The sequence below is a fragment of the Stegodyphus dumicola genome, chromosome 8 (assembly GCF_044657685.1).
Source record: "Stegodyphus dumicola isolate Sdum_Otavi_A_Nest chromosome 8, ASM4465768v1".
Classification (NCBI taxonomy): domain Eukaryota; kingdom Metazoa; phylum Arthropoda; class Arachnida; order Araneae; family Eresidae; genus Stegodyphus; species Stegodyphus dumicola.
In genome coordinates this window covers 40,725,120-41,011,090 of record NC_140775.1, presented here as the reverse complement: position 1 = coordinate 41,011,090, position 285,971 = coordinate 40,725,120, and the positions used below count along the sequence as shown (strand labels likewise).

The 285,971-nt window shown below is 33.4% G+C and overlaps 3 protein-coding genes and 1 long non-coding RNA gene across 5 annotated transcripts; 1 reads left to right on the top strand and 3 right to left on the bottom strand.

Moving 5' to 3' along the window:
• Positions 1–42,596: 42,596 nt before the first annotated feature.
• Positions 42,597–87,637, bottom strand: Set (NAP domain-containing protein SET). The gene is made up of 7 exons (XM_035368430.2): positions 87,263–87,637; positions 78,359–78,548; positions 67,198–67,376; positions 66,804–66,898; positions 65,986–66,065; positions 59,645–59,719; positions 42,597–44,199 (listed from the first exon to the last, which is right to left on the bottom strand). Exons 1-7 carry the CDS (start codon positions 87,518–87,520, stop codon positions 44,156–44,158), a joined length of 921 nt encoding a protein of 306 aa, XP_035224321.1. The 5' UTR covers positions 87,521–87,637; the 3' UTR covers positions 42,597–44,155.
• A 367-nt stretch (positions 87,638–88,004) lies between these two features.
• LOC118196939 (uncharacterized) lies at positions 88,005–153,293 on the top strand. 2 transcript variants are annotated; one of them, XM_035368413.2, is made up of 7 exons: positions 88,005–88,605; positions 102,855–104,965; positions 117,775–117,963; positions 126,895–127,172; positions 133,323–133,493; positions 144,671–144,779; positions 148,056–153,293. In XM_035368413.2, the coding sequence occupies exons 1-7, from the start codon at positions 88,389–88,391 to the stop codon at positions 149,340–149,342; spliced, it is 4,362 nt and encodes a 1,453-aa protein (XP_035224304.1). In that variant the 5' UTR covers positions 88,005–88,388; the 3' UTR covers positions 149,343–153,293. The 2 variants fall into 2 exon arrangements, with proteins under 2 accessions (XP_035224304.1, XP_035224310.1); XM_035368419.2 differs by lacking the exon at positions 88,005–88,605 and adding an exon at positions 88,635–89,044.
• A 2,085-nt stretch (positions 153,294–155,378) lies between these two features.
• Positions 155,379–195,443, bottom strand: Tmhs (Tetraspan membrane protein in hair cell stereocilia). Its single transcript, XM_035368442.2, has 3 exons — positions 194,982–195,443; positions 165,847–166,095; positions 155,379–158,766 (listed from the first exon to the last, which is right to left on the bottom strand). Exons 1-3 carry the CDS (start codon positions 195,394–195,396, stop codon positions 158,582–158,584), a joined length of 849 nt encoding a protein of 282 aa, XP_035224333.1. The 5' UTR covers positions 195,397–195,443; the 3' UTR covers positions 155,379–158,581.
• A 42,040-nt stretch (positions 195,444–237,483) lies between these two features.
• On the bottom strand, positions 237,484–240,023 carry LOC146995794 (uncharacterized). The gene is made up of 3 exons (XR_015042837.1): positions 239,791–240,023; positions 239,479–239,544; positions 237,484–237,726 (listed from the first exon to the last, which is right to left on the bottom strand). It is a non-coding gene; the product is annotated as an uncharacterized LOC146995794 (long non-coding RNA).
• Positions 240,024–285,971: the final 45,948 nt, after the last annotated feature.

Here is a 285,971-nt window from a genome sequence, read left to right as displayed (position 1 = left end):
TATCTTGTCGATTTGATCTGTCTAATGATCTCGTCTATAACCGGCAAAGGGTAAACTGGAAATTTGGCGATACTATTTAGTTTTCTGTAATCAATAGCAAACCTCCAAGCCCTTTTATCCGAAGGAGGAAACTCGTTCTTTTTCCTACATAGTACGACTGGACTCGCGTACTCACTATTTATGGGCGTTATTATTTTATTCTTTAACATCTCCTGAATATGTTCTTCGGTGATTAGGTCTTTTTGTTTATCATAACGATACGGTTTAGTCCTACAAGGTTTTTCGGCATTTAATTGAATCTTGTGAGTCACGATTTGGCAGTTTCCTGGTTTTTCTGAAAACAAATGAGAAAAATTACTCACCACTTGCTGTATTGCTTTACTTTCATGGTCATTCAGATGGCTAAGGTCCACTTCAGGTGTCTCCACCGGTTCCACCACCCTCTGGTCCATCTCCAACACCACGGAACTATCTTGAAAATTTAATTTGGCCCTCGCGGCCCTTAAAAAGTCCATACCTAAAATAAGAGAGTGTTGCAGGTCTTTCACCACAAAAATTAATACTTTGAGATTTTCCTCTTTTACCTGTATGTTTAATGATAATTTCCCGATGCAGTGACATGTTTTTCCTTGCGCCGCTATAATTTCCGTATTTCTGGTTTTAAATAATCGTATCCTATAAAAATTCTTTTTGAAGAAATTTTCACTCATAAAATTTCCTTCTGCTCCTGTATCGATGAGGGCTTCTACTGGTACATCGCCAACCAGGACTTGTATAATTGGTAGCTGTGAGTTTTTTACGATGACCGTGTTTAAATGTCTATTTGAGGGTTTTTTTTAAACTTACTTCCGGGGTCTGGACCCTCCCTTTGACAGGCCCCTCTACTCGTTTAAAGCTTTCTTTTCAATCTGTGTCTTCTGGGTACGCGGATGTTTATTTTCAAATTTTCTTTTTGGGCCTTGACCTTCGAGTTTCGATGCGTTAGCTTGATAGTTCTTTCCCCCATAAGAGCGATTTCCATTTCTGGTTTCCTCCTTCCTTCGGGTACTTTGAGAATATGTTTCCCCTCTCGCTTTTTCCGCTATTCTGCGATTTTGAAACTTCACCGCCAATTCGAAAAGTTCCTGCAATGTGCTTGGGTTTCTAATTTCAAAGTAGTCTTGGACAGCGGGTAACAATCTTGGTAATATTATTTCAATAATCTCCGCATCGGGTTTCTTTCCATACATCATATCCGTTAGCTTGATTTTTCGTAGAATAAAGTCCGTCAATTCTGCTGTATCCCGTTGATAGAAACTATATAGCTCGGCTTCCAGCCGTGCGCGATCTTTCACTATGGGGAAGGCCTTTACTAACGATTTTTTGAAATTTTCAAATGTATACGTCGGGCTTCCAAATTCACCTAGTAGAAATTTTCCTATAATTTTCCACCATAGCGCAGCCTGTCCTCTTAGTGCTGATGTGGCGATGGCAACTTTTTGTCTTTCAGGCACAGGGTAGAGCTGAAAGTGGTTTTCTAGACCTTCTAAAAATACCGCCACCGAATTTTTTCCGTCGAAATGGACGTTTGGCTTGATTGACGCTCTCAAAGTCTGGACCAGGTATCCAAATCCTTCTAACTGACTTGTCATTTCTTGGTGTTGTCCAGCGGCTTCCATCCAATTTTCGGCCATTTCAGTTCGATAATTGTTCGGGCGCCAATATAACGTTGCGCGCCTCCAACTTGCACGCAACCAAGAGGTGACTGTAAAAACTTGTATAAAAGATAGAGCCTTGTGAAGGGTTTAAGTCCCTTTTTATTCAACGTAATAAATTACAATTGCGTGCTCTTGAGCTGAAAGTGGTTTTCTAGACCTTCTAAAAATACCGCCACCGAATTTTTTCCGTCGAAATGGACGTTTGGCTTGATTGATGCTCTCAAAGTCTGGACCAGGTATCCAAATCCTTCTAACTGACTTGTCATTTCTTGGTGTTGTCCAGCGGCTTCCATCCAATTTTCGGCCATTTCAGTTCGATAATTGTTCGGGCGCCAATATAACGTTGCGCGCCTCCAACTTGCACGCAACCAAGAGGTGACTGTAAAAACTTGTATAAAAGATAGAGCCTTGTGAAGGGTTTAAGTCCCTTTTTATTCAACGTAATAAATTACAATTGCGTGCTCTTGACGCTCACAGACTGTGCCAACTTGGCAGTCAAATAAAAATAATAACCTGAAAAGAAAGTAAAGACAAGATTCTAACTACGAGGCTCTCTAAAATAACTAACTCACCGCGTTTTACAATACCGCTGCTAATTCAGCAGACTTGAAGCTCACTGGAACGATTAACACTACTTCCCGCCAAGCACATAGGCCGAAACGCGGGGTCCTTCAAATTCTCGCTAACTACCTCCGCGCTCGCTAAGTAAGAATATCACACACCGAACTTGTTTCCTTCTATTTAAATCATAATACTTCCGCTGATAATTTGAATGCTTGCGCGTTCTACTCAAATTTACATATTCTGGCATTGGCAGTTCCACGGGAAAGTAAGGCTTGACAGGAAAGATAGTTTAAACTTAAAATAAATGTTAGTTAAAATAAATATAAACCCTACATTTGCCGCTGCCAGAATTTGGAAACTTGGAAGCAGGTCCTACAAACGACCTGTTGTAAGTTTCTCTAATTCTGAACTAATTGGCGAGAACCTCGTTTACACAAAAAAAAAATATCTTATGTAACCATTTGTATCGTTATCTAAAATCAGAACATAATTTTTAATTCTGCACAATCTAAAATATTAATATCTAACTGTTAACCATATTTTTTTCGATAACATTAACAACAAATTAATACACATTTTGCAGGTTACACGTACTATAGATAGCTATATTTAATACATGAAATTTACAAAACACGTGTAAATTGGCTGCTTATACATCTGGGTTACAGCAGGGATCACCCCATCTCTGGAAATAACAGCTGAATCAGAACTTAATAAACCTCTTCATTTAAAACTTAACAAATGTATTGCTTGTGCTTACAGCTGTATTGAGTTTGTGGGATTCCAAATAAACAAATGTAAACTTAAAATGCAAAGTAATGTGATCCTGGATATTTACAATTACAAAAGCATAACAAGCGTTAGTTCAAATTTAACTAAATGCGCCACTGAATTCGACTAAAAAAATGGTTAAGTATTTGAGTTGGCGATGAAATTGACTACGGTCATCCTCGCTGCCAAAGCTCTCTGTCTAAACTTTCAAGAGCTCTGCTCTCAGATTCTATGTATCTCATTTACATCCTGCTGCAAACTAGTAGTGATAGTGTAGCTCAAATCCATAAAATAACGGGTTAATTAATATAAAATACTGTCCACATGAAACTCATTATTTTCCCTGTAAGCTTTTGACATTTATATCATATGAAGGAAAGCAGCTAGTAGAACCATATTTATTTTGCTGTTACATTACAATGGAAGAATGAAATGATTTAAATTTCAGCTATAGAATGTAGAGAAATCAGTTCCGAAAGTATATGCCTCAGGCAGTGATAGCAGTTGTTATACGCCCGGACACGATGTTGAACAGACTTTGAATGCTAGTCACGAGTATCGTAGTCCATGCCTCTTCAGCTCTAGGACAAAGATCTATCGTCCTGGTTAGCGAGTATTATCGTACCAGTCTCTTTGCAACCATTGACCAGACTTTTCTTCATTTGATGCCAGATTTGGAAAATGCGCTAGTCAAGAGGTGGGAGGGTCGAACACCTTGTGTGCTGAAAATACGCAGAACAGTGTGCGCATCATGCGATTTCCCATTTTTTGGTTTAAGGATGGAGCTACGGAGGCCTCGAAGATATGGCATCGACGTGAACATTAAAACCTCAGTAATGTATCTGTGGATGGTCAAAGTGAAAAATATGCGGAGCTAATGTGAACAGGATGCGTATCCAAAGGCCCTAATTCCGTGCTGGAGCCGGACTGGCAATGAAGATTTTAATCTACCAACATTCTGTTCCCTCAGCGCCTTCACACAACAATACGCTCATCTTGATGCTATAAACCAGTGGTCTCAAATTGGCACGCGAAACAATTTTGTCCAGTCCGGGAATGTTTTTCAGTTATGTATTTGTTGTAAATACAGTGCTTACAGCAGCTTAAAGCATAGAAGCACTGACTGAGCTTATATGCGCTACTATTGTTATTTTTATAAAGAGAGATATAATGAATCCACCGGGGATTTGTCAATGTATGTTTGTAGACTTGTAGAGTTGCGCGCCTCCAACTTGCACGCAAGCAAGAGGTGACTGTTGAAACTGGAAAATAAACAGAGTCTTGCTAAGGGTTTAAGTCCCTTTTTATTCAACTTAAGAAATTACAATTGCGTGCTCTTGACGCTCACAAACTACGCCGACACGGCGGTAAAATAAAAATAAGAACCTGAAAAGAAAATAATAACAAGACTCTAACTACGAGGCTCTCTAAAAGTAACTAACCTCACCGCGCTTTACAATACCGCTGCTAATTCAGCAAACTTTGAATATCACGTTGAACGATTAACAATTCTCCGTGGCAAGCACACAGGCCGAAACGCGGGGTTCTTCAATTTCTGGCTAACTACCTCCGCGCTCGTGAAGTAAGAACAGCACATCTCGAACTCGTTTCCTTTCTATTCAACTCAGAATACTTCCGCTGATAATTTGAATCCTTGCGCGTTCTACTAAAATTTACATACTCTGGCATTGACAGTTCCAGGGGAAAGTAAGGCTTGACAGGAAAGATAGTTTAAACTTAAAATAAATGTTAGTTAAAATAAATATAAACCCTACATTTACCGCTGCCAGAATTTGGAAAACTTGAAAGCAGGTCCTACAAACGACCTGTTGTAAAGTTTTTACAATTCTGAACTAACTCTCAAGAGCCTCGTTTACACACACACACAAAAAAAAAAATCTTATGTAACAAAATGTATACTAAATTTCTGTCGATACTTATATAAATCTCTCTTCTTACAGCAACTTTTCCTGGACTTCATCAATCAATCTTGTTCTTTTCCTTCCAGCATATGGAAGGAATAAGTATCAGTATCTTTCTAAATACATTATAATTTACACTTTCTTGACACTGAATAAATTTTTGTTTTTAAACGATTCGTTTTCCTTAGTTATTGCTTAATTCACATTCATTCAATTTTTCAAGCATTAATTTAACTTTACCCTGGCTCTCTACCATGTGTGGTGTCAAACGGGAATATTCGTGTTTTAGTCTTACAACATTTCCCCTAACCACCATGATTTGTTAGAATTCAACGACCAAATAGACACACCTTACTCGACATTCTACAACTCGATGAGCTACTTTAATAGTCTTAAAAATTCAATTGTAGGTGGAGAACCCTACAAAACACATTCATTCTAACTTCCCCCTCATTCATCTTTAGACATGCAGACTTTCGCTCTAAAGCATGATTTTATCTACAGTTTAATACTTAAATTTTGAATTCATTGCTTTAAGCATTTACTTTTAGCATCTAAAATTTTATGCTTCTAGACTAAATTCTACTTTTACATAACATTCAAGTATTTACATACATTTACAAAAGTTTAATACATATGCTTTTTACAATTTACCATAAAATGAATAAGAGAAAATAAATTTTTACTTTACTCATTCTTCGCCAAGCTGGCGGCACTGAAACTAAAATTCTTATTAGTACAAGAATACGAAGTTATTTTTATCTTCGGCCAAATTTTGGCTTTAACATAACAGAATTAGTCTTTCGATCAACAGAAAATGCTTGTTTTTAGCTTTTACACTTAAAGAAAATAATACTTTTGCCTTAGCTAAATAAAGTAAAACAAAACTAAGTCTCAACCGAGACATATTGACTTTCGTCAAAACATAGAACTTCGTACTTATGCATAACATTTCGGAACAAAAGAAAAATTTTATAGAAGATTTTAACTTATCTTTGAGTTTTCGATGATTGAAACTCCGTCATTCTTTTGTGGCAAAATTGTTCCCACGTTATAGGTTTCATGGACGTCAATCTTCTCCATACTGACCTCCGAGTGTCGTCCATATTAGTTTTTCTCTTGCGTCCTCTGCATGCTGGCCTCTTGACGGAGTAATCGTCGGGTTGCTGTCTTTTTCGTTTTTCTCTTGGACGGCTAGTCTTGACGTCCTCCGGTCTGGAGTCCTTCTTGAATATCTTTTGTTGTTCCTGGTATTTTCGTTCCTCCTGCTGTCTTTTCAGTTTCCGGAACGGCGGCCTTGCTTGCACCTGACTCTCTGGCCCTGGAAGCGTTCTCCTTGATGTATAATTTCTACTGCGATACGTTGTAAGTGGTGTTTTCCTCTTTACTAAGGTTTCTTTACGCGGTGGCTTTTCATTCTTGTTTTTCTTAAATGCTGGAGTTTGAAAGTTTTCATTTTTTCTTTTTGGTACCGTCGTCTGGGTTGTAGAAGGGCTAGGTCTCTCTTCAGTTCTCTGCTTCTTGGGTGGTGGAACAGTTGTCGTTATTTCTGGACCTTCTACTTCTTTTAGACTTGAGTCCTGCAAGAAATTTTTAAGGATTTCAAAATCATTTGGATTATAGTATTTTTTCACCTGGTCGGGACTTGCTTTACTGATCTCCCCTCTCTCGTTCTTAAGGTACAATACGACTCCTTTGATTTCCTGAATTACATAGGGGCCTTCAAATTTTGGAGCTAACTTTGCAGTAAAATTGTCTGGGGCACTTAATAAAGAAAATTTCCGCTTCAATACTTTATCCCCAACTTTAAAATCTGCTTCACGGCGTTTTCTATCGTAATACACTTTTTGCTTATTTCTTGCCGTATCCGAGCTTTTAAGCGCCTGATCAATAAGTTTTTGCACATCTTTCTGTTTAAACTCTTGCTCTCTTTGTTGCACAAAGAATAATTTATCTAAAGGCGTAATTAACTTTCGGCCTAAAAATAATTCTTCTGGGGTTTTTCCCGTAGTATCGTGATTTGCCGTTCTTAAAGCATAAGCTAATTCATTTATGTAGTCATCCCAGCGCTTGTGATGTGTGCTCACGTAACTGCGAATTACTTTTACTATGTTTTTATTAACTCTTTCTGCTATGTTAGCCTGTGGTCTATACGGAACCATTTTGATATGGCGTATGCCAAGTCCATTGCATATGTTTTCAAATATTTGACTAATGAATTGTTTTCCGTTATCGCTAATGACTTTTATCGGTGCACCGTATTTTAAAATGTATCTGTGTAAGAATGCATCTGCGACTGTTTTGGCTGACGCGCGTTTAAGTGGAACAATTTCTATCCATTTTGAAAAATGATCTACTATTACTAAAAGAAAACGATTTTTATTTAACTCGTTCTGGGGGAAGGGACCAAGGAGATCTATACCTAAAATTTCATTCGGAAATGTAGCGCGAATGCTATTTAAGTACCCGGCCGGGCTGTAATTAATATCATTTATTAACTGACATTGATTGCAGGACCTGACATACGCCGTTACTATTTTGTATAATTGCGGGAAATATACCGCCTCGCGTACCCTTTTTATAGTCTTTCTGACCCCGAGGTGGCCCGCTGTTTTTTCTTCGTGCAACTCCTTCAAAATGCTTAATCGAAGCGAGGCTGGGATGACTGGTTTATACTCAAGATTTTCGTTTGTTGTTTTCGTATAGAATAATAAATTATCTATTATTTCATAGTTTTCTGCTCTATTTCTTATCCCATCGATATCTGTGTGCTCAAAGCTTTCGTAGTCTTTCAAATATGCATGGATATTTCCAAATTCAGGATCAGCTTTCAGTTCAGTGATAATCGTATCTCTAGAATCTAAAATTTTTGAAGTCAACACAGCGCATTTAAGTTCATTTTCTTCATCGTCCAGTTTTATACGAGAAAGTGTGTCAGCTACATTGTTTTCCTTACCCGGTTTATATTTTATTATTAGATTATATTCTTGGAGTTTTAAAGTCCATCTTATTAACCTGGGCGTTAGGTTTTTCCCCGAGTAAAGTCTACCAACAGCCGCATGATCTGAAAAGACTGTTACTGGCGCTTTGCCGAAATAAACTCGAAATTTGTGTACAGCCATTAATACGGCTAATGTTTCTCTCTCTGTAGCTGTATAATTCCTTTGTGTCTGATTCAACGTTTTACGAAAAAATGCCAGAGGATGGCTATTTTGCATAAGAACCGCACCCACCGCATAGTCCGACGCATCTGCTGCAATTTCCAGGTTTTCGTCCCCCTCCGGGAATTTCAAGACAGGGGAATTGATGAGCGCTTCTTTTAATCTTTCAAATGCTGTATTTGCTTCCGCTGTCCACGTAAATTTACTTCTCTTTCTTTTAATTACTAAGAGTGGTTCAACAATATTAGCGAAATCTTTTATGAAAGACCAATAGTAAGATCATAACCCAAGGAAAGAAGAAAGTTTCTTGGCGGTGTTGGGCGGTGGAAAATTATTGATTGATTTTATTTTTGAATCTTGCGTTTCTATACCCTTTTGCGAAATTTTATAACCGAGATATTTAAGTTCTTTAGTTTCGAACTTGCATTTTGAGATGTTAATTGTAAGACCGGCCTCTTTTAATAATTTAAAAACTTCTTCTAGATCTTTACTGTGTTGTTCCCACGTACTACTCGTTATAAGTATATCATCTAGATAGATTAAAGTCGATTTTCCTAGGACAGGCTTTAGAACAATGTCCATAGCTCTCTGGAATGTTGATGGGGCCCCACACAACCCAAAGGGCATGCGTAAAAATGCATAAGTGCCCGATTTTGTTATAAACGCGGTTTTATGTATGTCTTCGGGTCTCATAGCTATTTGATAGTAGCCAGACGTTAAGTCCAAAGTAGACATGTATCTTGTAGATTTGATCTTTCTAATAATTTCCTCTATAACCGGCAAAGGGTAAACCGGGAATTTAGTAATACTATTTAATTTTCTGTAATCGATAGCAAACCTCCAAGCCCTTTTATCCGAAGGAGGAAACTCGTTCTTTTTCCTACATAGTACGACTGGACTCGCGTACTCACTATTTATGGGCGTTATTATTTTATTCTTTAACATCTTCTGAATATGTTCTTCGATGATTACGTCTTTTTGTTTCTCATAACGATATGGTTTAGTCCTACAAGGTTTAGTCCTACAAGGTACCTGTATGTTTAATGATAATTTCCCGATGCAGTGACAGGTTTTTCCTTGCCCCGTTATAATTTCGGTATTTTTGGTTTTAAATAATCGTACCCTATAAAAATTCTTTTTGAAGAATGTTTCGCTCATAAAATTTCCTTCTGCTCCTGTATCGATGAGGGCTTCTACTGGTACATCGCCAACCAGGACTTGTATAATTGGCAGATGTGAGTTTTTTACGATGACCGTATTTAAATGTCTTTTGGAGGATTTTTTTTTAAACTTCCGGGGTCTGGACCCTCGCTTTCACAGGCCCCTCTACTCGTTTAAAGGTTTCCTTTCAAGTTCTGCCTTCTGGGTACGCGGATGTTTGTTTTCGAATTTTCTTTTTGGGCCTTGATCTTCGAGGTTCGATGAGTTAGCTTGATAGCTCTTTCCCCCATAAGAGCGGTTTGCATTTCTGGTTTGCTCATTTGAAGATTTCCTTCGGGTACTTTGAGAATACGATGCCCTTCTAGCTTTTTCCGCTATTCGGCGATTTTGAAATTTCACCGCCAATTCGAAGAGCTCTTGCAATGTGCTTGGGTTTCTAATTTCGAAGTAGTCTTGAACAGCAGGTAACAATCTTGGTAAGATTATTTCAATAATCTCCGCGTCGGGTTTCTTCCCATACAGCATATCCGTCAGCTTAATTTTTCGTAGAATAAAGTCCGTCAACTCTTCTATATCCCGTTGATAGAAACTATATAGTTCGGCTTCTAGCTTTGCTCGATCTTTCACTATGGGGAAAGCCTTTACTAACGATTTTTTGAAATTTTCAAATGTATATGTCTGGCTTCCAAATTCCCCTAATAAAAATTTGCCTATATTCTTCCACCATAGCGCGGCCTGTCCTCTTAGTGCTGATGTGGCGATGGCAACTTTTTGTCTTTCAGGCACAGGGTAGAGCTGAAAGTGATTTTCTAGGCCTTCTAGAAATATCGCCACCGAATTTTTTCCGTCGAAATTGACGTTTGGCTTGATTGACGCTCTCAAAGTCTGGACCAGGTATCCAAATCCTTCCAATTGGCTTGCCATTTTTTGGTGTTGTCCCGCGGCTTCCATCCGATTTTCGGCCATTTCAGTTCGATAAGTGTTCGGGCGCCAATGTAGAGTTGCGCGCCTCCAACTTGCACGCAAGCAAGAGGTGACTGTTGAAACTGGAAAATAGACAGAGTCTTGCTAAGGGTTTAAGTCCCTTTTTATTCAACTTAAGAAATTACAATTGCGTGCTCTTGACGCTCACAAACTACGCCGACCCGGCGGTAAAATAAAAATAAGAACCTGAAAAGAAAATAATAACAAGATTCTAACTACGAGGCTCTCTAAAAGTAACTAACCTCACCGCGTTTTACAATACCGCTGCTAATTCAGCAAACTTTGAATATCACGTTGAACGATTAACAATTCTCCGAGGCAAGCACACAGGCCGAAACGCGGGGTTCTTCAATTTCTGGCTAACTACCTCCGCGCTCGTGAAGTAAGAACAGCACATCTCGAACTCGTTTCCTTTCTATTTAACTCAGAATACTTCCGCTGATAATTTGAATCCTTGCGCGTTCTACTAAAATTTACATACTCTGGCATTGGCAGTTCCAGAGAAAAGTAAGGCTTGACAGGAAAGATAGTTTAAACTTAAAATAAATGTTAGTTAAAATAAATATGAACCCTACAGACTAAACCACGTGACTGAAGTAAGATGTGAGAAATTTCTATGTCAATACACTCAGTAAATTTAATTCGCAAACCTTCAGTTCGTGACATATCAGTTTTCTAATGTTTCCAGCTTTTTCTATTGAGTGGGCACTTCTGATATATCCTTGTGCTTGCTTCAAGTTAATCACTAGTTTAACTCTGATGAAGGAAAAGCACATGTCTTTGCAGATTCACCCTTAAGAATTCCCCAGTTGATAATGATTCGAATTGGATTATTAGAAGCTACGTGAAAGAACTGTTATTTTTCTCTTGCTTCTGAAAACACCGTGAAATTTGCCAAAACATCGGTAGGAAAAAGGCCCCAGATATTGGTGCAACAGTAAACAAGATTGTTGAAACATCTCCTCAGGAACACCATTGCCAAGCTAACAAACATATACAACGCATGACAAGTAAACACATTATTTCTCGGTCTGTTGGAAGCATGCAAATATATTTTTTATTTAAAAAATCAGAAAGCAATCAGAGAATCCAACCACGTATAAATCCATCGCCTTAGTTTCATTTTTAGCAAGATCCTCAAAATATATTTACAACAGACTCCCTATCTCGGTCTGTTGGAAGCATGCAAATATATTTCTTATTAAAAAAAAACAGTAACCAATCAGAGAATCCAACCACGTGTAAGTCCATCGCCTTACTTTCAACTTTAGGCAAAATCCTCGAAATGTGTAATCGTATTAAAGATATACATGATCTTCGATTTTGACACCGATATACACTGACGAGCCAAAACACGATATACACTGACGAGTCAAAACAAGACCATCCCCACATTTTTCTTTGAATTCGTCTAGATGATGTGGAAGGCATGTGATTAAGAGGTAATTGTATTTAACTGCTACTTGGAACAAATAAAATAAGGAATCATTCTTGCACTTACTTTTGCGAGTGATGGGAAAGGCTGCTGATCTAAGCGAATTTGATAGAGGCAGACTGTAATGGCCTGAAGACTCGGAACGAGTATCTCCGAAACTTCCACGACTGCTAGGTTGTTCACGATCTCCCGTTGTTAGAATCTGACGTCGAAGACTGTGACGCATAATACAGTAAAATCGGCGTCAGAAAGTCGCTCAGATTACAGTCCAATACAGTGCCGGTCCAAGTGCAAGTGTTTCCAAACACACAGTTCAGCGAACACTGTTGGATAAGGGACTGCTCAGCAGACGTCCCGTTCGTGTGCCTCTGTTTACGAAGCGTCATTAACACTTACGCGTACGGTGGACTAAGGAACATAGAGACTGGACCATGTTGCCAGATCGGATGAATCACAATTGCTCATTCATCACATCGATAGTCATGCTAGGGTACGCAGTTTTCCAGGCGAACAGTTATTCCTTACTTGTACAGCAGGCCATACACAGGCTGTTGATGGCGGTATGTGCTTCGAGGTATGTTCTCATGGGCGGCTATGACACCCTTAGTTGTTATAGAACAGACCTTGAAAGCTGCTTACTATCTGAACATAATTGCGAATTGCATGGATTTGGTTCCCAACTGGAAATTGTATCCAGTAGGACAAAGCCCTCTATTACAAGGCTCCAACTGTGTTGTAGTGGTTCGAGGATCATAAGGATAAACAGACCATGAAATACCGCCAGAAGACCATGAAAGCTGCGGACTATCTGAACATAATTGCGGATTAGTTTCTCCCTTACATAGCGTCTGTCTTCCCAGATGTAATTAGAATCGTCCAGCAGGACAACGCCCCATGTCACAAGGCTCGAATTCTGTTGGAGTGGTTTGAGAAGCATAAGGATAAATTTCAATTAATATCTTGGCCACCTAACTCGTGGGATCTTTAGCCCGATCGAGCACATTTAGAGAGCGATAACTCAGAGCTCAAAGACCCCCATATCGGAATATCTTGACACCATATCAGAATATCTCGACACCATATCGGAATATCTCGACGTGATCGCTGCTTAGACATTTAGTACAACCTGTCTCCAGTCATCTACCAAAAGCATGTGGCATCCATGCCAAGGCGAGTTTCAGCTGTTTTGCAGGCGGAAGTTCGTGCATGGCGTTATTGAGTAGGTGGTCATAATGTTTTGCCCCTTTAGTGCAAAATGCGGAGAGAGCTTTCTACAAAACTGTAGTTAATAAAAATTATGGAATTTATTGGATGAGTTCATAACATGCTCACAGAGTTCCGATACTCATGTTAGACGTAGCCAAAGCATTGTATCGCGTCTGGCATGAAGAATTTATTTTTAAACTGATATATATGAATTTTTCACGTGAATTCATTCTAATTCTTAATGAATTTATTAATAGAAAACTAAGCATTTTCAGTTAAACAAGGCAATTATTATTCTAGTCTTAGGCCAGTTTCTGCTGGAATCCGATAGGGCTATATCCTAGTCTTCATACTGTATTTAATGTATGTAAATGATTTCCTAAAAGTCAGCTAGCTGTGCGAATAATACTTCTATACCAGTCAGGTCTAAAAAGCCTAATTTCATGCTTGAGCGACAGCAGCATAAAATTTCGACTACAGAAAACCTGTGTTAAAAATAAAGGGTTGACATTAATCCAAAAAACTTACAACTGCTTGTTATTCGCAAATCTAAACAACTGGATCAGATGAATAAAGTTACTCCGTTTGGAAAGTTTGTCTCTTTATATGGCAAAATATCTTGTAGTTATATCTAATAGAATTGCCAGTCGGTCATATCATATAAATTACATTGGGAGGGGGAGTGCGGTATATTACTTAAGCTGAATTTCCGCCTGAACAATAACTCCGGACTCAGCCTGTCTAGAAAAAGAAGAATTTATACATCGGTTGATTATGTGTAACTTTTGAGTGTTGCTTTCATTCGAAAATTCACCTTGTTGAATTAAGGTTACAAAATTATATGAATGATTTCAATAGGAGTTTAAACTGCAATTCATGTATTTAATAAATGGCAAAAGAAAAGTGAATGGAAAAGAACATACTTTTCAAGATAAAGGGAAAACTGTATACTTTTGTGGAATAATGCGTAATAAAACTGCATGTTTTATTTGTAAAAAGAGAAAATCAGGTCCAAAGGAATACAGTTTACATCCGCATTATGAAAGGAATCATAAAGAAAATCTGAAATTTTGGAATGAGAGTCAAGGAATGAAAAGTTAGTTTCTGTAATCTGGTTCACAAGGACATTTTTTTAATTGAAAAAAAGAAATTCAGTGAAGCAATAGTTCACGCACAGTTCAATCAAATTTTTCTCTTGTGCACATCATTGCAAAACGAACATAACAATTGACTTATTGGGAATTCCTTACAGTTTGTTTGATTAAGTGTGCTAAACTCTTTTTTTCTTCCCACAAATAGCATTTTTCTAAATACTAGTTCGTCATTCAGCACAGTAGCAGAACGTATTAAAGAACTTGTCAGTGATTTACGCTGTCTGCCCTAAGAAACAAATGGTTGGGTTTGAAGCATTCTCAATAGCAGTTGATGAGAATACTAATAACTAAGATATATAGCAACTTGCCGTTTTAGTACGAGCTGTTCTGATGAATTTGAAGTAATTGAAGAATTATAGGAAATAATTCTTACGAAAGGAAACATTCTACAAATTAATTTGTGATAAAATAGTTGGATTTACAAAAGATAGTGAAGCTGCTATGGATGGTAAAAAACGGAATACATGTAAAATTAAGAAATGTAGTGAAAGAAGAAACATTTCAGAATAGGCTTTGCTTTATACATTGCATTATTCATCAAGAAGCCCATTATGCCCAAACGTTTGTAAGTGTATAATGTAATGGAAATAACTAATTAAGAGAAGAATTTGTTGCACGATGTGATGCGATTAAGTCAAGAAGCTGCATTAAAACGCTTTTTATTTAATAAATGAAATCAAGTTTTTCATAACATAAAATAAATAAATAAAACCTCGACGAGCTATATAATGAGGCGTAGATTTAGCATTTTTTCTTGTTGATTTAATTATGTAATTAAATATTCTCAATAAAAAGCTACAAGGTAAGAATAAACTTATCACAGATATGTATGCTAATATTAAGACTTTTAAAATTAAACTGCAACTAACAAAACCGCAAAGGGAATCAATTTCATACACTTCCTACATCTTAAATCCTATCATATTTTAACAAATAAAAAATTTCAAAAATATACAACAAAGGTAGCATTATCACGATAAGAATTTTAACAAAGATTTAAAGATTTTTATGACCTGGAGTCCAGTTTTACATGATTTTCATTACCATTAATTTATTACCATTATTTTCATTAACATTATATCTGTAGCAAGAATAAATAAAATAATAAACCAAGATTTACAACTTAAAAAAGGAAAAAGGTTAAAAAACATAATGTTCGCCAAAATTTTTCGAGGCATGTTGCTCAACGCAGAACAATTCGTAGAATCCTGTATGAAAATTATTTATCAGGAGATAAATGAAAATACATTGTGATCCTTGATGAAGTATGGGTTATCTAAATAACTGCAACAAAAAAAGGTCTATTTATTATTCAAAATGAAGAGAAAAGTTGTATAAACCTGGTTTCGTTAAGGTAGAGAAAGTTTTCAGTAAAGTTTATGATGGTCGTATGATTCCCTTATAATCGGAAACTAAAAATAAAAAATCTGATGTGTATACCACATGACTTCCATGTATTGGAATATTAAATTGGAGTATTAAATTATACGCATTTTTTCTTGCATTTCTGTTAAACTTATTGGATTGAATTAAATCTACTTCGCCGACAGCGCATAAACCATAATAGAATAAATGCATTCTTTAAAATTCCCTCTAGTATTTGTTTACCACAGCGACACTCTGGCGCTAGATTCACTTAACAGTATTAATAATTATATAACAGTTAACTTATATATTTCGTTCATATTAAAACTCATAATGCACAAAATTTATATCATTTAAAGAATAGAATTATCTAATCGTTGCCACATGTTCTATTCAAATACTATAATAAAGCTAGAATGATGTATAAAAGAAATTAAGCAAACAAAACAAAAAAGAAACAGTTTTTCACAGACGATTGAGTATTTCTCATTTAATTAATTCAGTTCTCACTTCGCGAGAAGCCAAAAATACATAAAAACTCAAAATATCTATATATCTGTAATTTTTAAAATTACGAAGTAAATCTTAAACACTTATTTCCTTCAAAAAAATTCCAGAAAAAGTTAAGCATGATTTAATTGGCAATAATAAATGAATGCGTTATCTTTGTTGTTGCGAAGCTAAGTTTCTCTAGATTGGCAACAAATCCACTAGTCTCCTGTTTCAAAAGTAAATATCAATGGCCGCCATTAAAAAAAGGCTTAGCGGCAATTAAACAACTTTAAAATTGCTGATAATTCTAAAAATATTGCACACAGATTTACTAAAGGCATAAAATCCTTAACCGGAAGATAAAAACAACATAATTCAATCATTTTTAAAGCAAAAAATGTACAATTTACAAACCTATACGAGTAAAGAAACTGAGATCACTGAGCCGGGTAACAGAGTGGATATATATATAAATATATTTATATACGTTTGGTGCGGCCGATTGCAACCAAAATACGAGGTGCACATCGACATTTTATAGCAGTCCTATATACAAAATTTCAACGTTCTGAGGCTACTCGTTTTTGAGTTATGCGAGATACGTACGTACGCACGTTCGTACAGACGCCACGAAAAATTCTCTTCAGAATTAATTTTAAAGTAGTTTTATAATTTTTTTGAAGGAAAAGAGTATTTTATTCTGTCCTTACGTACAGATATCACGCGAAAACATCGTTAAATTGCATTCGATAGCGGTCAAAATGGATATTTTCGTTGAAATATGCTGCCTGAAACTTTTCGCGATTACAATACTTCCTTTTTACTTCGTACAAGGAAGTAAAAAGTAGGAAAAATATTAGAATCAACACAACGTACTATCAAGAGAAACTTTACATCTAATATTTATAGAAGAATTTCCATTTCTTTATCCCAAGGGCTTTCGAAGGGTGTAACTTCACCAAGCTAAAGCAACAAGTCATACTTCAAAGCGTACCACTGCATTCCTTGAAAACATGAAGACTGATACAAGTATTGCATATATAAATTTTCATTACATTCCAGCAATGCCCCGTGACGTTTCACCTATGAACTATTGTGCCTTTGATCTCTTGGAAAGGGCTCTTTCTAAGCGTATACTCACCACGCTTCATAGACTGTGGAAAGTAGTGGAAGAGGGAAATCATTACTACTGAAAATTTTACGAAAATTCACAGTGCTTCATGGAAATCATGGTGCAGACTTATATTCCAGAAAAAAAAAAGCTGTCAAATATAATATTTAAAAAATTATTCTTTACATATATATAAGTATCTTTATATATATATAAGTGGCTTAAGTGTGTGTCGCCGATAGTTTATTGGTTGCTTGCGTAACTGTACTAGCCAATGGTTTCTCATACATTTGGTTTTCAAATCCAAGTTCATAATTTTCTTTTATTGTTGCCAAAACTAGACGCGAAATGCAATGTTGCCAATAAATGCATTTTCCTTTAAAATTATAAAATCTGTTTTTGTATTTTAAACTGAATTTTCAGCTGAACGCAAATTGAGCATATCAGGGAGAAACGAACATTTGTTTGCATTGGGAATCATCTGTTTTACATAAAAACTAAGTCTTAACGTAATTTATTTTAAGAATACCTCCTAGAAAATACAGCACGGAAGAGGAGAGAAAAGGAGCTAAAGCTGCACAAAAACGGCTTTCTCGATAAAAAGGAACCACTGAGCAGACAAAGACAGGGCTTGCTTCAGTCGCAGAGCAAATGCGCCTTTCTCGACAAAATGAGTCCCTTGAACAAAAGCAGGAGAGAAACGCAAAACACAAAAACGACAGAGTAATGCTGACCGAAACGCAAAAAGGATTAAAACAGTTTCAGACGGAGCAACTTTAATTTTTGAGCATTCCTGTGGTGACTGAATATTAAATGTGAACACTGTCAGTTCTTAAACTTCAAGTTAGTAACTAATCGATTTGACCGTGGCAAGAAAGGATTTTCTCAATGTTGCAAGTACGGAAACATTGCAGTTCCACTAATTGAGAATTATCCACCACTCTTAAATAAATTATTGACTAATCAGCATCCAAATAGCAAACAGTACATGGATAGCATTCGATCCATTAATAGTTCGTTTGCTTTTGCGTCCATGGGAAACAAACCAAATGACTTGCCTGGACCAGGACTTTATTGCTTTCGACTTCATGGTCAAGTTTACCATCAAACTGGAACTTTGCATCCTTCTGACGGGAAAAGAAAGTTTGCTCAATTATATATACTTGATCCCTCGGAAGCCAGTTTGGCACTTTTAGAATGGAATAAAAGAGTTCTTGAGACCTTACTTAATGAAATGGGGGAATTATTTCAAGACATTAACCCATTTGCTTCTGCATATAAAATGATGCACGGAGCTGAAAACAAGTTGGCCTCTAATGCTATAGCAAGCAATCAGCATTGCCATGGCCATTGTCTGTGATCGTAACTTAGATCAAAGGCGATATAATGTTCAGCAAGCCAACGAAGTGGCTGTCATATTTGAAAACACTGATGGAGAGCCACCACATGAGCGAGATTTAATAATTTACCCAAAGACCCAACCTGGACAAACTGAATTAAAGCGAATCAGCACATGGGATTCAAATCTTGACCCAATGATGTATCCTTTACTTTTTCTACTAGGAGAGCAAGGCTGGAAGCCTAAACTTGGCTTAAATAATCCTGGAAAAAATAGATCACAAACTTCAGAAATGGAATTTTATAGCTATATGTTGTCAGTTCGAGACAACTTTAATCCGCTTATAATAATAGCAGGAAAATTAATTCAGCAACTCTTTTGTGATTGGTATTGCCGAATGGAATCTGAGCGGCTTTACTACATTAGAACTCACCAAAAAGACCTTAGAACTGAAAAATACAATGGTCTCTCTGACTACTTAATTGGAACAGACACTGAAGTTCCTGGGAAAAAAGATAGTTTGGTGCTACTTTGGTAGACGGTTGCACGGATTTTGGCGATTTTTCTTTTAGCGAGTAATACGACTTATGGTAAACCCATTGCTGGATAGGTTATTTATTGTAACCGATACTTTGTTGCCATTTTATTTAAAAAATAATGCGTTTTATTATGCATAAATTCAGAGTTTTAAATATTATGTATGGCTTCTAAATATTAAAAATCAATTTACTTTTGCATTTTTATTTGAAATAAAAGTTTTATTGTTTATGATATTTTATGAAATTTTATGTTGTGGATGATGTAATCAATGACGTCACCTTACTTTAAAAGTAATTAGTTTTAATATCTATAAATTTAATCTAATGTTTTAAACATTATTTATGGTTGTTAAATATTAAAATACAATTTAATTTTGCATTTTTAAATGATTTTATTATATACTAGGTGTACCCGCCCGGCGTTGCCCGTGCATTTAGAAAATGCAGATAAGTGAATAGCGCAGGAATAGTAGTGTAGGACATGTAGACTGTCTCTCTCTCTCTTCCCCCCCCACAAGCTACAAAAAAGAAATGAATTGTAATTAATCGATTTAATGTATCGTCAAAACAGCAAACTAACGCTAGAATAAAGAAATCAATTGTTACAATCGAACGTTATTTGAAAACAAATAATAATATCAGTGAGTCAAAAAAACCGTGATTAATTAATTATAAATATTTTTTTTTAAATTTTTCTAATTCAAAAATCGAAAATCGGGCTTCGAGGTCTGGTGGCCAGCCCCTTTGTGCTTCCGTATAAAAAATTCCAGGTCCCTGCGTGCGATAGATTTGGCTGGAGAGCTCGGTCAGACAGACAGACAGACACATTACACTTGCTTTTATTATTATAGATGATTATTTAAATAATTTTAATTCTAAGCGTGATGTAATCAGCTCTCTGATTGTTTATAGAATATTTGTGCATTAACGAGCTGTAATCAGCTCCCTGATTGGTTACTGAAAATTTGTGCTTTACCGCGCCATTTTAAAATTTAATTCATTTCATCGAATTCCTTCGAAGATGTCTGTTTCAAAGATGAATGTTCTTATTGGTAAGTACCAAGAATTATTGGTATTGGAATCAAAAAATTGTCCTTTGTACTTCAGGGAGGGGCGGTTAAAGGATCTTCGAAATCTTAAAAATAATACCTATTATTGGAGGGGTTTTTTTTTCCAAATTTTTTTGTTATTTTTAATCTTCATGATCCATTAATTTGGCTCTAAATTGCTTTATCTATTTATTTCTCTAAATTGTTTTATCTATTTATAATTTTTTTTATTTTTTTTTATTTCTGCCCTTGATATTACATTTTTCAAATTTTTTTCATTGATATCTAAATTATGATTCCGATTTTTTTGTGGTACTTATCAATAAACGACAGGTTAAATGACTCAAAAAAAATGTAAGTACATATTTTTTTTATTTTATAATTGTATACTTCAATTTTAGTTAAAAAAATTAATACACTATTTTCAAAAATTGCTGAGATGATTATTGTCACATATGTTTTAATGTTAATTATATTCTATATAACGTATTTTAAAGTATTTGAATTTAGTAATATTTTAATTCTTTTAAATTTTGGTATAATGTTTTGGTGCCAGGACATTGGTGTCGGTGGCCAACGTGGCGGAGACAAAGTAATCGGAAGAATGTACATTGTCAATCCAGCTGATAAAAAACGCTATTGTTTACGGCTTTTTCTTTTACACGTGAAGGATGCCACTTCTTTTGAATACCTTAAAACATTTAATGAAGTGGAATACTCGACTTTTTATGAAGCGGCAAAGGCTCGTGGTCTTTTAAAAGATGACCAGTTGTGAAAAAGAACCCTAGATGAAACTAAGGAATTTTTTAATTCAAGGCAACTTTGCCATCGTTTTGCATATATAAGCAAATTTGCCGACGATTTTCTTCAGCATGCTGAATTATGGAATCAGTTCAGGCAACACATGATGGAAAGTTTTTGCCATAAAATCGATCCTAATAATGAACATTTGCCACATTTTAATTGTGAAAATTTTGCAATTCTTGAAGTGCAGAGTATTTTGCAAGAACACTCCTTAAAATGTTCAAGCTTTGGCTTAAAAGATCCTCCTGCTCATATTGCTATGCAAGAAAATCATTATGATCTGCAGGAAGAGATGGTACTTGCAGAAAGAGGCGAAGAGACTCTTAATGCTCAACAGAGGTCAAAGTATGATTTCATTTTAACTGCTTTAGATGCGCCAATCAATAGTGGCAAACTGTTTTTTCTTGATGGTCCTGGAGGATCAGGAAAAACATATCTTTATACAAATCTGTTGAGGTATTGCAGAGGAAAACAAATTTCTGTCCTCTCTGCTGCTACAACAGGCGTAGCCGCAAATTTATTACTTGATGGAAAGACAATACACAGTCTTTTTGGATTGCCAATTCCATTAAATGAAACTTCAGTATCTAATATTAAATTAAATACTGACAAAGCAAAGCTTTTAAGAGAAGCAAATTTCATAATAATCGACGAGTATACCATGGCTTCAAACCATGTTTTGGATACAACTGACATGTTCTTGAAAGAAATCATGAAAAATGATTATCCATTTGGAGGAAACGTTTTACTTCTTGGGGGTGACTTAAATTATGATTCCGATTTTTTTGTGGTACTTATCAATAAACGACAGGTTAAATGACTCAAAAAAATGTAAGTACATATTTTCCGATTATTGTATTAGAAATCATGAAAAATGATTATCCATTTGGAGGAAACGTTTTACTTCTTGGGGGTGACTTTAGACTTAAATTATGATTCCGATTTTTTTGTATTCTATCAGTATTTAATGTATTCTATCAGTATTGCCTCATGCTCTACAAGCCGCAGTAATACAAAATAGCATAAAATTTGCAAAATTATGGGATTTATATAAGAAACTCCCACTGACAATGAACATGAGGTCAAATGACCCCGAATATAGTGAGTGGCTTTTAAAACTTGAAAATGGAACTCTTTCTGATGATAATGTATTGAGTGAAGACGCTGTCGAGATTCATTTGTGAATGGCATGCAAAGATAGTTTAGTGGATTGGGTTTTTGGTAATAAAATCCAGCCTCGAAACATCAGTGAAATTAGTGAAAGGGCAATATTGTGTCCTAAAAATTCTGATGTAGACAAACTAAATGATGATGTCTTAAATATCATAGAAGGGAACGACAAGACATATTTAAGTGTTGATTCCGTTGTAGCTGATAATAAAGCGAGTGCCAACAACTTTCCAACGGAATTTTTAAATAGTCTGTCGCCTTCTGGCATGTCCCCTCACAAATTGAGGTTAAAGATTGGAGCAATTATTATGCTGTTAAGAAATCTTAACACCAGAAGGGGTCTTTGCAATGATACAAGACTAGAGGTTCTCCAATTGAAAAATAATTTAATAAGATTTAAGTCTTTGACTGGCTCCTATAAAGGTGAAATACATGTCATTCTAATAATTGATTTGGCTCCATCTCAAACAGGGCTGCCGTTTCAATTAAGACGTAGAAAATTTACTGTAAAACTTGCTTTTGCTATGACCATCAGTAAGTCTCAGGGCCAAACACTTAAGCGTGTTGGCATTTTTTTACCTGAGCCTGCATTTGGACACGGTCAACTTTATATTGCCTGTTCAAGAGTTCGTGAAAGAACGGACGCAAAATTAAAAATAATTGATGGTCCTCTGCAAGGCGAGCTTAAAAATGATGGAAAGATTTAACAAGAAATGTTGTGTACAAAGAGATCTTTGACTTGTTAATTAACATTTTATTATTTAAATCACCTTTATTAATTGAGCTAGCGGTGGCTCTTACGAAATGTACCGCCAGTGGTTTCCTTCATTACACTCTACTTTAAGCAATTAACCAAGTAGAAGAGGGAGACTCCGTGGGGCAGTAAGCAAAGGGGCGTCCTCGCCGCCTGCCCTGGGTAATTCAGTTTGAATTAGCAGACCCCTTTGCACAAATCATTTTAATTACAATTTATAATATCTAAAACAGCAGTCATTTTACCGTCGGGCTTTCTAGTTAAACATAAACTAAATGGCCCCGAAATCGTTTTAAAGTTGTGTAAATGCCCTCTGTAGTCAAGATCAAAAGAATGAAGAGGATGAAATAAATTTGGCAGTCGAATCTTCCTATTCGAATCATCATGATAACTATCAATCTTTCTAGAGAAAGTGTCACTAAGTCATCCAGTAATTTTCTTACATTGCTGTGTTGTCCAAAAGATTGAACATTCTGATAAGAGCTTTAAATTGTTTACTGATCTCTATATATCCTAGTTTAGTTTTGGAAAAAAGAAAGCGAGTATGATCATTTATTTATTAAACTAGTTAAAAAAAAGTATAGACTTTCTCAAATATTTGTTTACATACATCTTAACATGCTAAGGAAAAACTCTTTAAATTATCTTGAATACATCATTTCTTTTTAAAGCCATGGCAAATTTTATATCTACCAGCGTCAGATGCTATTCCTTCTTTTAGTCACGTTGCTGCAAAAATTCTGAATTGATTTGTGCCTGTAGAGATGCTTTTTCTGTTTAGCTATCCTTACGGGAGTGAAACAAGTGTCACAGGATCAGTTTGAAAAGTGAAATCCTTAGAAGTGCAAATAATCAAATCGAAGTGATTGTTGATAATGGTGTTACGGGTAGCATATGGGAACTCTAAAACGCACTTACTTGATTAGCTATTTTGTTTGGTTGAAGCATGGAATAAATGTAAGTTTAATTTCTATACACTTATATTAATCTAAACGTAGACGTGTTTTAGATGTACACGGTTTTCATTGAGCCCATGATGATAAACTAGCGATTTATTTTCTCTCTTTTTCCGAGCACTATATTAATTGTGCTAATTAAGTTTTCTAATTATATTAATTGCGCTCAAGTTTTAAAATTACTCGTGCTTTTCCGGTCTGAGAAAAAGAGAAATCCTGAAACTTTCCTGTTTTTATAAAATTAAATTCAAAAGAAATGCAGTTCTTCCAGTTTATTTTCATTAGTAATTCTAAATTTTCTAATTTAAAAAAAAAATATTTCTAAAATAAATTGTGAAACAGAAAATATCTCTAAACATTTGAAATGAGCTATAAGTCTTGCAGTCATATATATAGTATATAAGTAAGTGAAAAATTACTCATCTTTCATCCTCAGCTAATACAAAAGCTTTAAAGATGTAATTTCTTAAAAAATCTTTCAGTTTATCAGTTCTCTTTTGGTTTTCAAAAATTATTTTATGTTAATGAACTTTCATATCCTATACATTTCTATTTTCATGCCATAATCTAAATTTCTAGCTCGGGTGATATTCAAATTTGATAGAAAAGAGATAATATTTAAAGGAAGGTTTTAGATTGCAGAAACAGAGTGCGTTCTGGTTGCTGAAGGCCCGCGTTGATAATTTAATGTTCTCTTTTATTCTACGAATTATTCTGCCACGTTGCATTACTCTAGCCATTATGCTTTTCACGCCGACCTTTAGGTCAGAGCCAACTTGTGTGCAACTTTAATAGTACAGCCGTTAGTCCAACTTACTATTATTTAGTTAAATCAACTTCTTTATCTTTGATTTAAGCCATAATTGCTGGCTATATTATATAAGCACAAGTGGCATCCTCTGTTAACTGAGTTGAATAAAGGGTTTTTTATACCCTTTCTAAGACTATGTGGCACCTCACAAGACATAGTAATAATTCACGAAAGTCTTCCAACGTTTCGTACGTTTTATGCTTGCAAAGAAAACGAAACGTTATAAGTTTTAGAAAGACAAGTTATATTTGAATTTTTTTTTAAATAAAATAGTTTATTACTTAGAATTCGGCTCTGTATTAAATTGATTGCTTCAAAGCTAAAACACGAAAAGACCCCCAAAATTTCATAGAATTCGGCTTTGCATTAAGCTAATTGCTTCACAGCTAAAAAAACGAAAAGAAACACACAATTTCAAAATTTTATATTATTTTACCAAATACTGATTAGTTTTATCTTGCATTTTAACTTAAACTATTTGAAAGTTTCAACGCTTAATTTCAGAAAATGAAATTAGTCTTTACTTTTAATCCTGATTTTTCTAAATCTACTACTTCAACAAAGAAGATAGACAACGACTTATGAATGAGGTAAGAGGGGGGCAAAAGAGATTTTCTAATTTTTCGTGCGTTTTCATTGACCTTTAGGAGATCACAGCTATATGCTTCCTGCACTTCACACTGTATTTAAGAGACCACAAATGGTTTAACATTACCATTGAGATCAGAAACAAGATCACCATGAATAGCAGAGTCTCTGAAAAACTAATTTATACTCAACATTATACAGTCTCATTCTGCTTGGAAGCATGAACTATGAAAACTCTTCCTAAGACGTAAGCGAATTATCGCTATGTTTTGGGAATTACAACAGAGACTGTGAAGGGTGTAAAAGACCTTTTACTGAACTCAGAATAAAAGTTAATAGAAGGCACTACTTGTGCTTACAGAGACAACCAGCATATACGGCGTAAATCAAAAAACGTAATGAATTTAAATTTAACTAAGCAAAATGTATGTTAGCTCAAAGGCTACACAGACAGAAAATGCTCAAGTTGGTTCCCATCTAATATCGGCGTAACAAGTCTAAAGGCGAGAATAACGCAACGTCGCAGATAAATTGCTCTCACGAGAATCATCTAGCAAAAGTGGCATTCGGCGGGTAGAAAACACTCTGTTTCTACAATCTAAAAACTTTTTTTAAATACTATCTCTTTTCTACCTTATTTGAAAACGCACGAACTAGTCTATTTTCTAGTTCGCGCGGAAAATGTAAATGGAATTCTTACAAGAAAAATGGACGCATTCTCACAGGAAAATGGAAAGCAAGAAAGCTAGGAATGCTAATTAACATAAAATAACTGGTTAATTAAAAATTAAAGAATACTATAATATAATTTAGAGCTTCGTTTGTAATTTCTAAGATATTTTGTATTTAAAGCTTCAGAGCAGCCTTAGACGAAGCAGCGTATTAATCAAGAGGTACAATAAGATCCCTTTTGTTTCAATGTACAATTTTTTCCAATTATGCTGCATTAGCTTTGTACAATATACAATTCAGCCTTATAAGCTTGGTTTCTTATAAATATAATCTTTCTTTCTTGGGTTTTCCCTATTAGAGGGATATGGCTACATGCCAAATTATTTTTTCTCGAATATCTAAAAAACGGCGCCGAGTTGAAATTCGAGACGCGTATCCTCGGATTCCAAAAAATTCTCCGAATCCATCGATACCGTTCTCATCATCGTAAGACATTAATCGGCCGAGATATTAATTAAAAACTGCGGAAACGTTAATTTCTGCGCTCATTTTTCCGAGTGGCAACAATAAACTATCGGCGACACTAATCAATATTGTTTAGAAAATAAATTATTACATATATATATATATATATATATATAAAGATGTTAAATTTATTTATTAAATGTTAAATGCACATGCTCTTGTATTTTTAATTTTCTCGGCTTAGCTTTCTCATAATATTCGTCACGCGCCGCACTGCACGGGGAATAAAACAATACAGTTACACAAGCAACCAATAAACTATCGGTGACAAACACTTAAGCCGCATATATATAAGATTAAAAAGCCCGGAGGTCATACGAAATGACCGCTGTTCTAGATATTATAAATAATCTCGTATTATTTTTAATATAATCTCGTATTATTTTTAATCAAAATTTCAGTGTCTCGTTTAAAAGTATTCTGAGGTATTTAAGTGCTATATTAAGTGGGACCACAGTCTGGCTTATGATAATATTTCTAATATGATTATGATCCTGATACATCTGGAGAATATTAACAAATATTTTATAGTAATTATCTTTAATTTCGATTTGTTAAAACAATTTATGATAATCCTTCAGTACTTCCGTAGTTTCTTTAGCTCATGCTGCAGTCGTACAGATCTAGTAAGTACAGGAATCGGCACACTTCGCAAAGGGATATTTCCTAGGATAAAAACACAGTAAAACTCGGATGACGAAACTTATTCGTTCCTGAAAGTCATCAACCGAAATATTGATAAACCAAAACAATTTTCACTATAGAAATTAATGTACAATGAATGAAATCAATCCTGGTCCACTGATGATTCCTTATTTAAAACTAGGAAGCCCGGCGGTCATACGAAATGACCGCTGTTCTAGATATTATAAATTGTAATTAAAACGATTTGTGCAAAGGTGTCTGCTAATTCAAACTGAATTACCCAGGGCAGGCGCCGAGGACTCCCATTTACTTACTGCCACACGGTGTTTCCCTCTTCTACTTGCTTAATTGCTTAAAGTAGAGTGCAATGAAGGGAACCACTGGCGGTACATTTCTTAAGAGCCATCGCTAGCTCAATAAATAAAGGTGATTTAAACAATAAAATGTTAATTCACATGTCAAAGATCTCTTTGCACACAACATTTCTTGTGTAGGTCTTTCCATCATTTTTAAGCTCGCCTTGCAGAGGGCCATCAATTATTTTTAATTTTACGTCCGTTCTTTCACGAACTCTTCAACAGGCAGCATAAAGTTGACCGTGTCCAAATGCAGGCTCAGGTGAATGGAATGCCAACACGCTTAAGCGTTTGCCCTGAGACTTATTGATGCTCATAGCACAGGCAAGTTTTACAGGAAATTGTCTACATCTCAATTGAAACGGCAACCCTCTGCCGTGGCAACTTCACCCCATTGGTTAGTACAGTTATGCAAGCAACCAATAAACTATCGGCGACAAACAAACATTTAAGCCGCATATATATATATGGAGTAACATCATCTCCTCCGAAACGGCTGGCTCCCGGGCTTAGCGAAGCACACCGTTGGATTCCGCAGGTCCGTGGCACGCCATTTTGACCATTCGCGTCTTCTTGGCACATTAATTAGCCGAGAAATTAATTAAAAACTAATTTTCCCTTACGTTTTCCCTACATTTCCACTTTCTTTCTTGGGTTTTCCCTATTAGAGGAATATGGCTACATGCCAAATTATTTTTTCTCGAATATCTAAAAAACGGCGCCGAGTTGAAATTCGAGACGCGTATCCTCGGATTCCAAAAAATTCTCCGAATCCATCGATACCGTTCTCATCTTCGTAAGACATTAATCGGCCGAGATATTAATTAAAAACTGCGGAAACGTTAATTTCTGCGCTTATTTTTCCGAGTGGCAACAATAAACTATCGGCGACACTAATCAATATTGTTTAGGAAATAAATTATTACATATATATATATATAAAGATGTTAAATTTATTTATTAAATGTTAAATGCACGTGCTCTTGTATTTTTAATTTTCTCGGCTTAGCTTTCTCATAATATTCGTCACGCGCCGCACTGCACGGGGAATAAAACAATACAGCTACACAAGCAACCAATAAACTATCGGTGACAAACACTTAAGCCGCATATATATAAGACTAAAAAGCCCAGAGGTCATACGAAATGACCGCTGTTCTAGATATTATAAATTGTAATAAAATAATTTGTGCAAAGGTGTCTAGTAATTCAAACTGAATTACCCACTGCAGGCGGCGAGGACGCCCCTTTGCTTACTGCCCCACGGAGTCTCCCACTTCTACTTTTTTAATTGCTTAAAGTAGAGTGTAATGAAGGAAACCACTGGCGGTACATTTCGTAAGAGCCACCGCTAGCTCAATTAATAAAGGTGATTTAAATAATAAAATGTTAATTCACAAGTCAAAGATCTCTTTGTACACAACATTTCTTGTTAAATCTTTCCATCATTTTTAAGCTCGCCTTGCAGAGGATCATCCATTATTTTTAATTTTACGTCCGTTCTTTCACGAACTCTTGAACAGGCAGTATATAAGGTATGTATAAGGCAGTATATTTTATTTATATTTCTGCCATGGTCCTTTTTATTTCTAAATGTGTATTTGATTTGATTTGTATTTAGTATTTGGTAGCATTTGATTTGTATTTAGTGTTTAATTGCATTTCATGCTTTTTTTTTTTTTTTTTTTTTTTTTTTAGTCCAAAGGGGCTTTGTCCCTGAAGGACTATTGTTTTCGTTTTGCGATTTTGCGTCGGACTCATAAACGTCGGTTCACTTTTCAAACTGTTGCCACAAAATGTTAGAGTCCTGCATTATATTTGAAGAAATTAAATAATGAAAAATCTGCATAAATGATTGTCTATTTCTCGCATTGTGATAAAACAATGGTACATAGAGCCATCGAATTTTGAATGACGAAATCCTACTGCGAATATGGGCATCTGAAATCCCAAATTTGGAATTTGTTTTATTATAGATTTTATATTTTGTAAAACTTTAACGAATTTTTGATTTACAAACTCAATGCTTTAAAAGCGAGAAATGGCAACGTTATATATAAAAAAAAATACTTTTATCTCCAGCTCGAGAGACTGTGTATATCGGAAATTCTAAAGATATGCTTAATTTAACATTATTTTGCGATATTGCTCTTGAACTGAATTTTATGGTTTAAGTGCAAAGAACATATTTAATAAATAAAGGTAACACTCAAAACGTTAAAAAAAACGCCCCTTTGGACGTAATTTAAAATCTGAAACATTTCAGATTTTTTTTTTTTTTTTTTTTTTCGTGTGTGTGTGTAATGTAATGCTTATTATTGCATTTATGCCTTTAGTTGTAAGTTTGGTTTCCTGTCCAGGGATTGTACTTATGGAAATTTCCTGTTATGTTTTACCACCAATCCTCGAGTTCCATATCACAGATTATGTTCTTACTGCATTAATATAAATATTAACGAGACATAGTGCACAATAAAAATTAAGCTTTATTTCGGAACTTCGCGCACACTGCCCGAGAGCCTGCCTCTTTCGCTCTGCTCGCTACTCGTAAGAAACTTCTCCTCTAGGGTTGCCACACTTATTGGAGGGCGCAAGGCGCGCTCCTTATCGCCATCACCACAGAGTTTCCCCCCAGTTCCTTTAATGGCTATTCAAAGGAACGACATAGGTTATGAAATTATTTCAGAGTATCCGTGCTGTCGGGTACTTTTTTTTATGATTAAAAAATTAAAATATAAAATTAGAAAAGATCAAAATGAAATTCAATATATAACAAGGTATTGACACATATAATAAACATGAAATAACAAGAAATATGTTAAGATATGAATTTAAAAAAATGTTTTAAATTGTTATGTAAGAAGCAAGTTTCTTAGGGAAGTGAACATGTCTTCCCGATCTGGTGACAGTTTGTGTCTTAGAGAGTTCGTTTGCAGATTTATTCTGCTGAACTGTCTTTAAGTCTTTATTTGTTTTCAGTTCAGGCAAATTAGAGTCCGAAAGCAAATAGGCTGGTTTCACACGGTCTATAGACACAGTAGATTTCAGACCGTTAATATCAATTGTGAAAGTTTTGTCCGTTCTAGAAAGAACTTTATGCGGACCTGTATATGGTTGGCACAGAGGTGGCTTTACTCGATCGACACGTAAGTATACATGCGTACACGACTTTAAGGTAGCACTTACGTAACATTTTTCTTGGCAATGTGCAGATGTTGCTATTGGATTCAACTGTTGCATTGTATGCCGAAGATTCGTGATAAATTGTGTGTCATACTGAGATATCTTAGATGACGTTATCATATCACTAGGCAGCTTGAGAGTTGTGCCATACACCAGTTCAGCACAAGATGACTGTAGATCTTCCTTTACGGCTGTCCGAATACCAAGCATAACAACTGGTAGTGTTTCAGTCCAGTTATTGGTCTCGTGAGCCTTGAGAGAAGATTTTAAATGTCGATGAAATCGTTCAACAATGCCGTTGGACATTGGATGACAGGCTGTTGTTGTGATTCTGTTCGTACCCAAAATGCGCGTGAATTCTGCAAAAAGTGCGGATCTCATTTGAGAACCTTGGTCTGTTGTTATGATCGATGGGCAGCCAAAACGAGATATCCAACAGTTGAAGATGGCTCTGCAAATGGTTTCCGTTTTCATATCCGGGATGGGAATGGCTTCAGGCCATCTGGAGAATCTATCTATTAGAGTCAAAAGGTACACATTGCCTTCTGATGGAGGTAACGGTCCGACGATATCCATATGGATTTCTGAAAAACGTGCATCAGGACATCAGGAAGAGAGAATGTGCCCAGTGGTGCTTTAGTATGCCTAGTAATTTTCGATTTTTGGCAAGATTCACAGGATTTCACCCAATTTTTGATATGACGTTTCATATCGGGCCATACATAACGAGAACAAATAAGCTTCGTAGTAGCTGCAATTCCTGGATGTGACAGATTATGCAGATGATTAAAGATGAGTCTACGAAAGGAATTCGGAACAAATGGACGAGGAATGTCTGTTGATATGTCACACAGAATATTACCATCAGAATATTGGCACGGTTTAAATTCCAGTTTCAAAGATGATGTGTTGTTTTTGAGAAGGTTTTGTACCTCCGGATCATGCCTTTGAGCTTCCGAAAATTTTTTAAAATCCAAAAATGGAGATTTTGTTATGGAATCAATTTCGATTCTTGAAAGAGCGTCAGCAACGACGTTTTTTGAACCTTGCACATGCCTAATATCAGTAGAGCACTGAGAAATAAAATCTAAATGTCGCAATTGTCGAGGTGAACATTTATGAGGGTTCTGTTTAAAAGCGTATATTAACGGTTTTTGATCCGTATAAATTATAAAATTTCTGCCCTCTAACATGTGTCGGAATTTCTTAATTGCAGAATAAATAGAAAATAATTCCCTATCGTACGTGGACCATTTCTGTTGACTTTTACTGAGTTTCATAGAGAAAAATGCTATAGGTTCCCATGTTTGTTGAGACAACTGCATAAGTGTGCCGCCGATTGCGACGTCTGAGGCATCTACCCAGATGCTTAGCTGGGCTAAGGGAATAGGGTGTCTCAAAAGGGTAGCCTGAGCAATGGCATTTTTGGCAGCAATAAAGGCTTGTTCAGCATTCTCGTTCCAATTTAATTGTGGGGATGAATCCTGAACACGAGAACGAGATTTCTTTTTATTAATATAGCCTTCTAACAATTTTATTAAAGGAGAAAGAATATGTGCTGCTTTAGGTATGAAACATCTATAAAAGTTAAACATGCCTAAAAATCGGCGAAGCTGAGTGAGAGTGGTAGGTTGAGGAAAATCTAAAATACATTTGACTTTGTCAGGAAGAGGTTCAATTCCGTTTTCACTAAGGTGAAAACCTAAGAAATCAATAGACGTTTGACCAAAGGTGCATTTATGCAAAGTCCATATTCCTGAAGTTTGGAAAATAAAGCTTTCAAATGCCTGCAATGTTCCTCAGAATCTTTAGAGGCTATGAGCAAGTCATTGACGAAAGCGTAAACGCCTTCTAAATCCCGCGTGACTTCATCTATAAAACGTTGAAAAGTCGCGGATGCATTGCATAAGCCGAATTGCATACGGATACTTTCGAATAAACCGAATGGTGTGCATATGGCGGTTTTGTGGATGTCGGCTGGGTTAATTGGTATTTGATGGTATGCCTTAATCAGGTCGACATGACTAAAAATTTTAGTACCGTGCAATGCAGCAGTAAAATCGGCTAAACATGGAATAGGGTATTTGTCTTTTATTGTTTGAGCGTTCAATGCTCGATAATCTCCTACAGGTCTCCATTCCAGACTTCCCTTTTTTGGAACCATGTGAAGTGGGGATGCATAATTGCTGCTCGAAGGTCTCAAATGCACCAATTGCATCATAGTTTGAAATTCTTGTTTTGCTATTTTTAAGCGATCTGGAGCTAACCGACGAGGTTTTGCAACCACAGGTGGACCTTTAGTTATGATATAATGAACGGTGTTGTGTTTAACAGGTTGGTTAGGATCTGGTAATCTAGTAACTGAAGGAAATTCTTTTAAAATTTTGTGATATGGTGTATCACTAAATACAGTTTTTACTGAATAAATTGCTTGCATTTTTCACGCAACCGACGGTTTTAAAATGCGTTTTTAAATCTTTGAGACATTTGTTTCTGAGATCAGGCACCAATTCAAAGAAATGGAGAAAATCTGCTCCAAGAATGGGTGTACTAACATTTGCTATAAGAAAAGTCCATGTAAACTGTCGTCTTAATTTGAAATCCAAAGAAAGTGTTTTTTGACCATAACATGAATAGTAGAAGAATTAGCAGCGAAAAGTGTTTGTTGGGACGAATTCCGTTTTTGAGAATTATTTGCTGGAAGTAAGGACACGTCAGAGCCGGTATCGACCAAGAATGAAAGGTTTGTTGTACGGTCACGAACGAACAGGCGACGTGAAACTTGAGGCAAAGAATAAGTCGCCTCTATTCTTTGCTGGTTTCGTTTCCCTGCCATGAACAAGGTTTTGTACATTTGTCATCTCTACACTTTTTCCCAAAACGTCTATGATACCAGCAAACAGAATAATCTCTCCTTTTGGAATTGCTTCTTTCCTTATTGCGATCTCCGCGATTTGGCGAGCGACCACGAGAAAGAGAAATGCGATCAATACGTTTGTTTAATTTTTCTATTTGTTTAAATAATTTATCCTCAAGAGACTGATCGACTGTGCGAGAAACGGCACAAGTCCCTGGGGTTGGATTTACTTCTAAAATTCTGTCGGCAATTTCTGCAGCTTTATCTACAGTTAAATTGGAAACCGCTGCCAAAATAGACTGAACAGTCGAAGGCAAACTTTGAAGGAATAATTCTAACATTAAGTTATCAGGAACACTTAAAGATTCTGCTCGACGCTTCATATTTCTAAGCAAATCGGAAGGTTTTCGAGAGCCTAATTCTTCTCCAGATAATAACTGGCAAATTTCTTGCTGAGAAGATTCTCCTGAACGATTTATTAACTCAGTTTTGAGCTTTGTATATGGATCAATAGGGTCTGGTTTCATAAGTAAATCCCGTACTATTGATGCAGTATCTGGAGGAAGATGAGCAACTATATAATTATATTTAGTAATGGATTCTGTGATAGGTTTGGGGGTGGCAAGAGCAAAGGTACTTTCACACATAATAAACCATAAAGATGGGTCTGATCGGTTATAAACCGGAATTTGGAAGGCATGAACATCAGACATTGTGCAAGGTTTTTAAGCCAAAATAAAAGCAAAAATTTAACTAAAGAAAATTAAATTAAATGATAAGTAGAAAACGTAATTATAAAACGATCTATAATTACTACTCATCTGTGATCCGGAGGATGAAAACCGATGTAATCCATTACTTCTGGTTTGGAGATCTTGAGTGATGGCTTGTAGTCAAAACCGAAAGTGCTTGAGAACTGTTCATACGATTTAACACAGTCCGGGTTACCATTATGGAGTTTTCCTGTTATGTTTTACCACCAATCCTCGAGTTCCATATCACAGATTATGTTCTTACTGCATTAATATAAATATTAACGAGACATAGTGCACAATAAAAATTAAGCTTTATTTCGGAACTTCGCGCACACTGCCCGAGAGCCTGCCTCTTTCGCTCTGCTCGCTACTCGTAAGAAACTTCTCCTCTAGGGTTGCCACACTTATCGGAGGGCGCAAGGCGCGCTCCTTATCGCCATCACCACATACTGCCCGGGTTGCGCAGTCCTTGGGAAGGGGGCAGTGTTACGGATTTCATATTTAAATAGCTAATGTTAGTTGAATTATAAATAAAATTGTTTTATTTCCGGTGCAATGCAGCGCGTGATGAATATTAAAGGAAAGCTAAGGCGGAAAATTAAAAACACAAGAGCACGTGCATTTAACATTTAATAAATAAATATCGCTTTTTGATTTCGAGAAAGTTCCATAAAATTCTCGCGCGCGATTTAAAATCTTATAAATGGATGTAAACCTCTCAGTTAGTGTGATTTTAGTTTGTTTGTTGTTGCTTTAAGAGTTTGATTAGAAAACTGCTCTAGTTGACTGTAGCGAATTCGCGGATTAGCTTTCTCTAGCTGTTTTGAATTACGTTCTTTTGAACGTTTGCGTAGTTAAAAGGTAACTACTGTGAGATATTTTAATACTGCACGAATATCTGAGGAAATTTAAGCATTCTTGTTGTGATAATAATGAATTTTGTTTATTTTTCATCGGACTTGTGCATTAATTTCATAACGAACCCGTACGCACGAAACAGTATTACTTCCTCCGGACAGTGAGTGCTGAAGATATTATGCACTACAGAAACATAATGCACTACTTCCCATACAAGATCTGTCATATCCAGGAGCTGCTTGATAGAAACAAGCCACGACGTCTCTCATTCGCAGTCAGTTTTCTCAACATAATGACTGTTGATTTCGAAGGGCCTTGGAATATTCTGTGGAGCGACGAGGCTCATTTCTACCTCAATGGGGCAGTCAACACACAACATTGCCGCTTTTGAGTTAAGGAAAATCCGCAGATCCACACCGAAATTTCCCTACAATCTCCAAAGTTCACTGTTTGGTGTGGATTCACGGCGACATTCATCCTTGCGCCATATTTCTTTGAGGAAATTGGTGAACGTGGGCCTGCCACGTGTCCCGTTACGGGCCTTCGGTACCATGGCATGCTGCAGACGTTTGTTCCGCCGCAGCTACAGCAAAGTTGGGTCCTTACATCGACCATTTTCATGCATGATGGTGTGCCCTTGAAAAAACATCACGTGTTTATCCGCAAAGACAGAATTGAAAAGCAATTAGAACCGCCTTACGATAGTTATTTTCAAGTGGTTGACAGAAAACCAAAGTATTTTACAGTAAAAATCAATCATAGAGATGTTACACTTTCTATTGGTAGATTAAAGCCTATATATTTCTTGGAAATAACAAAGGTTACTACGAAGCAATCAACAATAACACAACCTGTCAAACCTCCAACAGACTTACCTCCTAAAATTAAAATCCTTCCTGCAAAACAGTCGCGTAAAGGACGGAGAATAAAAACCCCTGCGCGATTTCGGGATTTACATATATCTATAATATTTTTTGTAACTAGTGTGTTTTGAAGGTATTAATATATTCTGCCGTAACTTAGTTACTGGGAAGGGGGTACTCTTGCAGCTTGAACTTGTACAGAAATTTTAAATAATAGTTAATATCGTTTTATTTACTTTTGTTGTTTTTGGAATTGCAAGGAAAAGAGTATTCAGTTTTTGTTTTTCAAAAAAAAAAAAAAAAAAAATGTTTATGGTTGCTAAGATCTTTAATAAAGATTATTTTTGAATCAAAAAATGTGGATTAAAGTTAAAGAAACGGAGTTCTGGTTATAAAGATTAATTTGTAGTCAGGAACCAATAATCAAACAAATTACCCGAAACTTTTGAGTCGTATGATGGACACTTTCACTTCTGACTTATGGATATTGATCTATCTTACATGTGGTCTTTTAATCCTCGGTATCATAGTATTAAGTTTCACATTCAATCGCAGCCAGTTACTCTTACTCTTCAAGTAGAAATTGGGGCAGAATATCATTAAGAATGCTAAAAATCGTCATCTTATTAACCGTAGAAATTTCTTTGTCAAGCTTTCCATATTTATTCGGGTATTTTTCCAAACAACTGCTGTTACGCTAGCGTCTTCGTTGTTAGGCAACCAGACCTGGCTAAGTCATGAAAACTGGTTTAAGGATTTTGCCCAAAACGCCTAATTTTTAAAATTTGTGCCAACTTCATACAAGAGCAGAACTAGAACGAAGGAAATATCAGCCGATAATTTCGCTGAGTAACTTTCTCTTTTTTGATTGGCTACGCCTTAAACCCTTTTATACAGGTATGAATAGATTAATGACTTTTATGGCGTAAATCACAAAATCCCATCCGAAGGTTCAAAAACAGAACCAATTATATTTCAAGTAAATTTCGCAGTTTCCTCTGATCCGACAGACAGAACCGTCATTCTTAATTTAGTAAGACGCACCTCAAACGCGTGAAACGGTAATTCTAATGCCTTGTTTCATATACCTTTTACTAAGAATAGTTAAATTTCATTCAATTCTCTCAAATTTCAGTGTCTGCTGTCATTAATTACTACTTTAGTATTTAAGCACATATACTGTCAATATTAGATTCTTGATAAATTTCCTTTAGTACAGTTTGTGACCATTTATTTTGTTTTTGTTCGTTTCATAAATTACTTTGCAAAACTTAATAGACTGACGGTGGAAACTATAAAAATAGTTCATAGGAGATATTTTAGTGATGTTCTTCACATGTTCAGCTTAGTTCTATGTTCTGCTGGAAGGGTAATCCGCAAGAACTATTTTTCAAGTTGGAATAAAGTTATGTTTTCCGTTTTTATATGGCCATTTTATGAGATCTCCATACAATACATAAATTATATTCGAAGTGAAAACGAAGACAATTTCACGCCCGCACACAGAAAGCAGTTTCGGTGCCCTTCAACGTAACATTAGCAACAGTTAAATTTACTCAGTTTTTCACATATTTTGAACTTCATTAACCCTAGTATCCTAAGTCGGGTGCTCATATAGTTTCCACTTCCCCCACCCACCGATTGTATAGCATAATTTTAACATTGGAAATGTAATATATTTCATGATTCGAAATTATTACGTCATAGGAATCTTGATCCATTGGCATTTGATATCTACTGAAAGGCCTGGAAAGTATGACCTGCAGATGAAAAGACACTACCGTTGTTTTATCCACATAACAATACTTAAATCAAGCTTTTAAAATATCAAGACATGTCTTTCCTATATCAATAAGATCTATAATTAAATTTCTTGCAATTGGCAAAATACAAAGAAGCCTAAATAATTCATCAGTTTCAAAGCACTGTGCACTTGGCAAGTATATGATGTACAAAGAAGAATGATACATGAAAAGAATAGACAAGCTCACAAAGTTTAAAAAGCCTGCCTCGGGCTTGCATGCATGCTAGATGGCAAACTTGTGGCCGCAATGGGCAAGTTTTGTGTGTTAGAATATGCGATGTGTTCGTCGGTTACGAGCGTTCAGCATGCATTCATACGCATATACAGAAGAGCTGCACCTAATCACCATAGTATTTTGCGCTGATTTCGCTTGTTTCGTGATATTGGTTGTCTGTGTAAAGCACAGGGCGACTGCCCTCTCAGAAGAAATCACGGAGTGAGGCAAGAGTTTGTGTACAGCCCACAAAAATCGGTGCAACACAAAATGTGCAGTTAGGCTAGCCTAACTGCTAGTTTGCATTTTGTGAAACGTAACATTTTCTATAAGCATACAAATTTCCAAAAGTGTCCACAATTTTGGCCACTACTGTATACTGACTCTGAAATTCAGGATTTCGCTCTAGATTTTTTGAAGTCTCAATTTTGAGTTCTTAAGGTCTATAAGTTACAATTCATGCAAAATTTTACCACAATTTAAATTATTTTATATACCACCCCTCAAAGGGTTAACTCTTTCGAAATACAAGAGCAATACAGATAAAAACGCCGCTTTTGGTTTCAACATTAATATACATAACCATTAAATTTCACCTTCAAATTGCTTGAAAATACTGGTAAACTGATGGTACTGTACTTTTTGGATGGCTGACACACATTTTGTTGTGTTTTTTAACTGCAAACCATTTCTAGTTATAAGAGTAGTTTATAGATGGAAAATGGCAGTCAATAGATCATCTGCCATGCAGCCAAAAGCATGGCAGTTGCAGCATAATGAAAAGAAAAAAAAAAAAAAAAATGCTATGTTTAACATTTGAAATTTTAATTAACTTTTCTTCTATACCTAGGAACCAAACCAATTGTCGATTCACTTTCCCTCACACAATTTCTTTTAAATTTATTATTCGATTTTTGTATTTTATTGCAATGGATTTAAAAACTTGGAATACACAGAGCAACAAACAAGCGGCAGTTATATTCTTTCAAGATAAATATCTTATCCATAAAGAAAAACTGGGTTCAAATAACATTCCTTGAAAGTCAAATATTTGCCAATGCTAATGAATATGTATGGTATATCATAAGTCATGCAGAGAATAAAAAAGATCTAAAAAGAAATGTGGTTTAGAATTCTTGCATTCTATTTCTCACAAGTCTTGCTACAATTTATTTATTTGTGAAAAGAGCCAATTTCTAATGACTTTTGTAAATGACAGTTTCAATACTGGATTGGAACAATTATCTGACAAGTTTGTTGCAAACCTTTGATGTCTCGCCTTAAAATCACATATAGGTCACATATTACCATAGTCAGTTTTCAGAAGTTTGTTTTGAGAAACAGGAGAATGCTTCCTAATTGCTCTAAGAATTAATGGACACAATAGAGAATAATATAGCAAATGGAACAATATCTTCCGACTGTTGGAAAGGTCGGAAGGGACTGTTGGAAAGATCGGTTAAATCACCCATTAAAAGCAGCAGGATAAGATCACTTTAGAGTGAATCACGCATTTAACTTTACTGACCAAGTACAGAATTTAGGGAATGTTTTGAATGTAATGAATGACGAAATAAATGCCAAAGAGGCACTGTGCATCAACATTTTGATTCCTACTTAATGCAACTCATGTGATGGCCCCTAAGGTAGAAACATTCTCTACCGTACCCTCACATTTGCAAATTTAGTATCCTCATTCATTTCAGCTTACATTTTTTTACAATTAAAAATGAAAAAATTCTTTGTAATACATTCCTATCTATAAACTTTAAATTAGAAATAGTTTACATTGTCACTTATTCTGTGTTTTGTTAAAGAAAAAGGCACGTGCATAATGGAAAAGTATCGTTAATACAATTTTTCTGTTAATTATAATATATATTATTCTTTGCTGTGCTTTAACTGCTCTTTGATTAACGATATATATAATCCTGGATTTTACTCTGGTTAAGTGAAAGGCTACTGCAACTCTTTATTATTACCGAATGAATTGCATGAATAATTTGTTGTAATTATTTTTACTTTCATGTACAAATTAGATTACTTACTTATTATTATTAAACTTTTATAAATATAAAATCCTTTACATTTTAAGAACAAATACACAATTCAGAAAACACTTTTCAAAAAGCCAATTCTGCTGTTAAGGGTCTTGGAACTTTTGTTTCATCAAGGAATCTATGGAATAAGTGCTTTGTCATAATTAGCTAACCAATCACAGAGATGAGAAATATGAAAAACATTAGACAAAAAATTTTAAATACTAAAGATATGTCGTTTACTTCATGTTTTATTTGAAAGTTTATTGCAAATTTTCTCCAAATTTATTACACTCGGTTAGAAGATAACCACTTTTGTTATTTAATCTACCTTAGGATGCTACATATTCTTTGTCTGTAAACTCTCAGGGTCATCTAAATTACAGTTCTAAACACTCCTGTACCCAGTTTAAATGAATAGGCACAAAATATACATCGTAATGCACAACTGCTAGCAATTAAGCCATCATATATTCATGTATTTGACTTATTTTAGCGAGTTGTGTAATAGCTTATTGTAAATAAGCCAATGAAGTACATTTTTTGCATAATTATGATATTATTCAAATATCTAGATATTTACTGCTCATATTTTAATTCTCTTAACCAATTCAGCCAAACTGCTTCTTTAAGATTTCACTTTTAAAGGAATTAACATAGTTTTAAAATACCTGTGATGCTAATATTAATGTGCTGTTACATCTTTATTTAGCTATCACATTCTTTCAATCTGACTGAGAAATAAAACAATTCTTTTTAAAATTAAAGTATCAATCAAAGCACAAATTTTTAAGACATCAAAATCAGTTCAGCATAGTGATGAGTCAGTACTACCGAACTGGGTATTTTGTAACAAGTACTTAGTTGTAACGGGTACTGAAAATCGGTACATCCAAGTACCCATTACTTCAGTACCGAAATGGGTACTTTTCGGTATTCGTCACTCTGTACCGAAATGGGTACTTTTTGGTATTCGTTACTTCTGTACCGAAACGGGCACTTTTCGGTATTCGTTACTTCTCTACCAAAACGGATACTTTTCGGTATTCATTATTTCTGTACCGAAACGGGTACTTTTCGGTATTCGTTACTTCTGTACCGAAACAGGTGCTTTTCGGTATTCGTTACTTTGTAATGAAAATATGCGTCTCTTCTCGGTATTCGTTACTGGAGGATCGATGAGGGTTCAGCTCACTTCGGTTTTGGTACGAGGACAGTAGTATCTGGTTGTATTTGCGAAATGGTGATATGCGCTCCTTGTGTCCATGAATGGTCTGCTCCTCAGACACTTCCCGTAGTTGACATGTTTTCTGTATTCAAAATCTTACTCCGTACAGATAAAATCAAACATGGGTGACGTGGCAGAGTTCCTTCAGTGCGCAAAATCGTTAGCTGCGTATTTCGGTACTAGAAATCGTTACTACAGCACTTCGGTACTCCAAACCGCTACTAGGGTACTTTGGTACTCCAAATCGTTAATAGGGTACTCCGGTACAGCAACCCGTTACTAGGGTACTACGGTACAGCAAACCGTTACTCCGGTATTTCGTTACTTGGGTACTCGGTACTTGAAATTGGTTTTTGGTACTTTTCAAAGTAACGGTTACTTGAATAACGGGTATTTTGTACCGGGTACAATATACCGAAGTTGCCCATCACTAGTTCAGCATTTATTCCTTTTGTTCCTAACCATAAGAAATACCATTCTAGTCTGAATACATAATTATATTTTTAATTCGAAGGTTTTAAAAATATACTACTTAAAACTTTTTACGTTAAAAATATTTAGTTTCATCTCATAGTATGTATGATAACTGAATTTTTTAAATGTATTCTTTCAGCAACTTTTAAATAAGTATTTACTAAGTATCATAAGTACTAAAATAAATTTAATACTTAAGTATTTAAAGGAGTATGGTAACATATATAAGACAATCCTATAAGGTAATTTTCCCCTCTTGAGAAATGTTTTCAAAAATGCAGGACCATGTTAAATATGAAGATGTCATATGCAAAACAATAAGTTTACTGTTTTAACTATTTCATACTTTTTTCCTATTCAGTACTTTATCAATTTATTTTATAATTTATCAATTTAATGCCATGAAAAAATCATTATGATAATTACGTGGAATAAAAATCTGAAAGCACAAAGAAAAAATACATGCAGTAAATTGATTTTCTAAAAAAAATCATTATGTATTTTTATTTGTAAGGAAACCGTTACCAAAATGTATCACATTTTTTTAAACTTTTAAGGGCAAAATCTGTCATGAGTAAGTTGCTTTAATTGAAAATACCAACAGCATATTTCACTATACAATCATACTTCTCACACTATTCAAAATAAAGAAAACTTATTAAGAAGTTTAAAAAATAATTCAATGCCAAAGGTTAAAACTCACAATAAAACGAAAAGAAGTGTAGTGTTTCCCTAATGAAAATACAGTTCAAATAAACATATCGCTGTTCTAAAAAATATATATATATATAAAATTTCAAGTGTCTATATGAATGAGGAAATAACTAATTAACAATATGAAACCATCTACATGAATGCACTGATGACATATACGTAACAAAATTATCATAGAAAAAAATATACAACTAGAAGATGGGCTGAATCTTTTAATGTTTAATTTGACTTAATATAACTTTTCAGACAAATATTAGTTACTTAGTATTTGATCTAATTCATAAAATGAATCCATTTATACCTTTGCTTTAAACTGTGTGATTTGTAAATGTAAGTGTATCACTAAAAAATGATAGAAAAGTTATAAAATTGGGAGCGCTTTATATTAAACCATTTAATTGAGAAAAACATCTTACAGGCAAATGTTTACTTCTGGATGATTCAATAACGTAAAAGTGCAATAAAACTTAAGATTTAACTTTAAGTTCTCCTTTCTTTTTCTTTCAATCTGTACATGATTTAAAACACTTTACAATAGACCTGTTTACTTATAATAAGCAACGGCTATAAAGTGAACACATAAAACTGATGTAAAGATGTAAAAAATATGAAAGGTGGGGAAGCAAAGATGGAATGACCCTTTTCTTTTTTCATTTTTTTTTATGCAGAGGTTTAAGTGCTTTTCAGCTACAGTTATCAAACTAACAGTTCTCACCTTCAGAATTATATACACTATACAAGCTTGTTTTCACCTTACACAGCAGAGTACATGAACATAAACCTGTTTTATGAGGCAGGCAGGAGATATACAAATGCAGATCAAATAATGAGCCACAAATAATAAGAAAGATTTTACAAAGTTTACTAAGAATTGACAGAAATGTTTACAGACAGCCAATTCAACTGACAAAGTCTTTTAGGTTTGAAAATGTTTAGCTAGATAATGCAGGTATTTTCATGAGTATTTAAAATGCTTGACAACACATCCATTGTGAACTATGTTACTGTTCAAAAAGTGCCTTGTTTTCTTGAATCCCCAAACATAATTCAAGACATGTAACATTTTAGACACAAATGGATGCGCTTGCCATTTCATGATGATAATGGACAGGCCACACAAAAAATTATGATATAGAGGGGGAAAAGCACTTGAGAACAGTAGTGAAGTGCTAACACTGGTATGAAGAACTGGATGGCCATATGATGCGATAAAATTGCAGTCTTGCATCAACAGATCTTATTGTCAAAAATGATTAACGACAGTAACATGTGAATTTACGATATATTTGCATTATGTAAATTCCTTATTGGTAATTCAAAGCTGCACAGACCTCACACTGAATTGTTTCATTAAAAATATTTACATAGTGTAACATTTTATCTGCATAAATAATGCCTCAAATTTGTAATGACTGCAAAACACAAAGCAGAGAAAGTCTTATTTAACCACAGAAAATCTGCAAAAAATTTTCAAAACATAAAAACTAATCTTTCTTGATATATACAGTTTAAATTCAATAAACATATCATTGAATTAAACATAATTCCATGATCAGTGTTATATTTATAAATACAATATGCATTTCAGTTAATTTTTTAGAGTCAAAAAAATGCAGATACCCCAGACAAATTTCTTATTTAGCAATAAATTAAAATAACAAAATTTAGAGAAAAAGATACAAAATATAATCTTGAAATATCAAAATTCAAAAAATTAAAACATGCAGAAGCGCAAAGAAAAACTCATTAGAAACGTATCAATAAAGAATCAAAAATTATTTTACATAAAGCAATAAAATTATTCTAAGCTCTCTTGCTTTGCTTTTTGCACCACCCAATACCAAAAGAAATTCTAAAGTGTGGCCCCATGCTACAAAACACAGGTATGCAATGGACTGTACTGTGTGGTGGCAGCTTTTATTTCTCTTTTTTGCTTCATTCATCCTGTTCACCTTCTGCACCCTCTGCTTCCAATTCACCTATAAGACAAATTTTGCCATTTAAATTAGATTTAAAAAATTCATTTTATTTTAAATGAATAAAGAATGACATTTAACACATTCATGAACACCTTTTCATCCTCTGAACCATTCACATTTAAATTTCAACCAGACTAATAAATTCTTTAAGCTCTTAACCCTTTTTTTAAACAGGTTTTTATACTTTATATAAAAAAAAGGAGAAGGGAGAATTTTTTAATACCTGTTTTAAACAAGATGAAAAATTCTACTTTTTTGAAAATAAGAAAGTAAGTAATTAAATGAGTTAAAATCTATTTTAATCGAAATTACTAAAAACAGGAAAACTTTAACTACTACTCAGAAAGCAGATTACTTAAATCTACATATAACTCTTCATAATCATATACAAAACTTAATTACTAGTCTATATTTTGGGGATATTTTTAAAGATTGTAAATAATAACATATACAATACAAAGTCTTTAATCCGGATCTCAAAGCTACAAATTTTCTGCGCATGCTACAATTTACGCATGCACATAATACCTTTACGCATGCGCATAATATGTTTACGCTTGTGCGTTTAATGTATAACGGACGGTATAAGCTAAGCTAAATTTATCCAATATCTATTTCAGTTAATGTTGCAGATTGCGTTGTTCTTTAATCTTCTAATTGGATCTGGCTTATTATTTTTTGCAGACTGTTAGAGCAATTTTATAAAAAGCAAGCTTGAACTTTTGATTATTTCAAAAAGAGTTTCCGATTCTGGAGCTGCCAAAGGACCTACAAAGTGAAAGCATGTTTCGATGTCCATCAAACAAAAACTGGAATTGTTGCAAAAAATGGATAAAGGCATGAAGAAAGTGACAGAGAGGTTAGTGAAAACGAAAAAATTTCAATTGACAAGTTAGTTGGTATTCTCGGCACAGCAATTACAGGCCTTGAACAGCGGAACTTTGTAACTGAATAAGAAATTATGTCTTTATAGAATTAAAGAGAAAGTATTAGCACATAAAACGAAGCAACTTAAACAACTTACATTGAAAGAAATGTTTAATAAAGTAAACAAATAAATATTAAGCCTTTTGTAAATTTTGATACCCTTTAGATCATAATTCTCATTTCATAAATTATGGTTTCATATTTTTAATTTTATAATTTCTGCATGCCATCTTACCAGAATTGATGATCTATAATCTGGAAAAAAACCCTAATCCGGAATCACCGCAGTCCTGACGTGTCCGGATTAAAGACTTTGTACTGTTTAACTCAAGCTTTTTCAATTAATTTTCTATATTAATTCTATGTTTTAAATCCTATCAAAACCACTCTACAAAATTTATAACAGAATTCAGAATTATTTTATGAATTTTAATGGCATTTGACAGCATTTAATTAACTAAAAATTCAAAAGTGATTTTTATTTTGTAAAGTTCTTAAAATGTTACAGTGAAACTCGGTTAAAGCTTTAATTACATAGAATTGATTTATTGGGGGGCAGGGGTATGACCAAGTCTACCATTCTTCAGTGGAGGAATTTTTAAGGGGAACTGGCTTGTACCCATATGACATATGAGGAAAATCACAAAAACTCCTAGCCAGCTAACAAATTCAACCAGGATTTCTTATCTTTATCAAAATACTTGAATGGTTTTACTGTTCAGCCACTGGTGGGTTTGCCAGACTAAGTCACATTAAAAAAAAAAAAATAATAAATAAATCTAGGTATGAAAATGACAGGCGTACTTGGGAATTACAGTCAGAAAGGGGAAACTCTCCATTATGGCTTTTACAAATAACTTATTCCAAAAATTCAATGAATATGACAATAATTTGAGAGGTCATGAAATGGATACACAATTATGTCGGAAGGTCCAAAAAAATATCCATGTATTTACAACTACACATAATCCATATTTGTTTCTCTTTTTACATGAAATGTTCCTGTATGCATTCTAAGCCTCTCGTCTTCAACTTATGTTTAGACAATACTGATTTATAGATGCTACAGTAAAATGATAGATCAGAATGAAAACAATAGTTTTAAAGTCGAGTTTTATTTTGATCTCATAAAATAACCCTTGTTATCTAAAGTATCGATTTACCTCCATTCCTAATGCCATCCTCTACATATCATTAAAACTGCAGTTGGTAAGCCAATAAATTTATGTTGTAAGTTTTGTATTAACAGCTTCCTATATTATAAGCACAAGTTTTTAATTATTGACTGCTGGTACCATAAATTAAACTATACTTTTGACCTGATGCAGTAGAGGCTCCTACTTGACTGTACTTCACTTGGTTAATATTTAACATACACATTATTAAAAGCATATCAGTTGGATTTATGCATTCTGTATAAAAACAAATCATATATTTAATCAAGAAATTCAAACGAGGGAAACATTCTCTGCTGCTAATAAAAAACACTAAGGAAAAAATTTCATGGAATAAGAAATTACGAAGCATTAAGTCCTCATAATTTCTCCAAATCCAAATATCAAAATCTATCTGGATATTCAAACCAAATATCAAAATCTTTATGCCCATAAAACTTCCACACTCTGATACTTCAGATGTCAGTAGGCATTGTATAAAGTTCTACAGTAAATATTTACACATTCACAGTTGTCACAAATAACTTTCCTCCTCAAGCTTTTTGCAAATATAATTTATTCACAATTAATAAGCCTTACAGCCATGGTATCCAACAAGGGGTATGCCAAAGAAGTAAGCTCATGATCACTTGTGAATGTTTAATTGTATGACGAAAATTTAGAAATGGGACCTTCCATCATGTGATTTAGCTTCTGAAAATGAAGTAATGTCAAACAAAAATGTTATCTACATGTTTAAAAAATTTGGACACTGAATTTTATAACCAACTTATTGATCTTCCTAGTATCAATACAGTTTCTTGGGTCATGAACCCACTTTCTGAAAAGGGGAAAATAGATCATCTTTTGATTATACAAGGTAATCCAAAAAAAGTTCTTGCAGTTTCTGACATGACATCGGAAGAGTGAACCCCAAAATAAAAATAGTCCCCACCAAACCTGGCGATGAAGTGGTTAGGAAGGGAGCCCGGATATTGACCACTAGTATAAAAGCGTGTTGCATCAGTACTTCAAACATAACTCACACAGTGACTGATTGAAATGGAGTCGTCACAGGTCGCTTATTCGGAGTTGTTTGCTGTATGATTTTAAAGTAGACCTCTCAGCAGCAGAATTGCCGAATTTTGCCAGGCCTTTGGGGAGGATGTCGTTAACAAATGAACTAATAGGCAATGGTTCCAGAAGTTCAGGTCAGGGTATATGTCTCTTAGTGATGCACCACACGGCAGCCGGCCACAAGCACTGGAAGATGAGGCCCTGAGAGCAGCCATAGAGACTGACAGTAGCCAAATATGTGCTGAGCTTGCTGCACACTTCCAGGTATCTGATGAAATGATCATACTCCATTTGCACCGCATAGAAAAAGGCATACAAGCTCAGAAAGTGGATACCCCACTCACTGCCCTATGCAAACAAGCAACAGTGTGTTGCTGCCTGTTTCTCACTGCTTACTCGGCATGGCAATGCATCCATATTTGATCAAGTACTCACCAGTGATGAAAAGTGGGTCTAGTATGACATACCCAGGCATTACAGACATTGGTTGTCAACACGGGACCCTGTGCCTCACAATGCGAGATCTTCTCTCCACCCACACAAGATCATGCTCTGCATCTGATGGACTAGTTGCCAAGTGGTGCACTATGAGCTCCTACCAGTGGGCCAAACGATCATGGCAGAAATGTACTCGCAGCAGTCGGAACGTGTGCATCGGGCACTGATGCATCAAGAGACAATGGTCAATTGTAAGGGTGTACTCTTCCTCCATGACAACGCAAGGCCACATGTGGCTCGGGAAGCCAGGAACACCATCCAGGACTGGACTGGGAGATGTTACCCCTTCCACATTACTCCCCAAACCTCGTACCAACAGAATACCACCTTTTCCATTCCCTGGGCAGCCATCTTTATGAGAAATCATTCAACAACCGACCAAACCTCGAAAAGGCCCTCATCACAGACTTCTCTGTGTTCAAGATTCCCGAGTTTTGCCACGATTGTATTGTACAGCTAGCCACTCGCTGGCAAAAGACATTGAATGCCAATGGTAATTACTTTGAGGATTAGTGGTGATTATTATTTGTTTTATGACTTTTTCTTTCTGACTGTCCAAAACGGCAAGAGCTTTTTTGCCTACCTTGTAGCTCAAGAAAGAACAGTTAACTGTCACGAGAGAAAGGCAGATGCTAAAATCTGAAGTTAAAGAAAAATCTCTACATAATTAAGTGGATTGGACTGAAAACCAAACATCCAGATTTAGTCAGCACAACAATAAATGCAATTTTGCATATGATTCTGTATACCTGTATGAAATACTGCTTTTCTGCAATAACAACTAAACGAAATACAGAAGTAAACTAGGGTACTGTATTAACATAGAGCATCAAACCAGATTTTGATTTTTCTGATATTTCTAGCTAATACAACCACAGGGTTCAGATTAAATTTAAAATGTCAACCTGAAATTTAAATATACATTTATTGTTCAATATAAATAAATAATTTGATTTTCTTTTCAATTTCTTTTTTAATTAAATTCATTCTTTTTCCTAATTAATGTTAGAGCTCTGGCCTTTAGACATATTTCCCATTTTAGGCTACAGCCTTTCATTCTCAACAAAAGAAACTTGGTTTCATTTCCTTAGGTTCACTTTAAATTATGTAGTAATTTCTGTTTAGCAGCAGTTTTTTAGTAGTTCTGAATTTCTTAATTCTACATATTTTGAAAAAAAAAAAAAAAAAAAAAAAAAAAAAAGAGAGAGATTTTTGCTTATTGCATTTAATCTGACCAGTAATACCATGTTGAAAGATTGAGTTTTTGCAATACTTTTCCTTAGTCATTAATTTCTCAAAAGAACTCATTTAAAATTTCTTAAATTAACCTTTCTTCTAATATTAAGCCTTTTGCTTGTTTAAATTAAAACTTATCAGGATAGTAACCAATTACTCAAAGTTTAATTACCTTTAATTTCTAACAAATTTGTAAAATAATCTGACATATGATTATATTGCAGAAAAAGGGTACTTCATACAGATATACAGAATCTTATGTAAGACAGTAGAGAGATATGTAAAATGAGAAAAATATTATGGAATTTTGAAACGGTTAGAAATTCACTCTCTTGGCCTGAATTTGGTTGCAGAGCCATTCCAGTACTGTGTAAACTGAAAGATAATTATCTTATGGCTATATGAACTAAGTGTATCACTGTAAAATGTTTTTCCTAAAAAATGCTAATAGCAGAACCATAATTTTATGCCAAATTGTAACTCTGTCCATTCCTAAAAATTCCTCGAGTTAAAATCATATACAATAAAAAATGTCCATCAAAAATGATGAGTTGTTCTGTTTCGTACAATTTGCAATCTAAAGCTGTTATCACTCAGCACTTTTAACAGAAAATTATCCAAATATTTTTACTTGTATACTTATATGAAAAATTACTTATTTTTAACTGATTTACAGCAGAAAATTCAAAAGGTAAAAGCATAAAGAAATCACAGGAAATATATTTTTTACAGTCGGATATCATGAGTACGTTCATGGTTCATGCAAAGGAATTACACTGAATAAAGAACATTATTGTTGTGCTCCTGCCTCACTTTTACCCATGTAAAAAAACTGTGTAGAATATACGGTCAGATGAATAACGATTTCTCCTTCGCATATTGATGGTCATCTCAGGGTACGCTCGCTATCTTCTGGGTGAACTGTTGACCCCTGATAGAGCAAGTCATACACAGGCTGGTAATGGCAGTATTATGCACTGGGGAACATTCTCATGCACAGATCTACCCCCATTCCTGAAACCTGAGGACTACCTAACGTAATTACAGATCAGTTGCACCCATACACGAAATCTGTCCTCCCAGTTGGTAATGGAATTTCCAGCAATCATAATGCCCCATATCATAAGACTCGAATTATGCTGGAGTGGTTTGAGAAGTATAAGGATGAATTCCAATTGATGTCCTGGACACCTAATTTGCTGAATTTAAGCCCAACAGAGCACATTTGGGATATTATCAAGGGGCAGCTCGGAATTCAAACACCACTATATCAGAATTATCTTGACTCTGAATGGTTGCTGCTTAGACACTTGGGACAACCTGTCTTCAATCATCTACCAAGAACTTGTGGCATTCCAGCCAAGGTGAGTAGCAGCTGTTTTGCAGGCTAATGGTTGGGCAAAGTGTTACTGAGTAGGTGGTCATAATGTTTGGCTCTTCAGTGTATATACAGTCAACTCCTGTAATAGTTCATGGATGATCAACCAACCAGACCTTATCTGAAAAAAGTCAATTTAAAACAGAATGACAGGAAAAATACTGACAAACCACTAGAATTAAGTAAATTTTTATGAGAAATAAGAAAATTCTGTAGGGATACAGATTAACAATATTAACAGATTTCACATTGCTTAGAAACTATTTTTATCGAGAAAAATACGCAATTTGTGTACACTTTGGTATATAAAAGTTCCTAAACCATCTATTAAAACTATATTTTTATATCATAAAAACAGTTATGTTAAAAATATACAGCCATTAATTCTGTTTGTCACAGACTCCGATCAAAATACGACAAACACTTTTTTGGTGCATTTTCATAAATGCAACTACCTTCATGGCATTTCCTAATTTTTTACAGAAAAAAAAAAAAAAAAAAAGACTTAAAATTGTAAAAAAATTACTCTCTCTCTCTCTATATATATATACGTATTATATATTAATACGCACATCATAAATTACTACAAAAATTATCAGTAAACCTATTTATAAGATTATTCCCTCCTTTCTAGAAGAAATTTCATAACAATCACTTAAGAATAGATTCAAAGTGAATTTTCCCTTTAGCAATTTTGTGAAAAATATTGTTTCTTGCAGAAATTGCACTGCAGGTTTTTTCAAGCAAGGCAAATCTCTCATGTGCATATATTAAAACTGAGTTTTAAGACAAAATACATTTCCATTTTTCTATAAAAACTCGGGATAAAGTCTACGTATGAAAATAGCATGCTTTAAGTGCATGGCTGACAGAGTTTGGGGCATTCTGAAAATTTAATAACTTCCAGAGAGGAGGTTGCACTAATAAGCAAGTACCCACTTTTTTTAATATATTTTAAGTATTCTTATTTTGAATGATTACATTTATATGACTAAATAAACTTATTCTTTGAATTAAAAGTGCTTAAAAACAAATTGTTAACAGCCTTTTTCTGTTAATTTTAATATAGATTTATCTCTCTTGCATTTTTTTAACTACTGTCATGTCACAGAAATTTAAGTTGCGAATTTTAAGTAATTATGCCCATATATGTATGTGTACTATATATATCGTACAGCAAGAATATACAGACGGTGGGGACAGGGGAAAAAAAAAACAAGTAATACTGAATGATTGTTATCTTCAATGACTCAGCTGTACAAATATGTAGCCAGTCACTTCAAACTTTAAATTCAGATGTTGATCAAACTGAATTAAGATCTCGTCAATCAGTAGATTAAGAATCACACAGTGCTCACTTCACTGTATGGACTATAGAATCTGAAGTCCTTCAAAAATAGCACTTCTCATCAGATTCCACTATGCTCAACATCTTGCTTCAGTCACAGAATGCCCTTACTCGACCACTAACAAGCAGCATGGAATACTGAATGATAAATTTTTGAATTTTTCGGCAAATTTCTCACCAGATTTAATATTTGGGAATAATTTGAGTTTTAGAATCAAAATAGAGGGGAAAAAAATATTGGTATATAATGTTAAGGAAAAGTCAGATTTTGTGTCAAAATACCTATGCTAGACTTAACAAGTATTCTAAGTGGTGTCTGGGCCCACTAGCGGCTGAGTGGTAAAGACGCTAAACACTGGTAGTTTGTTCCAAGGTTCGAATCCCGCGAACAGGCTGCCTGCCTGGGCATTTTCGTGGTTTTTCTCATGTGTAATGTGTATACGAGCCAGTTACCCTTAGAAAGTCCTCCACAAAGGCATCCTTCCCTTTAGCCAGATAGCCCTTGTGTGCTTTGCCATAATTAATTAATTGAATAATCCAACCTAAGTGGTGTCTTTCGAGACATGAAAAACACAAATTAAATTTTGTCCAGTAGAATGGGAGATACAAAGCTGTCACTTTTTTTTTTGTGTGTGTGTGTGTGTGTGTGTGAAGAGTGCACATGATCTACTACCCGTGTCCTTAACTATTTATGAAAAATTCTAGATGTCTGGCCTTCGGAAGGCTTCTGTAAACTTCCCAAATCCAAGCCAAGTGTGGCAGTTCAAGGCCAAAGGAGACAGCTATTTGTTACCTATCAGAGCACCTCCCAAGACGACCATAGCAACAGGTTCGGCTTTGAATCCCAGAGATACTTACAAGCATATAGTATCTATGCAGCAAGCGGGCACTACAAATAAAAGGGCAGTCAAAATTCTGGAGAAAGGTGGTAGAACCTGCTAATGCTCTCCCTCAAGATATTCTTCAACAGATTCTAGCATTTCAGCATGTAGCAGGAGCTCAGCAATTAGCAAGGTCTGGCAATATCACATACACCCACATGAATGTACAGGCACTGACTTTATTTCAACCGCACCTGTTATCACTCACATATCTCTTATTCAGTGAACCACATAGCTTTATAATGCACCAAAACCAAATTCTACATCTTTTTCATTATTCAACAAGTACATTATATTTATCCCACTTTAGCATTAGTATTTAAGGATGCTAATAAAAAGATAAAGCTGAAAAACATGTAAGGACTTGCCTTTGATGAGAGGATGGATTTCTTTAAGATAAAAGTTTAAAATTTACAGATAACATCTGAAAACCTGCCAGTTAAAAAATCTTGACAAACGTGCCATTTAATTTTTAGTCACATACATGAAATGCTCACTGAACTTCCAATATTTTTCATACATGTCCTATCAGCAGGACTTTCTTCTCCATATACACAAATAACTTTGCTTTTACTGAAGAAAGTTTTATTTAAAGCATGGTTATTCTTTTCATATCAACTCTATTACCTAGGAGTTACACCACCCTTTATGCAAGGTTTCAAAAGTTGGGGATTATTTATCCCTTATAGCATCTTCACAATGGCATCAGAAAATTATATATTTTATTAAAATATAAACAGTAAGCACAATCTAACACTAATTACTCTTCTTGGGACTTTTACTATCTCCTAATATTTGCACTTTGGAAGAAAGCCAGCATAACCAAAAAATTGTGATTGATACATTTTTATTAAAAACTGGTACATTTTCATGTGGAAGGGTATCACAAAAGCAATTTGCATATTCGACCACCAGAGGGCAGTTATGTCAGTGTTGTATTAACATTGGCATTCCTTTTGTTAAATCTTCTTAGTTTTTTTTCTAAACTAATGGTTTTTAAGTTCTGCCGGTTTTCTCCCAAAGCAGCGATTTGTTCTCTGGCTGTTACCATGTGCTTTCCACAAAACTAATCAGACATTATATACCTGATTTGTTTTCCATTATATTAATGGTTTAACAGTTGCAAAATTTATATTCTTTACGATCCAGTAATATTAGACGATTACATAAAAAATTAAATATACATCAACTTATGTTACTTTACCTACTCCACTCTGAAATTCAATATATTTTTTGTAGAGAGTGTAATTAAATGTGCAGAATATGGAAGGATTGTATTTTAAACATTTATAATATAAAAAATCTTTTCAGAATATTAAATTTCATTTTGGAATGGATAAGCCATTAAAACTCTTATTTTTACTTTAACATCACTGAAAGATATAAATGTTACATGAAACAAACTAATAGTAGTGTTTTCTTTTCAAAGCCAACCAATGCTTTAGTGATAAAGCATCACAAAAAACTCAACCTTAACTCAAGTTGCATACAACAGCATTGTTTAAAAAGTATATTAGAAAGTCAGAAGTTAAGCAAATTTTAGATTTTCAGACAAAATATGCATCCAATTTACTCTCTAAATAATTTTAAGTGCAGCAATTTAGGAAAAAACTTTTTTTACATAATTTGATTTAACATAGCTGAAAGAATAATTTAAAAAACCATTTGCAATGTTTAATTCTGAAAAGTAACTCCTATTCAAAATGCTGCTCTTAGTAGTTACATTTACAGTAGAAGGTGTGCTTATAATCACAAAGTGGTTTTCACACTGGAATTTTGACTATATTTATATCACATACATTTACAAGATAACTGAACTGAATAATCTTATTTCGGTCAGATGTGAAATCTTAACAAGAGGCAATTATTATAACGAAGTTCAAAAGCAGCTGAGAAATAAAATTTTACAAATTCCTGTCTCAAAAAATTAAATCTGCTTTTCCCAAACACTGAAGGATATTAACAGTTATGCAGATATATCTGGAGTTTGTTTTTATGAGTAAATTCTTAACTATTAAACTATTACTACTCTTATATCCCAAAAAAACTGCATGTTTATATTTCTCTTTTCACACTGATAAGACTTCAAAATATATTCCTTCAAACCAGATGAAAATATTCAAGGCTAAAAACTTTTCTTTGAAAGACATTCCAACCCTTAATGAAGTAAATGACAGTCTACTTAAATAGAGTGGTTAATATTTCCCTTAAAGCACATTTGAAATATACACTAACGTTTGCCAAAATTGTACCACCATGAAGAAATTATTCAAATTGAACCAAACTTGGTTCAACTTGCATAATTGAGGTAAGACGTGCAAATGATTAAAATTACAAAGCAATTGCACATGCATGAAATGAAAACTTGCCACTTAATCTACATATATAAAGGACTGAAAGTTGTGTTGAAATCTGTTTCTCGTTTTCTACCTGCAGTGAAAGTTTAATTAGTGGTCAATATGCGTCATCAACAGTCGAGGGTGCCATACCTAAGAATTAACGGAGTTCGTACACGGCCGCATCATCGGTAGTGAGAGGGTTGACCTTCATATTCAACAACTGCAGCCTACACGCAGAGTAATGCGTGTTTGGAAGAAATGGACAGAGGAGAACCCAACAAGGTGAAATTCTAGCAGTAGGGCATTCAACAGCAAAGGACGACAGACATGTCAGCGACAGATTCTAGCAAGTCCTCTTGTGTATTAGCACAATGTTGGAGCACGGCACTCTGCGGTTAGTCGTCTGCTGCAGCATGAATTACAAAGATTCCTTTACGTAGCATTCCTCTGTCGCTTAATCAGACACTTCCAACTTCAATGGCCATGACAACACAGAGTGTGCTGTGCCCTGTGGCAATAAGTTATTTTCTCTAACGAATCTCACAACAATCTGTAGTATGATGGAAGAGTAAGCATCAGACATTACAGAGAGGAACATATGCTCCCACAGTGTGTTATCCAGCATCTTACAGCACCAATGCCTGGCATCATGGTGTAGGCAACCAACAGTGATCGCTATATAAGGGAAGCTGTGGAGTCTGAGGTTATCCCCATTCTGGATGCTATATTTCAGCAGGATAATGCCCGTGCACATTTCCCAGAGTGCACAAGCCTTCTTTAAGGCACATTAGATTTCATTTCTTCCCTGACCTACATATTCCCTGGACATGCCATCCACTGTGCATGTCTGGGATCAGTCGGCAACTTATTTGCACAACTGGGGGTGAGGCACACAAGACTGAACTTTGGCATCAAATCAAAGACATATGCTATTCCCTAAGATTACATCCATGATATGCATGATTCAATGCTATGACATTAAAAAGCCTCTCATCCCTCAGTATGGCCACAAAGTACTGATTTCCGACGTTAGTTTTGTTTTTTGTCTTGTAAACTTTATTGTTTATTTGTATCACTATCAGTAATATATGGACTAAATTTATTCATTTCCAACAATTCCTTCATGGTGTAGCATTTTTCACAAACATTAGTCTAGTATTACCGTTGTTTTCAAAATTCCAACCTCAATAGTTTATTTAATGATTATATCTTAAAATGATTAGTTTTCATAGGGTTGTAACCTTATACCTTGAAAAAATAACACATATTAAAATAAATAATGGCAAATAGTTTTTTTCAAAAAACATGCATATCTATTAAGAAAAATTATTCCAATAAATCACTCCCATTTTACTTTTAACCACTTGCACTACGACTAAACTTCACGGTTGCAGTGGCGTGAGCTACAATATAACAAGTGGTAAAGTGTCTCACTTACACCGCTTCACATCTGCAAGTGCAATCCAAATCTGTAACGAAAAATAAACAACAATCTTGTTGTTGGGCGACATGTGCACCACTTTATTTTATTTATGCGATAAATGCCTATCGAAATATCGCTCGCGGTTCAAGACAAAAGCATCTTGACGTGCTTTTTAGCGCAAGTGGTTAAACAGGATAAACAAAATATTCAAGGAAGGAGATTTATACTGATGAAAATTCTTGGAATTTATTTTAATAAATTAAAGGAGGGATAATAATGTCTGAAATATAATGTAATGATATCTGAAATTTAAATTCAAAATTCCTACTATTTTTAAAGAAAAAAAAACTGTACCAATACTTTTTTTTTTAATTTATGAAAAAATAAACTGCAAATATGGTTATTGGATCATGCACCTATTTCAATTTAGTAAACATAAAATTATATATCATTTTACTCATTTTTTCATCACAGTTCACAAATATCTTACAACTAATCTATGTTCAGTAATATTCATGACTTAATTATGTCACCATTAGAAGATGATTGCAAATAAAAATCTTTCCAGGTCTTTAGAATTCATTGCATGTTTTTTTTTTTTTTTTTTTAAATATCATCACAAAACAGCCTATTCAGGAGGTTCATCTGCCAAAGAGGTGATACGCTTTAATACTAGAAACACTCGTATGATATACTATGAAAATATCAAATATGACTCCATATATCCAGCCATTTAACTATATTTATGACCTTTTTTATCATTATTTATCCTTAAAAAACTATCTAAACAGCATCAACAAACAATCTCTATTTGTCCCATAAACACACTGGATATTCTGAACTGGAAAAACACCCATGCATTTGTTGCCATTAATTTCTCTCTTTTCTTGAAATTAAGAAGAATCCCATAACAGAAAAGGTTAGACCAATGGTACATTCAAGAAATGTATATATTTATTATTTCACACAAGATACAATAAAATGTGAAACTTGCTTAACTGTAAAATACAGAAGCCTAAACAAAGCACATCCCCCCTTGAAAACACATTTTATTTAAAGTTAATAAAAAGGAAGATGCATTCTAATTATCCACATTTATTTCAATACCCAGTAAAATTGCAACATTTGCTAGCACACGTACAATAGCAAACCCCTTCACTTATGCATACAACATATGCTGGAATACACATGGATTTATACACTTTATACCTAACCATCATTAATGGTATCACCAACTGTTAAAAATAAACACTAGCCTTTTATATTTTCTCATAAAATACTTGTTTTGTAATTATTTCTGAATAGCAGTTTTACAATTTAGTTGCATTTAGTGGTTAATAACTAGCCGCAAAGAAAGGCAAACCAATGTTTTTTCTGGAATGAGGTGCATATAATTAGAAAGCATCAAAAGTGAATAAATAAAATTCAATTAATAGAAATATTTAACACCATTCATTAATGGAACTTTCTGATTGTTGCCTACTCCTATGAAAAGTTGTGAACTCAGAGGGGGGGGAATTAATTGGCTACCTTTATAGCTTTCTTATTAGTGTTCACAAGGAAAAAAACATCTATTCGAACAATATTTGCATTTTTACAGCCATTATCTAATACTGTTTGAAAAATGGCAGCTAAATATAAAACATATAAACTCACACACATTCAATAGTGCCGGTCGTATGCATGCGAGTTGACTGTTGTTACATGTATATTTGAAAATATGGGAGGAAAGCGGTTTTATCAAGTTGAAACTGGGAATGCAGATAACTAGAAAATGCCATTTTTATTTCAATAGTTAAAAAGCCTATAAAATTATATTCACAAATCCTGAACATTATTTTTCTTCCTCAGTTTCACCACTAATTCAATGCAAACAGCAGCAAAAACAAATTGTATGTATTTTAATTAAATGGTGAAACAGAGGAAAAGGTAATGAATCAAGTACTTTCTGTGGCTACTTACAATTTAAACCAAGATTTAAAAGCAATTTTATTATGCACCTATAGACTACACATAAAGTAAGAGGTATTTAAAGATTGAATGTAGTGTCTGCGTGGATATGTCACAAAAATTATGTCCTCTAGAAGATTAAAAGCCAGAGCATTAAGCTGCGTTCAGAAGATGGTATATGTGGTTTAAGCTGAGCTGCATTGCCAGGCAGGGGGTCACTGTCAAGTCACAAAATCCGGTTTAGGGCTCTTGGCATAAGAGTCAACCAATCAGAGCAACAGCCCAAAACCTTAATGTGAAAACAGAGCAGCAAAGATGTAGACACATCCACGCATGCATAAATTTAGCTTCTCTAAGTGGGTGGGGCTTAGACCCTGTTTCGCAGGTACAAATGGAGTTCCCGCATTTTATTCCTTGCGATTATGCCTCTGTGACATTTACGTTGCCGTCTGAACGCAGTCTTACACAACACTCTCAAGGATTCAGATCTTCAGCTTCTTCCCTTTGGTTGCAAAACTATCAACATCAGGCATATGTACCTTTTTCACACTTTATGAGTAGTATCTATTGGCTGTGCCAAGCAAATGCTTTTCACCAATAAGTGACTTTGTATAAAGGCATGGATAGCAAACTCAATAGCAAAATATATCTGTTGGGCATATTTTTACAGCTTGTTTATAAATTACAGCTTTACATTCTGTTTTAAAAAAAAAATTTAAAAGAAGCAATTTCTAAAAAAAAAGAAAGTTATTAGAAAGCAAAAAATCTAAGTGGCCAATAGATACATTTTTATGAAATAAATAGTCCTTCTGAGCTAACCATTAAGCAAAAAATAAATGAGGATATAAATCTAAGGCACTCAAACACACTGTGCAGAAAGCATGCACAAACTGGCTATTGTTGCAGATACATTAAAATATATACCATCCCCCCAAGAAAAAGGGCCGTTTTATTAATGTTGAAACCATCCTCAGTTAAATTACTTACTCAATGAAACAGAAAAAGAGTAATGAATCAAGTATTTCCTCCTGTTACTTACAAATTTAAAAATAAAGAACTATACGATTTACATATTTAAAAACAAAATTTTATTATGTACCTATGGAATATACATAAACTAACACAAGTATTTAACGTTTGAATGATGTGCTTGTGCGGTTATATCGCGAAAAAATATAAGGGCTCCAGAAGATGAAAACAAGCAGCGTCGCACAACATTCTCAAGGATTCATACCTTCAGCTTCCTCAATACCTTCACCAGCATCTTCCTCACCTTCTTCATATACTTCTTCTTCATCCTCTTCTTCACCTAAAAGCAACATGTAAATATAAAATGACAGCAACATTAGGTAATAAATTAGTCATATATATGAAAAATTAAAGGTTTTTCCTTTTTCTGAGATGAAAGATTGATTTGATTATGACAAAGCATACAAAGGCGAGGAGGATGTCTTCAAAGATTTAAAAGTCTAAAAGGAGGGATGTCTTCAAAGATTTTTAATGGGACCAAGCTCATATTCATGTTATATGGAGGGGATAACAAAACCTCCCATAAAGGCAGCCTGTCTGCAGAGAAACCTACATTCATCCAGATTCTTCATTATTTAATTCCTCTACATATAATGCACGGCTCTAATATTTGGTGGCAAGAATTTGGAAAATGAAATGCCATTTATAATGATTCAACACAAAATTAATAGCCTTTCTAAACTAATGCGCGTTAGTTTCGAAAGGCTATTAATTTTGTGTTGAAGAAAAAAATTAGTTTCAGTTTAAAAATGATTCAAATTTATGAAAAAATTTTAAATAAACCGTGAAACTTTATTGAGTTAAACTTCATTCAAAGGACAAACCTGGAACCAAAGAAAAGGCCTTTTGCGATACAAACAGCAAAATAAGTAGAATAAATTTTGAATTATAATCCTCATTAAGCATTTATATATGTTTTAAATCATTTATATAAAGGAATTATATACGATAAGACATAATTACAACAAATACCTTGAATATGGTCATGTTACGAGCGATAAGATGGCTTTCCCACAAAGCGGTTTTAGGGTCACCAGAAAACGGCAAGAATGAGCAAAGTTACCAGATTTGGCATGAAACTGCCCATTCGATGACATGCCATAGATGGAGTGAGAATATTCTAAAATGAATTCTTAACTGTTTGCCCCAGAATGTTCTCAAAGGCAGGTAAAAAAAAGCTATATAAACTCTGCCTATACACGAAACAGCAGGGTATTATCAGTTTATCGCGAATTATACCTAGAGTACATCTAGTTCAGTAGTAGTGTCTTCAGCTCTGAAAGCGATCGACCAAGTTGTATGATGCCGTGAAGCTGTCTTCAACGTTATAGCCTGAAGCCTGTGTTTCTGATTGTTTCAGCATGTTTGTCATAGTTTTTGGATGACTGTAAACATGCTTTTGGATCACTCCTGTGTAACACTGAGGAATAACCCGTGTTTTGATTTTTCATTAAGTGTTGTCATCGATTACTCCAAACCCACAAACCCATAGAACGTGACAATAACAAAGTTCAATGGTACATGCATTAATACTCTAATGCTGCACAAGATTAATTGCTATCTTTTCCAGAATTCAAGATTTTTCTAATTATGATTTATACTGAAGCAGTGTTTAGCCTTAGTTTCCTAAAAAATAAGTATTTCTCATATCAGTTCCCACATGGGTTATCTGAAAAAAAAAAAAAAAAAAAAAACTGTGTTAAGCATTTCTATTAATGATTGTTTTTTGGAAAGGACCATAATGACAACAGAATCTAAATTTTAATAAAAACATCAATTTTCTTCAATTTCTTTTACGATGTAAAACAAATGGAACAAAGTATGTGATTTATTACTAAATTCTGAATGTAATTTTTTAAATAGTAAGTAGTATTTGTAACATAATTTTTAGTAAGTAAATTAGAGCAAAACTTCACAATTAGGGAAAATTTGATCATCAATTGATGTTATGTATATTAAACTACTGATTTTCATCAAACAAAAATATAACCAATGAAAAAGTGAATACAAAATGTGAAAATGAAAATTTCAAGTAAAAATAAAGACCTTATTAAAATGCTCAATTAACAAGAAACTAACAAAACATTAAATGGAGAATGAAAACTTACAAAATGATACGACAACGTAGCTGACAATAATCAATTTTATCCCTCGGAACACTTACTCCCTTCCTCTTTGAATGTTTTGCCTTTATCAGTTAAACTAACCTAACCTTACAAAATTACTGATAAATTAGGAAACACTGACAAATTACAAAATACTAGTTAATTGAAAAACAACAAAATAGAATCATTGGAGGGACAGAAAGGATATAGGGGAAAAAAAAAAAAAATGCTGCAGATTAGGGGGAAAACAAAGCGAGGAAGATAAAAAAAAAAAAGGAAAAAGATTTAGTCAGCTTAACTCAAAATTACAACCTTGAAATCTGAAAAGCCAGGTTTTTCTTAAATGAAAACTGGAGGAAAACCAGGAAATTTTCAAGCTGCATCACAGTGCCATATCTACAAAACTCCAAATGTACTTAAATTCACTTTACAAAGCATGATGCATGTTTACTCAACTATTAATATAATTTCAACTGTACACATATTAATTAGATATAAATTTTATGTTCTTTGTTAATTTCGATGTTCAATATTCTTGAAATTTTATAATACTAAGAAAACCCCGAGTAGGGAAAGTAAAGCTTTTATTTTATCTCTCTACTCTTAAAATGATGGAAAAAAATTAATGCACAATATTTGTTCAGATAAACTATATAATGTATCATGTAATAAGGTAAAACAAAATTAAATACAAATATCGACTATTGCTTGATTTTTCATATAAAGGTCTACAGTGGATTTCAATTCAAAGGAAATAAAATTTAATTGATTTTTCATGTAAAGGTCTACAGTGGATCAAGACAATTCAATTCAAAGGAAATAAAATTTAATAAGTTCCTAAAATGATAAAATGATTCAAGTGAAAAATGAAGTGAAGTTTCATATGTATTCTGAAATTCACTACAAGTGGTTAAATGCAATTTTATAAATTATTTTAATGACTTATTTATTGCAGGGAAGCATTTTCCTTGTTAGCTTTTCTTAGTAAAAGTTAAGAAATGAAAAACCAGGAGTTATGTTTAAAAACCAGAAATCTCCCAGCTAAATCTGTAGAGTTGGTAACTATGCAAAACCCACTGAAAATGCTACTTTCAACAAACTTAGAAACTAAAATTTCATGGCTGTGTTAATGAAAAGTTTTGAACTTAGTAAATTATTCCAAAAATATTTAGCACTATTTAGCAATTAAACAATAGGCACACACAGCCCATCAAAATAGTTCTAGGTCTGCCCCTATATGTAAATTAAAATTAAATTTCTGCAGGTCTAACTGATATAGGATTTCAGGTACATACAAGAGTTCAGCTAATGAAAAATCCTCAAAACTTTTGCTATTTCAACTATTCACATACATATGTATTTCCATAATAGATAAATTTTAAAATACAAATTCAAAAATACATAAAAACTACCACATTATCATACTGCCAGAAATGGTGCCACTTCTATAATTTCCATTTAAAATCACGTTATGTCAAATGCTTTATACTTGGACTAGTGCACTGATAAAGGGGAAAATTGGCATTTCCACTTGTATTCCTTTAAAAGGACATCCCATATAATACTGCAGAATATCACTAATTCTCTAAAATCAAAAACCTTAACACTCATCCCCCCAAAAAAAAATTTCACTGACAGTACAGCAATTCAAATAAATCTATACTCCTAAATCATTCCTCTACTGATGAAGAGAAATAATTCTCCAACCTTAGACCAAATATTAACCCAAAACTGAATCCAAAAGCAGTTAACATCTAAAAGCTGCCTCTAGATCAAACTCAAAGAACGCTTCAATGCATTTCTTACAGACAATGAAACAATTAAAAAAATTTAAGAAGCAATCATCTCTCCGAACTTACTCCATTAATTAAAGGTCATTTACATCAGCTAAAAACACAGAAACAGAAATGGAACAGACGTATATACAATTGATATTTGAAGAAATAATTTTTAAGCCTTGAAATTTTTCCAAATGCACAGGTAGTCATCAAGAGAATGGTGAAAAAATTTCTAGCTATCAAAACCAAGCAACATATAAATCAAAGCACCAAGAAGGACTTTTGTGATTGTGACGAAATTTGGTATGACAAAAACATCTTGATCGACATGCAAATGATCAACATTTCAACACAAATGAACAGGAATTGGGATCATGGCGCGCATTTCTAGTGCGCAGTTCGCAAAGTATAAAACCCGTAACAAGGACGGAAAAGTTATCTTTTTTTGTAGCTGCCATTGTTATTCCATAAAGAAGCAACTAAGATGCCATTATGACAATATCGAAGTCCTTACAGACAACTAAAGGACTTCAAACTTGGTTGCATTGTAGGGTTGCGTAAAGCTGGGTGGTCATACCGAACAATAGGCCGTCACCTGCAGCATACAGACACTGCTGTGCAAAGATGTTAGCAGCAATGGTTGATACAAGGAAATTGCCGACAAAATGAAGGCTCTGGAAGGCCAAGGAGCATAAATGCGAGACAAGATACAATGAATGTTCGCCAGGCCTGAACTGCCCCAACGGCATCATTGTCGTCAACGCACTACAGACACGTCTATACCTCCCATGGTACCAGCCATCATCTCAGGGCGCTTGTCTGAGACGGGGTTATGCTCACAGAAGCCTTTAAGACATTTATTTGCTTTTGACCCCATAACATTGACGTAGTCGTCTGAAGTGTAGCAGCCGATCATCATGGCTCCTATCAGGCTGGCATCGTATAGCGTGCAGCGATGAATCTCGCTTAACTCTTGAAGCAGATGACCACTGTGTTCGTGTCTGGAGAGGAGGGGGGCAGCGGTCCCAATCAATTTTACAAAGGAATACAGCCATAACCCCTGGTGTGACAGTATGGGATGTTATTTCTTATGACAGCAGGTCATCTTCAGTCATCCTCCGTACATCTTTAACAGCTCAATGATATGTTGATAACATCCTGCAGCTGGTTGCATTAACTTTCATGGCACATCATCCTGAGGCCATTTTTCAACAAGATAATGCCGGATCATAATCTCTGGACTGTCTTCGTGCGGTTGATACTCTTCCTCAGCCAGCAAGTTCACCAGATCTTTCACCAATTGAGGATGTCTGGCGCATGGTAGGCTGCCAGATTCGGGCACCACAAAATATCCATAGATCTGGAGAGAACTTATGAATGCCTGGCAGAATGTGTCGCAGGATGACATTAGCAACCTCTACCACTGCTTGCTTCGACGAATTCAAGCATGCATTGCCGCCAGGGGCAGTTCGACCAACTACTAATTTGAACACTCAATGGGTGATTGTGATCCATGTGAACTACACACATATTCAATTTCATTAAAAACAACCACTTCCTTCATGGATTGGTTCGATGCTTCGATTTTTTTGCAAGAGTGTATAGATACACATAGAGAGAGCTAAAGATATTTGACTTCTTCATACAATAAGCTAACAGTTTACAAAGTGATTAATTTAACTGGGCTGGGACAGCCTCTGAAAAAGGAATTACATGTAATAAAATACTTTGTTTAAATCAGTGCTCCACAACCTTTTCTCACCTGCGACGCACAAAAAATCTTTCTGGAATTTCGTGGCACACCAAAAGCTAATGTATATATGTATTGATTTATACATAAAATTTACAATAAATTTTTGTTTTTAATTTGAAAAATATACAATTATAAAACCATAACATTTATTTATATGCAATCATAATAATTATCAATGTGATACTTGCGCTTTAAAAAAAAAATATATTTTTGAGTTCCGAGTTATCAAGGAAGTGCCGAAAAAATTCAAATGCTGACACACAATCACACAACAGTGAAATATATAAAAACATTTAAAATAGACATTATTAAGGAAAAAAATTGTCATTGTGTATTAAATACATGATAAAAAATTGCAAAATGTCAAATACATGTATTTGATTGCGGCACACCTATATCTTACTCATGGCACACCGGTTGCGGAGCATTGGTTTAAATAACCAAAAGGTGAAGTTATGTTTTAATGCAAAATGAATAAGTATTTTAGTTAAAGATCCATGTTAACATGTTAGACGAATTACTGCTATTCTGCCAACAGCTAAGTACCTCAAACCTTTTGAACTGTTACAATTAAAACACTTTGCTCCGAGGTGTTATTTCAAAGTAAAAGAAAAATAAAATAAAAAAAATTACAATATTAAGAAATGAAGCACTGTTAAGTAACCAAGATAGAAAGGGAGAAAAAAAAAAAAAAGAGAGAGCTGCAAAATTTAGGTAATTATCTATTAAATGCATAATAAAAGAACAAATCTACAAATTTAGGCAACATTTATAAGATATCAAAAAAATACTTAAATAAAGAACTCATTTCATATCATTCAATGGTTTCATAAATAACTCTATCATAAGCTTTTATGCTATACATATACCATACATAAAATGCTTAGATGCAAAAATATCTAATAAATACCTTCTCCATCATCCTCCTCATCTTCACCATCACCTTCTTCCTCAACTACAACTACTGAATCATCTACTTCGTCATCCTCACTAAGAATTTACAATATATTTTACTCAAGTTTCATTAACAGCTAAATTTTCAAAATTCATAAATAATATGAAATGAAAATTATCCATATAAAAGCTTTTATTAATTTGGATCAAAAACAGTTACACATATTTAGTAGTAATCTACACAGGATCTGCTTGCCAAGAAAGTGCTTTCCTAACTTACATGCCATTTTAAGTTTTCACCAAAATATATATTAATATGATACAGGTGAGGCCATCTGCTTCTTGGTGAATTTTACACTGTTTTATTGTTAATTTTCAGAGTGTAAGGAATGTTGTTTCATTAAAAATTCTAATCATTAATATATGGAATAATTTCACATGTGACATTAGCCTAACTATGGTGTCCTGTGTTGTGTCAAAACCACCCATGTCATTGAACCATGGTAAATTTTTAATTCTTAAAATGTTACAATACTAAATGCCATTCAATAGAATATAGAATTTCTGACATTACTTTCTTCTAATAGCTACATGGTATATGCACATAATTTAAAGATTTTAAAATCTACTTGAAATATCCTGCACAATATGAGTTATCAGAATTTAGAATGTCAAAATTACTTAAAGGATTTTTTTAATATTATGGAAACAAAATCTAGATCTATTGGTTTTTAAAATTATTTTCAACTCAATATATATTAAGAAAAACAACTGAATATTTAAAATCTTTTTCTAAGCAAGTATACACAGTACAAAAAGATGAGCAGAAATTACCTTTCATCTTCTTCACCTTCTATTCCATTCTCTACTTCAATATCTGGAACTAAAAAGTATTGTAGTGGATTTGGCCACATATCATCTTTTATAACCTGCAAAAAGAAAATGGTTAAGACTAAAAAACAAATACATTCAATTCAGTTCAAATTTTCAGTTTCATTTGCCTCATAAAAAAATGCATAAAATGAGAATAAAGGGGAACTATATCCAGCATCTGCTGTATCAATGGAGATAACTAACAAAAAAGTTTATTTTAACAAGCTGAAAAATGTTTTTCACAATACCTGACATTTCAGTACCTAGAAAAACAAATTCCTTTATGGACATGATAGAAAAACATTTAAAAAAAAAAAAAAAAAAAAAAGACTCATAACTATAAAAAATTATTTACTTCAGCTATATCGTCTGCAGATGCATCTCCATGATCAGCAAACCATGTGAAAAATGTCCTTGGTGTTTCATGTGCCCTTTTCCGGCTATTTTTCATCTGTGCCTGTCTTTCTTTATGTCTTTTGGTTAAATCCATTCCATCTTTCCATTTAATAGGAGTTGACTGAGAAGCTGGATCACCTAAAGAATTAAATTCTTTCCTCAATTTTAATATCACAGTTTTCAAAACACATTAAAATTTATTGTACATTAGAATTGAGTAATTTTTGCTCCCATTCAAATTAGATTACTATCCAGTTTAATAATACATGTTTAAACAAATAATAAAAAATTAAGACATTTTAAAAGGAATTTTCATACATAGCAAAATATAAAGCTTCTCAAAAAATTATAAATATATGTCAATAGTGCACACATATTATAAAGCAACTACTCTGAAACAGTGAAATTGGCAATTTGCATCACATATCACTACTAGCATTCCTACAGAAATGCTACAGTTAACAAAATTCCACAATCAGATTAATTAAGAATTTTAATATAAATTTAGCACAATAAAAGATTAACACACTTAAATTGGTATGCAATCTTCCCTTATTATGCCAACAGATAATTATTTCATCAGGTGAAAATATTTATATTATACAGTGCACTCTGTAAAAAATGCATTAAAGAAAGGAACTATGCTATAAGAGGTGTAAAATGCGACATTTTCTGTAAAACTAACTAAAAAGAAAAAAAAAAAAAGTTTATGCACTTTGATTTTTAGTGGCATTACTCTCAGCTGCATCAATTAACATGCAAAACTTGAAATGTGCCCCTCCCACACACACAGATACATACCAAAAAAATGGTTTTCCATTTTGTTCTTAAACAAAATATGTGTAAATCTCTAATAAATCAGACTGGATCGCAATTAAAGTAATAAACAGAGGAGCGTTCTTCCACACAACATTTATTCACACACACCAAAGACGAACTGAATACATATACATAATTGACATCACAGTTTCTTTTTACAAACAAACACTACCGCCATCTATTGGCGATCTATGGATACACAATCCTAAACTTAACACTCCCCCTCCATGCATCCGTATATGGATGCATCAATTTTACTGAACTTCAAGATTATAGTCTTTCAATTGGTCTTCTAACAACACCCTTATCCAACTGAATCTCACAAGATCTAATTCTATCATCTCTTCCATGAAATAATTCCTTAATCCTACCTATCTTCCAGTTACAGCGTTTCACATTATCTTCTCGTACAAGTACAACATCATTAATTTTAAACACGGGAGAATTCTTTGGAGTTTTTGAAAACATGACTGATCTTAATTCTTTGAAAACATGACTGATCTTAATTCTAACAAATATTCTTTATAAAACCTTTTCCAAAAATGCTCTAATATTAATTGCCTATGCTTCCATCTCTTAATCAACTGAGATCTTGTAGATTCTAGTTTAGATTCAGGTGAAGGTAAAACAGTCAATCTAGACCCAGTTATAAAATGAGATGGTGAAAGAGGATCAGGTTCATTTGGTTCATTGTATACATACGTTATAGGTCTAGAATTAATAACAGCTTCAACTTCAACTAAAACAGTATACAGTTCTTCATAATATAAAGAAGCTTTACCTAAGATACGTTTTAAACAAGTTTTTACAGATCTTACCAAACGTTCCCAGAATCCGCCCCACCAAGGAGCACCTTCTACAATAAATTTCCATTCAAACCCATTTTTACCAAGGAAATTTAGAATCTTTTCATCTTTACATAATTTATAAAAATATTTTAATTCACGATCAGCAGTCTTAAAGGTTTTAGCATTATCAGAATATATAACTCTACAAATATCCCTACGTGCAAAAAATCTACGTAAGGCTTGAATGAAACACTCTGCACTTAAATTTGATAACAATTCTAAATGGACTCCTCGAGTCACTGCACAGGTAAACAATGAAATATACACTTTTGTACCATCCTTTAAATACAAAGGGCCAGCGAAATCTATGCCACTTACCTCAAACGGTTGAGCTTTCTCCACTCGGTCAGCTGGAAGAGGAGCCGATATCTCGTGTCCAGCTTTAGCATATTTTTTACAAAATCTACAATCATGTAACACAGATTTTACAAAACGTCTAGCTTTTAAAATCCAAAATTTCCCTCTTACTTGCACTAAAGTTTCATTTACACCACCATGAAGTACCTTTTCATGACAATTCAAAACAATTAAACGAGAAAAATAATTATTTGGTAATATTATAGGCTGAATTTCATCGACATCTAATGATGATTTCACTAATCTACTTCCAACTCTTAAACAACCCTTTTCATCCATTACTGGATTTAACCCAAACAATTTGGAATTATGAGACAATGATTTTTTACATTTAACATCATTCAACTCTTCAAAAAAATACTCACCTTGTGATAAGATAATCCAATAACACATAGCATTACATATTTCATTTTTGGTCACAGGACCAATCACTCTATTCTGTGACTTTAAATTATTAATGAATCTAAATACATATGACGTGACTCTCAAAAGTTTACCTAAGTCACTAAAGTTTTCTATTTTTAACACTGGTTGTAAAGGTTGAACACTGCTAGTAACTTGAGTCACAACTCTTTCTTCAGCACTATCTACTATGTTACAATGCTCGTTCACTTTAGGCCAATTTATTTCATCTTGATGAAGCCATGAAGGTCCATGCCACCACACTTGATCTACTACAAGATCACTCACTTTAACACCACGTGTGATTTTATCGGCTGGATTATCTGAGCCAGGACAATGATGCCACATGCTCGGGGATGTTTTGTCTTGAATTTCAGACACTCGATTTTGTACGAATGTTTTCCATCGCCGTGGTGAGTTCTTTTATCCAATGAAGCACAATAAGAGAATCTGTCCATAAATAAATCTTAGCACAAATGGATTGAAGGAAATGCACACGGACTGTAGTTACAAGTCTTGCACCTAACACTGCTGCCATAAGCTCGAGTCAAGATAATTTTTTCAGGGGAGCCACTCTGCTCTTGGCTATCACTAAACTTGTTCCACAATATTTTAAGCTACGGAATTCCACGCACACTGCTGCTCCGTAAGCACTTTGAGATGATTCACAAAAACAATGTAGTTCCAGTGTTTCATCAACATCACGAAAATACCATCGAGGTATCTGGATATTAGGTAGATCACATAGTTGCTTATACCATTTGTTCCACTTGTCTTGCAATTCTGGTGGGATAATTTCATCCCAATCAACACCTTTCAGCCATAAATCCTGAAACAGAACTTTTGCTTGAATAACATATGAAGCAAGAAACCCAATAGGATCAAAGGTTTTTGAAGCAGCTTTTAAAACACAGCGTTTTGTTTGGTCATTTGACTGGATGAAATCAATAACGTCTTGTGCATTAAAACAGAAGATATCCTTAATTGTATCCCATTCAAGTCCAAGAATCTTTGAGGGGGAATCACAGTCAGGCAATTTAAAGTTAACGAAGTTGTCACTTCATTTATACTGGTTTTTTACAGTATCCGAATTAGAATTCCATTTGATCAAAGTCATTGATGCCTTTTTCATTATATCATTGGCTTCATGATATATCTGTATAGCTTCCTCCTCTTGCTCAAACTTGAATTCTCATCAATCCACAAAAATCGCATTGAATCCCGATCTTCAGGTGCAACAGAAATTTGTAAAAACGCTTTCTCAATATCTGACGTAAATGCAATTCGATGAAGTCGAAAATTTATTAAAACTTTCAAAAGTTCAGGAAGAAGATTTGGTCCTTGTAGTAAATTATCATTTAGAGATTCATGCATACCTGCCAGCCTCTAAAGACAAAAATTCAGAAGATTTCTCCAAAATTCAGAAGAACACAAAGAATTAATATCATGCTTTGATATTAAAAAAATAACAATTTATACAAATAGAAAAAAGAAAATTGTACTTACAATAGTAAATCTCAATTAAGTAGTAACTAAAAAATTTATTAGGAAACTTAAAACAAGAACTTAATGTTACACAAAAAAAAATTATTGCAATGAATTTAGAGTGCATTTTTTGGCTTTAGGCAAAAATTCTTTGGAAAATTTCTTATCATAACAATTAGTTTCCTCATTACATTTAGCAATTAAAATGTTTTCTAGAGTTTCTGGTGAAATTGAAGAACGAAACATAGTTTTGTTTTTCTTCACAACACTGAAGACTCTCTCGCACTCAGCATTACTGTGTGAAATTACGAGAATAGCACATAAAAAACTCTTGCTAGTCTCGCACTCAGCATTACTGTGTGAAATTACGAGAATAGCACATAAAACTCTTGCTAGTCTATCATATTTTGGTGTACCATAAGCTCTTTTCATTCTTTTTAAGGTACTAACGAGGACATCAAGTCTATCTCCTCCAGAACTGGCAAAGTCTTCAAACTGTGTAAACAATAACTCTGCCAAAATGACATCAGCATCCGAATTCATAGCCGAATTTGAGGAAGCACTTCCGCAGAGAAGCCGGTAAATGTAAACATCGCCAACTTTGGCGATAATAGTTCAACCTGGGAAACCCAGCGGATTTATCCTATTCGCTTGTTCGAAGTTTGCAACCATTCCTCTTGCGTTCACTTTGTTGAATTATCACTGTCGTTGTTCGCATTTGCAGATTTATATTATTCTTCTCTTATTTATTAGAAATATTTTCGTAGAATAGATGCCAGTTTTCGGTTCTGGATGAAAGGAAGAAAATACGGCGGGATGGGTAAATGCTAATTTGTAACACGGCTGTTTACGTTGTGTTCTTAATTATTAACAGCTGTAAGCATGCAGAACTATGAGGTTTTTAACTCCTAAAATAATTTGTTTTCGTAGGCCGCAAAAATATGCATATGCATTTTAAGTAATTAAGTAATGCTTTTATTTTTATTATTGGTTATTGTCATCTAAAATTACAAGAATAAATCAATTTCTGCTGGTGAAAGGAATATATTGTTTTCCGTGTTAACTGGAATTTAAGACAAATTTTTTTCGTTTATCACGTTTAACCGGGTAATTTCAGTACATTAATACTAATTTATATTTTTTTTTTCCGTTATAAATGCTTATATATAGTCTTATGCTTAATATATTCTTTTTCTGTGCTAACTTGAATTTAATACAAATTTATTTCCGCATATCACGTTTAACCGGTTAGTTTTACATCTACATGCATATTATCTGTGAATTTTTACTACCATATGCTTAATATATTGTTTTGTCTTCTAACTTGAATTTACATGCACTAAAAATCACGTTTACAAAATAATAAATATCACGCTTACGCGGCTCATGGTCGACGAACCGCGAGCTTGGAGAGTAAAAATGCAACGGGTTCTTTCCCGAAGCGCCAACAGGTTCTCTGCGGATGAAAACCAGAATTTGAAAAAAAATCATCCACTTTCTTTGACGTTGTCGAAGCCGAAGCATTAACTTGCTAACATTAATGCTTTTTAGACTTAACAATGCTTCACAATGTCGCTTCTTCCACCGTGACTTATTATGAAGTCACACACGCACACGTTGCAAAATGCATAGTTATTTCTTTTGAAGGATTCTTTAATTGTTGGAAATTCGGCTTTGTAGGCACGCCGAAAATATTGAGAATATGGTTTTTTTTAAACTCATTTCGTAACAATGACGTATTAAGAAAATTCGTAGCACGTGCAAACAACAACAACAAAAAAAAAAAAAAAAAAAAAAAAAAAAAACAGAATGCGACAATCCACGCTAAAAAAAAATCTGGCGCCCACAAAGAAAAGAGTGGGAGAAACAAGTTCAGCGCATTGGATTGGCTGGTTAAGCGGCGAGTTGGGAGAAAAAACAGGTTACTGGATTCGAAGTAATCGGTAGTTGGCGGTAAAACACGATGCGATTGGCGAAAATCGCTGAATTGGCGAAAAATTCTAAAATTTCGACAAAAATCACTAAAAAAACTTGAAAAAGGAAAAAAATCGTAAAAAATGGATTACGATCGTAAAATCGTAAAGACAAACGCATTTTCGTAAAAATTATGAAAGATTCGTAAAAGTTGGCAGGTATGCTCATGATTTTTTTTCCTTTGAAGAAGCATCATAAACAATGCAAAGTTTCATAGAATTATGATCTTCACGGATGACAGCAGGGTGAGGTATGTAGTAAGTTCGTCTCCCAGATGGAGTACCAAGATCGACCTTTTCTATGATTTCTTCCTTAAGCTGATAGTCAATCACTTCTTTATATTGCGCATAAAAGTTCAAGTTTGATTTAAATTGATCAGATTTAAGAACAGTCTTTCAGCATTCTTAAAATTGTCTCTTAAAGTCACATTCTGATCTTTCCATGGAAGTCTGACTTCGTATATATCACCCTTTTGTGTAATCGAGTTGTTAAATATTTGCAAGGCCATTTCATTTTGTTCTTCGTCAGAAATATTTTTAATTCCTATAGATTCAATATTCCAAAATGATTCGACGCTTTTTAGAAGTTTCTCTTCTACACTTACGTTTAAACACGCATCATGGATTTGAAAGTCTGATGAAGAAAATTTGCCTTGTATACACCACCCAAACAAGGTTTTCATCGCTACGGCATTTCTGTTTATCCTTTTTATTTCTTCGCTTGCTATTTTCCACATAATGTCCGCGCCGATTAAAACGGAAATATGATTCATTCCATCGGCTGCGCCGCAGTCTCGCCGAATGCTTGGAGTTTGGATTTCATTTCTACATCTGGTACTCGTATATCGGCATTTGTTATGACTGGTACTTCAATGAGATTTATGGATTTTTCAGGGTCATTAATATTTCGGAGCGTAAGTTGAACTTTCTTTTGACGCCAATGTTTCCCGTTCTTTTCACCGAAGGTATGCAGATTTAAAACAGTTTCTCCTTTCACTGGTAACTGTAATTTTCTTGATAAATCTTCTCGAATTGCAGAGATTTGGCTGCCGCCGTCAAGAAGACATCTCACAATACAATTCTTATTTCTGCCCTCAGCCACAGCATACACCATTTGAAGCATATTATTAGATAAAGTTTTGGCAGAAGAATTTTGAACAATTTCTGCCAATGTTTTGGTTTCCTTATTTTTTGCACTGGAGACAGCTGATGCGGGATTCACACACACACTTTCATGATGTTTACTGTGGCACTTTTTGCAGGAAAACTGTGTGTTCTTACAGTTGATAGCTAAATGTTTACATCCAAAACACAGAAAACATTTTCCTGTACGTTTCAAAATGTTGCGTTTCTCATCAGCGTTCACCTCAGTACATTTATATTTCGTATGATCTTCTTTGTCACAAAATATACATTCGTATCCAATTGTTGATAAAGCTGAAGCAGTCGGAACTTTCGGTTTATAATTCGGATAAACTTTCGTGCGTTGTTCATTTTGACGAAAGTATGGTTTCTGATTAGTTTTCGCAGAGTTCATTAAACTTGCAGCTTCTCGACAGTTAACTTCCTTTTTTAAGAATTCTTTATATCAAATCCTGCTTCCATATTTCGACTACGATTAAATTCCAAATTTAATTCCTCTGGAAATTTCTGCAAAATGATAGGACAGAGAATATTTCCATAACTTCCAGAAGTAACGTTTAACGATTCTAAACTTCGAATGTTGGCTTCGCATTCATCGTACAGCTTACGCTGTGCTTTAACATTTGAAATGTTTCCCACTGGTTCAAGGGATAATAATTTATTCATATGCGAGGTGATAACAACATCTTGTCTTCCAAAACGTTCTTTCAATATTTCTACTGCGGAATCATAATTCTGGTCACTTAAAGCGAAACCGGAAATGGCAGCTAAAGCATTACCTCCAAGTAAGGATTTTAGGTACGCAAATTTTTCAGTTTTTCTCAATCCACTATGATTATGAATTGTATTTTCGAATTGGTTCCAAAAGTCTAACCATTTACACGAATCTCCGTAATAAGTTCCGATTTGCAGACGTGGCAACTTCACTGTTTTCGTTTCAACTGGAAGTGCAACATTAGCCGTTTCGTTCCGATGAACTGTTCTAGAAGATTCCGAATTCTTCAAAAATCATTGCATTCTTCCTCTCCATATAACAGTTTTATCCTGGTATTCTTGACTTAAGGTAACTTCATTTTCAATCTCCTCCAAAATTACTTTCGTTTCTATTTCTGAATCTAAACTTTTCAGTTCATTGATTTTCTCAATTAACTGTTCATATAAATCCTCGATTATCTCAATTTTCTCATTTAGCGGAATATTATTTCCTAAATTCGTTTCGACTTTGGTTATCAGTTTCGTAGTTAATTGTCTAACAACCGATCGTTTCTTTTTCAAATTTTCAAGAACGCCCTCCATTTCCGAAATATTCAGTCTGTCGATTTTCTGGTTCGTAATAATCCCGGTTTGCAGGCACCATAATCAAATATGTGTAAATCTCTAATAAATCAGACTGGATCGGAGTTAAAGTAATAAACAGAAGAGTGTTCTCCCACACAACATTTATTCACGCACACCAAAGACGAACTGAATACATATACATAATTGACATCACAGTTTCTTTTTACAAACAAACACTACCGCCATCTATTGGCGATCTATGGATACACAATCCTAAACTTAACAGTTCTGCAACACAACTTGAAAAGGATCCCAATTAGATAAATTTGACTTGATATTATTTAATGTATTTGGATTATAAAGTAATTGCAGCATGATTTTAAAATGAAATTAGTATTTAATTCACCATTCTCAATTTTATTAATTTTATTATTTCTGCAACTTTCGTAAAACTGATGAGAATCTCAGTGCGAGAAAGGAAATCTTATTTATCAATGAAAACATACACCTTCAGTGCCATGGGCACAGTTGCCAAACTTGAAATATGAAAAACTGAAGTTTTCATGCTGCGAGGCGGCAGCATTTGGCTCTAGTGTAGAATTGGATGCCCCTTCGATTAGTGACAATTTTGGCAATGAAACTCCATTTCAGGTTACCATGCTAGATTTAACTTTGTTTCAGCTTCCCAATTTTTTTTTTTTTTTTTTTTTTTTTTTTTAAGTAAAAAATAGATTGATGTGCACATGGACACTGAGTTTAAGCAATTCTTTTACTTCTTATTTTGGTTTTCTGTAGCAACCATCTTGAAATTGTGCTATCCAGGCACATATCTTGGAGTCAAAAAAAAATCTCTGCCCCCCCCCAAAAAATATACAAACATGGTGCATCTAATTGTAAACCTTTACCCAACATTTTAAAATAATGCTAAATTAAATTCACTTTACAATACACATGCACAATTCAAATTACTTACATGGTACTCATATATTATCACAATTAACTTGGTGCAGTTTGGCAAATTTTACGGAATAAAGAGAAAATTTTGTTTAAATGTAAAAAATGTATACCACATGGATGCATATTTCACACTTCAACTATATAGTTATTCCAAAAAACAACCGGTAAACTAATCACAAACTGGCTTTTGTTCTAGTTGCGGTAGAAATTACTTTGAGAAAGGGTTTGAGGCATTATTTATTTGGAATTAATTTTTGAGCAAAATACTGCATTCCTGCAGAATTCTCACTGTTTCTTCTATCATAGGTCATACAAGCCTAAATTTTAAAATAAAGTTTAAGAAGAAGCATAATTTTTCTATAAAAGCTGTGAGAACTTGGGGCACAACAAAAAGAAAACAGGAAAATGCACATGGCTTTCTAGAAAATTATGTGCCTGGTTATCAGATCCTAAATTCTGGCTGATTGTGGCTGAAATGGTTGTGATATGTAAATACTTTAATTGTTGTAATACATTAATATTTAATTAGATATTCTAATTTTTTATTTTCTTTGGGTAATTTCATTTTGTAATTTTGGGATTGTAATTTTTTAAGTTCTTTGGCTAATTTCAGTTAGTAATTTTGTGAAACTAAGAAAATACTGAATACGAAAACTCTGAATTTATCAAAGTACTTTTAAACACATTCAATATTAATTATTCGTACAGTCAAAAGTCCTTAATCCAAACTCGTTGGGACTTCGGCGATTCCGGATTATAGATAGATCATCAGTTTAAATCTGGTAAGATGGCATGCAGAAGTTATAAAATTAAAAATATGAAACTGTAATTTATGAAATAAAGAGTAATTATGATCTAAAGGTTATCAAAATTTACAAAAAAAAGCTTAATATTTGTTTACTTTATTAAACATTTCTTTCAATGCGCGCACGCGTAAAGCATACATTACACATAGTCGAAATTAGAAAATTGCAACCAGAAAACTATTTGATGTGTATTCGCGATATTTACAACGATACGGAATTTGATTTAAATCATATCAAAGCCTGAATACATCGAGAGGAAATACATTTAGTAAAGAATTATAAGCCGAATAAAATAAAAACTGCGCCGAAGATAGTGCTGACAGATCAACTTCCAGTTCATTGTGCGCCGCGACGCAATTTTTACAATTATAATATTTTTTGGATAAAATATACCAAACTGCAGCAAAATGGCTGCATTAACACATTAAGTACATTCAGTTAAAATTTTTGACAATGTCACTGACCAAGTATCTAAATTACTTAATATTAGTTTTATATTAAAATTCACATTTCATTCATTGAAATGAAATCTAAAAACATATGAGCAATGTTTTTAAAAACTACTGAAATTTAGACACATTTAAAGCAAAAAAGTAATCCTTTGATAAATTGAAAAATTTCAAAATTAACCATAAACTATTTACTAAATGTTATAATTCAAAACATTCTTGTGAATAAAAAATATATTGGTAAAAACTTACTGTACCTTCCGATTATGCGCAGCACCCATATTTTAATTCTCCGAAAGCTAGTGCGTTTTCGGCAAAATTTCAAGTGTACATGCAACAATAACCAACCAAAGCATGCACATGTGTTTGAGAACATGAAAATTTACACACTTTAACTTATTTTATTGAATAGGATATAAAAAATGCAAATACTAGTTTTAGAACTTTTTTTCTCATGAAATTTCTTATAAAAAGCTTCTTTTTATAAATAATACCTATAAACTGTAAATATAGCCAAATTTTTATCAATGAGTTCTCGAGTTTTCTTGAGCGTGCTGGTAATCAGAAGGTACAAATTTACATATCTGCAAAAAATATACAAACCTGAAGAACCGAGGTGGAACTCTTTGACAATGACATCATTTTCAAAATATGGATTTTCATCGAAGTAGAACTTAATTCTATAACCTGATTTAATATCTTCAAATTCCTCAACTTCCAATTTGGTCAGAAAATGCAGACATTCTTCTTCTTCTTCATCAAGGATAGCAGAAATTTGGGGATGATTTACAAACTTTTCCAATTAAGAAAAACACAATGAATAAGAACAGATAAAAACAGGAAAGAGATCAAATAAATTATCAGACTTCTACTACCACTGAACTGTTACAATTCTTGAGAAAACTTTTAAAAAATCAAAATTTTTCTTTAAACAGACTTATATTTTTGATAACGGCAAACTGAATCCATGGGAAATGGGTAGAAGGAATGGCAAGACATACTTCATGAAAATATTTTAAATATGATGAAATTCTTAATCTGCAAGAGCTATAACATGCTTATAATTATCATTTACAAAATTTCTGGCTTTTCTTCAGTTGGCAATCCTGAAAAAGCACCAGCAGTTTCCCAAAAACTGTCGTCCTGCAATGTGACGCTACTTTAAAAGAACTCAAAACTGAATATGCAAGACTTAGGTTACTGTCTATACACTATTCTCATGTAAAACATTAGTATTTTTAGATTATAATAAAGTGTAATTTTATGCTTTGTTATATTCCAAATTTTATGCTAACTGGCTATTTCACTTCTTACACTTGAGAAAATCTTAATGGAGAATGAAAGCTTTTACTTTATCAAAATACTTTTAAATATGATAAAAATAAAATAAATAATTAGCATACATACTATAGCGTGAATAAACTTAATGTACTGCATTTTAATGTAAAACAAAATTCAATACAAACATTAATACTAAATACTGATTCAGGATCAATTCAGGATTTACACGCATTTAAACTTGCAATAAAAAATCTAGCATCATTTATAGTTTTGCAGTTTTTATATTTTATAAGTTTATTTTTAACATTTAACATTAAAAGATAAGTTTCTTGATTTCATTCTAATACATAATTTTAAAAGTTCATTAAAAAATATCTGTTCATCCTCTTCTAATAAAATGATAGAACAGCATTACACATTTTTCTGGGATTTTTTATATTTTTTTAACTAGCAGCATGTGCAGCATTTTTGGTTTGCATAGTGTAATTTGTCAGATCATATAATGAATGACAGTCATTACAATGACGAAAACTAGCCCATATAAAATGAGTCTTATAAATAAGTAATTTAAACAGCAATATGGAATTTTTGGTACTTATCCGTTTTGCCGGCGCAGGCGATAAAATCGCCAATAATGGTACAACGGAATATCCTCTATTCCAAACTAAGATTTAACTTTAAATTAATGTAGATAATTACTGAGAGAATTAAATTTTTGTAGCGTAGTTTACTTGAGATGAGATTACTTGGGGTCACGCAATATGAACCGGCAAATCAGGATGTTGTACCATGAAAGCATAGTAAATTCTTGAAAATTCTTTGTCTTTATTTATTGGCTTTTTTACAAATTTTAAACGACATTAAAATGTTTATACTTTCAAAACAAAAAATTCTTAGAACTAACATTTGTCAACATTATGTGTACGCCGTGTGTTGTCACCAATAAAGTCTGTTTGGCAAGATTTGCGCCAGCAAAACGGAAAAGTACCTGAATTTTTATGCAACATATTGATTTCCATAGCAATTAAACAGAAATGCAAGAAAGCAATGCATTATGTTTCTTAAATTAACAGAAACCTTAGTTAAAATGAAAACTACATTTCTTTCATGCAACATATTGATTTTCATAGCAATTAAACAGAAATGCAAGAAAGTAATGCATTAAGTTTCTTAAATTAACAAAAACCTTAGTTAAAATGCAAACATTTCTTTCATGAATTTGTGGATTAAGTTCTAAATTTCTTATCTGTAATTAATTTTCAGAAGCATGTTGCTTACAAATAAAAATGGAATAATTTCATTTTAAAATAACAAATTTTTATACCGTTACATATATGTAAGCAGTTATTTATAAGTCTTTGGATTATCTTTTAGGAGTGAAAGGAAATTATGAAACTTAATAAAAAGGTGAACTTTATGCTAGTGTAATAAAAAAGTAAATTTATCAAAATGGTAAAAAATGAAACTGATATACATACATGTGTGTGCATATGTTATGTAGCTGCAGATTCACACAATTTAGTTCTGAACAAACATTTTTGAGAGACATATTCCGAGTCACACATCATCAATCTGCATCCAATACATGAAAGTTTGTTATGTCTTTAGATATAAAATGGATGGCAAAGGAAACTGAGCCACAAAGTCTTAGCTGAGGGCAAGCAAGTAGGAAAGCATAACACATGGGAAAAAAAAGATGACAGCTTGGAAGAGCTAAACCCATAAAGCACTGCTAGTCAATTACTTTTTTCTTGACAGGTGGAAAAATTGGCTACATGAGGTTTTTTAAATTTTTTCCCCAAGCATAACCAACTTTTCTAAGAAAACCTCCATAAAGACATCCTTTTCCATGGTTACACAGATTTAGCATTGACTGTCATAATCCCAATCCAAATCATTTTTACTTCCATTCAGTTTTTAAGGCGTGCATAAGGATTTTCTTAAATACCTCCATGAAAATATCCCTCCCAAAAGGCAGCTATCAATACTTTGGACCTATGTAGACCTTCTAACATTGCTTAAGATCATTTATCTCTTCCTTTCCACAACTTGAAAAATAAATATACACATTTATCTAGATAGATTTAGATAATGTTTAATGCATTACAAATGTAGCAGTGCCAAATGATAACAAAATTTTAAAAAAAAGTAGCGTTTTATATTCATAAGTAAATTCTTAATAGCGTAATAGAAGGCTGACTGCACTCTACCCAAAACTGAAATTCTCCTTTTAAGGGACAATAAATAACCCCCTAGTTGAGAACAACTGTGCTATAAACTCTCCTAAAGCATTATAAATTAAATTTATGGCCAATTTAAATCACACACACACACACACCCACACACCAAAAAAAAAAAAAAAAAAACATTCACAGAGAAAATTTAGCATAATCATGTATTTAAATACTTGTTCTGATATAACATTTAACTTAACGGCTAGAATCCACTCGGGAAAATTTTCAATGGGATAATATTCTGAAAAGCAGTTTTAGGGGAGGAAGGCTTTTTCCAAAGCCACACAAATTTAAAATGGAAAAAAAGTACAGAGTATATTATTGATTATCCACACACGTGCACAGTCGAAGACATTGTTTTGGTTGATTATTGGGATTATTTTTATTTACATGCATTTTTGTAATTTAAAAAATTAATTTAAAATTTTAAAACCTGAAAAATAAATAAAGAATCTGCCATAAATAACACGCATAAGATTTATGGCAAAAAAACTCAAAATATCAATTAGGAAAAAACATCAAGGAACAGTTCAATGGCAATTCGACCGAGCGTTCAATGCTTGAGTGATGCAGATATTTTAAATGACTCATGAACACAGCCAAATAATGATGCTGAAAATACAAAAGATATTGACAATTAGTTACATTAGTCCCGAGATAGCACCAACTTTTGTTGAAACTGTTTCAAAACTTTAAATTCTGTAGAGCAAAGGCAATTTAAATAGAGCCACAAAATAGAAAATTACACAATAAAACTCGACATATATTTAAATGTTCTCAAAAACAAAATAAAATTAGGTTTAAAAAAATAACCACACATAACATGCATGATATTTTTTTTAAACCAAAGGCAGGCCCCTCAGCTGACTTCGGCTTGGCCGCTACGAAGGCCAGAAGTGGTTATCACTTTATTATGGAGGCACTTAACATTTCACTGTTTAAAATGCATGTTATTTTAAATTGTCAGTTAACATAACACCGATTCTTAAACAGTATAAGGGTAATTCCACATTAAAAGCTACAGAACACTTATGCTTTGTAGCAACACAACAAAATATTTATCCATTTTTTTAATTTGAAGCCTTCCCAGACATTTTGAATTAATTTATATCAATTTTCTTCTTTTTAAGCATCCTTTCTAACAATGAAAAATCTGTTTCAATACACAAACTAATGTTCCCACTAGTTTCTGTGTGCTCTATTTCCTAATTTGCCAGTCTACGTAATGAGGTTTTACTTGATCTGATAAAAGTTAAATAGTCCAAAACCTCTTATAGACATAAAGCAAATTATCACTATGTCTGAAAGTAAGTCAGATAAAGCTTTAAATAAACCTTTTATTTAAAAAAAAAAATTGGAACATACAGGCACGTTACTATGTAGACAAAATTAACTACAGCTTGTGGTGATGCAATTAAACAGGAACAGTTTAAGTTCAAATGTAAAATTTATCTCGAAATAAATTAGTAGCCAAAGTATACACAAATTAATTTCATGCAAAGTTGGCTCAAAACTTAACCAGCATGAATTTCAGCTGTCGGCAATTATAATGGAAGACTGAAGACTACAATTCTTATCTCATGTAGCAATGGATTAACATGGCCTCGAGAGGCAAAACACACAATTTTAAAAATTAAAGACCTCGTCTTAAAACATGAAGTTTGCATTCCGGTTCCAAACATAAAATAACTCTGATAACAAAATAAAGGAACCTTACATTACACATTGTTCCCTGATTATTTATTCACTACATGAAATTATGCAATACATTTTTGGGTTGATCTTTACAATATAGTAACTGGTAGTTTGGCAACATTTTGGAGGTGATAAAGGTTACTACCTGGCACTTTGGTAATAATGTGAGCAGTACTCAGTTCCGATTACGCATTATTTTGTGTGAGGGAAATGAGAGATCATGGGATATGTCATGTGATATTAATGGACGAATTACGGTTCTTTAATCGGAAAAGGGGGGAAATCGGGAAAAAATATGGAAATTTTGTATTTGGCTTTATTCTGTGTTGTGTGAAACAGTGTTCGCGAATTTTTGGATCCCATGGCTGTAACTAAAGTGAATTCGAAATGGGTATTTATGTATGTATTAATTTAATGTATGTGCTCATTTATATTTTAAGTAGTGTTTTTGAATTTAATTATATTTTAATTAAATGATAGTTATTTTGTGAATTTTATGTTTGTAGGAATTTGGTATACGTTTTAGTTGAAGTAAACGTGCATGGAAATAATTTAAATATCTGACACTTAAGTATTTGTAATGGTTGCGGTATGAATTCGTTGGTGACGTGTATAATGTAATAGATGATTTAGAGGTAAAAGTTTTTGGATACTTTATTTATTTTATATGTGGAAATGTTCATTACTTTTTCGCGATCAGGTAATTTCACATATATGTTCTTTTTACCGGGTTTTAAGATTGAGAAAATTGTCATGTATTTTCGTGAAATTTTTCTAATTTATGAGAAAAAAGCAGTGTACATGGATATAGTGAAGAGTGTGCGCAATGCCATTTTTGGGCAATTCTGGGATTTTTTTTAAGTAAAAATAAGTCGGCGTGTACATGGTTTAGTGATATTTTAATTAAATGATAGTTATTTTGTGAATTTTATGTTTGTAAGAATTTGGTATACGTTTAAGTTGAAGTAAACGTGCATGGAAATAATTTAAATATTTGATACTAAGTATTTGTAAGTACTTGCGGTATGAATTCGTTGGTGACGCGTATAATGTAATAGATGATTTAGAGGTAAAAGTTTTTGGATATGTTCTTTTTACCGGGTTTAAAGATTGAGAAAATTGTCATGTATTTTTGTGAAATTTTTCTAATTTATGAGAAAAAAGCAGTGTACATGGATATAGTGAAGAGTGTGCGCAATGCCATTTTTGTGCAATTCTGGGATGTTTTTTTAAGTAAAAATAAGTCGGCGTGTACATGGTTTATGTGTATGTGTTATTTTGAAAAACGCGTAAGGAGTATGGTATTGTGCACTTTTTCCCAATTTTGCAGTGAATATTTGTCATGATTAAGCAGTTTTGTTTGATAAAATTTCTAGCATAAGTGTAATTCGGCTAGTAGATTGTTGGAAGAAGTGTTCAGTAGATAAAAAGAAAAGAAACATGTCTTTACTTCGTGAAGACAAAATGGCGGCGGGGAAAAAAAATAGAGGGTTGCTGTAGGAGAGTTGGTTGCCAAATTTTCGCCAAAAAATCGCCAGGTTACCATAATGTAAAGATCAACCTATTTTTGTTTGCATCATATACAAATTTTTTATTTTACTTAAATGCTCTCCAAAACTGAACAGGATTTTGCAAACGTACTAATTATATTTTAACTCTCTTCTTCACTTCAGAAATAAGATTTATTTTCTAAGATATTGATTAATTTCATGTGTTAAGAAATATCTCTCAATTGCCACTGGCAAAACTTTTAAATGAAAAAAGGTAACTACAATTATTATTATAACAACTTTAAACGACTGCTATATAAAGCTTTCATATGAAAATGATGTAGATAGCTACATCAATGAAAGACCTGGATTTTGAAAAATCAAACACATGACCAGTAAATAAGGCTGCAAGGAGCTGGAATGTAAATAACATCGAAATCACATGTTTGGAAAGTTAAACACGAGAAAACCTGCCAAAAAATCTGCATGAAATACCTTTCAGATAATAAGTGCACCAGAAAATGGATAAAATGATAACATAAAAATGGAATTACAAATTAATAAATAGTCAGGAGAATAGAATGTACCCACAAAGAGATAAATTATGCTAGTATTTAAATAACTTTCAGAATCTAGTGTTAAAAAGCTAGGGAGGGGGGAAAAACCTGTCAGAAAGTCTTATACTTCTATTCACATTAATTTTTTAATTACTCACACTGAATCAAAATGGCACAGTGAAGTTTGCTGGCTGATGGGAAAAAAATGCATTTCTTTAGAAGAATGACATTTCATTCAAATAGAGAAAAGTAAAAATTCATACCTTATATCAAGGCATACTTCTCAAAAACCAAATTTTATGCAAATGCAAAGTGAGATGTTAGAATGCGTCAGAAACTGGCTTAAAGATAGCAGACTTTGACAGTTGTTTGCTTTACTGCTGGACAAAAGAATATACTTCAGTGAAATTGTGAAGATCTAGGATTATTATCGAACAATACTATTGACTAGTAAATTACCTTAAAAAAGTGTGCAAGTCTTCTACGCATAAAGAATTCAGACATAAGGATACTCAAAGGCACCAGAATCGTGATTTTTTCAGGGGTGCAGAAAATAAAAAATGCCAAAATGCTTTCCCATTTAAATTTAAAAAAGACAATAAGTTCTTTTACCATAAAAATTACAAATATGGTAAGACAGCTCAAAGCAAAAAAAAAAAAAAAAAAAAGAGCAGTTCATTTTCTAATATTTTGTTAGAAAAAAGAATACATAAAGTTTCTTCACATAATTTGTTGCAACACACTAAACGGAAGATATACCACAGCGCTTGTGGCACTGCTGTCCAGATACATGTTCTATTATGTTATTTATAAACATACTAGTATACAAATATAAAACTATAAATTAGAATGTTCAGCTCATATTCTGAAAAATAGCTTTTCAGATGTTTTCTTATTCACGAATTAGTGTTTGTCTGTTATCAGGACTGAATTCAGAAATGCACGTGTATGAGTGTGCTTATATACACACTTACAAACACATTTCTGAATCTTATCCTGATAAAAGATACTAGAATTACTTCACAAGCTTACAATTTCACAAACACCTTTTAGCTGCAAGAATATTTTTTTATCAGTAAAAATGTAAATCAATACAATGTACAAAATTAATGGTATATTAATAAAAAAATTCAAATTAGCAACTTTCATATACTTATACAATATTCAAATTGGCAACTTCTACATGCTTACGTATATACTTACACTAAAAATAACACTTCATTCTAATTTAAAATGCTTTAATAAAATATCACTAAAATAATGATGTTTTAAAGTAGGAACATACTATAAGCCTATAACTTCAACAGAAGACCCAAGGATTAATTTTATCCTCGGGATGTGCAATATTATGCACCTACTAATTTAAAGACATATTATTTATAAAACTTATACATCTGTGGGATTCCTTTTAGTGTTAAAATACCAAACTAATTTTTATAACGCTAAATGTTACAAATAAAAGTTTAAAATGAACACTAGACTAGTATTTTTAAAATTGCTTCATTACGAAAATCCGTAGTTTGAACAACGAACTTGAAAATAATATCTTATGTAAATAAACAAAATATTCATTATGTATTAAAACCGAAGAGATCAGTTGCCGGCATAACTGCATGAACTATTTCAATAATATTTAGCTTTTGGAATAACAAGAGATAGGAAAAATACCCATTTAATACTAATCCTTAAATAATTGCCTATATATGTGAAAATAAGCTTTATTAATATACACCATACTTACATACAGATATACTATATTCTTTAGGCCTACTAAAGCATAATTCCACTATTCTATAAATCGGATACTAATTTTAACTTTTTAAAATTCAATAAATTTATCTCTTATAAATTTAAATAATAAATATTCTACATGTCAATGTATGATTATTCATATTCTTTTACTGCATCATTTAAACTCCCGCTTTTTTCTCGCGCCGGTAACACTAGTCAGCAAGATAAGTTTTTCGATGCGCAAAACAATGCATGTTCATGATGGCGCATTTTCTGTAGCCAACATATTAAGGAATGAAAACTATGAAAACAGAACATATTCCAGTATACATTTAAAAAAAAAAAAAAAAAGATCACTACCGGCAATACTCCCGCGCAAAACTATAATCACAGAACAAAGCATGTGGCCATACTTGCCGCCGCACTTTAACCTAAGTTAGGCCTAATACAATCGACAACCATGTTTTATCACTGGTACGTACCTTAAGCAGCTAACAACAAAATGGTACAAAAGGATACAGCGGTCACCCAAAAGTTAGGTATCTTTCGAATCAGCTCATTCCGCTTTTCGAAGTATGGTTTCCTTAATTTGTTGTACTTCTGCTCAACTTTAAGGATTTCTTCACTTGCTTTTTCATTCAAAGCGTCGATTTCATTCTGACAAGCGTCGATTTCTTCTAATGCTTTTTGTGTTTCTGCATCATAATCTCGGCTTTCTTCACCATCTCCCACTTCCACTTTCTTCATCTTTTTTGGAGTAGCTCCACTCGCAGACATTGCAAAATTTTGATACACTGAAACAACAATGAATAATGAAATTCGCAATAAAACTACACGACACAATCCACAACGTCCAAGACCAAGAGATTAATTTCGCCGACCACAAGCTTCCAAGTGTTCCCGCATGCGCAGAGCTTCTCGAGAGCAAACTTGCATTTCAGGTGAAAGGAGTCAGGTGATTGGTCAAACTCATCTAATCAGCCAATAGAAACGTGCGCTGCTTCGCTAGGACCAATAACGTATTTTCTTTTATGATCACAAGCCACAGTATTCCAATAGCGCCAAAGTGTTCCAGATTAAAGGAGGAATCGCTAATATTTTAGTTCAGAACTTGAAGATACTCTTCTACAACATTAAATTAAACAGTATTTAAAATTAAAGGCTTTTAATGTTAAATTTGTTTAATATTAAATATATATCTATATATAAATCTCTATTATCTTTTATAACGGAAGCCATAAAATCTAACATGCTGAAAATTAGAATAAAGAGCATATTACCTGTTAAATTCATATTACCAAGCAAATCATAAAATACGTAAACGTTTTTCAAGCATTTTGGCAGCAGATGAAATTTTAAGCTGTATGGCTCTTCTTTATTTCATGTTACTGAAATATGTGTAACTTTTAAGTAAAATTTTCATTAAACACATATACTTATGATGTCAAAAACATTTTTCGAACTAGGGCTTCTTGTAATACAAGTACTACCATATTCATCTGTCTGGTACTTGTACTTGTAATCAACTTAATTTCACCGGCATCTAGCCTCCTAATATACGGAGTGCTAAATTTTCTACAACTTGGCCATTGAAATTTGGCGACTGATTCCCTATCGCCTTGGTAACCCTGAGTCAAAACAGAAAATGGCTTCATGTAAGATGAGTGTTGATGAGTCGGAGGAAAATAAGTGCGATGAGAAAAATAGTGACGCACTTTATTCTAAGTCAGATCAAGAACTAAAGAATGTATCGTTTATTAAAAGTGTTGTTCTGTCTCCTCATGGCCACCTGAAGAAAAGAACGGAACATTGCTTTCGTAATTTACCAGGTCTGCCTGCGGCTGAAGATCTCCATAACAAGGGTAACGTCAATGCGTGTTGTATAGTTCCAAATTCAAATGATAAACAAAAATATTTTCCTAAAAGATCTAAAGTAATGAATGTTATTGTTAGTAACAGTAATGATTATTAGTATAGGCAATTTAATTGTCAACGTAATATGTTAAATTCTAAAAAAAAGCTTAATATTCTGTAAAGCAGAGCCTAATCACACATTAGTTAAAAGGGTTTCTGAGCAATCTGTTGATGATAAACACAAATATGACCATGTGCAAGGAAAGGAAGCTTTTTCAGATATCGTATAACGGAATCAAAATGTATTTAATACGGCTATTAAGAATTCTCATTAGTCTGTCAGCTGTGTTGGAATACATTTTCGTCTCATGTCATGATTACTCGGCGGAGGGTTCAAAGCTGCACGTTGGTCAGTATGCTGCAACACAGCGAAAGGGTACTGCACTTGTAAGCGTGTCACCGTTTTCTGTTTTCTTCCTCCATTATTTTTCTTCACTTGCATGTGAAGTAAATTAATAGTTCACACGAAATTATCCATAGCTGTGATAACTGTGTTAATCTCCACATTTAATAAATTACTATAAATGAATTCGTGATCGATTTTTTTCTTTCTATCATAAATAATTTTGAATAACCATAAAACGCGAAATAGTGTCTTTTATTTGGGAGTGAGCAGTATCACTAATCAGCTTTGCATGTTATTGATATGATATAAAAGTTCTCCCTCTGTCTTTAATTAATTCTAATAGGTGAATATTCGGCCTTAAAATATTGTTATCAAATTACTTCCTTTATCTTTATGATTTAAGATTTTGGAAATGATAGTTCTATGGAAAGAACATTTTCAATTGCATATATTAAAGGTACTAATTTTTAATTTGAATAATTTAGTTAATGATATATGTTAGGAACTCAATTTATAGTTGTGCGTTTCCTTTTACAAAATAATCATTCAGTGCTTTATAGAGAATTCTAATTTTATCCTAATTTGATTTACATATATTATGTTACTTCAGTTTGAAGCTGTCAGGATGTCAATAAAAGTTTAATTTATGAAAACATATTAGAAGTAATATCTGAGTATAATTTGCAGTCTAATCTTTATGTATTCAATAATTATCTTAATGGCAAGGTATTTGTGGGAAATTTCAGAAACTAGAAAGTTCACACCATTAATGTTATTATTGTTAGTCATAAAATTTTCAAAAGTAGTCTCTAGGTATTTTCACTATAACAATGTAAATGATGTTATAAATAGTAAAATTTTTTTATTTGCAAACAGATGGTTTGTATATTAATATAACATTGATAAAAGAATGATGAAGACATTTTTCCAAAAAGCAAAAATTATCAGAATTTAGCCTCATTTGTTTTGTATAAAATACTAATGAAAGAAGATTATTAAGCATGAAGGGTAATATTTTTGAAAATATTCTAATTGTTAAATTAATCTAAAGTAAAACATATCCCTTTGCTGTTGTAAAACTCTTGATTTAAACTTCATTTAAATTTTTGCTCGCAAGAAACGTATGTTTATCAGTAACTAAAAAAAATACAAGTTGAAAATAGTCCAATGTAAATATGGTCACTTCAGTTCTAAAATCTGATTTATGGTTTAAAAATGAGATAATATATTTGTTCTATATCAGGCATACCCAACTTGATAGTGTTTTAGAGACAGACCCATTGAATTCTTCTTGAAGAAAAGAGGCACTTATCTTTGAACCTTAAAAGTAGTCAGTTTTAGCTATACTAAGTATGGAGTGGTATTGCAAATGCTCATGTAAAAGATTCATGAAAGTCAATAAAAAAATTAAATTCTCTAAGCGGACTTTGTGAGTGTAGATGATTCATATTTTTGTTTCTTGAGAAGGCTTCAGTGAAAACTTAGATCTATAAGATTAACTAAGAAATCTATTACATAAATGCATTTAAAAAAGAAAAAAAATAAAGGTACTTAAACATTAAAAAAAGTTTTACTAATCAGTGAAGTGCTTTTATTTTGCAGTAGTCTGACACCTTAATTACCTGTTAGTTCCAAAAATTGTTTGTCCCAGATCTGAATCATCCATTTTAAAAATTCTGCTTATATACTCAAGTTATCATCTTCACTTGCTCGTTTAAAGTGATTATCAAGTATAAATACTTAATAACATTATATTATGGCCATCTTCACACTGCCTTTTTAGTAGTATGACCTCATACTACTGAAAATAATGGCAGCATCTTCCTTCATTCATGATCATATTTCTTGGATTATGTTTTTTAACCTAATGAAGTCCAGTTAGATGTTTCTTTTCATTTCACATGAAATTCCTAATTAATATGAACCCTAAATATATAGGTTATGCAGTGATTGTGCAAAATTCTGAATTACTGAAACAATTATGATACGTAAAATTTCATATCAACATTTAAACCAGTTGAATGTTACATAAGTACCAATGAAAAGGTAAAAATTCACTTTAATCACTTGTGGGATTAATTTTAATTATGTATTCAGGCTCAAGGTTGCATTATTGACTGCATTCAGCCCATGTCCCGTGTGTATTGTTAGGCTTGTTCTCAGCAGTTTCCATATGGAGGTTAAAATGAAATTTTGCATAGCAGAAATTTAAATACAAGTTATCAGAATTCTTTTAACCTGCCGACTGGCCAAGGGTTTGGCTTTGAAATCCCTAATTTCTCAAAACTGCATTGAAAAAGTGGTATTCTTGACAAACATTATACCTTTATATTCAGGTTTTTTTTTTTTTTTTTTTTTTTTTTTTTTTAAAGTAAAAACTTTAATACTTACATATTTAGCCTTAATTTCTTCGAAATGTAGATGTATGCATATACTTATAGGCACTGCAAAAGAAATTGTAGGACATATATAAACAGCCTGGCCAGCTGAAGAGTTATTTTATCATAACTATTTTTAAGAAAATTTCAGGTTTTTTTTTTTTTTTTCCACAGTTCATATTAGACCAATAGTTTTCAAATAGTTTTCAAATTTGTTCTGGAATGCATAAGTGCCAGTGACCACTCATCATGATATTTTGATGCTTTATTATAGTTCAATTTGTCCTACCAGAAGAAAGGAAAAGCAGCTGACCATTGTGTCGTGAGTCGGGAAAATTTGAAGTGAAGAGAAATTTGTGCAGCATTATGGCAGGGAAAAGAATACTGTAAAAAATTTAAATACTGAAAAACCCTTCCCCCCTCCCACGAAAGGACGCGTTAAATAGAGTGAAGTACTGAAAATTAGTATTTACAGTACATAAATGTAGCAAACAAGGGAGAAATTGTAACCCACTATGTTTTATCAGAATCTGTTCTTGTTTGTCATGATTAATTACGAATAATTAACCATTAACTACCGATACCCAGTTTTCTGACATTAATATTAATGCTAAAAAAATTATTCTTCAGTCTAAAATTTAAAAAAAAAATTATAATGAAATTATTTTTTGATATTGAAATAATTTGTATACCTTAAGCAATTAATTACTTACAAGTTAGTGTAAAAAAATTTGCTCTAAATCATATCATAATTCTGACACCACTAACTTGCTTCTGTCTGTCAATCCTATCTGTACGTCTGTTTTGGTGAGTTTCCTTCTTAATGTATCTTTGTCCATTTAATTTTTAGAGCAAAATCTATAAATCATAAGTAAAGGTTTTTATAAATTAAGTACTATCCAGGTATTGCTGTGCTAGATGATATGTCTATCTGTAAATGCAGGGCAAAAATGTATCGCCAAGAAGCTGTGTAAGATTTATTGCACAATTGGCAACTTTTCTTGTGACCTCTTCAGTTGAAAAGATAATTATTTTAGCCAGACACTGCTCTTGGCCATATTTGGGTTTAGGCAGTGAGGATCTCAATAATTATATAATTAATGTCATATAAATACTATTCTCACTCTTAACTAGTGTGCTTTTCCATTACAACATGTGAATATTCCTTTGGAACCCTAGCTTAAACAAGTGACCATCCCTTCCCTGTTAAAATATTATCTGATAAAATGAATGTTTTGATCATAGTAGTGCTTATAACTAGGTTAATGAATGGCAACCTTCCCACTGTACACTTTTTACTCGAAGGTTAATATATTTAAATTTCTTAATATTAATCTGTGCACTATGGGATTTTTTTCTCACATATCTGATTTCTGCTTAGGGGCAGTTAGTCGTATGTTTCTAGCTTTTGTTTATATACAAATCCTAAATAAACAATTTTCATAAATTTCAATTTTAATTTCAAAATTGCATGACAGCATGTGCCATGGCAGTTTTCATGGATTTTTACATCTGTGACAGGAATATGAGCCAGTTTCCCTTAAAAAGGCTTTCATCACTACTAACAGGCGGATAGCCCACATGTGTTCTGCTGTAATCCCAATCAAGTTAAAAGTGCATAGGTAGTTTTTAGATTTTCTGAAGGCCTGACGGTCTCTATGGTGCTGCTCAGACTAAAAGATGTGCATATATCATAATCTGGATTGGGTCAACTCGATTTTATGCTTCACTGAATCTCAAGTCACTCTATGTGGAATTATAGCATTCGCTTGTATGTACTGTCATGGCTTTAGTTAGCACATCTACTTATTAAAAAATCCATTGAATCTGAGTGAAGGCATTTTTTTTTTTTTTTGTTGTTGTTATTGTTGTTTGTTTGTTTATTGTTCCCAAATAATGATCTCTTCAAAAAGTTAATGAACAGCCATACGGTTATTGATTTGTATTAATCAGTTTTTTAATTAATTTATTTTAAACTCATACTTAGTATAATTCAATTCACTTGTTACATACATATATCAACATTTCTGGCTAAGTTCCCAGCACAGTTTATTTAAAAGTTCTTAATTTTCCATACCTTTCAAATGGTAATGTTATTTATGTGTTAAAAATAATAAATATGAAATCTTGGGAATGGTGATATTTATTTATGTCTAACAGAATTTTTGTTGTAGTAGTAAGTTAGTTGTTACATGTGCCATCACATAAATTAGGATACACCGTTCTCTGTTCCTTATCTGGAAAACCTCCATATTGTTCAGGAGGCGAAAATCAGGCTAAACACCACCTTCAAGAGCTCATTATTATACTTTACTGCCACCACTCTTGCACTTCTGGCAATAGACTTTTTATTCTCTCTTAGCCCACCACTTCACCTGGGCCTGCAGGCTCATCACTTCTAATTTCCGGGGTGTGATACAAGATATATAAGCTGATCACTTTGCTACCCATCACTACTATGCAGACCATTCCACACTGGAAATTTACACAAAACATGGATATAGTGGACCAGCTGCTGCATTGCTACTGATATCACAGACTGGAGACTAAACTACCACCAGACCTTTGAAAGGTTGGGATAATATCCTTCCATATGCTCTCGTGAACTGCCAGGTTGGTTTTCTTATCTGTTGGTGCTAAGATTGTCAAGGTAGATGAACTGGTAGAAGGACTAACCAATTACAGTGATGAAAACATAAATTAACATTCACTCGAACATTTTGCTGATCCAGCTACACATTCATACATTGCAAAACTTTATCTTCCCTGTCTGACTATAGCTTTTCACAGATGTGAACAGAATTAATAGCTTTTATGCCTGAAACATATGACTATACCATCATGTAAATGCTCCTTGTTAGCAAGTAGGGCTGTTGTGTGTAAGGGAATAAGCAACAGTTGCTATAACAGTGCCCTAGTGTAACTGGTGCAGCCTTTTTATGCTGGGCATTGTGAAGGTTTCTAACTTGAACAATGGCCTACTTAAATAAAAAAGCCAGTACCTTTATGATGGTATATAGCAGATGTGGTCCACCTAGACTACATGTTATTATTATTTTAAAACCAACTAGATGTGACTACCAGTTATCTTCCCAAATATATTTGTGTGCTAATAGTAGTGTCATTTATTCACCAGCTAAAACCTCAGAACTAATAGCTCACAATAATCCAATCTTGCAATACGTACAAGGTTAGAACAAGCTTTTTACAAATTTTTCCCTGTTCTTCAGTTTGTCAATACTCACCAAAGTGCCTGCGGGTGTTCCAGTTTTTTCAGTTCGCTGCACATTTGGCAACTTCTTGCCAAAACCAGCATACTTACTTAATAGAATACAAAATACAATATCCGGATTGAATCTAAAATCCAAACCTCTGGACCACTACCAATTTTTTTTAAGAAATATTTTTATGTCCTTCACACATGGACATTTGATATTTTATAGTAAAATATAGAGGATCTTGATTCTTAATTTAACTTTGGCATTAAGACCCACCAGCAGCCGAGTGATCAAGTCGCTAAACACTGGTAGTTCAGACCGAGGTTTGAATCCTGTGAACGGGCTGACTGCATGAGTGTTTACATGGTTTTATATGAGCCAGTTTCCCTTAAAAATTACTCCACAAAGGCATCCCTTTCCTTTGGCAGATAACCCTTGAGACTTTGCCATAATTAAATAAACCAAACCATTCTGGCTGTAAATAAAATGTCTCCATATTGCAGAAACAATAATCTATTAGCATAAATCTATGTGTTCAATAATTTGGTTTTCGTCTTTTTGGTTGGTATTCGTACGGTCCTTAAGAGTCCTTAAAAGTCCTTAGATTTTTTGGAATTGATCTTTAGGTCCTTAAAAGTCCTTAATTTTTGCCAAACTCGGCAGAAAGTCCTTAATTTTAATCGTCTGAAATTTCTGTCTGGTTTTACGACTGCCATTTTGAGTGTGAATTAGCATTTTGGAGGAATATTTTTGGCAATTCACTGACATATATGATTATCTTTTGAATGGGTTCATGGATTATAATTTGTTTCTATTTCTAATATAAATGATAGGATACTCGCGTTTCTAAGCAATAAATGAAGCATAAGCATTTCGAAATTTGTTTAATAAAGAGCTTTTAAACAACTTTTTGCTTTTGGGGATGTAAATTCTTTTATTAAATGTTTCTAAATTTGGCGATTTTGAGATCAGTTTCTATAGAAAATTTTTAATTCCGAGATCTGAGAAATTTTCGATGATTTTTTTAGAACATTATAACATTGATAAATATCATTAAAATAATGGTAATGTATTGTAATTATTTTTAAGAAATAACATTAAAGTAAAGCATTTGTATTTTTCGCTGCCATATTATAAATTCCATTTTGGCCACTTTTACAATATCTTGAATCTGAAAAAATAAAGAAGGTATAATGTTACAAAGCACAATTTACAAAACATTTCTTAGCAAAAGCATAATATCTATGTAATTAATTAAAACTATTTTCTTTTTAATTTTTTTATGGTAAGAGTTTTCACATGTTTTTGTCTCATATGCATCAGTTTTGTCTGAAATTAATTTTACATTTTTCCCCTCTGATTTTTTTTCTCAAAATATTTCTGGCTTTTTGCTGTTCTAGAATTCGTAGGAGTAATTTTTCTTTAGGATTTGAGACATTGCAGCTTGTAAGGTTTAGAAGAAAGCAAGATTTATAGACCCACGATTCTAGAAGATTCCAAAAATATGTGACAAAATTTGAAATGTCTCCATGGTATCTACACGTAATGGATGCATTTTACAGAAAGTTTGCAATGAATTTCTTACTTTTTGGAGAACATCTGGAAGAACAATGAAAACATAATATTTGAATGTTTTACTTCTGATACTAGAATCTTTTAACATGTTTATCTTCCCTTTATTTTCTCTACTTTTCACTAAGCTCAAGCATGGAAAATATTAAAAATGCTTCTAATCTTAGCACATGGGCAGGCATTATAAAAAGGGAATTTTTTATTAATAAAGAAATTGAAAACTTACAATTTAAATGATTCATCTAATATGTCTTAATGCATCATACATATTTTCCAATGCATATATGATGCAATCTCTGTGGATCCTAAATTCTGCTGCCTAGTGTCTTTCTAAATTCTGCTTCCAATGCCTCCTCTAAATTATAAAAGTTCTGCCATGTCTAGATTTTGTTGCTTGGTGTGCCACTAAATTCTAAAAATTCTGCCACATCAGCTCTGTAATCAGCCTTTACCGTATATATTTCATATTTCTTCTAAATATTCATATTACTAAATAAATAAAATTAGGCACATTTTCTATACATTCTAAATGCATTTAGTGTTTTTTAGAATAACAGAAATCCTTAATTAAATCCAAAAATTCTAAAATGAAAAGGAAACGTGTTAAAGAAAGAAACGGTATACATAAAGAAAATTATTCTTCAAAGATATGTGCAGTTATTATTATGTATATTACCCAATTATTTATGATCTTAGTCTTTACTATATTTTCCCGTTTCTGTTTCCTTATATGATAGAGTTTCTGAGCCAGATTAAATTAAATTGTATAGTCTTTGACCACTACTCCAGATTATTAATTTGAATTTGACTGTTCTTGTTTAATTACGTCACCGTGAGCTGTACTTGATTTTGTTAGCATTAGAACGTGCCTTTATGTTCTAAGTTCTTTTTAAATAAGCCTCTTATTTAAACCGTTGCCTGATATTGTACTTACTTTCAGACATAGCGATAATATGCTTCACGTCTGGCGGAGGTTTTGGACTATTTAACTTTTAGCAGATAAAGTAAACCCTCATAGGTACATTATGGAGAGGTTGACAAGTTAGGAGATAAAGCATGCAGAAACTAGTGAGGGCAGTGGTTTGCATATTAAGACAAATCTCTTAATTGTTAGAAAAGATGCTTAAAGAGAAGGAAATCGATATAACCTAGCCAAAATGTTTGGGAAGGCTTTAAATTAAAACGACGGTTAATATTTTGTTGAGTGTTTTTGTTACAAAACATAAATGTTTTGTAGCTTTTAATGTGTAATAATCCTAATACTGTTTAAGAATCAATGCCATAAATTTCATGTATTTTAAACTATGAAATTTTATTAAATTTTGATTTTAATAGGGCTTTTTTAATAAATTTTGTTAAAAAATAAAATTTAATAGTAGGCATGTAAATCCATAATGACTAAGGATATCAAACTACCTAATTTAATCATTTATAACTAACTGCTTACCCTTAAAAATTATCTCTACGCATTAAAACGAGTTATTGCCTTTCATTAATACCCACTGTGGTCACAAGATAAAATACAAAAATGTAAAAATTCGAGTAAAACTTATTTGCATTTAGTGAGACTTAAAATAATACAAAATAACTTATCACCTCTGATGCTTTAATGGCTTATTGGAACCTTAAAGTATATTAACTGGGTTATAATCCCTGGAACTGTACACGAACCTATGATACTAACTGCATTAAACAGAGCCTGACTAACTTTCAACACTTGCTAACCATGCCTACATCAGGCCTTTCAGGTTTGTTCTAATCAGCAGGTCTCTCTCTACACAAGCAGCAGCGGTGACAACATTCAGTCTTTCATTATGAGTCATGCTGATTATGATCTTACTTCTCATTCTAACCTATGCCATTTGACGTAAAATCTACCTGCTAATTACTAAACCTCTAGACTGACCAAGTATGTGACATAATGAGACATTAAAAAAAAATCAGCATAAAGCTAACTGTTAATAAACATAAATGTCACTTCTTTCAAATATGTCCAATAAGTGTAAAATATTTAATGCTACATGATCAATTGCTTAAAGTTTATTTTATTTTCAAACTTATTAATAATTATGTTAATTCATGTTTAGTAATAATGCACACTACTTAGGAATCTATTTTATTTTTAGGATGGTATTACAAATGAGAAATTCAGGCATCAATAATATTTTTAATTGAATTTATTCAGTTTGCATTTGCTCATGGGTCCTTAATTTTTTTCATTAATGGTCTTTAAAAGTACTTAATTTCCATGTGCAGAAATGTGTACGAACTCTGGTATATGTTTCAAGCCAAAACCTACATGGAAGTATCGTTGATTTTACACCTACTGAATAATTTATATCACTAACTGGCCATTATTATTTGCTTTTACCACTGTATGATTGTCAACACTGTACAACTTGAGAAATGACTTGTACAGCAGTGTCAAAAGAATTTTTTTAATAAATATTAGTAACTAAATATAAAAGAGCATAGTAACCTTTTATTCTGACATTACGCTGACCGAGTCAGCCAACTGCTTTGCAGAGTGTAAGTTGTTTGTGAGGAGAAATTTAACAGAACTTTCCACATTAAAAAAAAAAAGATTTTGTGAATGATACTCGTAGGCTAATAGATTGCATTTAGTGCTGTTTGAATATAGAATAACTGATTTGTTATTCACATAACCCCTGGGCTGGCCCCAGAGTTGGTGCAGCCATATCGGGTGGCACCATTTAGAGAAGAACAGAGTAACAAAATCTTTTGAATTTAGAAAGGTGCTTGATAGCACAGACTGCATCGAGTTGTAAAATGTCCAGCGCTAGCCCTAATTGTATGTGGGAATTTGTTTATTCTCTACTCAAATAAATCTTGATCATGCACAGAAACTAGCCATAAATATAATAAATAACTAAGCTAATATAATTTGGGTTTAACTTCATCAGCGTGCAATAGATTACAAAATTTAGTAGAAAATCATGTCTTTTGCCGCCAGTTTCAGTATACATCCTCAGTAGTGTATAGTAGATGCTAGCCAAACTTTATACAATGACCGCTTTTTTCAGATATCGCAAATAAAAAGCAAAATTTTCAGGTTAATGGAATTTGTGGCGAAGTAATAAATGATGAATATAATTGAAGGTTTTATTATGATGCCAGTGTCCCAATCATGAATCATGAATTAATGGATGGTGAAATCAGTATTCGTTTATAAGTCGAGAAAATATTGCTTGAAAGTTAGTGGAAATTCTTGATATAGCGATTGCAGGACTTTGTAACTAAATGAGAAATTATGTATATCTATAAAATTAAAGTAGTTGCAACAAAAAAAAAGCTACTTACATTGAATGAAATGTTTCATGAAGCAAAATAAATATTGAGTTTGAGCTTTTTTTTTTATACATTTTTTATTCCCGTTAGGTCATAAATGCCTCATTATTTCATAAACCACTATTTCATAGTGTTACAAAATGTCAAGGCGCAGTGAGATTGCTTCCCCGCGAAGCAGTTTTAGGGATGCCATAAAATGGCAGGTAAAGGCAGGGTTGCCACATTTGGCAAGAAATCGCCCATTTGGCGACAAAATTGGGCAAAATATACCATGGATGGTGTGAGAACCTTCTGGAACGAATACTTACCGGTTTAGCCCAGAATGTTCTCGAACACAAACCGATTAGTGTGTGTGCCTCGTCTAGAGTGCGAGTTAGATAATATCGAGTTGGTGTCTTGTCTAACGAGTCAATCCCTGCAAAGTCGATCGAGTTGACAGCGGGGCAGTGAGTGCCGAGTGGGTCGTCGAGTTCACCGAAGGAGTCTCTTAGTGCATCGTCGAGAGAGCGTATTGAGCTCCATGGAACAACTGAACTGAAGAATCGGGAGCCGTGCTCTGTGTGTCATCGAGTGCATTGCGAGTTGTAGCGTAGAGAGTCTAGAGGGTATGTGGAGTTCCGAAAATGACCAAGCAGAGTTGGGAGCCGTACTCTGGTGCTTTGCAGTGAAGTTGTCTCCACCGTGATAGCCTGATAACCTGGAGGCTGTGTCGCTGATCGCGTCAGCGTGTTTATAGTAGATCTTCGACAACTGTAAAACGTGACTTTGGAGCTGTCCTGATCAGTATTGGCTAAATAAAGTGTGTTTCGATACTTCATCAAGTGTCGTCGTTATTCACTCCAAATCTATGAACCCCGTTCGAACGTGAAGGAAGAAAATAACGTAACAACTGGTGTCAGAAAAGAAAAACGCAACAATATTTTTAATTTTATAATTGCTACATGTTATCCTGCTAGATTTAAACTGTGTGTTTTTCATTTTCTTAATATATGTGGACTTTTGCATTATTATCTAAATATACTAACATTTAAGAACAGAGATTCATTTTTTATTTCTTTCCTCCGTTTTTAATGAGCATAACTCTTTTCTATTTTTCACTTTGCTTCTTGTGAGAGAGTCTTCTCAGTTGCTCAGTTTTGTTATTTTTGCATTTTTGTGATGAATATTAAAACTGAGTTTCTGTAAAGTTCCCTTTCCCTGGAAAAATCCTAAAAAGTCAGCAAAAGGAAAAATGGCAAGGAAAAATATAAACTTTTCCCCAGAAGTCAAAATGCAGAAATAATTAGAAGTTCATATTCTAAATATTGGGTTTAAACATAAGTAATGCTTGTATTTTTTATTTTAACAAAACAAAAAACAATAAATTAGTCAATAATATCAGAGTTTTTGAACTTTCCCCATAGACCCAAGATATCGAACTATAGTCATTTGGCTACAACCCATTCGTTTGACTAATTCTAGAGTGGTGTGACGTGTGTTTTCTTGCAGAAGTTGATTGAAATGCTCTTCATCGAACTCATTTGGTTGTCCAGAACAAGCAGCGTCTTCAAGGTTGAAATTTCCATTTTTGAATTTGACAAACGAATTTCTTGCAGTTCATTCAGGCATTGCACCTTCTCCATACACTTCACAAATCTCTCGGGCAGCTTCTGCAACATTGGCGCCTCGATTAAACGCGAAAAGAAGCTGGGTGCCGAAAATGCTTATTTTTGTCAACTTGACACTCCATTTTAATTGTCTGAAAAACATCAAAAATTAGACAAAAAAAAAAAACCAAATACGCTATCTTGTAGAGGGAAAGATTCTCTTTCGAATAACACAAAACATCATGCCACTACATTTTATTCTTACCTCGTAATTTTAAAAACAACATAAACAGCCATTACTTATGTTTCAACCCAATAGTAACCAATAAGCAAAAATCGTTCCTGTTTAAAAAAATAAATGAAAGGAGAGTTACTGTTAGTTGTATTTTTCTGTCTCATATTTGATGCAATTTTATCAGTCTATCTTGGCCATCTATTCACCCTTTATTTTGAGTGTTCTAAATGCATATAATGTGTGTTTTTTCATTTCCTTCATAATAATTAGCAAGATAAAATAGATTTTTATAATATCTTTATTTCATTATATTTTATACTAATTGCATAACATTTTTCTGTTATTTATACTTAATACAGTCAAAAGTCTTTAATCCGGACTCGTCGGGACTTCGGCGATTCCGGATTATCGATTTTTCCAGATTATAGATCATCAGTTTAAATCTGGTAAGATGGCATGCAGAAATTATAAAATTAAAAATATGAAACCGTAATTTATAAAATGATGAGCAATTATGATCTAAAGGGTATCAAAATTTACAAAAAAAGAAGCTTAATATTTATTTGTTTACTTTATTAAACATTTCTTTCAACGCACACATGCGTAAAGCATACCTTACGCATAGCCGAAATTAGAAAATTGCAACCAGAAAACTATTTGATTTATATTCATGATATTTATAATGACGAGGAATTCCTGGTTCATCGAGATTAAATACTACATTTAATAAGGAATTATAAGCCGAATAAAATAAAAACATCTGCCCTGAAGATAACTATAGTGCTGACAGATCAACTTCCAGTTCATTGCGCGCCGCGATGTCCCCCCCCCCCACGCAGAGCAGCGTGAAACTGATAAACAGATTTCCGAACGGTTAGATAAACAAAGGATATGGCTTTATCCATTTTTTGTAGCAATTCGTTTTTTGTTTGATGAACATCGAAACATACTTTCGTTTTCTAGATCCTTTGGGAGCTCCAGCATCGGAAGTTCTATTTGACATAATCGAAAGTTCAAGGTTACTTTTATAAAATTGCTCTTACTGTCTGCAAAAAATAATAAGCCGGATCCAATTCGAAGATTAAGAAACAACGCAATCATCAACATTAACTGAAATAGTTAATTAGAGCTTATACCGTCCGGTATACATTAAACGCGCACGCGAAAACCTATTCTGCGTTTGCGCAAACGCATATGCACAGTCATAAATGTCTTGCGCGCACACGTAAAATGCCTATGCGCATGCGTCAACGCGGCGCATGCGCAGAAAGATTTTAGCTTTGAGGTCCTGATTATGGGTGTCCCAATTAACGTCTTTTGACTGTATACGAATTATGGTCAGGAACTTGTTCAGTTTGATCTTGAAAAAATCAAAGAAATTAAAAGTTGAATTTCAGTGAGAATGTTGCTTTGAAATATTTATAATTTTATTATAAAATCGTATGCTTTTGCCTGAGTTCAAATGTAGTAACTGTTGATACTAAATATAGTAACATGTTAAATTTCCTGTTTGATTATCTGAGTTTAATTTTTTTTTTTATTTGGCCTTACAGGTAAATCATCTATGAAAAGTAAGAAATATGCAAATGAAAAACATCACAAAAAGCCTGAAAAAATTAGAGATAACTCTTCAGTGCATCATACTAAAAAGAAAAAGCATAAGGAGAAAGATAAACATGATTACCATTCCCTACATAAAGATAAGCATCAATCAAAGCACCGAAATCATCCAAAAGAAAAAAATACCATAGAAAAACCATTTCATAAGCATAAAGAGCACAGTTCATTTTCAAATAAACTTTCATCTCTTTCAAATGCTTCTGTTGATAGATCAACAGATTCGGTGTTGAAGCCCACCAAAAATAAATCATTGTTGAGCAAAAGTGCCTCCAGTGAGAACAGTACACCTGTCTTATCACATCATACTGTACCTGTGCAAAATGTAAAATTTAATGATAAGGATGAAAAACTGCATCAGTCATGCAATATTAATTGTTCACAAAATGGCAGCATTTCTTTCCAAGAAGTATGTTTCTCCAGTACTTTTACTGGAGATGCAGGTTCAGAGAATGATGTTTCAGAAGATCATTGCGAGTCAGATAGTGCAAAAATTGATGAACACCCACATAATAGTTCTGTGCATATATCAACATCCAGTGTAACAGACGCTGTAAAAAGAAAAAGAGATGATTTATCTTGTGATCAAGCTGATTCTATAAGCATTGAAGATTATCCGAAGTCTAAAAGGAACAGAATTGACTCTTTGGATGATAACTGTATCCCTCATATCAAAGATATAGATACATCATTGAATATTTCTGCAAATTTGTTAGCTTCAGACCCTGATGCACAAACAGTATCTCTTACCACAGAGAATTCAAATATATTAAATACAAAACATATGGTATCAGAGAGGACATCTCCCATAATGTCTCCAAGAGAAAATTCATCTAATCATAATGGTCACATCTCTACATCTGTGTGTACGAAACTTTCTGGTGGAATATGTAATGGAGAACAGTTAACTTCTGTTAATATGTTAGTGCCTGAAATTCATAATGATTGTATAACTGCAGATACGAATTGTGATACATCTAGGACCACAGATATGAAATCAGTTGATTGTGATCTCCTTTGTCCAAAACAAGATAGTGTAGTTGATGGTTATTCCAATATAAATCCGGAAAAGAGTGAAAAGGAATCAAGTTATTCCTTTTCTTCTAATGAGTCACCATACTCAGTTTCTAATTCTTGTTGTTCTTCTCAGATCTCAAGTTCATATACCTCACAGAATAGTTGTAGTACTTCTGTTGTAATAACTAAATCAAATGAAAGGACAGATAAATCTGAAAGCTCTGAACTACAGTCTGGAATAAAAAAAGGTAATGAAAAGCTAAATTCATCAAATAACTGTTTCCAAAATAACAAAAAGAAAGAATCGGAAAGTTCTAAGCATTCAGCAAAAAACTCTAAGAGCTTGTCTCATGTATTTAATTCTAAAGAATTAAGTGCCCATGGTACCAATAAACATGTATCGTTATCAGTTTCATGCAAAACAAAATCATCTTCAGATAAACATAAATTAACTAAATCAAAGCATGATGGTAATTCAAAAGATAAGATTAAGAAAAAACAGAAAACTCCAAGTGTATGTGATAAAAATTTAGGCGAGGAGAAAAAACATGATAACTCTCATGTTGAAAAAAAAGCAAAATCAGCTAAAGATCTTAAGCATTGTTCAAAAAGTACACATTTGTCAAATTCTGATGTAAAGAAAGATTCTCATAAGGTAAAAATTGAGAAGGATGGTAATGAAGTAAAAACAAAACACAAATCAAACTCCATTTCATCATCATCGTCGTCATCATCATCATCATCAAAATCAGATCTTTGTTTGCGTTGCCGTCAGAAATTGACCAGTCATAGAAATGTGAGTATTCAGTGTAAAAGGGATAGGCATGATAAAATAACTGAAAAATTAGGTGTATCCCAGAGAATTCCACGGTTGCCTCAAGGTCTAGATTTGAAACATTTGAAATATGGAAAATACATAAGGCTTGAAGTTTATCCTAATGGGGGTGCTGCTCTGCTTCACTTATACTGGGATGAAATTTGTCATTTGCATCGTAAAGAATTAAGGGCTTTAGCAGAAGAATTCTTAAAGGTAAATTATTATTTTTATTTGTTTATCATAGGCATACATTGTTTTATATCCACTTATTCTGAATTATCTATGCTAATTAATACAAGGGTACATCCAAACAGAGCCTGGACAAGGGCGAGGTGATCCACTTGCCTCAGATGAATAACTAGATGGGACACCAAATTAGTGATGAAAATTTAGAAATTCAATTTAAAGGAAGGAATTATAGTTATTAATTTTCAGTTTTGGAATGTATAAAGAAGTATCAAAAGAATTTTTTGTGATAAAGGAATATATTAACGTTAATTTCTTCTGAGAACTGCTGATGTCTTATAGCATTATATTATTTTTTAACATTAAAATTTACTTGTTGGAATTAATGCATTGAAGCATTTTTGTTCTTGGTTACTTGGCTCTTGGTTAAAAGCATCATGCTGCTGACATCAATAATTCTGTACTATCTCCCTTTTAATTTGATATATACGTCTTATTGCTCTTACATACAATATTCTTAAACATCCACTAGTTGAATATGAATTGCGGCGTAACTGCCTACAGTTTTTGCAACAGATTTATCACATAAAAGCCTATTAGAATAGCATTGGGAAATTAAATAAGAATGTTTAAAAATTAAATTTGTCATACTTTCAGTATTTTGCTTCTTTCTTTTGTGTAAAATGTACCATTGAACAAAATGCGTAGTTTGAGGTTTTGTCTTGTATCCACATTTAATTTGCTCGGAAATGTATAGTTGGTTTTATTTGCAGTTATTTTGGGAGGCGTTCCACATATTGCTGAACAGATTTAATTGAATAGGCATGTTAGTAAGTCTCATTCTTTTAAAAAGACTGGAATGTAAACATATAAGGAAAGACATGATTTCTCTCTCTGTCTTTTTTCTTTTGTTTACAATAGAATAATAAAATGAGTTGTTTCATAAGAGTACCAAAAAATATTTATAATTTTACATTTTTTATCGGAGATTTAAGATAGTATAAAACAGATGAGATTTAAGACAGACTACTTCTAATATAATTGATATTGATATAAAAGAACGTGTTTTAAAAAGTTTAGTGTCATTTTTCTTGATTCTGAAGTAATCAATAGAAACATATTTAAAAACTGCATGTTTTGCTAAAGAAATTTAAAAAAAAAAAAAAATTGAAACCTGAAGAAAGAAAAATTTTAAACGCTATAAAGCAGCTGATTTAAAGATTAGGGAAAATATCAAAATAAATTAGACTATTAATTAGATTGCAAACTTTATTGGGAAAAGTAAAAATTAATAGAAGCACCTATAATATTTGTGAAAGTTAACATACTAAAGTCCACAGAAACTGGTGAAGCTACATAAACTAAAAGCATGAAGCATCATTAAATCTTAATAACTTTAAAATAGTGCTTATATTGTAGGAATAAGATGAGAACATTAAGTTAAACAGCAACTGTGTGGGTCATCTTATACTATTAAAATAAATGCACATCTGTCGGTTTGTTTGTAACATCTCCTCCCGATTGGCGGGAAGTTGAGTTTCGAGAGAGGTATCCCCAGATTCCAAAAATTCCTTGGAAGCTAATTCGATCATTCTTATCTTTGTATCACTTAAATCAGCCAAGATATTAATTTAAAACTTTGAAACCGCTAATTTTCGCGCTAATTTTTTCTTGTGGCAACAACCGCACACATTTAGATAGAAATGCTTTATTTTGAAAAGTAAGTTTCACAAAATATGAAATAAAATTAGCATTGCCAGTTACTAAACATATTATATACGGTCATATTCTGACTTTAAAGAAATCATGCTATTACATGTGATGTCATTGTACCTCGAAAATTTTTCATTAATGTCAGTATTTTAAAGAAATGGTTGGTGTTGACAACCTTTTTTGTTTCAGGTTAGAATAATTGACACAATATGTTAGTGCCACATTCATTCTTTTATTGATATTGAAAAGTTGTTATATTTCATTAAATTTAAATCATGATGTGATACATATTAACCTGAAGTGTCAAAAGTTTTTGTTACATGGCTTGCCAATAAAAAATTATTTAGAAATTGGTTGTTGCTTGGAAAGAGTGAATTGATTTCATTCATATTGAAATGCTTTTCCCCCCAGGAGTACAAAGAAATTATAAATTTTGTTTTGGCCGCAACTTGCTCATCTGTTGAGCTTGCGCACTAATATTTAAAATAAAATTATGTGGGAGGTACTTAATGTATTATCACAACCACCTTAGCAGAAATTACCATCATTTCAGAATACACCAAACTGTGATAAGCACACTCATACTAATTATTCAGGTAACCATGCTCATGACAAATATTCAGTTTCCAACATTGCCATTTTCGTATGTGTTCTTTTTGTTGTATTACAAGTTCCAACAGCTTTTATAGAAAAATTATGATTATATTTTGTTTTAAACATGATTTTTAATTTCTGCAGAAATGTAATATTTTGCCACAAAATCGCTATAGGAATGATGGTTTGAATCATTTCTAAAAGCGATCGCTAAAAAACCTGTTTGTAACTAGTTTTACTGTCTTTTTTTAATAAATATATAATTTGAATGGAAAATATGTTTGTAAGTAATATATAATTTTTATTACAATTAAAGTAAATGTTGTTTTTCTTCCATAAAATTCACCAGATTGCACCAAGGTAGTTACAGTAATACACAAGTACCAGCTGAGATGTAATATTCTGCTCAAATTCAAATAAATCTTATAATCAAAATTCATTTAAATTATAAAAGATATGCAAGTTTCTTGTGAGTACAAATTTTAGTGTAAAAATTACAAGCAATTTCAGAACTAGATGAGGATTCCAAAGATTACACCCTAAAACATGACGGATCACTTTCTTGCAATATAAATATTTGTAAATTTGGAGAATGAGAAGTCTCCATTAGAACAGAATTTTCTTCAAACAACACTCATTTTCCAATCGTGCCTGTGTTTGTGAAAGCAGTTTCCAGAGAACACAATAAATATATGCAGATAGATCAAAGGTTTACAGCCTGATATACTATTAAAAGAAATAGAAATATTTTTGCAGTATTATTTTTCAATATGATCTCCCTGTACCTTGATACAGTTTTCATGTTGTTAAGTGAGCAAGTCTTTGCCCCCTGAAAAAGTAATATTATAAGGTATTTCTCCTTCTTTCCTAGCGTGCCTTCATGGTGTAGTGGTTCTCCACGCTGGGCCGGTATTCCAGAGGTCCGTGGTTCGATTCCTGGTGAAGGCATTGCTAATTTTTCATCTCTTCTGCTTCCAAAAAAAAAAAAAAAAAAAAAACCTAATGTCTCTACAATGGCGCCCGAACTATAAAGGTTGTGGATGATGATTCTCCGCACCAAAGATTTGGCGACTAGATCCCCTAAAAACCCTAGTCACCCTTTAAAAGGGGGAATATATAAGGTATTTCTCCCTCTTTCCTAGCATGCCTTCATGGTGTAGTGGTTCTGCACACTGGGCCGGTATTCCAGAGGTCTGTGGTTTGATTTCTGGCAAAGGCATTGCTAATTTTTCATCTATTCTGCTTCAAAAAAAAAAAAAAAATCCTAATGTCTCTACAATATGGATGTTGTCTTCAAAACATTTCATAACTTTTCTTTTCATGCCATCATCAGTATTAAATTTCTTTCCACAGAGGTCAGATTTTATTTTAGAAAACTGTTAATAATAACTTATTGCAGATGTGAAGTATTCATGCAGAATGCGGGAAAGAATTGTTTTAGAAAGATTTAATCTTGCTGCTGTCTCCTTGACATTTAATAACCTGTCACTTAGTATTTCTTTCTAAGCACATGTAATATTTTCTGATGTGAATGATGTGTGTTTAGTGATGGTTGACCATCACAGAACTTGTCATCTATTAATTCTCAACCCATGTGAAATTTTTTTACTCATTCCTATCAGTGTAAGCAGTATAGGATAAGAAGGAAACGAATTGCTATACACATTATTAATCAGAAATTGCATTGTAGGACAGTATGCAGTTTTAAATATTTGGAACAAGTCATTAAATGTTTTCCCCATAATTGGGCAAATGTATATAGAGGTGCACAATTATCTCTTTTCCTCATGTGAAAAAATATGTAGATACATCCCTGCATAGAAATAAACTGAAAATGATCTTGTAAAATTCTTCTGGGTATCTAAGTATCATTGGTACTTTTCCGTTATGCCGGCGCAAGCGATAAAGTCGCCAATAATGGTCCAACCGATGCCAAACGGAATATTCTCGCTGGTAACCTTTTACGCCTCATTTTCGAAACAAGTCGCCGCTTTTCTTATCAGATTGATTGTTTCTTTCAATACTGGCATATAATTACATAGGATTTTTATCAGATAGTACAGTTTTATGTCTAAGGCTATTTTCAATAATTAAGTCAATTAGGATGCAATCACAGCGCTTACCCGAAGCCGAAAATGTAGGAAAGGTAAAGTCAAGGGTTAAATTCATCAATTCTGATGAGAATGCATTAGCGAAGTAAAGCACTGCAGTTTTACATAATTTCTGAGTAAGCTATTCGTACGAATTGAAATATTTCTTGCATATAAACTTGTGTTCCAAATTAAGATTTAACTTGAAATTAATGTAGATAATTACTGAGAGCATTAGATTACTGTAGAGAAGTTTACATGAGATGAGATCGCTTGGGTCATGTGATATGAACCGGCGAATCAAGATGTTGAACCATGAAAGCATAGTAAATTCTTAAATTAATGTCTTTTTACAAATTTATTGTCTTCATTTATTGGCTTTTTATAAAATTTTAAGCGATATTAAAATGTTTATGTCTTCAAAATAAAAAATTCTTAGAACTAACATTTTTTAAATATTTTTTATGTGTATACTGTATGTTGTCACCAATAAAGTCTGCTTGGCAAGATTTGCGCCGGCGAAACGGAAAAGTACCGTATCATTAAATTATATATATACAGTACAAAGTCCGTAATTCGGACTCGTCGGGACTTTGGCAATTCCAGATTAGGGGTCTTTCCGGATTATAGATCATCAATTTAAATCTGGTAAGATGGCAGGCAGAAATTATACAATTAAAAATATGAAATAAAGAGTAATTATGATCTAAAGGATATCAAAATTTACAAAAAAAAAAAGCTTAATATTTATTTGTTTACTTTATTAAACGTTTCTTTCAATGTAAGTTGTCTAAGTTGACATAATTTCTTGTCCAGTTACAAAGTTCCGCTGTTCAAGTCCTGTAATTGCTGTGTTGAGAATACCGACTAACCTGTCAATCGAAATTTTTTTGTTTTCAATAACCTCTCTGTCACTTTCTTCAATATAAGAAGCAGTATTTTCTGGATCTAGAACCACACTACATATTTCGCCATCCGTTAATTGATTGATGATTGGGGCATTGTCGTCGCAATAAAAAACTTCTATTATATCATCTTCATTTATTACCGCTTCCCCATATTTCTTTACAAAATAAAATAACTGGAAAATTTAACCTTTAGTTTGCGAAGTCCGAAAACCTTCAAATTCGCGGCTATCATCATCATTGTCCTCTCCATGAAATACAGTCAAAGTTTTTAATCTGGACTCGTCGGGACTTCGGCAATTCCGGATTATAGGTCATCAGTTTAAATCTGGTAAGATGGCATGCAGAAATTATAAAATTAAAAATATGAAATCGTAATTTATGAAATAAAGAGCAATTATGATCTAAAGATTATCAAAACTTACAAAAAAAAGCTTAATATTTATTTGTTTACTTTATTAAACATTACTTTCAACGCGCACATGCGTAAAGCATACATTGTACATACTCGAAATTAGAAAATTGCAACCAGAAAACTATTTGTTGTGTACTCGTAATATTTATAATGACGAGGAATTTGATTTAAATCATATCAAAGATGAGGAAATACTACATTTAGTAAGGAATTATAAGCTGAATGAAATAAAAACATCTGCCCTGAAGATAACGACAGTGCTGACAGATCAACTTCCAGTTCATTGCGCGCCGCGACGTCCCCCCCCCCTCGCAGAGCAGCGTGAAATTGATAAACAGATTTCAGAACGGTTAGAGAAACAAAGGATATGCCTCTATCCATTTCTTGTAGCAATTCCACTTCTTGTTTGATGGACATTGAAACATACTTTCGCTTTGTAGATCCTTTGGCAGCTCCAACATTGGAAATTCTATTTGACATAATCGAAAGTTCAAGCTTTCTTTTATAAAATTGCTCTAACAGTCTGCAAAACATAATAAGCCGGATCCAATTCGAAGATTAAGGAACAACGTAATCTGCAACATTAACTGAAATAGATAATTTTAGCTTAGCTTATACTGTCCGTTATACATTAAACGTGCATGCGTTAATGCCTATACGCATGCTTGAATGCATTGTGAGTTGATGCATGCGCAGAAAGTTTGTAGTTTTGAGGTCTGGATTATGGGTGTCCGGATTAACGACTTTTGACTGTATGTAGCTGGCCATAAATTATGCCATGCATTTTTAATGTATGTAGAGACACATCCTCCCAACGCAAATGCGTAATGCATACAAAAAAATTTTGTGTTTTTGACGTGCGGATTATAGATCATGCCGGATAATTGGCGTCTAGATTACGAACTTTTTACTGTATATATATGTAATATTAAAATTCCATAGTCAAGAATACACTTAAAATTCTAACTGTATGTTCTTTTCATTTTTTAATGGCGACGGTCTGTTATTTGAAAGTACGTGGAATTAAATCCACAGCCCCGTAGTCAAGTTGTTTTTCCCGCCTTTTCTACACGTACAGTTATAGAATGTTCTGGAGATATTTAAAGCGAACTGGAATGGCTGACGTCATTTCTTGGAAGCTCCGCCTTTCCAGAGGCTATAAAAAGACTCGCAAAGGAATATTGGGGTCTTTTCTTTAATGTAATGATGCAGTAAACTTCGTACAAAAAGTTATTAGTAGTTCTTTTTTATTTATTCCAGATATCTGATTTTGTAACTGCTATTTCTCCTGACCAATAATAAATGGATCCTGTTTTTTAAACTTATCGTCTGATAATTTAAGCTACTCTACATCTATGATTCTTCACCAATCTGTTTATTCCGGACAAAAGCTGGTACATCACATTCCTTTTACAATTGAAATTTTGTTCTTCATGATGATTTAATTCCAGTCCCCTTTAAAACATTATTAACATTTTACTTTCAAGTTACTTCAAAACATCTTTGAAAATAACTTACTAGTATGGGTTCACTCTTTTAAGATCATTCTACTTTAATTAAACTTAGGAGATAATATCATCAATTAATCAATATTATTTAGTAAATAAATTATTACAGTCAAAAGTCGTTAATCCGGACTCGTCGGGACTTCGGCTATTCCGGATTATCGATTTTTCCGGATTATAGATCATCAGTTTAAATCTGGTAAGATGGCATGCAGAAATTACAAAATTAAAAATATGAAACCGTAATTTATGAAATAAAGAACAATTATGATCTAAAGGGTATCAAAATTTACAAAAAGAAAAAGCTTAATATTTATTTGTTTACTTTATTAAACATTTCCTTCAATGTAAGTTGCTTCGTTTCATGTGATAATACTTTCTCTTTAATTCTATTAAACAGACATAGTTTCTTGTTTAGTTACAAAGTTCCGCTGTTCAAGTCCTATAATTGCTGTTTTGAGAATACCGACTAATTTGTCAATGGAAATGTTTTCCTTTTCAATAACCTCTGGGTCACTTTCTTCACTATCGGAAGCGAATTATAATGGAATTATAATGACGAGGAACTTGATTTAAATCATATCAAAGACCGAGTATATCGAGATGAAATACTACACTTAGTACCGAATTATAAACCAAATAAATAAAAACATCTGCTCTGAAGATAAGGATAGTGCTGACAGATCAACTTCCAATCCCCAGCGTGAAATTGATAAACAGATTTCGGATTTCAAAACATACTTTCGCTTTGTAGATACAAATTACATATTAGAAAATATATCGGAAATTCTATTTGACATAATCTTTCTAATCTATCATAATCTAATAATGACGTTTCTGCCCCCCCCTGCCGCAGAGCAGCGTGAAATTGATAAACAGATTTCGGATTTAAAAACATACTTTCGCTTTGTAGTAAATATATATCGTAAATTCTGTTTGACATAATCGAAAGTTCAAGCTTACTTTTATAAAATTGCTCTAACAGTCTGCAAAAAATAATAAGCCGGATCCAATTCGAAGATTAAGGAACAACGCAATCTGCAACATTAACTGAATTAGATAACTTTAGCTTAGCGTATCGCGCATGCGCACAAACATATTCGCAGCTGTAAGGGTCTTATGCGCTCTCGTAAACGCCTGTGCGCATGCGTGAACGCGACGCATGCGCAGAAAGTTTGTAGCTTTGAGGTCCGGATTATGGGTGTCCGAATTAACGACTTTTGACTGTATATATATATTTATATAATAAAAAAAATTTAGAAGTGCTGATGTATGAACACTGAGATACAGAAACGTAGAAATATTGATTGTACATCACATGGAGAGTTTGAATTCCATTTTTAAATTCACATTTATATTCAAATTTAAATATATATATATATATATATATATATTCAAATATCGTATTGTAATGTATTCAAATATAAATATTCTGTATATATATACATGCACACGCACTTTAGAGGATTTAAACAAATACATGTTATGTAATACTCTTTGTTATTTGGCACAACTTGGACTACCATTCCATCAAGACTTTAAGTTGTCCAGCAAGTTTGTTAGCTAGGTTACTGCACTGGTAAGTAGTAGCATGGAAACTTAAAAAAATCTTTGCCTTATGTGAATTAATGTATCTGTCCTATTTTGCAAGTATTTGTCTCAGTAGCACTTGCATGTTTGGGCTTGTGGTTGGTGCCTTTTGTTCTTGAACTATGCATAGATGTTCACCCCCTACGATAGAAGTCTCTAATATGTACATGTTATAAGAATTGTGTTAACATTTTTTTAAGCCATTGTGACTTATGCCGAATTTTTACATCATTTAATATAAACTGAGTTAATTACTCACGTAGGCTAGTTATTTTATTACTGGAATGTGGCCATGCTTACTGTCACCTTCATCAACATTGTTTACTCTTTGCACTTCTTTCATTTCTAAAAAATTTTTGAGTTATTGAATTCAGAAATAACTTCAACAAATCTCACTGCATTTGTATGATCAGTAGAACCTTCTTACTTTATAATATCAAGGATTAGTTTCTCTAGCCATGAGTATTTTATTAAATATTTTCTTTTGAGGCTTTAGTAGTGGCATTCATGGCATCAAAATAGCAAACTTAAAAATTCGCATGTTAAATTTTCTTCAAGTACTTTCCTGAGTAATGCATAGGTAATCAAGAGTTCAGTATGTAGATGGCTCTACATTTTACTTTTAAAAGAAACTGCGATATTGTAATCATTAAAATTCTCATCAGTTGCTGTAATTATTGTGAACCTTTAAAGTGTTTTGATTTTAAAATAATATGATAGCATTTTATTTAACCTTAAAATTATAGGTATGTATGTATGAACGCCACTATTCTGGCACAATTGGCAGTTTTTACCAATGAAAAAGAATGATGACATAAATCATCATTCAGTTCATTTGTCAGAATTTACTTATTTTTGCTGGACATGTCAGCTCAAACATATCTCCAAAATTCTTTAGAAGTTAACTATACATCTCATACTTCATCGCACTATATCCAGGATAGTATGATAAATGAATCAGTCCAGAAATAAACTTTTCAATGCGTGAATTCTTTCAAAATATTTGTGGTAAGACATGTTAAAAGGTAGCTTGAAGTAGTTCTATATTATTATAGTCTCCTACTTTTCATATGGAGCTGCTGTCGCTTTTAACATGTAACAAGTGAACTTGAACTGCATTTTTAGTTTTAGCATGAACAAAAGCTGATACTTCTTTATTATAGCAACCCCCGAGATGGAATCGCCAATTAACTGTATCTTGCTAAAATCTGGCTGCGTGTTTCGTGTACCTCGCCACATAATTGTATATTAGCACAATATTGCATTTTTTTCTCTTGCCCCACGTTCTTATATTATTCATTTTTATGTGAAAATGGCTACAATGTGAAACTTTATGTTAACAACGAAACGATTTGGAGGCGCAGTGTTAAATATTGCAAAAGGAAGAAGGGTCTGTGAGTTGGATATTGGTTCAGAAATTCCAGAATGTCATTCATCACTGCTGTTAGATTTATCTATTCTTGGCAGAGGAGTTGGCATCCATAGAATGGTGTAACAAACAACTTGAAATTGGAAGGATAGTTCCAATCAATTTTTGGCATAAATATGGTGAAAATATCGTGCTCTGTTATACATCACCAAATAACGAATAACAGAGTTTTTCTTTACTACCTTCTTCAAACTGCATTTCTGCTACAGTGCTTTAGTATATGATCATTGGGAGGCAGAATCTATTGTGGCCCATGTTGACATTTGCAATTGTGCCCTTTTAGAGTAACCATTAAAATTTGAGTAGAACATTTAGTGACTTTGAAAAATTGGCCAGTATATCTTTTATGAAGAATTTCACTCATCTTTTCTTTGGGGTTGTAGAACTACTGTTATGTTTATTGCCAGTGTGGATGATTTTGTTTTTCATAAACAATACTGTTATCTTTTTTTTCTATTATTTAGCTATTTTGTGACCCTGATTTAGCAAAGGAAATAACTTTTGACTGTTTTGTGTGTCTTCTACCATTTTCCAAGCGTCATAGCAGTTGCACGATTTATGAAAACCTGAACAAAATATGCAGGGATTTTCTTTTGTAGATGAAATTAAAGAACATGCCGTTAGAATTAGTGAATATTTACTATGACTTTTAAAATCAGTTGTAATTTTTAGGTGATTGGTTTATTCCCAAACTTTTACTGGCTGTTGGCACTCACTCTTCTCCTTCAGTTTTATCAAATAAAAGTAAAGGTAGTATATCTAAATCCATCTGATAGAATGAATCTATATCATTTTGATCGTCTCCCTCATCTTTTTCAAATTCTCTGCACTTTTGATTTAGAACTCTGAACATTTACCATCAGAAAGAAGTTTTATTAAATAATGATGATTCCACTAGTGGATATAACATTATGGTATTATTTCTTGCTAGATCAAGAATTTCTAATGCATGACGTTTTGATTCAGACTATTGCACATTTTTCTCACAGGAAACTTCTTATTTAAATTTGCCTCATACTAAATTAAGAAAGTAAATCTCTAACTTACATCTGTCAGAAGGTCTTCTTTACCATAATGTGCTTGTAATTCCTTTAAAGCTTTACTATAACTTTCACCCATGTGAGAAAGGACTCTTAATTATTCAGTAGATCATCCTCTCTCCATTGGCTGCAGGAAATATGTAAATTTGTCATTTAGATTTTTCTTTCTTTTATTGTGGTGGCAATTTTGTGGCAATAATCAAAGGATATATTGAAAGTAGTAGTTCTTTCGTGATTTGATGGCAAAATATTATAATCTTCCAGAAGCTTTACCATGATTTCTTCCATTGCTCTCAGACCTCAGAAATGCATATTTTAAAATTGAGTTTAAAACAAAAAATATTGGTACTATTCGGTTTTGAGGGCCGTAAAAAATCGCCAAACTATTGTTGATGCCTGTGCTGCCAAAAATATTTGCGGCAACCCTAACGTAAGAAAGGAAGTATAATAGTAAATAACTATCTAAGATTGATGTTTTAATTTAGATGAAGTGTTAATTTTGTATAAATTTTTTTATTATTATAATTTATATTAAAAAATGCTAAACACGACTGAATGGAAGCATAAGAGTAAATAACTATTTCGGATCATTATTATAATTTATATAAAAATTGCTAAGCATAACTGAATGGATGCCTGCATCACTACTTCGCTACCGAGTTATCACTAAAGCATAATTTCATCTCTTTGGTTGTTCAAACATAATTTTCTAAAATGAATGATGCCTTTTCTATGAAAAAATTCTTGGTAAAGTGAGCCCACTTATTTGTTTGCCGCTTTTTACAAGGGTAAAAACAATTGGATTTTTGTCAATTTTCTTTTACTTTTTAAGTGAAAGTAGGTCGATGTGTACATAGATAAAGTAAAGGGTGTGCGCAGTGCCATTTTTGTGCGATTATGGGATTTTTTTTTTTTTTTTTTTTAGTGAAAATAGGTCGATATGTCAGTGGTCGCGTCAAGCAGTGGGTGATTCTGCATTTTACTAAAAATTATATTGCAGACTTTTCATCACGGGCAATTCCCAAATTGTTAAATCCATAGGATATATCAAAAAAGGATTTAAAAATTAAACTAGTATTTCAATGGCATCTTAAGAAATATAGAACTATATAAACTATACAGAGTTATGCAATCTGGAATCAGCGTGTACGCTAGATTTGGCGCTTTTACGCATGCATTTTCGCTGCAATTTTTTTACGGTCCTCAAAACGGAACAGTACCTAGATATCACTATTTTTTTATAAAAAGCATTGGACCTTGGAAATTAAATGCATAAAAAAGCATATGAAAATGGCAACAGTTCTTGTTAAAATTGAAGAATTATTATGCATATGATTAGCAGAGTTTGGTGCATTTTGAAAATTTGCCAGTTTCTACTAAGATGTTTGTGTTAATATGTAAGTACTGTTACAGAACATGTATGAAAAACTTTCCAAACTTAATTCCATATTTGTATACTAATTGACCACTGGAATTATACATTTTTATAAATGTTTTCTTCTAGAAAATTAATTTCTTAACGTTCAAAAATTAATATTTATTTCTTATGAACTAGGAAACCTTCTTAGAAGAGCCATATGGTGTTGCAAGGTATGTGATGGGGATTGTTCATAATGCTGCTGAATATCTGCCTGATTTACTAGAACATTTTGCAGAAAAATATCCCAGTCTTGTGGTTAAAACTGGTGGTTTGGGACGTCAGTCAGATATTGAAACTACAACAATGGCGAGATACTGTGACCAAGTAAGTGTGCTTTTTTTTTATGTATATTTTCTCATCATTTAATTTTAAAATCTGATTTCTGTAGTGTAACGTATTTTGCGGTTTTTATCAAAATAACCGATGAGCTTCTTAGTAAAACATAAAATTTTATTCTCAATTCATGAAGATAGATAATTTAAATACAATTTTATCCGTTACAGCTTCACACTTCAGCTTATTATTACAGTTTCTTTCTGTATAAATTTTTCATACATCTACTACTGGTAAAACTTTCAGAATAACAATTTTAGACATTTTCTGACGTAGCTCAGCAACAGTTACATGATACAAATATGGCATTATTACTACAATATCAAGGCTAATAAATATAATTATACGTTAACTAATAAAATATTATAAAATATTACAATGTTAACTCTCCCCCCTTCCAGATAAACTTTAATTGATATTTTTATAAATTAAAGCTTACAATTTTTTTTAAACAACGCCATATCAACACAATACATAATTGACATATAACATAACAGTCAGGAAGAGAGGAAAGAATAAATTAATTTTTTATCTATATAGAGAAACAAATTCTTTAATCAGGCCAGGGAGTACGACTTAATGCGTCTACACTTTTATGGTTTTTACCACTTTGATGAACGACAGTGTAATTCTAGGGTTGTAATACTAGTGCCCATCTCATAAGTCATAGATTTAGACTCGCATTATTTTTTAGACAAACTACTGGATTATGATCAATCATGATGAGGAATTTAGTATGCCTGTCTAAATAACATTGCAGTTTCTTTAGAGTGAATATTATGGCGGCACGTTACCTTTCTGTGGTGGAGTACTTTTTTTCAGTTTCTGTTAACTTCTTACTGAGATATAATACTGGATGTTCATTATCTCATTCATCTTTCTGAGCTAATATAACACCCATACCAGAAACTAAAGCATCAGTTTACAAAAAAAACTCCTTATTGAAATCAGGTACGTGTAGTATAGGCCTTTGAGACAGTTTTTCCTTTAGCTCTTCAAGTGTTTTTGTGCACTCATCTGTCCAATTTGTTTTCCCTTTCTTTTAAGTTTCCTTACAAAGTTTCGGTTAAAAGTGCTGCTATAGATGAAAACATGGGAACATAATGATTATAATATCCAACTAATCCTAAAAATGCTCTGACTTGACTTTTTGTGGATGGCACGGGAAAATCAAGAATAGTTTTTACTTTGACTTCACTTGGCATTCTTATACCACGAACTACAATATGTCCTAGATATGTTACTCTATCTTGAGGAAATTTACATTTTATAGGTTTAATGGTTAAACCAGCATCCTTTATTTTTGTCAAAACTGCTTTCAGATGACTTAGATGTTTTTTCCACGTGTCTGAAAAGATTGCCACGTCATCTAAATATGGACCTTCAAAGTGTTCACAACTGTGAAAGATTTCTGCCATCATTTTGCTGAATGAAAATGGAGCATTTTTAAGTTTGAAAGGCATCCGTAGAGGTCTAATTGTGCCAAAACTTGTAACAAAAGTGGCTAATCTTTGGGCATTAGGTGTTAACAGTATTTGCCAGTATCCATTTGTTAGATCCAAAGTTATATATTTTGCGCCTGCTACAGTTTTCACTCGTTGTTCAATATTAGGCAAGGGTAAGAATTGTGTTTTAGTCAACTTATTTAATTTTCTATTGTCAATATACAAGGTCTAGGATCTCTTCCTGCTACCTCCACTAAAATCATAGGAGTATAATCTCCTGTTTCAATTATTTTATAGTGGAAGCATTTTAACAATTTCTGTTTTTAATATACAGTCAAAAGTCGTTAATCCGGAAATTCATTGCGCACCGCGGCGTCCCCCCGCCGCAGAGCAGCGTAAAATTGGTAAACAGATTTCGGAATAGTTAGATAAACAAATGATAAGCCTTTATCCATTTTTTGCAGCAATTCCACTTTTTGTTTGATGGACTTCGAAATATACTTTTAAATATACCTTTACATATTAATAAATATATATCGGAAATTCTATTTGACATAATCAAAAGTTCAAACTTACTTTTATGAAATTGCTCTAACAGTCTGCAAAAAATAATAAGCCGGATCCAATTCGAAGATTAAGGAACAGCGCAATCTGCAACATTAACTGAATTAGATAATTTTAGCTTAGCTTATACCGACCGTTATACATTAAACGCGCATGCGTAAACGTATTTTGGGCATGCGCACACGCATATTCGCAGCCGTAAAGGTCTTACGATGCATGCACAGAAAGTTTGTATCTTTGAGGTCCGGATTATGGGTGTCGAATTAACGACTTTTGACTGTATTTGTTTGTCTAGGAGAAATTATGTATGGTTTACAGTGAATCGGTGTGTTTTCTGTCAATTGAATATCATGCATTTTCCAGGCTTATTAGAAAAGATCTTTGAAAATTTCAACAGCAGATCATGCAATTCTTGAATTTGTTGTTCATTTAGCTTATCATTCAAGGAACTGTTTTCTTCAATTTCCTCAAAATTGAACAATGTTGGTTCAGAATCAATTGATGGGAAATTTTTCTCCGTATCCTCAGTTTCAGATTCATCTTCTGTAATCATAAGGTTAACCGATTCTGCTTTCTTATGATAGGGTTTCAACATATTAACATGGTAGACTTGATTTTTCCCTCCCCTTTGAAATTCACAACATAATTAGTGTCGTATAATTTCTTCTCAGTCTTCCCAGGACCTTTCCATTCAGCTGCTAGTCTTTTCGGATTATTCATTGATACAACTAATGCTAAATCCCCTTCAGAAAATTGTCTTTTGATAACTTTATGATCATACCACACTTTTCTTTTGGTTTGTATTTCCAGCATGTTACCTGTTACAAGCTCTTGCATCTTTTTATCCAGTTTATCAATTGAAAAACATATTCAACAACATTATTTCCTTAGTCTTCAGGATTTATCCATTGTTCATATAATAATGTTACAGGTGTTCTAAGATTTTGACCATATACTAATTCTGCAGTAGTAAATCCCGTACTCTTGTATTATTGTTCTTAAAGCTAGGAAACTATTATTAGTGTTAAACTATTATTGTTCATAAAGCAAATAGAGCTGTGGAAACTTGTTCCTCCCACTTAGATGCTGCTTCAATACATAAGACCTTTAAAATTTGTTTGACCGTTCGATGATATCTTTCAACTGGGTTGCTTAGCGGATAGTGTATTGAACTTCTACTTGGCTACTTTTTTTACTGTAAAAGTATTATGTATACATTGCCAGTTTGAGCTTCTACACGTCTGTGCATTGATTTTAGCCTTCAATCACTACCAAGTACCATTCTATCATCCCTTCCTAACAGTAAGAAAATTTAGGAGTTTCTTAGTTTTGCAGCACCAAATTTTTTCCAACATTCATATTCTTGGCTGATGAGGCCACCATTTAATTTCAGCTTAGAGATGTTTGAAGTAAGTACTTTTATTTGTACATTTATATATTAATTTTTAATCCTAAGTTTGTGTTTTGATTTTCAGACATTTTGTACATTTAATGTACTTTAACCTTTTAAGTTGTTTTTTGTAATTTGATTCAAGAGCTTGTACTTTAAAGTAAAAATTCACATTGTTTTATTCTACTAAGTAACACTACAATTTTTATCCTTCAGTCACAGCCCAGACAATTAATTTTGGCCAGTTGTATATTTCTTTGTAAAATTTGACATAATTATTATGTTAATCTGGAGTTTTTGTTTTTAATTTTTTAACTTTATTGCAGTAAATGTGCTTACTCTTTTCTTTTTCCCTCTTAAATTAAATTGTACAATTTAATTCTTTTAAAGCTGATTTCACATTGCGGTATAGTCTTTTTCCAACTTGATTTCGCATTGGGGTATAGTTTTTTTTTTTTTTTTTTTTTTTTTTTTAATGGGATGTAAAAAATTTTTATATATATTTTTGCCTCTACTCTTATATTCGTCCTAAGATCACCAAATGTGGCAATATATGTTCTGCGGTGGTTTGGGGAACAATGTTGTTTGTATGGCAACCCTTTTGATGTTGAAACTTAACTCTTTTGCTTCAGTGGTTTAATTGCTCATTGGTTTGTGTCATGCGTGTTTTGAAATGGCCTATGTTGCAATGGTAGACTTGGTGGCAAGATTTCAGTCGTGTATTTTAGATTCTGTGAAAAGTAAATTTAGTATTAAAAGGTACAATGTTGGAGTTGTTAACAAGTCTTTTGTTCGCTGGTATGTTTATGAGGATTGAAGTGTATTTTTGGAATTTCTGTGGGACTTTTAAAACAGAGTCTGAAATGCGGAGCTGCTATGAGAACTAAGACGAAGAAGGGCGTTTCTGATAGTTCTTGTGCAGATTTGCAGTCAAATGCATGCTGGTAAAGTATGTGGCTGTTGGCAGAGTTTAAGATTTGAATCGTGGTTTTTGTGTAGTAAGTCAACTTTGGAGGAAGTTTTTATCATTTCTTTCGAAATTTTGAATCGCAGAAAGAAATGTAATATAGCAAAATCCTGGCACTTTTGTTCACAGATGTTGTGTGACTGGCAAAGTTTTATTAACGAATGTATTATGGTAAGTGCATTTTATTTTACTGTTTTTATTTTGTAGAATGTTATATTCATTGTTTTTTTACTATGAATTTCTGTTGTTATTGTTGTTTTTTGAATTGTTTGTAATTTTAGTTTATTTTGTTGATTTGTTCACAATGCCTAGATTGTGCAATTCGTAGATTTTTTTTTTTTTTTTTTCTTTAAGTTTAAACAGGATGCTCTGTACATGCTATTCTCTGAAATTTATTGTTGCTATGTTAATTTATTAAAGCGAGGTGTGCGTAGTTCGTAGATTCGTTCGTTGCCTGGATTGTTCAGTTCGTAGATGTTTTTTTAAGTGAAAACATATTGCTGTATACATGGATTCTTGTCAAATATTTTTGGTTAGAAACTTAACGTTTTTGCTATAAAATTCCCCCCTCCCAGATTTTTAGCGTAAATTGTGAGTTCAGAACGTGCGAAAATCATGTTTTTAGAGGCATTTTAGGCTAAAAGTTCGAAATGTAGACAACAGATTTAGGTAGTAATATGGCGGCATGGAGTTTCTCGACAAAAGTGTTTGGCGACCTGAGGGCGCACATGAGAGTAGTTCCATATTTTTTAATATTCCTTTATAGATGCCTTTTATTTAGTTCTCTCAAATAGTAAACTATGCAATACATTTTAAGACCTATGGAATTATTTCAGTTAATTTTTTAGATAAATACTCCCGATGACTCCATCTCAAACATTTAATTTTGAATGCTTAAAATTCAGTTTATCATAAAATTAAAATATTAAAAAGATTTTTTAATTGTTTTCTAATTCTTAATTTTTAAAAATTTTGAAAATTTGAACTTATCTTATTTTGCTTAATGCTAATTTCTGTTTTCTTTACTGAATGTTTTTACTAGTTGCAGTAGTCCTTTAGACGAGCATGTTACACTTTCTTAGATAGTATAATCATTAATTTTTGAAAAATTACATATGTTCATTTTATAAACTGCTGGCTATCATGTTGGGCATAGCCAAGCAATAGTCACACAGGCAAGAATGGACTGAAGCAGTTGCAACCATCTTGCTGCACTATGGCAGATGGTCATATTGTGCACTTGGCAATGATGGAGCACACTGCCACATTCACAACGATATCACAACAAATGCAGTCTGCAATGCAATCATTGGCTGACTGAACAGTTCAATGTCATTTACAGTACAATGGACTGATCATTAGGCATGCATTGCTTCGTGTGCCTTAAACTTAAAACAACAGTCATTTGCATTTGAATTTTGCACTGAACAGCGGATATGGACATCCAAATGGCATGACATTGTGTTTTCATACGAATCACACTTATGCCAGCAGTACCGCAATGGTTGAAGTAGAGTTTGGGGTTATCGTGGAGAGAGGCTGCTTGACTGTTGTGTCCATCATCATACTGGTCCTACAGCTGGTGTTACAGTGTGGTATTGGATTCCAGTCCCGCAACCCCCTAATAAGCACTATCCGTTCATTTACTGGCTAGGGCTATGTCTTAAGTTTTGTAACCTGTTTTATTACTTTCAGACCATGTCCACATTTCAACAGAACTTTGCACAACCACATGTTGCATGCAATATTCAAACTTTCTTCTTAGCCTCCCATACTGCATTGTTACCCTGGCCCCGCCTGTTCTCCAGCTCTATCACCACCCACTAAACATGTCTGATCAACGATCGAAAAATGTGTAGTCTTGCATGCTGCATTCATGGATGAACTTTGGCTATGTGTACAGTCTGTCTATCTTAAGAAAAGATCTCACCTATTAGTGTGCAGCTATCTGTTGCCATAGAAACAAGCTTTGACCCATTTTCCGTAGGGATGTCTTGAAGACAAATGATAAACTCTTTTCTCCTCACCAACAATCGCCAAAGACAAAATAACAATAAAGCAACCTGTGGTTGGCCCCTATTTAAAATATACTAGACGTGTTGCTATAGCGACCACTACCCGACATACACTGTAGCGGGAATTATTTTTCTCATAGACAGACAGTAGAGGCAGCATATTCTGCCATTCTGCGGCAACATATCCAAAGCCGTTTGCACTCAGTGCCATGTTGTGTAGCAGTGGTTATGGACAGACATGAAGGCAACTCTCATTAATGATTTTTTCATCTTCATCACCTCAAAGAAGGTTGTATTTCAAATTACTTGACACTGATACAGTGTGTAATCTCTGAAATAAATTTGGCTTTAATATCTCATGTCTTTGTTTATGTGCATTTTGGATGACCGGCAGTGTATACAGTACAAAGTCCATAATCCGGACGTCCATTATCCGGAATGATGTATAATCCGGACCTCAAAGCCACAAACGTTTCTTTTGTATGCTTTATGAATGTGCACACATATATTACACATGTGCATGTGCATAATGTATGCTTTATGCATGCGCGCATTGAAAGAAATGTTTAATAAAGTAAACAAATAAATATTAAGCTCCCTTTTTGGGGGGGGTAAAATTTGATACCCTTTAGATCATAATTGCTTTTTATTTCATAAATTACGGTTTCATATTTTTAATTGGATAATTTCTGCGTGCCATCTTACCAGATTTAAATTGATGATCTATAATCCGGAATCGCCGAAGTCCCGACGAGTCCGGATTGCGGACTTTGTACTGTATAGTGTATATATTTTTCTTTAAAAATTTATGGCATTAGCCTTTTGTAATTAGTTTTAGCAGGATTTAACTATCTTCCGTTGGTTTAAATTGCTTTAATTTACATTTATAATGCTGTTTAAGTGTGAACAATTAGGTTTAATTGAACTTGTTTTTTTATTTACAGTTTTTTAATTAGGCTTTGGGAGGGGGATTTAAACGTTATTTGATTTCTGTTACCAAAATTCATTTATTAACCCCTTCAAGCCGGGTAGCGAAAACGCGCGCTTATCGCGAAGGCCAGCAGTGTCTTCCGTGAGCATCTCTCCAGGGCCTTGGGCTTTTTTGCTACTAAGCCTAAATCCATGAAATTTCTGAAGTATCAACCCATTGTTTAATAATGCTCTATAGAGTTTAAACGGCTTGTGCTTTATAGATATTTTTATATATATACTTTAATTACCTTATTTCTTGTTTAAATGCATATTTTACACATTTTATTTTAATTACTCACCATTTTATGAATTTTAACATTATACATCTGAAAAATAAATATATTACTTAAAATTCTCTTTTCGTATGAAAAATTTTAAAACAGGGATCTACACACAGTCCTACGTTACATTCCTTGAACTCGTAATAACTCATTTGCCGTTTTGGAGGATTTTTCCGGGAATGTGAACAAACGAAGCACCGTCATCTCATTTTCTTATCAGTCTCTTCTGAACAAAGTTTTGGAAAATGTCTTTCAGTTAATCTTTCAGAATCAATATCAGAATTTCAGAATCAATATCTGAAATATTTTGCATCATTACTGCTATTTCATGCTCTGTTAAACATTTTCGACGCTTCAACATTGAAACGGTAAAAACAGAAAGAATTCACGTCTAACAAGATGTAATTATTTTCTAAAAACTGAACTGTAAATGGAAATGCTCAACGCTTTAGCGCATAGAAAACTTCTACTTACAATAAACAACCACCACGTGCGAATAAAGTGCGATTTAAAGAGACGTCATAAATCACGCCATTCGGAAACATTTAGTTCCCCGTTTGTTTATATAATCAAAAACACGTGTATGTGAGTCATGCTTCTCTCATTTCGAGTAGAATGTCTAATGTACATGTATCTGAAACCATATGGGCATACAGTGCCATCTTGTGGCAGAAATTATAGTTTGAAAAACGTTCCAAGGTACTGGCACAAATACGTGACATTCGGTAGAAAACGCAACAATGCTCTGGCACGCCTGCGTGTCGGCCGGTAGATATGTGTGTTCGTTGCTGGCACGTATACGTGACAGTCAGCGCGAAGGGGTTAAAGAGGCTTTTTTTTTTAATTTATCAAAACTATATCTTCACATTTTTCTTTATTTATTATTTTTTTTTTAATTGTAATTGCTTTAGGAATACAGCTGGGTTTTGAACGAATTTAGTTTTAAAATTGTTTTACTTATGGTCTAGTACTAATTTAATTTGATTATTTCCATTTATGTTAAATTTATCGAGCAGTAGCTTTGAGAAAATGACTGGAAGCAAGATGAGTACTGCCTTCTTGACAAAGATATTATCCATCTTTACTAATGAAAATTTGTCTGTTTTTACACTTTTTTTGGTTTGGAGAAACTGTTTTTTAGATTTATTTTTATTACTTCATTGATTAAGTTTATCACTTGATACTTTATTCATGAAGATACAAAAGTTTTTTATTTTCTTTATCTTATTTTAAATGTTTTTATAATTTTTGTTGGGGTATAAATATACATTTTAATTTTTAATTTTAGGTACATGCTCATTATAGTCATGGTACATTCAGAACAGGACCTTTACATCAGATAAGCCTTGTAGGAACTGTTCATGAAGAAGTTGGTGGATACTTTCCAGAATTTTTACAAGTGTTAGAAGAAAATCCATTTTTGCATTTAACTATGCCATGGGGACCATTATCTGTAGTTCATATGAATCCTCAAGAAAGTAATGATGGACCTATTTTATGGGTTAGACCTGGTGAGCAATTAGTTCCTACAGCCGATTTATCAAAGTCTCCTTGCAAACGGAAAAGGTAATTATTCTTTAATTCTTCAACAGTTTTATATTTTGGGGAATATAACATACATGATAATGAGTTAATTAAGAATGTCTCATAATTGTGTATAAAGTAAAAACTAATTTTCAAAATAATTCTAAATTGATGCAAATTTAAGAATTTGAAAGCTAAAACTACAGTGGATGGACAAAAATATGGAAACACATTGTGAAATGCATGTTTGAAAAGAAAGATTGATTTTAATGAAATATGTAGGTAGCGCTGGCATTTTTGACTACTGACACCACCTATACAACTTCGTAAATGTGCTAAACAGTTCAGTTGTCTTCCGAGTACTGTTATGTGAGGTTGTCATTGCATTATGTTAGAGTTAACAGACTTCGAACGTTGGCAAATTGTTGGAGCACGTATGGTAGGTGCTTCCATAAGCAAGGTAGCCGAGGTGTTTAGTGTTTCAAGAGGTACTGTATCAAAGATTTATTCCGCATATTTGAAAAGCGGAAAAACATCATCTGCTAAATCACAGCGCGGACGAAAGTGTGTCCTGAGTGATCGTGACAGATGATCATTAAGGGCAATTGTGACGAAAAATAAGAGGACCACAGCTGCAAAAGTTACTGCTGAAATGAATGTTGTGTTACCGAACCCTGTGAGTACCAAAACAATTAGAAGGGAGCTTCATAAACAGGGAATTGCTGGCCGTGCTGCAATTGAGAAGCCGCTCATCAGTGATGCTAATGCCTATAACAGGAAAAGGTGGTGTTTAAGTCATAAAGCCTGGACTATAGAGCAGTGGAAGCGAGTAATATGGTCTGACGAGTCTTCTTTCACATTGTTTCCCACTTCTGGCCGAGTTTACGTCTGGAGAACGCCATCTCAAGCCTATAATACAGACTGCTTGTTGCCAAGATTGAAACATGGCGGGGGTTCTGTTATGGTTTGGGCAGCCATATTGTGATTCTCTGCTAGCCCCATGATAACTGTGTCAGGGCCATGACTGCCAAGACTTATGTGAACATTTTGGCCGATCAAGTTCATCCCATGGTACAAACTTTGTTGCCCGATGGTAATGGTGTCTTCCAAGACGACAAAGCCCCTGTTCACACAGCTCACATTGTCCAGGACTGGTTTTCTGAGCACGAGGATGAGTTGTCCCATCTGCCCTGGCCACCACAGTCACCAGACCTGAATATTATCGAACCTTTTTGGAACGGAAAGTGCGTTCTCGTTATCCACCGCCAACATCGTTATCTGAACTTGCCACCGTTTTGCAGGAAGAATGGTATAATATTTCCTTGGCAAACATACATGAACTGTATTTATCCATTCCGAGAAGACTGCAAGCTGTTTTGGATGCCAACGGGTTTCCTACACCATATTAAGCAAAGAAACATGTCTTTTTAAAGGTGTTTTCCATATTTTTGTCCAACCCCTGTATGTTTGATTTGTGCATGCAAGGTATTTATAAGTATTCTATTTGATTTTCTGATCTGAGAGATGTGTAATGAGTTCATCATGTGGTATAATGATACCATGAAACCTCAATGTTTCAGAAAATCTTAGGTTTAGAGAATCATATCAAATTTTGGTACTTTTCCGTTTGGCCGCAATTTTCCATTTCACCGGCTCAAGCAATAAAGTCACCGAAAATGGTACAACCGATGCCAAACCAAATATTCTCATTGATAACCTTTCACGCCACATTTTCAAAACAAGTCGCTGCTATTTCTTATCAGATTGATAGTTTCTTTCAATATTGGCATACAGTTACATAGAATTTTTTTAATTACAATATTGAAATAATTCTTGCATTTAAACTCGAATTCCATACTAAGATTTAACTTGAAATTAATGTAGATAATTACTGAGAGAATCAGATTTTTGTAGCGTAGTTTACGTGAGAGGAGATCATTTGGGATCGCGTGATATGAACTGGCGAATCAAGATGTTGTACCATGAAAGCATAGTAAATTCTTAAATTAACGTCTTTTTACAAATATGTCAGAAAGGGAGGAAAAACCAATGAAAATTTGGGATTTGCCTAGGACAGAGGAAGCATCTGTCAGATTCTTTTAAGCGAAAGGCATTTTGCCTAACATTGCTATTTGTGATAATAATCATAGAAAGAAATAATATTTCGGAGACGAAATTCAATGGCGCTGCAACAACTTGCCACAGTAAAAGAAGTATATACGAAAAGGCACATGGTTTGAATCATCGAGATTGAGTTTCTTGAAGTGTGTAAGATTTATTTATGGTTGGAGTGAAAAATTAACTTCAGTTAAATAGTGTAAAAAGCAGTTGAAAATCAGTCACGGAACAGATGTGGATTGGAATAACTACATGCGTGAGATTTGTGCGAATTCTTCAACAATGCAAAATAGGAGGGCCTGGTATAATCATTGAAGTGGATGAAAGTAAAGCGCAAAAACAACGCGGGATGGAATTTACCACAACAGTGGATCTTTGGTGGAGTTTGTAATGAAACAGACGAATGGTTACTTGTGAAGTTGCCAAACTGATCCATGACTATTATATTAGAGGCAATAAAGGAAAATATAAAAAAAAAAAAAAAAAAAAAAGGAATTACGATATGTTCCGATTCATGGAAATCATATTGCACTGGAAAACTGGAAGAGGAAAGTTTCAAACATTTCTGTAACAGTTTTAAGTGAACCATAAATACAATTTTGGAGATTCAGAAACTGGAACTTATACACAAAAAAATAGAAAGATTATGGGGTAGCGCCAAATAGCAGAATAAGAAACACAGAGGAATGGCATGTCACCATCTGGAAAGTTACCTCTCCTAATTTATGTGGCAAAAGGACACAAAAGACCCATTTGAAAAACTTTTAAATGATATTAAAATATTTATGTCTCCAAAATAAAAAATTCTGAGAATTATCATTTTTTATGTGTATACAGTGTGTTGTCATCAATAGTCTCCTTGGCGAGATTTACGCCGGCGAAACGGAAAAGTACCCAAATTTTTTAGATAGAAATTTTCCAACGTAACCTCTAATAATTTTTTTTATATTTCTAAACACTGTAGTGATATGTAAAGAAATGTTATCCCAATTGTCAACAGAGCTCTGATGTTTTATGAGTCTGAAAAAATTTCCATGAAAATTCCCATGACCAATCCAAGTATAACTTGGAACGTGATCCATTACCACCTACTGGGATAGTTGGTGACGTCAGCTGATGCAAAGTGGTAAATGTGCAATTAAATGTGTGGGAACTACCTTGTAGAAAATTCTCTTCTGTTATTGTTTTTTCACAAGTGGCTGTTTCTATTAATTTGCTTCTTTTGGACCATCATGATATAAAGTAATGAGTTGGTAACCAATTGCATAGGTCACATTGAGATCTTCTGATATGTGGCCATGGGAAAATAGCTGAAAATATCACAAGACTTTAAATATAATTTGTTAACTAATTTTTTTATGTGACGATTACACTGGACCTCAAACCCTGCATACTGTTGTGTGTATGTACATGAGCATATTTTCAGTAAAGATAATTTTTAATTATATTGTAAAAAGCCCTAGACTGCTGTTTATTTCTTTTTTAAAATTGAATGTAAAGTATTTTCAACTTGATATAAATGCTGAAAATTTTTACATTTTGAACTTGGAGAAACTGATGTATATCCATGGTTTGTAAAGCTTCTTTATAGATTCAAAATGCAAAGTTTCCTTTTAGCACCTTCTTCTTTACAAAAGAAAAAATGATGCGTTTAAAAGGTAGTAATAATGTGGCATGCAATCTGTTGCTTTTAGTTTGTGTTTAGAGAAAGTCATGCTAAAATTGGTGATTCTCTTAATAATTCCTTTTTTCTGCTATTTTATCGCATGTTTGTATGTGAAAGCTATTGAATTTTTTATTTTGTGAAGCAAATCACTTGAAATCACAGAAGATGATATAAGAGAGCAAAGAAAAAATGAAGGTTATGTTTAGAACTTAAAAGAACTTTTTTGGGAGGGGCAATGTTTATTATAAACTGTTTCAAAATTATTTTTAAGGACCTTGTAATAAAAGTAGCTTTTGAGTGTTTATGAGAAAATTATAAATGATTGCAGCTTTTAATTGTGTAAGATAATTTTATATTTTTGCTCTCGCAGTTAACGTCTGTAGAACTAATCTAAGCTTTGGTCATGTGAATTTCAAAATAAAAAAAAGCATCCTAATTTGTTTAATGAATGTAAATAAAAATTTAAAAGCAATGGGTATTTTATTGCAAAATGATAATGTTGTTTTTATTTCTAAACCACAATAGGGGGGAATAGCCATTGCTTTCTTTTGTAAATGCATAATTACCCCTTTCTGTAATCACATATATCCTGCACTGACGATGCAGATCAAAAATCTGTTTCTGAATATCATCATGAGCTGAGCATGAATGGTCTAATAGATTTCACATTAAAAATAAATTTTATTTCAACATAAAAATGCTTTGTTATTTGATTAAATTGTAAATGCTTTTCAGAATACAGTTTGATTTAAAACTATCTCAATTTCAAATGGTATTTAAAATATAGTTTGTTTTGCACATTATAATTATTACTATCTAAATTTATCTGGACTTTTATGGTACCTGTAGAGCAGGCATTGAAATAAAAAGTTTGGCAGTCAGTGTATTGAATGCTTTAAAGCATAAAAAGTTTACATTGTTTAATATATTTTATATTGGTAGCCATAAGAATGCTGCCAGTTTGATTAACACAATGCTTTGTTAAGTGTTTATTATTTGATAGTGTTGCAAATACAAAGCATTTTCTTCACACAGGTGTTTTTTCAGAGTCAATAATTTTTTGCCTTGTATGTATGTATTATCTATGAGCATTTATTCAAGAGCCCTTTATTTATTTATTTATTTATTTATTTTTTAAATCCTGTGGGTGTTTGTTGTGTAGGCAGTCATGATTGGAGTTTTTTCTGTTCTTCAAGAACCAATATGAATGCACCTTGAGCTAAAAGCTAAAATCTTTTTAGGTTCAGTTGATTAAAAATATAGGGAAATATGTTGACTGCTTTTTATTTTCTATAAAACTGGAAACATTTTCCCTCAAATATTAAAAAGTTAAAACTTTCACTGTATTAAGAAAAGATATAAGTATAATTATGTTCATCCTCTCCTGTTTCTGTCTGTTCTTTTACTTAAGAAATAATTGTTACATGCTGCTGTAATTGTAAATTCTAGATATCTTTTGGAAAGTTTGGATGAGGTATGAAAATAAGCTAATAAGTTTCCATTTTCTCAGTTTAGTCAAACTTTTTTTTTTTTTTTTTTTTTTTTTTTTTTATGAAAATGTAATGTTTTTATGGTTGATATCAAAAACTTATTTAAACTATTTTATAATAGAAATAATAAAGAAAAATGTTTTATTTAACTATTTAAATGCAATAAATCAATATATTTATTATATGTTAATTCATGAATGAAAATGATATTAATTTATGCAATTTTTATCTGAAATTAACATTTTAAATGAATTTGTATGTATTAATACTGTGAAGGCCATAGCAGGAAAAAACCACAGACTAAAATTGTAAAATTAACTACATAGATTTTTTTTTCCTCATAAAAAATTTATTGCTTCTTATAAAATACTACTTCTTATTATTTTGTAGCAAAATAGTACCTTTGAGCTGTAAATGTAGCCAAACAAAAATTTTATGCCAATTCACAAAGTTCCAAATGAATTTACAGCTTTTCATTAGGTTGCATATAGCCAGAAAGTCTCTTGTTTTAATTTAAATAATAAGGGGGCTTTATCTTTTATCCACATAAATAATGTTTATATTTTTATGGGTCTTTGTAAAATGTCACAAGGTATTCTGTATTTTTTTAATTGCTTGCTATTTATATATTACTTTTAAAAAATTTTTGATTTTTTTTCAATTTTATACAAATATGTCAATGTTTTTAAAAATTATATTTTTCTCAAATAAAGCTAATGCAAAATGCTGCAAAATTTATCAGTTGATCAAAAGGAGAGGTGGAGGTTTAAAATAAATGGGAGAAAAGTTTGTTTTAAAATAATTATCACTGAATATGCAATATATCTTTTTCCAGAAAACTATTTCCATTGTCAGTGAATTTTTTAAATTGTTTTAATTAACTCTTAGTTTTAAATTTTCAATATTTTTACTATATAGGAGTGCAATGAATGAACTACGTAAGCTACAGTATTTACCGAGATCTACTGAACCTCGTGAAATGATGTTTGAAGATAGAACAAAATGTCACGCAGACCATGTTGGTCAAGGTTTTGATCGCTTGACAACTGCTGCTGTTGGAGTATTAAAAGCTGTTCATTGTGGAAATGAGTGAGTTTAACTCTTTAACTTAACCTAACTTTCGTAGTTAAATCTGCACATTTCTTCTAAATTTCTTTGTCCTGCTGGCTTACTGTTGCTGCTTTTCTTTATTACCTGAAGTACATTTTTATCAAGATGTTAAAATGCACATCAGCTTGATTTATATGAAGCAGATTATGCCATTTTAGCCGTAAAGAATAAAAGAATAAAAATTGCTGAATCAGTTATGGCTGTTGTAATATCTTTGTTATATTCATCATTACGTTCTCCATTAGCATTTTTAATAATACATACAAGGTCTGTCTAAAAAACTATCTGACCTTAAATCTTCCTACCAAAAGTGGCAGTGCTAGGCTGATGCCACTGTGCACAGTGTAAGTTGATCCAAAGAGACAACTTAATGTGTGTGCTTGAAATTTTTCTCCATGTACAGGTGTGCGAACCATAGCTTGCTTGCCTCTGAGAGAGATGCTGTTATGTATGTTTGCCAGATTTTTTATTTCTCTTGATGACTGAACAAGTTGAGCAAAAATACTGCTTAAATTTTTATCAGAAACTTGGTGTTTCTCAAAGCGAAATGATTCATAAGATTCAGCAGATGTTTGGAAATGATGCTGTGGAGGTAATATAAATTAAGGGTACTCTTTTGTTATCGGGGCCAGATTAAGAAATGTATATGTGTATATGTATATACAGATATAAGTACATACATCCATGCATACATAAATTTTTTAATCTAGTTTTGATAACAGAAGAGTATCAAATTAAGAAGCTGTTCAGCTGATTCAAAAATAGCCATACATGAGTTGAGGGTGGTCAGCATTCTGGGAGTTCACAAACCACTCAGAATGCAGCTGCTGTTGAGAAGGTAAAAAAATCTGGTAAAGGAAGATCGTTGTTTGACCATACGAAAAATTGTTGAAGAGGATTGGATTGGTAAAGGTTCTGCGCATGCTGTTTTGAACATGGAAAAAGAGGCTGCGAAATTTGTGCCCAAACTGCTATTTTTTGTCAGTGGAAAGAACTCTGTTGAAGTTTTTCAAAACCTGCTGGACACTACTGGCACTGATCCTCAGTTTCTGAACACTATGATAACTGGAAATGAGTCATGAGTGTATGGGTATGATCCAGACACAGTCGTCACACTTGAAGCATCCCGAGTCCCCAAGGTCGAAAAAAGTGCAAGAGGTATGAAGCAAAATCAGGGTGGTGCTGTATTGTTTGATATCCATGGACTTGTGCTGCTGAAAAACAATTAATGACAAAGGGTGTTGTCAATAAGTTTTCTTCCGACTTTGTCAACGACCAGATCTGTGGATTGCAAAAAACTGCCAATTGTATTATATAATGCTCGAGCCCATTCATCACACAAATCTCTCTACTCTTGAGACATGGCTCCATGCAATTTCAAGTTGTTTCCAAAATTGAATATGATACGTTGAAAGGTTCCCATTTTCAGAATAGGGAAGAGATAATGCAGAGCGTGACAGCAGAAATAAACACCATTCCAAAAGAAACCTTTCAGAAGTGTTTACACCAGTGGAAGAATCGGTGGGCTTATAGTGTGTGGAGGCACAAAGAGCCTACTTTATAGGAGATTAGGGTCTCAATCCCATCGCATAAGTAATATATTCTTCCTGGAAAAAAGGTCAGATACTAATAGGACTGCCCTCATATATATATGTAAAATATTTAAAAAATACGATAGCTTTGCTTTTCGCGAACACGCAACCTTTAATTAACTTTCTGCAATTCAGGATCTTCCCCCTAGACCAGTACCTTCTAGAATTTGCTAGCCTATTACTAACCGCTACTATAAATAACAAATATGCGCCATTTTGCTTTTAGATCTTGTATTCATATCAATTTTGAATATAAAATCAACACTAAAAAATTTTTCACATTACACGAAAATTAATCACAAAGCACTTTGTTGAAGAAATTTCACTAATCAAAGGCACACTTCACAGAACACTTAAAAAACGCATAATTTCGGATCCGAGGAAAAGCACAGGGAAGATGCCACGCACTGTAACTGACCTTGACCCACTGTAGACGATGAAAAGTTAAACACGCATTAAATAATCCACAAGAGCTTTTTCCCACACAAAAAATCCTCTCAACTAAATAAATAACTGTGATATTTTGGCATCAAAGTTCAGGCGTAGTTTTTGCAGAATGGTAAGGCTAATCCAAATGAAGAGGCGAGTTGATTAATTTTTTAATGGTACAACTTTATTCCATAGCTTTTATTCAATTATCACTGTAGATCATTTATTCGTTACTAAATAAGGGTATTTAAACTTTAATGCGTCATAACTTATTCTAACAAAGAGAGCAAGCGCAGTAGCATAGACCCTAAAGCAACAGAGAGAGGAAAGCTTCTGATGCAAATTGGTGCGTATTCATTATTTATAGTAGCGGTTACGTAATAGGCTAGCAAATTCCAGGACAGGAAATGACAAATGATGACATAGTCATGTTGACCCTGATTGCAAATACACTATTCGCAAAGAATTAACATTTTAAATTTGGAAAAAAACAGTCCTAAAAAACTGTGCGTGAAAAAATTGCTTTAATTTAGAAGAGAAGATGTCATTACTGTAAGCATTTATAATGTTTAATAATAATGTTTTAATTAATAAATAATACTTATAAATAAATAATACTTATTTATTAATTAAAAATTAATAGCTAAAATACACTACGTTTTCTTCAGAGTTGTAGGTTTTATCCCCATGCATTTATTATTCAGGTTTAAAAAAGCTATAGCATTCATTTTCTTTTCTTCATCTGCGTACTAAATGAGAGAATTCTATTACTCTTTCTAAGATAGCTATAATAACAGATTTTTAAAGTTAGGTAAAAAGAAAAAAACTTAGTTTGGTGTAGTTTTGAATGTACAGTCAATTGCACTTAATTGGGACACATCGGGACCGGGCATTTTGTCCCAATTAAGCGAATTTCACAGTTTTTTAAATAAATTTATTTGGTTTTGGAAACTAAAGCCAATAACCGGTAATAAATTAAACAATACATATTTTTTCAATAATTTTAATAAATGTAAATTACAAATGGGAAAATTGTGTATTAATATTTATCTAAAATTAATATGAATCTAAAATTCTAAATTAAAATTACAAAAATTAGTCAAGTGTAGTCTGTTTTTTGTTTTTGTAGCATTTCTTTTCTACAAAATCAGCGCAGATATTCAGTGTAGATGCAGGGCTCCCTTCATTTTCTTCCTGCGTAAAATAACACTGTAACGTGGCAATACATTTATTTGCTTTCTGGTTAGTCACAGGCACATGTGACTCATCATCATCATCGTCATCTTCGTCTAATTTTCCATGTTTTGATTTAATACCTTCTACGATTGAATCCTCACAGTTTTCATTAATTTTTGAACTTATCTCTCTGGCTGTTGTGGAAGTTGTTAATAAATTTTCATCAATGTATTCTAATATGTAATTAACCAATTTCCCCACGATACAAAGTCTTAAAATTTTTTATTACCCCATGTTCATTGGTTGCATTAAAGATGTGGTATTAGGAGGAAGAAATTCCAGCTGTATATTTTGTAGATTGTCTAAATGAGGGTGTGCCACACAATTATCAACAATCAGCAAAATTTTTCTTTTTTTATGTTGTGAATTTCGGTCCCAACTGGTAAGCCAATTTCAAAAAATTTCAGGAGTCATCCACGCATTTTTGTTTGCATGGTACTCCACTGGTAAACCCTCCTTGCTCAACCCCTTAAGGCTTCGAGGTCTAGCACTTTTTCCTATGATCAGTAGCTTTTGTTTGTCAGTACCTAACATATTTGTACAGCATAACACAGTAATGCGGTCCATCGCCTTTTTATAACCAGTCAGTGCAATGTTTTTATAGCATAAGGAACCGTCTGGCGTAGCACGATAATAGAGGCCGGTTTCATCAGCATTGTAAATGTCATCAACACAAAAATTCTCTAAAAAAGTAAGAATTTTCGTAGTTTTCCACTGTTCGGAACTTTCCTTGTCAGCACTGCCCTTTTCACCGCGCACTTTTTAAAATTTAATGTTGTGACTTGTTTTCCACCGCGATAACCACCCGTAAGTTGCTTTGAAATCATTGCGGCCCAGTTTTTTAGCTAACTCCTTTGACTTCGCCTTCAATATCGGGCCGTTGATATTTACACCTCTGCCACTAACAATAGAAAACCATTGATCTAGTGCTTCTTCGACGTCTGGATCCTTCCCCTCGTGTTTCCTTTTGGATGTTCCTGCTTGTCCTTCTTGTAAAACCAATTCCTCACACAGTTGACTTTCTTGTCCGTAAGACACGCAATATGATAGATTTTGTTACTCCAGTTATCTCAGCGAGCCGCCGATAACTTGTATTAGGTAACTGGCTTTTTATTTTATCTAGCAAGGCAATTTTGTTAGAAAGTGTCAAATCATTTCTTGGCATTTGGGCAAGGGTTAAATTTTTGAATAAGTTTATGCACTGTTCACGCGCGATGTGTATTGTGAGTGAATAAATATGCAACAATCGAAACAGTCGTCACGAGGTGCAATGGTAACTGAATAAGAATGCCCTTGCGCTCGCCTGTGATGCAGCGCATACACAATCAGCTGTAAGGCAGCGCATGCGCAATAAACTGTAAGACAACGCTCCGTAACAAACTCGTAATATGTACTGTGATCTTAAATTTACTGTCCCAATTAAACATATAAATTTTCTATTGGCTTCTTAGTTTGGTATCTGTTCTTTGAGATTAGTCCCAATTAAACATATAAATTTTCTATTGGCTTCTTAGTTTGGTATCTGTTCTTTGAGATTAGTCCCAATTAAGCGGAATCGACTGTATATGTCATTTTTTTCTGCATCTAAAAAAGAGCAACTTGTGTTTGACTGCCCTTTAAATAGATAGTTTTATTCAAAATTTAATCTACTCTAAGATTGCTTTTTTGACCTAATTATAAATTTTAATTGGCTTGTTTCTCTTGCCATTTGATATAATAACAGGTATTGTAAAAATAATTGTCTAACTGACATTTATACACATACATTACATTACATTACATTACATTTAAATAAACACAAGATCATTGTCTGTTTGACAAAGCAACTTTGCTGGCAGTATCTAAAGAGAATTACTTAATGTTTCAAAAGAGGGGCAAATTAGGAAGTTATTTTTTATGCGAAATTATTTTGACGTTTTATACGATTATAAATTACTTAAAATGCTGAGCTAGCTTTGTTTTTTTACAAACTATCAATGCATTCTTGTTTTATGTTTACAGTTAGGACATTTAGCAATATTTGCATCGTCATTTTGCGAGTTCTATTTTAAAATCATTTGTATTTGATTTATTATCATCATTTTTGTTATCAGTCTCAAAATGAATTTTCTTCAAATTTAATTCATGTAGTCTTTCAAAAGCACTCTGCATTATTTTTCTATTCTCTGCATGGTATTGGATTTTTTCAGAATAGTTTCTTTTGCCGCAATCCAAGTAAACGATGTTTCATATCACCTTCACAAGCATAGAACATAGAAAATGTTCGCTGCAAATTCTTGCTTTCTTTCAGTCTTCGACATATGCATCCAATTTTTTCGCCAAAAGCGAATTGTCCTATGAAAAAATATGAAATACAATATCACCATCTTTCTCATTTCCATGAATTTTATGGTACTTTACTACAACGCAAGAAGGCATATTGCACAAACGATACTTTACAGCAATGGTCTGAAACTTAAATTGCGCATAGGCCAATGCACAATTTGAAAGTAGCTGATGGGCCGTAATAACAAAACAAAACAAATCTGATGTGTACACCACATGACTTCCTTGTGCGAAATAATAAATTATCCGCATATTTTCCTGCATTTGATTTAAACTTACTGAATTGAATTAAATCTGCTACGTTGATAGCGCATAAGCCACAATAGAATAAATGCACTCTTAAAAATTCACTATATTTATTTACCGTAGCTACACTCTGGCGCTAGGTTCACTTAATAGCGTTATATCTCATTCATATTAAAACTTGGAATGAAAAAAAAATTATATCATCTAGAAGAATTATCTAGTCGTTGTCACATGTCCCTTTCAAATACTATAATAAATCTAAGACGATGTATAAAAGAAATTAAACAAATAAAAAAGAAACGGTTTTTCGCTGACAATTCAGCGCCACTTACCTTATGAGCATGCCTTACTCGTAAACATTCTCCTCTGGCCGAGACAGACTGGCGACAACAGTTTCTGCTAATATGAAACACTTATAGCCTCAAATTTCATTGGAGATCTATTTCTCATTCAATTAATTTAGTTCTCACTTCGCGGCAAAAATACATAAAGACTCAAAATATCTTCATTAAACATTAAAAGATGTAGAAAAACATAAAACACCAAATAGGGTTAAAACAATTAAAAAAACAATTTTTACAATTAAAATTAAAGTTTTTCCTCAAAAACAAGTTGTTCGGCCAGCGGGCAAAAAAGCAAATTTTTCGGTTTACAAAACTAAAAGTTTCCTTTCTCAGCAAAAAGACGCTTAAGGTGCTATTATTATTCTGCTAAGATTCAAATGTAAACAAATATGGCTGTTGTGGTAAGAAAAATTAAGTTTAGCTGCACTTAAACAACTTTTAAATTGTTGATAGTTCTACAGCTATCACATGCAGATTAACTAAAGGCTTAAAAACCTTAACCGGAAGATAAGAACAACATAATTCAATCATTTTTTAAAGCCATCAAAATGGATATTTTCTTTGAAATATAGTACCCAAAATGTTTTGTGATTTCCTTTACTTCGTGCAAGGAATTAGAAAAAGGAATTATTTTTTTAACAAAACAAAATTTGATAATCAAATTAAAACCTTTTTTTACTAGATATATGTAAAAACATAGGAATAAAAATAGCGCAAAGAAAAATACCAAATTTATACTTATATTTTGCCTGACATTTAAAAGTTGGTATCTGGAAGAAATTTCTGTTGGTCACAATTTTTAATTCAAGCAGACAGCTTCATATTAAAATTTAAGAGCTAAATATTAAAATTTTCATATATTTATTCAAATTATAGTAATATATTGAACTACTAAGTATCTTACTTTTAATTTGGGACAAAACTTCAGAATAAATAATGACAACCTAGTCTCTTTTTTTGTAGTTATTAGAATTTTCAATGACGCAAAACAGAAAAAATAGTATTTGTATATTAATTTTTGTAAACATCTTTGCTTTTCACTATACCTTTCAGCTACACCAGCTCATGACTTTTCGATTGTTATCTTGGATGCAAACTACTAAAAAGTATCATAACAAATTGTGGATACTCATCAGCATTCTGATTATTTTAGTAGACTTAGTAGTTCAATATATTATTATAAATTCATTAATTTTCAACTACGGGGGAAAAAAACCTGTTCATATGTAAATGTACTAAAAAAATAAGCGAATATTCTAATTGCAAAAATTCGTAGCTTAAGATATTTATTGTTTGACAAGTAACTAATAAAAGTTAACCAAATTTGTATCTTAAAATCTTTGACAAGATTTATATCACAGAGTAAATTAATTAACTGTATTTCAAGGCTTTCGTAGGAGTTACGTTAATTTTGTTAATGAATATGATGTAAAACTGGACTCCAGAGCATTAAAATCTTAAACATTTTCTTCAAATTCTTGTCATAATAATGCTAATTAATTTACGGGAAATGTATTCACAGACAGCATAAAATTACTTCGAGGGCCTGTGGGCCGCCAGTTTGACTTTGGCACTGCTTTAGAAAACAATATATGCAATTAAAATTAATTTGGGCTGTACACATTGCTAATTTTAAACAGACGAAGTTAGATCAAATGCAACATAGTGACGTGAGACTACTTCCTGTTAACTCCCTGACGAGGATCGTGTTGGTGAGGAGTCACACAAAGGAATAAGCTAGGCCTTTTGTTTAACCCTGAGCAAATTCTAGAAAGTACTGGTCTAAGGGAAAGATCCTGAATTGCAAAAAATTACCGTATATACCCGCATATAAGTCGACCCCCCCCCACACACACACACACACTTCGACATAAAAAATTCGTAGAAAATAAGAAACCCGCGTACAAGTCAACCCCTCACTTCCGAAATCGATCGAGAAACTTCGAAACATTTTTTTTTAAGTACTACATTTATTCAAAATCATCTGAGAAAAAAAAGTAAATATACGATAAAAAATACCTTGGTAAATAAACAAAATCAAAATCCTTCAACGTCTGATTCATGGTCAGATTCGCCAAACATTTCATAGAACTCTTCTGTCGACATTGGCTCGTCATCATACATATTTTCAGTCTCGAACTCTGTATTGTTACAATCACTACTATAGCCTTCGTCGTCATTTTCACTTTCAAAAACAGCATCGTCTTCCGTGCCGTCTAGTTCGTTGCTAATACAACATTTTTTTAATGATTTTACAATCATTTCAGAGGGTATTTCGTTTCAAACATCTTTAACCCACTGAGCAATTAATGTAATATCGGGCTTTTTAATGTTGCCTCCGATTGTAAATGTTGGTCGACTGGAACTAATCCACTCTGCCCAATATTTTCTAACATTTACTTTGAAAGGCTGATTGTGGCAGACATCTAGGGGTTGACTGACGGATGTCAATCCTCCCGGAATTACGGAATCCAAAACGCAGAATAATTGGGGAAAAATGATCGTATATAGTAACCTTCTAGAATTTGTTCCGGAAAAGATTCACGTACGTAAAATCTATCTACATTTCCCCTTTTTTAAAAGTTAAAAGAAATATTCAAAACTGTTCAGTTATTGCGTGGGCTATTTTTTTTTAATTTTGACGTGTACGCCTGTTAATAAAAGTATTTCATGAATGAACAATAACTATTATAAAGACTTATACGTACGTAAAAACTATCTGCATTTCTCTTTCCTTGGCGTGTTGGTGAAACTTTTTTATTGATCGGTTGTTCGGGGCCGAAAATTCTTTGGTTTAATCGAAACTTACTCTAGTTAAAGTATGAAACTCTGTGATTAGTTCGTCACATAATTTAAGTCATGAAATTACTTCAAGTGACTTATTTTATAAGTCGTCCAATTTAAGTGCGGGAAGAAAACAACTGCATTATATAAAGAAATTTTTGAACTTCCAATTCTTTTAATTTTTTTATGGCCCCGCGTATAAGTCGACCCCCCACTTTGAAGTCTTTTTTTTTTTTGTATACGGTAATTAAAGGTTGCGTGTTCGCGAAAAGCAAAGCCATCGTATTTTATTTATATTGAATTGTATCGTAATGTTTTGCATTGAATTTTTAAACTATTTTCAAATATGTCATATTTATATTGAATTGTATCGTGATGTTTTGCATTGAATTTTTAAACTATTTTCAAATATGTCAATGTATTGTTAATTACCTACGATGAGAAGAATGAATGCACATAATACATTATTCATAAATGGTATAAATTGTATATCTTCTAAGTTTTATATGAAAAGAAAATTTTAAACATTTTCTATTCAAAAATTATTATTGAATCATATTTATTGGAAATACTGCATAATATTTGTGAATTTGTTAATCCACAAGATGAAAATAAGCTGGACTTACTGGCATCAAGAGGGCCATTTTATGAAAAATTGAGGACTTTTATGCTTATAAATTATTTATTATTATTATTTTTCCATGTAAAATTTAGTTAAATGTTTAATTATAAATCATTGTAAAATTGTGTAATTCAAAAACTTTACAATTCTTTGAGAAAAGATCATGATCTATGATAGGACGTAGTTAAAGCTTGTAAGCTATGTCCTGGATGTTTATTCATGTCTTTCCTCATACTTCCTGCTTCACTAATCTGCTAATGCTTTGCTCATCCGGCCTCTTGTTTTGAGGGGAGGGGAGATGAAAAATATAAAAAAATACAATGGCTTTGCTTTTCACGAACACGCAAACTTTAATTAACTTTCTGCAATTTGGGATCTTTCCCCTAGACCAGTACCTTCTAGAATTTGCTAGCCTATTACCTAACCGCTACTATAAATAACAAATAGGCGCCATTTTGCGTCAGAAGCTTTCCTCTCTCTGTGCCTTTAGGGTCTACGCTACTGCACTTGCTCTCTTTGTTAGAATAAGTTAATAAAATATCTACAGTGATAATTGAATAAAAGCTATGGGATAAAGATGTACCATTAAAAAATTAATCAACTTGCTTCTTCATTTGGATTAGCCTTACTACTGTTGATAATTGTTTGATCGCGTATAAAAAAACAGGTGAATTATTTTTTCTGATTTAAGAAAATCTTAATTTTATTTAATTCTGAATTATTATTTTAATGCTTTAATTTTGGGAAAAAACAGATGCTTTTAAGAATATTATTTAGCTTCATATAAAACTTAGAAGCTATACAATTTGTATTTCCGTGTATTAAGCTGCTGAAAAATTACCGGTAAAGACATAACATGAAAATTTAGAACCAGTTTTTCGCAAAGACCAAAAAGTGAAATTCATAAGAAATAAATTTCATAAAATCCTATAAATGTTAAAAAAAAAGTTTATAAATGTTAAAACTAAAATACTTGTTACTTATGATTTTTTTTCCATCAAAAAGTGGTTCTAAATTTCTTATATATATATATATATATAAGTAAAGACATAAAGTATATATTATATATATGTACATATATATACATATAAGCAAATAATTATGCTTACTTGGAAGTAAGATGAAACACTCTCTATTTAATTATTTAGTTATTGTTAATTGATGGTAGATTGGTTTATCCTCTTGATAAGTCGATTAATCTGCGATCAATGACATTAGCTGCTACTTTTTCAATACTTAAAATTTGGTTTTGGTATTTTTGCGATTAAAGATTTTTCTTAGCAGATTTTTTTAAACAAGGAGATTGAAATTACTTTTTAAAATACTAATTTAAATTGACTAAAATTTTTTTCGTTCATGGTTTTAAATTGAATTTGTGTTCCTTGGAAATGGTATATAGAAAGTTTTTTTATTATAAATTATTATGAATTATATCTATAAATAATTCATACATAAATTTATATATATGTGTGTGTGTATGTGCTTGTGAAATTCATTTTTTGTTTAAAAGTTTTTAAAATATTTGTGATAGATTGTGTATTACCATACACTGAATGTTTTCATGTATCATTTTGATAGATATACCTCTAATCGTATAACCAAAGATGTGGTTGCCTTTCATGCTGGTGACTTCAATGAATTAGTCGAAAAATTGCAGTTAGATTTGCATGAGCCTCCAGTATCTCAGGTATGATTTCATGGTTATCCTTGGCATTAAAATAAATTTAAAATGTCTTTTATGTAAATTTATTTTGCTCTGTGTATTTATATAGTGGTAAAGTTTTTCAATAATTTGTAATTTATTAACTATTCATGTATCTCCCAGTATTCGTGTTTAGGAACATGTATAGAATATTAAGTTTTTTTTTTTAATACATATATACTTCTTCATGATGTTTTATTAACTATTAAAGTTCAACTGAGTTTATTTTTTTAATTAAAAAATATGGCATTCATATTTATTGTGGTAACAGATATTTTAGGATATACCTTTTAAAGTAGAACCCATGGAAGGGAACATATTATGTGTGTACAGGTGTTAGTTTTCAGTTATTCTTTAAACTCTGTGCATTTTGAAACATTTTAACACTCAGTTATAATTTCATGAATATCAGTTTTTAATATATGATATGGTTATCTGCAGTGCAGAATCTGTATTTTTAATTATCATTTTTATTTAAAGTATATAAAAGTGGTAGTAAATTAAAATAGTATTCTGATACTGAGTTAAAATTTTATATTTTTCACCTTCATTGTTGCATTTCAGGTTTTACTAGTTGATGATAAGTAATGCTTTTGCCAGAATGATTTGGTAAAAATCCAAAATGAGTGTGTTTCAAGAATATTTTTGTACATAATCACTGAATATATGTATGTGAAAGAGAGGAGGTACATTGTAAATGAATAATACAATGTATTATTACAGTATTTATTATTGATCATGTCTCACCAAGTGTCACACTGGGGAACAGCCGCCTTACATACACAAAAAACAGGCATGCTTGGTATGTTTGTATTGCAGGCCAAGGAGGAAGCAGACCATTTTAAGGACAACACAAATGTATTGATCTCATGTGATATTGCAACAAACTAGTAGCTTATAGTAGTTAGGAGAGGAGACTGCGATACCAACTGTACCGAGTTCGAATCCTGGAGAAGGCATGGATATCATAAAGTAATGGTGGCTGCTTGTTAAGTGCCTTCATAATAAAATGACCACCACTTCTAACCTTAATAGTGGCGAAAGCCTAAAAATGACTCTTACCTGCCATTTCCGGGCTGTTTAAGCACAAACAGAACTAATGAACAGCACAAATTAACAGAGGCAGACATAAGAAAAGGTTTCAGTTCGCACACATATACACACACACACACACACACACACATATATATATATATATATACAGTATCACAGGTGTAACCAAACTATTCTAGACAAGACCTGTAGCTGTTTTCCTACAACATTATTTATACACCGTCAATCAGGTGGTTTATGTCAGCCAGTGGGAGAGTAGTATTACATCCTATGATCTGCATTCGATGCCATGGACAGTGGTCACATTCTCATAAAGTGTAGAGAAAAAACTTGGTTATGGTAGAAGAAACCTAACTATAGTTTTGGAATCAGCATGCCTCTATAACAGCTAAAATCAAACTCGACGGTATTTGTGTTAGATTGTTCCCAGTACGTATATTGTATGACTAATAATAGCAGTTTGGTATTGTCTAGGAAGGTGCTGCCGGTAGTATCTGGTGGTGTATGCAAAACTTTACACCCCTGTATCCTTCATACACACCCCTCACAATGAAAAAAAAAAAAAGGAAAATTCCCTACAGAAACATATGAGTACAAATTAAGTATGAAACATGTTTAGTTTATTGAATAAAAACATGAATTGTTGTGGTATGTAAAGCAATAAACCTACAAGATCAATACCAAAAAATTCAAAAATAATTCAAATGAAAATCCAATAGTTTGTTATTGTCAAGAAAATTATTTGCCAGTTTCACCTTATGTAATTATATGTAAATTAACAAATAAACTTTCAGTTTTTATATAAACATAAATGTTAAATATTTTTGGCATACATATGTATCATCAAAACTTCAAGTATTTCTGTAGAATGCCACGTCATCTGTTTTCAGTAATATATCAAATTATACATATATAAAAAATCTGGATTAAATGATAGTTATATAATGGTAAGTGATTGGTGGGAATACAAATGGAATACAGTCAAAAGTCTTTAATCCGGACTCGTCGGGACTTCGGCAATTCCGGCTTATCGATTTTTCCGGATTATAGATCATCAGTTTAAATCGTGTAAGATAGCATGCAGAAATTCTAAAATTAAAAATATGAAACCGTAATTTATGAAATAAAGAACAATTATGATCTAAAGGGTATCAAAATTTACAAAAAAAAGCTTAATATTTATTTGTTTACTTTATTAAACATTTCTTTCAATGTAAGTTGTTTAAGTTGCTTCGTTTTATGTGATAATACTTTCTCTTTAATTCTATAAACAGACATAATTTTTTTGTTTAGTTACAATGTTCCGCTGTTCAAGTCCCGTTAATTGCTGTGCCGAGAATACCGACTAACTTGTCAATCGGAATTTTTTCGTTTTCACTAACCTCTCTGTCACATTCTTCATGTCTTTATCCATTTTTTGCAGCAATTCCACTTTTTGTTTGATGGACATCGAAACATACTTTCATTTTGTACGATCCTTTGGGAGCTCCAGATTCGGAAATTCTATTTGACATAATCGAAAGTTCAAGTTTACTTTTATAGTATTGCTCTTACAGTCTGCAAAAAATAACAAGCCAGATACAATTTGAAAATTAAGGAACAACGCAATCATCAACATTAACTGAAATAGATAACTGAACATTAACTGAAATTATACCGTTCGTTATACATAAAACGTGAACGCGAAAACGTATTCTGCGCTTGCGCACACACAAATGCGCAGTCGTAAGAGGTCTTACGCGCAGTGGCGCATGCGCAGAAAGTTTTTAGCTTTGAGGTCCGGATTATGGGTGTCCGAATTAACGACTTTTGACTGTAACTCTTTTAATATGCATGGTTACAAAGGTCAGTATAGACTTCTGAATTAAATTCTGAAGCATTTGCACAAACATCCTATCAAATAATCATTAAGTGCCATAGTTGTATAGGAAATGTAAGCAACTTAATTTTGTCGCAGAAAATAGCTTTAAGCACTGTGTAATGCATTTTTTTAATCCTATTTAAACTTCTTTTAAAAATCTCTTGTGAAGGTGTTGATAATTTTAAAATATGTGAAATTTCTCATTTGTTATTGCCTCTGATTTTTATGAGTTATTTAAGAAATCTGAATTTTTAGTTAAGAATTTGTATTGTGATATTTTAGTATTTAAAATTTTAAGCAAATTTAAAATCAGCCACCCCTCTTTTTTTTTTTTTTTTTTTTTTTAGTGCGTACAATGGGTGGAAGATGCAAAACTGAATCAGCTGCATCGTGATGGAATACGCTATGCTCGTATTCAACTGTGTGATAATGATATTTATTTTTTACCACGAAATATTATACACCAGTTCAGAACTGTAAGTGCAGTGACTAGTATAGCTTGGCATGTTAGATTAGCACAGTATTACATTCCTCCAAGTGATAATGTGAGTGATGCAAATGCTTCACAGCCTAAAGATAAGAAATCAAAACTTGACAGCTGTGAAGTTTCGAGTTCTAAGAAGAGAAATAACTCTGGAACATCCAGTAAAGTTCATGTTAAGCATGAGATGTCTAAGAATGCTGAAAGGAATCAAGTGGGTGATTTTAACTCTAAACATATAAAACAGGAACCAGTTAATGATTATACTAAAAATTCTGCGAAAGGTACTGATGTTGAAAGTGCTTTAGAGAGTTCAAAAAAGTGTCTGGATGTTAAACCAGTTCTAGCTGGCAGAAATGATATTGGAAGTGGTTGTATGCCCAAGAAAAAATCTCAGCATTCAAGCAAAAACGGGAACTCGTTATTGCAGAAAGAATCAAAAAGTAGTACTTCATTAAAAGAGAATAATATAAAAAAGGAAGCAACTATAAATAAGCAGTTGGAGGAAAGTGCAAAAATCAATCTAAAATCAGAGGATGGTAAACTTGAAAAAGCTAATAAAGTTAAGTCTGAAAGAAGTTCTTTGCCTGTTGAAAAGAAAAATGGAGCCATTGAAATAAAGACTTCCAAGAGTTCTAGTAAGTATGATGACAGAGCTCACATAAAACACCTAAAAAAAGAAAAAAGAAAGCATGCAGAAGATCATAAACATAGTCCAAACAAATGTGCTAAAATAATTCCGTTATCAGAAGTGCCTTCCAGCACTGTAAATTCTTCTCCTGAAAAAAGTACCATACCTCGGGTTAAAAGTTCATCTGAAAGAAAATCTAGAAGCAGACATCACTTCTCAAAAGAAGATCAACAAGATCTGGAATCTGCTGTTGTGGATTGTGTAGCTCGCTTAGTAAATACAGTTAGAGACCAGTTAGATGCTTTATCGACCAAAAAGAAAAATCCCACCGAGGCCGTCCGTTCAAATCGAGCTGCCTCTATTGTTTCAAAGGATAAAAACTCAAAAGGAGAGGTATCAGAACTACAAGCACATAGTTCTGTGAAAAGTGAGCACAAAACTTGTATATTGAATGAAGAACTTGGAAGTGTTTCTGGAGATGCAAATGACAAGGGTATTTCCACTTCAGTGTGTCACCAGTAAGATTTTATTAATTTGAGCGATTGCTTCTTGATAAGGCCATGTATTTGAAAAATTACTATAAAAACTCCTTTGTATATAGTTTGTACATAAAATCATATCTAATAGATATGTAATTAGTTTTGGAATTTATCTGCAGACAAAAATGAGATTTTAATAGAGGGAGTACTTTTGTTACGGCTTCATTTTTATGGACTATCCACCTTTGTATTATAAGCATTTTGTCAGAATGCTTGTATAGATATAGCAATGTATGTCATTGTAATTTACCTGTATGTATATAGATTGTTCTGATACAGAGTGTGAAATATTTCCCAACACTGTCTATGCATGAATAATGCTTTAACCTTACAAATCAAGGTTACCTAGTTCATTATTGTTGTTTACCATAAAAACATGGCACTCTGGTAGTGTTTTCTCTTACAATTGTTTTATGTAGTCTGTACAGCAATCAGTTTTTGTTTGTATTGAAATGCGAGATTTGTATAGTGTAGTTTTTATCATTTGTGATAAATTTATATATGTACAAAATTTGCTTTTTTAATGTTTTTTATTATTGTGTTATTAAGTCCATATTGAGACAAAATCTTCGATTTTATAGAAGTATACATGTGTGTAGTTTATTTGAGATGAGAAACCCTAAAATCATATATTCTTAAAAAGCATTACAACATTGTATAGGTATTATTGGGAAAATAGGGAAGAATTCTTAAGTTAATACTAGTTTAACATGCAAGAACTTTTTTTTTTCTTTTTTGGCAGTTTTATATATATATATACATACATACATACATATATTTATTCACATGACTTACTTCTTAAGGTTGAATTTTTGGTTTGTAATATTTTCAGAACCTTGTTATAAGAAGGTATATCTATGCAATTTTTAAACATGTCAATAAAGCTGATATCATATTTGTGGTATACTCATTAACATCTGTATCAAAGATCTATTTATTGACCTGCTTGTTTTATGGAAAGTATCATAATAAAATCTGCATATGAGAAATGTGCCGAGTGAAAATTGTGTACCACTGCCGAATCACCTTCATTTGTGCATTTATCATTCTCACATTTGTAGTATTAAATTTCTTTCACGTTTCAAAATTTTATTTGTATCCTAGTATTCCAGGATTAGTAGTATTTATTTATACTCATTTATTTTTATTTTGAATTGCCCTTCATAAGAACTTTATATGCATTTTTAGTTTGTTAATATGTTCATTTACTTTTAAAATGCAAATATTTTCTTTCAAAATTTACTACAGCATTTTATTGATTTCAGATGTAATGTATTTCATGTGCTTATGCTTTTATATATATAATATGCCTTATATGTCCTTTCCTTTATACAGATTTTTCCAAATTTAAATTCTTAGAATTTTAACAGTTTCATTACTGCTGCATAAATTTTTAATTTCTCATCCAATATATTTCACGATGGCTTCTTGTTTTAGTCTATCTATGCACTATTGGCAGCAAGTTTGTTGTCCTTAAACAGTAATTAATCCATATTTCTCTGTTCAGTAATGTTATTAATATGTTTTCACATTTAATTGCTTTTAGTGTATTGAAATATTATAGAATGTGGTTTTAAAATGGGATCTTAAATGATTCTTATTATAAATAACTTCTTGTATGTATAATTCCTATACATAAAATTTACTAGTTTTTGCAACAATGATTTATATGTAAATACAGTCAAACCTGGATATTCATATGCTGGATATAGGGCTTTTTTAAACGTAAGAAAATTTAATCAAAATTATACTTAATAATTATTACTATTGTATGTAATGAACCTTTGTTAAATCAGATTATTTACAAAATATTTATGTGCATTAAGCAATGATTACAATCAAGAGAAGAAAAATGATTGTACCTTACATGCACAAAATATAAGTAAAAAGTTTAGTCATGCAGTCACATCTGATTTGCTTAATTAAACTAATTAGGTTATTTATTGGACTCCTTGATGAAATATTAATTCTGTGCGAGTTACCTCCTTTCCATGAGAAAATATTTGTCTGGAAAAATAGGCATGTTAAAGTCAGCTGAATCAGTTTAACTTTTGTATTTGTTTTCTGAGAAATTTCTATTCTTTTAAAACAACTTTCAGGAGTATGTTGGAAGAAATTAAAGGTGACAAAAGAATAACATGTAAAATTAAAAAAATTGTACTAAGAATATTTATGCATGTTCCAGTTAGCATATTATGTTTTACAGATGTTGAATAAATTATTACCAAAAAATATATGAATAGGTACAGTAAATTTATCCCAAGCTGAAAAAAGAAATTGAGCTCATCGTTCAATCCTGTTAAAATTTATTGAAATGAAAAATAGTTGAAGGTTACCGAGTCTGAAGCTTCTAAATATAACAGTAGAATCATATTCTAATATCCATGATAATATTATAAAAATTTTAATTGAAATATTTTTACTGTCATATAGAAAGGATTTCGGGAGTAAAATTCCTTTATTATGACAGGAATAGATCAAATTAATAGATTCTCAACTTGAAACTTTAAAAAATGAGAGAGAAGATATTTTGTATCTTTTATTCTCTTTTAATTTTATTTCATTTGGAGATGGAGATTCTTCCCCTCTTTGTGAAAATACATGTTTTATGGTATTAAAAAAATAATAAATCAAATTGCTGTTTTGAAATTATTTCATTCTTTTCTGGTCTAACAACTTTAATCACAGCATAGTATTATAAGCAGTTTTACGTGATCTGTGTTAACTGTTAAAGGAAGCTCAGTTGAATACTGTGAGGTAGTATAAATGAATGCGTACTTTCACAATATCCAGTTCAAACAGACAGAAAAAGAATCCTTCATTAGCTGAAATTAATCCCTTCCTTCAAAGAACATTTATTATTATGTTTAGCATTATTATTTATAAAAGTAAATAAAAAAAGTTCTTTATATTTGATATTTTTAAATCATTATAAAATTAGCTTAAAACTAAGTTGATAGATAAATTCTGTTATAATGTTTTAAAATAATCAATTTTTGTGAATTACCAAGGTTTGATTGTAATTATCTTATACTGTTAGTTGCTGCTTCATTTTAATTGATTGGAAATTAATATATTATTTCCAGGAATTCATTATTTCTGTAAATATATCTGAAGAATTTTAAATGGTTTACTCTCTGAAATGTTTAGAGGAATTGTTTTAATTACTTTTCATTTGAGTAGTATCGAAAAACAATGTTTTTATGAGTGATTCTTTATCATGTGTAAGCAAGTAAATTTAGAATTATAGCTCCCACAAAATCGAAGTTCTTTTCCTTTTTTGTGTATTTAAATAGTAAGTAATCTGCACTTATTTTTAAAAACTCAAGAGCTGTGTGATGTGCTATGAAGTTAGTGCATTCAGGTACATAATTTAAATTTAAAATGCCTAGCTAAATGTATTTCCCATCTTCCTGGAGCCTTAAATGCAGAAACCTTTTTTTTTTTTTTTTTTTTTTTTTTTTTTTTTTTTTTTTTTTTGTTTGTTTGTTTGTTTCTTTATTCCTGTAATATTTCTTAACAAATATTAAGATTGGTTACATTTTTTTGTTGTTGTTTTTGTTTTTGAAGTAAGAATTGTTTACACTGAGCTTGAAATAGCTTTCTTGTTTATAAAGTTTGGCAGAACGTTGCAAAAGTTTGGAGTTTTTTATATTTGTGATACTAAAAGGTTTATTAATTGCACTTTTTTTTTTCTGAATTTCTATATTCTGTCTTCTGTTCCATTCAAAAATTTGAACAAAATTTTGTATTGTACTTTTCTTATAGCTGATTTTATTGTTGACTAAATATTTCTGTATGCTTTTGAATTCATACTGTATGAAAAAATAGGAATGTTGTTACTGTATATAAAAGGAAAGATACTTTATAAAAAGAATTACATTTTTAAGAAAAGGTTTCTTCAGAATATATGCAATAAAGCTAATGACTCTCAGAGTGTTATTTTTTTCTCCACATCCAACTAATGTTTCAGACACTGAATACATAACAAAGTGGAAAAAAAATATTTAACCACTTGCCTGATTATCCCGAGTTATCTCGGGTTCGTATATATTGCAGTTAATTATTATCCCGAGAAAACTCCGGCGAAGCAGAATTTAATAGTACGATTTCTTTTATCATGGTTTTACTCGGTCTGGAGGAAATGAAAGGAAATAATATTTAGGCAGATTATTAGGAATTAGGATCACAATATTAGGAATAATATTGTGATGATTGGCAGTTTGCCAAATTTTGTTGGTTACACGGTTCTTTTGGAGGGATTGGTCGAGTGTTTCCCCATTGTACAGTATACGTTGGCTTGTGGATTAGTAATGTATAAAGAAGAATGCATGCGTTGGAAAAAAATAAAATAATGGCGATGATGGAAGATAACGAAAGCGATGATTTTTCAGATAGTGATTATGAAGAGGTGGGGAAAAAAATCAAAATAAATAAATAAATAAATAAAATCCAAGGAGACGGTGTACTCTGTGCTCCCGTGAAAGAGATTCCAGCGGTAAGCCAGTAAGAAAAAAGACCAGATACCATTGTAGAATGTCAGGTATCACTCTGTGTTGTCCCTTGTTTCAAAAACTATCATACAAAGATTAATATTTAACTTTTTTTCGTTTGCCCGAGATAACTCGGGATAGTAAACTAATATTAAAAATAAATGCTTTTACACCTTCAAAAAATTAAAAAATCAACTTAAAACCTACATATTTTGATTTGTTTCGTTTTGTTGTATATAATAATAAAATAAAAAATGTGATGATTTTTTGCAATTTTTTTCAAAAAAAATTTGTAAGGGAAGCGGTTAATTTGCATTTCTTCCCAGCCCATCATCATACAGTTGCAACTTCCTTGATGGAAGAATGGGGCTTCCAAGTGCTCCGACTCAACATTACTTGATGCTGTCATTAATGCCTTAATTTGCTATTTGAAAAGAGACTTTCTGAAATACAGAGGGCATCTCTGAGTGAAATGACACAAATCAGTTCAGTTAACTGGGCACTATATCAGTGGTCATTTGGGGGGGGGGTAATTTATTTCTTATGGGCCAAAATAATAACTTCTAAGAATTGATATGAAAGAATGTTCACTTTGTTGGGTTCTTTTGAATGCATACCATAAATATACTTAGTTTATTTTATGGAGTGATGAAATACTGAAATTAATCATGGTATATTTAGAATGCACTTTTAAATTTTAGTTGCAAAATGATATATTACAGTCAAAGCCAGAAATCTTGCATTAGAAGAGAAAAGTATGTGTGGCATAGATACACTCATCTGATTAATGTTTTTACCCACAGCATTATGTACAGTGAATATTTTGGTAATTTCGTGAGTTCATTTATTTTGTTAACTTTACTGCTCATTGTTGTGCAAACTTTGAGTTAAGTTGCAAAATAAAATCATTTATCTACCTTTGTCTAGTCTTATCGCCAAGTCTCGAAGGATTTATTCTCTGTTTTTTAAATCTCTCATTTTCATACTTAAATTCAAAATATAAACACAGGCACTGTATATAACATGGTAATTAGGTAATGAATAAAATGAAGCTGGAGTTGTAATCAAACAAATTGATAGGAAAATGAATTACTGCAGATGATAAAAAATTGGGTGGGGGAGGTTTCCACATCTCCTTTATTCAAGATTATGTAGTAATTGTTAAAACAGTTTTCAAACATTATCTACAGAATCTCTAAACCCTACTTTTTTTGAGTCAAAGTACATTAATATTATATACATTTCATGAGAAAATAAAAATTGTCATTTTTTTATAATTTTACTCAAGTCCACTTCGTACTTTAAATTACAATACAAAATATGATTTAATTAATTATGTATTTAATGTTATGGTACACATAATATTTTGATTTGTGGAACTCCCAAGATTCTGCAAAACACAATTTGAAGACCACTGCTTTAAAATCATAAATTACAAATTTCTTAACAGCCTGGATTAAGTTTTGTGATTGTTGGCACAAAAAAGTTATTAATTCATATGTAATTATATGGCTAATTAAAATGACTTTTCTAGTATTAATAAATAATTTTATTTACAAAAAGTTTAAAATAATGTAAAGTACAACAATATATACTAGTTTTTCAGTCAGTATCAACAAGAACTTTCAAACTGAGTCATAAGCATGTTTTAAGATTTAATAAGGAATAATGAATCTTCAAGAAAATTTCAGTTTCAAAATCTTGATCAAAGTCTGCCTTCCTTTTCATGCAATCTTGATGCAAAATAAGTAACAATGACATTTTAGAACTTCTATAACAAAACATTCGATGCAGCCTCTCGCATAATCTTCTGTACCCCATTTGAATTTTTTTGGATGAAAATTTTACAACTACAGTAAAATAAAAGTACAGATATTTATAATTCAGTATATTTAAGCTGCAATTATTAGAATTGCTTAAATTTTCATATTTGATATAAAGTATATAAACACTAATTTTATAGCAATGTTAAAACATTTAGTAGTCCTTTCCCTTCAAATAGGTGAGTAATTGTGGAAAGTGTGTACTGTATCTGTATTCAGCATTTTGAAATCTACAAGAAACATTCACAGAAGTTTATGTGGTTACAAGTGGCCGAGCTGTACGGTAACTAAACATTTTAGTTCGAACAGAGTTCAAATTCCAAGGAATGGGCTGGCTGCTTGGGCCCCTTTGTAATTTCCCCCATATGTAACAAAGATACAAGTTAGCTTGCCATAAAACTAAAACCATAGAAGTTATTGGAAAAAGAAAAAAAATTATATGCAGTATTAATGATAATTATTTTTTAGAAGTCCATAAATCTCAGATATATTAACATTAAAAAAAATTTTTTTTGATACATCATTGCAACAAACTGTTTTATAAAATTTCTATTCAAAATAACTTTGGAACTTCAATATTTCATTGTGTTCAGAAATAAAATTTCTATTTAAATCCAAAGAATTCTATTTTTATTTGTTTATTTATATGTATATAGATTTTTATTATGAACTAAAGTTGTGAAAAGCTTTTTCAAACTAAATGAATTTTAAGAATCATGAACTTTCAAGTCATGGAGTAATTAACAAAAGATATGCGTGTTCCACCACAACATATATATGCGCTGCACGGCTTGCCCATTTAATGCCCTCTATTTAAGGCAGAAGTTGTGGCTTGCAGAGCTTAACACTCCATGCTAGGTGTGGAACGAAGAAGTTACGAGGAACTGGCCGTCCTGCTTCCACTCCAGATGGCTATAGCCACTAATCAATGGAACAGCACAAGCTGCTCTTTTGGACGGTAGGAACCAGTTCCGTGTATTTTATACCATCAGAGTCATGACTATTAGAATGTCAGCATTTACGACCCCGGAGTGGGACAATTGTTGAGTAAACAATTAAAAACATATCAATTTTAGAGTTAACAACTTGAATGCCTCAAAAAGTTATTCACAAACATTCATCGTTGGCATCGTTCACTTTTGGAATGTATAGTTGCAGTGGTATATTTATAATACAGTCAAAAGTCGTTAATCGGGACTTCGGCGATTCCGTATTAGAGATCATCAGTTTAAATCTGGTAAGATGGCATGCAGAAATTAAAAATATGAAACCGTAATTTATGAAATAAAGAACAATTATGATCTAAAGGGTATCAAAATTTACAAAAAAAAAAAAAGCTTAATATTTATTTGTTTACTTTATTAAACATTTCTTTCAATGTAAGTTGTTTCGTTTTCAGTAACCTCTGTATCACTTTCTTCTTTATCGGAAGCAAATTATAATGACGAGGAGTTTGATTTAAATCATATCAAAGACGGAGTACATCGAGATGAAATACTACATTTAGTAAGGAATTACAAGCCAAATAAAATAAAAACATCTGCCCTGAAGATAAGGATAGTGCTGACAGATTAACTTCCAATTAATTGCTCGCCACGGCGTTTCCCCCTGCCGCAGAGCGGCGTGAAATTGATAAACAGATTCGGAATGGTTAGAGAAACGAAGGAGGATATGCCTTTGTCCATTTTTTGCAGCAATTCACTTTTTGTTTAATGGACTTCGAAACATACTTTCGCTTTGTAGATCCTTTACATATTAGTAAATATATATCGGAAATTCTATTTGACATAATCGAAAGTTCAAGCTTACTTTTATAAAATTGCTCTAAACAGTCTGCAAAAAATAATAAGCCAGATCTAATTCAAAGATTAAGGAACAACACGATCTGCAACATTAACTGAATTAGATAATTTTAGCTTAGCTTATACCGTCCGTTATACATTGAATGCGCAAGCGTAAACGTATTATGCGCACATGCGCATTCACAGCCGTAAAGGTCTTACGCGCATGCGCAGGAAGTTTGTAGCTTTGAGGTCCGGATTATAGATCATTATGGATTATGGATGTCCGAATTAACGACTTTTGACTGTATAGCAATTTGCTGGAAAATGTAAAAGGTAATCTCTAATTTATTACCTTTTTATGTGATGACAATGTTTTTTTTATTTATAACTCATTGAAATTTTCATCCCTGTAACTTTAAAATGAAATAGCAACCTTTAAAATTATTTCAGTAAAATTAAATATATATATATATTACATTAAATAATATTAATTTAATGTAATATATATATATATTTAATCCGTCCCTCCTTATAGGGAAAATAATTACCCTAAGCATTCTCAAATATATGTCAAGTAAATGTATTGCAACCCACATCATTATGCAGTCAAAATAGCCAAGGAGAAAATATTATTTCATCAATATAGGGTATTTTACAACAGAAAAAGATATCAGATATAAGCTGAAAAATCTTCACATTCCACAGTTCTGTTAATAACAGCTCACAATAAATATATTGAGAGAATCCTAGTAAATAAATTAGAATTATATACTTATGCAATTTAACTATTGATTGCAAAACATGAAAATAACTGCAGAATTATGATCACAGCAGAGTTAGCTATTTGTCCCTGTCATTATTCAAATGCGTTGAGAGCATTCTCATGTCAGAGTGATTGCAAGCGATCAGATAATTTGGGAACTTTATCTGACCCTTTAATAGAAGCATTTTACGACCCTTTCGATGCATATATATTACAAAAGAGTCAATAAATTATTTTTTTATGAATGATGAGTTGTTAGTGGCATCTACTTAGGAATTATGTTAGTATACAAAATGCATTCTGGAGAACATTCTGCTCGCAAGTTATTCATGATTCTTTCTCTCATCCTACAGTCTTATTTAAAGCTGAAAATTGTGAACAGATGATGTATAATGACTGGCTTTGGATCTTCCTGTCCTCTGAGAAAATTCTGATATACGTTCTGGGTCTCTAGCTTGAGGCATCAGAACTACTGGTTGCAAAGCTAATGATTTGCGAGAAGCTAAGGATTGTGTATCCGCCAGGAAAGCACTGTTGACCTCACCTAAAAAGAAAAAGAAAAAAATTATTATTATTATTATTTAATAAAATTATTTTAATTATTATTTTTCAGTTATTTTAATAAAATGTTAGATGCAATATTTTAAATTTTGATCTAGGGTTGTATTATTAACTAATATTTTTTGCTGTTATTTTCTGTAGGAAAGAGTTATATGATAACAAGAAGTCAAGGTAAGAAATAAGACGTTGGTTGAGTGCCAATAAAAAGACATCATGCTTTTTATCACCCCTTAGCTTTACTTTCATTAATTTTCGAAAAGGAAAACAACTACTATGCGCACGTTTCATTTAGATAGAATATCTTATTCTATTGGTTGCTGTAGCTTCTCAGGGAATGTGTTACTTTTTCTTTTTATTTCATTTTAAATTATAACTTTTTTTTCTCTTTTTATATTTATTTAACATTAAAATATGTGCCTATTCAAGAGATGCAATTGCCGGATTTATCTTGATACGTTTTAGAGGTTTTGGATCTAGTAAGCATTTATAATTAATGATTATAAAACATTTTAAACTTTAATAATGAATTAATAAATTACTTCCTTTACAATAATGAAAAAAAAAATTAAACATGTAATTATTGAGGGTGTTTAGACATTTTTAAAATGATTTCGGACCGTTTAATTAATGCTTAAAATGTAGAATATTTTTTTAAATGCTCGATCTGATAGACTTTTTTCTGAATTTTATCGTAATTTTTATAATAAGAAGGGTTTTCGTAAAATTTTCAGGGGTATTGATTTCCATTTTTCTTCCACTACTTTCCAAAGTCCATTAATCGCGATGAGTTTATGCTGAGAAAGAGCCATGGAGGTAGTAAGTAAGAGGAGAGGGTCTAATTGGTTTGCCCCATTCATTGCTTTGAAGCAGTGGCGATCCATTTGTGGAGGCCGAAATATTCAGTGACTTACTATTTAAGAACAATGGGTTTTGACATAATAGGATGTAAACATTTTGTAATTATGTCGTAAATATACGTATAAATGCATATCTTTTCTTTTTCTGCAATATTTCAGTGCTCTAAGTATTTGAAAAGAATGCATTTTTAAACAACATTTCATTCTGAACGGAATTAAACGCTATACTTTTCCCAGAACAATTTTATTTGAATGAAATATTTTCACGAGTTTTCGTTAATTATATTAAAAAAAAAAAATTAAGGTAATTCGATTTTATTCGGTTAAGGATTACAAAAATTAAGATCAAAGTTTATTGTATTATTTGTGGTACCCCCTTTCCATGATTACGAGGATCTTTTTGTGGTGCCCCCTATCCTTGATGCCTTAAGCACGTGTTTATTTTCCTTAACGATTAATCCAACTCTTGGTAAGAGAACTGCACCATCTCTGCATTGACATAAATTTTAATTCTCAAAAACGAACGCTATCTGTTGCCAATATAAAGATAGCTTAAATTCTCTTCCCTTCATATTGGCTATTTGTTATGTTTTAAGAAATCTGATAAATTCCGTTGTTTAACAATTATTCTTTAAAATTTTGGCAGTGTAAGAAGATCTGCAAACTTAAAATTCAGAACCATTCTTGAAGAGACAAACCTGAACCCAATTCACAATAGAACATCTGTCATTCCTTATACCGGAAGCAGGTGAGAAAAATGAGAATGCTACCTTGCGGAGAAACGATTTTCCGTTTCCTACCAACCATGACATTCTAAAGCATCGCAAAATGTGTGGGGGGGAAGCAATTTACGTATTCCCTTTTCTTTTGTTGCTTGAATTTATTGGTTGTTAAGAAAAGTATATTATAGTCACTTTCGAATTTTAACTTCTATTTAAATAAAATACAACTTACTTAACCTAAATTCCTAAGTTATATCGAAGACAATGGGCATTTTTTTAACAGTTCTTCAATATTTTATTAGATATCCTGTATTTTTTCGATTTCTGTTTTATTTTTGACGGGACTTGTAATATTACATATTTAAAAAAAATATATAATAATATATAATAAATAGAAGCGAATTATAAAACGTGATTTTCTAAGAAATAACATTTACCTAATCTTCGTATTTTAGTAAAAATTCCTTTCCAAGAATAAAATATTTAACTCAAAAATTCACATTTTATCTTTAGAGCTGGAAAATCGTCTCACAGAAGTAAATGGGACTTTACTCAAAAAATAATTTAAAATAAATGCAACAAATGAACTTTGGATATCGTTTTGCTACGAAACATAATTATAGGATAATAGGAAGTATCTTAAAAATCGTCTGCTTAAATTTTTCAGTAAAGTTTTCTCAGAATTTATGTTATTTAAAATTTTACAGTCATGACTTCTTGAAAAGCATGTGTGACCAGTTATTTGACAGTTTGTTCTTAATTTGTAAAATGCATTTGTAAAGTTGCTGAAATGCTTCATTTAAAGAATTTATGAGATTCTGGCAAGTTAAACTATTATTCAAGCATTACAGAATCTAGATAGGCTGAATGCTAGCTCTAAAGACAAAAATGAAAGAAAATTTGGGAGACCAACCAATATATTCTACGGAATGCAATGCTTTATTGTCTCAGATAATTTAAATAATCGAAGATTAGGTGTTTCTAAACATGAAGCACGGCATTATTAATGATGGTTACAGGAGAAAATAACGCAAGGGGAAAACATCGTCGTACAAAACATCATGGGAGAAAAGAAACCAACGAGAAAACATAATAGTACAAAATATTGTCGTCGAAAATAAAGGCTAATAAAAAACTTCGCAGTTTAAAAAATTATCATCGAAAATGGTAAAAAATAAGGCTCCTATAAATCATACCATGACGATGACATCGCAGACATGCGTTTTTCAGTTGTAAAAGATGTAAGTGCTTATTCGCATAATGATTTGTGAGCGGAAGAATACTTTTACATTTCATATTTTTAAATTAACTAATAAATTTTTTCTGAAAAATTAGGAAGGAAACTGAAGCATTTAGAAATTGAAAATGAGGCGAAAACTAATGCTACTTAAGCAGTTCACAGAATATTATAATTTGATAATTCATTAAACAATCTTAATAGGGGTAACTACATGCAGTTATTCGTATTTCTTTTTCTAATCTTTTTTAGACTAAATTTTGCGCGAAAAATTGCCAGTAAAACATAATATATAATGGAGATGAATTAATTAGTGGCCTTCATTAATTACTATATTAGTTTAAAATTATATGAACTGCTATACGTATGTTAGTTTTCTACTCATTTTAGTTTTTAAATATATTTATTTTTTTCAGCAAAATTTTATTGGCTAATTCAAAAATATGAAATATAAAAGTAAAAATATTCCTCATTCTATCTTCATCTCACAAATCATTATATGGATATGCATTTGCAACTTTAAAATCTGAAAAATGCATGTCTGCGATGTTATTCGTCAAGCAAATGATTTGTAAGTACTTTATTTTTTACTACGATATTTTCGACGACGATGTTTTTAAGCTGCGAAGCTTTTGAAGCACTTTAATTTCGGTGATGATGGTTTGTAGAACGGTGTTTTAGAGCTGCGATGGTATCTCCTTGCTATGTTTTCTCCCACGATGTTTTGTCCGACGACGTAAAAATGATAATTCTGATAATAGGGATGATTCTGATGCTAATTTTCAAAAGCCTACTAAGACAGTTAAAGCTATTAAAACCAGTAATCCTAAGCCCTCTATTTCATTGCAAAATTTTAAATTCATTAAAATTTGATTCTGATAATATGTGTAATAACTCTGAAACTGTACCAATGTTATGCTCAGTAATACTGTATCTAATGATGATAATGCCTTAAGTGCTAATAGTTCTAATGTTAATGAAAAGCAAAGTACCACCCATTATGGTTAAACTCACGCAGGGAACTAAATTTTATGACTATTTGAAAGCTCTTTCTGACGCACTACCAAAGTGCAAGAAGCGGCGAATTCTTCAAAGTTGAACCACTTTGAACTTTGATGGAACCCTTAAGTCAGTATTTCTTAGACAAATCTTTAGAACATTTTGTTGTTAACCCATGCCATAAAAAACCTATCAAGGTACTTATTCAGGGCTTGCCCTCTGACTCATATTGATATTATTAAAGATTCTCTTACTGAATTAGGCTATAATGTGCATAAAATTGTACAGTTGACCAAATATAAAACGAAAGATGAGAAAATTGATGAAGTTTATCACCTAACCTATCTTATGTTATTTGGCATTAAGGTCGAAAAATACGTCTTTAAAACCCAGGTTCTCGGCACCACTCTTCTGAGAATTGTCATGGTCTTTCAATGTGCAAGCCATAATAGAACTGGTAATTATGACCATCAGGGGCACCTGGATACCCCCAAGTGCGCGAATTGCCTAGGCCCTCACTTGGCCTCATATACAGGTTGCTCTAAATTTCCATCATACAATCTTCCATATAGCCAGCCAGGAGTAGCCTATGCACTGGCTGTTGCGCCCAATCGCATTTATAGCACAAACCAAAATGTCCCAGTAAGCATGTCCAAAAATAACAATTCTCAACCTGATAAATCTTGCTCAGGTCATAAAACAGATAATCCTGGTAATCGCTCAGATATTTGAGAATTACTCAGTGTAATGAAAGAAGTACAAGACTTATTTGGATTCCAAATTGGCAAAGTTATTCAAATGTAATATGACAAGGAACTTAAAAGAATGCAACAACTTGTTAGACAAAATGCAAATATTACGCCTCATTCTTGAAGAGATATCCTAACTTACACTGATATTCCGTACTGCAACTTTCTCATAACACCTTACTTACACTGATATTCCGTACTATTATTTTGTATCTTTCAATTGCGACACCACACACCCACATTCCACCTACCGTACGTCTTCCCTTTCACTCTTTGTTATTGGAGTCCCATGCTACTGTTTTATATGTCATTTAATATTTATTACTTTAAGTAACTATCGATTACCTATGTTTGTATACTATTGCTATATTACTATGTAATATTGCTGGCTTGCTATTTCTAACTGTGTACTCCGCGCTTACTGACTGTTTTCACCACCATACACTCCTTCCTTCGGAGCATACCGGCATTTCTTCTTACCTACTGCATATGAACTTTGCTTATCCACGAACTCTTACTGCTTGTATTTAGTACTCATTGGCTGGCGCCACAAGTAGCGGACTGTGTCGATTGACCAGGAATATTCAGCTCTCCCATTTAAACGGGATAGATATGAGCACACTGACAGCCATGTGAATAACTACCTCTCGTTCCTTAATCCCCTCCGCCTCTAAAGTTCTTTAATGCACACAGCATTAACCCTAGGAACCCCCTTTAACGTTTCTTTAATAAGAAACATCACAGTCTAAAAGGACTGAATTAAAATATTTTCTAACTTTTGAATTGATTTAAACTGAATAATACTTAAATTTAAATACTGCTCTTTTCTTCCTTTAAAAAGGAACTTTCTCAAGCGTTTAACAACGTCATTTTAGGCCTTTAAATACCGCATTGAATAGCGGTCAAAAACGAAACTTCTCCCTCCCAGCTGGTCACTGGCAGAACTACTTTTTCGGCCTGTAAATAGGTTCCCCCCTCCCTCCCACCCCTGAAGAACGCGCATCGGAAATTCTCCTGCGTATTTTTCGCTTCTGACGTATGTAAAACATGATTATCAAGGTTCAAGGAAACTTCACCTTTTATTTTTCTAGTCAAAATTTTATTATGGCTGTCCCTATCTAAATTCTTCTGGCCCTTTTTCGGCGCAAAATTAAGACCTTCTGAGTTTTTTGCCTTTTTTTGACCCAGTGTGAAGGCACTTATTCCAAGTCATTCGGCTTCTCAAAATTTTTACCCTATTTGACAATCCCCTCTTTTTGATGATGTAAATTCCTTTGAAGATGTGGAGGTAAAGGCGTAATTGCCTATGAACTTCGTAAATTGCACTTCCTTGATCCTTGTGTCGATTGGCCCATTGTATCTCTAGTCTAGACTCGCATATTTATGCCATTAATTGCTTTATTCTATTGACCTTATGCTGAAATATGTCTTTTACTACTTTCGCAATTAAAATGCAATCGAAAATCGTCTATGGTGTTATCCTGAGATTGCGCTGAAGTGCGGGTGCCCCATTTGCAACTCACGAAGGAACGCCTGAGCCGAGGATGTTTCGCCTTGCGTTTCTTTCTCCGCGATATTTTCGTCCACGATGTATTTGCCGCGATATTTTCGGCAGAGACCTCATTTCGCCGCCCATTGTCCCTCCCACTAGATCACCAGTTGGAATTCAGACGATACGGGTCGACTACTGCCTGTATATTAGGTTTTAATTGATGATTCTTCGGGACATTTTAGTAGATTAACCTTGGATTTTTATATGCGAAGACTTACTTACCAGGACGTACTGAGAATTTCACCCTCAGTCATGAATTCTGCAAGCATGCCATTCAGAAAACGTCATGCGAACGAACCTTTCGTTACCCTCAGGATGAGGCTTTTGCCCAGGCGCCTGCTTAACGTGAACTGCACCTAAGTCTTCGCCGCCGACGTGCTTTGCACCATCGTGCCTCCCGCCCTGTATTAATGGATAATATATGGTCAACTGAATATGGCCGAAAAAACAGTCATAGATAGAAGCAGTTACCTGCGGGAAATTCCTTTTCATAGCATCCTAAACGCAACATCGAGGGGCTTAATAATATAGCGGAGAGAGCTTTTTCACGAAGCGGGTCGATTATTGATTGTTTATTAGATAAACAGAAGTCACTTCCGTCAGAATTCTGCAAGAAGACTTAGCGGAATCTCTGCTAACTTTCGTGGTTCGATTTTAGCCAATTTTCATGGTCGACGGGACAATGCAAGAGTACCTTAATTTTTATTTAAGAAAAGAAAATATTTGTAACATGTCATATGTTTTAATTTATTGAAAATTAAAAAGAAGTCCGAGTAATACCGCATTTCTATTTCTATCAACCTTTTAGTTTACGTTATGTTTGAGTATGTGTATATTTTGAAGCAGAAAGCTAAACTTAGTGCCTTAAGTTTAAAAGAGCACTTACACACCTTAGTTATATTTTACATTAGTGAACCTCTACATTTTATAACTTCGTGTTAACATACCTTTGTAAATAGAACCATTAGGTACAAGAGGTTCGGATGGAGTAATTTTTACATAACGAGTAGCAAGAAGAAACGCTAGAGCTGCCAGGATGACTGCATCGAAAATCCCAATGGTTGCCAGTATGTATGCCCATCGAACACCGCACTGGCCAATATCATAATCATCTGCTTCTGGACCGCAAACCTCTCTCACTGCATCCGAGTCCCAACCAGCGGGGAAGGAAACAACGCCCACTATCATACAGGCACCTATGATTAATAAAAATAAAATAATTTAATTAATTAAAATAAATTCTTAATTGCATTTTTAAAATGAAATGATCGAAAAAATGGATACTCCTTTGTTATAAAATAATTTAATTAATTAAAATAAATTCTTGATTGCATTTTAAAAATGAAATGATCGAAAAAATGGGTACTTCTTTGTTATAGCGGCCCCAAACCATATTTGGTAATTTTAAATTTGCACTAAGATCTCAGTTATAATTTCGCCAAGCTCGTGAAGAACGAATGTAAAAATAAACACAATGTATAATAATAGCAATAATTACTCACATGTCGTTTCCTGAGAATATTTTTAAGAATTCTTATTATTTTATTACATGCAATTGTTCTTGTCAACTGCAGTACTTTCACACTTAAGCTGTTTGTTGCACCATTTCATGGACGTCAACTCCTCTGCCCAAAAATACATAAATTTAATAGCAGTGGCGAACGATATTCTGGAACCGCTGAACCAATATCCAACACGAAGGCCCTTCTTTTTTTTTTTTTGCAATTTTTAACTCTACATTTCCAAATGGTTTCGTCGTTAACATAAAGTTTCATGTTGTGGCCATTTTCGCATACTTGTTTGTCAAGTAAAATACCTCTTTCTTGAAATATGATATGCCATGCACCTAATTACTTGGTAAATTAAAAATTATCAACTCATTCATAAAAAGCAATGAATATATTTTTAAATAAACAATGCGAATTCGAAAACCTCATTTAAAATTAATAATAACATAAGAACACGCGGTGAGAGCAAACATGCAACACGGTGCTAATATACGGTCACGTGGCGAGGTTTAAGAACACGTGGCCAGATTTTGACGAGATATCTTGGTTGATTGGCAATTCAGTTTCGGCCGCTATAACAAAGAAGTACCAAAAAGTGTTAACATATGACTGAATCACATTTGACTCCTATTAATAAAGTGTTCGAAAGAGCTGGTTACGGGCATTATTCTTTAAATATCGATCCTAATTATTCGTTTCAAATTACAAAGCTCCTTAACATAAGATGCGGAATTTCATAAAAGTCTCACCTTGGGGTTGGAGAGAATTTCTGTAAAAGAAAATTAAAATTAACTTAATTCCCTTCAGAGTTAAAATTCCAGTAGGCATATTATTCAATATACTTTAATTAGTGAAAAATTAACCTTTCATTACCTTTAACTTACAAAATTATTAAAAATCCTCAAAAGCAAATGTACTACTGGATATACATACACCATAGTTTACTTCTTTGTACGAAGTAAAGAAAGTATTGTAATCGCGAAAAATTTTGGTTATTAAATTTCAACCGAAATATCAATTACGTACGTGTGTCACATAACTGAAAAACGGTTCGCGGTAAAATACTGAACTTTTGTCTTTGGGACTTTTGTTTAGTTTCGGCGTGACGTCTGTACTCACGTATGTATCTGGCATAACTCAAAAGAGATTAGCTATAGAATGTTAAAATTAACAGCAGTACCAAAAGGGCACTTTGAATTGGAAGCTGGTATCTCACTTTCAAATGAAATAAGTTTAAAATGAAGTGCAGAAAAAATTTGCGTAATTTAGTATGCGTACAAGAAATTCATGTGGTGTCCATATAATTTTTTTTACCCTGTGAACCAGTGCAACTCGAATTTTTTAAGAAGGAGCACAGTTCAAGAATTTATAGGAAAATTTCAAAACAGAAGTTGCTCATTAACAAATGCTGTTTTATCCAATTCAAAACAGAAGTTGCTTCGGCAATTAATCGTTTCGTCTTGGGTAAAACTGCATTTGTCAATAAATTTACAGTCGATTCCCTTATTTTTAGAGAAAATATTTATCAACCATATCTCACAGAAATTTTTACATAAAGCTATGAAGCTTCTTTCCTAAAATCATAATGGAAATTTTAATCCATAGATACAGAATAAAAAGTTAATATTTGCTTCTGAAATTCTCATCTCACAGCGCTGAGATTTTTTAACTTGATGTATGTTAACCTAATATTATCCTATAATTAGTAAAATAGGTAGTAACAATATCTAATTACAGACTTTTTAACTAGAAGTATGTCTATGATAAATAATAAAAAAGTAAAGTGTCCGGTGACTTTTTTAAAATAGCATTAAGTTATGAAGAAAATAACAGGAAAGTCCAATGAAATTCCTAAAAGACAGAATTAAGTATTGTTCTGATTAATTGTGAATAAAGAGTTTTGAACTGAAAACTGGCATATTATAAATTTGAAACTTATGAAAACTAACACTGTATAAAAAATGTTCAAATGAAATTCCATCTTCATTTGTTATGATACGGTAATTTCTTTCATAAGAATAATTAATAGCAATCTAAATAAACTGCCGAATAAATACGTTTACTTTCTAGTTTATAGATGAAATTTGTCTTTCTTAGTTGTTAATAATCAGGTTTTGAATAGTCACGAACGTTTAGCAAGCACACAAAATTATATTAATTATCATACTAAATTAGCTAAGACAGGTAAGACAGTTTAGTAATTAGTGATTATGATCATGAAAAACTAATTTAATAGCATTAAATCCATTAACCTCAATATCCGCCAAGAAAATTCTAAAATTCTGCTCAGATTTAAAACCATGACGCAAAGATAAAATCATATCTAGATAAAATTTGATAAATGTATATAAAATATGAGATACAATACCCATAATCCAATTTACAGAGGTGTACTCACTTTACACCGCCGCGATGGCTTCTGACTCATGCGTGATGCCACGCGGAATTTCAACATCACAAAGCATGCTGGGCATGTCTCCCTAAGAGCAGAAATGGTCTCATGGAAGACTTTTAAAAGGTAAACTAGCCCGTTTAAAGAGAGAAATTTACACAGGAGGAAAAACCGCGAAAATCTCCATGTTGCCACCTCGTTTGCCTAGATGTGAACCAGAGATGAACTACCAGCAGTGGTCAATGATTCACTGCTCGGCCGTTCATTGACGCGTAAATGAGAAAAGTATACATAAAAAAAACTCTGCTTTTGACTGTCATTTGAATTGAATATCAATCGTAATGTAAATGACGCCATTATTGGCACGGCACATAGAGCCATTCAGACAGACTTCATAAGCACAGATTATAGTATCAAAAGCTTGTGTTTTGTTTTGTTTTGTTAGGGCGGAGCCCGGTTTCAAAAGCTTGTGTACACATTCTTCACAACAGTGACTGACAGCAGTTTCCACATTTCATACGAATAATTTCCATTCAAGTTACAGTTTACACAGTGCTAGCGGACATGAGATTCAAGGAATAAAAGCATGCATAATTGTCATATAAATTCAAGACTTTTGGTACAAAGGTGAAAAATATATGTATATATAAGTTTGTTAGAATTTATTGGATTTGCACTTGATTTGCTTATGCTTCTGAATTTAAATGATATTGTAGATTAGTTCAAGAATTAAATCTTGTATATGTTTGCACTTTTTTTTTTTTTTTTTTTAAATTTTTGTTTTAAATTTGCTTTTTTTCCTTTTATACGTGTTTGTTAAAATTTAAATTTAAATTTGTTTAAATTTATATTTAATTAAATTTGTATTTAAATTAAATTTATTTAATTAAATTCAATATTCTTATGAAATAAGTTTGTTAAAAGATTTCAAAACTCTTTAAGTGGCAAATAACTGTAGTTAAATGCAACGAAAAGTTAAAAAAAAAAAATTTTGGCTATTAAACTAGTCGCATATAGTATGACTAAAAATAAAATTCTATATCTACTAAAAACGATACATTTTAAATCAAAATTGTCAACGAGAATTTTAATTATTTATTCATAAATATGTCATTTCTATACTATCTCATCTATCGCTCCTTAAAATTCACTTAATATCGTAGTACTATTATGTAACCTTTCCTCAATTTTAGTTTTAGTCACATATAATCAAGAATGTTACAACAGCTAAAAATTGTACCTTTTTAGCTTTTAGTATATTCAATTAAAACCACGTAACTTAACGTAAAAAAACTAAAATGAAAATATATTCATTTTTACATTTTATTATTTTTCAGGGTAAAGAAAGGGGAAGTGGAAGAAAGAAAGAAAAAGAAAATCTTTGCTTCAAAATATAGGAAAATTATATTTAACTTGGTGTATATTTCCTTTCTTTCGAGTTCTTCCGATGTATCCGATGACGTAACATTGCATTCAATTCATTTAGGTTTCTGTTTCATGTCAGAGTTTCATTTCTGTTTCATCATTATTCAATATCCATTTTCACATGGAAAAGTAACAATAAAACCATGTTTCCTGTTTTCTTAAAATCCTCCTTAATTTTGTTATTTTATAATGTATTGCAACAGAACCTATTTACTTTCTTGACATGAAAAAAGAAGTCGATTTCAGCTATCCATAAAGTTTGGAATAAAGATAATTAATTGGCAGTATTCTAATAGCTGAACAGGAATATATAAATCATCCCTACCCCATTAAGAGGTGGTAGTTAGAGTAATCTTAGCACAGTTCTGAAGCGTCTGTGCTTTTCACATGAATTGCAGTTAACAGTTTCTAGTGTTAATGAAATTTGTTTATACACACTTCTGGCAAAATAAACTGAAAACTTTAGCATTCTAAGATCTTCGTATATTTTATCATTTCTTTGAAATAATGGACTACTAAAATCTTTAATTATTTCTGCTTATTAATAGAAGAATTACAATTACGAATAATGGACTTGCGAACTAAATAAGGGAAATGATCTTATAAATGAGTAACTTATTATGGATAGATAAAATGGAATTTCAAACAGTTTCGGATAAAGTCTAGCTTTATTTTAACGAGAATCAGTCCACCCACAAATCATAAAACAGAATATGATTAAATTGTTGGAAGAGTACTGAAATTAATATATGCTGGCATTCGTGAGTTAATTTACTTTCCATAGCACCTAAAATTAAATTTTTATTCTGAATTTTTATTCCTATCTTTGCTTAAGTGTTCAATATTCATATGTCGATTAAAATATTAACGGTTTTTCCGAAAAAAGCATCTTTTCCAAGCAGCATCAGGGATGTCCTGAAGCAGCATAGCAACCATAATGACTGATGTTCAATAAATGTGACACTGAAGATGAGCCTGTTTAAAGCTAAAAATACATAAATAAATGCAGAAAATAGGAAAACTGGTTACATCAGCAGTTTTCTGCATTATGATGATAAACAATGATCTCGTAATTCATAAACAGTGAACATGAAGAGCGATGTTTTTACCATAGCCGCATAGATAAGGCCTAATTAAAAACAGAGAAAAAGCTGAATAAAAGAATAAATCAAAATAACCAGAGAACTGGAGTTCTTATTCATGATTTAACATGTGCTTTATAAATAATCTTTTTTAGTATTATGTCTTATATAAATAGCTGTCAAAACATATAATTTTTATAGGCATTTCATCCAAATATGTTTTAATAAATTTTTGTCATCAGATATGAAAATGGAAAATGAAGGTATCCTTTTGAAAGATTCATAAGATTAACATTTGAAATTATAGCCATGGAATAACATCAGGACGTGAAATTTATTCTAAGTTGCACTGAAATTTAACAGCCCAACTCTTAAAAAAAAATCGTTCGAAATAAATAAATTAATTTAAAAAACGGTTTATATTTTTAACAGCCTGAAACTTGATGATAAAAAAGGCAATCCAATTTCTTATGCAGTAGTAAAAATTATTTATATTAATAACTTATGTTTAGGTAAACTCAGACTTTAACTTTTCGAAACTGAAATAGCTTTAATAATAAATAATCCATTTTATAAGTTCGTCAAATGAAGTCACGATTCTTTTTCTAACGCAGTTTTAGGTAACATGTTTTGTTTGTTATCAAATCTTCTAGTTAATTTTTCTTCCTCTTCTATCATCTCGACTTTCTTCAAAATTTTAGTGTATGAGTATTTGCAGTGATAATAAGTTTCCACAGGAGTTTTGCTAAACGTATATAAATATAGACATATTTCATGCTTTATTTATATAATATAATATATATACATAATGTTGTATTTTTCACATATGTTTTTGTTTAATGGTCAAATTAATCATCGCAGAATTTCGATCCTTATACATTCGTATAAATTAAGATATAACATTCCTAATGAAGCTATTTTGAAATTTCTGATGCAGTTTATAGAATTTTGGCATTTTTTCGCAAAAAAAAAAATTTTTTTTTTTTTTCAAGCTATTCTGTAGTATCTAATATTTATTACTTTAGGCACTACACGGAAAGGAGGGATGGCTCGTGGATGATTTTTATGAGAAAATGGCTCGTATCCGCTTTACACATCCGGGAGAAACCATGAAAGCGTCACCCAGCTAACCCATTTTCGTCGGGACTTAAAGCTTGGCCTGAGTTACCTGGGTTTTGCGGCTTTTACCTCTCGGCCGCTGGTGGTCCACACAGTATAACTCCTAATGATGGGTTTTTAAATCAAATGATTTAATCTTTCATTTTTAGTAGCCGCATGATATGACTGTATATTCAAATCAAACAAAAAATTGGATGAAATGAAGATAAATTTATATCATCAGATAAATCGGAATACCTTAAAAAAATGATATCACCTTGTGATATCATTTTTTACTACGCTGATTACTACGCTGATTAGAAGTAGTAGCTTCCTTAAGTTCATAACGAATGATCTTCTTACTTTAGGAAAAAAAAAAAAAAAGAAGAAGAAGAAGATTTTGATTAGATTACTTAAGAATTAAAAATAAAGCATTCCATTCATTATCTAAATAATGACTTAAAAATTACATGCATAATAAATTAAAGGTATAAGATTGATTTTTATATTTTCTATTATTATCTATTTATTTCGTTACATATCTATCCATCTTGTATTATCTATTTCATTATCTAACGTGGAATATGAAGCAGAATGAAATTCGGAATTATTTTATTGTTCTAAAAAAAGAGAGGCGGAAAAGAAAAACGCATCAGTGGGAATTCCGTTGCGAAATTCAAATACTTTTCGAATTTTAGTAGTGTTTCTGATCTATGCAATTTCATAAGCGATTTTACTTCAAGGGTCTGTATGAAATACCAGAGTTTCAAAAGTTTAAATTCTTTTTTATCGAAATATTTCTTGTTCCATAATTCACGCATTAGGACTTTGAAAATAGTTGTGTGCAAATAAAACCTGTTCCCTATATACAACATTTTTTTTTTTTTTTTTTTTTTTTTTAATTAACTGAGAAAATTGGTTGATTGGTTTGAAAGTATAGCTCAAAATCTGTTCAAGAAGAAAACTAATCTCTTTAGGTAACTGTCTGTTTAATTGTTATGGCCCAACATGCAAGGATTATCACAGATTCGTATTCAAACCGCACTACTAGTTTTCAGCAATCTCACGAAGGTTATTGTACTACAAGATTTGCTCTTTCTGAGCAGAAAGCTGAGCGTGAAACGTCACTGGCTCATCGCTTACTGCAATGGTGTGTGTTCGTTTCTTTTACTTCTGTAAGTGAAATGATGTCACTGAATTCAAGGATTGGGTAGAGCGTAACATTGTCTGTCTATTGATTTTAATCTTACCTATGGATCTTGTCTTACCGATGGCTCACTTCCGCTGGAGAAGTATAGAGGAAATTACATAAAAATGATTGACATAAAACTCGAGTCAGTTTCGTTCTAAATTCAGCTGTCAGATGAAAATCAAGTTCTCGGTATGCCTTAGCTCAATAAGTAAATTTGCAATTTTGCTATTCTTTTTTGAAGTTCGACGTTAGGAATATTTGACGGCAGGTTGTATTTCTGAACTGCATCTGAAATACTGTTGTTGTTCAACGAGAATTTTAGCTACATCTTCCGGTATTATTGAAGTTTTATTTCGCTTTTCTAACATTTTCCATCCGCCTATTTATTCGGAAAATCGAAATAAATCTCCTAACAAGGGGAGGTTGTATACTTTCTTTTCTTTCCAACGACGGCAGGATAACTGATCCATTGGGGAAGCATATCGGCCAGGTGACTCAGCTGAAGGAACTATTTTCAAAGTCAAAATTTTCAGAGTCAAAATTTCCTGGATTGCAGGCAAAAAATAAGAATGAATACATCCCAATTCAAATTCTTTGACTGCAGGCTCCCCAGCGTTATCTTTGGTGAAGTAAACTGATGTATTTCAGTTCTTTTCAAAAGTCCGGGGGCAACATGACGAATGCTGGATCAATCGCGGAATGGCTGCTTTTGTTAGCTCGGTTAGTTCAAAATACAAAGATGAGAAGAATAAAAAGGAAAGATTACGGAATGCCTTGAAACGGAAAGAATTTAGTCGTGGAATGGTTTTCGGCGGTCGCTAGAGATGTGCTCGCTGGCTTATTCCTAGAATCGTGAAATGATTTACTTTCATGCTCGGTGGCATACTGAGTACAGATTTTTTTTTTATCAATTCGTGAAATAAAAATAATACTTCGAAAAGCTCGATTTTATGCATTGTATGCTTGTTAAAAATTTTTTTAAAGCAGAATGTTTTGGCGAAATTATATAATCTTGTTTAGTCCAATTAAATCTAATATTTACTAGAACTCTTATTTTGGTATAGTGACTAAGTGTTACATGAAGTCAATTATTACAACAGTAACTGTTAAGTTTCTTATTAATTTATTTTTAAGATATTTTAACACTGTAAACTTTCGATATTTTTAATATTTACTGCTAATATGATAACGTTATAACAAAACATAATTATTTAACATTTAACTGTTTTTTTTTTTTGTTTTTTTTTTTTTCTGGTACACAAAGTAAATGTTTTCTTGTGGGATATATTCTGATGGAGCTTTAAAAGGTCTAACATTATATGAAAAGATTATTTCACTTGTGACTAAAGTTTACATAGGATAAAATTTGTTTCATGAAGTAAGACACATATGAAAGTACAATTACTCTAAAGCAGACAATGCTTTGTTATACTTAGTCAAATTTATTTAATATCAGTCTTGTGCACAGTTTTCAGTTGTTGATTTAGATGTATACGAAATTTAGTTTACACATTTTGAAAATTAACTGCAAAAGATTTTTTGATTAGTTAGATGATTCAATCGTTGATAATCAGAAGGTCTTTCAAACCGGTGGAGTGCACTTTTAGTTGTGTGGTTGAGTCGAAAAATAGTGGATCTTTAGCCGAAAATCCCCCCCCCCAACGTTAGGAACTTAAAGAACCCCCACTTAAGGTTCCCGAATGCTCGATTTTCTTAGGTGGCGTTGGCCTAACTGGGATGACTCATAAGTGGAGCTTTCTGGCTTTGTAGTCTAGGTGGCGTTGGCTAAGGCTAAGTGTGATGACTCATAGCTTCATTCTCACACCAGTATTCCGGCTTTGTAGTCTAGGTGGCGTTGGTTTAGCTCACATCTGGCGATAACTTGCTAAACTTGGCGTATTAATGAACAACACTTCTTTCTCCGATAGAGCAATAGAACAACGGTGAAATACAGTTCATATGAATTTGATCATGTTTAAAACTAATTATAATTTAAAATTACAATAAAAGATACAAGTTAGTTTTGCTACTTGTATCTTTTATTGTACTCTTTATAAGCACGAAACTCTTTATGAGATAATACGATTACTCTTTATAAGATTACACGATTTTATTACACGATTACTCTTTATAAGCACGAAATTATCCAACAATTGTAAAATAAAAATTCACATGGATTTGAGATTGTTTAACTGCAATTTAAAATTAAATTGGAAACAAAAATATTTCACTCAGATTCACTTAAAACTGAGATACAGCAATACCTTGCATAGCCTGGCTAACTCATTCCGCCATTATCCCACACTGTTTGAAAGTGGACTAACTGAAAAATTAAATGCATAAAAAATTGCTGATTGTCCTCCCCTCCCAAAAAAAGTATCTTTTCTTCTTGTTTTTTAACATATAAAACGCAATTTATAAATTCAAATATCTTTATCATGAATAATTTTTAAAAATGCATATTTATCGTAATTCACATCTTATTGTCTAATGATTTCAATATCGATGTCTGCAGATGTTTCTTTGTCCTTCAATCATTTCTCTCAGTCATTTTACTTCAGACTTTGCCCTGTAGCAACGAACTATATCATTTTTCTTTAAATAACTATACATTGCCGCACCTAGATAAATTTTAAAAGTAAAATAAGATTTTGTTATTAGAAAGAAACATTTCAAGTAACTGACATGAATTTCCTCGGTTTTTTTAATGCTGCTTTTTATAAACAAAAATAAATCATTTTATTGCTGTTATTCTGCATTGAGAGAAGTACGTTTCTACGGTATGCAAATTTTACAAAATTTGAAACTTTTCTACTCTGCATTGAGAGAAGTACGTTTCTACGGTATGCAAATTTTACAAAATTTGAAACTTTTCTACTCTGCATTGAAATCTACATCTACTCTGCATTCGGTTAGAAAATCAAGTATTTATCAAGTATTTTTTTATGAATTCCCGTTTTTATCTGTTTATAATTGCAAAATTGACAACTAATTTTGAAAACAGTAAACAGGATTCAAAAATTGATGTTATAATCTTTATAACAACAAAAATTTCAAATTACTTACTGAAAACGCGTTTAAAATGCTATCAGCTTGTAGAGGTATTAAGGTTTTTGAAGCAGGAGACGTGAAAAATGTGCAGTGCCCTCTCTCGGATTCGGAACCCTGGACCTCTCGAAGGCGCATCGAGTAGGTCACAAAAGCATGCGGAAAGGATGGAGAAAATTCCTTACGATTTTGCATAAAAATTTATTGCTTAATTTTTCATATGGAACTACATGGTGCCCAAAATAAGGAGGGTTACCTAACACCTAACCCTAAATCACAAAAAAATTCAATTATCAAACACAGTTTGCTTCGGTCAGTAACTATAGATCCATGATGTAATTCAATAACATACATTGGTAGAGTATATTTCCAACGTACATATGTCTTTTATGCTCTCTCGATAGTTAACGTCTCGAAACGAAATTTTCTGTATTTGTTTATTATTTCGACAGTTTTTATACGCATTTTGAAATTATTATACGCATAATAATGTTATCGAAAAATTAAGTTACTGATACATACAAACAAGCTTCTTAGCGCGAAGATATTTTCTTTGAATTTTAATTATGTGTTTCAAAATTCAAAACTTCTACTTATTACGAAGCTAGCAGCATGCAGCTCTCCAGTTTGATGAATCAAATTCTGATGAATTATAAAATTTTCGACCACACCGCAACAAATTATGCTCAAAACTTATGAGTGGTTCACATTTTCAGTTCGTTTGTTTAATAGCTTACGGGAAAGCACTCTCTGCCTAAAGGGAGGATGCCTTCAAAGGTGACCTTTTAAGGAAAACTGTCTCCCATTCAAAACGTTACACATGGAACAAAGTAAGAAAACTCCTATGCAACCAGCTAAATCGAAAGCTTCGCTTTTTCCGAAATGGTGAAAATTTTAATAAACTGAAATGCAATTTTGGAAACATTGCTGTTGCGAAATATGTACAGAAGTAAGTCGATCTTATAACTAAGAAACATATTTTTATTAACTTTACTATGCAGTCTTTTGTGTGTATTTCTCATTTTATTGGAATGCTTTGCATAATTAATTAAACGACTTCCCCCTCCCCGTTTTTTGGTGTACTTACTTTTCAATATAATTTTCTTTTCCCAAGATAGATCAGTTCGAATCAATCTACCAAAGTTCAATTTTAGAAATCTCTTTTTTTAACTATTCTTTAAAGCCTTAACTATTCATTAATGCTGACTGCAATTTCTGTGACCAACGTTGAAATATCAAATATGGGATTGAACTTAAAAAGTCAGAATGCAGCCATTTACCATACATGTTACGCTTGTTGCTTCATTTCATTTTTAAATACTAATAAGAAGTTATAACAGATATTAGTGAATCAGTTTTATATTTTCTGTTATGAAATTTAATTTTGTTAAATAACTGTAAATTAAAATAAAGGTATTGTCTTCCTAGAATAAAATTCGAAAGCTTTGTCTTACCTTTTTTTTTAATAGTATATCGGTGATAGAAATATCAAGCTATCTGAATAAAGTAATTGTTTTTAATGCTTATTACGGAAGGGAGTTAATTATTAATGCACGCATTTTAGGTCTTCATTTGTCGAATTTTGAAATCAAAATTACAACGAAAAACATTTTTAGTTTTTCCACTTCTACTTAACTCTTAAACATTATGAAGTCTAAATAAATTATATTGCATGCTGAGTAATTCCGTTTAAAATATGATCGAACGGAGAAAGCGTTAAGTAGTCTACTCTGTGAAAGTTAGTGCTATTAATTAGTATGCTAATTTCGGCAAACGGTCGTCAGATTTAAGCCAATTAAAGACATTGGATTTAAGAAAAAGTTAACGCCTGAATAAGACAGCCAAATTTGCGAGGTCATGGTAAGTGGAGAGCGTTTATTTACTTGCAGCTGAAGGTTCGTACGGTGACGGACTGTACAGACCTTGCTTGCAGCCTACTTCGTTTCCCACGTCTGTGTGTGGGTGGGGGGGGGGTGAGAAATTTCGGCTCAAAGTATACGATTTTTTCGATTTTCCTTTTCGGCTAAGCTTCCACCGAATAAAAGGACACCAAACCTTCAAACCTGGTTTTGGAAACGGTCAAAATGGTTGTTTCCGTTAAAATATCATACCCGAAATTTTTTCGCAGTTACAGTACTTCCTTTACAGGATACTTTCTTTCCTTACAAGGAAATAAAGAGGGCAGATAATCAATAAAAATAACAATAATGCAAATTACAATCAAACAACTAATATAAAAAATCAAATTTTTTTAAGAATTTCCCATTAAGATAGAAAGTATCCACCGAAATCACACAGCCTCGTCCTTTCTTCTCCCCTCACCTCATCCCTTCTTTCATGCCCACCAGCGGCCGAGCGGTAAAGACGCTGAACACTGGTAGTTCGGTCCGAGGTTCGAATCCCGCGAACGGGCTGGCTGCATGGGCGTTTTCGTGGTTTTCCCCATGTGTAACGTGTATACGAGCCAGTTCTCCTTAGAGAGTCCTCCCTTTAGGCAGATAGCCCTCGTGTGCTTTGCCATAATTGAATACCAATACCGATACCAATACCCTTCTTTCATTTAATACCTACCATGGAGGTAAGAAAGGAAGGAGTGGCCAACCGGCACTAGAAGTGAAGTACTGCTTCGAAGCTTCGGTCACCAGATGGGGTGTTCTTTGTTTACATTCAGAAGCTCGCTTGACAGTGTTCTGATAGTATTTCGACACACGTCAGTTCCATACAAATCGAAAAAGGGACACTTTCGCATGAAAGAAACATTTATAGTGTGATGGATAATAGAAATTTGTCTAGTTTACTGACATTTACGCAAAAATCACATCTTGGTTATTTTTCGATAACTAACAACAGCGATTTTGATTATGAATTTGTTTTATAAAATTCTAAGCTGTTGAACTACAAAAATATAAATTTTAACAAAAATGTTATGCTTAAAGAATGAAAAATACCTTACGGTACCTTTAAAATTGTATACGTCTTTCGATACCCTTGATAGAGTATTCGCTACTTTTATTTTATGTTTCAAACGTCAAAATGTTTTAAATAAAATAAATTTTTTTCACATTCATATATTATTGTAACATGTACCTTTTAAAATTTTTTAGAGAGGTTTTACTGCTGCTCATTTTAGACTCATCATTTTAATTTTATATATCTGAAAAATAATCCCTTTGGGCTTACATGTTTTACTTATTTGGGTTAATTAAAAATAAAATATAGTGAATGCACAGAAATTAAAGATTTGCACATGCCGGAAATGAAAAATATGAAATATGTATGGGTATTTATGCATGTGCGTGCAAAAGCATGTATCTGCCTTTAACAAAATATATAAATATTCATTAAATTGTTTATAAATGTATTTGAAATGAAGAATTTATTCATTTATAAACAACTGTGAAGAAATCTAATGATTAAATGTATCTAATTTATAATGATTATAAATGTTATCTAAATATATAATAACCTTAATATTGAATTGTAAACATAAATTGAAATCCTGTTGACAAATACGTTATAAAACTATTTAAGCAAAAATTGTTCGTATTGCAAAGCAATCTGTTAAAAGGCAATGTAAAGCAAATGCTATGAGATGCGCACCTAAGAAAGTAATAAAGAGTTTTGGAATATGTATTGTTGAAATTAATGGTAAAAAAAAAATCTGATAAGTATAATTAAAAGAATTATTCCCCTTACATTTTTTACAAGTTTTAAATAATACTTAAAAAAAAATCCCTATTTTATTCCCTTTCAGAAATGTTCAGAGAAAGTTAAGTTCTATTTAAAGTATTTCGCTGATTTCTAATAATTCTCTAATTTAAAATGAACCCAATAGAGCATTAATTATAAATTAACTTATATTTTTCGATTTAAAAGATACCTCAGAAGCCAAAAAATCATGTCATATTTAAGAAAGTATTTTAGGAAGAAGCTCTATAAATACAAAAGAAATAATGCATAATTCTAATATTAACAATACAATAAACTTTGATCTTAATTTTTGTACCTTAACGGAATAAAATCGAATTACCTTAAAATTTTTTTTTAATGAAATTAACGAAAACTTGTGAAAATATTTCATTCAAATTCAACCATTCTGAGAAATGAAATGTTGTTTAAAAATATGTTGTTTTCATATACTTAGGACTCTGAAGTGTTGTAGAAAAAGAAAATATATACATTTATATGTATATTTACGACGTAATTACAAAATATTTACATGCGATCGCGTCAAAACCCATTGAATTTAATGGTAAATAACCCAATGTTTTGGTCACCACGTAGGGATCGCCAGTGCTTCAGAGCAGGGTACGGAAGAAACCTGTTTAGGGCTGCTCCATCTTACTTCCTACCTCCATGTATGATACCTACGAATATTGGACTCCTCAGCATAACAAAACAAGTTTGAACACCTACTGTGCTTGGATGAGTGAATGGTTCAGGGATGGACGACGGGTGCGATGCATGTGGGGAAACCAAATTTACAAGTAGTTTTCTACGTGTACGGAGCTAGAGATGGATAGATGCAACTTAAATACTGTTCGTGGGCTTCTACACGCGAACGACTAATGATTTCTGTAGATAATTACATTATAAGGTATGACTGAGTTATAACGATATGCTTCGCGAAATCAGTTATTTAATGCATTAAGTGTGACAATAAACAATCAACAGAGCTATTGATACAAAAAATTTCGTTTATTTTATTATGGCAAGCATGCGAGGGCTATTTGTCTACGTGGTGATTTTCTAAGGGAAACTGGGGGAGGGGGGTTCGTATCCATGCTACCAGTGTTACCAGTTCGAGCTACCAGTATTCACCAACTTTACCCGTCGATTGGTTGTGGGCCTTCTGATATAGAAAGTTAAAATAATGTATTAAGTAAGGCAATAAACATTATTTTTCAAGGTTATCACTTAGTTAAGAAGATAGACCAGTTTAATAAAAATGCATTTCTAAATTATCTAATTTCGAATTCAAAAAATAATTTTGAATGCGATGCAGTCATATTTCCGTGTGTAATCCTTAAATCAATTTTTTTGGCATTGCAAGATGTGTCTGCCTGGCAAGATTAGTTGCAAGATGTGGTTGCCTGGAAACTGATTAAGGTAGACTTATACTCCTCATAATGACAGAAATGTCTTCGTTTGAAAGAAGCATAAGGCAACGTTATTGGTATATAACAGATTGATGGTTTCAAGTATTCTCGACGAATTGCTCTGGAGCTAGCACCTAGTTACTCGGTTATATAATTATAATAACAATCTGCGGTTTCGTGTATGCGCGATCAGGTTCTTGGAACGTGGGTTTAAACCTTAGAGTGCATTTACACTGGTTATCATAAATTAAGGAAAAATCACGATTACTGTAAAAGTTAGATGTAGAATTTTATAAAACTTACCCACAATATACAACACATAGTAAGGTATCAAATAACATAAAAAGAAATTACCATACAATTATGGTAGTATAGAAATTAGCACATGTATAAAATGAACAAATCGAAGATGTCAGTTTGCTATAGTAAAAGTATCTTCGACATGGAATATAATCGCCTCTAGAGGCAATACAGCACATTCAGCGATGTGTGATGCTTTCAATTATGCCGTCTATCAGTTCCATAGGAAGCGAGGGCCATTGCTCTTGCAAAGAAGTTGCAAGCGCGGCAAGGGTCTAAGGGGGCGGATTGAGAGTAGCTAAACGTCTCCCTAAAGCATCCCAAACGTGCTCGATAGGATTCAAGTCCGGAGATCGAGCTGGCCACTCTATGCGCATAATTGTTTCCTGTTGAAGATAATTGTATATGAAGCGAGTGCTTTGTGGTCTTGCATTGTCGTCCTGTAACAGGAAAGCATCACGTATTGCGCCGGCATATGGGCGCACATAAGCATCAAGGATGTCATCTCTATAAACATGAGCATTCATGGTTCCCCTTGGAAAGACATGGAGGTCTGTGCGTCCACCCAAAGAGATGCCACCCCCAAACACAGACACTGCCTCTTCCGTATGCATATCTTTCACGGATGTTTGACGGAAGATAACGGGTTCCAGGTTCTCTCCATATCAAATAATGCCTACTATCGCGTTCTAGACTAAACCTGGACTCATCCGTAAAGAGAATAGCCCTCCATTGCTCAGGCGTCCAGTGGACATGTTGTCGTGCCCACTGCAAACGGCCCATCCTATAGCGTGACTTGAGCAGCACGCAAATGGTTGCACAGCCCATCTTCGTGAAGCCCTCTACGCACAGTTGACGTTGACACCAACCTTCCGGTGGCTGCAGCAAGGGAGGATCTAAGAAGAGTCGGAGTAGCGGTTCTATTCCTGAATGCACATAATGTCAAATATCGGTCATCGGCGCTCGTCGTAGCAGTTGGCCGTCCTTGGCTGAACCTCCTAGGTGCCGAATCTGTGATTTGAAATTGCCTCCAAAGACTATGAACCACAGAAGGACACACAGTTAGCCATCTGGCCACTTTTATTTGACTTTATCCTGCCTCTAGTCTCCCAATGGCTTTCTGTCGTAGTTCTGCAGGCAAATGATGCCTGGAGATCATTGTTACGAATTGGCTATCTCAGATTTCTGATGTCACTATCACAGTGAAATATGTGGGCTTGCTCTCAAACATGGACTTTATGCTCCTCGCAGATGACATATTCCGAGTGCAGCGCCACTAATTTGCATATTGGAGTTTTACTCAGCTACTCTTACTTGGCAACATATTCAAATTTTACACGGTTTGGCTTATTTTTGAGGGAGTTATCGCTATTTTTATGATTTTTCCTTAATTTATGATAACCAGTGTATTTTACCTGTGCAATGAAATATAATATTATTAACTTAACTCATCGTAAAGTTAAATAATATGAATGAATGAAATGGCGGAAAACTTGGTTTTTATACATTTTCACAACGGTTACCGTTAAGAATATATTGAAGCTAACTTACGAAAACCTTTTACTTCTTGATAAAATTATTTTAAGCTGTTCTGTGTTTGCAATTTTATAAAACTTATACTTTTTATTTATTTGTTTCTTTACTAACGAGTTTTCCTTTAAAAAGTATTCCAAGAGAAAACTGTTGCGTATCAAAGTTTTGATATGATTTCCATACATCACCTGCAGGGCAAATACAACCTTGAACGTAATTATTCCGTAATGCTGTCAAGGTCTGTTCTGAAAGTAATCCGTGTAATCTCATTAAAACATTCACATGCTGCTGATTTAAAAATGCATATGGTTTAACCAGGAAAGACGTCAAAAAGTTTATATTCGTTGCTTTTTATAAAACTTAAATTTTATGTTTGAAAAAAGTTACCTGATTTTTTTTATTATTATTATCATAATCTCTTTTTTATTCAAAACACGCTACACTGAAGTAATTTTTAGCTAAATTATTTCCCTTATTTTCCGTTTAAAGTTGCTCTTGAGTTCTGCTCAGCTGGCTTTTTAGTAAATTTCATCATAAGAAATTGAAAAAGAGGGTTGAAAGAGATGGGAGAGCGAGAAAGGTAACCTTTTTGGCTTTTTGAGTCTGAAAAATTTAGAAATTTAACTTGTGTTTTGTGCAGTTGCATTTATATTATTGGAGAATTTCTTTGTAAATGTTGCTTCTATGCTTCTATCTATACTGTCTATATGAATATTTTACAACAGGTTATTCGGATAAAAATTTACGGATCTGTTTACTTGGAAAGGAATTTTCATTAACACTTAATCGGATTTATTAATTTTAGCTCAGAGGGTCACTTTTCTTATTATATTAAAGTTGTCTTTAGTAGAACTTCAAAACTTCTGGACTGTCATGTTACTTAACCGTAAATAATATTTCACTTCTCTCACCTTAGCAAATATTGTAGTTAATATAAGTTTTAATTAACATAACGAAACATAAATTCCTTATGTTCCATGTGGCTTCCCTTAACCTGTTCTCTGAATGCTGCATTTCAGAGAAAGATAAGTCATTTGATTAATCTTTCGAATTTAATTAGCCTGTAATTGCTTAAAATACTCACCAGTTTTTCACGTAATAAACGCATATTTAACTTACATCTTAATATATCTTTTACTGATATCTTTAGCACGTTAATCGCGGCGACTAGCGAAACCTGGAACTTACTGATGTGAAGTAAAATGACTTACATCTTAATACATCTAACTGATATAAATTGAAATGCATATAGCATTACCAAAAGACGTTTCTAACGTCGTATCGTAAATACGTGATACACAGAATCAATTAATTTTCAAAAATTTTTCATATGGACCCATTGTCTATCTCGGGTGTGTCGCGACATAGTGATATGTCGTTAAGCCCCGCAAAATGTATAGCAATTTTTTTTCAATTAAAACAGTACGTGTTTTAAATTTTCACATTATACTATTTCCATTTTCCACATTACAATTGCGCGAGCCATCCTTTCCTACAATAAAAGCACTGAAATATAAATATAGAAGCAGACTGGTTAATTTTTAAGATGACCAGCGTGTTAATCACTCACTGGTTAATTCTCAAGATGATCAGCGTGTTGATCACTCACATCATACACATTCAGCCTAAACAAACTGAGGGAAACATCAAGTATTGATTTCAAATCATTACATGAAAGTTGATTATGATTGAAATTAAAAATCCAATGTATCGCAAGGTCACGGTAGTTCACTTAAGAGTATCAACAGTCGGAAAAGTTTGCGAGCCACTGGTTTATCCTCTCGTTAGCATTCAGTGCACAGTTTGGGTTATAGAGCATGGGTGGTGATCAGATTATTTGTTTAGAATAACCTACGTCTCACTAGGAAACTTTTTTCACCTAGGAACCTTTACGCATATCAAAAACTCTGCGAATTTAAAATTCAATAACAACCATTTAAAAGTGCTCATTTTAATGATTAGTTTACTTTTTAAAATTACAAAAGATATCATAATAATTTCAAAATATGTGCTGTTCGCTAACGGAAAACGTGATAAATAAAAGTAATTACGTCTCTGCTACTGATTGTTACGGTGATCTTACTTCTAGAATTAGTTATTGGCTATCGGAAAATTAATTTCAGCAAAATGTTCAGTTGACGGTGAACGGTTAACGTTACGAAAATGTATAATTGTGGCTTATAATTAATAAAACGTATGATATGATGCAATCCATGTATTGTTGCATTGATTAAGGTCTTAATATATTATGCATTGATTAAGGAATTATTATAATATGCATTGATTAAGGCATGATATATGTATTTGGATGTTAATTTTTATATTGGTTGGGTGTGAAAAACTAAACTTTCATTGTTATTATTACTTACGTAGAGACCCTGTTAAATTTTTTGTTTATTCTAAAATAGTTTCCATATTTCAATTTCTCCTCAGCTATCCTGACACAAGGTTTTATTTGTTTCCAGAGAAAATTGTATAAAAAAATTAGGGAATAGGAAAAGTAGTGTATAGAAAAATTAGTGCATAGGAAAGTGCACATTAAAGAAAATAGAGAAGTTCTAAAAATACTGCCTTCACTAGAACGAAATCATTGTTTTAATACAGAAATAGTTTTCTTTCGATTAAAATCTGGTCTTATTAAAATCAGTTGAGAAGTTTCATCGCTTAAGTATGCTTAATTTTCCAACCAAAGGGGAAAAAAAGGACCAGTGAATCGTAGAACAATTAATTTACATAGTGTAAAGATACGGTTTCCTCAATAAAAAGCAAGAGCAACAAGAATTTTTTAAATAAACTTATAAGCAAGCACTTTGTCGCTCAGATGGTATAGTGGTTAGAAGAGCCTACTACGGTACCGAAGGGCCCGCGTTCGAATCCCAGAAAAGACATAGATGCTTGTAAATGTATAATGACGCCGCGGCATGGCGGCACTCTAAATATGGGGCAAGCCTAACGTCCCCTCGTGTGGATCATGGAGGTAGGAAGTAAAAAGGAGTCCTTTGCCCTAAACAAGTTTCTCCGTACCCTGCTCTGAAGCACCGGCGATCCCTACGTGGTGACCAAAACATTGGGTCATTTACCATTGAGTTCTATGGGATTTGACGCGTTCGGGTGTAAATATTTTGTAATTACGTCGCAAATATACATATAAATGTATATATTTTCTTTTTCTACAACACTACAGAGTCCTAAGTATGTGAAAACAACATATTTTTAAACAACATTTCATTCTGAACGGAATAAAATGCTATACTTTTCACAGGACAGTTTTCTCAGAATGGTTTAATTTGAATGAAATATTTTCACAAGTTTTCGTTAATTACATTAGAAAAAAAAATTAAGGTAATTCGATTTTATTCGGTTAAGGTACAAAAATTAAGATCGAAGTTTATTGTATTATTAATATTAAAATTATGCATTATTTCTTTTCTATTTATAGAGCTTCTTCCTAAAATACTTTCTTAAATATGACATGATTTTTTGGCTTCTTTTAAATCGAAAAATGTAAGTCAATTTATAATTAATGCTCTATTCGGTTCATTTTAAATTAGAGAATTATTAGGAATTAGCGAAATACTTATTTAAAGGAATATGTATTATATACTTAATACATATTCCAAAACTCTTTATTACGTTCTTAAGTGCGCATCTTATAGCATTTGCTTTACAATACCTTTTAACAGATTGCTTTCCAATACGAACAATTCTTGCTTAAATAGTTTTATAACGTATTTGTCAACAGGATTTCAATTTATGTTTACAATTCAATATTAAGGTTATTATATATTTAGATAACATTTATAATCATTATAAATTAGATACATTTAATCATTAGATTTCTTCACAGTACTTTCACAGTTGTTTATAAGTGAATAAATTCTTCATTTCAAATACATTTATAAATAATTTAATGAATATTTAAGTATTTTGTCAAAGGCAGATACATGCTTTTTGCAAGCACATGCATAAATACCCGTACATATTTCCTATTTATCATTTCCGGCATGTGCAAATCTTTAATTTCTGTGCATTCACTATATTTTTCGTGTAAAGTAATTTACACTAATTTAGCATACACCCGAAAGTTTTACATAAAAAATATATATGAATATAATTTGAATGAAAATTATAGGTATTATTTTTAATACCCACTCAAAGGTCAGTTTTTCTTCAAAATTCCTCCACGATGGCATCTCTCTCTTTAGGCAGATAGCCCTTGCATGCATTACTCTATTTAATAAAAACTTAATCTGACCTATGTGCCTAATTACAAATATTTTAACATACATAATTTTATATTTACATTTAGCCATCAAGTTTCAAACTTTTCAAATCTTCTAGAAAATAAATTTTGGCAGATCTCTTTTAGCAATTTTCTTAAAATCTATATTTTTGTAGTGCAACAGCATAGAATTTTATAAAACAAATTCATAATTGTTAGTTATCTAAAAATAACCAAGATGTGATTTTTGCGTAAATGTCAGTAAACTATACAAATTGCTATTATCCATCACACTATGAATGTTTCTTTTATGCGAGAGTGTCCCTTTTTCGATTTGTATGGAACTGTCGTGTGTCGAAATACTATCAGAATCTTGTCAAGCGAGCTTCTGAATGTAAACAAAGAACACCCCGTCTGGTGACCCAAGCTTCAAAGCAGTGCTTCACTTCTAGCGCGGAATGGCCCCTCCTCCCTTTCCTACCTCCATGGTGTGGATTAGTGGAAGGAGAAAAGGGTGAGGGACCCCGTATACCCCACTGAGTGCTCTTCCTCAAAATTGGGGGTGGAAAATAGAAGTCCAACCTCTCTTCGGAGTAGGCTCTTGCAACCATTGTTCCATTTAATATAGACAAGACAACAACATTCACGTTAATCAAAAACTATGAATTCGTTGTGAATTTACATAGAACTTTAATAATGTCTATTCGAAACTATTTTATCCTTCTTAAAGCTGTAAATATGAAGCTGCAGTTTCTGAATTCTAGGTTGCAGTTTCGAATAATACGATGTTTGGCCACTTCTCTCTTCACTAAATAAATCTAAGCATGCTAAATTTTATCCTATGAACTAACTATACGTAAAATTTCACATATTTTTAGCGCAGAATACGTATTTTTAGCCTATGAGTTCGTAAGCAAATTTCACGTGAATACGCAAAAATTCACGAAACTCAGAATACGTATTTTTCATTGAATGAAGTAAATATTTTCCTCTCAGCTTTAAGGATAGAGCCAAAAATGCATTGTAACCACAGCTGGAAAAATCTGATATATCCAAATCACGTTCTCATGTTCCCACGGAATTATTTCAAACAGCCACAAATGCATAATAGGTCAACGCTTTTTAAATTTTCTTGAATTAAACTTCCTACATCTAATCTTGCGTCACACTGCATCTTGCCAATCATACCAAACTTAAAAAGATCGTGCTTTCTTTATTCAGAGATATGAATGATTGCATTCTTCCTTGCATAGAATGGACAAACTCCTTCTCTATTGCAACCAAATTTGCATCAAAAAAAGCGAAGATTGACTGGTTTGCTGTTTATGTATTCCTTTTTCTCGAAAAGGAAGTCCATTCGAATACTAAACTGAAACGTGATAATTGCCAACAAAGTTTTGCATAATATTAATGAAGTATTATGATGTACATTTTTCGTGAAATACCATCTAAATTTACTTATAATTAATATTTTTACTTACTAGTAATACAATACTTGTAGCCTATTTATTTTACCTCTTATGAATTATTTTATTCTTTAGAATTCTTGCTCATTGTAAATAAATCAAGAGATTACTATGCACAGAACAGAAATACATCCATTAGAAATATAAACAGTCATCGCTTTTGTAGACAATTTATTTTGAATGAGACTGCATATGGCATGCATTCTTCCCTTCAGTTCGTAAAAATTGTATAAAATGTAGGTATATGAAACAGCACAATGTTTTAGCCTTTCAAGAACAATAACTCCTTGTGAATATGCTTCGAAATGCAGTTTCTACAGAAAATGACAACAAAATTGTTTGATAAATTCCATATAATGCTTTTTTCAATGTGTTTATACAACGTTCAAAAAATTAAATAAAATAGTTACGTTTGGACATTTATCAGTTTAAGTTTACTAATAACTTTTCAAAAAGAAATGAAATAAATTAATTACTTGCTTTTGGACATTGAGTAGTTTTAGTTTACCGTATTTCATGCATAATTTCATTTGCATATGAGTTGCACCACTCGTCTGCGAGAACCGCGTTATGGCGACACCACCGCATGTTGGAACCTGCTGTTAGTAGCTCACGTTAAAACGCCGAACTCCTATTTTATACTCAATTTAAGTTTTGCAGCCGGTCTTTGCTGTAAAAGAACTTGAATCAAAAGAATATTCTCATTCACATGCTTTGCTTTCTCACTCCTCACAACTTTGAATGAGATTTTAAGAAAAATATGAGCATTGCATTTCCCCCCCCCACCCAAATAAACCAGTCTTGATGAATAATACAACGAAGCAGGTTTGCACCGAAATTCAAGACATATTCCTCAACTAAAGCAAGAAGAATACTTAGTGGGTCAAGCAATTATTCACTTTTGAATAAGTGTTTAAACAAAATCATTGAGTATTTTGATGGAGATTTATTGTATTTCTTCTTTTGTGTATGAAAATGTAGGAATTTTCTTATTCAACTATTATACTGACAATAATAGTGCTTCCAGTCCTCTTTATATAAATTCTTCCGCGCCGATTATTAAGATGGTTCAGTATCCGCCATATATGATATTACATAACAAGTATGACCAAAGTACGGATCCTAGAGTCTTCAAGTGCGCTAGCATGTTAAAAAACAATAATTTTATTTTTTTAACAAAATTTCTGATGGAAACAAGAAAACGTGTTTAAATCTGAATTCTATTTTAATAATTAGCAGTTCCATGTTTTAAATTATTTATGTAATAATTTAAAGCAATTTCAAAGCTGTTTGGAATTTCTGTGACTTATTACCGCGGCGATACAATTTTCAGAAAATATAAGGGCTCTCAGAGTAGCAGTAAAGACGAATACATTAACAATACGCTGCATTGATCGTGTCTTTCAAATCTTATTCAATTACACTACGAATAAAGTAATTAGTTGTAGGTTACCTGGGGAAAACAAAATGTATCTGATTATCTTATTTGCATTTAATGAATTAATTAAATTGGGATTAGCTTTTACCTCCGCATATTTGTCCTCATATTAGTTGTGCAAGGAAACTGAACAAATTGCGAGTCCTATTTATTAAATCATTCTGTTTGGAATGAAACTCTCGCATTTAAACCGTTCTTATTTTGCCCTTTAAATGTCTCCAAAAACTTTTAAAGGGCAAATTTTTGTTGCCCGTCTATCTGGAGTATCTGTCATCGCAAACTTACAGAAAACTGAGTATTTTCTAAACCAAGGAACTTCTCAGAAGTTCTTTGCTTAAAATGCGGCATCAAAGGCCATGACCTCACACCAAATTTGCAATAAAACATTTTCTGCAAAATGCTATATGGGAAGAAAGAGAAAGCTGAGTGCAAGAAGGCAATGGGAACTAAAGCGGATTTTATTATCGTCAAGGAAAACAGCTGAAGTGAAAATGATCGCAGAAATAAAAGAGCATCTGCAAATTAAAATATTGACCATTACAATAAAAAGGAATTTCACAAATAAGTATTTATGTCAGTTAAGCCACTTTAATGGAGATGTAAATGCAACCTATCCTCTACAATGGTACCATCACTACAAATTCTAATCGAAAATTATGTGGTAGATTGGTAATGAAGTTAGGTGGTCCGTCTTTACTATTGTTCACCACAGTACAACATGCGGTACACCTAAAGAAAACTGAAGACACTTATGATACGGATTGTCTTACACCAAACAGCAAGCATATAGGCAGATGTGTCATGATTTGGGCAACCGTTACACTGTTTTCTGCAGGTCCCATTGTAATCCTGAAAGCAAGAGTAAGGCCAACTACTACGTCAAAATGTAAGCCTACAAGATCTATCCTAAAATGCAAATTTTCGCAGTTTCCTAGGAGATATAGTAGCTTTTTCCAGGATAATAATACTTCTATTCATGCAAGTTGGGTTTGTCCTCGCATGCACAATCCTCTGGCCTCACACCATTGAACTACAGCGATGTGTTTCAGAGAATAAAATTAAGAACCTTTAACCACTAACGGCATTTCTGCAGGTACATAACATAATTTGAGAATATTTTACAAAATGGTCCAATATTCCCTTACCATTATACATTATTTGTATAGTTCTGTTCTAGTCGAGTTCAGAAAGTATTAAATGCAAAAGGTAGTCAGTCCTATCCCCATGTTACTAAGCGGTGAGTGAATATTTGGTATTTCTGTTATTCTGATAACAGCCTGTATGTGTGTCTTTTTATTCTGTTTTGTTTTAATTTTATTTCTTCAAAACTTTATTCGCGGTCACAGTTTTTCTTTTGCTGATAGTATATCTAAGTTCAAATGTTTTCGGAATAATTATCATGACTTCAATCAAAATACAACAGCTCGTATTATAATTTTTCCATAATTCTATAGTCTTTCCTAAAGTTCAATGTGATAACATCAGTTGAACCTAAAACAATTCCTGCGAATCTTTTGGCTTTAACAATATAAAGAGAACTCCATTGTTATAAGTGATACATCAGATGTAGGTTAAGAATTTCTTATTGATAATGAAATTCAAATTTGCTCTACGAATGCAGACGAAGGAAACTGAAGGTCTTTCCATAGCGGGTTTTGAAACGATCTTCATTAATAAAAGTGCGACAAATGAAGGAGTGATAAAAGTAATTTTACTTTGAAACATTCGTTTTTTGTACACTCACAAGACAGCGTTCAGCACTTCTTTAAAACTACAAAGCATAACCTGATCCAAAATAATGTATGTCAGAGGCTACTTTATTTGATTCCTGTCTTGAAACGGAATTACGGGCTAAAAGAAATATTTAATCGTGCAATCTATTTGGATAACCCTGTATGTTAAACCTTCTGCAGTTGATTATAAGAAATTATCGAAATATTAGATTATTCAATTTGGCAAAACACACGAGGCAAGCTACGTAAACTATATCATGCTTTTGATCTGAAACACACCCGGGAATAAATTTTAAGGATCTCGTACTTTTTTTCCTTCTAATACCAAACTCTTTCAGAAGTCTTTAGATAGATTTTGAATATCTCAAACCCATAAGTGGAAATCACAAACGTGTAAGTCTTATCCGATATGCGAAATACAAGCTAATAAATTATCCTTCTCAGTTAAGAATATAGAATAGTTAATCGGAAGAACTTCAAGAAAATATGAAACTTTAACTATAGTTACTGAAGTAAACTATAAATTGCAGTCTAAATTAAGTGCAAAGGATAGATTGAAAAATGAAATATAAAATGTTAAATTTGCAATGTTATAAATTAACGCAAAATTTAATTTTATAGGGGAGCTCGTATTATAATTTTTCCATAATTCTCTAGTCTTTCATAAAGTTCAATGTGATAACATCAATTGAACCTAAAAGAATTCCTGCGAATCTTTTGGCTTTAACAATATGAAGAGTATTCTATTGTTATACCTGATACATCAGATGTAGATTAAGAATTTCCTCTTGTTGATAATGAAATTCAAATTTAATTTTAATTTAGTAAATTTAATAATGAATATTTTAGGTGAGGTAGAAAAACGATTGCTTAAAAGCTAATAAACGACTGGGGATGGATGAGGAGTAATAACTTATAAGTAATAATTAAAGTAATTGACAGTAAATAATCAAAAGCTCAAGGAATAGATTTAAACAAAAGCAATGTATATCATATAAATAAGATCGGAGAACTGTCAGACTTCTTGATTTCGTCGGGGATGGCAGACATTATTCAGAAAATTCAGACTTTTGTTCACATTTTTATATTAAGTACATAATTATATCGTTGTATAACATAATTACAAAATGCGAAAATTTAATAATAAATAATGTAATAGAGTCATAACATAGATATCATCCCTGAAATGTATGATTAATATCTGCTATCGCTAATGAAATAAAATTAGCTATACAGTTCTATAGCTTTCTGTATTTTTATGTTTACCTTTATTTTCTGACACTTTTTGTGCTTTATACGTACTGCTTATAATTATTTCTTAACTAGTCACATCCTTTTCTAGTTAGAAGCATTTTCTTTTCGTTCTGCTTAGTGATCCAAAACACTGTAGGAAATATTTATATTCTTTTTGACGCGGGAAAGTGAAATATCAACCATGTCATCGCCAGAATTCGAAACAGTGATTTTCCGCTTTGTCAAATGAGCATGTTAAACGCTTACACCACCAGAATACATGCAAAAAAATTTCATAATTATCTACATTCTCCCTCTCACTTAACAGATGACTGGGAAGAGATACCACAGGCAGTCGAACAAATCCAGGTGCTGATGAGTTGTTGCCACCATATTTTTAGTTCGCGTGCTACTGAAGAGACAATTAGGTTTTTCCGGAGCGAGAAATGTGAAAATTATGCCTTATCGGGATTCAAAACAAGAATCTTCTACTTTGTTAACCGGATGTGCTAGCCGCCTAAAATACGAGAGCATGCAGAGAGGTATGCGATAATTCTCTAAAACATCATAAAAAATTTAATATTTAATATTTTATTTTACAATTTATTGCTTATTTACAGTTTACAATTTATTATGTTTCAGTCTGTCTCTATGCATGCGTAAATTGTTATAAACACACACAGCACAAGAGACAGACCGTAAAAAATCTCACAGGAGATCTAATGAATTTTACATTAATGTTGGGTAAGTTTCTGTCAAAGAGAAGGTAACTATAGAACCCTTTCTTATCTCTTGTTTACTAATTTATTACTGTGTTATTTATAATTTAACTTTCTACCATTTTCCAGAAATAAATGTTATAATTTTGTGTAAATAATTAATTTGTGATAACATATGTTATTTATGTAACATCTATTATTATATATTTAACTGATTAATTTATGAGATTTATTATTGATGGATATATTAAAGCAAATAAGTTCTATGATGCTAATTAAAAAAGCTAATGAATTAAGAACTAATTTGTAAAGTCAAATACAGTAATGAAAATTATATATAAAGAAGACTGAATATTGAACTGTAAATAAATATCTTTAAAAAAAGTTTATTTGCCTGAATAATAAGAACTGACTAATTTCACGTAATACGGATATTTGTAATCACAGCAGACTGAAGAAGACGTTAATCGGCGAATCAAAATCCTTCTAAAATATTATATTAATTGATAATAAATGCATCGGCATACTAAAAATTGTTTATTTTTCATTTTAGAAGCTGTATAAAATAATTTTCAAAATAAAAACAAAACTCACCCGATAATACTTGCAGCCATCCGCATATATGAAACACAGTTGAGGAATGACAGACCAAAAATAAGAACATACATAGTATGCAGATTGCAATCGCAACTGCTGACAGACCTATAAAAATTGTAGCTACCCTGAATGCAGGGGATAGCATTGATCCAAAATCGTCTAATCTACCCTGACATACCAACTCCTGGCCGTCTTGGATGCTCTGGCGACAAGACTGCCATAAGCCGAAATATCCGGTGCCTCGACTATCAGGCGTATCACCAATCCACTGCGGTTGAATGAAAACAACAGCGTTAATAATGGCAAAACATATGGTAAATACCCCCCAAAGGACACCAATAGCTTTAGAATTTCTCATATAATTCGCGTGATATCCACTGGCTTCAGAATTGTACTCATATTTAGGATCCATCTTGCTGGTGGTTGAGTCTGAGACAAGTATGAAGACAGCTGTACGGTTATGGAGGCTACAAACCAGTCAGGCAGGTTTTCGTGAAACGGGAGGATTTCGTTTCATTCACGAGGTCACGAAACTTGATAGATTTCTTTTTTGATTTGTTTTTTACCACGCGTTTTCTTCCCCTCTCTCTTTCTTAAATCTTTTCAAAGAAAATAAGAAGGCTATGGAGGTGAGGTCGAAACAGTGTTTGCGCTTCACCGCGTAAGGTGATGATGAGTCGATTTGGAATGCTTAGAAGAATTCGACTGTTGAAATGCATTGCCCTTCGCCTTATTTTTCGAGACTTTTATTTTTGCTTTCATCTAGATACAGCATCAAACAAGTATCTTGTATTCTGTCCTAAAAATTTAAATTGATGATATCCTTCTACTTTCAATAACAGGTTTTATACTTTAGGAATTTCCCACTGTTTCAGAAAGCTGCGAGTTATTTTATTTACTAATTAATTAATTTCTTATTATATATTACATATATATGAGTATATAATCTTAAATTCACTTAGTCCCAATTTCAAAAAAATCTTTCCGTTTTTAAGAAATATTCTTTTAACTCCAGTTACTTAACAATTTTTTTCGTCTTTTAAACTAAATACGTTATTTTTCAATTATAACACTTCTCAGTATGCAATTGCAACAGATTCCGAAATTTGAAAGCCTATAAGAATATTCTATAAAAGCACAAGTAATAAACACATTTTAAAAGTAAGACATTTTTAACACATTTTATAAGTGTTCAGAAACAAAACAGCAGTTCTTAAAGCGTCAGAGTTATTGTTCCCTGAAATAAAATAATCTACGAAATAAGCTCAAAATATCGTTACGAATTTTTGTATTGTTGTAAATAATTTTATTGAAGTCATGCTTAAAATTGTAGTATCTTTTATATAATGTTTGAAAATCAGAACAGTCGAAACTCTGCCGGAAAAATAATATTACAGAGGCAAATCTATTTAATATTGAGGGAAGTGGCTAACTCGTTAAATTGGCGACACATCGCCAAACTGGCCATGGTTTTGGCAATTTATTTTTTCGCCAAATTTGGCGAAAATCGCCAAAAGTCGCCAAACTTGGCAACCTTTTGGCGACATATTGGTCCGGTCCCTGTATAACTGTAGTTGGTAATTGAATAACTGCAATTGACCCTATGCGTAACTGTAACCATATTCGGCCCTTATATGTAAATTTACCGCCTTTCAGTAATTTCGACAAATTGAAGGTTCTAGAGATTTCTCGGCGGTGGCGTAAAACTTTGCAAGCCCAGAAAGAGACGTCCGTTTCCGTTTTAACCGTAATCTTCTAATTCTGCAACGCTTTTGGTTATTAAGAAAGGTAAAGATTCTGCTTGGGTTACCCTGTTTGGCTTATTATCTCTTATCAGCTAAAAAACTTAAAGCAAATAACTCATATATTGTCAAATATTGTACAAAAAATAAAGAGAAAAATTTGCATTCAAGCACCATTAATTTCCAAAAAATTTTATGTTAATAACATACGAAAATTGCATTTAGAAGTGAAATGACAGAAAAATAAAAGTTTTTGAAGGAGAAGTTAAGAAACACACGTAGTAAAATATCAAAAGTAGAATATCTTTTATCCAAAATTATTGAAACAAAACCAATTTGCACAAAATATTTTTCCAGCTAAGCAATTGTTAATATCTTGACCAAGGAAAAAAAGCACGCAATTATTCAATGCATTACTTTCAAATTCACCGATACATCGAAAACATTTTTCATAAATTACGATAAAAAGTTTTCTTTTTAAGCTTTACATTATCTTTGAAAATACTGTAAAAGTTGTAATTTTTATTATTATTTCCATTATTATTTTTAGTCCAAAGGGACAATTTGCCTAGAAGGACTAGTAAATTTTATTTCGGCATTTTGCGTTGATTCACCAGAAACTTTGATTCACTTTTCAAATTGTTGCATCAAATATTAGAGCCCTGTATTATATTTAAAGAAATTAAATAATGAAGAATCTGCATAAATGTATGTATGTTTCTCGCCTTGTGATAAAACAACGGTACCTAAAGCCATCAAATTTTGAATAAGGTATACCCAAACATGGGCATCTGGAAGCACAAATTTGGAATTTGGAATTTGTTTTATTATATATTTCATATTTTGTAAAACTTTAACGCATATTTGTTTAACAAACTCAACTATTTCAAAGCGGGAATGGCAGTACTGTAAGGGGGAAAAAATTCTCCAGGGCGCGAGACTGTGTATGGGAAATTCTAAAGATATGCACATTTTAAAATTATTTTGCGATATTGCTGTTGAACTGAATTTTATAAAGTTTAAGTGCGAAGAACATGATATTCAATAAATAAAGGTGTAGAGTCATTAGGATTTTTTTAGAGGCAGAAAAGATGAAAAATAACAAAAGCCTTCGCCAGGAATCGAACCACGGGCTTCTGGAATACCGGCCCAGCGTGCAACCGTTACACTACGAAGATACGCTAAAGAAGTGGGAGAAATACCTTACATACTCCCCTTTTTAAAGGGCGACTAAGGTTTTAGGGAACCTAGTCGCCAAATCCTAGGTGCGGAGAATCATCATCCACAACCCTTTTAGTTCAGGCGCCACTTGTAGAGTCATTAGGATTTTTTTAGGGGCAGAAAAGATGAAAAATAACAAACGCCTTCGCCGGGAATCGAACCACGGGCCTCTGGAATACCGGCCCAGCGTGCTACCGTTACACTACGAAGGCACGCTAGGGAAGTGAGAGAAATAATTTGTGGAGAAGTGGGAGAAATAATGTTTTGTGTGTTACCCAAGGGTAACACACAAAACGTTAAAAAAGACCCCTTTGGGCGCAATGCAAAATCTGGATTTTAGCCGCCGCTTTCGTATCACCACTTGCTGCTTCTCCTGTAATCTGTATGTTATGAAGATTATTTCGTTGTTTAAATGTATTAAGAGCGTTTAATACCCCTTTCTCATGTCGATTTTTAATAACAGATGGCGCTACGAACGTTGAGCGATCAAATCTCTAAGACTACCTACAGCCTGGTTACTATGGCAACGAAGCTTCCCTTCCACTGTACTCGTTTGGCGGGAAAGTGAGTAAGCCATAAAACACTTCCCCTCAGTTGAACAAAAGACCTGCTGTTATTTCTTCCGTCTGTGACTCAGACTGCAGGGTATGTTTTGAACAGGAATAGATCTTTTCCACTTTTGTGTTGAATGAAAGATATCTGTGAGATACGTGCAGCAGTCGCTATTTCTTTTCGCAAAATTTGTTCATCACGCTTTTCAATGTTGCGTAATGTTTCATAATTTGCCGTTATTCTGCGGAAAAAAACAGTTTTTAAAAATACTAGATTTTTAAGCATTTCGGTAATTTCATCGCGACATAAAAATTATATATAAATGATTTTATACTTGATGATATGTGTGTACATATATAGCATGCACATAATATTCCATTTACTCATCCATCCATAATATTTCATAAATTACCATCCATAATATTCCATAAATATGTGTTAGCACTTTCCAGAGCTTTATATATATTTTTTACTTGTATTATAAAATCGTATAACACTCCTAACTATTATTTTTTTACTTCAAAAGTGGATAAATCATTATGAAATTTTTCTAGTACACGGAGAAATGGTCTATGTATCCATACACATAAACGTAGTAAAAGATACTATTCTTGATTGAATATCTTTGGCAGCAATATCAAGATGCAACGAAAATTCGAAATCAATTAATAGCATGCATTTTATTACAAAAACACTAGCAGGACGTATTATTTGCACAAAAAAACTTAGTGTGGAAATAATTTGCAGCACATTATCTGAGATCCGCTTTGAATAAAAACTACATAAAGTTTTATAATGAACAATCAGTTTCAAGATTTCACTTGATACTGAAATGCATAAAATTAAATTGCGTTTCTATGTTTCAGGTTTATAAAATACAGCTGATAATTGAAGGGGTAATGTACAAGTTGATAATACATGATAAGGGAGAAGAAATTCCTAAATTACAAAATTGAATATTATATTTTAGTAAAGTAAAATGATACATATTATAGATACATCCTAAAAAAACGATAATATTTATATATATATATTGTATATATATATATTGTATATATATATATATATATATTATATATTTATATGTATATGTACTCTTTTCCGGATGCAACTGTAATTACGTACTGAGCTGGTTTATCATCTTCCTGTAGCGATGCATTTGGATTTGCTGTGTATGAATTTGTTTCATTGAACAGGAACAACTAGGAAACAGAATATTGAAAATTGAATTTGTTTTGAGCATTAGTAATTTATATATGTTAGATTGACTAAAAAGAGTATATTCATGCATAACGTATAAGTAAGCGAAGTGAATACTTTTTGGCAATCACCTTTCTAGGATGATCATTTTTGAAAATAATCAGTACTGTTGATAACATAAACACCGGTACGATCTATCTGCCTAAGGGAAAGGATGCCTTCGTGGAAGACTTTCTAAGGAAAATTGACTCCTATACACGTTACACAGGGTAAAACCACGAAAGCGCAGCCAGTCGGACCGAGCTACTGGTGTTCAGCTACTTTACTGCTTCGTGCCTCATTTCAAAGCGGATTCGCTATATATGAAACAGAGTAATGTGCTGTTACCGTATTTAGCAGCCTGCCTTTTTCCTTGACCTACCATAAAAAAATAAAATAGCAAAATTATAACAGCGTTTCTAAAAAGATGCTTTGCTATATTCTCATTAAATCTTTATCATTCTGCGCTACTAAAAACGAAGTACGATTATTTCAAATTCAAAATTTTATAACATTATTTTACAAAAAGTGATCTCATGTCTTCTAAAAATGAAATCCCACATCTGTTTCTATCCAAGCGCTTACTTTCTAGACAAAGTAATTTCAGTGTAACGTACGTTCAGTTTTATCTAACTTTGAACGATTAAAAAAAAAAAAAAAAAAACTATGTACATAACAGGCAAAGATATTAACAGCACATAAATTTACTCAATTATATTGGATTACCAGAGGAGAAAAAAATAATCCGATGAGATAATTCTCTGAAAATTCATAAACGCTAAATTAAGAATAAATTTTATAAAATGTTTGCTAATGAATACATGTATTTGCATAGTAAGTTTCCTTTTTTAAAAATTTTTCCATCTTTATCACGTTTATCGGAGTGTCGTATTTAACTTCACAATTATGTTCCGAAATTTCATTGCTGTAGATTGGATGATTACCAATATATAATCCTTCTAGTAACCAGGGCCAATATTAGAGGTTTTTGCTGCTCAATACAATATCTGTGGCTCTTACTTCTGCCACGCACCGCCAGTGGCTGAGTGGTTAAGAATATTGATTACTGGAAGTTAGACCTGGTTTCGGTTCAATCCCAGGCGAACCAGCTGGCTGCATGGTTTGTTTTCCTGTTGTGCAATATGAATACGAGCCAGTTTCCTTCAGCAATTAGGCTCACCCGCGCCCGAGCGGTTAAATCGCTGAACACTGGTAGTTCCGACCTGGGTTCGAATCAAAGCGAACGGGCTGGCTACATGGGCGTTTTCATAATCTTCCCCGTGTGTAACGTGTATGGGGAGCTTTGCTATAAACTAAACTAAGCCTTCAGAAACTTCCTCCACGAAGGCATCTGCTATCTGCCACCTCGTGGCTTTGCTATATTCAAAGAGCCTAACCCAATTCTAGCACTCAGTTCCTCTCTAAATTCTAGCGGGCGAGCGCTAAAGTCGCCTATTACTGGTAGTTCAACCTCGGCACATTATCTGAGTTCAACTTTGAATGAAAACAACATAAAGTGTTAAAATGAACGCTTAGTTTAAAAATTTCACTTGATACTGAAATGCATAAAATCAAATTGCGTTTCTACATATCAGATTTATAAAGTACAGCTGATAATTGTAGGAATATCAGGTTCATAAAGTACAGTTGATAAATACATGAGAAGTGGGAAGGAATTCATAAATTACAGAATTTAATGGTTGTAACGAAAATTTTAAGCGCGAACGTTCTTCATAAAGTTATGAAAAAAAAAAAAGCAGTCAGTACCTTTAGTGCGGGTAGTAATCACTACCAAAAATCTATGCTTTTCTGCCAATGTTTTGGTAGTTTTTCAAAACCTTCGGCCCGGAAACTTGGTGGCCCGAGTCCAAACACAGGTCATTGGGAGCCCACCAGCGGCCGAGCGGTAAAGACGCTGAACACTGGTAGTTCGGTCCGAGGTTCGAATCCCGCGAACGGGCTGGCTGCATGGGCGTTTTCGTGGTTTTCCCCATGTGTAACGTGTATACGAGCCGGTTTCCCTTAGAAAGTCCTCCACGAAAGGCATCCCTCCCCTTAGGCAGATAGCCCTAGTGTGCTTTGCCATAATTAAATACACCACACCAAACACAGGTCAACCTCATTTCGGACGTCTTGTGCAGAAGTGAAGATAGGACTAGCAAGATGTAGCTGCAAGTATGAAAAAAAAGGTAGAAGTCCGAACGTGCGATGTCGGAGTTATATGGTGGGTGAGGTGAAAGATCCCTTTCGAGTCCGTACAGAGGCCAGCCGGTGAATGCTGACACGTATGGTATTATCTTGATGGAACGTTACCTTTCTGCTCCGGAACTCAATTCGACTCTTTTCCTTGATAGCAGCGTCAACATGCACGAGCATCTCGTTGTATCCTTTACTGTCAAGGGTTTTACCTTTTTCCATATACTATTTGTGATTAATACCACGGCAATCCCACCAAATACAAAAGAATGATCTTTTTGTTAGTCAAATTACGCTTTACGATGCTGCCGACGGACTCACGGGCAGTTGTTGAAATAAATTTATTTTTCAACACAAGTGACTATCTGGTCCAGAACTTTAACTTTGCGTTGATATTCGAGAAGAATACTACAGGCTCGAACACGTCTGATCTTATCTGCTTGAGTCAGCTCATGCGGCGCACAGCTGACGTTTATGTGATGCATAGTGCGACTAATGGAGAGAATCATTTTTATGGATCTCACCATGGCAATCTCACCAGATCCAAAGCATGATCTTTTCGTTAGTCAAATTACGCTTTGCGACGCTGCCGACAGGCTCACCGGGCGCAGACCAGCTCTCTTTTCGACATGTATTGTTTGTGTAAACTTGTCTAACTTTGAACGAAAAAAAAAAAATTATGTATATAACACTCAAAGATATTACAGAACATAAATTTACTCAATTTTATTGGATTACCAGAGGAGGAAAAAATACTCAGATAACTCTCTTAGAATTCTTAAACGCTAAATTAAGAATAAATTTTATAAAATGTTTACTAATAAATACAAATATTTTAAATAATAAATTTTTCCATCTCTACATATACCACGTTTATCGGAGTGTCGCATTTGACTTTACAATTAAGCTCCGAAATTTCCTTGTTGTAGATTGGATGATTACCAATATACTTACAATCCTACTAGTAACCAGGGCCACTATTAGGGATTTTTGCTACTCACTACATTATCTGTGGCTCCTACCCACACGCCACCAGTGGCCGAGTGGTTAAGACTACTGAATACTGGAAGTTCGAGCTGGTTTAGGTTCGATGCCAGACGAATCAGCTGGTTGCATTGTTTGTTTTCACCGTGTGTAACATGAATACAAGCCAGTTCCCTTCAGCAATTAGGCCCTCCCGCGGTAGAGGAATTAAATCGCTGAACACTGGTAGTTCCGACTTGGATTCGAATCAAGGCTAACGGGCCGGCTGCATGGACTTTTTCATAATTTTCTCCATGTGTAACGTGTATGGGGAGCCAATTTCTCTAAGAAAGTTCAACATGAAGGCATCCTACTGTGCTTTGCCATAATAACCTAATCTAAGGCTTCAGAAAATTCCTCCACGAAGGCCTGCCATCTTCAGAAGGTAACCCTCATGGCTTTGCTACATTCAAAGAGCCTAACGCAATTCTAACAATCAGTTCCTCCCTAAATTCTAGCAAGCGAGCCGTCGAACACTGGTAGTTCATCCGGAGTTCAAGCCTCGATGAACGAGTTGGATGCATGACCGATTTTGGTGTTTTCCAAATTCACCTGCTTTGGCGTAATCAAACTCTATAATTCTAAACAAACTGGCGTTCGGTTCGGCTCCAACGGCTCTAGCACCACGTTCCAAATTATAATTACAGTTCAACAAATAAATGTCTGGCGTATACATTCGAATAATCTAAGTAAAAAAAAAAGGGGGGCTTTTTAATTTCTTCCACAACCTAGCATGCATGCACATGAAGCGAATAAAGAAAAACTTATGGAGTGCAATAGGCTTCTAATCCATAACATATTTAGTTAGTGATCGCCATCATTGGGAGCTATAAATATGCTATATTGACGGGAAGGAGAAAATTTTACTTCCTGAGTGAGCTAATTCAGAACTAGTGTTATTTCATCTGTCATCTCAAATTTAGGATGCCAAGTTACGTGACTAACAAAAACCTAGTATTTATATGAAGCTTGATAAAAATCAAAGTTTTGAAGACGGTATATGTGATCACGTTCGGTTGATTACCATTATGATCAGCAAATAACAACAGCAATTTACTGATGTCTTTCTTATCTTTATATTCAGGTGTAGTTTTCAGAGCAACTAGAGAAAATTTTTTAATTACTTTTATTATTTTTGATACTTTATACGTACGACAACACATACTTGTAGGAAGAGAGATCTAAATATCATATTCGAACAAATAAAAATAAATCGTGACGTGAAGACCCTAGACATACGGCTTCTGATTGCTTTTCAAATTTTTACCATATTAGTAACGATATAATCGAATAATCTTTCAAAGATTATTGTTTACCGATTTTAGGTAACAACTAGAAAACATTTTTTCGAGCTTATCCTCAAACAAGTTTGCTATTGGTAATGAATACTGCTGTATCATGAATCAGGTACGGCGCTATGCATTTTGCTGACTTTATACGCAATAAATTCTGTTGTCAAGTGCCCTTCCCCCAAAATTCTAAAATTTTATTGCTTGATGCTTCGCTGAATTTTACAATTTTGCTGTACCTAAATTCTGTCGTACCGGCAGTGATCATGATTTCAAATCCCCCCTCCCCGAGATTTACTGTGTTATCTGAAAAACAGCTCACAAGTTGCTAAGGATAGCTATAAAACTGGTTCCACAGCTTTTAGCAACGGCCTCCCGTTGTGCGTTTGGAAACTCAGCTTTTGAAAGAAAAGGAAGGGGAATAATTTCTCCCTGACTACAGTATAGATCAGGTCCGTGACTTTGAGCTACTGCAAAATGTTCTGAAGTACACTTTTTTCTGTTTCGGCAACATTCATCTTGAGAATTCAACACCTGTTCATTAGCCCTTAGTAATTGACAGAAATGCTTTTAGAAAGTAGTGGGTTCATTGATACCAACAAAATGGTTGGTATCAATGAACCCACTACTTTCTAAAAGCATTTCAAAAATGGTTGGTATCAATGAACTGGAGATACGTTAGTTTCAGCTGTTGGGTTCAAATGAACCTTTCAAATAATAAAAAAGTCCTTTTGCATAATCGAAAGGATTTCATCTGAGAATAATTTTTCTACTTAAAAATGAGTTTTGCAGTACTTTTTAAATACTACTTGTTAAGTTAGAATATAGCGCCACCTATGGAATAAGTAAAGAAACTCTCACTTGGCCATCTGGATTCGGCTAAGCAACATGCCAGAGCATGTATTAGATCTGAATAGTTAATTACTGTAAATAAATTAATTAGTTCTTTTGCTATACAGTCCACTTAGTAGTTTAGAATCATAGTACATGGTCAGCAGAGCCGGAGAAATGAACAAAATGCTGGCATTAGATAGAAACAAAACTTCGTTAAAAGCGAAACTAACTAGGTTAGAAAATGTAGTGAAGGAATATGATGATTGTTCGAATAAGAATGAAATTCAAATAAAGTATAGGGCCCTTCAAAGCATTCAAATGGATATTAGAAACTTAAGGGATAGATATTTCGAAAGCGTTGATGAAAAAGATGTCACAGCTATTGATGAAGAAATCGCCGAAATAGAAGAAAGAACTGAAGTTCTGGAGGTAAGAATTATGGAAATTCTATCATCTATAGCACATTCTGAAAATGAAAATGATTGTAGTAAATTTGATCCTAAAGTACAAACACGTTTGCCAGAATTACCAATTCCTAAGTTTTCTGGTAAATATACCGAATGGAATAATTTTAAGCTTCAATTCGAAAACATCATAGCGAATAACACGCAATTAACAGAAGTTCAGAAACTCTACTATTTAAAGGCTGCATTAAACAAGCGTCTACGGAGAGAAGGCAACTTTTGGGATCATGAATCTGATCCTCCCGTCTTACGCGCATCTCAGTTTGCGCATCATGTGACGTTAACAGATACGTCAAAAATGTGTCTGTTTACATTTTGCATTTGACTTCGTGCGTTTTATGCTTCGTTAGTATGTGAATTTTGCTTTCACATATTTATAATGAACTGAAGAATCTCTCAATAAAAGACCCTTCTCACGGCCAAATACTTAGGAATATTGTGAGGATTCTGCTTCAGAATATTAGAATATATAGCACCAATTTAAATGAGCTGGGTGGTGATATCAATGATCATTCAAGACAATAGATCTGAAATTCACATTTCCGCTTTGATTACGATTGGTAACATCTTTCAGAAAACTGTAATTTCAAAATCTTACAACTGTTCTATTTGCAAAAAGTGTTTTTCAAATGCCAGCAATTTATAGCATCATTTGAAGAACATACATTCCAATAAAAAGCATATTTCTACTGCTGAAATATTTAATTTCAATTCAGATCATACATTTTATAAAGTCGTCAATGGTAATTCGATTTCATATACTTTTGCTTCAAAATCCAGTATAACGTCAAAAAAGTTTTAGCTGCCCTGATTCCAAAAAAATGTTTCTTAAGTAACAGCAATCTAAAATGTCACTGCATGAAATTGCATATATCACAACAAACAACATTACTCAAAGCAAGTAAAAATAAATTTTTCCAATTTAAATGCAGTTTATATAGTCGTCAGTTCAACAATAATAAAAATTTATTATTTTCACAATCAGATAGTGCATTTACTGCCCTTGAGTGTTCATCATTAAAAAATTATATAAATGCACATTATGTAATGAAGGTTTTCCAAAGGAAAACTTTTCATTACATTTGCAAATGGAACATGAAATAGTCATTGAAAAAGAAGAGAGAGATTTCTCTGTGTTTAATGATTTCATGTTGTGAAAGGAGAATTTTGAAATGGAAACATAATCTAAATTTTTTTAATTTACAAAGAAACATGACCCATTACATGTAAAAGATATTTATTTTGTATGCCATCATTCAGGACATTATTTTATATCTAAAGTGCAAGGCATGGGACATTTAAAAATACAAGGGAGTAACAAAATTAATTCTTATTGCCCAGTAAGCCAGTTTAATAATGGAAAATGTACTGCTTATATAGAAAAACCCATTGTAAGTCATAGAAAGGGTATAGGGCATCTATCTCTTACAAAATTAGAACGGCAGTTATACCATTCTAATGTTAATTTATGTAACTTAAATTGCTGGAAAAGTATCTTTTGATGAAATTTTAGATAAAATTCAAGATTCTGTATATGATACTGCATCTTTTGACAAAGAATGATTTATGGAATATTGAAAATTCGGTACTCTTCCGTTATCAGAACCAGAATCAGAAATGTATGCATGTATGGCTGGATGGATGTGTTCATGTATGCATATATATGTGTACATATGAATGTATACATTTCTGAATCTGGTCCCAGTAACAGAAGTGTACCGAAAATTCTTATAATCCACAATCAAATGCTGTAAGGCATAAAAATGATTGTATAAATGTTAATGAAATGCCTGGGGTTAATGAAATTACTAGTGAGGATAACAACTCTATTTTATTTTATAAGCCTTAAAATAGAATTTTAGAAAGTTATCCTGAATTTTAAAATGATGATTTCACATTAATGAAAATGAATGACTCCCAGAGGCACTTTCTTCAGAAGTTGGGATCAGACTATGTATGTATAAATGTTACACATATGTTGAACGGTTACAGAATTGAATTAATCACACTGCTTTTACTTGATGCTTTGCTTCACGGCTTTCCCTGTGCATTTATTATTACAAACAGAACTGAGCAGGAAGTTTTGTCTGTTTTCTTTGCACATCTGAAAGATAAAGTATGTCAGTTAACACCCGAAGTATTTATGAATATGAATACAAGCTAGTTTTGGCTCACCAGCGGCCGAACGGTAAAGTCACTGAACGCTGGTAGTTTGGTCCGAGGTTCAAGTCCCTCAAACGGGCTGTCTGCATGGGCATTTTCATGTTTTTCCCCATGTGTAATGTGTATATGAGCCAGTTTCCCTTAGAATGTCCTCCACAAAGGCATCCCTCCCCTTAGGCAGATGGCCATCAAGTGCTTTGCCATAATAAAATAAACCAAACCAACAAACTAGTTTTGATTAAAAAGTCTTCCATGAAGGTATTTCTTCCCCCACATGATCTTTGCCATATTCCAGTTCCAACAATCAAATCAACACATTGTTATTTAACTACTTAATTTGAAGATTTTTGGGCCTACCAGCGGCCGAGCGAGCGATAAAGTCGCTGAACACTAGTAGTTCGAATCCCGTGAACGGGCTGGCTGCATGGGCGTTTTCGTGGTTTTCCCCATGTGTAATGTGTATAGGAGCCAGTTTTCCATAGAAAGTCCTCCACGAAGGCATCCCTCCTCTTAGGCAGATAGCCCTCGAGGCTTTGCCATAATCACACGCACACATTTTGAATATTTTATAGCAGATTATGAAATATACAATATTATATTGATGCAAAAATATATTTTTTACTCAATTCTGGAGGAGGGGGCAAGTGTTCATTTTCCCGTTTCCTGCAGATTCCTACAGTCTAGCATTTTCAAACCTAAAACATGATAACCCTAAGTAACATATCACCATCATTAGTACGCATTAGAGCAAACAGATCACTAGAATTTGCATATCTTCTATGTCTATTTGCTTCAATATTAAATCAAAGTCTGTAATAGTTAATGTGAAAGGCTTGAAATAAAGCAGTATGCATGATTGTTTAGAGCTCATATTAGCAATATCATTATTGTTTAGAGCCTGTTCTCTGGAAGTAATTTACAGACTTGCTGGGAATTTTATTAAAAATGATATACTTTTCAGTAGTTGCTGCATAAAAAGTAAAAGCCGTGTGTTGGCCATCCCTGGTGTAGGACGATAAGGATAAAAATTGCCTTTCTCTCGACATGTTGCAATGCAGTGAATATAACTGAGCTTTAACTTCAAATATCTTGAGTTATACTTTGTGCAGCAAATGAATGACATATGTGTTATCCCTGTTTCATTCTTACTTTTAAGCAATTCTAGTGCAGAACGTAGCTTGAGAGTTATACACCAGAAATATAAAATAATTGTCAGCTGGACTAACACCACAGATTTACACCAGTGGACAGGGCCGTCCCTAGACCATTGGCTGCCTGTGTACTTTCCTAAGAATACAGTGCCCAAATTTTAAAAAAAAATTCTTAATGATTAGTTGAATTTTTATTTCATACTAAGTACTTATATGTGACAAATTGTATAAAAAGTATTTACATGTGACAAGTACAATGAATTAAAAATATTTAGTCGTGGTATCGCGAGTGTTCAGCTGTTACATAATTTTACAGCTGCACCGCGCTAGGAACGGCCCCGACAGTGGAAGATAACCATGTTCAAATCATGACAAAATTACTTTGGCAACAACACAATCAACTGGCTATTAAATTGCTGGTGAAGGTTACTTATCAAGTTCCTATAATTAATAAATATCCTTATTCAGGACTTAATTTCTAAACTTAGAAGTGCCAGAACCCTATGCTAAACTGTCAGCAAAGGGGAAGAAAAGTAAATAAATAAATAAAATGACTGTTACAATCATTAATAATTTAAAAATTAAATAGTTAATTAATACCAAATTAATTCATTATTATTTAATTAATATTAATAATTATCAATTATTTTTAATTAATGATTATTATTTAATTAAATAAATTATTATCAAAAAAGCTAAATCATTAAAGTAATTAAAATTAAGTAAAATGTAAAGAGATAAATTAAAATTTAATAAGCAATTCGTAATACAGTTTTACTGCAAAAAATTAAATTTTTGAGATCAAATTTTTGTTCAGTTGCATAAAAGAAGTGCCGGAGCCTTCTTATTTAGGGCTCCGGCTATATTTATGATTTATTCCAAAAACTAAGAAGTACCGGAGCCAGGCTCCGGTGCAATTTAAGCTCTGTCTCTATTAACTTTTTAAAAAACTTACACATTTAGTCATTATGAATATCTTAAACTTCCATTAAGTTATAAGGTTATTCTTGGTCTAATAATGGAATTTTAGTCTTATAACCCTAATATAATTATCACTTGAGATATTATGACAAACTTTATGAAAGATTTTAAAACAACCTTTTTATTTAAACTGAACTTTTAACAAAACAGAGCATGGCCTGAACTTAGAGCATAACCACGGCTAGTGGCGATGCAAATAAATGCGAACAATCAAATAAATGAAAAATGTTGATCAGTAGTCTAAGACTACTTAGTTAATTATTAAGCTAGCAACTAATTTACTGGCACATCAGATTAAAGTATCGGTGGCATGAGAACACAAAGCTGATACTTTTAATTATACTAGAGCTGGAAAAATCTGACCATCCAACACAGATGCCAGAAACACACTCTAAAGATCCAAAATCCTCAATTTAAATAATGGAGGTAGAAATAAGAGGAGAGGTCTTAACTGGTTTTCCTCGTGTACTGCCCTGAAGCAGTAGTGCACCTCTCGTGGAAACCAAACTATTCAGTGACTATCCGTTAAGATCAATAGGTTTTAACATAATCGGCGGTAAACATTTTGTAATTACATCGTAAATATGCATATAAATATATATATTTTCTTTTTCCGTAATACTTCAAAGTCATAAGTATGTAAAAAGAAAATATTTTAAAACAATGTTTTATTCTGAGCGGAATTAAATGCTATACTTTCCCAGAAAAGTTTAATTTGAATGAAATATTTTCACAAGTTCTTGTTAATTACATTACAAAGAAATTTTAAGTTAATTTGATTTTATTTGGTCAATGATTACAAAAATTAAGATCAAAGTTTATTATAATACTAAAATCAAAATTATGCATTATTTCTTTCCTATTTACAGAGCTTCTTCCTGAAATACCTTCTCAAATGCAGAATGATTTTTTAGCTTCTGAGGCATCCTTTAAAAATCAGAGTTACTTTATAATTAATGCTCAGTTCGGTTAATTTCAAATTAGAGCAGCTGTTATTTCCATAGTAAAATACGTTAAATATTGCTACTGATTTCCATGTACTTAACTTTCTATGAGTATTTTTGAAATGGATTAAAAAAGTTTATTTTTAATATTGTTTAAAACTTGTAACTGATTTATTACAAAATGTAAGGAAAGAATTCTTTTGATACTTACAGTCAAAAGTCTTTAATCTGGACGTCCATAATCCGGAATGATCTATAATCCAGACCTCAAAGCTACAAACTTTCTGCGCATGCGTCAACACAGAAATTATGGTTTCATATTTTTAATTGTATAATTTCTGCATGCCATCTTACCAGATTTAAATTTATGATCTATAATCTGGAAAAACCCCTAATCCGGAATCACTGAAGTTAACAGGAGTTTATGAAAGAATAAATCCTTCATTTCCAAATACATTTATAATAATTTAATAAATATTTATGTATTTTATGCTTTTTACAAGGATAATGTATACTCATATATTTAATATTTTTCGAAATGTGCAAATCTTAAATTTCTGTGTATTTACTATATTTTTCAAGTAAAGTAATTAACAGTAATGTAGCATATATCAGAATTTTTTACATATGAAATATGTATAAATTGAATGAAAATTAGATGTATTATTTTTTAATATGCACTCAAACTTCAGTTTTGCCTTGTTGTTTCTTTTTTTAATCCAGAGTCTTCAGAAATTGAGTGCAGTTTACTTTCTGTCCCCACTTTAGAAGGACATTTGACAGGCTTTAATATAGCACAGCTAATTATTAAAATTTAAAAGAAAATGCAGTCCCTCTCAATAATTGCTTAGCACTTGGTGCCGATAATGCACCAGTAATGGTAGGCTTGATGACTGGTGTTGCAGGCATTTTAAGAAAGGCAAATTCAGATTTGCAGATTATGAGGTGCACCTGTCACCTCTTAAATTTAGCAGCTGAAAAAAGGGCAGCTTCTTTACCATTAAATGTGGATGAACACATTGTTGATATTTATTATTATCTTGAAAGGAGTTCTAAAAGAAAGGGAAAATTGAAACAGTTCCAACAGCTGCATAATACTGAAATGAGAAAAATTTTGAAACGTGTGTACACGCTGGTTGTCTTTAAAGAAATGCTTATCTAGAATCCTCGATCAATGGAACCCACTTCTTGCATTTTTTAAAGAAGAAGTAAATGCTTCGAGAGTTAAGATAAAAGGCTCTATTGAAAGTTATAAGTACCTAAAGTAAATGAAGATGTAGTTACTACTTCCATTGTTAAAAATGGGTTTGAGAAAAATAAAGTAATTTATGCATCATTCAGCAATTCAACTGGCAGTTCTCAAAATAATACTGCAAAATATAAGCGTAAAGCTGATACAAATTTCTCTCAAAATAAAAAAAAAAAAAAAAATTGCTCAACACACGAAACATTTTCCGATTACTGTAAGTTTATGTTGTGAAGAACGAATATTTATGTTTTTTTCTTCGGACCTTAACAAAGCTTTTTGCTTTTTTTTTACAATTCATTTTGCCAGCATTCGATGTTCTGAACACAATTCTACAAAGCAGAATTCCATTAATTCATGTTTTGCAATCAATGATTTATGATCTGTTTAAAGACATTTTATCAAAGTTTGTAAAACCAGTCTGTGTTTTGTCTTGTAATTCTATATATGATGTGATTTATGGTGAAACAGAAAATCGGAAGAAAGATGAAGATTTGGTAATAGGAGCTGCAACTACAAAAGTACTGGAAGAACTTTCAGAAGAAAACAAAAGTAAGTTTTATCTTCATGTTAGAAGTTACTTCTGTCGAGTATGTGACTACACACTACATAAATTTCCAGTCAACGATGAAGTGATTTTGCATGCTAAAGTTGCTGATATTTCTGCTCTAGCAAATGCATCTTTTTCTGATACAGTCAAAAGTCGTTAATCCGGACTCGTCGGGACTTCGGCGATTCCGGATTATCGATTTTTCCGGATTATAGATCATCAGTTTAAATCTCGTAAGATGGCATGCAGAAATTCTAAAATTAAAAATATGAAACCGTAATTTATGAAATAAAGAACAATTATGATCTAAAGGGTATCAAAATTTGCAAAAAGAAAAAGCTTAATATTTATTTGTTTACTTTATTAAACATTTCTTTCAATGTAAGTTGTTTAAGTTTTGCTTCGTTTCATGTGATAATACTTTCTCTTTAATTCTATTAAACAGACATAATTTCTTGTTCAGTTACAAAGTTCCGCCGTTCAAGTCCTATAATTGCTGTGTCAAGAACACCGACTAATTTGTCAATCGAAATTTTTTTGTTTTCAATAACCTCTGTCACGTTTCTTCGCTATCGGAAGCGAATTATAATGACGAGGAACTTGTTTTAAATCATATCAAAGACGGAGCATATCGAGATGAAATACTACATTTGGTAAGGAATTATAAGCCAAATAAAATAAAAACATCTGCGCTGAAGATAAGGATAGTGCTGACAAATCAACTTCCAATTCATTACGCGCCCGCCGCCGAGCAGCGTGAAATTGATAAAAAGATTTCGGATTTCAAAACATACTTTCGCTTTAGATCCTTTACATATTAACAAATATATATCGGAAATTCTATTTGATATAATCGAAAGTTTGAGCTTACCTTTATAAAATTGCTCTTACAGTCTGCAAAAAATAATAAGCCGGATGCAATTCGAAAATTAAGGAACAACGCAATCATCAACATTAACTGAAATAGATAATTAGATAATTTTAGCTTATACGTCCATTATACATAAAATGCGCACGCTAAAACGTATTCTGCACTTGCGCACACTCATATGCGCAGTCGTAAAAGGTCTTACGCGCAGGCATGAACGCCTCTGCGCATGTGTCAACGCGGCGCATGCGCAGAAAGTTTTTAGTTTTGATGTCCGGATTATAGATCATTCCGAATTATGGGTGTCCGAATTAACGACTTTTGACTGTATAAGGTACTTTTTGAACAGATTTCCTATGTTACTTCGTTTAGTCATGAAAGATGATGATATTGATGTTGCTACTGATATACTTCAGTCACAATTTTGCAGTTTACAATTAGAAAACTTGGATGAAGTTATAAAATCAGCTAGGATTGACACCCAGTGGAGGTTAATTGGAAAATTGAAAGGTGCTGATGTAATTTTAAAATATAGTGAAGTCTCTAGAATTATGTTGGCCATCTTGACAGTTTTCCATAGTAATGCGGAGTGTGAGAGGATTTTCAGTGTTGTTGCGAAAACGAGAACTAAATTTAGATCTAATATTAGTGATGACACATTAGAAAAACTTTTATTAGCGAAAGCAGGCCTACGTGGCAATTGCTATGAACAAAATTATGAAGTTTCTTTCTTAACGAGAGCAAAATCTGCCACTGTCCATAACATTTGTATGAAAACTGATTAAAGTGCCTTTTTTTTTTTTTTTTTTAATTTATTTTTTTTTTAAACGATGAAAGTAATAAAAATGTTTTTTATGTCTAAGGTATTTTTGTTTTGCTTGCATTTAAGACTTAGTAACTATTTAAAGTTAATTCATTATTAAAAACTATATTTTTATCATTTAAAAAGTCTTTTTAACATTGTGAAAAATCTCCTGATTTCTTAAAAAAATCTCCTGATTTTTGAGTGTCATAGGTTGGCAAGTATGACCTTCTAAAACTGGGCTGAAATTCTCATAATATAGCCTTCAGACCGGCGTGATCCGAAACAGTTTTGCCTCCTTTTTGAAATTTCCTAATGAGAAAAGTCGTTAGTCCCCCCCCCCCATGGATACAGTAAAATTTACATGTTTGTCGCACGCTGTCCCATAGTAGATGAGTTGCTAGATTAGTGATTTTTTCAATATTTATTTTGCTTTCATTTAAATGAAGTTCTAAATAAATATGCAGTACTGGATGCATATCTAGTGCACTATTTATTTAGAACAAAATGTATGCAATGTTTATATTTCACTCACTATTTCTGATCAATCTCGTAAATAATTTGTGAATTTTTTAACTTTGTTTTCACTCTTCATTTATATTCGCGTATTTTCGTATTAGAAATAAGAAAACAAGAGAAAAAAATTTAACAAAACATAATAAATACAAACTAGCTTTGTAAGTCTGCAGGCTGGAATGTGATTTTTAATAACATATTTTCGTTAACAAAATAATGGTAATGACTAATTTAATGAAATAATAATAATAATATTTATTACCATTAGACGATTAGAATGAGATTCAATACAATTAGATTTTGAGATGAACTTACAGCAATAATAAAGCTTTACATAACAACTTTAAATCTGCTTTTTTTTCGATAATTTTGTTATTATAAATCACAGAATTCTAATCGGTGTGATACTAAACGGATAAGGCCAAAAGGCTTACTCGAGTGACCGCGAAATTACGAAACATGTGCTAGGCTAGCGAAACACGCTCTGAATAAACTGATATAATCACACATTTATATAGCACTTCACTTAATTTTAAATTTACGTCCTGGAGAGAATGTGAAGGGAAATTTGAGAAGTTGAGAACAGGAAAACTTAAAATAAATATGTTATGCAAATTAAGAAAAACCATACAATTTGATACATTCAAAATTTTATATATTGAAATTTAATAATTAAATTGCTGTGATGAATCGTGTTTCGATTTCATATTTAGGCCTTGATGTCTGTCAGTGTTGGGACTGTTTCTAATGTTAATAATTTTAAATAGTCTCCTAAAACTAGTTTAAATTTTTGTTTCAGGAGGGATTTTTTTTATAATCAATTTCTTTTTCTCTGTTAGCCATTAAAATCTCTGCTGACATTTTTTTATTATTAATATTGAAATAAAAGCTTACATGATGTTTTTGTGTCTGTTTAAAGATATAAATGTAAATTAATTTACGTAGATTTCAATATAGTTTTGACCATATTTCATGAAATCCCAATGGCACTTGTTTTTATGGTGGTGTATTTAATTATGGCAAAGCACACGAGGGCTATCTGCCTAAAGGGAGGGATGCCTTTCGTGGAGGACTTTCTAAGGGAAACTGGCTCGTATACACGTTACACATGGGGAAAACCACGAAAACGCCCATGCAGCCAGCCCGTTCGCGGGATTCGAACCTCAGACCGAACTACCAGTGTTCAGCGTCTTTACCGCTCGGCCGCTGGTGGGCACTTGTTTTTATGATTGTCTATGTAGTACATTTGGATAGCTTTCAAAAAATAAGTGCTTTTAGGATATTTTCAGATTTCCCTTTTGTGAAAATTAGGACATCTTAGTTCTATGTCTGGTGTCTGGACCCTCCTTAGGATAGCAAGTTCACCTATGCTCAGTTTTTGCTTTATTATAGTTTTTCTTGATTGTTATTTTATCATCTGTTGATTATTATATGAAATAAAAATATTTTTTTAATATAATGATATTTGTCAAACATCAGTTACACATGTGCATTTATTAGTAACAACTGTGTTTTATAATGAAATTTTGGTACTGTTTTGTTACCGGGACTGGATTCAGAAATGTACATACATTCATGTGTACATATACATATATATATGCATACATGAACACATACATTTCTGAATCTGATCCTGATAACAGAACAGTACCGAAATTTTTGAAGGAATTGATTTTAACAAATGATAGACCAAAAAATATGTTAGTTTTTGCATGGGGTGAAAACAAAAAATGGAAATGTGTAATCACTACTTTCAATTAAAGTAGCACAAGGGAAACACTACATTTCAAGACATAAAAGAAATGGTAAGATTTATTTCATAATTATAATATGTTTTGAAAATTACATAATGCTCTTTTTTTTTTTTTTTTTTTTTTTTTTTTTTTTTTTTTTTTTTTGACATTCTGACAAGGAATTGCAGATATTCCATTTTAAGTGAAGACATTTTTTTTAAGATTGCTTGGATGTGATTTGCTGTAGATCTTTGAAAACCCTTTGGTAACAGCTGTTCTGACAAGAGAGATTGAATTAATGTGAAGGTGCTAAGATTCTTGGTGTAATGAAATGAATGGCTCAGGACATTATTAAGTAAGGAATAATTTTTGTTGTACTAAACAAGAGTCGCAATGTCCGAGTTAGTTATGAAGAAAAAGTTAATCCTGTTGCAACTGTCGAATGTCGTATTGGTGATCAATATGATATTAATAGCCAGTCATCTAATTCGTGTAAAAGGTACAATGATGGCTTGCTGGTATGTGGCTGAAAAGCTGCAACTAATCACATTTCCCTGCTTTCCAGTTGCAAATTGCTGTTCTACAACAAGGTAGTGAAATAGCATCTAATGGAAAATATTTGTAGGAATTAATAAATCTCAAAATGTCTGGCATACTTTCTGTATAATCTAGCAAATCACAATACATGCTTTTGATCAATTTGCATTAAAATCTGTCTTGTTCATTCACAAATGCTACATAATTTTTCCTTTTATTTCTTTCCTTTCTCTTTGAATAATTTTCCTCCTAAATTAATTAATTTTCTTGTTTTTAGAGCAGAAAATGCCTTAACTAACTACTCATTTTCCTATGCTATTATTTTTTGAAAGAACTGTTAGTTTTCCATCATTTGTTGAAAATCGTGAATATTTTTTTATTGGCTTCACAAAACTGCATTCTTCTGAGGCTTTATATATTGGGATGCACTGATACGCACCGGAGGAAAAGTTTCCCAAATTATTTTCATATTTGTAATGTAGTATAGTTAGACAGCTGCTGATAATTTATTGAAATATTGGGGAAAACAGCCTTAATTCATCTGCAAAATCTGATACATTTTGGTGCTATGTTTTTGTTTTTTGTCTTTTATGACCAGGGTTTAGTTTCCAAAATGCCGAAGCCCTATGCAAGACCATCAGGAAAGAGGAACAAAAGTAAATAAATAAATAAAATGGCTATGAGAAACTTTAATAATTTAAAAACCTAAGTAGTTATAATAATAATATAAAATAGCCCGGATAAGCTGGACCCAACCAGAATTTTTGGTTATAAATTTCGATAGAAAAACTATAAATAGTTTTGTGGAAATAATCCACGCCTCTCACCTGCACATCCATGTCCATATTATTTGTCTATATCAAATTTGCGGCTCCGGGTGGTAAGAGTGGGATGACAACTATAATGAGTCTTACATCAGGAAGCAGGCAGATGAATTAGACTACAGACAGTACCTTACCAAATATGTAACACGACACAGACATTATAAATAAATAATGGAGTGTGGACTGCCAGAAAAACAAAACGATAGATTACTGTACTGGTTTGCAAGATAGCAGATAGTAGTGAATAAGGTAAATTATTAGTAGTAGTACTAGCAGAGCTACCCGTTCTGAGAATGGATTTTATAGTATTCATCTTTAAAAGTTTTTTTTAAGTATATATATTTCATAAAAGTATTGCTTCTTTTAATCTGGTTACAATAATTCCTTGTAAACTACATTTGTAATATGTTCTTTTGAATCTACGGGCAATGCGATTTTTAAATTGTATCTATTTCTTACTCTACTTAATGTGACAAAAGGTTCAGCTAAGTGTATACCTACACTTTTTTGAATGATTGTCCTTGTGCTTTATGTGTAGTCATAGCAAATGCTGGTATAATTATTTTTTTTTTTAAGAATACTGTTTATTTTTATATATATTTTTACAATAAAAATTAAAATTTTGTTTCATTTGTTATCGCTCCTCCTTGGATCTGCCAGTGCCAAGGGGCCCCCTAGATCCTCTGCGCACAGCGCCGGAAATGAGCTTAAACCAGCACTGAAATGTACAGAGATGAATTAAAATTTAATAAGCAATTTTTAATATAATTTTATTGCTAAAAATAAAATTTTCGAGACCATATTTCTACTGAAATTATTGTTCAGTTACATAGAAGTGCCGGAGCGTTCTTATTTAGGAATCCGGTGCGCTCCGTCTAGAATTATGATTCATCTCAAAAAACCAAGCTTATACAATTTTAGGTCTGTTTATGACTATATACTGTTGGTTAGTTGGTGGATATTTTGGCACATGACTGGGCCAAAAGCATGATAATCTATTCTCTCCTTTAGAAATGGTATGAAATTATAAAAATCAGCTAACACATGTTGAAAATGCATTATGTAATGAGAAAAATGCAAAACAACATAAAAGCAACAAAATAATGAAACGCCTCGTAGTAAAACCGTGATGTGAAGGGATGCATAAAATTCACAAGATCAAATAAAATATAAAGCCAAGTAAAATCTCTAATTATTAAAGTACATTAAAACGCTTTACAACCACTTCAGATTAAGGAATAAAACCCAGTCTCCCTTAAAAACTTAAATGGATTAATATCTGGTTAATGTTTTCATTAAAGTTAGGGAGAAAACATGAAACCAGTACCTTTAGTGCGGGCAGTAATCGCTTCCCAAATCTATGATTTTCTGCCAAAGTTTTGGTAGTTTTTCGGCATAGAAACTTGTTGGCCAAGAATCCAAAAAACATCACCCTCATTTCAGACGTCCTGTGCCGAATGGAAGATAGCACCAGCAAGATGTAACTGCAGATGTGAAAAAATGTAGAAATCCGAAGCAGCAATGTCAGGGCTATATGGGGGGTGTGACAAAAGATTCCATTCGAGTCCTTACAGAGTCCAGTCAGTGAAAGCAAACACATGTGGTCTTGTATTATCTTGATGGAACATTACCTCTTTGCTCCGGAACTCAATTCAACGTTTGCCCTTAATAGCAGCGTCAACACAGACTAGCATCTCGCTCTTTATCTTTTTCCAGATACATATTGCAGATAATACCCCGGCAATCCCATCAGATACAAAGCATTATCTTTTTGTTAGCCAAATTGCCCTTTGCGATGCTGCCGATCGGCTCGTCGGGTGCAGACCAACCCCTCTTTTTGGCCTGTGTTGTTGAAGTCCACTTTTCATGACAAGTGATGATCCGGTACAGAATTTTATCCTTGCGTTGATATTCGAGGAGATTAGTGCAGGCCCAAACACGTCCGTCCTTATCTGCTTGAATCATCTCATGTGGCACCCAGCGATTCAACTTTAACATCAAGTGTATGAGATGCATACTGCGACCAATGGACATGGCACTAACTCATTAACAAGCTCTCAATTACTGCACTTCTTCCACATACTCTCGCAGGCGGACCTCATCAACATCAGTAGGCCGACTCGAATGCTCTGCCTCTTGAATGTCGTAATGCTTGTTTTTGAAATTTCGATACCAAACCTTCACCAGCACCAGATTTAGATTTGACGAGAGCCTAAGCTATTTGAAATACGGGGCCCTTTATGAGGGATATCAGTCAATTTTTTTTATATGGGATATGCTACAATATTTCGGAGGGCCCTAAGCTATGTTCACCTTATACATAAATCCGGCACTGACCTTAACAATGTCAAACATTAGTAGTACCTAAAGCTATACGAGGTTCGAATCCCGCGAATGGGCTGGCTGCATGGGTGTTTTCGTGGTTTTCCCTATGTGTAACATGTTTACGAGACAGTTTCCCTTAGAAAGTCCTCCACGAAGGCATTCCTTCCCTTAGGCAGATAGCCCTCGAGGCTTTGCCATAGTCACACACACACCTAAAGCTATACACACGATTTGGTGACATTCTGTAGCTGACTTTTTGCAATAAAACTGGAAGTAAATGATAGTTTAAATCTCGTAGCGTGATAGTTCCATTTCAGACATCTTGTACATAATAATAATGATATTTTTTTTTACAAATTTCACAATATAGTGTTCTAAAGCAAGTCTCTTCCTTTCAAACGCCAAAAATTGTTTGACAAAATATGATTCAACACGTCAACGCGAACTATTTGCTCAAACGATATTTGCGGTGGCAGGAAATTTTCGTGAGACCCGATTGCTTTTCCAATTAAAAGTCGAGAGAAGTACCTGAAAAAGTGAAATAGTCTTTCTTACAGAAATCTTTCATACAGAACATTAACTCCGATTCGGGCAACATTACCTGACTGCTTCTAGAGCGCCTTAACATGATACACAGGCCTTCCTCAGTTGACTGCGCTGGCGGGGCGCCAACCCACCGAACAGCCCGCAGGGACTTCTCATGTTCATCGCCATAATCCATCACACTGAGGGCTACGCGGGGAGCCATCCCCCCCCTCGGCACAGCACTCAAAATCTACATGAGAGCGCCCCCACAGCAAAGGCAACGCATACGACAGTACCAGTACGGTCCCTGCCAAGCCCGCGCCTAACATAGGATGGACCTATGGTTCTAGTCCTGTGAAGTCTGATTATTTACCCAACAAATCGAAGCTGGCAGGACACAAGTCCAGCCAGTGGTCTGGGAGAACCCCGGGTCTCCTCCCATAAATGGTCGGTTCCGGAAATTCCCACCAGTCGATCCCCTGGGATTGGTTGCTTAGCGTCATTAGCCTATACGAGCAAAGGCTTGGACCAAGGCACAGCATAGTTTCCAGCGGGACCACGAGGAGGCTGACGCTAAGCTGTGGGAGACGCAAGCAGGCAAGCCTAAAGCCATTCCCACAGTCCCCGCCCATTGATCAAACGCCAGGTCTCCTGCCTTCCGCCACTGCCTACGACGATCTCAAGCGCACGGTTCACACCGCCTACAGTGGTTTCCAGCCGGTTTTGGACATTTGTCCTCGGGAGGCCAATCGCCACCCGCCAGTCATATAGGACAGATTAATATTACAACTGGAATATACTGGTTCACTATCCGCTTTTAAGAGATAATTGTGCGTAATTTGGAAGTGACCGTTTGTCAGACAGGTTCAAATGACTTCCTCCTACTCTGATTCCCAATATTTAATTCTAGGCATTATGCTTCTAATTTTATTATTCACTTGCAGGTCCTTACCATAGACTCAGGATTTTACCCTTGATAATCACTTTAATATTTCTCAAAGTAACAAGCTGATTTAAACAGTCCCACGGCAGATTTTGCTGTGATATCTGCCAGTTCGTTACCCGTTATCTGTATGTGTCCAAGAACCCAGCAGTAAGGGATCTCGTACTCACGGCTTATTAAGTTTTAAGGTAGTCAATAACACTTCTGTCACCATCGGTTTCTGCGTCTAGAGAAACTTTGAAAAGCTTTTTGTGCACTTAACAAATCGGTGTAAGTTGTACAGATATTAGGTTATTTCGAAGCAAGAGACAACAAAAATGAGCAATGCTCTAGCCGGGACGCAAACCAAGGAATGATAGAAAGGCCGGAGAAATAACTTTATAAACTTTTTTTGGCTTAGATGAATATTTAACAGCGTCATACACCGAATTATTTAAGTTCGTAATACCGATACGTAAGTATCAAAGTAAATATACGAAGTAACTTGAATGTATTGTAATACCGATACATTCAAGTTACTTCAGCTTTAAATAGTCAGCAAGCACATTGCAGTCTTCTTTTCTCTACGTGACGTCGAAACGCAAATGATGCTTCCACATGACCTGCTGTTTTTGAGCCATTAATGTATATTGGAATGTAATTGCAGTGTTCGTTCCTTGTTCATAGAAAAGCTATTTGTAAGCTAACTCGTTCGTGTTTCTGTTATCATAATCGTAAAAGTTTCTATGAGCCGAATTTCTGGACCATCTCACGGTAGGATATCACGTCATTCTGCTCGGGGCACGGTTATTCACATCAAGCACTAAATATTTTTCTATCAAAGGCTCAGCTCTTGCAGGGAACGTAGGAATGCAGAGAGGCCGTGCTGCAAATAATAAGCTATAGCAGTCATCAAGAGTACTCAGACAAGGATGTTTAGGTTGCGACATTATACGAAACTCGTGATGAAGGGTCAATTGTTCACGTTTTAATTTAAACGATGATTCTAAGCAATAAATGTACTGTTTTTATACAGGAGATATTCTAAAGGCTCTAGGGCAAATCCGCAGAGCTCAATGATGAATCGAATCAAGTTTCAATAATACAGAAGTCTCTACGAATCATTAACTTCTGAGCCAGTCTAGACATCGCTAGTGGCTCTTGAGGCATCAACCACTAGGAGTTTTGACCTCTAGTTGGCGTTGTGCTCTGAGGCCTTTGGCTAGAAATAGAAGGATAAACGCTTTTGCGCGACTTAGATTAGTATCTAGATTAAGACACTGTATTCTAGCGATGAGGGTTGAAAATTATATGCAAAGTATATAAATGCGCTAACACTAGAATAATAAAATGTGTTGAGAGTAATAATATGGGTTGAAGTAAGGTACAAACAAAGACCTAATCACGTTTTATCGAGAGTCCAGTCTAGAGCGGATGAATGCCTATATATGCGGGACAATGATCCCATCCTCTGCACCCCAAAAGGTGTTCGCCAGGACCTTTGAGAAGGTAAAAGTTCTGAAACGTTTCTTCCTCAGGTACATCATTCGTGGAAGGAAAGTAAGTTTCCGATTGAACAATCACTCCTAGGAATTTCCCTTCGGGCGTAGTTGGAATTAATGACCCTTCAAGTTAAATCTCAGGATGCAGATTTCCCTTTCTGCAAAAGTGCTTGTGACAGCCTTCCGTTTTGAAGACGCAAATCCATTTTTCTTTGACTATATCTGGATCTTATTAATAGTGATCCGTAATTGCCTCTCCACATATCTCATATCTGCCCCTTGGTAACTTGAAGATTGTCAATGTACAATTATCCTGAAACAGTAAGAGGAAGTTCCTTTAAGATACGGTTTATTTTTAGCGTGATTAAGATAACACTCAAAACACACCCATGAGCAAACCTCGTCTTGTTCAAAGTTATACAAAAAAAAAAAAAAAACAGAACCAATTCTAACTTGAAAACTTCTAGCCTTAAAAAAATTTTGAGTGAAAATTGGAATGTTTTCCACGTCACAGAGCATTTATTTAATTACGGATAAAAGTTAACAGACTAAATAGAGATATAACAGTTGTTTAGCGGCTCCTCGCGCTAGATAAACACAAGGAAATTTTTCATTTTTTTATACAGTCACTTCTTGCCCTCACGGAATCAGAACAAAATCGGAAGTCGATAGCCTCCACCTTCGCATAGTGTCTATCCTTGTCTGTCTCAGGTACGCAGGCGATGATCTGCTTATCAGGTTGCTGGCTGCAGAACTTAGCGTTCTTACACACACACACACACACATTAAAAACGGTGTCACTTTCTGAAGATTTCCTGATGGATTACTAATTATCAGAAACTGCAGTTTATTTTTTATTCTTGTCAGAATTTGCATTTGTCTTAACTTTTATAGAAATAGGACAATTTTCATTTTGTTCATTTGTTTGTGTATTAGAAGCCATATTTAGTGAAATAAAAGATTCAGCCTCGGCAGCAGCCCAGCCCACCACAGAGTCCAACATAGGGATGCAAATTCCTGCGACAGGGTGAACTGACTTTATACGCAATCTGAAGCCCCACAGTAAGCTTTCCAAAAAGCGGAAACACCCGAAACCCCTGATACCAAGGACTAGTGACCAACCGACTGACACTACAGGGGACAGCTAAGAGCCTCCTGTTTTAATCTGAAGCAGAGGGCAAAGTAGTGTGTTGGGGACAGTACCCCACCCCTCAACTACCAGGATCCTCCTTTCCAGCTTTATGGGTGACAAGGCACGGCAAACGCGTAAGCGGTTTCCTGTTCATGAGAAACTGGAAAGAAAGTGATGTAACAGAATCACACATTCAGTCCCAACAACCGAAAAGGAAACCCACTAAGGTGCAAGAAACGAAAATAGAACAGAAAAGCAGAGACGAAAAAGAAAGGAAGAAAGATCACTAGGGCTCCAGGATTGCGAATCCCATTTCACCAAGAGGGTGATCTTCTGAAGGATTAGGATACTTTGGGATTGCCAGACTCACAACAAGCTCTGAGGGTGCTGTTCAGCTGTTATCATTGTTAAATTTATAACGTATTTCTCCCGCTTTCCTAGCGTGCTTTCGTGGTGTAGCGGTTCTGCACGCTGGGCTGGTATTCCAGAGGTCCGTGGTTCGATTCTAGGCGGAGACGGTTGCTAATTTTTCATCTCTCTGGCCTCCAGAAAATACCTAATGTCTCTACAAATTGATTAAGACAAAGCACAAGAGGCTATTTCTCCAAAAGATTTAACTTTGTAGAGGACTTTAAAAGAGATTCTGGTGAAACATGGGAAACACGAAAATTATAAACATCCAAACCAGGTCAAACTACTGGTATTCAGTGGTCCTATCCATCCATCCATTGGTGGGTGTCAACTGCTGTTCATAGCTCGTTCACTGTGAATTTCTTATTGTATCAAATGATTCCCAGCACAACACAGGATGACTTATATTGTTCAAGCTTCTATCTCCAAGATATAAAAGGTAAAAACGTTTACTCATTGATGATTTTCTTGCCTAAAATAGGCATATTTCTGCTTTTCTTAAAGAAATGCCTTTAGAGAGTTCTACACGTCATATATGTAGAATCTCAAAATTAAGTTACACTATAAGGCATTTCTCCCGCCGTCCTTGCTTCCTAGCACGTCATATATGTAGAATCTCAAAATTAAGTTACACTATAAGGTATTTCTCCCGCCTTCCTAGCGTGCCTTCGTGGTGTAGTGTTTCTTCACGCTGGGCCGGTATTCCAGGGGGCCGCGGTTCGATTCCCGGCGAAGGCGGTTGCTAATTTTTCATTTCTCCAGCCTCCAAAAAAAATCCCAATGTCTGTCTTTACAGTGGTGCCCAAACTAAAAGGGTTGTGGATGATGACTCTCCATACCCAGGATTTGACGATTGTCCGCTAAAAACCCCAGTCGCCCTTTAAAAGGGGGGTATATAAGGTATTTCTCCCGCCTTCGTGGTTCTGCACGCTGGCCCGGTATTCCAGAGGTCCGCGGTTCGATTCCCGGCTAAGGCGTTTGCTCATTTTTCATCTTGCCTGCTTCCAAACAAAATCCTAATGTCTCTACAACGCCTGCGAAAAGTGTTATCAATCATATGCTCTTTTTTGGGGGGGGAGGAACTATTGATCTAGAAATTTTCAGTTCTATCTATCATCGTACAGTCTTAATGTAGAGTCATTAGGATATTTTCAAGCAGGAGACGTGAGAAATAAGCACTGCTCTCACCGGGGACTCGAATCTGGACTTTTCAATGCACCGACTGTGCTAACTGTTACACCACAAAGGCATGCTGGAAGGAGGGAGAAAATACAAATGGTTCATTAGATTGTAAGATTCTGTAATTAATCAAGAATATGTGATCGATGACTCATACATTCTTGATATTCAAGTAATGAAAAAAAAGTCTTAAACTTCAAAATTTGTGCATGGAAACTTGCTTGTGATATGTAGCAAAAATATATGCTCTATTTTGAAAATGTGAAGTTACAGTAGAGAAAAGCTTTTGTTTTAGTAAAAGGAAAATAATTATAAATTTTTACTATGCAACACATATGTCAAAGACAAGCATGATTGATATACACTGATGTGCAAAAATTAAGGACAAGATGGTTTTTTCAATATAACTTTGTACAAAAGCTTTCCAAATCAACACATTTAATACCGTAAGATCCCCAATACGTAAGGACATGAGTAATGTACGCAACACTTACTAAAAGAGAAATCAGAGGGATAAAAAGAAGCTTTATTGAAAAAGTAGCATGGAGCGCAATGCAACTGAAGGCCGAAACATCCCTTTGATGGGTGTCCAGCAAGAAACATCCGGTCTTTAATAGGGGATATGATCTCCCCTGACTGCTAGGCAGGTTTCACAGCATTTGCCCATGCTGAGAATGAGGGTGTCAATGAGTTGTTGAGGCATTGCTGCCCATTCGTCTTGCAGCGCCAATCAAAGCTCCGGAATCATTACTGGTCGTAAGATACGAGCTGCCAAGCGTCTGCCTAGAAAATCCCATACATGCTCGATGGGATTGAGATCCGGTGATCGTGCCGGCCAATCCATACGTTCAATATCCTCACTCTCTAAGAGCTGTTCGGCAGCTACTGTGCGATGACATGGTGCATTGTTGTCCATGAAAAGGAACTGCGGACCCATAGCGCCTCTAAACAGACGCACATATGGAAGAAGAATCTCGTTACAATAACGGGTCCCGTTGACTGAACCTGCATCGAAGATGTGAAGGTCTGTACGACTACCAAGCATGATGCCTCCCCAAACGAGAACACCACCACCTCCATACCTGTCCCTTTCAATGATGTTCGAGGGATGATTGCGGCTTCCCCGCTATCTCCAGATGAGTATGCGATGAGAATCGCTACTCAGACTGAATCTGCTGTCATCTGTAAAGAGTACTCGTCCGCATTCATTGTCTCTCCAATTCCGGTGTTCCTGGCATCACAGAGAACACCTTCTCCGATGGGCAGGCATTAGAGGTACACACCGTACAGGGCGTCGTGCAAACAGACCACCACCGTGCAGTCTTCTGCCCATGGTAAAACGCGATATCGGTCGTCCAGTCACCTGTGTTGTGTGTCTAGCGATTTCTCCCGCTGTCTCCTGCTTGTTTCTTCTGGCCTGTAAGGCAATATAGCGGTCATCTGCGGGTGTGGCTCCTCGTGGACGACCACTACTAAACCCTCGGATAGCTGTTCCTGTAGTTTGAAATTGTCTCCAAAGTCGTGAAACGATGCTGTGAGCAATTCCGAACTCTGCAGCCACACTTGTCACACTGCGGCCTTCCTCCAACTTCCCAATGATTCGACCTCGGGTAAAAGCATCCAGATGTCGTCTAACAGATTGATTATTCGCCATTTCTCGCTGAGGCAGCAACTCGGTGTGATTTGAACTGCTATACGGCGTGCAATCTCTTTGCCAGAAATACTGATCTTACACCGACAACATGCTGTATAATACTCAGACACTCCCCCATTACGTCTACCTGCATATCTGCGCATGTGCTACCATACATCACCTTACTTAATCTCCTGATTGGTCTTTCTGTCCGCTCTGCCTCTTCGTTCAGCTGATATGCTAATTTTTCAACTTCGTCCTTAATTTTTGCACACCAGTGTACATAAAGCATCCTATGATTCTAAGCCTGCAGAGTATCCTATGATGGTATTGACAGTTCAAGAACACTGGCTACTTATATAAAGGCAAGAACCCCAGATGGCCAGTCATTTCCAATGAAACAGTGCAAAAATTTAGTTTCACATATAAATTAGTAACTGAGCTATAGGAAACTTGCATTAGCCCCTTATTAAATTTATATCTAAGCTATAATAGATACAACTTATTCTTTTTGTTTAGACTCAGAAAATGCTGCTGCTGAATCTACACATGCATGTATAATGAATGGTTAACATTCATACCTATTTTTTTTAAACTATTTGAAGAAAGATTTAATTGCAATTTGTTCACATACAGCTGGTGTGATATTAAGAAGGGAAAAAAAGTAGCTGTAATCAAACTTTTAGATATTTTTCTTAATATTGTAATTTATCACTGTATACTGCTTAGCTTCTTATTTACAGTAGTATCACAAGATTCAGTAAGTAAAACCATTAAAGAAATCATTTTGAAATATTTCTTGATACATTATATGCATTTTATCACCAATCAATGAGATTAACCCTCCAAAATCAATGAGATTAACCTGAGACTGGTAATGGTAAACGTATTGAAATATTTAAAAATTAATATTTTGTGATTTATTAGTAAAAGATATTACGTTTTTCTCATTCATATACAATTATTAGTATTTTCTGTTTTTGTAAAAAATATAACAGTTCATTAGAATTGCATAAGTTGTTTATATAGAATAAAATGCAAACTCTTTGTCAAGTTTTTCATAGCTCACCACTGCATGTAATCCACAAACAGGATAGGTCTACAAATTACATTAGTGGCAAATATGTGTTCTATAACCAAACATAGGGAAGATTTTGCAATGTCGATTACAACTAAAACCATATTATTTACAGATGCTGCAATATAAATTTTGCAATCGTATGCATGGAAGACAATTCTACCACTATCTAGTGGTGAAGCATTTGTTGGATAGGTACGTTTGTGTACTGGACATAGAAAATTGTCATGCTGTTACTGAATAGAAATTATATTTACTTGAACATTTTATATGCCATTTCACTGATAAAGGTAAATGGGTCCTTTTTTTCTAAAGAAACACTGTAAAAGGTATGTCAGATTTTAATACGGTATAATTGTTGTTATTTCTCTAAATGAAATATGATTCAGAAAAATACACAATTCCTCTCTGAAAGACTATTGTACATCATTACCTAATAATAAATTTCTATCTTTTTTTGGATTGATCAATATCAGAAGATGACTCAATGTTGTTCAGATGACCATGAGATCATTGACCATACACTCCGTAATCTTTTGCTTTTGGAATGTGCTTTAGACTATATTTATATGCTCCTATTGCTAATAATATTAAAACTCTAAGACTGCATTATAGTTCCTTTGGTGACCATCAGCAGGGAAATTTTACTATGTTTATGGATAGAATTGTGATACTCAGTGGATATGTGTCCTGTACCAACAGGAACACACAATGACCTTTATGGTATTATGTCAAATTTGATGAACTTTTATTTCATTTCATGTAGTAATCATTTTTTATCTGTAATATGTTACAAAAACATTTTAAAACTTACAAATCATGTAATATCTGTGTATTTATTAATTTCATTGTACTATAGCTCACTGTATGACTCTCTCTTAAATTTTTGTAGTAATTTAATTGATTTGATTAAAAAAACTGCACCAAATCACAAGGCAAAAATAAAATCCAAATATTGTAATCTGTTTTAGCAGAGTGAATGTACCAAGAAAACAGATAATTCACCCATTTAAAATTTTCATTCAACTCCTTTAAGAAATGAAATACGCTCTTAAGTTTGTGTACAATAATTTTAATATTCAATCCTCATACCTTACCTGATTTCACAAAGTAGTTTCAATCTGAAGTATACATGACTAATCATAATTTATCAACAGTTCATATAAAAGAAAATAAAAATAGCAAATTATGTATCATATTAAATACATTTTAGTGCAACTTTTTGAGTGACATCTCGTGTAATTACTCATCCGTTTCCAATTCATCAGATCTGTTTTACTTTTCGTTCGGAACCAGACAGCAAATTTCATTTTGTGAATTTTTTTTTTTTTTTTTTTTTTACATTTTGTGTTATCTTTATTTATTAAATATCATGTTCTTCACAATTAAATCATAAAATTCAATTCAACAGCAATATCACAAATATTTAAAAGAGCATGTCTTTCGAATTCCCAGTACACAGTCTCGCACATTGGAGATAAAAATGTTCCCTCCCCCCATACAGAGTTCCTATTGCTCACTTTGAAATCATTTTCTTAATCAAAGACTTATAAATGCGTTACAAGATATGAAATAGATAATAAAACAAATTCCAAATTAGGGCTTCCAGATGCTTATATTCTGGTGGAGACATACATTATTCAAAATTTGATGGCCCTAAAAACAGTTGTTTTATCACAATGTGAGAAACGTACATACATTTATGCAGATTCTTCATTATTTAACTTCTTTAAATATAATACTCTAATATTTGGTAGAAACAATGGAAAAAGTGATTCACCATTTATAATGAATCAATGCAAAATGCCAAAACAAAATTAATAGCCCTTCTGGGCAAATTGCCCCTTTGGGCTAAAAAGATTATCTTCAAGAAAGCTGAAAATAAAAAAGCAGGAAAAAAAAGATTGGCCCACTTTGAGAACAGCACATGACACTTTAGGAGACATTAATTTTTGCTCCCAAAGACCCATCCTTTAAGGAGTTGGGAAAAAAAAAAAAAAAAAAAAAAAGAAGGAAAAATATTTAAAATAGAAAGCAGATGTCAAATTAAGCATAGCAATGCATATCATAAAGATGAGGTAAATAAAGGTACAGTGAGGACTATACATGCTCTTAATAGAAAAGAAAATAATTATTGATAAAATATTGTAAGCAAAAGCTACAATATCATTTCATCAGAAGTACAGGCAATTATATAAAGCATCGGTTAGAGTAGACTGAAGGGTACCCCTTGTATTATTGCAAAGATGTTGTTTCATTTATTGCCAAGTTGTTGTTTCATTTATGTTGATTGTTGAGTAGTTGAATGTTCTGTACATCCGTAAATAAAGTCAAGGGAGTGAACAATGCCAAGTTTCTGCAATTCTCTGGTGATTTTTTAAGTGAAAATAGGTCAACGTGTACATGGATAAAGTCAAGGCAGTGCACAATGCCTAGTTTGTGCAATTCTGTGATGTTTTTTTCCATTAACAAATGTATTTGTTATACCAATGTTTTATTATAACTCTTTTGTTCTGATCATAATTTGTAATTTTTCATGTCGCATTTATGTAGGTCAATGTGCACAAACTCGGTATCCATGTGCCGCCAAAAATCACCAATGGGTACTCGTAAATATACTTTTACCAAAACATCACTGTGCAAGTAGTAATACTTTATTGATTATGCCAAAGCATTCAACTAGTTGATTTATACATGTATAATGGACAGAAAATTTATGTGAAGAGGTCCTTTGCAAATGATTAGCATACTTGATATAAAATAAAATAATGGCTGATAATAGAACATCACTAATAGCATATTTCCTTAGATAACCACTCCTATAAGACAAATCTATTTAAGTAAGAGGTTATTCTCTTTGGACAGTTCGATTGCATTTTCTACAAAAAAAGCACACACTGTTTTGCATATCATTACATTCGTCCATATCTGTGTGATAGCAAAAACTGAATCATAATATTAAATGATGAGAAATATGCCCAAGGAAATTCCAATACAGTTTAACTAAATAAATGGATGTATAATAGAAATATAAAATTGCATGTTTCCACAGGACTTTCATTAAGAAATAAGAGCTAAAAATTCAATAATAGTGGAGAGCATGCAGTTGTCATGAAAAATTTCATTCATACACAGTTTATGAGCACTGGGTGAGACAGTTTTGAGGAATAATAAGTAAGAAAGTTTTCTCATCATCATATTCAAAGACATTTTTTTCATATTTTGTACTTGGATCTGTTTGGGGAAGTGACTGATTTTGCCATCAGTAAAAGTTATCCTGCTTAAAACAGTTTATTATTGTGTTTTCTGAAACATGGTTTCAAAATATGTATTTAGAAGATGCAGAAAATGCACCAAGGAGGTTAGTCCTTATTAATTCATTTGCACTTTCATCCAAATTTTCCACATTATGAAGAATACAGCTCACTTCACGAAGATCATATTCTTTCATCGCTCTATAAAAATTCCTTAATCACAAACTAGAATAACAGATATCATGTTTTCTGCAAGGAATAAAACTTCGGCATACTTTATGAAGTATGTTTTGTGACATGCAGTTGTGAATCAGATCAAAGGTAAAATTATTTTCATCTTACAGTTTCTAAATTCATTCATTAAAAATTTCTGTCATCATCTACACCATACGTTATTTTTTCATAATTTCAAATTCATCAAGGAAAAAATCAAATACATTGCAACATTTTGCTCACATTAAATGACATAATAATTACAACAAACGATGAGTCAATTTCCCATGTTTCTGCACAAGTGCCGATGAAACATTGACATTTTGATACACTTAAAAACTCGCAAAACATTAGAATAAATTTTTATTTCAGAAGGAGAAACAATTTAAAAAATTATCACATCTGAAATTTAGTGTCATTCACTTCACAAATGATGTTAAATTATGCGAAAGCACAGTCATTTTACGATTAACTAAATTATCAACAGAAAAAATGCGTTCAAAATTCAGTATTAAAATGGTATTTTTATAATTAAACAGTTTCAGTGCTTTCGTAAGAAAAAAAAAAAAAAAAACTCAGTTTTTATCTGATTTTAATAGTTTTAAATCAATATGCACAAAATTTTTTCATACCACTAAAAAAATTATATGAAGTGCTAACAGAGATATTAAAAATTGAGATTGTTTTGTTCTTTTATTTATAACATGTTTAGCAGGAAATAAATGTTAATTCAAAGAACACTGCAATGGAAGTTCTCACATGTCCTATCAAACTTTTGTCAATGACTTTTAACTGAATTATCACCAGAAAAAAATTTATTAATAAGCGAACACTACAACCAACGAATATCTAAGATATTCTTTGACTACAACAAGGTTTGCACCCTAACACGAAATCTTCGATGTTTGTTTACATCGCACGATAAATTGTTAATCTTTGCCATAATTCACCGCGAAATATGATAAAAAGCCAAATATTGTAACCCATCCAGAAGCCCGTGACGTCACGGTACACTTTTCCGTACATTTTTGGCGTGTGTCTGTACATAATTGTGACGGACTAAAATTATAAACAAGAACGCAGATGTCTCTAATAAAAATCAATCAAGTTGTTTTTTGACACGCAGAAAAAACGTGTTATTGGCGACTGCAATAATATATATTTGCAATTCCGAAGGAAAAAGAATCTCAGTTCGCGCAATACTTGATAACGGCAGCATGAGTTGTTTCCTGTGTGAAGGAGTTGCTAATTTGTTAAATTTAAAGAAGGAAAGAATTTATGCATCTGTATCCGGAATTAATGAGAACGTTATAAATATTAATTATCAACTAGATGTACAGATTTCGAATAAGGATTTAACATATGTAAGATCAGTTAATTGCTTAGTTATTTCTAAAATAACCAATGTAACTCCATCAAGGTGTTTAGATGTGAAGTCATTAAATATTTCCATTGATATTGAATTAGCGGATCCGCAATTTGGAACACCTAACAAAATAAATATGTTACTAGGGGCCGAATTATTCTTTGAGATTTTAAAAGAAGGAAAATTTCAATTAGAAAATCAACCGTTGATATTTCAAGAAACAGTTTTTGGATATATCGCGTCTGGTGCATGCAAGAGTGACTCAAAAGTAAATTATTGTGGTTTAGTTCTAAATAGTGAAGAAAGAGTTGAAGAAATTTTGCAAAGATTTTGGGAAGTTGAATCCATTGAAAATATCGAGGATGCTTTGAGTGAAGAAGAAAAATACTGTGAAGAACATTTCAAACGTACTCACTATAGACAAAATGATGGAAGATACGTAGTTCAGTTACCCATAAGGGAAGGTATAGAATTAGGAGAATCGAAAACGCTGGCTGAGAAAAGATTGCATCAAGTGTGGAATCGACTAGAAAGTGATTCGAATATGAAAACATTATATAAGAATTTTATTAAAGAATATAAGGATCTAAATCACATGGAAGAAGTTCAAGAAATTGAAACGTCGACTTGCAATTATCTTAGTCATCATGGAGTTTATCGGCCAGAGAAAGCCTCTACCAAGCTTCGCGTTGTGTTTAATGCATCCGCGGTTACTAGCAATGGAAAGTCACTGAACTCAATATTAATGAAAGGGCGAATACCTCAAGAAGATTTATTTTCTATTATTATTAGATTTCGAAAGTACAACTATGCATTAGGAGCTGATGTTCAGAAGATGTACAGACAAATACTTATTGAACCATCTCAACGAAACCTGCAGTTGATCTTGTGGAAGGAATCAGTTGGTAGTCCTGTGCAGACTTACCGTCTAAAGACTGTAACATACGGAACAGCAAGTGCACCATTCCTTGCAACAAGGGTCCTGAAGCAGTTAGCAATGGATGAAACGACAGACTTTCCTCATGCCTCAAGAGCCATACTGAAGGACTGTTACGTGGACGACATTATTACTGGAGCTAATACCATGCAAGAAGCCAAGGAGTTGCAGACACAGTTAACCTGTCTTCTAGAACGTGGTGGAATGCAGTTACACAAATGGTGTTCAAACAATCCAGAATTATTGAAGAATAAAGAAAGTGCTATTCAGGATTACTCCTTTCAAGTTACGGATAAGCCTCAGATTACAAAGGCCTTAGGAATGTCATGGAATACGTCTACAGACTGTTTTTCTTACGATCTAAAGGTACCTGACTTTTGAAGAAACAGGCACGAAAAGAGATGTCTTATCAACGATAGGTCGCCTGTTTGATCCGTTAGGTTTAATTGGACCTGTTACGACAAAAGCTAAAATATTTCTACAAAAACTTTGGCTTCAAAAATTAAATTGGAATACACCTCTTCCTAAAAATTACTCTGAAGAATGGAAGGCATTTCTGCATAGTCTCAAAATAGTCAACGATTATCGCATCCCTAGATTTGTTCTAGCCAATGGATTACTACAAATAGAAATTATAGGATTCTGTGATGATAGTCAGAAAGCCTATGGTGCTGCAATTTATGTGAAATGTATGTCATCTTCAAATGAATGTTCATCAAGACTTCTGTGCAGCAAGTCTCGTGTGTCACCTCTGAAGTCAATTACCATTCCTCGTTTGGAGCTTTGTGGTGCAGTTCTGTTGGTAAAACTAATGAAAAGAATATTAGAGGCCATTCAGCTACCTATTGTCAAGGTGTATTACTTCACTGATTCGTCAATAGTATTAGCATGGATTAAGAAGGAACCTTATCAACTAAAGACATTTGTTGCTAATAGAGTATCTGTTATTCGAAGCATGACTGCGGTTCATGAGTGGTACCATGTTAACACTCACAATAATCCAGCTGATTTGATATCACGTGGAGCTGAACCTAAAGATCTTCTTCATAATGATTTATGGTGGTATGGACCAACTTTCTTGACTAAGGAGAGGTTTTTGACTAATCCTTGTGAATTAATTTCATCTGATATGGATGATGTGGAATACGTCAAAGAACTCAAACTTAAGTCTAATGACTTAGTTAATCTAAATGTGAACTCTAATTCCCTTGTTTTAGATCATATTCTTAACATTAGTAATAACTATATTCGTATTATTCGTGTATTAAGTTTTGTTTGTAAATTTATAGCCAATTATAAGGGAAAACATTTAATAGGTTCTCTAACTGTTAAAGAATTGGATGACGCCGAGAAAATCATTATCAGGTATATACAGTTACAGCATTTTAGCAAGGATATTCTGTCTTTAAAAAATAAGAATTGTGTTTCTTCCAAAAGTAAGTTAAAATTTTTATGTCCATTTCTAGATAATGATTCTCTTCTGAGAGTAGGAGGCAGACTTGCCAATAGTAATCTTAATTACAACCAAAAAGTTTCCTTATGTAATGCCAAAAGATCATGTATTTACTAGATTAATTTTTCAGTATTACCATGTTAAATATTTACATCTTGGTGCTCAAGCACTATTGCATCAGGTTCGTAGTAAATTTTGGGTTATTAATGGTCGAAATATAGCTCGAAAGGTTGTACATGAATGTGTAACATGTTTTAAGATTAAACCAATTGTATGTGAACAACTTATGGGAAATTTACCTAGTGAGAGAGTTAATCCAGGGTTTGTATTTAATACGTGTGGACTTGACTTTTCTGGTCCATTCCTCATCAAGTATAAAAATCAGAGAAAGGGTAATTATGCAAAGGTGTACGTTGCTATATTCATTTGTTTAGCTACTAAAGCAATACATTTAGAGGTAGTAACTGATTTAACCACAGATTCATTACTTGCTACTATTAAAAGATTTATTGCTAGACGTGGAAACTGTAATACCATAATGTCAGATAACGGTACTAATATGGTTGGTGCAAAATCAGAACTGAAAAAATTGCATAGTTTAGTCCTTAAATCTAATTCTGCTATAGCAGATTTCTTAACATCTGAAGGTATAAATTGGAAACTAATTCCACCTAGAGCACCAAATTTTGGTGGTTTATGGGAAGCAGGTATTAAGTCATTTAAATATCATCTTCAACGTACAATCAGCAGTTATAAATTAACTTTAGAAGAATTTTGGACTGTTGTCACACAGATTGAAGGTATTCTCAATTCTCGTCCAATTTTACCCTTATCAACAGATGCAAATGACTTTGAAGCCTTAATGCCAGGTCATTTTTTAATTGGACGTTCCATTACTTCATATCCTGAACCAGATTTGTCTCATCTTACAGATAATAGACTGTCTAAATGGCAAGTTATTACCAAGTTCATTCAAGTTATTTGGAAACGTTGGCAAACTGATTATTTAAATCATCTACAACAACGCACCAAATGGTTTATTAATAAAGAAAATTTAAAGGCAGGTATGTTAGTTGTGTTAAAGGAAGATAATCTTCCCCCATTTAAATGGTCTTTAGCTAGAATTCTAGAAGTTTTACCTGGTAAAGATAATAAGGCCAGAGTTGTTAAAGTGGAAACATCAAATGGTGTGTATATTCGATGTATTAGTAAAATTTGTTTATTACCTATCCAGGATAATAATGCTTAGTTTACATTATTATGTACTTATTGAAAATTGTACTTTACATTAAAATGGAATTGTTTAAAGAATAAGTTCGATTGTAGCATAATGAATGTTTATGTTTTTAAAATGTTGCATTATTTTATATTATATTCATGATGAAAGATTATCTATTAGCTTTCATATTGTATAGTAGAATTAGTTGTTCTTGATTTGTTAAATTGTATGTTTGTTTGTAATTTACATGTTGAAATTTGTAATTTCAACGGGCGGCGGCATGATAAGTTAGAATATAGCGTCACCTATGGAATAAGTAAAGAAACTCTCACTTGGCCATCTGGATTCGGCTAAGCAACATGCCAGAGCATGTATTAGATCTGAATAGTTAATTACTGTAAATAAATTAATTAGTTCTTTTGCTATACAGTCCACTTATTAGTTTAGAATGATAGTACACTACTTGTATTTTTATTTTCGAAAATTTTCATAAATATTGTAATTAATTATTTCCAATTTTAATAACTCGCAGAAAAAACACAGTTTTCAAGAAATTTTGTTATTATGGTTATTCAAACTTATACTAATATACAGCATCTTTTATATTCCTTATACATTTGACACTGCATGCTTCAACCTGCATGTAAATTTCTCTTCCTTAGTAACTCCTTACCCAGAGACGTCTCAATGAAAGCCAAATCATGCACAAAATTTACACCTGGAAAAAAAAAAAAAAAAAAAAAATATGATAAAATATTTTTAACACCATATACTCGACACCATACACCATATACATACCCCCCCCCGAAAAAAAAAAGAAATTGCAAGAAATACAAATTTCTAACAGAAAAATGTATTTTCAAACAGCTGAAATTGTTTCACAAATTAATAATGCAGATAGCAAATGTAACATATGGCACTATTGCCACTCAGTGCAATCTCTGCATATCCTAAATTCTGCTGGCTGATGTCTTCGTAAGTTCTGAACATTTTTTTGCCTCTAAATTCTGCTGCTCAGTGCCCTCTGCTAAATTAAAAAATTCTGCTATGCACTATTCTCTAAATTCTAAAAATTTTGACTACCACTGGTTGCACAGGTCCTGATCAAAGCAAAGAGGCAAGATGCTACCTGCTATTGATAAACTGCCTTATAAATACCACAGATCTAAATAAATGTCAGTTTTAAATAAATTAACAATAATAATACACTGGATTATCAGTATATTACTACAAGAAGATGAGTCATCTTCACAACTGCTGCTTCCATGCTCGGAGTGTCATTTGCTCGTGCAATATTAGTCAGTACTTTGTGTGCCGGAGGTTTCACATGAAGAGCCTCTACACCTGAGTATAAAATGTTCGTGTTCCAGTAAACACTGAATTCAGAGGGGCAAGAATAACTCTTTCATGGTGGATACCTCAGTTACCAAATGGCTTTCTAAGGCTCTATTCAAGCCGTTGTATAAATGTCATAATTCCCAACTAACAACGCTTCGTAGTCAGACCTTGCTATGTCACAAAAAACTAGTTTGGGCATTAAGCTTGAAGTTTTCAACTTTGTGTCGACTTGATATAAGAGTCGGCCAATCAGATCATGTACATGAAACCTATTGAGAGAGAAAGCTGTAGACATATACATGCATGCACAAATTTAGCTTCTCTAATTGGCTATGGCTTAGACCCTCTCTCGCAGGTGTGAATGGAACTCCCACATTTTATGCCTTATGATTATGTGTCTATGACATTTATACCATCATCTGAACGGAGCCTTAGGATGGCATACTAAGAAGATGCAATGTCTTGTGGGGATATGCAATTTATACTCCTAAGCCTAAAAAAAAACTTGGAAAAAAGATCACATGACTTAAATTTATTTTCTAATTGCTCTAACTTGAGGCACATTATGAGAGGAAAGCAAAGGTAGTAATCAGAAGTATTTAAAAAATTTTATCCTTATATTTTTCTTAAAAATTCTGTAAAATGATAAAATTTTTGGCTTTCCTCAAATAAATATATATGGAAAAAATAATAGCCACATAATCACAGATTTCATTTTGTTATATTTTATTAACAAAATTTAAATTATTAAAAATCTCTTTCATGAAGGGAAAATAAAACATCATGAAAACAATGAAAAAGAAGCAATATTTAAAAAAGATAGTAGGCTTATTGATGAGGCTCCCATCAAAAGAATCAAACCCCAAAATATTTTCATTTGCTTCAGTGTCCCGTCTGAAAATTTCACTGATTGCAATGAATATATTTAAAAAAAACTTTCATTTTCAAGTTCTTTCATGCAAAACGTCCAAATTTGGTACAAATCAAATTCATCCCCCCTCTTTTTGATAGCTACAATATTATACTTAACAGTTTTAATAGCTATCAGTATGTAAACAACATAATGTAACACCATAAAAGAAAAACATAAATGATGACATTTTAATTTTGGCATAGAGAAATACATATTTACCTCAAAAGAGAGCTTGTATTTCTACCTTCTACGTCAGAGTCAATAGCTGAAATGTCCAGATCAGAACTGAGAAGAAAAGAACCATGATTAGTTTAATTAAGATACAATAACACGCCGACCAAGTATTAATTTAGAAGTCAAGCAACCAAAATCAGCATCATATTTTGAAATATTCACTATTTGAAAATATAACGCTGATTTTGGTTGCTTGACTTCTAAATTAATACATAATTAATTAACCATTATTAAGTAACTATAAGAGTTTCAATATCACGCACAGCTAATATCTATCTTAGAAATAAACCAACTTACCTCAAGAAAGCCTGGTTTGTCTTAGGAACATTAGCTGTAACTTCTGGCGTAGAAAAGTCAAATTTTTCACTTCCAGACCTAAGAATGAAAGAAATAAACTGCTATAACATAATTAAAAAAAACATGAATAAATAAATAACACATAACAAATTTAAGCATTAAGCTATGTATGACTACCACCCATCTCAGACAGTGCGACAGATATTGCTGTATACTGTTTCGCCATACCTTGTGTAGCTATTATATCATGCTGTATAACCACAGTTTAGAAAAATTACAAAATGTGTTATTTATATCTGTCTAAAATGGTACATTACTACATGATTTGTAAGAATAAATTAGAGAGCTCTGTGAATGAAATTCCTTCCAATTAAAAAATGTAGGAATAAAGAAAATGCAGGAATTGCAAATGCAGAAATGAAAAAGGGATTATATTTTTTTGCACAGAATCCAGATGACATATTTTTCAACATTTTAGAAATTTCAGTATTAATTATTAAGCCCCTAAAAGCAGAATATAGTTTTTAAATCTTCCTATGAGAAGACATCTTCCTATGAGACAATCTTCCTATGAGAAGAATTCCTTTGAGAAGTACACATCTGAACCAAAATTAAAAAACATGTACAAGAACAGAGCTGAGGACTTCTGTTTGCAGAAAGTCTGTCACATAACATATGAAAAGTTTCTTATTGGTAGATTTTTGATCAGACAGATATTTTATTGTTATACAGAGAAAGCATTCACTCCCTTTCTACTAGAGATAATTCAATTTGGACAATGGCAAAAAGGCTAAGCAAGCCTGAGCGTATTGGTCCCATTCTTGGCACTAGTATGGTTTACGCTCAAAATACACGGCAGATATTTTCTAATTACCTGCATCCCAATATCAATTCAATTCAGCTTTTGGTGGAATTTACCATTTGTGACATATTTTTCAAAAACTACACTTCACAACATGCATGCATGACAAATACACAGAACCATAAATAAACAAGCAATAATATATATTTATATATAAATTTTACTAAATGATCATAAAATGTTCCAACGCTAAAAGAAAGTTTTAACATCCAAGTAAATGACATAATAAAAAAAAGCAAGTTGAACAGCGAGCACATGAATGAAATGTGCATACACCTGTAAAAATATACCATAGGTAACTGAGCATTTCGTAGCACACATATGACTATAAAATTTCCAATAATACCATGTAATGATGAATTCAATTTAGATCGCAAGAACATGCTCATACTTTTGAAAAGATTCAATTATTTCAGCAATTCCTTGTGAATTGGAATTTACCCTTTCAATATTTCCTAACAATTTAGTGTGAATGGAGGAATAAATTGTTATAAAAGAATTGAACAATTATTAGCATCCCCTCATACACACACACAAACACATACCAAAAAAAAAAAAAAAAAAAAAAAACCCTTACTTTGTAAAAAAAAAATCGGTTGATCTTTACATTATGGTAACTTGGCGTTTTTTTTGGCGAAAATTTGGCGACCAACTCTCTATTTCTCTATTTATACAGCAACCCTCTATTTCTTTTTTCCGCCGCCATTTTGTCTTAACGAAGTAAAGACATGTTTCTTTTTTTTTTATCTACTGAACACTTCTTCCAACAATCTACTAGCCGAATTACACTTATTTTATCTAACTGCTAACGAAATTTTATCTAACTGCTTAATCATGACAAATATTCACTGCAAAATTGGGAAAAAGTGCACAATACCATACTCCTTACGCGTTTTTCAAAATAACACATACACATAAACCATGTACACGCCGACTTATTTTTACTTAAAAAAAACATCCCAGAATTGCACAAAAATGGCATTGCGCACACTCTTCACTATATCCATGTACACTGCTTTTTTCTCATAAATTAGAAAAATTTCACGAAAATACATGGCAATTTTCTCAATCTTTAAACCCGGTAGAAAGAACATATATGAAATTACCTGATCGCGAAAAAGTATTTACCCTTTCCAAATATGAACATTTCCACATATGAAATAAATAAAATATCCAAAAACTTTTACCTCTAAATCATCTATTACATTATACACGTCACCAACGAATTCATACCGCAAGCATTACAAATACTTAGTATCAAATATTTAAATTATTTCCATGCGCGTTTACTTCAACTTAAACGAATACCAAATTCCTACAAATATGAAATTCACAAAATAACTATCATTTAATTAAAATATCACTAAACCATGTACACGTCGACTTATTTTTACTTAAAAAAAATCCCAGAATTGCACAAAAATGGCATTGCGCACACTCTTCACTATATCCATGTACACTGCTTTTTTCTCATAAATTAGAAAAATTTCACGAAAATACATGACAATTTTCTGAATCTTTAAACCCGGAAAAAAGAACATATATGAAATTACCTGATCGCGAAAAAGTATTTACCCTTTCCAAATATGAACATTTCCACATATAAAATAAATAAAATATCCAAAAACTTTTACCTCTAAATCATCTATTATATTAAAAACGTCACCAACGAATTCATACCGCAACCATTACACATACTTGGTGTCAGATATTTAAATTATTTCCATGCACGTTTACTTCAACTAAAACGTATACCAAATTCCTACAAACATAAAATTCACAAAATAACTATCATTTAATTAAAATATAATTAAATTCAAAAACACTACTTAAAATATAAATGAGCACATACATTAAATTAATAAAAATTACCTTACAATCCTAATTACTTTAAACTAAATCATTGCTAATAACAATTTTCCCAATAATACCAAATTCCTTTACTTCCACCTTACATTTAGAACAATGCATAAAAATAATATCCTCAAATAATTAAAAATACTAACTTACCTAATCTTCTTCAGAATCTTGATTACGTGTCCGATAAACTTTTCTTCTTTCTGTTTCAGGATCTTTAAAAATCATACTTATATTTCACAGCAAGGTACCAGGTAAAATAAATAACTTAATAAAACATCTTTATTTCTATCTCGCACAACCTTAAAGAAACATTTATTACTACCCTTTTCAATACCACTAAATACCCATTTCGAATTCACTTTAGTTACGGCCATGGGATCCAAAAATTCACGAACACTGTTTCACACAACACAGAATAAAGCCAAATACAAAATTTCCAGATTTTTTCCCGATTTCCCCCCTTTTCCGATTAAAGAACCGTAATTCGTCCATTAATATCACATGACATATCCCATGATCTCTCATTTCCCTCACACAAAATAATGCGTAATCGGAACTGAGTACTGCTCACATTATTACCAAAGTCCCAGGTAGTAACCTTTATCGCCTCCAAAATGTCGCCAGTTACCATATTGTAAAGATCAACCACAATGACATATCCCATAATCTCTCATTTCCCTCACACAAAATAATGCGTAATCGGAACTGAGTACTGCTCACATTATTACCAAAGTCCCGGGTAGTAACCTTTATCGCCTCCAAAATGTCGCCAAACTACCAGTTACCATATTGTAAAGATCAACGAAAAAATCATCCGGGCAATGATTCTCCTTTGACACAGATGCAGTTGTATCAATAATTTCTGACCTTCAATAAAAAAGATACGCATATTTTACTTCGGAACTACGAAATCATAAACGCGAGGTAGTCGATATAAAGAATAAATTATTTCTCACCTTTCGAAAACATCCGCTTGTTCGGAATCTTCCACATCTCGGGAATTTAATTTCATATTTTTTTCTTGAGCTCGACGTTTTCGCTGAATTCTGGATCTTTTATTAAAACCATGTTGTTTTTTCTGTCGTCCTTGATATTTTCGCATATTTTTTTTGCTAACTGACCACAGTACAAACAAAGAATTCTTTAGTACAAATAAATGTAAACAAAACGAGTGCGGAATAGCAATGCAATAGGGTTGCCGTAAACATCATTCCGCTGACAGCTGACACTGTTTAGTGAAAACTGTGTATAAAGGAATATATGAAACGCTTCTAAATAGTATTTAGAAAAAATATGATTTATAACTGATATCAAAAGCAATTACTTCGTGAATTTTTGCAGAAATAAGATTACAAAGCTAAATTTTAACTCGTAGCGCCATCTATTGATGGCTTTCCAAACTACACATTAAAATTACGTATTTCAAACTAATGCTTTTAAAATATAATATTTAAGTAAATTTCATTCCAAACCTGATTCTAACATTGTGATTCGAAAACTGACCTATTGCTTTATATTTCTGCCAAATTTCACGCAATATAGTTTCTTAATTAGCGATTCTGCGTGTAAACAAATTTTTAGTATTGTAATGCTGCTGTAGTAGACCACCTTAAACCATCGTCGACTTGCAACGAAAGTTTCACTTGTGTCACTTGCCTCAACCTGAATGTAATTAAAAATTCTTCTTGCTTTTTCCATTATAATATATTGGCTTAATGGCATATTACGTTCAATTTCGTCGTCAATCCATATAAAGTCGTTTTTTCATTTCCTCTATTGTATTATTTCTAGAACGGGTAATTCTAGTTGCAGAGCTTGTCGTAGTTGCAGTTGCAGATGACACTATTTTTCCTTTATTTTTAATGCTGTTATCACATCTATAGACGCGCGCGCTTACCCGGGACAATTCCGAGAAACGAGATTCTAGTAGTGCGGCTTTAAGCGGCAGGCTTCCGAGAAATGTTTCATCTAGCTAGGAGGAACGTGTCCCGGCTACGAGCAACATTTTAAAACTTTTCCCAAAATGTTCCGGCTGGAGACGTGTTCCTCGAACGTTCAGCCAATCAGACGAAAGGTCAGCTTCTGAAGGATCACGGGTAACTTTCAATATGGCGATGGTTCTCACTGTGAAGTGATAGACGGTGGAAATAGAGGCCGATTTAATTATTGCTGTTTTGTTGTAATACAACTGCCTGAGTCATTTTTTAAATGTGTATATATTCATTAAATATATAATCGTGGAAATTTCAGAGTTGACAGTATTTTACGACGTTCTTGCAGTTCGGATTTGTTTACAAATTGTTCGTAGCCAAAAGTTCGCCAAATTTGTCGTATTTCGTGCTGATCGTGTATTATAACACTGTTATATAATAAAATTTTATTTCTTAAATTTAAGTTGAATAATTTTTTTAAATCCCTTTGTATATGCGCGGCTTTTCTCCTAATTACTTATCTTTTAAATTGTTAACTGCATAATCAGTGACACATTTTAAACAGCATAAAAGATGCATAAAAAAGAAAAGCATAGCTTATGTAATAATGAGAATACTCCTTAAATTTGTCTATTATTTTCATGTTATTAATGAAATACTTTTTGGATTATAAATACATTAGAAACTATACTTTTATTGTAAATGCTACATATTGAAACATTGGAAATTTATGGATTTATTATTATGCATGATGAAAAACATTTGTATATACATTCATTAATATAAATCTTATTCATTACATTAATACTAATAAATATATACTAACAACTTCTAAAACATCGCATCTCTCTATCTGTATGTAAATATATGACTTATTAGATGTGTATATATATATGTATGTATGAATACAAAAATGAACATTGCCAAGAAGTTTATTTGAAGTTACTTTTAATTCAGATAACGATTATGTAATTGGCAGGAACTATAGTTATCAGTTCTTTGCAAATTATTATGGGTATGTAATAATCAGTTGAAAAATAATTGATGAGTATTTGAGTACTAAAGAGTGTACACATTTTGTTATTGGGTTAATTCATAATTATATCATACGTATGATCTACGTAATAAAAACATTACTAATAAATAATAAGAAATGTAACAGCTGTGCATTTATAACATTTGATTACTTAAAACAGAGCACAACTGATTATCACCTTCATGTCTGTTTACATAATGAATTGCACTTTCCAATTAAGTGCACGGGCCTACTACTGGCCGAAGCGTCGTTGAACACTGGTAGTTCTGTCTCAGGTTAGAATGCCGCGAACGGGCTGGCTACATGACGTTTCCTTGGTTTGCCCCATTTGTAACTGGTATACGAGCCAGTTTTAAAAAATCTTCTACAAAGGGATCCCTCTTGTTGTTATCCCTCGAGGCTTTGCGGTAATCACATAAAACCAACTGAGCCCACCAGCGGCCGAGCGGTAAATTCGCTGAACACTCGGACCGAACTACCAGTTCGGTCCGAGGTTCGAATCCCGCGAACGGGCTGGCTGCATGGACGCTTTCGTGGTTTTCCCCATGTGTAACGTGTATACGAGCCAGTTTCCCTTAGAAAGTCCTCCACGAAGGCATCCCTTCCCTTAGGCAGATAGCCCTAGTGTGCTTTGCTGTAATCTCAATAAACCAAACCATAAAACAAACTCATGATGTGAACACCTAATTTCTAGACTTGGTATAATTAATGTGTTTTAGGTATATTACCGAGTGTTCTATGGGACAGTAAACAACTAGCACATGTTTGATTGCTCATGTATTCATATGCTTTATTTGATCTTCATTTTGCTGAATAGTATCTGCTGGCTGTGAGGAGGTAAATATCAGCCATATAGATTTTTGTCATTTGAATGGACAGAACAGTAATTATGAGCCATAAAGTTAGTCAGAAAATGCTTTCACCAGGTCACAAATTTTCCAGTGAGCCATCAAATTTTCATTGAAATGCAGACAACAGAAAATACGCATAAGCGATGTGTGATAAATAGACTTATCCAGCACATGTTTTTAAACTATTCTTAGGTGTATACAGAATTTGGCTATTACTGATGTAATTGATTGCTATAACTAGAAGTGTGTTTATCTGTTACATGAAGTGCCAGCGTGGAGATCAAAGTGATTAACTTGATAGCAATCACCTTTCTATTATCTTCCATTACTAACAATAAAGTTTAAAACGAAAAGCGTGTGAGCGATACAAAACAACACGAAGAAGCGAATGTCACTTGAAAGGAAACGTCACTTTCGCCAATCTGAGCGATAACTGATTCTTGTTTGGCTTTCAGCCTGTTTCCCAAGTGAAGATGGTAACCCTATTTCGCCAAAGGCCGTTTCTCAGAACTGTTGCTGCAAACGTTTTGTTCCGGCAACAAACAGCTAATGTGATAACGCTTTAAGAATAGTCCTTACTGAAGTTGCCAAATTCAATGCAGCACCGATTTGGGATTGACGTTCACCAGCAGCTAATCTTCTAATCAGTATCTTCTATCTAATCTTCAGTATGCACATACTGATGGATAAATAACAGCCGTGCCTCCTTTTAATATTGATCCTGATCCTACCACTATAGCAACCACATTTTTCAATCACTACTGTTGCGTGCATACCGGTTCGTAATGGATTGAATGCATAAGTCGATAAAAAGTTTCCAAGTGTTAATAAAGTTTATTCTTAGCCCAATAAATAAAACAAAATGCTGAATTTTCCTCAGAGACATTCGTACAATATCACAATATCTCACAGTAGTTATATTTTAAACTACTAAAACATTTAATCGAACACAGTTCAAAGCAGAGAAAGCTAATCCGATCTCACCGCGAATTCGTTACAATCAACGACAAGAACTAAGTAAACAACTGAATTGAGATGTTTTAATCCGGCCTTTATAAGCTTTTTAATCATGCACGAGCACATTCTGGTATTTTCTCGATTTTTCTAGATGGCAAAAGAGTACAATTACGAGATAGCTATTTATTAAAATGTTAAATGCGCGTGCTCCTGTATTTTAATTTTTCTGGCGTAGCTTTGTCTTCAAATAAGTCTCGTGCTGCATTGCACGAAAATGTAAAATAATTTTAATTACAAATTCTACTAAAAATAGCTAAATAAGTACAAAATCCGTACCACTATGTTTGTTATTTAAACTGCCAGCTAAAAGCAGTGCAGAATTTGTATCTGCTTCAATACATTAGTGAAATCATTCTGTACTTCTAATTATCTGCACTTCCATGAAAAGTCAACAATATATTGCAAACATATATATATATATATATAATATACTTAAAGCATCTAAATTTATTATTAAATGAGAATAAAAGCAAGGCAATTCCTCTATAATATAATAATTACAACCGTGTATAAGAGGTTTAACACAATATCAAACAAATCCAATTAAAGAAAGAATTCATAGTAGAACAATCTTGAAAAATAAAAATGCGAAAGGGAAAATATACAAAAAAATTACCTTCCCCCCCCCCACACAAAAATAAGAAAATCTCCTTTCATCGAAACTCCAATTCAGAACTCAACAGGGGAAAATGAATTAAAGCTTCATAAAAGTCGATTAATATGTTTCGAAAATATGTGTCTTTCTCCTGGTCCATTTGAGATCACAAATCGTAAAAAGATTTCATCAGATTTTTATTAAAGACTTTAAAAGTCATATAAAACCGAAAACTCGAATCTGAAATGTACCAGAATTTTCCCTACAGATTTTCAAAACACTTAAAAAAAGGAATAAAACATAACATTGTGCAAAATGACAATTAAAAAAAAACATAGAACTATACATTATGTACATTGAAAGTAAAACAAAAAACAAATTGTTCTAAAACCAATGTATGCAAATCCGAAATTCAAAAGCAAATAAAAGAGCAAAACTAAAAAATTGGGAGGTCCCCGAATTACGCTAAACTAAATTTAGATGTTTAAGTTTATTCTACTTCAATCCTACAGCTATAGCGCAGGCCGGGTTTAAAAATTTTATAAGGTATTTCTCCCGGCTTCTTAGCATGCCTTCGTAGTGTAGTGGTCAGCACGCTGCCCGAGTAATCCAGAGATCCATGGTTCGATTCCCGGTGAGGGCGTTGCTCATTTTTCATGAGTCCTGCTTCAAAATAAAGTTTATGTCTCTACAATTTTTTAATTCTAATTTTAGCCTTTTTTTATATATTTCTTTTTATATGTATACGAAATATACAAAATCAAAGTAATTTGATGAAAAATAATGGTTTATTTATCTTTACAGCTCAGAGCTGCTGTTCTGTTCATAAATAACAACAAAAGAAACATATTATGAGAGGAAATATCTCTATGTCTGATATTTACATTTTACCAGTCAGTGGATACTGTTCAGTTAAATATGGAACATATATATATGCAAGAACTCCAGCACATATATGGTGCATACGTAAGTGAGTTGCCTATTGGTTGCGCATACACTTGAAAATACACCAGAAACAGAGTATTTATGTCGAATATGTCGAATATTTATGTCGTAGCATTAATAACATGCAGCACTGTTATGAAACAATATTCCATGTTTTTTACGATGAGTCATTTTGCTCAGTAAACAATGACAGCCGCAGGATGCTCATGCATTTCAGCTTTACAATGAAAAGTGCTACCTGTATTTTCCATTATAAGACTTGATTACTTTCTTCTGATTTCAACAAAATACAGTGCCTTCAAAAGTTGAAGAATGAATATTTTTCTGCTCCAGAGCATCGCAAAGTAAATCGTGAGGCATCAAATAAAATTATTGAAGTGATACAAATATACTTGACAGAAAAGCATCATTTGTTCAAAAACAATGGGAATTTTTTAACGATTACATAATTTCCCCCCCTGTTTTGTCTTGATTTAGTTCCAGTTCAACATTTCGTTTTTATGTCAACTCCCAGGGTTGGTCATGGGAAAAGTTTTTATAATCACTTCAGTCAATGGTTCCTGATAATTAATAAAGATACTGAAATTTCTTCCTTCCATAGAAGGGTAATGTCCTTATCATGCAGAAAGATCTTGAAAAGGTTTCAATATAATTTTTAGTGAGAAGTCTAGTCTAGTCTGTACGGCTATTGCCGAAATGTCGCGCTACTGCGCAAAAGTGAGAAGCAGGCCTTTAAAGTCATTTATATAGCAACAGGCTAAGACGTTCTCAGTGGCGTAGCTAGGGTGGGGCAAAGGGGGACATCTGTCCCCGGGCGCAGCATCCAGGGGGCGCCAAATTGATGGTACGAAATTTTAGAATGAAGTGTTTTCCATTCGTGGCACACAGAAAGGGGCGCAAAATCTTAAATTGTCCCCTGGCGCTGAAAACCTTAGCTACGCCTCTGGACGTTCTTAATGATTTTCCAAAGCATATGCCTAAGATATAATTAGCAGCAGCTAATTTATTTTCTTGTCACCAGATTCTATGTCATTCAGATGAATAAATTTATAATTCAGACTAACAGGAGGATCTTGAATTTCACTGACCACCAACTTAACTAAACTTTTCTTAAGTTTTTCCCAAATTTTTGATATTGGTAGGAATTCTATCATCAGCATGCTCAGAGTCGGTGTTTTCAAAAGAATGCTTTCCATCTGGATAGCGAACATTGTTTTTCTTCATAAAAATCCATAATTACTAATATTAATGCATAAAATATCACTCCAAATTTGTGAACTTCCGTGTTCTTTAGCGAAGATCTGTTCACTGAACGGCAGGTTACCAAAGAGAAGAAGTCCCTTAAATGCCTCTCTAGTTCAAAGCGATTTGATCTAGAAACATTCAGGATAGAAATGGTATCTCTGATTCTGGTGACAGTAGGTTTCCATACAGTAAAGACAGGAAAACTGTTAGCAATGCTTTAAGATTAACAACGTATGATGCGTAAAGGAGAAGCTGTCAGAATAAGACAGCTAAGAGCTAACTTCAACCTCCATGGCAAATTGTTACCAATAATAATAACTAGAATACATGCACAAGGATAAGTTTCGCATGATCTAGTTTAACAAAGATAGAAGTAAGATCAATATTGTAAACTAATTACATAAATGCAAAAAAATTTAATAAAATTTCAGAGAAAACTTTAGACAGATTCTGAATCTTAACTTGGATAGTAAGCTTGTCAATATTTTTTAATTTTCATTAAAAATGCTCTGTAAATGTTATAAAGCACCTTATGTTCTTATTTAGCTATTAAAAGCAAAATATCGCGAAACAAGGGCCGGTAACAGGTCCAATTTTAAAATCATATCAGATAGCACTTACGACATTCTTAATTATATATGTTGTTATAAGCAAATTGCATAGAAAATGAACATAAATGTTTATAAAGATATATCACCTAGTTTATAAGGTGCATGAAATATAAGTTAGATTATATGAATATGGCAAAGCACACAACAGCAATATAAGTTGCTTCATAGCTGATACTTTTTTTCATGTTGTAAAATCTTAAATAAAATCACATTCCATAGACATAAATATTGCAAATTACAATTTTCCTTTACAGAAATATTCCACAAAAGCTGTTACTTTTCTTTTACACTTTATAAAAAGTTCAAAATAGCAATTCAAAGTAAAATTGTTAGACCAAAAAATTAAAACTGATTAATTACAGACAAAAACATGCTCACAGAAATCTGCAAATTTGTGCCTATAAAAATCTTTGCGAGTTCACATTTTATTACTTGATCCAAGAAGTAGCCTAGTTATCTAACAACTGGATATCAGTACATAATCGATATGTTTGATAAATATGTAACCATCAGAGATGAGTGAGTAGTTGCATATTATCACAAACTGATTATTATCAATTAAAAAACGACATGATTTTATACAGAATTTGTTGAGTATAAGATAAGCACAATCCCTGCACACTGAAATCAGTACATAATTTTATTATTATACGTTTAACTAAATTCTATTAATTCTTTCTGCTGATGACATGACAGGTTTGTGAAATTATATTCTGCAAATTCCAGCCTGAAGATTGGCAAATTTTGCAAATGGCAAACTATTTTGTGCAAATGGCAAAATATTTTCTTTTACATTTCGCAAATGGAAAACTCTTTTCTTGGAAAAAAATATTTGAACGAAACACTGCAATCAATGGTAATCTTCTCTGTCCTAATGGCACCCATGTGGAATAAAAAGCAAGATTTTACGTAAAATTTGTTATATACAAGATAAACAGAATCATTACACATTGAAATCTTAAGTAATTATATTACTGGCTGTGGTTTAATCCTAATTTACAGTACACACGAAATTTGGCGAAACTCAGAAAGCAATAAAGTTTACATTCTGTATCAGTGGCTTTGGCAAGTTTTTGATCGTTTCTGCTTTTATTTTACCATGATGGTAAAAATAATAGGTAATTGCTAATTTTTGTTGAGTTGTCGATTGTATAGCAGCATTGCATTCATAAGCGAAAATGATTTTAGTTTTATCGATTTATAGGGATTTTTATAAGATTCACGTGAGATTTAGCAAAGTACTAAGGGGAAATGATTTTAGGTTCTATTGATTTATAAGGATTTTTTTAGCACGACAGCGTATTTTTTGTTTGCAATTAACTGTGTAATGGACGATCAGTATTTAAACACGAATTTTTTTGTAGGTTGGCGGATAGAAGGAAAACGTATCGTGCTTCAATGGACAATAGATGCAAGCTTACTATCAAAGTAATTTTCGTTCTGTATTTGTAGTGAAGTATCTTAAAAATTATTTCAATTTCTAAATGTTTGCTTTTGTTCTTTTGCGTCACTTGCATTACTTACGGATTTATCAATTTCAAATAACCATTCTGTTTACGTTTTTGCCTACGCAAACTTATGGCGATGCTTCATTTTGCTGTTTCCAAAAATTTTGCGACAAACGTAAACGCGTCATTTTGGTGTTTGTGACAAGTTTCAAAATCTCCGCTTTCAAAATCTCTGGAGACTTTAACGCAAAGAACACACCGATGGACTATTCATCGACATAGCTAACGACATAGCTGTTGATCGTGTTTGGGTGGATGCACTAATCTATAAAATACACACTCTGTGTTTCCCAGAGTGCATCACAAACATTATTAAATCCAGTCTAACAGGTAGAGACTTTGTCGTTTACATCTCTAATACATATTTCACCCGCCGGGCTATCTTAGCCGGTGTTCTAGAGAGGTCCTTATGAGGTCCCACCCTTTTCAACATTTACGTGAAACATTCCTTGCACTCACAGCACTACACTTCCAATGTATGCTGCTGACAGAGTGATCTTTGCGCAAAATGCATTTCTTAGTCCAGTAATACAACACCTTTAAAATCATATACAAGTATTAGAGATCTGGCTAAAAAAATGCAAAATACAGGTTAAAAACAGTGTAACATTTGATATTTAGTAATTTATAATTGGTAACATTTAATATTTAGCAACTTGTGATTGGCAACACTTTCGGATACGTATAAAACACAACTATTCTGGTATTGTTGTTCTCTGCAACATATAATATTATATGCTTGTAAATAAATAGTTTAAAAGTTAGAAGTGCACCCTTGTTATTTTATATGGTGTCAGGAGTGTTTTCTTTTCAAAATGAAAAGTTTAAAACCACCAGAGCCAATGAAATTTGATGGAAATCTTGCTTCAAATTGGCAAAGATGGCTGCAGTCATTCGAAATAAATGAAGTAGCCAGTGGATTACATAAATAAAGAAGAGAAGGTAAGAGTGAATACTTTTCTTCATGTAATAGTGTTGGAACTTTTCAAGTTTCAAAATCTCCGCTTTCAAAATCTCTGGAGACTTTAACGCAAAGAACACACCGATGGACTATTCATCGACATAGCTAACGACATAGCTGTTGATCGTGTTTGGGTGGATGCACTAATCTATAAAATACACACTCTGTGTTTCCCAGAGTGCATCACAAACATTATTAAATCCAGTCTAACAGGTAGAGACTTTGTCGTTTACATCTCTAATACATATTTCACCCGCCGGGCTATCTTAGCCGGTGTTCTAGAGAGGTCCTTATGAGGTCCCACCCTTTTCAACATTTACGTGAAACATTCCTTGCACTCACAGCACTCTATAGGATAGAGGGCGCTGTTGCGCCAAAGGAATTCTGTTTTTTTTTTTACATTATGTAACTGTGGTTCGCCATTGCGATGTATGGGTATTGCTGTGATATATTTTGGTGCTTTCATTAAATATAAATGAAAGATATCGTCATGAATGTTTTGTATCCAAATCAAGATCAAATTTACCACTGATGCAAATTCGTCGAAACAAAATTAGCGTTCGAACAAGAATCGTCAAGTTATTACTAGCCTTTCGAACTACGCATTAGTATCGTTATTCGCTTCGTAACATGTGGTGCTGTCGCCGGGAGTTATCGTAATGGTGGGGTGAGTAAATAGTTTTGTTGAAAATTTGGTTGAATAGAATATTTTGTAATTGTTGAAGTAGTAGGGTTGTTTGATGTTGTTGATCTTGTTTGGTAAAAATTTACAACTTTAGGTTTCGCATTTACTGAATATTTGCATTGGTATTTGAAAATAAGAAAATGTTGTGCTTTCTTAGAATTAGAATTTGTTGTTAATGCTTGAAGTGTGATTGTTGAAAATTACAGTTTGTTTTCTTAGAATTCTAGAATTAGAATTTATTGTTAAAGTATTTGAGGGGTAAAATTTGTTGCTAGAAACTGTGAAAATGGCTAAATTGTTAAAGCTTCAAATTAAGCGTGACACACATCGTGAACAAACATTAAAGTTAGTAGAAAAAATAAACATATATTTGAATGAATCAGATATTGACATAGATGTATGTGATTCATATTTAGAACAGTTGAATAGTAAAATTGAAATTATTAACATACTAAATAGTGACATTGATGAATTGTTGAAAGAAGAACAAGAAATTAAGGATGAAATTAACACAGTAGATGAATATAACGAAAAAATAATACCAGTTAAAGTAAAGTTGCAAAACAAAATTAAATCAATTGGAAAAGTTCCATATCAGTCAGGTGAACAAACAGTAAATCCAGAAAATGTTCACGTAGAAAATAAAACTTTAGGAAACAGAACTAAACTTCCTAAACTTTCGCTTCCTCGATTCTATGGTGAGCCTTCAGAATATTTAGATTTTTGGAATCAGTTTGAGAATTCTGTACATAATAATTCTAATTTAACTGAGGTTGACAAATTTTTCTATTTAAAGTCGTTATTAGGTGGTAAAGCTCTAGCTAGCATTAAAGGATTCTCAATTACTCCAGAGAATTATAAACAGGCTGTTAAATTAATTTCGGAAACATTTGGCCAAAGAAACATTTTAATAAATGCTCACTTGTCAAATTTATTAAATCTGGCACCTGTAAAAAATGCTTCTAACATTCAGGCTCTTCGTAACCTTTATTTTGAAGCCCAAACTCAAATTAAATGTTTAGAGGAATTAAATGTCAAATCGGAAACATACACAACAATACTGACTAACATAATACTAAAAAATCTGCCAGGAGAATTGACTCTTGAATTTTCGAAGCAAAATATAAATAATTGTCATGATTTACAGGAATTGATGAAGTTTTTACACAATGCTATTAGTGCAAGAGAAAAGGCATTCCGTATTAATTCTAATAATGTATCTTCATATAATAATTTTCATTCTAACCAACACAAACAAAACAATTTTCGAAATCAGAAACGAAACTTCCCTCCGAGTCGCAATAAACAACACGCGTCAGTAACAGAATTTATGGCGAAAACTTCCGAAGTTTGTTTATTCTGTGGTCAAGGTCACTGTAAGACTGAATGTCAGAACATGACTGTACAGCAAAAAAGGGATAAATTAATTAAGGAAAGGAGATGTCTGTTATGTTGTAACACAAACTGTTATGTGAAAAAATGTAATGCTAAACAGTGTTCATTCTGCTTTGGTAGACACGCCAAAGCTATTTGTTTTAAATTTGAAAATTCTAGCAAGTGTAAATCTAATTCAAAACCGGAAGAAGAAAAACCAAAGGAATTGGAAATTCAGCCTACTATTTCGAATTCAGTTGTAAATGATAGGAATGTGATTTTATTGCAGTGTGTTAGGACAGAAATTGTTGGTCGTAAATCGTCAGGTACAGTTATTGCAATGTTTGATAACGGTAGTGAGAAGAGTTTTATTAAAAGAAATGTATCTATGAAGTTGGGATTAAAATGTCTAGGGTCAGAAACATTAAAGATTTATTCATTTGGAGCAAAGTATCCTAGGTTGCAAACATGTCGCAGAGTTGAAGTGAGATTGCGAAATATTTTAGATGGAAATGAAGTCGTAATACAGGCGTTGGAAACAGATGAAATTTCGAGGGCGGCGATTAATTTGCCGAATGAGCGTACAAGAGCTGAAATGGAAGCCAAGGGATTAACTTTAACGTGGGGTTATAATCAAGCGTCAGATGATAATGAAATTTCCTTGTTAATAGGTATAGATTTTTATTGGAAGTTGACAAAAGGTTTTGAAAGGTTAAATACGTCTTTGGTAGCTGTAAACACAGAACTTGGATGGTCCTTGCAGGGAAATTGTGGTGATATGAGTAAAACGGCTGCTGTGAACTTAGTTTTAGGTGATCAAAGCACTATATCAGCTGAACTCAGGCGTTTCTGGGAACTGGAAAGTTTAGGTATTGAAAACAAGAAAGCGGAGTGTTTGACTTTAGTGGAACAGGAGATACTTGATGAATTTAATAATTCTGTTGGGTTCGTAGATGGAAGATATTGTGTAAAGTTTCCGTGGAAACCAGGTATGCAGGAGAAATTAGCAAATAATAGAGGAGTGGCTCGGAAACGTTTCGATAGTCTGGTTAGGAGATTTAGAAATGATACAGCTTTTTATGAGGATTATAAAAAGGTAATTGATGATTATCGTAAGGAAGGTATCATTGAGAATTCGTCGTCAGATACTGAAGTGTCATATTCTGAGCAGTCATTCTACTTACCCCACCACGCTGTCATTCGCGAGGACAAATCTACTAGTCGACTTAGAATCGTGTTTGATGTTTCTTCTCATGAAGGAGGACAACTTTCAATTAATGACTGTTTATTTAAAGGACTAAACTTGTATCCAAATCTATTTGAAATGATTTTAAAGTTTCGACAAAATACAATCGCCTTCACAGCGGATATAAAGCAAGCGTATCTACAAATTTTGATCGATCCTAGTGATAGAAAATTTACTAGATTCTTCTGGACTGATGATATCGGTTCTAATTCATATCAAGAAATGAACTTTAGTAGAGTTTTATTTGGACTAAAACCAAGTCCATATTTATTAGCTGCAACTCTGAAATATCATTTTGATAAATGTAAAGAAGAATTTCCTGATACTTGCAAATTACTGTCAGAATGGTTTTATGTCGACGATTTGATTGGAGGCGAAGAAGACTTGCAAGCGGCTTTGAAAATTACGACTGAAAGTGTAGAGATTCTCAAAAGATGTGGCATGATATTACGAAAATGGAAAACCAATTCCATGGAACTGCGTAAGCTGTGGAAAGATGCTGAGTTCGACATCGATGAGGAAAAGAGCTCAAGTACGGGACTTGACTCACCATCCAAGGTGTTGGGTCTAGTTTGGGATCCAGATGCGGACAGTATATCTTTTAACGTGAAAGAATTATCAAAGTTTGTCAAGAACGGAACTGCTTCGAAAAGGTTTATTCTTCGAGTAGTGGGTCGTATTTATGATCCTATCGGATTTCTTGGGCCTTTCATCATAAAGCTGAAGTGCATTCTACAGGAACTGTGGAGTCATGACATAGACTGGGATGATAAACTTCCATCGTCACTGGATCACAAGTGGCAGTTGTGGTGCAGTGAAATCGAACACTTAGAAGATCTCCAGACTCCTAGATGTTATTTTTCAAATTTGAACTGTAAATTTATTTCATTTGAAATTCATTCTTTTTCAGATTCATCTCTTTTAGCCTATGGAACTGTATTGTATTTAAGAGCTATATCTGAATATGGGAGGATAAGTATCAGTTTTATTTGTTCTAAAAGTCGTGTAGCTCCTCTGAAAGGTCTTACATTACCAAGACTGGAATTAATGGGAGCTTTATTGTCCGCAAGATTAGTCCATCAAGTAAGTAAATGTCTTAAATTTAATACTTCTAGTTATTTTTGGACCGACTCGATGATTACATTATGTTGGATTAAGGGACAAGCTAGTAAATACAAAACTTTCGTAAAAAATAGAATAGAAGAAATTCAATCTTTATCAGATACCAATAATTGGGCTCATTGTCCTGGTAAGGATAACCCTGCAGATATCTTGTCCAGAGGAATTTCTGCAGCAAATTTAGCTACAAACCATCTTTGGTGGCACGGTCCACCGTGGCTAAGCCAATCACCTGAATACTGGCCTACTGAAAGAGAGAACTTAAAATCTACAGACGTAGACTTAGAGCTAAAAAGAGAATTTGAAAGTACAGTGCAAAATAACTGTTTGGTAGAAAATTCAAAATTTATTTTAGATTTAAGGAAATATAGTTGTTTGTTAAAGGTACTAAGAGTAACTGCACTAGTTAAACGGTTTGTTAATAAACTTCAAAAACGACAAACGATTGCAGGTCCCCTCACAGCAGAAGAACTTCAAAATGCTGAAATAGACTGGATAAAACATGAGCAAAACATAGAGTTCAACTTAGAATTGCAGAACCTTAAAAATGGTAAATCGATTCCTAAAAACTCACCACTTTCAAATTTAGCCCCATTTCTCGACAGTTGCGGTGTTTTGCGCATAAAAGGAAGGTTAGAGCAAGGAGCGTTTACAAAGGATGAAGCTCATCCTATACTTCTTCCTAAGCAGTCTAAATTTACAGAGTTAATTATTATTCGAGAACATAATAAAATTTTTCATGGTGGAGTTACATTTACGCTAGCCAAAATTAGGTCTAGATTTTGGATTCCACGAGGTAGACAAATTATAAAAAGAGTATTAGGTAACTGCCTAATTTGTCGAAAGTATAAGTTGAAACCAGCTAAACAAATAACTAGTCAACTACCTAAATGTAGAATTACTGAAAACCCTCCTTTTACTGTAACTGGCATAGATTTCACTGGCCCAGTTTTAATAAAATCAGGAAAGGATACGCCTCAAAAGGCTTACATAACATTATTTACATGCAGTGTTACTAGAGCTGTGCACATAGAATTAATCAAAAATATGTCAACAAAAAATTTTATTTTGTCATTAAGGAGATTTTTAGCTAGGAGAGGAAATTGTAAAGTTATCATTTCCGACAATGCTAAGAGCTTTAGAGCCACTAATGAAATTCTTAAAGAATTTGCAAAAATTATAATAGATTCAAAATTGAAAGATTTCATATCAATAAACGGCATAACTTGGCAATATATTGCGCCTCACGCGCCTTGGTGGGGTGGTTTTTATGAAAGGCTTATGAAAAGTATCAAAGATCCTTTGAGAAAGGTTCTCGGAAGGGCTCTTCTTAACTTTGAGGAAATGATGACTATTCTATAAGAAATTGAGTTAGTTTTAAATCATAGACCTCTTACTTATGTCCATAATGAAATAAAAGAGCCAGAAGCTCTTACACCTGCCCATTTCTTGTTTCCAGGGCAAGAAAATATTTCTTATCCTGTACATTTCGCCGACCTTTTCAGGAATGAACCATTGAACAGGCAGACTTTGACTAAGAGAAAACTGTATCAAACTAATCTTTTGAAACAAATTTGGAAAAAGTGGAAGGAGAATTATCTCCTCGAATTACGGTCTGCGCATACGTTTCTAAATCCATCTCCTGAAAGAAATCTTAAAAAGGGTGAGGTTGTATTGCTGGAGGGGTCGACGAAATCAAAATTTTATGGTCTATTGGAATTATAGAAGAAGTTTATAAAGGTAGGGATGGGTATGTGCGTTCATGTTTGATTCGTACTTCTCAAGGACTTTATCGAAGACCCGTCCAATTAATCTATCCTTTTGAAGTTTAAAGTTATATATATATGTTTGTTTCATGTATTATATTTAATTTGCAATGTAGTTTTCAGTATTAATTTGTGCATATTGGTTTTGATTATATCTAAATATATTATTCATATGTAAATTTAATGTGCTCTTAAAAGAGCACAGGTGGGGTGTGTTGGAACTTTTCATAGGATAGAGGGCGCTGTTGCGCCAAAGGAATTCTGTTTTTTTTTTTACATTATGTAACTGTGGTTCGCCATTGCGATGTATGGGTATTGCTGTGATATATTTTGGTGCTTTCATTAAATATAAATGAAAGATATCGTCATGAATGTTTTGTATCCAAATCAAGATCAAATTTACCACTGATGCAAATTCGTCGAAACAAAATTAGCGTTCGAACAAGAATCGTCAAGTTATTACTAGCTTTTCGAACTACGCATTAGTATCGTTATTCGCTTCGTAACAAATAGGAATTCACGGTCTTGAAATATATAATACATTTCCTATAGAAGAAGGTGAAGAAATTAAATTAAATTAAAGACAAAATTTACCAAATATTGTATTCCTAAGAAAAATATTACATACGAAGGACATTTATTCTTTGCTAGAAATCAAGCCGCATCAGAAACCATGTAACTGACCTTCAAAATAAAGCTAGAACATGCGAGTTTGCACAATTAACGGATAGTCTAATAAAGAATAAAATTGTTTGTGGTATTTAAGATGATGAGAGCAAGATTGTTATATGAAACAAAATTAACATTAGAAAAATCGGTGCTACTTTGGTAGACGGTTGCACGGATTTTGGCGATTTTTCTTTTGGCGAGTAATACAACTTATGGTAAACCCATTGCTGGATAAGTTATTTATGGTAACCGATACTTTGTTGTCATTTATTAAAAAAATAATGCGTTTTATTATGCATAACTTCCGCGTTTTAAATATTATTTATGGCTTCTTAATATTAAAAATAAATTTAATTTTACATTTTTATTTGAAATAAAAATTTTGTTGTTTATAATATTTTATATAATTTTATGTTGTGGATGATGTAATCAATGACGTCACCTTACTTAAAAAGTAATTGGTTTTATTAATATCTATAAATTTAATCTAATGTTTTAAACATTATTTATGGCTGTTAAATATTAAAATACAATTTAATTTTGCATTTGTTTTAAAAATGATTTTATTATGAATGATTTTTTAAATAACTTTAATTCTATGCGTGATGTAATCAGCTCCCTGATTGGTTACTGAATATTTGTGCATCACCGCCCCATTTTAAAATTTTGTTATTCATCTCTTCGAATTCGTCAGATTTCAAATGGAATGGATATTCGAAGATGAATGGTGTTATTGGTAATTACCAAGAATTATTGGTATTGGAATAAAAAAATTGCCCTTTGAGACCTTATTTTGGCCAAACTGTCTTTCCTAATGAAAGATTTATTTATAAATTGTTAATAGCGTCAGAGGAAATTTATTTTAAATTTTTGGAGGAAACCTCGTAATTGCTTCTTCAATGAAGTGCGAGATATGTGGATAGCAGATGAAGATGGTTAAAAGAGCCGATTCAATTATGATTTCGATTTTTTTTCTGGTACTTATCAATAAACAAGAAGTTAAGTTGCTCAAAAAATGTAATACATATTTTATTTTATTTTATAATTGTATACTTCAATTTTTGTTAAAAAAATTAATACAATATTTTTAAAAATTGCTGAGATAATTATTGTCATATATGTTTTAATGTTAATTATATTTTATATAACGTATTCTAAAGTATTTTAATTTAATAATATTCTAATTCTTTTAAATGTTGGTAAGATGGTTTTTAATTCGATATTCAATTTCAGTAATATTTTAATCTAATTAAACGTTGGCACAATGTTTTTATAGCGGTGTTTTTGTTCTCTTTTTTGCTATATGAAAGTAATAATAGCCTTAGTTTAGTATTTTATACTCATAGTAAATGTATTTATTTACACTTGCCTGCCATCTTAAAAAACGACATTTTCAACAAAAAATTAATCCATTACTTTTAACGATATTTTTTTTTTTTTTTTAAGTTTTGAATACTTTACTATGCGTAAAAACAGCGTTTTTCAAGATGGCTGACGATTGTAAAAATCGCGCCAACAATTGTGCCAACGTAAATCGCCAAAAATCCGTGCAACCGTCTACCAAAGTTGCACCGAAAAATCTATTGATAGATGCAGATCTGCAGAAATAGGTGCACATCAAATGAAAATTAAAAAGATGAGAAAACTATTATAAACGTAGTGAAAAAAAAACTAAGCAAACTGGGAAAAGTATGCTCCTTCCACACTTTATTGTAAAGAGTGAGAAGGGCTTTCAGTGACTTATAGGACAGATGCTTTAGCATTTCGTAATTTATGCCATCAAAACCCGGAGAAGACCTATGTGTCTGCAATAAAGCTCTCTTTAATTCCACCATAGTAAATGCTGTATTGTAAGGCTCAGATTTGGTAGAGTTGAATGCGATGGGATTTATTTCCGAGTGCTGCTTGATAGTGAGAAATGCAGGTGAATAGTTTCTGCTGGAAGAAACGGCAGCAAATGTCTCACCTATAGTATTTGCAATTTCTTCTATGGAGCTAATCACTTGGCCATCTTTATCCAAAAAGGAAAGTGAGTGGTCCTTATATATTCCGCATGCTTTTCGAACTTTTTCCCAAACCGCCTTACTAGGCGTAGAGGAAGTTATTGACGACACATAAGAAATCCAAGAATTCCTTTGGCTCTGCCTTCTTACTTTTCGTGCATTTGCTTTGGCTCTTTTAAAGGCTATGAGGTTTCGCAGAGTAGGATATCTACGAAAAATACCCCATGCTTTTTTCTGTTTTTTCAGTGCTTCATGACAGTCGCGATTCCACCACGGTTTCGAATATTTTAGTATTTTTCCTGATGTTCTAGGAATGGAAAGCATAGCTGCCTGAGTAATAGTATTAGTAAGAGCTTCCACAGCGTCATCGATATGCACATCTTCTACCATTTCCTCTGTGAGCTCTGCGGAGGAAGAGAAGAGTCTCCAGTCTGCCCTGTCCAGTATAAACCGAGGGAGTCTCGACATGGGGTTTGCTCCTCTTCGTGCAAGAGATACAAAAATGGGATAATGATCGCTGTTGTACAGGTCATTTCCGACACTAAAAGTGCAAAATGGCAACAAGGATGGTGAACAGATGGCAAGGTCGAGAGCGTGGAATGTCCTTGAAGGCTCATGGAAGTACGTATCCTGCCCATTATTTAGGAGACAAAGGCTATGATCGTCGATCATTTGCTCAATTTGTCTTCCTCGGCAATTTGTATCTTTACTACCCCAGAGTGGACTATGGCCGTTAAAATCTCCTATTATGATAAAAGGCTCAGGCAGCTGCTCTATTAGATTATTTAAATTCTGCTGGTCAATGTGCACATTTGGAGGCAAATACAAAGAAACAAATGAAACAACAATATGAAGATTTATTTGAGTAGCGACAACTTGGAGGGATGTCGTCAAAGAAAGAACATTTGAGGGATAATCCAGTGAGGAGAGGAGACCTACACCTCCACTGGCACGCTCACCTGCAAGGTTATCCTTTCTGACGATAGAAAACCTCCGAAGTTTTGCATGTTGTTCTGGTTTCAGATTTGTTTCCTGTATAGCTAAGCACACAGGATGATACGCATTTATTATAGATTTGATGTCAAGTAAATTTCGGTGGAAACCGCGACAGTTCCATGAGATGAGGGTGGCCATTATGAATGGTTTTTGTTTTTTCTGTGCTCTTGTTTGGTTTTTCGTGGAAGTAGATGCTTGGGAACTTCCAGACCCTCTTCTACTTCCATACCGTCTGAATCCGCGGATTCAGAAATCATTCCATCAAGAGAGCTATTGCTGGAACTTCTATTTTTATTTGTTTCTTTTTGTGTGGTAGTTTTGGGTTTGCTTTGTATTACTATTTCTTTATTTTGTACTGTATGGGTTGGGTTTTCTTTCTTCCTGTTGCTTGTAGTCTGTTGAGTTTTGTTTGGTGCAGTCTGCATACTAACTGATGTTTGGGTGGCAACTGTGCGAGATCTTTTAAGAGCATTGGCATAAGATGTATTTGGTCGTAGCTGTGTGCTTTGGATTAATCTTCTGGCTTCGGCATATGAGATGTTCCTCGTAACCTTTGCAGTCTGCACTTCTTTTTCCAATTTCCATTTTGGGCAGAGGCGTGAAAATGCTGGGTGCTCACCCTTGTAATTTATACAAAGAGGCGCAGCGGTACAATTTTCAGAATCGTGGCCAATCTGTGAGCAACGGGCGCATGTGAGGCTGCCACGACAAGACGTCTTAGAATGGCCGAAACGCTGGCATTGGAAACATCGCATAGGGTTTGGAATATAAGGTCTTACAGGAATATTTAGATATCCGGCCTTAATATTCTTAGGCAGATCAGGCGTGTTTAAGGTAAAGATCACATGTTTCGTGTCTATCAACTTACCTTCTTTACGCATCTTGATCCGCCTTACACCGCAGACATTTTGTTCGGATAACTCAGAAGCGATCTCTTCTTCAGAAACATACAGAAGGTCGAATTCTGAGATAACACCCCGACAATAGTTCAGTGACTTATGTGGTGTTACATTGACATTCGCTTGCCCAAGTTTAGTTATCTGAAGTAAAGAAGCAGACTGGGGTGGCTGAGTTTGTATCAATAAGCAAGTCTCCGGAGCGGAGACGCTTTATACTTCTCGGCTCACCAATACAAGACTGGATGTATTTGTTAATCACGAAAGGAGACATCTTATGCATTTCGCCAGAAGGACTAGAGATGACTAGGAAACGGGGACTATTGTTATGATTTTTTTATTTGCATCTGTCCGTAATTTTTTTGCAGAATTTTCAGAACTAGGTTGAGTGACTGGTTTAGTAGTAGACTTTTCAGAACTAGGTTAAATGATTGGTTTATTAGTAGGTGGTTCAGAGCTAGGTTGAGTGACTGGTTTAGTAGTAGACGTTTCAGAACTAGGTTGAGAGACTGGAGTGACTTCAAAATCTTTTAGTAAAAAAATATGTGAATTTGCCATGTTTATAAGAGAAAGCATTCGGGTCCGATGGCCCCGCCCACCACGGATCCCAACAAGGGAACACAGATTCCTGTGTTAGGGCTAGCCGGACCTATACGCAAACTGAAGCCCCACAGTCGGCTTTCCCGAAAGCAGGTACTCCCGAGAGCTTGACCCCAAGCCACTGACACAAGGACTAGTGACCAGCCGATTGACACCCGTGAGGACGACTAAGGTGCCCCCCGTTTAGCTGAAGCAGAGGCAGTGTGTTGGGGACAGTACCTCGCCCCTCAACTACCAGGACCCTCCTTTCCAGCGACACGGGTCTCCACGCACGGCAAACACGTGGGCAGTTTTCTCGCCACTCGAGATCTAGAGACAAGAGCTGCTCCAGTCTCTCGTGACGAGCCCCAAACTCCGTAGAGAGAAACCACGAGGGAGAAGGGAAGGGAAAAAGTTCCAGCCAAGAGGAGAGGAGACGGAAAAGAGGATAGATCACTGGGGCTGCAGGATCGTGACACCCGTCTCATCAAGAAGATGATCCCCTGAAGGGCTAGGGTACCTCGGGATTGCCACACCCGTACTCAAAAAAGTGAGCCCCCTGAGGGAGGACTCTTCTTTGAACTTCCTCTTCGGTTTCGAAACTAGTTACACAATTGTCGACATAAAAGGATTTCTTCAATCTATGTGTCATTCCTCTTAAATCTTGTGAAGCATTATCCAAACGGTAGAGAATAGTTGCTCTCAACAGTAATGGACTCGAAGAAATGCCGAACACGACACAACAGTGTCTGTAGGTAAAAATTTCGGTTTGATTTGAATCTTTCCACCACAGGAATTTCAAAAAGTCTCTGTCTCTAGCACATAAAACTGATTTGTAAGAAAGCTTTCCTTATATCGGCAGCAACACCAATTGCATGTTACTGGAATTGCATCAAAAGTTTTAGAAGCATTTCTATTAAATTCGGCACCTAGGCAAGCATCAGGAATTCCCATTTTCATCCTTCAAGGATGCATCGAGTACAGGTCGCACTTTCGTAGTGAGACTGGAATCCTTGATTACTGCTTTGATGAGATAAATAGTGACCAGTATCACTATTATTCGGAGCTATTTCAATTATACCTTCCTCGTACCAACCTTTAATAATACCATCATACTCTTCGAAATATCCCATCTTCCGCAGTCTTCGTGTATTGGCAATAAGTCTTTTATCTACTTTATTATCTCCAATAATCCGGTGACTATTCTTCTAAGGTAAACAGACTTCATACCCATTGCCCTCGATTACTTTAATGTTTCCTAGGAAACATTTGATCGTTTTCAGTGTCTAAATTATCCTTGGTAATCACCTCTGTCAGATGTTTGATGCCAATTTTCTCTAAATTCCACGGTTCTATGAGATTCAATAGCAAAGTTCGACGGTATCAAGCAAGATTTTGCACCGGGCCTTGTAGGGTTCAACCCAATTTTTTTCAATGGAAAAAAGATTTTTGTATATTAGAATGATATTATTCGTAATCCGGAATAGTCAGCTCCTATTAACAATCCGATATCTGGTGCATCTCTACCAGAATCACTGATTTTGATTTTATGTTCTCGAAGTGAGGAGCATATATGTTTGAGTGTCACTCTAGGAATATGTCCACAAATTTTGTCTTTATCTAAAACCGATAATTCGTATTTGAATTTGTTTTCCATACCTTGTATTTTTATACCAAAAATACCATGGACCTAGGATTCAGTTCCAACTTCACCAAACAGATTGTGGCTCAAACTCTCTTGATCTAATGGAACTAAATCTAGTCTCTTTTTTATCTGTGAGCAACGGGCGCATGTGAGGCTGCCACGACAAGACGTCTTAGAATGCCCGAAACGCTGGCATTGGAAACATCGCATAGGGTTTGGAATATAAGGTCTTACAGGAATATTTACATATCCGGCCTTAATATTCTTAGGCAGATCAGGCGTGTTGAAGGTAAAGATCACATGTTTCGTGTCTATCAACTTACCTTCTTTACGCATCTTGATCCGCCTTACACCGCAGACATTTTGTTCGGATAACTCAGAAGCGATCTCTTCTTCAGAAACATACAGAAGGTCGAATTCTGAGATAACACCCCGACAATAGTTCAGTGACTTATGTGGTGTTACATTGACATTCGCTTGCCCAAGTTTAGTTATCTGAAGTAAAGAAGCAGACTGGGTGGCTGAGTTTGTATCAATAAGCAAGTCTCCGGAGCGGAGACGCTTTATATTTCTCGGCTCACCAATACAAGACTGGATGTATTTGTTAATCACGAAAGGAGACATCTTATGCATTTCGCCAGAAGGTCTTTCCGTAAGTAAGATCTTTGTGACCCATTGTCAAAAAGCGTTCTCACGAATTCTATTTTTCCATTATGGACAATCTTCGCCATAATAGTTTGGAGAAGAGTTGTTTGCAGTTTTTGGTTAGACAATAAAGTCTTATTCTAGAGCCTTTTAGTTCTCTGCACATCACCGTTACATTATCAGGACTAGTGTTTCTCTTGATTTGCGTTGGAAACATGAATGGTCCTGAATCGGAACAGGAAGGTATGTTCAAGAAAGTGTGAAGTAGACAACGCAAGTAGAAAGGGTATACGAAACCCTTTATTTTCAATCTTTTACAGGATCATCCGAGCTTCGGAATACAAAGACCAACCACCTGTGGTCTGAATGTAAGAATATGAAAACTACCAACTAAAACTCTAACTAAAAACTAACTTTGAATTAGTGTACAAATGCTTAGCACTAAGATTGGTCTTTATTTATAGAAAGGTACGTATGTAGTACGCCGAGCTTCTTAAACTACAATACGTTTGCAAATAACGAGAGGGCTAAACCTCTGGCCTTAAAGGCAACCAGCAACAGAGTGAAAACTCGTAAAATTACGGTGGCAAGCGGCTTGCTTCCTGAAACTCCTTCTCTCTCTCTCTTGGCAAAAAGCCACAACTTAAATACTTGGCGTTAGCAAGACAATTTGTATAAACACGTTAAAGCATTTAATTCTGGCCGGAAGTAGAAAATAAGAAGTGATAGTACAGTTTTAAAATAAAATGAACGTTAGTAAAACTTAGGATCCTTACAACATGACGTTTGTTGCAAAATATACATTTCACAGAACTTTTACACTTTTCGGCAGCATGCCCAATTTTTAGGCAGTAATTGTGTTTCCTTGTCGCACCAAACACAAAAATTAATCTTTTTCTTCTTTGAATCTCCTGCATAAATACAAGCTGCTGTGGCTGGAACCGAATCAACTTTGTCTGGAGCAGAAAACATTGTAAGGGCCAACTGAAGACGCAGTTCACTTTCAACTTCAATTCGGAGAACATGCAATAAAGTTTCTAAATTTTTAGTGTGTGCAACACTTTCCCTACGCTGCCAAGATCGGTCCTTGCCCTGAGAATTTCTTCAGGTAATGAAGACTCTACAAGGGGATACAGCATAGCTGCTCACTTTTTAACCCCCAACGTCTCCAAAGCTCTGAGTTGCATCTCTAACTTATCATATAAGTTGGATAGAGTCATATTTCCTTTTTTGTCAGCTTTAGACAAAACCAACGTTAATAATTCGCGAACATAGATTTCTACCAGTAATTCGTCACGTGAAAATCGAGATTTCAGCTGCTTGAAGCTTATTTATAATTCGCACCTGAGGGAGGATAACTATCTATGAGCTCTCTCGCTGGGGACCCAACGACAGTTGCCTGCAATAGGTACTGAAATTTATCATCGTCATCTGTATTTATATCTTCGTCGATCTTCTTAAACTGTCTCCAAAATCCTAACCAATTTCGGGTCTCCTCATTCAATTTTTGAAGCTCCAACTTTGGTAAATTCAAGTTCCTCTTTGTGGAATTTTCTAAAGTTCCAAGTGTAATTACAGGAGTGTAATTCACCATTTTATTTTCTATTTTTATTCTTAAACTGATATATTTATCACGATATGTTTCATTGGTGTCAAAAATCAACCAAGTTTTCATTTTCGTTTTCCCTTTCGGCTCTAGTGTAGACTTGGGTGCCCCTTCAATTAGCGATAATTTTTTTTTTAATTTGTACGATGAAACCTCATTTCTGATTATCATGATAGTTTTAACTTTCTTTAAGCTTCCTGATTTTATTTAAATGAAAATAGATTGATGTGTACATGGGTAAATTGAAGGCAGTGAGCAATGCCTAGTTTGTGCAATTCTAGGATGTTTTTTTAAGTGAAAACAGATTGAGGTGTACATGGACACAGAGTTTGTGCAATTCTTTGACTTTTTATTTTGGTTTTGTGTAGCGGCCATCTTGAAATTGTGCTTTCATGGCACCGTCAAAAAAGAATCTCCAAGAAACAAGGGGCACCCAAATGTAAACTTTTACCTCACTTTCTAACAAAACTTCGGAAATTCTTGATTGAACTTCACCTAATTTGTTGAATATACCTTCCAATTACGAGCTCAATACTTGGAGTAGATTAATCTCCACGTCAGGCTTCAAAATTTCAGCATCTAAAGTATTAGCAGTAATCGTAAACGATTGCCTTAGAGGCTTACGCTTTCGTAATAAAATTTCCATAATTTTAAAATCATTATGTCTAAGGATATAATCAAATAAATCATAAACTCACTTGATAAATTCCAATACAAACTCGATGTTTCGTTTTCAAACCGTTGTTTTATTTTCTTCAAATAGCGATTCCGTCCTGTCACCGGAACGCCAGTTGTTTTGAAATTATAATCAATTTCTTAACTTATTTTTATAACTTCGACCGAATGGAAATATATTTCGCAGAGAAAACCTTTTTAATTAACAATGAACTTATTTATTTAGCAGTCTAAACATATCAAAAAAGGAACATTCCGTTCGTTATTACGCTCAAAGCATATGTAAACAAAACATAACTGTTGCCACAAAGAATCTACATTATGATGAACATATTAAATTATTATGTGTTAATTGGGTTCGTGCAGGTTCCTTAGTAAAGGCTAAGTGTAAAATAAAAGTTAATCCTGTTAGTTATTACTTTTGGATGTTCTTAATTTTATCAGTATATATACGGTAACTCATTGAAACTGATTATCAACCATTAGAAAGCATAACTAAGAAACTTCTTTTTAAAGCACCACAGCGATTGCAAATAATGATGTTAAATTTACACATATATGATCTAGATGTGCGATACAAAAAGAGGAAAGATTTATTAATAGCAGAGATTTTAAGTAGAGCATATTTGAATAGAACAGAAGAAGACAATATTGAAGATAGAGAAATTCGTACCTTGATTCCAGCATGTGATGACAAAATTTATGAACTGAAAAAAGACAGTGAATGTGATGCTACACTACAGAGCTTAAGTAAATATGTTTTGAGAGGTTGGCCAGAGAGGAAACATCAGCTGGAATCTCAAGTCAAAGTATTTTGGAACTATAGAGATGAGTTGACAATGGAAAATGACTTATTTTTCAAACGTTTCCTCCTTTGAAAAATAAGTCATTTTCCACAATTAATATATGATAATTAATATAATATTTTCCATAATCCTTTTTGTATAGATAAAGGGTAATTATCCCTTTATGTATACAAAAAGAGATGTATTTAATTCGTGAGGGTCATTTTGGGATAAAAAATGTAAGAAAAGAGCTAGAGATGTTTTGTTTTGGCACTTATGAACAAGCAAATAGAAGACAAATTTTAAAATGTCGTATATGTACTGAATACCAGAACAAAAACACAAGAAAGTCTATGATACCACACGAAGTTTCCAATTTACCTTGGCATAAAGTTGGAACAGATTTACTTGAGATTAACAAACATGTGTACTTAATTGTAGATTACTATTCGAACTTTTTTTAAATCTCCAAATTACCAAATACTCGAAGTCAGACAGTGATCAGTTATACCAGTTATACGGCATAGCATTGAGAGTAATAGCTGATAATGGACCATAGTTTGCAAGTAGTAAATTTGTTAAATTTTCCAAGAAATACAATTTAAACATATAACAAGCAGTCCATACCGTCCGCAGTCGAATGAATTAGCAAAGCGTTCCGTAAAAACGTCAGAGAATTTTTTAAAGAAAGCTTAAGCAGATCACGCTGATCCTTACTTAGCATTGTTAGCTCACAGGAACACTCCAACTAATGAGATGTTAAGATCACCAGCTCAACGACTTATGAATAGAAGAACAAGAACGATTCTTCCTACATCCAAAGAATTGCTAAAATCTCAAGTTGTGAAAAACGTAAATGAAAAAAATAAACCAAAAAAGAACTAAGCAGAAGTCATATTATGATAGTCATACTAAAACATTATCATCGGTAAGCAAAGAAGATTGTATTAGGGTATATCAAGAAAATCGCTAAGAACCAATAGTTGTAGAAGAAGTATATGAAACGCCTAGATCATACATACTGAGATCAGGAGGATCAGTATTTAGAAGAAATAAAAAAGACCTTAGAGACACTAAAGAAAACAGTCCAACTATTGAAGAGAATATCAGAGGAACAGAACAAGGAGTTTAAGCCCAGAAAACAGATGTAAAAGAATATGATCCCAGACATTCTCAAGGGCAAAGTTTAGAAGATCAACTACTAAACTCTGCTAACTTAGAAACAAGGGACGGTGAGCAAATATCTAGAAGTGGGAGAGCGATTAGAAACCCGGCCGGGTATTTGGACTGATTTTAGACGTTAAGTAAAAAAGAAATTTTAACTCTTTTAAGAAAACAGAAGATGTAACATTTAATATTTAGTAATTTGTAAATGGCAACATTTAATATTTAGTAACTTGTAATCCGCAACACTTCTGGATACGTATAAAAATAGAATTATTCTGATATTGCAGTTCTCTGTAACATATAATATTCCATGCTTATAAATAAATAGTTTAAAAAGTTAAAAGTCCACCCTCATTATTTTATAATCAGCCAAACAACTACATTCATGTTACCTAAAAAGAAAATTATTGATAAAAACCCTTCAGTTCTTTGTTACCACTCTGCCTGGGCTAAGCAAATCATTTATCTTGAGGTGATCCTCATAAAGTCTCATACATGGTTCCTACTCATACAGGATATTATAAAGAAATTTCGAGCGCATAAAGCAAAACTCTATCCCTTAATTCCTCGAAACAGTGTGTTATTTATAGACAACATAAGTTACTCATAGGAGTTACTCATTTGTAAATCCATTTTGCATCCTATACTATACTACTCTTGCCTAGTCTGGAGAATACATCTGTAAATCTAGCCAAAAAAGATTACAAAGGGTGCACAGCTGTGCTCTGCGCAAGACTTCTAACGCGCCTTGGTACGTGCGCAGTAACAGAATTCAGGAAGAACCAAATGTTATTCAACTCCGTGCTCATTACTGTCATTTAGCCAAAACATTTTCATTCTAAGATAAGAACACTATATAATACTGAACTGAATATCTACAACTAAGATTACAGGCAAAACTAATAATAGCAAAAGGCCTATGGCAAAACTAAACCCTAGTGTTGTTTTAGAGGTTTGAAATATCTCTACTGCCTAGTAAATTTATCTTACTTTATTGTATTTTATACTGTGTAACTATTATGTATTTTTCTCTGGCATCAAGTAATTCGCTCTTATCTTATGTATCTAAGTATTCGTCAGCCGAACAGTTTTCTAGATTCATACCTTACTTTTAAATTATCTGTCTATCTATCTATACATATAATGTATAAATTTATTGGTCCAGTAATTCCCGGAAATCTATTTAGAAACTTTAAATTTCATTCGATTTGGAGTGGGGCCTCACGCCCAGGCCCCACTGGTGCTAAACACTGTTCAAACAAGGTCCGTAGAAGAACGAACCTTGCTGTTCAACCTACGTCTCAATAAAAAATTGGAGTTACCTATTTTTACTGTTACAGTAAAAGAAAAGCAGAAACCCATAAAAAAAAACTCCCCAATACCTCTGATACAGAATGTAAACTTTATCACCTCCCAAATTTTGCCAAATCTTCTGTGTACCATATACTAGGATTAAACCCTTTTATCGATGAATTAAATTGAATTATCATTGGAAGAAATGGCTCTATTCTTATATGCTCCCTAAGATCACCAAATTTGGCGATATGTGTTCTACGCTGGTTTTTGGCACTATTGAGTGTTATATGGCAACCCTTTTGACGTTGAAAACTCGTTTCCTGGAGAGGTTTAATTGCTCGATGGTTCTTGCCGTGCGTGTTTTGAAATGGCCTATGTTGAAATAAGAGACGCGGTTGCAAGAAGGTATGGGAGATTAATTTTAGTGGCTGTGCATGATAGAAGTAACGAAACGCTGACGCAGTGTATTAAGGAGTGGATTGAGCCTTGTACAACTATGTTTTTCGGATGGCTGGAAATCTTACAACGATTTAGGGAAAGAAGGTTTTGAACATTTATTTGTGAACGATAGTGTGAATTTTGTGGATAGCGAGTCTAGCTATCATATAAATACCATAGAGAGTACGTGGCGGCATGTTAAAGTTACATTCTGCTGTCCGAAGAAACATCTATTATATTATGGTAAGTGCATTTTATTTTGTAGAATATTATGTTCCTTGTTTTTTTTTCTTTCTATGAATTTTTGTTGGTATTGTTGTTTTTTTAATTATTTGTAATTTATTTTAGTTTATTTTGTTGATTTGTGCGCAATGCCTAAATTGTGCAATTCGTAAATTAAAAAAGTTAAAACAGATTGCTGTGTATATGGTATTGTTTGAAATTTATTGTTGTTATGTTAATTTATTAAAGCGAGGTGTGCGTAGTCCGTAGATTCCTTCGCTGCTTATATTGTGCAATTCGTAGATTTTTTTAAAGTTAAAACATATCGCTGTGTACATGGATTCTTGTCAAATATTTTTGGTTAGAAACTTTACGTTCTTGCTATCTAAATTTTTTGTGTTTGTTTCGGATTTTTTGCCCGGGCGGGGTGTATTCAAATGAGAAACAAAACGATAGCTTGTTGAAGAAGTCGCAATGTTTCCATAGCAACGTCTGCTGAGAAATGGAGAAGCATTGTAACTATTTTCTAAGAGCTAACCTCAAAAAATTAACCTTGGGCCATCCTGGACAAATGAAATAATTCACATTAATATTCGTCGAGTATATACAAGACACCGTCGTTATGTCTTCAAGATGAAAGCAAGGCATTTAGAATTTTTTTTTGCAGCCAGTAGGCAACTTAGGCTCACCTTTGTTTTTACTCGAAACAGTGGAGAGCATTTTGGATTTTAAAGCTGGATTTATTATTTTTAAGTTTTTTTTTTTTTATGATTTTTTTAAGATATGCTTGCTTTTAATAGCCCGCACTATATTTAGCAAGACGCGATCATTTATTTAGGACTGTTCAATGTAATTACGTTAATTCTTAGTTATATCTTATAAAGGCAATTCATAGTGAATTTCATTTAGATTAATAGAAAACATTTGCGCACCGAGGGGTAGAAAAGCCGAATACAGAAAACGAGCCAAAGATAAGGCCAAACAGAGAAAACAAATTTCAGCAAAAATAAAAAAATAACTCCAAGTAAACCGTAAGACCCTGCCGCAATTCGGATTATGCTGAGATTCCAGAGGGTATTAATATTTCTTGCAATTTGCACGATCAAACATGACTCTATATATCATCCTCAAACAATCTACAAGTCAGCATTGAAAGAACAGCCTTCTTCATCGTCATCAAACGAATAGCTAGAGAACATGAAACCATGATATAAAGATCTCTTCATTTAAATAGGGGCGGGCAGCAGGAAGACGAAAAACTTCTGAGAACAGGCTTGGTTGCGCCAACTTGGCTCTTTTAAGGATATGGGCGACATTTCATTATGCCAACGGAAGTAAATATCATGCGGGGAATAGGTGCTAGGGAGATACTAGCGTCTACATCCCAAAACGGCAGCCTATGAGAGAGGCGATTCTATTATTTTCATCGGGGAGTAGGAGAGTTAGAATGGTTTTCTGAGGAATGCAACGGCAGTGGACTATATGTTTGCTTACATTTGGAAGTTCAAAAAATTGCTAAGTTGGATTGCCTTAGTTTCTACGGTTACTTACAGGGAAATATTAGGCAGTTTTTTCGGTTTGCTGATAGAGGGGAAATAGACAATTTACCTTTATAATTCGTGTTTATCTATTTAAACTTCAGAAGATTTAAGATGAAGCGAATATATTTAACACAACAGAACACAATCTTAAGACTTATAAATCTTTTAAAAGACAACAGCAAATTTTTAAACATTACTGTAAAAAATATCTTCTCTTTTAATTATAATAAATAATGAGATAATGCATGGATGAATTGTTAATATTATATGATAACTATGCATTTATAAAAAGTTTTTAATAATGAACTATAAATAATATTTTTAATTATCGATGTATTGTTTTTTAAAAGATTTACAAGTCTTAAGCTTGCATTCTGTTGTGTTAAATATATTCACTTCATCTTAAATCTTCTGAAGTTTAAGTAGATAAACGCGGATTTATAAAGATAAATTATCTATTTGCCATCTATCAGCAAACCAAAAAAACTGCTTAATATTTCCCTGAAAGTAACCGCAGAAACTAAGGCAACCCACCTTTGCAATTTTCTGAACTGAGGGCTGTGTGATCACCGAGGCAAGCGGCAGTACGATCGCTGCGCTCCGTAAAAAAGTGAAAATTTTTCCTTTCCTCTTGGTGATTATCAATTAAATTTCTTTGAAAAATGTTTTTTTTTCCTCTACAAAACCTATATCATTCCAATGGATTTCGGCTTCGATGTTGACGAGAATAAAACAGCGGACAATGTAAGGATATACTACAAAAGACTGGAATTTTAAGATAAGTACTTTTCTTTCATCTAAACTAAATCAAATTTCTATAAATAAGTGCCTTTAAATCAATAAATCTTAATTTTTCATCAGTTTAAAGCATTAAAAAATACTTGAAATTGCCATTGCTTGTGGCTTCCTTTGTGTATCAACTCGAAACAGACGCCAGCGTTATCAGTTCACGTCTGTCAACACTTACAAAGCCCTTAAGGAATCTCGAGAGAGGGAAAATTTGGGGATGAGAGGGATAATTTGGGCATCGCGCTATTTCCCTCTCGGATCTTCTGGATTCTCTTTTCTTTCTAGATCGCTTGAATATAGTTTCGCCTTTAAATAATATTATACCTCACCGATTTTTTCTCATACTGTTCTTTGCTATCTGTTAAATGTCCATATGTAAGGGATGGTTTATTCTTCACCGCCTTAAATGAATTTTTAGAACTATGAGCTTATATAAATAACAGTGTGCCTCATTGTGTTATATTAACATTATTTAACTAGTAATAAATTATGATAGTAAAATAATTAATCTTGTAATAAATTATGATAGTTAAATTAATAAATACTGTTTAATTTGTGTTTTTAATACATATACTCAGTTATTTACACACATAAATGTATATATATATTTTTTATTTTATTTATTTATTTTTTATTTATTTATTTATTTTTTTTTCGTGTATGCGGTTGTGGTCTTGTATTGTATATGGTTCTATGTTGTCAGTCTGCTGCTGCTTTTTGAAAAATGTATGAAAATGTTGAGAATGAAAGTAACATAAGTTACTTTGGTTAAATTAATATATACTTTTGTTTGATGACCTTTGTTGATATCTCAGGATGCAAGCGTACATATTACTTTATATTCCATGCTAAATACCTTGATACGAAGCATTTTAACACCGTCAATATTTGTTTTTTCCCCAGTAACACATCTGTTCACCATTACCAAACACACTCACTACACAAACACACCCGTGAGACACTATTTATTGTAAATGAAGACAGTTTCTTCTCCTTTTAACTACACTCATGGACACAATCGTATTTTAGGATATTTTCTACTTCTTTTCCTTTTCTTTCTATAGGCCATTTTTTTTTTCTTTTTCCCTCTATTATTTTTGGGCCATTTATTTTAAATTTTATTTTGTCCCATCTTTTCTTCCTGGCCTTTTGAACTCGTACAAGATGTACGAAGTTCCTTTTTACTCTCCTCAAATACGAAATATATACCTTTCCTTCGCACCTATGCTTGATTTTTCGCCCATCGGTGCAGAAAGACTTAGTGGGTGCAAAACAAGACATCTGTCTACTTTGTCTGTCTGTCTGTATTTTCTGAACTTATTAATGTAAGCAAACATCGCGCACAGCCGTTGGCGTTCCTCAAAAAACCATTCTAACTTAGCTACTCCCTGATGAAAATAATAGAATCGCCTCTCTCATAGGCTGCCGTTTTCAGATGTAGACGCTAGTCTAGGGAGATGAGGAAAATATGTTCTGTTATGTTGGTAAATTAGCATTAAAAGTCGAGTAATGTGCGTCTGTTGCGAAAACGCAGGGCAATTACTTTTCAATCCTATTTTATATAGGTATTATTTACTTTAAAAATGCAGTATTTGATAGCCTTCCACATAGTAGCCATTCTAGAATTAGTTTTGTAACGTTATATAATGTTAATTGTCTTATGCATTATTTTGTCTAAATATTCATTTTCATAAAGAATATATAATCAATGTAGAGAATGCGAGTTCAATATATTTTAAAGACAGAGATAATAAACAAAAAATAAAAGGGAGACTACAAATGCAACCAGATAAAAGTGACCATATTCTAAAGAAAGTTAATAAACTCAAAATGATGTGAAAGTATAGCCCATGCCACAAAATTCGCTTAAGTATTATTTCTGAGTGGTAAAGCAGAACATATATATCTGAGTGCATTTTTTATATCTAAAATAAAATCTGTTATTAGTTGCTGATGAAAAAGTAAGAAAACAATTTTTATGGATAGAAACTTATGTAGCTGAGTATTGAAAGTCTGATACTAGCCTGATAGCAACGCCTCTGCTGCTGGCAACCAGAGAATAATTGTTCGTTATGAGTGGAAGAAGTTCGCTACAGAAAGCAGTAACAGATTCAGGGCTTTGCGCCCAGAAGAAAGGAACCTGGAAAATTTCAACCGCATCTTGAGCGCCACGAAAAGGAAGAACCTAAAAAAAATTGCGATTCAACGCAAAAACAGCCCGTGGTGGGACACAGAATGTAACTTCATTCTTGGACAGAAAAGGAAATGTGTCGCGTTTGCTTACTAGAACTTTACTTCCACGAACGCCCTCTGGCGAAAGAGACTAAAAGTAATTAGTTGAACGGCTGACGCGTCTAACAGATGTATAACGATAGACCGTCTCCGTATAAATTATGCTTGTAATCATTATAACTTGTAAATATTTTGTAGATATCTTTCATACGAATTAAAATTTCTTAAAAGGTTTATAGCTGTGTTTCGAAGTGAATCGAAGTTCATCATAGAGATGGATACCTACAAGAAGGAAAAGCAGGCAGTTCAGGGCAGCCCTATTTAGAAGGTAAGTGAACTTTCACTTATCTATTTAATGATCTAAAAATTTTAATAGTACAAAGTTGATAAAATTTTTTAACAAAATGTCTTAGACTCGCTAAAGCTCATCTTTCTAGAGGATACTGGATCTCTTACAAGAAATGGAATGCTTACCTTAAGAGGGTCATTAATATCAAGAGAAGGTTTTATTGGGAAAAAATTTGTAGTCATTCCAGAAAGGATGGCAATTTATTTAGGATAGTTAAAAATATTCAAAATAACAAAAGTCAGATTCAGTTCTCTAACAATATCTTAAAGTACCAGAATGGCCACGCCTGGTCACCTGAAGAGCAAAGTGTAGTATTTGCTAAGTACTATTCAAGATTCACTATTCAAAAGTTCATTCCCCTGGATTTTAGTGACGAAGAGAGTAGCTGTATTAATAACCCCTTCTCAGGTTTTGAGCTCGATAAAGCTATCAGGATCCTCAAAAACTCAGCTCCGGGACAAGATGACCTTACAAGATATGCCATCACAGTTTTAGCTGATGATTGCAAGCATGCACTCCTCGAGGCCTGCAACAAGTCATGGAATTTGGGTCTAAACCCTAAGAATTGGAAAGAAGCTATTGTTATCCCGTTTTTGAAACCTGGGGGTGACAGTGCTCTGGTTTCTAGCTACAGACCTATTTCTTTAACGCAAATTCTTGCCAAAGTAATGGAAAGGATGATTCTCAATATATTACTTCCGAGGATCCAGAAAAGTAAGACTCTCTAACATGTATTATGGCTTTATTCCAAATAGAAGTTGCCTGGTCTTGCTTAATAAATTGTTCAGTAGTATCCTGCACCACAGGAAGCAAAGGAAAGTTGTTCAACTGGTGGCTCTAGATCTCAAAGCTGCATTTGATTCAGTTTGGCATGATGGTCTGCTCTATAAAATCATGCAATTCGGAGTTAAAGGGAATAGTATCCTGTGGATTGCCAATTTCTTAAACCAGAGAACTATTAGAGTAAAGTGGAGAGGGGTTCTTTCGAGAAGCTATGAAATTATTAGCGGAGTCCCTCAGGGCTGCATTTTGTCTCCTATTTTCTTCACAATTTTAATACACAATATCTATGAAATTATTCCGGCTGATGTCGACTGCTACGTGTATGCGGACGATATATTCCTCTACAGTGCAGATGTCTCGCCCTCCAAGGTAGTCAGTAATTTGCAGCGTGAGCTGTTCAAAGTACATAGATGGGCTAAAGAGTGGAACTTATGCATTTCCCCAGAGAAAAGTAAATCGATTATTTTCACACGCAGATCGTATTTTATTCTCGAGTGTCAAGATGTAGAAACATCTTTTTACTCGACTTCTGATAAAGATCGGGTGGGAGGAAAAAGAGAAGGGTAAAAGGAGTGTGGGAGGCGGATGAAAGAGAGTGAGGTCCGCACTAGCGGCGGCGAAAAAAGGGAGTTGCCAAGTTCAATGTCGTTATAAGATGTAGCCGCGGGTGGTAAAACCGCACAGTCAGTTTGGCGTGAATGAGTCAATTAAGATTGTAATTCTTATGTGGGAAGGACGTCACAAGGGTAACGATGTTTTTCTCTGGGACGCGGGGAGTGTCTGAGAGTTCTAATAAGGCTATTACTGTGGGTTTGTACTGAATAAAAGAAGTTGACCGCTAATCGTTTAATATACTCTTGAATAAGTTCGATTCGAAGGTCTCTGTGAATATAGATGTTGGGAATATACCAAGGAGCATTGATAATTTCTCGTAGAATTTTATTTTGTAAAATTTGTAATTGTTTAATATTGGTTTTAGCTGCATGTCCCCAGATCGGTGCTGCATAAAGAAGAGCTGGGCGCAGTATGGAGCGATATAGAATTAATTTGTTTGTAGCAGATAAGTTGCTTTTTCTACCAAGAAGAGGTCGCATAGTAGCTGTGGTGATTAAAAATTTTTGTACTACGGATCGGAAATGGGTTCTGAAGGTAAGTTTTTGGTCAAGGGTGACTCCAAGGTATTTGGTTTCATTAATCCAGTCTATTTCTTCATCAAATATTTCAGGGGGTGGAGGATAGTATTTCATGTTTCCTTTACGGAAAATTATTGCCTTAGTTTTATCAGTGTTAATTTTAATCCTCCAAAGGGTAAGCCATTTTTCCAGTTTTATGAGATAGCTTTGGAGTTGGTTTCTTACGGCGATAACCGTGCAGGCTTTAGTAAGTATGGCGGTGTCATCGGCAAAGAGTGCAAGATGAACAGAAGGGTCTTTAGGGATGTCTTGTATATAAATATTAAAAATGTACGGCAAAAGTGCCGACCCCTGTGGGACACCAGCATTTATTACTGTGGTGGTAGAGTAAGCAGTACCGATTTTGATTCTGAATGTTCTGTTGCTGAGAAAAGAGGCGAATAAAATGATCTGGAAAATTAAGAGTGATTAGTTTGTAAATAAGGCCTAGATGCCATACCCTGTCAAAAGCTTTCGCGATATCGAGAAATATAGCACCGGTCGGAAGCTTGCAGTTGTAGCCTTCAGCGGTAATGTTGATAACTCTAAGAAGTTGGTGGCAAGTGCTATGATGATTATGAAAACCGAATTGTTCTTCTGGGAGAAAATTCATGGAAGGGTGAATTTTTTGGTTATGGAAAAGTAGGATTTTCTCAGTAACTTTAGGCAGGTGGCTAAGTACACTGATATAGCGATAGTTCTGTGGGAGAGTTGGATTTTGTTGCGGTTTAGCAAAAACAATTATTATAGCTTGCTTCCATGAGTTAGGAAAATGAGCGAATTTGATAATGTAGTTGATTATCTTAGTTAGGCAGGTAAGAGCGTTGATCGGAAGATGCTTCAGTGCTTTGGTCGAGATGCCATCATGCCCTGGGGCTTTCTTCGTTCGTAAGGCGCTGATGGTGTTGGCAACGATTGTTGGGGTAGTCAGGAAAGGGAAGTTGTACGGAGCAGGGGTATTAAGGAAGTTATTGACCACCTGGTTGACCCGTTCAATATGGTTATTGTCGTACGGAGTGCGATTAAGAGTGAATGTATCTTCCATATAGTCCGCAAAAGATTTAGCTTTATCTTCTTCTGTATATGAAGTTCCACTAGGTCCATGGATAGGTGGAATAGGTTTATAAGGTTTCTTGAATTTGCGGGAAATGTCAAATAGGGAATTGTCCTCTATAGCTAGGTTATTTAGGAAATTGATCCATTATTGGTGTTTGAAGTTCTTGATTCTTCTGTTGATTTCTTTTTGCATAGAGTTTAGTTCGTGTTTGAGTTGTGGATCCCTGGTGGTTTTCCATCTTTTACGGATCCGGTTTTTCTCTTTAATCCTATTTCTTATATCGGCAGGCAGGGGAAGGAAAGGCTCGTTCACATAAAAAGTATTGATGGCTTCCTTTAAAGCAGAATTGATGCTGTTGGTAAATTTTGAGACTTCGTGTTCTAAATCTTCTGTATTGTTGATGCATGGGTTACCTTGTATGGAGTTATTCAGAATTTCAGAGTACTATTTGATCCAATTTGTAACTCCTATACTTCTGTCAAGTGAGGGGAGGTATTTATTAATGGGGATTTCAAATACAATGGGGTTGTGGTTGGAAGACAGGGCTGAAATTACAGATATATTGCATCTGTTAGTAATGTTATTTGAGATGAAGAAGTCAATTGGGTGGGCTCGTCTGAAGCATGAATGTTATAATTATCTGATTGAATGAGTTTAAATATGTCATTTCCTTTTTTGTTAGCAGGGCCTCGGTTCCAGCAGCGGTGTTTGGCGATGAAGTCCCCTTCGACAATGGAAGAAGTATTAGAGTTAAGGAGGTGAATCAATTCTTGTGCGCTGGGATTATTATTTGGGGGGATGTATATATTCGAAATTTTGAATTTTTTATGTTCTATTACAATTTCTATTGTGTTACTTTCGAAAGTGGTCCTGGGATTAGGAATTTGAGTGTGTTTTATGGTCCTTTTAACAAATGTGATGATGCCACCGCCTCTTCCTGTCTCACGATCCGTACGGTAGGTGTTATAATTAGCATAAAGTACTTTGAGTGCTGGTTTAAGGTGAGTCTCTTGTATGAGTATTACGTCAGGTTCAATTTCAATAATGAGGTTGGATAATTCATCTTTTTTATGGTAAAGACCGTTAGCGTTCCAAGAGAGGATTTTTATGTTGCAGCTGTTCTTGAATTTATTAGCATTAAGGATGATTTCCTATTTTTTCAATGATTTCGACTACTGCGATTATTTTATCAAGAGGTGATTTCTTGGTTTTAATGTTTTTGAGTCCTTGTATCACTATTGTCCAGATTGTTTTTAGCGAAGGAAAGTCAAAGAGATCTGACAGGGAGGATTCTGCGGTGCTGGTAGTTTCTCCTCTTAGAATTTCGTTTTGAATGGAGGTTTGAGCGATATTTTCGTTACTGTTTGATGTCAGCGGAGGAAAGTCTTGTCTTCTGTTAGTCCAGGGATTGGTTGCTGGTGGAGGACTGGGTTGGAACTGAACTTGTTTGTTTTTTGGTCTGGCCGGGCAATTTGAGAAGTTGGCTGGGTGAGGACATTTGCAGTGATAACATATGGCTGGCTGGTCACGGCTACGGGTGCATTCTATAGGTTTGTGATTGCCTCCGCAACGGACGCATACTCAGTCTCTGGTGCAGAGCAGGGAACTGTGAAAAAATCCCTGGCATCTATAGCATTGTGGAGGGCCAGGTTTCTTGCGTAATGATTCTATTGTTACGTTCATATAACCTATGCGTTTGATTTTGAATATTTCCTTATTTTCTTCTAATTTTGGTATATGTACTAAGAAAAGCGGCATTGGTTTATTTTCTTTTCTGTTTCTTAATAGGGTAATAAAGTTAACCTTAAATCCTTTGTCAAGAAGTTCTTGAGTGATGGTTTGGGGATCTGTGGTGTGGGTAAGCCTCTTATTATGACTTTTAAAACTTGATCTTCGGGCAATAAGTAGGTGTGGGCTTTAAGCTTTGTTTCTTCGACTATTTTGCGAATGAATCGATGTGAGTCAGAGTCTGCAGGCTGTATTTCAAGGCGGCGTCCTTTTAAGGTGCCAGTTATCTCTTTTCCGGTTTGCTTGTTTAAGTTTTTTAAGAATTCATCCGCTTTTGGTATGTCATCTACGACAATAATTGGCACTTTATCAATTCTGCTTGTTTTGGGGCTGGAGTTTGGTTTTCTATTTGCAGTGTAAGGATCTTAAGTTTTACTAACGTTTATTTTATTTTAAATCTTTACTATCACTTCTTATTTTCTACTTCCGGCCAGAATTAAAAGCTTTAACTTATTTATGCAAATTTGTCTGGCGAACGCCAAGTACTTAAGTTGTGGCTTTTTGCCAAGCAAGAGAGAGGAAGGAGTTAGTAGAAGCAGGCCGCTTGCCTTATCAGTTTTTACTCGGTTGCTGGTTGCCTTCCAGGCCAGAGGTTTAATCCTCTTGATAATTTTAAACGTATTGTAGTGTTAACAGTTCTCTGTACTACATACGGCTTCCTGTTAATATACGGCCAATATTCTCGGAGGCCCTTGTTTGTTATTCCAAAGTTAAGTTAGAGTTTAGTTAATATATTTATATTCTTACGTTCAGACCACAAGTGGTTGGTCTCTGTATTCCGAAGTCCGGATATCATTGTAAAGAGTGAAAAAATAAAGGGTTTCGTATATTCTTCCTGTGTATCTTGTCTACTTCCCACATTTATTGAACATACCTTTAGTAAGCTACCTGTTCCGAGTCAGGTTCTTGAATGTTCCCAAAGCAAGTAAGGCGGAACACTGAACCTGATAGTGGCACCCAAAGAAGAAGAATAACCATGGCCGAGTTTCAAGAAGAACCTGTGCTGCCTGCAGAAGCGGCTCAGAATCCAGAAATGCCAGCTGCCGCCCTGGAAGGATTTGGTTACATCGTCCAGACCATGCGCGCAGCGATGAAACCAGAAGCAACATTTAATGGAAACTCACCGGTAACCAGTTTTTTAGAAAAACTAGATGACCACTTCATGATGTATCCCGTGCATGAGTTCCAAAATGTCACCTTAGCTACCAGCGCTTTGAGGGGCCAAGCGCTTAATTGGTTCAAATGCATAGGCAGAAGTCTCTTGGGTGAAGCGGGAAGCCCCACCTATACTTAAGAAAATTTCAAGACTGCCTTAGTAAAAGCCTTCCCTGTCGTAAGGGATCGTGCGAAATTAGAAGCGGAACTTTTCAGCATATACCAGAAACCAATTGAAAATCTCTCAAGCTTTATTTTAAGAAAAATTCACGTCTTCAAACTCTTGTATGGAAACCGTCCGGATCCTGAGATAATTCAAGGGATTTTGCCGAGGTTACTTCCCCAAGTACAAGAATTTATTGAATTAAGGAATCCGACTACACTGGAAAAGTTATTTGAGCTAGCAATCCAGTTTGAAAGTCGAAGAACGGCGGACATTGAAAGAAGACGCCAGTGTGAAAAACGAAACCAATTTGGTGCGCCAAGACCACAGCAAAGTCAAGAACACGGCTACGGAAGCAAAGCGAATCAGTGGAAAAGGAAACCCGAGTATCAAAAAAACAACCGGCGAACGTCGACAGTTAAATAGTAATCCAGGAAAAAAGTCTGAAGGCCAGTGGAAAAAGAAGGAAAGCACGGAAAGGAAAAAACAAGATTTAAACTAAAACGGATTTCTGCTGACGGGAGGGTGCGGAAATCCGAAGGCCAAGAAAACCCCTCTTCCTTCAAGTTAAATACAGTAATGGTGAAAAATTTGACTCTTCCGAAGATTGAAGTGTTGGTGAATAACATCCCAGCCATCGCACTCCTGGATACAGGCGCGCAGTGTTCCTGTGTGGCTGAAGATTTTTTTAGGAAATATTTTCGTAAATATCGCATATATAATTCGGATAATACGACAGTGTTAGCTGCGCAAGGAGAAAGATGTAAGTGCATAGGTAAATTACCGCTATACGTTCGTATCAAGGACGAACAAGTGAAGATTATGTTTTTTATAGTAAAGAATCTGCAAGCACATATTATCTTAGGGATAGATTTTCTTTCAGTGGCAGAAGCAACGCTGGATTTTAATGAAGCGTCCCTTAAGCTGACGATGAAACCAGTTCGAGAAGAAAAAACGGAACCGCCAATGTTAAACCTTGACCACCTGCCTAAGGAAGAGCAACAAAGAATCCGACAAGTGGTAAGTGAATTTGCTTCGTTATTTAGTGATATTCCAGGATTTACTCAAGTTACTAACCATAGTATCGACACCGGAGATTCACTGCCAGTTCGCCACAAAGCATACCGGTATGATAAGAATAAAGAAAAAATTATAGAATGGCACATTAGAGATATGTTACGGAAAAAGATCATAACGCCTATCTCAAGTAGTTATGCTAGCCCGGTGGTTTTATGTAAGAAAAACAATGACTATCCATTAACACATCCAAAAAGGTGGCGTTTCGCGATTGACTATTGTAAATTAAACTCCATGACTAAATATCCGGTATATCCGTTACCTATTATTGAAGAAATTCTAAGGAACATAACGTCTACCAAATACATGACGACTTTAGACTTAACGACTGGTTATTTTCAAATAGGGGTTAGACCGGAGGACGTGCCTAAGACTGCTTTTATAACCAAGTCTGACACTTATGCATTCCTGCGTATGCCGTTTGGCCTTTCAGGGGCACCGGCAACATTTCAGCGATGTATGGACATTGTGCTAAGGCGTGTTCTTGGAAAGTCCACATTTATCTATTTAGACGATATCATTATTACTAGTGATAATCTGGACCAACATGTAGAGGATTTAAGACAGGTGTTTTCATTATTAAATGAGGCCGGTCTAAAAGTTAATGTCGAAAAGTGCAAATTTGCAGCCCCTTAATTAAAATATTTAGGTTACAAAATATCTCAGAAAGGAATCGAGACAGACGAATCAAAAATAATCGCTGTGCAAAAGTATCCGCCACCAAATACGGCGAAGAAGCTCTCTTCTTTTCTAGGACTTTGTTCATATTATAGATCCTTTATAAAAGATTGTGCAGCTATTGCTGAACCATTGTTAAAATTAAAAAGGAAAAAGGCAAGAT

What these genes read in the sequence shown, in the direction of transcription:
- Set (XM_035368430.2), bottom strand. Translation starts at nt 87,520, where the DNA reads ATGTCTGCGAGTGGAGCTACTCCAAAAAAGATGAAGAAAGTGGAAGTG. An exon ending in CTAACTTTTGGGTGACCGCT is followed by an intron (nt 78,549 to 87,262) that starts GTATCCTTTTGT and finishes TAATTGGAAAAG; the next exon opens with TTTGTAAATCATCCCCAAAT. An exon ending in CTGCAGACGATATAGCTGAA is followed by an intron (nt 66,899 to 67,197) that starts GTAAATAATTTT and finishes TTCTTTTTGCAG; the next exon opens with GTTATAAAAGATGATATGTG.
- Tmhs (XM_035368442.2), bottom strand. Translation starts at nt 195,396, where the DNA reads ATGGATCCTAAATATGAGTACAATTCTGAAGCCAGTGGATATCACGCG. An exon ending in ATGGCTGCAAGTATTATCGG is followed by an intron (nt 166,096 to 194,981) that starts GTGAGTTTTGTT and finishes TATTAATCATAG; the next exon opens with GTGCCTGTATGATAGTGGGC. An exon ending in TAATGGTTCTATTTACAAAG is followed by an intron (nt 158,767 to 165,846) that starts GTATGTTAACAC and finishes TTTTCTTTTTAG; the next exon opens with GTGAGGTCAACAGTGCTTTC.
- LOC118196939 (XM_035368413.2), top strand. Translation starts at nt 88,389, where the DNA reads ATGGCTTCATGTAAGATGAGTGTTGATGAGTCGGAGGAAAATAAGTGC. An exon ending in TGGCGAGATACTGTGACCAA is followed by an intron (nt 117,964 to 126,894) that starts GTAAGTGTGCTT and finishes TTTTAATTTTAG; the next exon opens with GTACATGCTCATTATAGTCA. An exon ending in GCTGTTCATTGTGGAAATGA is followed by an intron (nt 133,494 to 144,670) that starts GTGAGTTTAACT and finishes TCATTTTGATAG; the next exon opens with ATATACCTCTAATCGTATAA.